The sequence below is a fragment of the Uloborus diversus genome, chromosome 5 (assembly GCF_026930045.1).
Source record: "Uloborus diversus isolate 005 chromosome 5, Udiv.v.3.1, whole genome shotgun sequence".
NCBI classification, from domain to species: domain Eukaryota; kingdom Metazoa; phylum Arthropoda; class Arachnida; order Araneae; family Uloboridae; genus Uloborus; species Uloborus diversus.
The window spans coordinates 108688761-108974832 of NC_072735.1; the positions used below are offsets into that span (position 1 = coordinate 108688761).

General features: G+C 33.2%; 3 protein-coding genes across 3 annotated transcripts; 2 read left to right on the forward strand and 1 right to left on the reverse strand.

The window, feature by feature from the left end:
- Nucleotides 1-43718: 43718 nt before the first annotated feature.
- Nucleotides 43719-131480, reverse strand: LOC129222800 (probable ATP-dependent RNA helicase DDX23). The gene is made up of 18 exons (XM_054857345.1): nt 131323-131480; nt 109165-109232; nt 101460-101516; nt 91988-92125; nt 87487-87592; nt 87214-87352; nt 84861-84997; nt 82008-82184; nt 81044-81123; nt 80455-80680; nt 64929-65074; nt 64166-64343; nt 63400-63489; nt 62861-63010; nt 59125-59276; nt 58882-58990; nt 57020-57194; nt 43719-44058 (listed from the first exon to the last, which is right to left on the reverse strand). Exons 2-18 carry the CDS (start codon nt 109230-109232, stop codon nt 43835-43837), a joined length of 2352 nt encoding a protein of 783 aa, XP_054713320.1. The 5' UTR covers nt 131323-131480; the 3' UTR covers nt 43719-43834.
- A 7691-nt stretch (nt 131481-139171) lies between these two features.
- Nucleotides 139172-214850, forward strand: LOC129221935 (uncharacterized). Its single transcript, XM_054856319.1, has 12 exons — nt 139172-139216; nt 146751-147040; nt 157888-158051; nt 158610-158693; nt 168264-168498; nt 168580-168740; nt 172436-172534; nt 173401-173564; nt 177979-178077; nt 189568-195130; nt 205297-205425; nt 212450-214850. Exons 2-12 carry the CDS (start codon nt 146800-146802, stop codon nt 212573-212575), a joined length of 7065 nt encoding a protein of 2354 aa, XP_054712294.1. The 5' UTR covers nt 139172-139216; nt 146751-146799; the 3' UTR covers nt 212576-214850.
- A 2470-nt stretch (nt 214851-217320) lies between these two features.
- Nucleotides 217321-237856, forward strand: LOC129223071 (KRAB-A domain-containing protein 2-like). Its single transcript, XM_054857637.1, has 4 exons — nt 217321-218541; nt 231488-231577; nt 234907-235044; nt 237791-237856. The coding sequence occupies exons 1-4, from the start codon at nt 217321-217323 to the stop codon at nt 237854-237856; spliced, it is 1515 nt and encodes a 504-aa protein (XP_054713612.1).
- The last annotated feature ends 48216 nt before the right edge of the window (nt 237857-286072 follow it).

Below are 286072 nucleotides of genomic sequence, written 5' to 3' on the forward strand. Positions count from 1 at the left end.
GTCTGACTATGCTTTTTTGTTTTTATTCATTTATTTTTTTTTTTCAGAAGCAAGTTGAAATAAATGCTAGGTTATATTTTCGGTATATAAAAATAGAATGCGTATTGCTTGTTTATTCTATCTCAGCAAAACAAAATGGCGAGCTGCTACCAGCTGTTGATTATTATCACCTGGTGCTTGAAAGTTTTCTGTGCTTAATATTCCCGCACAGATTTAACAAATAAAAAAGACTGGCAAAAATCAACTAATTGAATTGAAAACGGATGGGAAAAGAAAAATAATATTAAATAGACGAAAAACCAGCCTTGCTTTTGCATCAATCGGCATACTATAAGTGGAATTAAATTGTATTAAATTATGAGTAGAGTATGTTTTCTGCCATTTTTAAATAGGATCGAATTTATGTCGAATCAAGGGGCAAAAAAATCCTCAACCTGACCTTTTCATATTTTCATGAAACTTTTAAAAATCTTCTCTTCCACTTCTTAAATTTGTAAATAATTTTGAAAAAAAATCAATCATTCATAACTCATAATTTTGAAATTCATTAAAACGCATTTGCTGGTCGGCAGTGCTTTCAAATATTTAACTGCATTTCTATAAGAACTTCAGGCTTGTAAAATAGCTCCTTTTTGAAATACAATTACGTGCTCTTTAATTCGATATGTAAATTGAAAATCTTTTAAAAATATGTTTCTCACGAAATTTCAAAAATACTTGAGATAGTGTCTTTCATCTCAAAAAATTAGTGCTAATCAGGAGTGTTTGTGATCCCAAATTTTCGAAAATTTTGGGCTGACGCAATCTAAAACTAAAAAGTATTTAAAATTTTTTTTTAAATGGTACTTTTCAAATGATTTCAAATGTAAAGGGGGCAACTTCCATAAGTTTCACTGTCTATAGAAAAAAGTACTTGAGTCCACCATCACTCCTGCTGCTATCCCTTAATGGTTCCACTCTGAAAGTATTTTTTTTTCTTCAAAATCTCTAAAAGACATTATTTCAAAAAAAAAAAAAAAGAGAGAGAGAATTTGTTTTTCTAAATATTGAGTTATGTGAAGAACAAATTTCGAAGAGTATTTAAGTTACTTATCAAGTTAAAGTGCATGTAATTTCAAGTTAAAGTGCATGTACAGCCATTACACAATCCTGATGCACCCATAGCTTTGAGATATCATTTCAAAGCACTGCAGGAAGGCATATTAGCAAACATCAATTACTCATTAGTTGCGTCGCCTGGCTTTGCACGGTCTACCTCGAAAATAAAAGTTATGTCAAGTGGCCATTGTTCAGCAATCACTCTTGAACAAAAAACTAAAAAATCAGTAACATTTTGCGGCAGATTCCGGGAAAAAATAACCAAAAAGGGAACATTTTAAGTATCTCGATCACAGGAAAACCCTCAAAGCAAAACTCAGAATTTTATTTGTTCATGTTTAAGAAAAAAAAAAATGCAACAGATCTTTTTTCTCAATGATTTTCTGCATGCTACAAATTTCAATAAAAGCATTGTTACGGAAAGTTGATGAAGCACTGATAATTTAAATAGAGGAAAGCCCTCGAAAAATACGGATTTTATGTCGAAATCTAAGTATTATAATTAATAGTTTTCAGTTGATATCTCCGCTAATTATTATCGAGGGATTATTTTGAACAGCCAAACATAAATACGGGAAAATTACGAATACATCGATACCTGGTTCGATGTTCAGTTTACTGGAGTTCGGGAGAAGTAACTCGGACAGAGATAGATAGATTAATGCATAGATAGATAGGTACATACGCTCAGTTTTTAATTATGTAAGATGAATTATGAAAGAAATTTTTTTTTTAAACCATATGCATCTTAATGATATAAAAGAGCAAAGTTTCTGAAAGTTTCATGTTAGTCTGAAATGGTCTGGTTGAGTGCCTAGTTGATTTAACATGTGAGTGACCCAATACGAAATAGAACACAAAGAAATTAAAACCGTAACAAATTAAAAAAACTTGTTTTTTTGTACAATGAAAAAAACAAATTGGTGCACATCTCTTCTTTGTCTGACAACTTCCATTTCATCCTTTGGTATAAGTCTTAATAAACGCGATTTTGGAAAAATATCAATGAATATTTTCATATCTTGAAAATAATTCTAGTAATATCTCTGAATATATGTGTGGTACATTGATTCTTATCTTTCTGCATTATTAACTCTGAGATGTGCACAAAATATATAATGTCAGTAATGCAACTACATCTTCTCCTGAAAGCAGCAGGCCATGTTTTATATGTGTACAAACTGGTTTTCCTATGTAGAAGTAGAATCAAGTTATGACACTTAAAATTATTATCCAATTAGACTAAAAATACTAACCAATTCAGGTTCCATATCAAACAACAAATAAACACGCAAAAATGATGCATAGATGCAGAAATAAAGAGTATCAATTTATTTTTAAAATAATGAAAATATGTTTTTTTTGCAGTATGAAATGGTGGAAAAAAAAGTACTATCATAGAAAACGCATAGAACTTTCTTAGTAATTTTTTTTCCCGCTTGGAGAAATTCAGTGTCTTGTTTGATATATAGCACAAAAATCACAAACATGGGTACTCGAGTTGGATTTTGAAATTCCTTTAAAAGCAGCATGGTTTTTCTGTGATTAAAACTAGAATCATATTTTATGTTTTTTTTACATGCATCATTATGTAATTTTTTTCATTAAAGAAAATCCTAAGTCAAATTGTCTCTTATGTTTAAAAAATGTATTGCCTCTCTATGACTATTTCTAAAAAATTATGAACTACTGGGCTACCAAGGTATGATCAATGGTTGTATTGTACCTTTGGATTTGAACACTTCGGGTTACATTTTTTTTTCAACTTATATTTAGTTTAATTTGTATCATTCTAAAATGAGAATGTTTACGTCAGGTGATGATTTCAGTCTGTACTTCAAATTTTTTACGCACTTAATCTTATTATAAGCTGCAATTTTTGTCTTTTTACTTGTATTTTCATTTCAGGCAGCCAAGGTCATTAATGGGACAAAACGATCAACACCTTTCTTTTTAATTCCTTATTGGTTGTTCCTAAAATCAAAATATGTGTAAGAGTTTATCATGTAAAATGAAGGGTATTTTGGAATTAAATTTCTTATTAACTTGTATGCGTTACTTCATTAATTTTTTGTGTGACTTACGTGATTCTTTTTGCAATTAACTAAAGAATATAAGAATATAATTCACATGAGTTTTTCTGGGGGCTAAGAAACATCTTGCATTTTAGAGAGAGAGAGAAAAGGGGGAGTAGGGGAAATTCAGGGTTTTAACCATAAAATTCTTTAATCAATCAAAAAGTTAATGCCGTAAAATGGCTTTACTAGGGAAGTCCATGGAAAATTTGAGATCCTTTTCAAGTAGAATCATAAAATAATTCAACTAAAGTAAATTTTTTTTGTCATCCAAATATTATTCATCACAGGCCAACTGAAAAGAAGCAGGCACTTCAAAAAAAAAAAAAGGAATCCTTAGCAAATTTTTACATTTGTGATATTTTTACTACTGTTGCGGTATTTTATTTTTAAATTTATCTCTCCATATATGTAGTAGACACATCTTAGCCATTACAGAGCATCATTTGAAAATTGTAAGAACTTTAAGGGGAGTCAGTACCCTAAATACTTTCAAAAATTCGATTTTTTGATTTCTATATATTTTGATACTCCATTTCAGTACCTTTTTAATGATACAAACTTCTTGATCGTGCTCATATGAGAAGTAAGTTAAAATAAACTTTTAAAAAATGTAAATGTATTTTGATAAGGTATGATTTTCTTCTTTAAAAAGTTATATCGAGAAATGGTATTTTTGAAACTAAATGTTCCTTTTTCTCAGAACCTGAATTGTGTTAGGCTTTGAAATTTTTGCCACCAATTCCATACATCAAATTTGAATTTTTTAAAAAAGCTTTCTTTCTGTAAAATTTTTCTTAAGTATAAAGAAAAAAGTCTACTTTACGTATAGAAAAAAATCATAATTGTATCTTTAATAGATTTTGAGAGAAAGGTACATGAACATGTGCAAATTAACATTGACGGTATAGGGGGTACTAACTCCCCTTAAAATATGTATTTTATTTATTAAACTATTTTAATTTAATAATGTACAGGATTCGTCAAACCGGGCACAGCACGGAAAAAAAAACTCGTGGGTTTTTTAACACGACCACTTCAAAAAAATGGACTATGTCGATAAAGTCGTTTTTTTTTTTTTTTTTTCAAAATTTGCCGCATATTGAAACATTTATTTCAGAAACAAACTACATATTAGATCTAAAATAAATAATACCAAGTATACGAAAGTTGGCATCTGTCTTTCTGAAGTTTTAGGAATTATAACTGCATATTGACTTGACAAAAAAAAATCCAGGGTAGCTAAGGTTTTTTAAATTACTCCAGATTTTCTTCAAAACCTGTTCATGTATTCATGGGAAATTACTTCTGAAGTTATGTTGTAATACACCTTGAATAAGCCCAAGAGTCGAACCTCGAAATTGTGGTGTGACTGCAAGGCGTACTGCTATTAACTGCTCTAGGGAGTTGCATTTCAGGACAGTTAAGCCTCTACAAGTGTTCATTTCATCAAAATCTGTAAATTAATCGATATTTTTGTAAATTTTGTGTTATTATTTAAGTCTGCAGAACAGAAAATATAAAACTCTAATTTACAAAAACTGTACACGTTTAACAGATATTGTAAACAAAAGGTTAAAAAAAACTACGTTTAGGAAAAAGTGCACAAAATCTGAACATTGTAATTCAAGGTAGTACTTACGGGAGGAGTCGAAGGACCTTGACCCCTCTCAATATGCCAAATTTTGCAAAACGTTAACTTATATTTTCCAAATATGGTTAAGCTTCTTTTCCTGGATTTTTGTATAAGATATTTTTGCATTTTACTAGAGGGGCAAAAACTCTTCTACTTGAGTTTTCGAACATCAGAACACTTCTGTACTAAATTTGGAAAAGATCCGTCGTAAACTAGAATTGTCCGAAGAAAACCGCTTTATGACAGGAGGCCAAACTCCCCCTTCCCCTTTGTAGATTTTCACGCATCAAATTAACTATGTGCCAAATTTGGCAAGTATCATAAACTCGATTTGTAAAAAGGAAAACGCTCTATGGGGTTTTTCCTCCCTCAGGGTGGGAAGAAAACTCCCCTATGTGAATTCCTGAACATCAAAGGACCTCTCAAACGATCCAACATAAACTGAATTTTGCATAAGGGCAAATCTTCTTTGGGGAAATTTCCACCTCCATAGGGAGGCGAAAACTCCCCTAGGTGGATTTTTCAGCATCAAAGAAAGCTATGTGCAAAATCTGTCAAAGGTCCAGTGTAAACTAGATTTTTGTGAGAAGGAAAACCCTCTATGTGAATTATTGAGCATCAAAAGACCTATGAGCTAAATTTGGCAAAGATCCGACGTAAACTGAATGTGTACAAGGAAAAATCCTCTATATATTGTTTCCCATCGGCAGGGGCGAAAACCCCAAGGAAGTCTATGAGCATCAAAGTATCTACTAGTCAGATTTGGTAAACTCGATTTGTAAAAGGAAAAGTCCTGTATGTGGGCATCTGCACACCATAGAAATGGGGCGAACACTCCCCTATGAGACTTCTTGATCATCAAATGACTTGACAAAATTCAGTGTGCCACATTTGTCAAACATCCGACATAAACAGAATTTTTTTGTAAAATAAAATCCTCATTGTAGTGTTCTTTGAGGGGGGGGTGGGTCTTTCTATGAGAAATTTTCGATCATCAAAAGATTTCAGTACGAAATTCAGCAGAGATCTGACGAAAACTGAACTTGTAAGTGTAAAACGCCCTTATGGGGTACACCCTTCATTTTTTCAACTTTTTTAACCTATGAAAGCAGAATATTCAGTATTGTTTTGTTAACACCAAAATGAAACGTCATCCTACCTTTAATATAACGTAATATTCCACGTTCAAAATTGGTGCAAAAGTGGTGGTACAACACCAGATTTCGACGTGCTATACGACATCGATCGACGAGACACATAGACGCTTTTTAGACCGTTCTGGGAGAACGTAATTTGAACGTTTCGTTTGGTGTGCTCTGAACGTGTTATAGAACGAGCTTTGAACTCCTTTGTGCTGCTTGGGTTGCAACTTAAAATTCATAGTCGAAAACAAGAATAACTAAAACAACCACTTTAAAGAAAATAAATGAAGCAACCAATTCGAATTCAGATCAGAAATGAAAATTGCACAAAGAAACGTTAGCGAAAAATATATCCGTGAAATAGCCATTTATATTAAATTATGCAAATGGAACAATTAAGTTTTGCAGAATGTTGGAAGCTAAGAAAAAAACCCCAATTAACTCAAAATTTAAATGAAATTCGATTTGTAAACAAAATTAACATGTGAAAGATTTAAAAGTAATTATAATTAAATTAATCACTTACTTTTGATAAAAGAATAGTCCTTTGCTCGGATTGTTCTTCAGCAGTTGCTCCGAAAGTGGTTGAAGTTGGCAAGCAAAGAAAGTTTCTGTAACTATTCCACGGTAAACAGATATAGAGGGCGCTCGGATGCGGTGACAGCTGAGCGTCAAATATTACGTTATTTTAGCACGGGAATAACACCGTGTCATTAGAACGTTTTTTGAACGTCTAAAATGACGTCCCCTCAGAACTAGACTGGCACCGAGATAATATGACTGTTGCTGTACGTCTAATTTCACGTGCAAGTAACACTTAACACCGTCATTCGACCAATAACACGATTTCTGTACCAGATTTGAACGTTCTGGTGCTACTGGGGTGGTGGTCTGTTTGCACGACGCCCTATACGGTGTGTAACTCTAACGCCTGCCCATCGGAGAAGGCGTTCTCTGTGGTGCCGGGAACACCGAAATTGGAGAGACAATGAATGGGGACGAGTACTCTTTACAGATGAGAGCGGATTCAGTCTGAGTAGCGATTCTCATCGCATAGTCATCTGGAGAGAGCGGGGAAGTCGCAATCATCCCTCGAACATCATTGAAAGGGACAGGTATGGAGGTCGCGGTGTTCTCGTTTGGGGAAGCATCATGCTTGGTAGTCGTACAGACCTTCACATCTTCGACGTAGGTTCAGTCAACGGGACCCGTTATTGTAACGAGATTCTTCTTCCATATGTGCGTCTTTTTAGAGGCGCTATGGGTCCGCAGTTCCTTTTCATGGACGACAATGCACCATGTCATCGCACAGTAGCTGCCGAACAGCTCTCAGAGAGTGAGGATATTGAACGTATGGATTGGCCTGTCACGATCTCCGGATCTCAATCCCATCGAGCATGTATGGGATTTTCTAGGCAGACGCTTGGCAGCTCGTACCTTACCACCAGTAACGATTCGGGAGCTTCGATTGGCGCTGCAAGACGAATGGGCAGCGATGCCTCAACAACTCATTGACACCCTCATTCTCAGCATGGGCAGACGCTGTGAAACCTGCCTAGCAGTCGGGGGAGATCCTATCCCCTACTAAAGACCGGATGTTTCTTGCTGGACACCCATCACAGGGATGTTTCGGCCTTTAGTCGCATTGCGCTCCGAGCTACTTTTTCAATAAAGCTTCTTTTTATCCCTCTGATTTCTCTTTTAGTAAGTGTTGCTTACATTACACATGTCCTTACGTATTGGGGATCTTACGGTATTAAATGTGTTGATTTGGAAAGCTTTTGTACAAAGTTATATTGAAAAAACCGTCTCGTCCTTAGTTTTTGCGTACCAGTATATATATATATATATATATATATATATATATATATATATATATATATATATATATATATATATATATATATATATATATATATATATATATATATATATATATATATATATATATATATATATATATATATATATATATATACTTATTTTATTATAGCGTTAACCTTTTTTCAAGAATTGAAAGCTCCTGATCAAATTAAACGGTTAAGTTATTGGCAATAGCTAAGGACATTGTATTGAGAGAAATGGAATCGAAAAAGTTGATTCTGCGTTCTTTACAGATGAAATATGAAATCTGATTGTTTCATCTTGCTCTGTAAGCAGGGCCGGTTTTAGCTTTTGAACCGCTCCATGCAAAAGTGAAAAATTGCGCCCTTTTTTAATTGCATGTATAAAGACCCCCCACCTTCCTCCCCCCTAATAAATAAATAAATACATACTCTTTTTAAAAATTTTTAGCAAACACACAAAATGTGTCAAAATAACTTGGTAATAATTAATGTAAATATTAATGATAATTTTCATTAAAAGTACTTCATTTTGTAAAACGGTTTACAGATTTAATTCTGTTGATTTCAAAAATAGCTAAACAGCTACAGAGCTAATTCTCTGTTCATAAGACAGCGGACTGAGAGATAGCGGATCTATATAGCCTTTGGTTTAAGAGGGAGTCCTTACTAGAATATGAGCATACAAAAGAGGAGACTTGAGTTATCTATGTGGAATCTGGAATTAGTAGAATTATACTTATATGTTGCATGCATATTACTCATCTTTTTTCTATGTGAAAAAAATAAATTGGTAGATAAAATAATTTAAATTTTGCGATCTTGAAATCAGTTATGTTTTTCGCAATCACGAATTGCGATAGGACCCTACTCGTTGGGTTTCTTGTTTCTACTAATGGCTTTTATCGAAACTATAATTTGAATTCAAGACATTAAAATTTAAACGAACATCAGGGGCTGGATGCTGGATCTGATGTGCTGTGTGTTGGATACTGTTTTCGCGTGAAAAAGATTGTGTACAGTCGAGAAGGTAGTTTATAAATAACTTGATTCCTAGGCACGTGGACGCCGGTATTATAAGCATAGAAAAATAAAATCACAGGACGGACGTCGGTCAACGGTCAAGTGAAAACAATAAGCAATTCGTGATAGCTCAAAAAAAAAAAAAAAAAGAGCAATATAAACATTGCGTTATGGGTAAATTTGGAGCATAAATAGGGGGTAAAAGGGCTTCACCCTGGAAAATTTCCTAAATTGTAGTTCTAAAAACGCTAATTTAGGTTTGATGATACTAGGAAAAAAAGGAATGTTAAGGTGACTTTACTTCATATTTTTTCGAAATTGAAGGCTCAAAACAAAATTTTAAACAATTCGAAATTTTGATTCTTTAAAAGAAATTTAAAAAAAGGGAAGGGAAGAAGGGGTTATCCAAGGGTCTAGACAGGAAAATGTTACAAAAAAATAAATAAATAAATAAATAAATGAATAAAACGTGCAGTTGTTAGCAATCTTTGTCTTTTTTTCATTCTGTTCTAATGGGGCTGTGTTAGAGGTTTTGCCTTTTGTAGACCTAGTGCGATATCGCAATATAGCATCCATTCTTTCATGTGGCACCGCTATCGGCAGATGCCATTGCCACGAGAATATCGACACTCAGTTTCCTTATCAGATAGAGGTTCCTGCCCAAGCAGCACAAAGGAATTCAAAGCTCGTTCTATAACACGTTCAGGTCACACCAACCGACACGTTCAAATTACGTTCTCTCAGAACGGTCTAAAAAGCGTCTATGTGTCTCGTCGATCGATGTCGTATAGCACGTCGAAATCTGGTGTTGTACCACCGCTTTTGCACCAATTTCGAACGTGGATTATTACGTTATATTAAAGTGGTAGGATGACGTTTCATTTTGGTGTTAACAAAACAATACTAAATATTTTGCTTTCACAGGTAAAAAAAATTCGAAAAAATGAAGGATGTACCCCATAAGGGGGTTTTCCACTTACAAATTCAGTTTTCGTCTGTTCTCTGCTGAATTTCGTACTGAAATCTTTTGATGATCGAAAATTCCTCATAGAAAGACCCCCCCCCCCCCCCACCTTCAAAGAACACCACAGAGGATTTTTGTTTACAAAAAAATCCAGTTTATGTCGGATGTTTGACAAATTTGGCACACTCAACTTTGTCAAGTCATTTGATGATCAAGAAGTCTCATAGGGGAGTGTTCGCCCCATTTCTATGGTGTGCAGATGCCCACATGCAGGACTTTTCCTTTTACAAATCGAGTTTACCAAATCTGACCCGTAGATACTTTGATGCTCAAGAACTCCCCTGGGGTTTTCGCCCCTGCCGATGGGGAACAATATATAGAGGGTTTTTCCTTGTACACATTCAGTTTGCGTCGGATCATTGTTAAATTTGGTTCATAGGTCTTTTGATGCTCAATAATTCACATAGAGGGTTTTCCTTCTTACAAAAATCTAGTTTACACTGGACCTTTGACATATTTTGCACATTTCTTTGATGCTGAAAAATCCACATAGGGGAGTTTTCGTCTCCCTATGGAGGTGGAAATTCCCCCAAAGAAGATTTGCCCTTATGCAAAATTCAGTTTATGTTGGATCGTTTAAGAGGTCCTTTGATGTTCAGGAATTCACATAGGGGAGTTTTCTTCCCACCCTGAGGGAGGAAAAAGCCCATAGAGCGTTTTCCTTTTTACAAATCGAGTTTATATTTGCCAAATTTGGCACATAGTTCCTTTAATGCGCAAAAATTTGCAAGGGGGGGGAGTTTGGCCTCCCTTCATAAAGGGTTTTTCCTCTGACAATTCTAGTTTACGACGGATCTTTTCCAAATTTAGCGCAGAAGTGTTCTGATGCTCGAAAACTCAAGTGGTAGTTTTCGCCCCTCTAGTAAAATGCAAAAATATCTTATACAAAAATCCAGGTAATATCAAAGCTTTGCCAAATTTGGAAAATATAAATTTAACGTTTTACAAAATTTGGCACATTGAGAGGGGTCAGGATCCTTCGACTCCTCCCGTAATTACTACCTTGAATTATAATACTCAGTGCACTTTTTCCTACACGTCGGTTTTTTTAACCTTTTGTTTACAATATCTGTTAAATGTGTACAGTTTTTGTAAATTAGGGTTTTATTTTTTTTTGTTCTGCAGACTCAAATAATAACACAAAATTTACAAATAACCGAATAATTTACAGATTTTGATGAAATGAACACTTGTAGAGGCTTTACTGTCATTGAAATGCAACTCCCTAGAGCAGTTAATAGCAGTGCGTCTTGCAGCCACACTACAATTTCGAGGTTGGACTCTTGGGCTTATTCAAGGTGTATTACAACATAACTTCATAGGTAATTTCAGATGAATACATGAACAGGGTTTGATGAAAAACCGGGCTAATTTAAAAAAACCTTAGCTACCCTGGATTTTTTTTTATCAAGTACCCTGGTCATTGTTGAAAAGTGCGGACTTTCTTACAAGAAAAAAAAATTAATCTTGATCACTATTTTAACATTGTTTAAACTACGAGTATACCACTTTGTTACTTTTACTTTTCATAGAGATATGAATAATTTTAAATCCTGAATTTATTTCTACTGAAATTTATTACAAAAAGCGTCAAAATTGAAGAAAGAATATTAATTTGAAAACCATTTAGCATTTACATATAATACGTAAAATACACCGGAAGCTAACTTCTGACAAAAATTACTAAAAACATTTAGCATTTAGGTGAAATATTATAAAAATTGATTTTTCTGAAACATAACCACACCATAAATAGAAAACTGATTCACCCGTACAGAAACAAGTATGTCACATTTTGAGAAAAGCTTTCCTTTGAGTCCCAAAAGGCATTTAGTAGTTTTTTTTTTCTTCAGTTTGTTCTAAAAAAAAACCTCTGACTAAGTTTTACGTTAAAAAGAGCCGCATGAACCATAACCATGAATCACATCAAGTATTTTATACATCCTTCCACACGAGAAGTTTGAAATAAAAATTTGATGAGTATTTAAAAATATTAAAATTAGTAATTATGAAGTCGCAAAATAATTTTGCACACAATAATTCGGAATATGTGAGAAAATTTTCAGGTATGATTACAGTTTATGGAATCTGGAATAGTCATTACACAGTTGGTTAATTTTATATGATTATTGTAATCTACCACTTTGCAATCTTGCATTAAGCATCTATCAAAAAAGAGATTCCCTGATGTAGTTAATCAAATCATTTTTTTCGAACAATACAAAAAAAAAAATAAATAAATAAATAAAATAAAATAAAATCTTTAAAAGAGATTGAAATAAAGTAAGTAAATTGCTTAGTTTGGCTTCCCAGCAAAGAAATATTTTTTAATTAATCGTGAAATCTATATGCAGTTTTAATTCCTAAAACTTAAGAAGTTGTTCAGAAAGACAGATGCCAATTTTCGTACTCGGTATTATTTATTTTAGATCTTATATGTAGTTTGTTTCTGAAGTAAATGTTTCAATATGCGGCAAATTTTGAAAAAAAAAAATCGTTTTTATTGAGATAGTTTATTTTTTTCAATTGGCTCGTGTTAACAAACCCACGAGTTTTTTTTTTTTTTTTTTTTTTTTCGTGCTGGGCCCGGTTTGACGAATTCTGTACATTAATAAATTAAAATAGTTGCAATAAATAAAATACCTATTTTAAGGGGAGTTAGTACTCCCTATACCGTCAATGTTAATTTGCACATGTTCATGTACCTTTCTCTGAAAATCTATTAAAGATACAATTATGAATTTTTTCTGTACCTTAAGTAGACATTTTTCTCTATACTGAAGTAAAATTTTACAGAAAGAAAGCTTTTTTTAAAAAATTCTAATTATATGTATGGAATTGGTGGCAAAAATTTCAAAGTCTAACACAATTTAGGTTCTGAGAAAAAGGAACATTTAGTTTCAAAAATACCATTTCTCGATATAACAATTTAAAGAAGAAAATCATACCGTATCAAAATATGTTTACATTTTCTTAAAGCTTATTTTAATTTACTTCTCATATGAGCACGATCAAGAAGTTTGTATCATTAAAAAGGTATTGAAATGGAGTATCAAAATATATAGAAATCAAAAAATCGAATTTTTGAAAGTATTTAGGGAACTGACTCCCCTTAAAGTTCTTACAATTTTCAAATGATGCACTGTAATGGCTAAGATGTGTCTACTACATATATGGAGAAATAAATTTTAAAAATAAAATACAACAACATTAGTAAAACTATCACAAATGTAAAAATGTGCTAGGGAATTTTTTTTGAAGTGCCTGCTTCTTTTTAGTCGGTCTGTGATGAATAATATTTGGATGATAAAAAAAATTACATTAGTTGAATTATTTTATGATTCTACTTGAAAAGGGTCTCAAATTTTCTATGGACTTCCCTAGTAAAGCCATTTTACGGCATTAACTTTTTGATTGTATAAAGAATTTTATGGTTAAAACCCTGAATTTCCTCTACTCCCCCTTTTTTCTCTTTCTCTAAAATGCAAGATGTTTCTTAGCCCTCAGAAAAACTCATGTGAATTATATTCTTATATTCTTTAGTTAATTGCAAAAAGAATAACGTAAGTCACACAAAAAAATCAATGAAGTAACGCAAACAACTTAAAAAAAATTTAATCACAAAATACCCTTCACTTTACATGATAAACTCTCACACATATTCCCCAGTAGCACCAGCACGTTTAAATCTGGTACAGAAATCGTGTTATTGGTCAAATGACGGTGTTAAGTGTTACTTGCACGTAAAATTAGACGTACAGCAACAGTCATATTATCACGCTGCCAGTCTAGTTCTGAGGGAACGTCATATTAGACGTTCAAAAAACGTTCTAATGACACGGTGTTATTCCCGTGCTAAAATAACATAATATTTGACGTTCAGCTGTCACCGCATCCGAGCGTCCTCTATATCTGTTTACCGTGGAATAGTTACAGAAACTTTCTTTGCTTGCCAACTTCAACCACTTTCGGAGCAACTGCTGAAAAACAATCCGAGCAATGGATTATTCTTTTATCAAAAGTAAGTGATTAATTTAATTATAATTACTTTTAAATCTTTCACATGTTAATTTTGTTTATAAATCGAATTTCATTTAAATTTTGACTTAATTGGGGTTTTTTTCTTAGCTTCCAACATTCTGCAAAACTTAATTGTTCCATTTGTATAATTTAATATCAATGGCTTTTTCACGGATATATTTTTCGCTAATGTTTCTTTGTGCAATTTTCATTTCTGATCTGAATTCGAATTGATTGCTACATTTATTTTCCTTAAAGTGGTTGTTTTAGTTATTCTTGTTTTCGACTATGAATTTTAAGTTGCAATAGAGTATACATATATATTTTGTTTTTGCTGAATCTCAGTTTTTAATGTATTTAAAATGTTTCATTTTAAAGTTTTCATACTTTTAAGAAAGTAGACGGCTCACATAATGATTCTATTATTGCAAAAATAAACCTCAAAAATTTTTATGAAAAATGTGTTGCTGCTGTAAAATGTAGTACATACTGTACAGAAATCAGAAAATTAGTATTCTTGAATGTTGAGACAGAAAATGAGTCTAAATTATTTAAAGAATTTTTCAATTTAAAATATTCATGATAAAGAATCAATTTTATCAGCAGAAAAGGTCTCAATCAAAATAGTACCTAAAAAAAATTATGGCGTTGAAAATGGTCAAGATTATAAAAACAAGATTCGTTGTATAACGCATCAATTTGTTCTATTCTAAAACAATATTTCCTGTTGTTAAAGATATTATGTCTGACTATGCTTTTTTGTTTTTATTCATTTATTTTTTTTTCAGAAGCAAGTTGAAATAAATGCTAGGTTATGTTTTCGGTTTATAAAAATAGAATGCGTATTGATTGTTTATTCTATCGCAGCAAAACAAAATGGCGAGCTGCTACCAGCTGTTGATTACCATCACCTGGTGCTTGAAAGTTTTCTGCGTTTAATATTCCCGCACAGATTTAACAAATAAAAAAGACTGCCAAAAATTAACTAATTGAATTGAAAACGGATGGGGAAAGAAAAATAATATTAAATAGAAGTGTTGGCTTAAGGAGTTAAAATTATCTCCCAGTGTTTTTTGTATTCGGAACTCCAGCGCTCGAACACGCTACCTTGCGGTGATTTACAAAACTGCAAATGAAGCGTTCCACGTGTGTCTGTTGACGTAAACACAGGCAGTTTGTTCTGAGTATTTATTAACGCAATCGATGTGTCTTAGATTGCTTTCAGCTACAGAAATTAATTCGTCACTTAGTAGTATTCTCGAGCTTCTCAAAATAATGTTAGTTTTCATTATTTCCTTAATAATTGGTAAAAGCGAAAATACTGGATTAACAAACTTGGATAACGTTATACAAGGTAAAATTTTTTATTGTTTTGTATGAATTTGTAAGAATATGGGGTTTTTTTAAATCTTAAATTTATTAAACTTACCATATTTTACAGCAGCATTTAGTTGGAATGGACAGTATGCAAAATATTTTCTTGAATATATTATCGTAGAACAAAATGAATAACCGAGAAAGAATTTACTTTATTCCTTTTATTCTCAGCAGAAAGGTATCGCCAAATTTGTTTAGGGTTATAGTTGTGGTATTGTACGAGCAAAGTAGCCTTGGCGAGATTTCGCGTTTTCAGTTAAACCATTTTCAATTTTTATCATGAGTGGAATAAAATGGTAGTAAGATTACAGAATTTGATAAGTAAAAAGAAATAATTGTCAATCAACTGAAAAGAAAACTACCACCATATATCCGTGAGAATTTTGTTGATGATTTGCATAACATGACACAATTAAACCGTAACTCAGAAATTAGAAAAATCGAAACAGAAAATTTTTAAATTAACCGTTTAATTGCTAGCCAAAGCAAAGCAAAGAAGTATCATCTTCTTTTGGTAATAATTTGTAATGTCATATTAAATTTTCTAGCATTAATTGTTATTCTTGTCAGGCCACAATTATTATTTAGTTTTATCAAGAATTGATAAATATCGAATTCAACATCGTGAAAATGGCTGCTTAGAACTATGAACTACGTGTACTTTGCATTAATGTTTGACGTTTAGTAATGCTTCTTGAATTCTCATTTCTTTCTACGTGGGTCAGAATATCAAGAAGACTTTGAAAATTAATTTAAAAAGAATAAAGCGAAAAAAATCATACGTACGAACAAAAATCACAACACTTTTAGCATTTTCTTCGTTACCATGTGCGTTTGTTTTAGTTTTCAATTCCGCCATTAGACAGTGACTTCAGTGCCCCCTATAGTTCGTTGGAGTTGCGAATTAAGAAAAATATTCTCCCTGTAACGAATTGTTTAAACACAGATTTTTTTTTTTTTTTTTTTTTTTTAAGTCTTTATTTCGAGTTTTAGATTCAGCTTTTTAATTTTTAATGTCTTTTTGACGAAAAACCAGCCTTGCTCTTGCATCAATCGGCATACTATAAGTGGAATTAAATTGTATTAAATTATGAGTAGAGTATGTTTTCTGCCATTTTTAAATAGGATCGAATTTATGTCGAATCAAGGGGCAAAAAAATCCTCAACCTGACCTTTTCATATTTTCATGAAACTTTCAAAAATCTTCTCTTCCACTTCTTAAATTTGTAAATAATTTTGAAAAAAAATCAATCATTCATAACTTATAATTTTGAAATTCATTAAAACGCATTTGCTGGTCGGCAGTGCTTTCAAATATTTAACTGCATTTCTATAAGAACTTCAGTCTTGTAAAATAGCTCCTTTTTGAAATACAATTACGTGCTCTTTAATTCGATATGTAAATTGAAAATCTTTTAAAAATATGTTTCTCACGAAATTTCAAAAATACTTGAGATAGTGTCTTTTATCTAAAACAATTAGTGCTAATCAGGGGTGTTTGTGATCCCAAATTTCCGAAAATTTTGGGCTGACGCAATCTAAAAGTAAAAAAGTATTTTAAAAAAATTTTAAAATGGTACTTTTCAAATGATTTCAAATGTAAAGGGGGCAACTTCCATAATTTTCACTGTCTATAAAAAAAAGTACTTGAGTCCACCATCACCCCTGCTGCTATCCCTTAATGGTTCCACTCTGAAAGTATTTTTTTTCTTCAAAATCTCTAAAAGACATTATCTTAAAAAAATGAGAATTTTTTTTCCTAAATATTGAGTTATGTGAAAAAAAAAATCAAAGAGTATTTAAGTTACTGATCAAGTTAAAGTGCATGTAATTGTCACCCATTACACAATCCTGATGCTCCCATAGCTTTGAGATATCATTTCAAAGCACTGCAGGAAGGCATATTAATAAACTCATTAATTACTCATTAGTTGTGTCGCCTGGCTTTGCACGGTCTACCTCGAAAATAAAAGTTATGTCAAGTGACCATTGTTCAGCAATCAGTCTTGAACAAAAAACTCAAAAAATCAGTAACATTTTGCTGCAGATTCCGGAAAAATAACCAAAAAGTTAACATTTTAAGTATTTCGATCACAGGAAAACCCTCAAAGCAAAACTCAGAATTTTATTTGTTCATGTTTGAGAAAAAAATGCAACAGATCTTTTTTCTCAATGATTTTCTGCATTCTACAAATTTCAATAAAAGCATTGTTACGGAAAGTTGATGAAGCACTGAAAATTTGAATGGAGGAAAGTCCTCGAAAAATAGGGATTTTATGTCGAAATCTAAGTATTATAATTAGTAGTTTTCAGTTGATAGCTCCGCTAATTATTATCGGGGGATTATTTTGAATAGCCAAACATAAATACGGGAAAATTACGAATACATCGATAACTGGTTCGATGTTCAGTTTACTGGCGTTCGGGAGAAGTAACTCGGACAGAGATGGATAGATTAATGCATAGATAGATAGGTACATACGCTTAGTTTTTAATTATGTAAGATGAATCATGAAAGATTTTTTTTTTAAACCGTATGCATCTTAATGATATAAAAGAGCAAAGTTTCTGAAAGTTTCATGTTAGTCTGAAATGGTTTGGTTGAGTGCCTAGTTGATTTAACATGTGAGTGACCCAATACGAAATAGAACAGAAAGAAATTAAAACAGTAACAAATGAAATAAGCTTATTTTTTTTTACAATGAAAAAAACAAATTAGTGCACATCTCTTCTTTGTCTGACAACTTCCATTTCATCCTTTGGTGTAAGTCTTAATAAACGCGATTTTGGAAAAATATCATTGAATATTTTCATATCTTGAAATTAATTCTAGTAATATCTCTGAATGTATGTGTGGTACATTGATTTTTACCTTTCTTCATTATAAACTCTGAGATGTGCACAAAATATATAATTTCAGTAATGCAAATAGCATCTTCTCCTGAAAGCAGCAGGCTATGTTTTATGTGTGTATAAACTGGTTTTCCTATGTAGAAGTAGAATCAAGTTATGACACTTAAAATTATTACCCAATTAGACTGAAAATACTAACCAATTCAGGTTCCATATCAAACAACAAATAAACACGCAAAAATGATGTATAAATGCAGAAATAAAGAGTATCAATTTATTTTTAAAATAATGAAAATATGTTTTTTGCAGTATGAAATGATGGGAAAAAAAGTACTATCATAGAAAACGCATAGAACTTTCTTAGTGATTTTTTTTCCCGCTTGGAGAAATTAAGGGTCTTGCTCGATATATAGCACAAAAGTCACAAACATGGGTACTCGAGTTGGATTTTGAAATTCCTTTAAAAACAGCATGGTTTTTCTGTGATTAAAACTAGAATCATATTTTATGTTTTTTTTACATTCATCATTATGTAATTTTTTTCATTAAAGAAAATCCTAAGTCAAATTGTCTCTTATGTTAAAAAAATGTATTGCCTCTCTATGACTATTTCTAAAAAATGATGAACACATTGGGCTCCCAAGGTATGATCAACGGTTGGATTGTACTATTGGATTTGAACACTTCGGGTTACATTTTTTTCCAACTTATTTAGTTTAATTTGTATCATTAAAAATATAAGAATGTTTACGTCAGGTGATGATTTCTGACTGTGCTTCAAATTTTTTACGCACTTAATCTTATTATAAGCTGCAATTTTTGTCTTTTTATTCGTATTTTCATTTCAGGCAGCCAAGGTCATTAATGGGACAAAACGATCAACGCCTTTCTTTTTAATTCCTTTTTGGTTGTTCCTATAATCAAAATATGTGTAAGAGTTTATCATGTAAAATAAAGGGTATTTTGTGATTAAATTTTTTATTAACTTGTATGTATTACTTCATTGATTTTCTGTGTGACTTACGTGATTCTTTTGCAATTAACTAAGGAATAGAAGAATATAATTCACATGAGTTTTTCTGAGGACTAAGAAACATCTTGTATTTAAGAGAGAGAGAAAAGGGGGAGTAGAGGAAATTCAGGGTTTTAACCATAAAATTATTTAATCAATCAAAAAGTTAATGCCGTAAAATAGCTTCAATAGGAAAGTCCATTGAAAATTTGAGACCCTTTTCAAGTAGAAAAAAATGATTCAACTAAAGTAATTTTTTCTATCATTCCAAATATTATTCATCACAGACCAACTAAAAAGAAGCAGGCACTTCAAAAAAAAAGAAAAAAAAAATTCCCTGGCAAATTTTTACATTTGTGATAGTTTTACTAATGTCGCTGTATTTTATTTTTAAAATTTATATCTCCATACATGTAGTAGACACATCTTAGCCGTTAAAGTGCATCATTTGAAAATTGTAAGAACTTTTAGGGGAGTCAATACCCTAAATACTTTCAAAAATTCGATTTTTTGATTTCTATATATTTTGATACTCCATTTAAATACCTTTTTAATGATAAACTTTTTGATTGTGCTCATATGAGAAGTAAGTTAAAATAAGCTTTAAAAAAATGTAAAAAATGTTCCTAAAACCAAAATATGTGTAAGAGTTTATCATGTAAAATGAAGGGTATTTTGGAATTAAATTTTTTATTAACTTGTATGCGTTACTTCATTAATTTTTTGTGTGACTTACGTGATTCTTTTTGCAATTAACTAAAGAATATAAGAATACAATTCACATGAGTTTTTCTGAGGGCTGAGAAACATCTTGCATTTCAGAGAGAGAGAGAAAAGGGGGAGTAGAGGAAATTCAGGGTTTTAACCATAAAATTCTTTAATCAATCAAAAAGTTAATGCCGTAAAATGGCTTTACTAGGGAAGTCCATGGAAAATTTGAGACCCTTTTCAAGTAGAATCATAAAATGATTCAACTAAAGTAAATTTTTTCTGTCATCCAAATATTATTCATCACAGACCAACTAAAAAGAAGCAGGCACTTCAAAAAAAAAAAAAAAAAAAATTCCCTAGCAAATTTTTACATTTGTGAAAGTTTTACTACTGTTGCTGTATTTTATTTTTAAATTTATTTCTCCCTATATGTAGTAGACACATCTTAGCCATTACAGAGCATCATTTGAAAATTGTAAGAACTTTAAGGGGAGTCAGTACCCTAAATACTTTTAAAAATTCGATTTTTTGATTTCTATATATTTTGATACTCCATTTCAGTACCTTTTTAATGATACAAACTTCTTGATCGTGCTCATATGAGAAGTAAGTTAAAATAAACTTTTAAAAAATGTAAACATATTTTGATAAGGTATGATTTTCTTCTTTAAATTGTTATAACGAGAAATGGTATTTTTGAAACTAAATGTTCCTTTTTCTCTTGCCACCAATTCCATACATCTAATTAGAATTTTTTAAAAAAACTTTCTTTCTGTAAAACTTTTCTTTAGTATAAAGAAAAAAGTCTACTTTAGGTACAGAAAAAATTCATAATTGTATCTTTAATAGATTTTCAGAGAAAGGTACATGAACATGTGCAAATTAACATTGACGGTATAGGGGGTACTAACTCCCCTTAAAATATGTATTTTATTTATGAAACTATTTTAATTTATTAATGTACAGGATTCGTCAAACCGGGCCCAGCACGGAAAAAAAAAAGAAAAACTCGTGGGTTTGTTAACACGACCACTTGAAAAAAATAGACTATGTCGATGAAGTTGATTTTTTTTTTTTTTTTTTTCAAAATTTGCCGCATATTGAAACATTAATTTCAGAAACAAACTACATATTAGATCTAAAATAAATAATACCAAGTATACGAAAATTGGCATCTGTCTTTCTGAACAACTTCTTAAGTTTTAGGAATTAAAACTGCATATGGACTTGATAAAAAAAAATCCAGGGTAGCTAAGGTTTTTTAAATTACCCCGGTTTTTCTACAAAACCTGTTCATCTATTCATGGGAAATTACTTCTGAAGTTATGTTGCAATACACCTTGAATAAGCCCAAGAGTCGAACCTTGAAATTGTGGTGTGACTGCAAGGCGTACTGCTATTAACTGCTCTGGGGAGTTGCATTTTAGGACAGTTAAGCCTCTACAAGTGTTCATTTCATCAAAATCTGTAAATTAATCGATATTTTTGTAAATTTTGTGCTATTATTTAAGTTTGCAGAACAGAAAATATAAAACCCTAATTTACAAAAACTGTACACGTTTAACAGATATTGTAAACGAAAGGTTAAAAAAAAAACTACGTTTAGGAAAAAGTGCACAAAATCTGAACATTGTAATTCAAGGTAGTATTTACGGGAGGAGTCGAAGCACTTTGACCCCTCTCAGTATGGCAAATTTTGCAAAACGTTAATTTATATTTTCCAAATATGGCTAAGCTTTTTTTCCTGGATAAGATATTTTTGCATTTTACTAGAGGGGCAAAAACTCCTCTACTTGAGTTTTCGAACATCAAAACACTTCTGAACTAAGTTTGGAAAAGATCTGCCGTAAACTAGAATTGTCCGAGGAAAACCCCTTTATGACGGGAGGCCAAACTCCCCCTCCCCCTCTGTAAATTTTTGCACATCAAAGGAACTATGTGCCAAATTTGGCAAATGTCATAAACTCGATTTGTAAAAAGGAAAACGCTCTATGGGGTTTTTCCTCCCTTAGGGAGGGAAGAAAACTCCCCTATGTGAATTCCTGAACATCAAAGGACCTCTCAAACGATCCAACATAAACTGAGTTTTGCATAAGGGCAAATCTTCTTTGGGGGAATTTCCACCTCCATAGGGAGGCGAAAACTCCCCTATGTGGATTTTTCAGCATCAAAGAAAGCTATGTGCAAAATCTGTCAAAGGTCCAGTGTAAACTAGATTTTTGTGAAAAGGAAAACCCTCTATGTGAATTATTGAGCATCAAAAGACCTATGAGCCAAATTTGGCAAAGATCCGACGTAAACTGAATGTGTACAAGAAAAAATCCTCTATATATTGTTCCCCATCGGCAGGGGCGAAAACCCCAAGGAAGTTCTTGAGCATCAAAGTATCTACGAGTCAGATTTGGTAAACTCGATTTGTAAAAGGAAAAGTCCTGTATGTGGGCATCTGCACACCATAGAAATGGGGCGAACAATCCCCTATGAGTCTTCTTGATCATCAAATGACTTGACAAAATTGAGTGCGTCAAATTTGTCAAACATCCGACATAAACTGGATTCTTTTGTAAAGAAAAATCCTCATTGTGGTGTTCTTTGGGGGGGGGGGGGGGGGTCTTTCTATGAGGAATTTTCGATCATCAAAAGATTTCAGTACGAAATTCAGCAGAGATCTGAAGAAAACTGAATTTCTAAATGGAAAACGCCCTTATGGGGTACACCCTTCATTTTTTCGAATTTTTTTACCTGTGAAAGCAGAATATTCAGTATTGTTTTGTTAACACCAAAATGAAACGTCATCCTACCACTTTAATATAACGTAATATTCCACGTTCAAAATTGGTGCAAAAGCGGTGGTACAACACCAGATTTCAACGTGCTATACGACATCGATCGACGAGACACATAGACGCTTTTTAGACCGTTCTGGGAGAACGTAATTTGAACGTTTCGGTTGGTGTGCTCTGAACGTGTTATAGAACGAGCTTTGAACTCCTTTGTGCTGCTTGGGTTTTGATTTTAGAAGCAACCAAAAAGGAATTAAAAAGAAAGGCGTTGATCGTTTTGTCCCATTAATGACCTTGGCTGCCTGAAATGAAAATACAAATAAAAAGACAAAAATTGCAGCTTAAAATCCCAAGCAGCACAGAGGCGTTCAAAGCTTGTTCTATAACACGTTCTGAGCACACCATCCGACACGTTCAAATTACGTTCTCTCAGAACGGTCTAAAAAGCGTCTATGTGTCTCGTCGATCGATGTCGTATAGCACGTCGAAATCTGGTGTTATACCACCGCTTTTGCACCAATTTTGAACGGGGAATATTACGTTATATTAAAGTTGTAGGATGACGTTTCATTTTGGTGTTAACAAAACAATACTAAATATTTTGCTTTCACAGGTAAAAAAATTCGAAAAAATGAAGGGTGTACCCCATAAGGGGGTTTTCCACTTACAAATTCTGTTTTCGTCAGATCTCTGTTGAATTTCGTACTGAAATCTTTTGATGATCGAAAATTCCTCATAGAAAGACAACCCCCCCCCCCCCCACCCTTAAAGAACACCACAGAGGATTTTTGTTTACAAACAAAATCCAGTTTATGTCGGATGTTTGACAAATTTGGCACTCTACTTTGTCAAGTCATTTGATGATCAAGAAGTCTCATAGGGGAGTCTTCGCCCCATTCCTATGGTGTGCAGATGCCCACATGCAGGACTTTTCCTTTTACAAATCGAGTTTAACAAATCTGACCCGTAGATACTTTGATGCTCAAGAACTCCCTTGGGGTTTTCGCCCCTGCTGATGGGGAACAATATATAGAGGGTTTTTCCTTGTACACATTCAGTTTGCGTCGGATCTTTGTTAAATTTGGTTCATAGGTCTTTTGATGCTCAATAACTCACATAGAGGGTTTTCCTTCTTACAAAAATCTAGTTTACACTGGACCTTTGACAGATTTTGCACATTTCTTTGATGCTGAAAAATCCACATAGGGGAGTTTTCGCCTCCCTATGGAGGTGGAAATTCCCCCAAAGAAGATTTGCCCTTATGCAAAATTCAGTTTATGTTGGATCGTTTAAGAGGTCCTTTGATGTTCAGGAATTCACATAGGGGAGTTTTCTTCCCACCCTGAGGGAGGAAAAAGCCCATAGAGCGTTTTCCTTTTTACAAATCGAGTTTATGTTTGCCAAATTTGGCACATAGTTCCTTTGATGCGCAAAAATTTACTAGAGGGGGGGGGGGAGTTTGGCCTTCCTTCATAAAGGGTTTTTCCTCTGACAATTCTAGTTTACGACGGATCTTTTCCAAATTTAGTACAGAAGTGTTCTGAGGCTCGAAAACTCAAGCAGAGGAGTTTTCGCCCCTCTAGTAAAATGCAAAAATATCTTATACAAAAATCCAGGTAATATCAAAGCTTTGCCAAATTTGGAAAATATAAATTTAACGTTTTACAAAATTTGGCACATTGAGAGGGGTCAGGATCCTTCGACTCCTCCCGTAATTACTACCTTGAATTATAATACTCAGTGCACTTTTTCCTACACGTCGGTTTTTTTAACCTTTTGTTTACAATATCTGTTAAATGTGTACAGTTTTTGTAAATTAGGGTTTCATTTCTGTTCTGCAGACTTAAATAATAACACAAAATTTACAAAAATACCGATTAATTTACAGATTTTGATGAAATGAACACTTGTAGAGGCTTTACTGTCCTTGAAATGCAACTCCCTAGAGCAGTTAATAGCAGTGCGTCTTGCAGCCACACCACAATTTCGAGGTTCGACTCTTGGGCTTATTCAAGGTGTATTACAACATAACTTCAGAGGTAATTTCAGATGAATACATGAACAGGGTTTGGTGAAAAACCGGGGTAATTTAAAAAACCTTAGCTACCCTGGATTTTTTTTATCAAGTACCCTGGTCATTGTTGAAAATTGCGGACTTTCTTACAAGAAAAAAAAATTAATCTTGATCACTATTTTAACATTGTTTAAACTACGAGTATAGCACTTTGTTACTTTTACTTTTCATAGAGATATGAATAATTTTAAATCCTGAATTTATTTCTACTCAAATTTATTACAAAAAGCGTCAAAATTGAAGAAAGAAAAAGAATTTGAAAACCATTTAGCATTTACATATAATACGTAAAATACACCGGAAGCTAACTTCTGACAAAAATTACTGAAAACATTTAGCATTTAGGTGAAATATTATAAAAATTGATTTTTCTGAAACATGACCACACCATAAATAGAAAACAGATTCACCCGTACAGAAACAAGTATGTCACATTTTGAGAAAAGCTTTCCTTTTAGTCCCAAAAGGCATTTAGTAGTATTTTTTTTTTCTTCAGTTTGTTCTAAAAAAAAACCTCTGACTAAGTTTTACGTTAAAAAGAGCCGCATGAACCATAACCATGAATCATATCAAGTATTTTATACATCCTACCACACGAGAAGTTAGAAATAAAAATTTGATCAGTATTTAAAAATATTAAAATTAGTAATTATAAAGTCGCAAAATAATTTTGCACACAATAATTCGGAATATGTGAGAAAATTTTCAGGTATGATTACAGTTTATGGAATCTGGAATAGTCATTACACAGTTGGTTAATTTTATATGATTATTGTAATCTACCTTTACACTTTGCAATCTTGCATTAAGCATCTATTAAAAAAGAGATTCCCTGATGTAGTTAATCAAATCATTTTTTTCGAACAATACAAAAAAAAAAAAAAAAAAAAGAAAAGAAAAGAAAAGAAAATCTTTAAAAGAGATTGAAATAAATTAAGTAAATTGCTTAGTTTGGCTTCCCAGCAAAGAAATATTTTTTAATTAATCGTGAAATCTATATGCAGTTTTAGTTCCTAAAACTTAAGAAGTTGTTCAGAAAGACAGATGCCAATTTTCGTACTCGGTATTATTTATTTTAGATCTAATATGTAGTTTGTTTCTGAAGTAAATGTTTCAATATGCGGTAAATTTTGAAAAAAAAATATCCACTTTATCGGCATAGTTTATTTTTTTCAAGTGGCCCGTGTTAACAAACCCACGAGTTTATTTATTTATTTATTTTTCGTGCTGTACCCGGTTTGACGAATCCTGTACGGTAATAAATTAAAATAATTCAATAAATAAAATACATATTTTAAGGGGAGTTAGTACCCCCTATACCGTCAATGTTAATTTGCACATGTTCATGTACCTTTCTCTGAAAATCTATTAAAGATACAATTATGAATTTTTTCTGTACCTTAAGTAGACATTTTTCTCTATACTGAAGTAAACTTTTACAGAAAGGAAGCTTTTTTTAAAAAATTCTAATTATATGTATGGAATTGGTGGCAAAAATTTCAAAGTCTAACACAATTTAGGTTCTGAGAAAAAGGAACATTTAGTTTCAAAAATACCATTTCTCGATGTAACAATTTAAAGAAGAAAATCATACCGTATCAAAATATGTTTAAATTTTTTTAAAGCTTATTTTAACTTACTTCTCATATGAGCACGATCAAGAAGTTTGTATCATTAAAAAGGTATTGAAATGGAGTATCAAAATATATAGAAATCAAAAAATCGAATTTTTGAAAGTATTTAGGGTACTGACTCCCCTTAAAGTTCTTACAATTTTCAAATGATGCACTGTAATGGCTAAGATGTGTCTACTACATATATGGAGAAATAAATTTTAAAAATAAAATACAGCAACATTAGTAAAACTATCACAAATGTAAAAATGTGCTAGGGAATTTTTTTTGAAGTGCCTGCTTCTTTTTAGTCGGTCTGTGATGAATAATATTTGGATGATAAAAAAAATTACATTAGTTGAATCATTTTATGATTCTACTTGAAAAGGGTCTCAAATTTTCTATGGACTTCCCTAGTAAAGCCATTTTACGGCATTAACTTTTTGATTGTATAAAGAATTTTATGGTTAAAACCCTGAATTTCCTCTACTCCCCCTTTTTTTTCTTTCTCTAAAATGCAAGATGTTTCTTAGCCCTCAGAAAAACTCATGTGAATTATATTCTTATATTCTTTAGTTAATTGCAAAAAGAATAACGTAAGTCACACAAAAAATCAATGAAGTAACGCAAACAAGTTTAAAAAAATTTAATCACAAAATACCCTTCACTTTACATGATAAACTCTTACACATATTTTGATTTTAGGAGCAACCAAAAAGGAATTAAAAAGAAAGGCGTTGATCGTTTTGTCCCATTAATGACCTTGGCTGCCTGAAATGAAAATACAAATAAAAAGACAAAAATTGCAGCTTATAATAAGATTAAGTGCGTGAAAAATTTGAAGTACAGTCAAAAATCACCTGACGTAAACATTCTTATTTTTTGAATGATACAAATTAAACTAAATAAGTAGGAAAAAAATGTAACCCGAAATGTTCAAATCCAATGGTACAATACAACCATTGATCATACCTTTTGAGCCCAGTGTGTTCATCATTTTTTAGAAGTAGTCATAGAGAAGCAATACATTTTTTTAACATAAGAGACAATCTGACTTGGGATTTTCTTTAATGAAAAAAATTATGTAATGATGTGTGTAAAAAAAAAAAAAAAAAAAACATAAAATATGATTCTAGTTTTAATCACAGAAAAACCATGCTGCTTTTAAAGAAATTTCAAAATCCAACTCGAGTACCCATGTTGGTGACTTATGTGCTATATATCGAGCAAGAAAGACCCTTAATTGTCCAAATCATTAAAAAAAATCATTAAGAAAGTTCTATGCGTTTTATATGATAGTACTTTTTTCCCCACCATTTCATACTGCAAAAAACATATTTTCATTATTTTAAAAATAAATTGATACTCTTTATTTCGGCATTTATGCATCATTTTTGCGTGTTTATTTGTTGTTTGATATGGAACCTGAATTGGTTAGTATTTTTAGTCTAATTGGGTAATAATTTTAAGTGTCATAACTTGATTCTACTTTTGCATAGGAAAACCAGTTTGTACACATATAAAACATGGCCTGCTGCTTTCAGGAGAAGAAAAAAAATAAGCTTATTTCATTTGTTAGTGTTCTATTTCGTATTGGGTCACTCACATGTTAAATCAACTAATCAACTAGGCACTCAACCAAACCATTTCAGACTAACATGAAACTTTCAGAAACTTTGCTCATTTATATCATTAAGATGCATATGGTTTGAAAAAAAAAAATCTTTCATAATTCATCTTACATAATTAAAAACTGAGCGTATGTACCTATCTATCTATGCATTAATCTATCTATCTCTGTCCGAGTTACTTCTCCCGAACGCCAGTAAACTGAACATCGAACCAGGTATCGATGTATTCGTAATTTTCCCGTATTTATGTTTGGCTATGCAAAATAATCCCCCGATAATAATTAGCGGAGATATCAACTGAAAACTACTAATTATAATACTTAGATTTCGAGATAAAATTCCTATTTTTCGAGGGCTTTCCTCCATTCAAATTATCAGTGCTTCATCAATTTTCCGTAACAATGCTTTTATTGAAATTTGTAGCATGCAGAAAATCATTGAGAAAAGAGATCTGTTGCATTTTTTTCGCAAACATGAACAAATAAAATTCTGAGTTTTGCTTTGAGGGTTTTCCTGTGAACGAGATACTTAAAATATTCCCTTTTTGGTTATTTTCCCGGAATCTGCCGCAAAATGTTACTGATTTTTTTAGTTTTTTGTTCAAGAATGATTGCTGAACAATGGTCACTTGACATAACTTTCATTTTCGAGGTAGACCGTGCAAAGCCAGGCGACGCAACTAATGAGTAATTTATATTTGTTAATATGTCGTCCTGCAGTGCTTTGAAATGATATCTCAAAGCTATGGGAGCATCAGGATTGTGTAATGGCTGACAATTACATGCACTTTAACTTGATCAGTAACTTAAATACTCTTCGAATTTTTTTTTTTTTTTTCACATAACTCAATATTCAGGGGAAAAAAAAAATCTTTTTTTTTTTTTTTAGAGATAATGTCTTTTAGAGATTTTGAAAAAAAAAAAAATCCTTTAAGAGTGGAACCATTAAGGGATAGTACCAGGGACGATGGTGGACTCAAGTACTTTGTACTATAGACAGTGAAATTTATGGAAGTTGCCCCCTTTACATTTGAAATCATTTGAAAAGTACCACTTTAAAAATTTTTTAAAAATACTTTTTTAGTTTAAGATTGCGTCAGCCCAAAATTTTCGGAAATTTGGGATCACAAACACCCCTGATTAGCACTAATTTTTTGAGATAAAAGACACTATCTCAAGTATTTTTGAAATTCCGTGAGAAACATATTTTTAAAAGGTTTTCAATTTACATATCGAATTAAAGAGCACGTAATTGTATTTCAAAAGGATCTATTTTACAAGACTGAAGTTCTCATAGAAATGCAGTTAAATATTTGAAAGCACTGCCGACCAGCAAATGCTTTTTAATGAATTTCAAAATCATAAGTTATGAATGAGTGATTTTTTTTTTTTTTTCAAAATTATTTACAAATTTAAGATGGGGAAGAGAAGATTTTAGAAAGTTTCATGAAAATATGAAAAGGTCAGGTTGAGGATTTTTTTTGCCCCTTGATTCGACATAAATTCGATCCTATTTAAAAATGGCACTACTCTGCTCATAATTTAATACAATTTAATTCCACTTATAGTATGCCGATTGACACAAGAGCAAAGCTGGTTTTTCGTCAAAAAGACATTAAAAATTAAAAAGACGGATCTAAAACTCGAAATAAAGACTTAAAAAAAAAAAAAAAAAAATCTGTGTTCAAACAATTCGTTCCAGGGAGAATATTTTTCTTAATACAAAAAACAATGGGAGATAATTTTAACTCCTTAAGCCAACACTTCTATTTAATATTATTTTTCTTTCCCCATCCGTTTTCAATTCAATTAGTTGATTTTTGCCAGTCTTTTTTATTTGTTAAATTTGTGCGGGAATATTAAACGCAGAAAATTTTCAAGCACCAGGTGGTGGTAATCAACAGCTGGTAGCAGCTCGCCATTTTGTTTTGCTGCGATAGAATAAACAAGCAATACGCATTCTACTTTTATAAACCGAAAACATAACCTAGCATTTATTTCAACTTGCTTCTGAAAAAAAATAAATGAATAAAAACAAAAAAGCATATTCAGACATAATATCTTTAACAACAGGAAATATTGCTTTAGAATAGAACAAATTGAATGCGTTATACAACGAATCTTGTTTTTATAATCTTGACCATTTTCAATGCCATATTTTTTTTTAGGTACTATTTTGATTGAGACCTTTTCTGTTGATAAAATTGATTCTTTATCATGAATATTTTAAATTGAAAGAAATCTTTAAATAATTTAGACTCATTTTCTGTCTCAACATTCAAGAATACTAATTTTCTGATTTCTGTACAGTATGTATCACATTTTACAGCAGCAACACATTTTTCATAAAAATTTTGGAGATTTATTTTTACAATAATAGAATCATTATGTGAGCCGTCTACTTTCTTAAAAGTATAAAAACTTTAAAATAAAGCATTTTAATAAATACATCAAAAACTGAAATACAGCAAAAACAAAATATATATGTATACTCTATTGCAACTTAAAATTCATAGTCGAAAACAAGAATAACTAAAACAACCACTTTAAGGAAAATAAGTGTAGCAATCGATTCGAATTCAGATCAGCAATGAAAATTGCACCAAGAAACGTTAGCGAAAAATATATCCATGAAATAGCCATTGATATTAAATTATACAAATGGAACAATTAAGTTTTGCAGAATGTTCGGAGCTAAGAAAAAAACCCCAATTAAGTCAAAATTTAAATGAAATTCGATTTATAAACAAAATTAACATGTGAAAGATTTAAAAGTAATTATAATTAAATTAATCACTTACTTTTGATAAAAGAATAATCCTTTGCTCGGATTGTTTTTCAGCAGTTGCTCCGAAAGTGGTTGAAGTTGGTAAGCAAAGAAAGGTTCTGTGACTATTCCACGGTAAATAGATATAGAGGGCGCTCGGATGCGGTGACAGCTGAACGTCAGATATTACGTTATTTTAACACGGGAATAACACCGTGTCATTAGAACGTTTTTTGAACGTCTAATATGACGTCCCCTCAGAACTAGACTGGCACCGTGATAATATCACTGTTGCTGTACGTCTAATTTTACGTGCAAGTAACACTTAACACCGTCATTCGACCAATAACACGATTTCTGTACCAGATTTGAACGTTCTGGTGCTACTGGGGATAAGATTAAGTGCGTGAAAAATTTGAAGTACAGTCAAAAATCACCTGACGTAAACATTCTTATTTTTTGAATGATACAAATTAAACTAAATAAGTAGGAAAAAAATGTAACCCGAAATGTTCAAATCCAATGGTACAATACAACCGTTGATCATACCTTGGGAGCCCAGTGTGTTCATCATTTTTTAGAAGTAGTCATAGAGAAGCAATACATTTTTTTAACATAAGAGACAATCTGACTTGGGATTTTCTTTAATGAAAAAAATTACATAATGATGTGTGTAAAAACAAACATAAAATATGATTCTAGTTTTAATCACAGAAAAACCATGCTGCTTTTAAAGGAATTTCAAAATCCAACTCGAGTACCCATGTTGGTGACTTATGTGCTATATATAGAGCAAGACCCTTATATTGTCCAAATCACTAAAAAAAAAAATCACTAAGAAAGTTCTATGCGTTTTATATGATAGTACTTTTTTTCCCACCATTTCATACTGCAAAAAACATATTTTCATTATTTCAAAAATAAATTGATACTCTTTATTTCGGCTTTTATGCATCATTTTTGCGTGTTTATTTGTTGTTTGATATGGAACCTGAATTGGTTAGTATTTTTTGTCTAATTGGGTAACAATTTTAAGTGTCATAACTTCATTCTACTTTTACATAGAAAAACCAGTTTGTACACATATAAAACATGGCCTGCTGCTTTCAGGAGAAGAAAAAAAATAAGCTTATTTCATTTGTTAGTGTTCTATTTCGTATTGGGTCACTCACATGTTAAATCAACTAATCAACTAGGCACTCAACCAGACCATTTCAGACTAACATGAAAGTTTCAGAAACTTTGCCCATTTATATCATTAAGATGCATATGGTTTGAAAAAAAAATCTTTCATAATTCATCTTACATAATTAAAAACTGAGCGTATGTACCTATCTATCTATGCATTAATCTATCTATCTCTGTCCGAGTTACTTCTCCCGAACGCCAGTAAACTGAACATCGAACCAGGTATCGATGTATTCGTAATTTTCCCGTATTTATGTTTGCTATGCAAAATAATCCCCCGATAATAATTAGCGGAGATATCAACTGAAAACTACTAATTATAATACTTAGATTTCGACATAAAATCCCTATTTTTCGAGGACTTTCCTCCATTCAAATTATCAGTGCTTCATCAACTTTCCGTAACAATGCTTTTATTGAAATTTGTAGAATGCAGAAAATCAATGAGAAAAAAGATCTGTTGCATTTTTTTCTCAAACATGAACAAATAAAATTCTGAGTTTTGCTTTGAGGGTTTTCCTGTGAACGAGATACTTAAAATATTCTCTTTTTGGTTATTTTGCGGAATCTGCCGCAAAATGTTACTGATTTTTTTAGTTTTTTGTTCAAGAGTGATTGCTGAACAATGGTCACTTGACATAACTTTTATTTTCGAGGTAGACCGTGCAAAGCCAGGCGACGCAACTAATGAGTAATTTATGTTTGTTAATATGTCTTCCTGCAGTGCTTTGAAATGATATCTCAAAGCTATGGGAGCATCAGGATTGTGTAATGGCTGACAATTACATGCACTTTAACTTGATCAGTAACTTAAATACTCTTCGAAATTTTTTTTTTCACATAACTCAATATTTAGGAGAAAAAAATTTCTAATTTTTTTTTTTTTTTTTTTTTTTTGAGATAATGTCTTTTAGAGATTTTGAAAAAAAAAAAATACTTTAAGAGTGGAACCATTAAGGGATAGCACCAGGGACGATGGTGGACTCAAGTACTTTGTTCTATAGACAGTGAAATTTATGGAAGTTACCCCCTTTATATTTGAAATCATTTGAAAAGTACCATTTTAAAATTTCTTTAAAAATACTTTTTTAGTTTAAGATTGCGTCAGCCCAAAATTTTCGGAAATTTGGGATCACAAACACCCCTGATTAGCACTAATTTTTTGAGATAAAAGACACTATCTCAAGTATTTTTGAAATTCCGCGAGAAACATATTTTTAAAAGGTTTTCAATTTACATATGGAATTAAAGAGCACGTAATTGTATTTTAAAAGGATCTATTTTACAAGACTGAAGTTCTCATAGAAATGCAGTTAAATATTTGAAAGCACTGCCGACCAGCAAATGCTTTTTAATGAATTTCAAAATCATAAGTTATGAATGAGTGATTTTTTTTTTTCAAAATTATTTACAAATTTAAGAAGGGGAAGAGAAGATTTTAGAAAGTTTCATGAAAATAAGAAAAGGTCAGGTTGAGGATTTTTTTTGCCCCTTGATTCGACATAAATTCGATCCTATTTAAAAATGGCACAAAACATACTCTGCTCATAATTTAATACAATTTAATTCCACTTATAGTATGCCGATTGATACAAGAGCAAAGCTGGTTTTTCGTCAAAAAGACATTAAAAATTAAAAAGACGGATCTAAAACTCGAAATAAAGACTTAAAAAAAAAAAAAAAACAACCTGTGTTCAAACAATTCGTTACAGGGAGAATATTTTTCTTAATACAAAAAACATTGGGAGATAATTTTAACTTCTTAAGCCAACACTTCTATTTAATATTATTTTTCTTTCCCCATCCGTTTTCAATTCAATTAGTTGATTTTTGCCAGTCTTTTTTATTTGTTAAATCTGTGCGGGAATATTAAGCACAGAAAACTTTCAAGCACCAGGTGATAATAATCAACAGCTGGTAGCAGCTCGCCATTTTGTTTTGCTGAGATAGAATAAACAAGCAATACGCATTCTATTTTTATATACCGAAAATATAACCTAGCATTTATTTCAACTTGCTTCTGAAAAAAAAATAAATGAATAAAAACAAAAAAGCATAGTCAGACATAATATCTTTAACAACAGGAAATATTGCTTTAGAATAGAACAAATTGAATGCGTTATACAACGAATCTTGTTTTTATAATCTTGACCATTTTCAACGCCATAACTTTTTTAGGTACTATTTTGATTGAGACCTTTTCTGTTGATAAAATTGATTCTTTATCATGAATATTTTAAATTGAAAAAATCTTTAAATAATTTAGACTCATTTTCTGTCTCAACATTCAAGAATACTAATTTTCTGATTTCTGTACAGTATGTATCACATTTTACATCAACACATTTTTCATAAAAATTTTGGAGGTTTATTTTTGCAATAATAGAATCATTATGTGAGCCGTCTACTTTCTTAAAAGTATAAAAACTTGAAAATGAAGCATTTTAAATACATCAAAAACTGAGATACAGCAAAAGCGAAATATATACAGTGGCTCCCAAAAGTCTTCGTACACCTACGACTTTCAACGAAATAGGTCCCAAATCATTGGTTAGAATTAATATTTCGGAATAGGTATTTAATTATAAGATCTATGATCAATTTTTAAAGAAACTGCATGAAAAGTTTTTAAAAAATATTAAAACTTAATTTTTTAAAAATCAAAAATCTAAAAGTGCCGGAAATTTTATCTCACAAAAGTCTTCGTACACTTTATAAAATGTCTATATATTATTGACTAATCTAACTTTTGATTAAGTTATTAATTAGTAGAATATCATACAGTATTCATAACACCTTTTAAACATCTGGGAATAGATTTCATTCTTTTTCTTTCTTTTTTAGCGTAATTTCTGAGTAAGTGTTATACCACACTTCGAGTATTACTATTTCTAGCTCTATTTTCGTTTTAAAGCCCTATTTTCGTAATCTAGCCTCCAGATATCTCTAAATACGTTACATTAAGTTACAATCTGGAGATTGAGGGGGTATTTTCTATATTTTAGGACGATTTTCGAGGCACTAGACGCAAACGTTGAAAACCGTGTGCTTCTTATCGTTATCTTGATAAAAAAAAACAAAGTTGTTTCCAATAACCAAATTTTTGGCAAAGAGTTCAAAATTGGTTTTTAAAATATTTAAAGGAACAGCATAATTCATTATTTCATCAAAAAATTACAAACTACCAAGTCCTGATGCTGATATGTACCCTCACACTAAAACACCTTCACCGTCCTGATTAACTGATCCAACTAAGTTCTTAAGATTAAGTTCCTAATTTTTTCTTCTACTTACATTTATACAACAATTTAACCAAAAATGTTAAATTAAATTTTATCTGTAAGTAAGACATGATTCTAGACTGTTTTTAGCTTATTTATCATTTATTTTGGGACGAAAAGCGTAAGCTTTCTGGTTTTCGCACGACCAAGAAAATTTCTGCGGGAAGAGGTCCCATTTAATCCAGCTAATCAAAGAACTTGGCGAACAATTTTAGGTGAAAATTAAATGTAAAATGTTTCATTTAACTCTGCAGAAACTTTTACATTACTGAAATGTGTATTTTTCATAAATTTTTTAACTTTAAATCTACGATCACGTTTTGTCAACTTTGCCGGTTGCCCTTTTCTTACCTTGTTTTCGGTCCGATTCCTTTCTTTAAAGCATTTTATCAAGCACTTTACTATACAAACAAATAAATTAACTAATTTAGAGACATTTCAAACCAATTTACCACTACTGTGGAAAAAAAATTCAAATTTTGAATGGCGTTTGCGGTTTTTTACGAATACCAGCCATTTTACAGTAATAAGCAATATATTATGAAATAAATAAACCAAAAATTAAAGCCAGATGACTTATAAGGGTCAACACGATGCAAAAATATTAATAAAACGGCATATGATAATTTTAATCATGAATTTATTTGAAAATATTTAAGTGTACGATGACTTTTGTGGCGTGTTATTTCTCTGTCTCTTCGTTTTCTGACCCATTTCAAAAAGAAGATCCGTCAATATTTTGAAAAAACCAATGGGTTATATTTAGAATGACATAGGAATGATGTGAAAAAATATTGGACTTTATATTCGAATTCAGTTTTGAGTTATTTTGGTTTTACTAAAAAATTTCAAAGTGTACGAACACTATTGGGAGCCACTGTATGTATACTCTATTGCAACTTAAAATTCATAGTCGAAAACAAGAATAACTAAAACAACCACTTTAAGGAAAATAAGTGTAGCAATCGATTCGAATTCAGATCAGAAATGAAAATTGCACAAAGAAACATTAGCGAAAAATATATCCATGAAATAGCCATTGATATTAAATTATACAAATGGAACAATTAAGTTTTGCAGAATGTTCGAAGCTAAGAAAAAAACCCCAATTAAGTCAAAATTTAAATGAAATTCGATTTATAAACAAAATTAACATGTGAAAGATTTAAAAGTAATTGTAATTAAATTAATCACTTACTTTTGATAAAAGAATAATCCTTTGCTCGGATTGTTTTTCAGCAGTTGCTCCGAAAGTGGTTGAAGTTGGTAAGCAAAGAAAGTTTCTGTAACTATTCCACGGTAAACAGATGTAGAGGGCGCTCGGATGCGGCGACAGCTGAACGTCAGATATTACGTTATTTTAACACGGGAATAACACCGTGTCATTAGAACGTTTTTTGAACGTCTAATATGACGTCCCCTCAGAACTAGACTGGCACCGTGATAATATCACTGTTGCTGTACGTCTAATTTTACGTGCAAGTAACACTTAACACCGTCATTCGACCAATAACACGATTTCTGTACCAGATTTGAACGTTCTGGTGCTACTGGGGTGGGCTCTTACGATGCGAAACTGAACTAGGAATTTAATCTTCCCAAGAGTACTTCAAGCCAAACGAAAAATCGATTGATCTTTTACATGCCGCATAATCATATGACCCGGGCGCTGTCTAGTTTTTACATCTTGAAAATCTACCGATTGGAACCAGATTTTAACCTGCGTCTTCTGGCGCCAACGCCTAACCACTACTACACCACTCGGTCGGCAGGCAACCTTTGTTAAAGTAAGGGAACGAGATGGAGTCTGGGATCATCCCCATACATTTTTCGTCCAAAATACGTAATTGTAGGTCATCTTTGTTTACCTTAAGAGAAGGAATGGGATTGGAGAAATCTCCATTGGAAATTGTCAGAAGTTTAATTTCCAAAATTGCAGTTTTATACGATCTTCGAGATGTATGCATGAGGAGAGTTAAGTGGTTCTCCCCTCGGAATTTTTCGAATCTGAAATCGTTTAAACAAAATTTGATCTTGAATGATGAGGTGGGAAGGTTCGGAAGCGCTTCCGCGGAAACTTTTCAAAATTGAAGTCATAACTTCGTTTTTTTCCCTTCAACCATTTAACAACTTCTGTAGTAACTTTTCAGTGCAATCGTTTTTTAATCTTACTCTCTCTCTCTACTTTGACTTTTCATCTGTTAAATCATATTTCGGCGGCTCATACATTTTCCATCATTTAGTTCTGAATTTTCATGGTAAGAAAAAAAAAATGAAAATAAGAAAAACAGAAAAAAAAAAAACATTCGATCCCCAGAAGATATCTTGTTTATTTATAAATAAATTAATAATTTTTTTAGTCTAAGACTTGCCATGAGTTTCTATAATGCACTGATTTTTAAGCACTTATTTTCACAAGGCCCTAATTTTCGTGATTTTCGCAACAACGTCGTAATCGCGAAAATTTAAACCTCGCGAAATATCTTTTTTTTTCGTCAGATTTTTTAACTTTCTGTTTATACAAAACTTGCGAATTTTTCAGCTCGCGAAATCGCCGTTATCTTCATTTTCGCGAAAATTAACGGCTTACAAAAATTAATCTTTTTACAGTTGTGTTTTTTTCCTGTTTAAAAATGTTTAAAGCATTCATCTCAGCGGCTCTTAGTTGGTTTAGATGTTTTGTGATGCATTACCATATTTTTTTTTTTTAAACTTGCATTTTCTTCTGGAATTTTAACGAACAAAAGAAAGTTTATTTATTTATTCATTTTTTAACGCCGCGAAGGGTTTCCCTTCGTTACATTACTAAAATCAAATTGGCAGTCCGTTTTCTGAAAAACTGACATGTTTACCCGGCTCTCCTCCCCCCTCCTGCTGACGGGGGACACACCGATGAGAAGTCACTGTAATCTCCCAAAAAATTTATAAATTCGGCAAATTTTGCCTGACTGTTCTGCAAATGTATCGACATAATTGAAATATTTAAATGCTTAAATGTAACTATTTACTAGATGTAAGTTTGTAAATCCGTATTTCATCATTCGAAAAAATTTGGAGCTCCGTTTGGCTATTTGAGAATTTCTCCTCTCCCAAAATTTTAAGTTGGTGCTCCCTGCTGGTGATGATCCTACTGATGATTCGCCATCGTTTAAAATGATTTTAAAGTCTCTGTAATTAGTTAAAGTTAGACAAGAACTAACGCCTTTTACTCTAAAAATGTGCAGACTGTGATTCTAGAATAAATAAGGGGATATCGCAGAGTGCCCTCTTCATTTCTAGATGGCGCCAGAATTTTTTCCAGAGAACATATGCTTTTTTTCCCCCTAGTCGCTCGGTCTCAATATTTCTCTCATTTTGATTTGGCAATTTTGCGCCCCTCAAATTTTTTACTCTGTGCAAGCGCACGGACTGACGGAGTATTAGTCCGGCCCTGATGTGATTCACACATCAGCTCGTTACTAATGATTTTTAATGCAACCATAATTTGAACTAAAGACGTTAAAATTCAAATGAATTCCATTGGCTGGATGCTGGATGTTGTGTGCTGGATACTGTTTCCGCTTAAAAAGGATTGTGTAAAGTCGAGAAAGTCGTTTATAAATAATTCAATTCTGAGTCACATGGACGCCTACATTATAAGCATAGAAAAATAAAATCAAAGAACGGATGTCATTCAACGGTCAAGTGAAAAAATAAGCAATGGACCCTATTCACCTGACGTCACTGCGGGTATAGTCACGGCATCACACGGCATTATGGGCACTGAAGCAGATGAAAACTCGATTCTACTGCGTGTATTACCACATGCATTTTTACGGTTTATAAACTATTCTTTCTGTTTAAAAATGAGATCTTTCGAATGTTTTTAACTTAAAAATGTTGTAAAAGAATGATGGACAATTTATTTGGTACCAAATACTCTCTTTGTAATCCTATTTTTCCGATTTTAAGCGTCTTGGCTCCTCATCAGAAATATGGTGAAAACTCACATTCTCTTTTTATTTATCTCAATTCTCAGCGTTTTTCATGCAGTCATAAGTCTGTTTTAGCCCTACGCATGTTCACGATATACATAAAGTCCAGTGATTATCAAATAAAATGAGTTTTTATAGAACTACTAACACTGAATATTTGATGAAAATACCCGTAGACGAAAAGTTAAGGGATTGCTGACAATTCCATTCAAGATTGCTCAAAAAAAAAAAAAAAAAAAGTAAACAAATCAGAGAAATCATAAAATATTACACGTGACGTAGCAACATTTTCAACTGATTCATAAACGAGCTGATGATCATCACATGACTTCCTTTTACATCAATTTAAAGTTATTTCCCCATTATTGGCAATTTTAATGTGATTCAATAGTTAACTCTTTAAATACCACCAACAATGGCCAAATGGAAACCAAATTAAAATTTAAAAAAAAAATCGCCAAATTTGTCGCCAAGTTGGCGGCAAAACTTGGCGATATATTGCCAAGTGTTTGCATGAATTATAACACCACTTGAGTTTGCATTGAAATTAACATTGATTTCCCCCCTAAAAAGGTGTAAAAGACCCCCTTTGGAACATTCGAATGCAACCAAAAAGGGAGGTGCACAACTAGGCCCCACTAGGAGTCTACGTACCAAATTTCAACTTTCTAGGACTTACCGTTCTTGAGTTATGTGATATACATACGCACATACATACAGACGTATGATTCAATAATTTACTCTTTAAATATCATCAACAGTGGCCAAATCGAAACAGATTTAAAAAAAAAAAAAAAAAAACGCCAAATTTGTCGCCAAGTTGGAGACAAAACTTGGCGACCAAGAGACTGGCGATATATTGCCAAATTATAACACCACTTGAGTTTACATCGAAATTAACAATGATTTCCCCCCAAAAAGGGGAAAAAGACCCCTTCAAAAACACCCGAATGCAACCAAAAGCGGAGGTGCACAACTAGACCCCACAAGGAGTCTATGTACCAAATTTCAACTTTCTAGGACATACCGTTCCTGAGTTATGCGACATACATACACACATACATACTGCCGTGCTAAGCACAGATGTGGTATCTGCACATTTTATCGAAATTGTGTTATTGTCACCAGGTGGTCGTTAGTAATTTAATTTACCTAAATGTCAAGTTTTTTGGCAATTTGTGAATGCGAAATATTAAGAAAAAAGTCGTAATTGCACAGTTTGCGTAGTTTGCTAAGGCAATTTGAACGTAAGCGACAAATACTAAGCCTCTAAAGTGGCATTTGCGCAGTTACCACTTTTTTCCTTAGTAATTTGAGATACGACTTTTATCTATATATATAACTAGTATGTTGTGGCCATCACGAAACTTTCTTCTATATCTTTCTTGTGAATTCTGATCAATCCCTATGCTTGAAAAGAATGCAATATTCCCAGCAACAAAAAAAAAAAAAAAAAAACTTGACGACCGTCCGAATTCCTGAATTTCCGCAAAAGCAAGGCAAAGAACGACTTGAAAGTTATTTTAAAAGCCTTGCTTGAATTAATTAGATGTTTTATTTGTTAACAAACATAAAATGGCAACAGTTATTAATTTTAAATCATTGCGATAACATTTCCGATTATCTCCCGAAAATTAAAATCACGTGAAATAAGCAGACGACAGTATTGCAATTTATCTTCTTATTGTTGCATTTATAAAGCTATTTTTATTAACACAAAAAAAAAATCAGACCCCCATGGAGCGATTGGCGCCAAAATTGAAACAACGCCTATTTACAAATAGATTCACATTTATTCCAAATTTCATCCAGAACGTAGCATTACTTCTTGAGAAATGGCACTCACAATGAAAAAAAAGAACATTCGATTGCGCCACCCCCTTTTCAGCTTTCGACACCAAAATAAAATCAGCTCTTATACCCACTAAGGTCTACTTGCCGATAAATTTTTCTTTCATTCCGTTCATTATTTCTTGAGATACAGCAGTCGCAATTGACGACAAAAAACGTTCTATAGCTCAACCCCCGTTTGAGTTATTGACACCAAAATTGAATCAGCACCTGTTCCTGTTAATGGCAACATATGGTCCAAATTTTGTTTGATTCCGCCAGTTACTTCCTGAGGAATAGCAAGCATGCGTAACTCAAAAAACGTCCCATTGCTCCATCCCCCTTGGAGGAATTCCCGCCAAAAACCAATGGGCACAAGTTCACATAGGGGCACATATGTGTACCAAATTTCGTTCGATTTCGTGCGGTAGTTTTTGCTGTAGAGCGGCCACAAAAAACTGGTGACACACAGACGTGACACACACACAGACAGACAGACATTTTCCAAAAATAGTCGAAATGGACTCAGCACACCTCAAAACGTTCGAATCCGTCAAAATTCGAAATTCGAAAATTTGCACGAATCCAATACTTTCTTCTATATATTAGATATAGAAGAAAGTAAAAATGAATGTTTGTCTGTGTCATCCATGAACTCAAAAACTACCCGGCAGATTTGGCTGAAACTTTCACCGTTTGTTATTTTTGGTACTGGGAATGTTTATAGACCAGTTCGAAAAAAATCCGATCGATAGTTCCTTTTTTATTCCAATTTAAGTCACAATCCATTGGATAAATACGAATAAAATTATCGGCTGCAGAAATTAATTCGCGTGAAAGATCTCATTGATAAGAAGTTAGCTGTTGCCATTTTTCTTGAGTTTGAACAAATAAATTCTTTCTTGATTGTTTTATGGCTTTTCATGCAACGGGGGGATTTAAAACTTTTTCTATTTGATATTTTTAGCAACTGATTGATCTTGCAAACTGCGTGAGTACAAAATTTGAGTATAGTCACGGCTTCACTTGATACCTGGACCGATTATTATGAAAATTGCTATATATATGTATTTTTCCACGGAGAAGGTGCATAATATGCTCATTGAAGCCACTCGCCACCAGGTGGCACTGCAGAGTAGCAACTTCTGCCTCGTTCAACCGATTGTCATGAAAATCAGTATAATGATGTATTTTTTTGTTGGCGTAGCAACGCGCGTCGGGCACAGCTAGTACCTAAGGCCCCTATAGTGGAGGAGCCGACGCATCCGCCATTTTGGAGCAAACTTGATCTAGTGTTTCGTGGCGTTAGCATTGCTGCTGATGTTTACCTTTCTTTAGCATGTGTTAAATTGAGTCAAATGGGTGGTTGTTCGGCTGTTAATTGTGTAAACAGCTCCAAAAAAGGATTTCGGCTCTTCAGATTTCCATTAAATGCAGAAAGAAAAAAGAAATGGATAAATAATGGCACGCGAAGTGACTGGCAGCCTGGAAATGACGCCAACTGTTTCCGAAATTTCGCCAATGTTCACCTTTGCTCTCCGACTCTCTCGTTCTCTGTTTGGCGAAGGATTGCCAATAAAGGTAGCTTTCCCTGTTGTACGCTTGCTCCAAAATGGCGGATGCGTCGGCCTCTCCAGTTATAGGGGCTCTACTAGTACCTTAGTAAATAAGCATATTTAATAATGTAGCAGTTTATTGTAACACAGAATATTAAAATTAGTTTACTGTTGAATAGTTGATAGAGGTTGATAATAAAAACTAATACAACTTTGCATAATTGTTAAAGTAAATATTCAGCTTTTTCTATTTAAATGTTTATTTAAAATGCAAATTCTAAAAAGGAAATGCAGGTAAAATATTCATATCTAATTCTTTCATGCAAAAAAAATGCATTTCATTCTACGGCCAGTAATATTTTTATTTAAGTATCGTCTGCTGTCAAAATTATCTTCATGCTCGATAAAAATGAATCTAGAAAATAAAACATTATAAAAAACGTATTCTTTGAACATAAAAAAAACGAAAATTGTTATGGATTACAGTTTTAACTGTCCGGAGTTTTGAAAATGGTATCTTTTAGAAGGTAGATTCTGTTAGATTTGTATTAACAAAATAAAGCGAAACAGCTAAGTCTAAAGAAAGCAGATGTTTTCAGTACTATTTAATGATACATTGAGCACGTTTTACTAAGCTATTTTTGTCCTATTTGTGCAGATACCCCTAAAAATGCCTAGTAATTGTCACTTACGGTGAAAATAGCTTAGTATATGAAAAGGTTTTGAAAAGAAAATGTGTCGTAACTACATTTATTAATTTTAAATTAAGATTTTTACAAAAATACTCTCTTACGGTTTTCAAATAAGTTATTTACGAAACAACTACCGCAAGTTGAGTATTTAATTAAGTCATAAATCAAAGAAAGGAGACTTTAATCATCAATTTCTCATTTTGAGCTCTACTGCAGATACCACATCTGTGCTTAGCACGGCAGCATACATACGTTCATCACGACAAAAGTCATTGTAATTAACTTGGGGAATGTCAAAATGGATATTTCGGGTGCCTATACATTCTTAGGCACTTATTCGCGTTTGGTCGGGTTGAAAAAAAAACTCAACATTAATTCGGGGGTGAGCAAATGGAAATTAAGGCCGAATTTTGAGTGAAATTTTTTTCGCGAATACAATGCTTCCTTTTTTGGTAAAAGGAAGTAAAAAACAGCGCTGTTTCAAAAAGTAATTAAACAGACGTAGAACTAAACAAGAGTAATTTTATTTTAAAATGCGTATACTTTGTACAAATTTCAATGCATACAAAAAAGGTTCCAACTTTATGTAACATCATCACTATCCCTATTAGTACAACACCATTTGTTGAAGTTATGCAAAGATTTTTTCCTCCCTTCTCTTTTTTGTTATCACTGTTCCTGGCTTGTGCTGAGAATCAGGGTGATTAGCGAGTTCTGGTGGGCAAGTGGATATGGGACTAGTCATTATGAGTTGTTTTAAGTCATAAAAGAGATGGGAATCTTCTTTAGTTATGAAAGTGACAGCAATTCCATGTTTACCAGCTCGACCTGTACGACCAATCCTATGGGTGTAATCTGTAGAAAAATAATAAACAAGACATTTTTTACATTTTATGCAAACAATTCAAGTCATGATAAATGGTTACTTTTATCAAACACATACAGAAAATTATAAACAGATACTGAATTTAAGGTGAACACAAAAATGTTTACATTAAAAATCAAACACTGGGATAAGTATTAATTGCCATCGGAAAGAAAGATTTTTGGTGTTCTGAAATAGGATAGGTAATACAGTAAGCGCCGCTTAATGTAATCACTTTGGGACAAATATAATTTGATAACAATAACCGACTGATAACAATAACCGAAAAGAATCCAGGAGACACGAAATAATAATTTTTTTTCCAATTAAGGAGCATTTATTTTGGCAACCTTAAATTAAAATCACAATGATTCAACTGAACGCAGTTTTAAATTATAAATTATTAAATTAACAGAATGGAAAGATCTGAATTATAAAAAGTTAAAGCTAAACTATGCAATTTTTAATCACATAGTAATAGGTGAAGTAAAATATGACCGTTTTCCCAGACATTAGTAAACCAGTTTCAAAGCACATTCAGCTTTTCTATCTTTTCCAGCATGGTTTGACTAGTGGTTTAAATTTTAATTTAATTTCGCTTTGTTTTCAATCACGACACAATTTTTTAAGTTTACAAACTCATGGCAACAATGGAGGTCCTACATCAATGCCTGCAACATGTCCAGCGACTGAATTTTTTTAAGTGCAAAAGGAAGTTTTCTTAGGGGGAGTCTGTGGTCACTGGGGGCAACCTTTCTGTAGCTTCATTCCTAGAAAAATTTTGAACTGCTATTGAAAACCACAAAATGCTACACAGAAAGTCAGTCTCGTCAGGGTTTGCCTATATATTTCTGTTAATTGAGGAACAAAAACGGGGGGAAAATTGAAAGTTTATGAAAAAGTGATAAGAATAAACGAAGACGATGATTACAATATCCGACTTTTTTAACGTGTGCTAACATACAAATGTTCCGGGACTTCGTGATTCTGATAACATTAAGCGAATGATAACATTGAGCGGCGCCTACTGTACATAAGTGTCAAGTTTAAATGAGGTCTCCCAGAAGCAACCTAAGCTCAACATAGAAGTAGTGAAAAAAAATTCGCGGCGGAAGGGGTCTCATAACGCAAAAATACAATTACATACCCGCAACACAATTTACATATGAGGCAGTGAGAAGCAAAGGGATGTAAGAGGACATCTTCAAGTTTTGAGTAAAACGACTATAAAGATAACGTCATAGGTAGGCTTTCATTGTTTTTTTTTTCTAAATCATGCTGTACAGCAGTACCTACTGTTTGACCATCGATTACACGGAAAGGCTGATATCCGGTTTATAGGCGGAAATGGACGTATCTATTAGTTTATAGGGGTGTTAGTTGATTTGCTACAGATGTGCACTTTTGCCTCGCTATTATTTAGCCTTAATTTTGTAAAAATGAAAATTTGCTCACAGCAGCATTCAGTGGCGTAGCTAGACCCGACTTTCGACTTTCGGGGGGGGGGGTTACTTCTTTTATATATATATATATATATATATATATATATATATATATATAATATGTATATATATATATATATATAATCGCTTGGAATTTTTTTCCTTTTCTTCTTTTTTTTTATTGGTTTAAGATCTTTCTCTTCTCTCTTCTTTTTCTCTTTTTTTTTTAGTAAAAGAGACTAACGTTTCGGGGGGGGGGGGGCGCTTGTCCCCAAAATGCCAATAGTACCCCCCCCTTAGCTACGCCCCTGGCAGCATTTTTTAAATCTAAAGTATATTCGATCTATATTCTCACGGCAAAAATTGATTTATTTATTCACAACAAAGTTTTGAGCTTACCGTTTTGCTTTTTTGTTCCTGAACGACATTTATTACAGTATAAGTACTTGCAGTTTTTTTTAAAAATACTAGTGGCCTTAAAGTTTTTACTCATGCTGAAATGCTAACTTTGAATGAACTACTGCTTTTCAGGTTTATTGCATGCCTTACAAATCCTGTCTGTTGTGTTATTTCTTACCAATGAACATTAATAATTAATAATACAGTAATATTAAAATCCCTTTAATTTCATTTTTCTTTTTCCAAAGAAAATTATACTGGCCTTAAAGTTTTTACTCAGACTGTATATATATATATATATAATATGTATATATATATATATATATAATCGCTTGGAATTTTTTCCTTTTCTTCTTTTTTTTTTCTTTCTCTTCTCTCTTCTTTTTTCTCTTTTTTTTTTTGAGACTGACGTTTCGGGGGGGGGGGGGGTGTCCCCAAAACCCCCCCCTTAGCTACGCCCCTGGCAGCATTTTTTAAATCTAAAGTATATTCGATCTATATTCTCACGGCAAAAATTGATTTATTTATTCACAACAAAGTTTTGAGCTTACCGTTTTGCTTTTTTGTTCCTGAACGACATGAAAATATTTTCTTTTTGTTGTTTCCATGGTAACTATTTTTGTTTTCCCTTATTTTATTTTAGAGAATGCAATAAATGAGTAAGGCACTAGTTAGATTATAAAAAGTGTGCAGCAAAATCCCATTGTTATTTTCCCTTCTTCCCTGCTAGATTAATTCAGATGGAATCGCCTTTACTTGGCAGATTGCCGAATTACACACAATCCACGGTCAAACAGTACCAGGGCTACTAGTACTACCTCTTGCCCCAAGACAGAGGAGGGGCTCACCCCTACTATTTGTACTCGTTATCTCCAAATATTTAATCTGTCACTTACGTCCCTTTGCATCTCACTGCCTCATACGGCATATATACATTCCTACATACAGTCGACTCCCGCTACAACGTCTTATGCGAAATGGCTATAACGTGAGTGTTTCAGGAGCAAGGAATTTTAGAGCTAAAGCGAATTTCTTGCTCTCAGCACAAAAATATTTGAAAAGGAGAAGTGATGCCAAGTTTCGGCTTTGTTATTGACTACTAAACATTAATTTGTGAATGTACTTTCATACTTTCAGCATCACTGACTGCGCAAGTTCCCACATACCACACTATAAACATAACATTGTTAGTGTGTATGTATCACCACTCCTCACATTTTTCATTTATTTATTCTAAACAAGTGGTACCCGTACGGCTTTGCCCGCAATAGAAAATTAAAAGGTCTTTTGGTTCGCCTGTATATTTACAAATAATGTATGGTGAATTTTCTCGCCAATTGGCTTGTGCCCATGTTACGGTTCCACGTTATGATAATTTCGTGATTTACTCGTCCATCTTATGATTTTTTTGTTCTTAAAATTGGATTGGAAAAAGAACCACATCGAATTTTCGAAAAATCGCTTCGAGGTGTACACTAGGGTGGGCCGAAAAAACTTTTTTTGGAAATCTGTTTTTGGATAATGCGGAAAAGTTGCTATATGGGCCCATTATTACCCATAAAAAATTTCGCTAAATTTGTTTAATATTTAGCCGGCGCTATTTGACCTTGAAAAACTAAAAAAAAGGACAAAAATGCACTTTTTTCAAAAAAAAAAAGGGTGGGGGTCAAAAATAAAAGTCTGAAGCTAGTTTCAACAAACATTAGAAGTATCTGTCAGTGAATTAGTTAAAATCCTCAAAGATTTTTATACATTTCGTAGAATATTTAGCTACGCTCCTTTAAGACTGAAACATTGGAAAAATGAAAAAAAAAAATTAAAAGTAGTTTCGAAATAAGTAAGTACTGAAATGTTACGCAATACAATACTTAGAAAACAGTGAAAATTCAATCAATTTTATGCGACATTCGTATGCCAATTTTTAAAAAATGCACACACTCAAATAAAAAATAGTTACATAAGATGCTAATTTTTCAATCTTTGGTTTTAATAGTTTCTTCTGGATAATAAACGGCGCTCAACTACTTCTATTTTTCCTAAGATTATTTTATAACTATTTTATATATAATTGACAAATAGAGCCCTTCAGTATTAAAAAAATGTGAATCCTCTGAAGTCTTTTAAACTGATTAATGAATTGAACGCAAGTATTCTTCTTTTTCTCACGCCATTTCTTCCTCTCGACTTTATGACCCACTTAAGAGAAATACCCCCCCCCCCCGACAAGAAATGCAGTAATTCTACACCTCCACAGCTGGGAGTTAAGCAATTAAAGGGGTCCTCTCATGTGTCCAATGTCCACAATGAGTTGCCACTGAGGCATCTTATACTGGAATTGGACGGTTGCACTAAGTGACCACATTCATATTCTGGAGCTATCGAACAACTTCTTAGAGATTGTAAAAAAAATCCGGTGGTCAAATTTGATAAAATTGACCGCAATCTTCTGGTTTTGGACATGGAAGATATAACAAATTTAAATACTGAACAACAATATTTGTATAGAATCTATCTTGCCGTAAAAGATGGTAGTTGTCCTTCAAGCGTGACTGACAGTAGCCCAGGCAAACTCAGTCAGTCATGCGCGATGGCTGACAACTGCAAACCATTTGTTACGCTTGTATATAGGCACTCCAACTCCATCAGAAAATCTTACAATGCTTGTAAAGAATGTAATGTTAGTTTATGCTCCAATGTGGTTTGAAATAAAATGAAACCGAACTGCCAGTAGGGCGCCCAACATTTTTGGAAAATAATTTCTCTTGCAAGGCAGTTTCCAGACAACGTTAAGGAGATAATTTTCAAAGTTCTCTCAAGTAATGCATATTTCGCTCATCCTGAACAGCTACTGTTGACAATGTTGTTTGACTCAAGAAAATACATTCGGGAATTAGCTGTTAGGCGCATTCTAAACTCTAGAAATAAGAAGACGAAGAGCTCGGATGGGGTACGATTTTTTTGAGCGTCCTAAACTCAATTTTGAAGCCGTTGATTATGTTGATTTAGTTGATTGGGCAAACTGTGTTGTAACAGAGTCAACTCTTACAATGCATCTAAAAGACCAACAATGGAAAGAAATGTGCAAAGAACATTCTACAGAGTTTACTTTCGAGAAATTTCCCTGTCACACGCAAGCTGTGAAACGTTGTGTGAAAGTAATAACCGAAGCTGCAATAAAAGTTCGTGGTGAAACTGCACGAGATGGATACATTCGTGCCAAACTTCAAGTTAGGAAAGAACTTCTCTCATTTGATAAAAAGGGACAATATTATTCCAAAAAATAATATTCATTATGCATGAGGTATTATAAATCAAATTTGAAGATTTCTTTTTTACTATGATTAATAGTGCTATTTAATTAATTAGTCTATGATTTTAATTTTGAAAAATAATTTTCACATTGGCTTTTAAAGAAATTCAATATTTTTTTCATTTTTCTCCAATTTTTGATGTCGAAAAGGAGCGGTTAAATGCTCATTAAAATCAATGAAACATTTTATGGTCTCGAACTGGTTCATTATATAACATTTTCGGTGCATTCCAGCAAAATATTTGGAATTTAATTTTTCTTAAAAAAATTTTGACAAAAATTCATTTTTCTCTTTTTTTTCGGTTTTTCAGTGTCAAATAGCGTCGGCTAGATATTTTTTAATATCCAAGAAATTTTTTGTGAGTGCTAACTAGTACACTACGCAACTTTTGCGCGATATCCAAAAATTGATTTCGAAAAAGTATTTTTTTCAGCTTATTTCGGCCCACCCTAGTGTACACCCCCATGGTACAAACTAACTTTGTGCCAAATTTCATGAAAATTGGCCAAACGGTCTAGGCGTTATGCGCGTCACAGAGATCCTGACAGACAGAGGGACATTCAACTTTATTATTAGTAAAGATATGAAAGGTGATGAAATATTGTGGCACCTAGGCACGCTGTTTCATCTAAAGTTTGAAGGTGGAACAAAAAGCGAATGTTTACGACAATTTAAGAAAAGGTAAAGATTCTTGATACGCTTGAGCAATTAGAAAGTGAGGCGAAGGTAGCACGACAATTAGGTATGGGGTGAATCATTTATACGTACAATTAAAAGTCGAGAGAAGGCAATTCGTATAAGTCCAGGAGGGTCCCAGAGGGGTGTTACCATAGATGTAAATGTTATAAAAGTAAATGCGAAGCTACTGTATTTAAAAATATATTAGAATGACGATCAGATTGCACAGGATAAATCATCATCTTCATTTTTTAAGTTATAAATGTAACTTATTGTATCTACGGTATAGTACTCTTACAGTGCAGTGCTTTATTATCACTACATACTGTAAGTACCGTAATGTTTTATTTTTATGTCTCTCTCTCCCATTAATCATTGATTTTGTGCATCGTAACAGTATTTTATGTTGAACAATGCAACTTTTTTAAAAATACGATAAAAATTCAGCTCTTTGTGTAAGAAACGGTAATTTATAGTTAAAAAATGGACAAAAACAGTTTAAAAGGTGTTTAAATGCCAAATGACTGGGGAGGTTAATAAAAAAATCATACACACAACACTTTTCCACAACACGAAATTTCGACTTACGCGAGGAGTCTTGGAACGCATCCCTCGCGTAAGTTGAGATCCGACTGTATTATGCTCTCCACATGAAAAGAAAAAAGATCATGCTGGGAACTATTCTTAATTTTTTTAAAAGAAAAAAAAATCTAAAAAAAAGTCTGAATTCATCTTTTTCATATCCTGAAAAAACAAGCAGGGTTATTTAAAATATTTAAAACCCCACATATTAGATGGATCAAACTGTTTGGTTTCTGGGGCCTTTGTGCAATTTTCATATCAAAAACCGCCTGGCCTAATCAAGCACAGCTTGAAACCTTTCTGGTTTTAAAAATTAAAGCAAATAAACAAGACAGAAAAGAATATAGGGAGTAAGGAGAATGAGACTGAAAATTGTGTGTGACCTTTGATGGACACAAAAGAGCAATCAATCGATTTAAGAATTAAAAAAAAAAGTTGGGGGCGCTATAAGAAAGGAAGATGATACTTCTGAATTTTGACCTGGTTATGATTAAAGTATGAGCGACAATTGGAAGAACATAAGTGAAACTACTGTGGAAGAACAAAGATTATTGATCAAGCAATTATTGCAATTACTGATCAAGACACCATTTTACAGAGGTTTAAAACTGCAGAAAATCATTCAATTGAAGGACATTTTACATCAAATTGTAAGTAGTGATGTGCCGGATCGTTAAAAAGTAAATCCGCGGATACGGATACGGATCATTGATGGCAAGATCCGCGGATACGGATACGGATCTCAAAATGTTTTTAACCAAATCAACTACCCAAGTGTAGAATTTGCTACGGAAGGTATTCCCGTTAGGGTTTTGGCACTGTTTCTTCAAAAAATGTCATCTACGGCAAAAATATAATCAAGACTATGATTTACTCTTTAAAGAAATATCTGTTAAAATTGAGGAGGAGTAAGCTTATTTCTAGATAGATTGGTAGATGTAGGAAACAGAAGCAAGAATGTAAAGCTGCTTCTGGACAGGCTAGAAATAATTTTTTGCATTTTATTTCAGCATAAATGCAGCGCTGACTCATTCCACCCAACTTACCCCGACCAACGAAATAACATAGCCGGGAACACCTTTGCAAACAGAATTTAGTCACACTTTTTTTGAAGGATGCCGAGAAAAACCAAAAGGAAGAATAACATAACAACAATAACAAAAACCAATATTAAGTTAAAAATTTAAAAAAAAAAAAAAAAAACATACCCCAGAGGGCCGACCTCATATTGAGATGAATTTTGCGGGTCAGAACACGCATTGCTGACAAATATGAACTGACAGCAGATAGAAATTTTAAATCATTGAGTTTTTTCTCCTTATCTTCCGACTATGAAATTGCTACCAATCACGCGTATAAAGGTTAGAATAGCATTTAAAATTTACTTAACAAGATTATAGTTGCTACTGTATATAACTTGAAAGTTCCAAATAAATATGAAACGCAGAAAACTTTGTTCTTTCAATTAGGGCCAATATTTTTACGTACGGGTAGCTTTTACTATCATAATTATAAAAAACGATAAGTCGGTTTTCAATTAATATCTCCAGTAATTAAAGTTGTACAAAAACGAGGCCAAGCTAAGAATGCTTTCGAGCAAGTCACCTTTTGAGCGAAAAAAAGCAACTATCAAAATCGGTTCATTTCTGTTTAGGAGCTACGACGACTTCCTCTTTGCGACGGGGGGTAGAAATTGGCTTCCGAAATTATCTCTCATAATTTAAATAGGGGATAAAACCTAATTTAAACGGAATTAGAGTCCTTTATTCAAATATTAAAGAATTTTTTAAATATAAAAGATCTGTTTAAGATCAGCCAAAAAAGTAATGGATACAGATCTTTATTTTCCCTCGGATATCCGCGGATACGGATATCCAGAACATCACTAATTGTAAGCTAACTTATCAGTACCACAAAAGACTAGTTTTAGGGATTAATTTTAGCATCAGGTGTATTGGCACAAGGCAGTAAGGTTTTCTCCCAACCTTACTGCCCTTGTGCCAACAATCAATACAATTTTAATCGATTCCTTATGGGGAGTTATAATTTCCCTCCCTGTACTTTGGTATGCGACAGAGGCTAGGGCAACTAATCCTATAATACAAGTGCTTTGTTTGAAGGGAGAAGGGGGAGGGAAGAGCATCAAAAATCATAACCTTTATATATATATATATATATATATATATATACTAGCAAAAATTTAAGTGAAAGAACTTAAAACACACCTTTTTGACGTGAATTAAAATCTAGCTTTTTCCTTACTCATAAAACTAAAGCAGCAGTAAGTAAAAAGAGCAAAATAGTATTCATTTAGGAACGAAAACACGAAATTTAAGCATATACAAATTTGAAAAATTTCCGAAATATGAAATTAAACTTCACATGTTTAAAAAGATTTATCAGTTAATACTTATTTTTTTTTTACATTGAGTCTTACCTTCTCTGTATGTCTATTGAAGAACAAACTGTTTAAAAAAATGTAGCCGCACGCCCGTGATCCCCTTAAACTTGCTTTAGTTATTTTGGAAAATTTCAATTATTGTGGGTTCTTGGTGCGATTTAAAATATTACCGAATTTGCGGGAATCGTTTTGGGTTACCTTGGATAATGCTCCCCCTCCTTACTTTTGTAAAACGGTATGTTACTAATTTTTGTTAAAGAGATATTGTCGCTATATGCTAAGAAACTTTTAGTCACCATAAAATGGCGCTAAACAATTTCATCCGCAATGTTTCCAAAATAAGTAGTAAAATTTGGTGATGGTTTGAATTTGAGCACAAAGTCACATTAATGGAAGTTTTTGTGCTGTTTATGGATTTGCCTAATTTAGTTGCTGGATTACTTTACAGTATAAAAAGTTTTTGAAGATTCTTTGATTGACGATATTTTGTTTACGTGGTGAAAGCTGACAAACATTATTACGTAGTCTTTGACTTCAAAAACTGCCACAGTTGAAAAAACTGCCAAATGCATCCGCTACTGAAATCTTTCTGCATAAATTTTGGCAAGGTTTCTGCTGTTAGATTGGATAATGATTAAAAACTCCAATCAGCACAAATAATTAAAAAAAACCATTAATTACACTAAAGTTCCGTTTAAATGGAAAATAATCAATCAAATCTAGTTATTATTAGCCAATCTTGGGGAAAAAACGTTACTTTAAGATTTGACTTGAGAAAAGCCTCAAACAGTCAGACGAAACACAAAAACATTCAACAATTCTAACTATGAACTGGGAGTTGAGATGATACACTAAATAATGAATTGGGTTGAGGAAAGCCTTCCAACATGGAACAAAAAAAGCTCATAACTCGTTTTTCATACAACTTAGAACTTTCAAACGGATGCCATCTTCAGCAGAAAAATAAGCGCTTTCGATGGACACATAATTTTAATATGTGCACGTATTTTTTCACCGTCATATTGGGGCATTTATGCGAAAATTTGGACAAATTAGAATAAAAAAGGAACTATCAATCGGATTTTTTTCGAACTGGTCTACAAACCTCCCCAGTACCAAAAAGAACAAACAGTGAAAGTTTCAGCCAAATCTGCCGGGTAGTTTCTGAGATCTTAGGGAACAAATTTACCAACATCCATTTTCTTTACTAATAATAAAGCTGAAAGTCTCTCTGTCCGGAGGATGTCTGGATGTCTGTAGGATGTCTGTGACGCGCGTAGCGCCTAGACCGTTCGGCCGATTTTCATGAAATTTGACACAAAGTTAGTATGTAGCATGGGGGTGTGCACCTTGAAGCGATTTTTCGAAAATTCCATGCGGTTCTTTTTCTATTCCAATTTTAAGAAAAAAAATATCATAAGATGGACGAGTAAATTACGAAATTATCATAACGTGGAAGCGTAACATGGGCACAAGCCAATTGGCGAGATACGAAATTATCATAATGTGGAACCGTAAGATGGGTACAAGCCAACTGGCGAGGAAATTCACCATACATTATTTGTAAATATACAGGCGAACCAAAAGACCTTTTGATTTTTCTATTACGGGCAAAGCCGTGCGGGTATCAGTAGTTATATATATATAGATAAAGTGCACAGAGAGTAATAAACTAAATATGTTATAAGATAAATAATCACCTTTGTGCTGAACAGTAAAGTAAGACAAAACGGGTGTCTTTTCGTCCATAAGCTCATTATTTTTTGCATTGAAAAAGGCGTTCCCTGTAACGCCGAAACACGTGTCTGCTGTAATTTGCAAATTTGTGCTTCTTCTAACGTTGTTTTGTCTTACTTTAAATATGTTATACTTTAACAAGTTAACATTTTTTTTTTAACTTCAATGAAGTTTTCAGTTATACAATGATTTAAATTTACCCATTTTTTTACTGTTTTATATCTTCACAATACAATACATGTTTAATCAGGACAGAAGGAAACAATCTAAAAATTTATCACCCTTGAGAATAAAAATTAAATTTTTACTTTAAAAGAGTTCACTTAAATAAAAAAAAAAGAAAGAAAAATGAGTGAAGAGTATTTTAATATGATTTTTAAACGACTTCAAAAAGGAGGCGGTTATCAGTTCATACCGTAAGTGTGTTTTTTTTTTCTGTTTGTCCACTCACAGCATCTCACCTAGTGAACCGATTTTGATGATTCTTTTTTTAATGGATAGGGGTTGGCTCAACTTAGGTCCCATTACTTTGTTTGACCATATTTGTTCCTTAGACAAAAAGTTATAGTCAAAAAACAGTAAATTTCCTGCAATTTCCCTATTAAATGATTAAATATAAAAACCCATTGTTACAAAAGTTTGGTGCCATACAACAGTAATATTAATAGTAATTGCATTGATAATTTTGAAAAAAAAAAGGCTTCTCTGAAGCAAGCGTCAAGTTTCTTCAGTCATTGCTCTATAGTGGGGCTAAACCTAACCTGGAATCGAGGTAATGCTGAGATTAGGATCTGCATATCCTTCACAATGCTACCAGGTTAGGTTTGTTCCAACTATAGTAGTACTTTTATCGTTATTATCGATGCCAATAATAGATAATCGGGGCTAAGTAAGGAGATATAGGATTGCATCACAAGCAATTTGTATGTTGTGATTTGTAAATTAGTTTGGGAAAAGTTAATATTTAAATGGTTATAATTAAATTAGCACACAAATGAATTCCAGAGAGGAACCAAGTTAAAGTTTAGAGCCAATCGCTTCAAGTTTAAAACGTGTTTATAGTTTTTTTTTTTTTTTTCAGTATGAACAATTTTTATGAAAAAAAGGTGAAGTTTCGTGATGATAACTTCTTACTATTTCTGAAATACATTTACACTAAAAAGAATGAAATAAAAAAATTTTGAAAAAAAATAGAACCGACTTCAAAATTGCTCTAAAAAGTGAAAAATAATTTTATTCTTTAAACACCATCGATAATACTTTTAAACATAATTTTTGAAGTTGGCGCAAAAACGATCGATAAAATCATTCACACCCATAACTCAACTACAAGTATAAATTTAACCAGGTCCAGTTTCTTCACTACCACATGCATTACGCATTGATGACAGCATATTTGAGTAACGATATAAATGTTTCGTTCCTAACTTTTGGATGATTTTTTGATAAAAATATGAACAAAGCATGGTTACAATGGATTTTACTTTTTGTTTTTGCGCCAACTTCAAAAATTATGTTTAAAAGTATTATCGATGGTGTTTAAAGAATAAAATTATTTTTCACTTTTTAGAGCAATTTTGAAGTCGGTTCTATTTTTTTTTTTTTTTTCAAAATTTTTTTATTTTATTCTTTTTAGTGTAAATGTAGATATTCAGTAAAAATAAGAAGTTACCTAGTAAGAAGTTCGGCTCTGTATCACTGTATTGCTTCAGAGAAGCCTTTATTCAAAATTATCAAAACAATTACTATTAATGTTACTGTTATATGGCACCAAACTTTTAAAACAATGGGTTTCATATCATTTTATTTTAATCATTTAATAGGGAAATTGCATAAAATTTAGTTTTTTGCCCATAACTTTTTTCCTAAAGATATATATGGTCAAACAAAGTAATGGAACCTAAGTTGAGCCATCACCTATCCATTAAAAAAAGAATCATCAAAATCGGTTCATTAGAAGAGACTCTGTGAGTGGACAAACAAAAAAACAAACATACATATGGTATGAACTGATAACCACCTCCTTTTTGAAGTCGGTTAAAAAAAGAAAGAAAAATGAGTGAAGAGTATTTTAATATGATTTTTAAAACATATTTATTGTTCTCACGTTCCATAATTTAAAAAATTGAATTTGTGAAAAATTGGCAGGAAAATATTTATATTTACTCTATGAAATTTTAACCAAGAGGATATCGAAAAGATGAAACAAAATAGAATACATTTTGCAAGAAATCATGTTCTACCTTTTTGAAACCAAACAAAATAGTAAAGTGGAGAAACACATTCTTTATCTTCTCTAAGATTTTCAACAATTGAGACAAATTTCGTTTTTAAAAATTCTGACACCTCAAGAAAGGAAATCAAAGTCTAAAAAAGTTTAAGAACACACACAAAAACTTACCTTCAATAGTTTTGGCCATATCATAATTAATGACCATAGATACATTTTGGATATCAATACCTCTGCCAGCTACATCCGTGGCTACTAAGATATCCTTAGAGCCACCTTTCAAGCTAGCTAAAGCATATTCTCTTTGTTCTTGACCTTTACCACCATGAAGAGTGCAAGAATTGAACTATGGGAAAAAATAAAATAAATAAATAGTGATTGAATTTATGTTTAGAAAACAATACAGGACTGTTCAAAAAAAAAAAAAAAAATCAGATTTCAAACATTTATTTCTTCCAAACTACAAAAGGTAGAAACACAACTCCAACGTTTCTGGGAAGAGAAAATACCTATTTTATGATTCTGCTAAAGATTTCTTTCTTTTTTTTTTTTTTTTTTTTTTTTTGGCCTCTTTTATTAACTGAATTAGTTTGACATTTTCATTTGATGATTGCAGATGTAACTATGTTCTTCAAATTTTTGATGCCACTAGTAATTTTGCCTATGCTGATATGGTTGATTGTCCAACTGAGAGCAAAATGCATGTTGAATTCCAATAATGGACTCTAGTTTTGCTAATTGCAGCACACACTATGCTTTTCCCTGTTGTGTCGTCATTTTGGGTACTACAGACAATCTAAGTGACACTACCATCAGGATTCGAATTTTTACCTAGACTGTTCAAATTTCAAACTTTTGTCTGTCCACAAACATTAGAATGAAAATTCTTAATTTGGAAGAAATAAATGCTGGTAATCATGTCTTTTTTGAATAGCCTTAGGTTTAGAAAAAGATAAAGTAAAACAATTCATGATTATAAATTTCAGATTTTCTTCCCAAGCAAAAAAAGTTAAAATCAAAGCTAGTCACTGAAAGTTTACTTTTTTTTTCTTTTTCAGATTCAAATTTGTAATAAATCTAGCAAAATTCTTATCAGTGCTCAAATAGTTACACTAAAATATCATGAAAATTTCATTATTAACAATAGCAAATAAAAGGCTATTGACAAGAACAAATACAAGATATTATGCTTGTTCTCTTGCTTAAGGCATTTACATCTGAAACAAACAATGTAACTTTTCACACAGGAAAGCAATATGGGGGAGATTTGTTACAACTAGTGTTTGCCCAGTGGTCGAAATTCGACCCTATTCATAAATGAATATTTGAGAAAACTTGTATGAATTTAACTATTTCCAACATTTTTATTTCTACTCTTACTCATATTTACTGCATATCTGAAAACATACAATTTTAATATGTACACACAATACCGAACAGTAATAATTTATTAAAATTTTGGTTTTTGTCTGTAAATCTCAAAATAAATGGATGAAAGGGGAACTTCATTTCCCCTTCGGACCGAAACAACTATTTCGGTAATGGGGTCATTTCCGAAATTTTCAAAGTAATTTTTACCGAAAGAGGATGCTTAAAAACAAAGGTTTTAACCAATTTTTAAATAATTTGAATAAATTTAATATTTTTTAACAACTATTTTAATTATTGAAATTAATTTTTCGTCATCAAAAGCGATAAAATGCCACTCATTGATGCCATTAGCGCACAGAGCAAATTATCAAAACCCGAAAACGTCGTTGAGAGCAAACCGTAAATATTTAATAATTATAAATCTAACTATAAAAAACAGGAGAAGCGCATAAAAATTCAAAAACATCCTATGTGAATTGTATAGAATATATTTATATGGAGTTTTATTTTTGATTTAGCACAGACAATTAATTATTTAGGTTATAATAAAAAAACAAATCATTTCATACCTCACAGAATCTGCAACTTCACAGTTAAAAATAATAAAATAGTTCAATTAAAACCAAGCCAAAGCTGTATAAAAAGGAAATGTATTCACTTACGCCCATTTTTTCAAGACCTTTAGCCAACACATCTGCACCTTTTTTCTGGTTAACAAATATTATGACAGGAGGTTCAACACCTTCTTCAAGAATTTCCAAAAGCTTCTTCCTAGTATTAAAAAGGCATGACTCAATTTCAAAAATTCCATAAATAAAAAAAAATTTAAAAAAAATAAAACATCATTGTCTCCCATACTTTTTTAGCTTTAATGTTAAAATGTTCAAAAAAAAAACATTTCCTACCGTTTAACACTTTCTGCAACCATGTAGACTATTTGTTCAACCCTTTCAACAGGCTTTCCAGCAGAACCAATGTATACAATTGAAGGTCTTCGAAGGTAAGATCGGGCTAGCCTTTCAACAGCTGGAGGCATAGTAGCAGTAAACATCACAGTCTTGCCAGAAAAAAAAAAGATTGTTTTCAACAAATAATCCAAGTATCAAGAGCAAAAAAAAAAAAAATAATAATAATAATAATGATGAAATAAAGAGGAGAAAAAACAAATGGCCTTCAATAACTAAATGAAATCTTGCTTCAACTTACTGGTTTAGTCCTGTTGATCACAAATATGTTTACAGTACTTACAAAAAAACCCTAGTAATTACATTTAGAAAGGTTTAGAAGTCTGTGTAGCCTCTCTCCTAGTTTGTTGTTCAGTAAATCCAATAATAATTAACTGAACGCAATGCAAATTTTTGACTTTTTATAATATGACCCCATTTAATTGCTTATGAAATCATTTGGCCATTAGCCTCATTGCAGTGTAAATTTTCAGTCTTATACCTAGAAACATGGAAGGGGCTAGTCCTCACTGAAGTATTGTACAATAAAAACATAAAAATTCTTCTTTCTGCCCACTAGTTGTAGTATGAAAAAATGCTCCTAACTCTAGTTTGTTCTTAACCTCCCTCTTTTCCCAACCAGTTAGGATTTCAAATGCTACAAATGCTACCAACTGCTTACCAGCCAAACTGTAGCTATTGTACACCAAAAGAGAAATTAACGCTCAATTTTGTGTGTAGGTGTAACATACTTAACATACTAAGTTCTTATAAAACTTCATCACAAAAGCAAACTTTTTTTCAAAAGATAAAACTTCAAGCAATTTATTATTATTATTATTTTTTTTTATAGTTTAAATGAATTTTTGATGTAGCTCATTAAAAAAAAATGCATTTAGATGGGAGCATAAAATTAAAGATACAAGCGATGATTTTTTTATTGCATGTTTCTCAAGGAAAAGTCATTAGTTGAAACAATGATTTAACTGACATTCCATTTTTCTAATAAAAATAATTTCCAATAGCAGAATTATAAAACTCTTAAGGGCAATACAAAACTGATTTAACTCAGTAACAATGAAGCATAATGAATGCATTATTAAAATTCATTGAATAATAGTCGGATAGAACATGAATAGAAGATAATATACTCAATGCCAAAAGTTAAGCATAGAAAGAAAACTGCTCATTTTTGGATGCCAATTTAAATTAGCAACATAGGCACTTGTAAAAGTCTATGTTTCTCAAACTCTTCTTTTGAGAGTAATAGACAAAGGGGACCCACATGGCCCCCACATTTTTTAACATAAATTTCTGCCAAATCACACTGTTGGTCTACTTGAAGCTTGAATTTAACATTAAAAATACTTTTTATTTCACTTTTCTCATACTTGGTCCTTTTACCCAGTCCTCTTTGCTGTTTCATCCCATAGTGTCCCCCAAGTTGGAGTCATGGGTTCTCAAAATGTATGGGGTAGAATCCCAAACCTAAAAACCTGCCACTGCTACAGAAGTAGAGTGAGCGATGCATTTACCAATCCAACTCTTGAAAATAAGTGTATTTAGGCGATTCTCAAAAAAAAAATGTCCCGTGCCTAACGCTAAGTTTTTTATTTTATTCAAGTAACTATTAATTAAAATATGGGATTAACTGTTACGCTTCGATAGTATATTAAGCATGTATCATTTCCCAACAGCATTATTTTTCGAAAGCTTTGGTTAGCTGGAAAAAATAAAAAATTAACGTTACGCACAGGATGTGGATCGGGTAAAACCCAGCGGGTAGGTAAATATTTTTTGGGTATTTACCCAAGGCCTGGGTAAATACCCAAAAACTGGGTATTTTACAAAAAATGCAAAAAGTGAATGGGAATTTTTAAAAAAAATCTAAGTATGAATTAATTGGTAAAACCGATACATACATATGTGTTACAGTTTATAATATTTCTTATTGAAAGACTTGATGAAATTATGAAAGAAACATATTGTAAACCGAAGAATCTTTCTTTTCAATGTCATAATTGGAGAAGTATAAGCAATTTAATGATGAACTTCAGGATTTCAAAATAACAATCTAGGTTAGCCATATCCAAAATGAAAAAAAAAAGAAGCATGAGGGATGTTTGGAGGAATAAACTGAGAAGTTATTAAGACTATGATGTTATTTATTTTATTGCTGTTTAAGTGATAACGTGGCAAATATAGAAACAGTTTTCACATTAATAAGCAAAAAAAAAAAAAAATTGCAGTGTAAATCACTTCAAAATTTTCTGTCACATACAATTGAAATTGTGAAAACCTTAAAACGAAGCCATGTATTACAAGCAATGTTCGTCAAAATTCAAAACAAGAGGTGGCGAAATCTGCTACTTCTTTAAAACTTCCAGTGAAAACCAGATGGGGCAGTTATTGGTACTGTTTCCAAAGTTTAAAAGCTCAGAAGTTTGTACTTCAAAATCTAGCAGTCAGTGAATCCCAGTTGTCCAGTGCATCAAAGAAGAGGCTCCTAGATGATGAAGTTTTTTGACTTCGTATTGATAAAATGATTCTTATTTTAGAACCAATAGTGAAGTTGACTTTATCTCTGGAGTCAAATGATCCGCAAATACATTTGGTCAATGGGCAGTTCAACAAATTAGAGAATGTATTACTGGAACAGCTTCCCATGTCCCCTTTGCAAAAAAATGAAGAAATAGAAATTTTGAATAAGTTTAAAGAAAGGAAAGAATTTGGCATTGGGGTCCAATTCATCTTGCTGCAGATATTTTGGATCCAATGATGCAAGGCGGGGGATCTGAAACCACCTGATCTGCTCGATGGTTTAACGTTTATCTATCAAGTTGGGAAGCATATGAAATTAGATAGTGTTCAACTGAAGACTGAACTTGTTCATTATAGGGAAAAGACTGGGATATGGGGAAGGAAAATATTGTGGGAAGGATTAGAGAGTATGAATCCTTTGTTATGGTGGAGAAGTTTACGTGGAACCAGTATTATAGTAGAAGTGGCTTTGCGAATTTTAAGTGCTCATGTCATGCTGGGGTATATTACTGGGTTATAAAAGACTAGGAAATTAAAAAATTGATGTTTGCTTTTATTTGTAACCCGTTAAGCTTTTCACTTTTTGTAAAATGGCTTTTTATATCTGAAATTTGGCTATCAACATTGATTAGGCATATCCAACACATTTAATGTGAATATCATATTAGATCCCTAAGTTGTTTCACACAATAATTCTTTAAATATGTAATCAAAATACAATTTTTGGGCAAAAATGTATTGTTTTGTATATGGTTGGTTATATATATACATAGTGGAATACATACAGAAAAGTATTTTAGTTGAATAAATACCCGGGTAAATACCTATTTTGGGTATTTACCTGGGTATATACCCTGGGTATTTACCCCTAAAAATAAATACCCGGGTATTTTACATCACTACGCACAGGACATTTTTTGAGAACTGTTCATTTGTTAATTTTAAAAGCAAAATATGATAAAATGCACTAACTGCTCCAGAGAAGAATATTAGTGGATTGAAGCAAATTTATCATCTTCAAAAACATTTAATTATGAGCCCTTTTAATACCAGATCATATTCAATTAGCACAGAATACAGTCAATAAGTTTAAGCACTAAGGATTGTTACATCTAACACACATCAAATTTTAAACTAAATTCAGATCAACTCTTACCTGCCGGTATTTATTTTTAGAATTAAAATTGGCCAATAATATTTTTTCATCTTCAGCTTCATCAGTATCAGGTTTCTGATTAGTCACAGGCATATATTCTAAAATTTTCTGAACATCAGGTTCAAAACCCATATCAATCATTCTGTCAGCCTAAAATATTTTAAAACAACTTTAACAAAACTTTAGTAAAGACATTTAAAGTAATGAGAAAAGTACTGAAAAATGAGCATCAAGGAAGCCCATATAGGGGGGCAAGGGGGGAGGCTTAAGTCCCCCCACCCTTAGAAATGAGAACTTCCTTGCTTTTAATGCTTTTTTCTTTGCAAAAATGTATAAAAATTTCTTTTCCAACCATTAATGAATAAGTTATTAAAAATGCCAAAATTTAATATCGCTAATCCGTACTGAAATTGGTTTCCATGGAGAAAATATTCTGCTAAACCATGGGGAAATTTTTTGAGTCTCCCCCCCTTAAAATTTTGCATATGGGCGCCATTGATGAGCATGCTTAAAACTTTATAAGTACAAAATTAGCTTACCTCATCAAGTACAATATAAGTACACCTGTTTAGAACTAAATATCTATTTTCCAAAACATCAATCAATCGACCAGGAGTTGCAATAACAATCTAAATAAAGCAATTAAAACAACTAAATTTTAATAATGAAAAGGCAAAACAATGTTATCATTTTAGTTGCTTTAAAGCATCTTATGTACAAACAAATACAGTGAAATTCTGTTACAGCAAACTTCAAGGGCCTGTATATTTTGTTTGCTGTAACAGGAATTTTGTTGTAACTGAATTGCACCAATGTAGTGGCAATAAAATTGGGACTGAATATTTTTTTCGTTGAAATGGAAATTTCTTTGTATTGGTATTCGCTGCAACAGGATTTCACTGTATTTAAGAAGAATGTCACTCTTTTGGTTTTTCACTACAAAATGCTTTATAGGAGTGCTACTATTCTTTTTCATTTTCTTAGAGAGAGAAACACGTCAAAGGTCACAAAAGAAATGACATAAAATAAGAAAAATAATTAAAAAAGGTAAAAAGAAATTTAAAAGTCTACATTCAACAACATTTGCAAACATAAACTTCTACTAACTATTAACAATGTATATACATTTGAATTTAATATTTTTCTCACCATTTTTCTCACCATATTTTTCTACCCATTCAATATCAGTTACTATAATTTAGATTCATTAATTACATAGTTCATAAGTTTTTACAACTAAAGTATTCAAATCGAACAGTCGACAAACTTTTGCATAATATTTTATACCACAGATTTAGAACTCACTTCACACCCCAAGCGCAAACGAAAACCTTGTTCTTCTCTTGACAAACCGCCTATAACTGCAACAGTTCTAATCTCTAAAGTTTTTGCAAACTTGATGGTCTCTTCTTCAATCTGCTGAGCCAACTCACGTGTGGGAGCCATGATTATAGCATAAGGTCCCTGATCTATATCTTCATTTCTAGAAAAGAAAACAGGAATGAAATTCTTGTTTTCCCTCATACCAAGAAAAATAAAAATAGAGTTAACATTGATTCAATAGGTAGCCAATGTCTTCGATGAATTTCCAAAATTCAGACATCCTTTTTGTGTCAATTCTTAAAAATTGGGCAGGGATATTTTAGTAGGTAGATATTGCAGTTTTAAGCTTCCACATTTTTACTAGCGTTTTCAGGGACGGAAGCAACAATACAGTAGGAAGTCATTACAAAAAAATGAAGCAAAATAAGAACTGAAGTGATGCAGTTGCGTTCTTTTGTATACTATAACTAACCATATACAGTCCTTTCATGCATATAACAAAATGCATTAGGGTCATTTCATACATAACAAACCATTTCTGAGTCCTTTTACAAATAAACAACCAAAAATTTGATATCATCCTAAGTATTGGAGTTTAAGGCAGAGGTTTATTAAATTATGTCATATGAAATTTCATCCTTATATAGAGCATAACTACATGATCTTTCAAACAGGGGCGACACTGAGTAAAATAAAATTTTCTGAACTTTATAGTAAGTTTTCAAAAAGAGCAATAGAACGCTACCTTACAATTTTCGGCAAGGATGTAATCCAAACAAGGAGAGGAATCAAGAAAGCAAGGGTTTTACCACTACCAGTTTCAGCCACACCAATGATATCCCGATTTTGTAAGCCAATAGGAATTGCTTGCCTCTGAATTGGAGTAGGTTCCTACAATAAATTTAAAAATACTTTTTCATTAATCAAAAGGATGTTACTACAAAAGAGAAATATGCAAAAATTCAAGAATGATAGGACTTTGAAGTGGTAAGAATACAGGTGTCCTTCATATAACACAGTACCAAATTTGCGATTATTACATCACAATTTCGATATTACATGGTACAAAACTTTAATTCATAACTACACGGTTTTGATGTAACATGAAATTTAAGAGGAAGAATTCATTTTTTATTCAATACACTGTTAAAAAATGTATGATAACGACCGTTATAAGTTTTTACTTTGTTTTTATGAAACTTTTACAAAAAATTGTCTGTCTTGGGCTCAAAAGTTTGGTTTCCCCGTATAACACTAACTTTCAACTTTTAAATACATACTTGATTTTTCTCATCAGTGTTCTAAAAGCAAAAAGGTGAATATTATTTTTTTCCTATGCATTGTAAGAAAATAACATTAGGATTAAACATAAGCTAAATTTGGGTTTGGCAAACGATAAATGAAAAATGTAGACGAAACAAAATATGGAATAAAATAAATAGAATGATTCTATTTATTTTATTTTAAGTTTTGTTTTATTGTTGTTTCTCAGACAAACTTTATTGCTACAGAAAAACGCAGATATTTTTTCTTATAAAATGCATTTTGTTTTTACTACAGAAAGAAAAGTGGATTAAGTTTCTTCTTGTTGTGCATAAGTTTTAATTTAAGGTATGTTAAGGTGTTTTACAGTTTATAACAACTCTTATTTTTAAATCAGTGGGTCTTTGTATATTCTGGTTGCCAGTTTTCGTTTTTATGCTCTATTGAGCTGAAATTTCAGCTATTATAAAATTTGCACCTTATGAATTGGTTTCGATATACACATTCCTTGACTTACATTATTTCAAGTTCTCGTATAACATAGTTTTGATATAACACGGAACATGGTTTCGATATAACACGGTACACAATGACATGATTTATGATATGTACATGATTAATTAGGTTAAAAAATGAGTAAAAAAAAACATTCATAAAAAAAAGTCTTGTATAACATGGTTTGGATACTACACGGAACGAATTAACCGTGTTATACGAGGGATTCTCCTGTATTTGCACAACACATCCATGGATGCTACAGGATTAAAACAACTCTGCATAAGACCATAGAAAACAAACTATTAATGGGAAAACAAAAATACTATAGCAAGATATGAAACAGAAATAACTTTGAAGCATTTAATATTTTAAATTTACAATTTGAGAAGATTTAAACATTGAATTTGCATATTATACTACAATAAAAGCATCTATAAATAAAGATTACAACTCATACATGGATGCCTCAGTTGCCAAATTTTGTGTGTTTATATGTTCGAGGTAATCTCCGGAACTATTGCAACTATTTGAAAAATTCATTCACTGTATGAAAGGTGCTTTCTTACTGAGTAACATAGGCTATAATTCGAAAAAAAATCCGTTGAATAGTTCTTTTTTTATTCCAATTTAGGCCCAAATTTCACGTAAATTGCCTATTATTGGCTATTAAAGGGGTGAAAAATTACTTGCACATATTAATATTTTATATCGTTGAAAAGGGTAGAATTTTCCGCGTTCTAAGCAATTTGTTTCAATGCTCTAACTTCATTACGACGGGAGCAATTTGCGTTTTTATCTCGAACTTTTTTAAGCTTAGCTGAAAGTTAGGCAATAGTTTCTTCATTAAATCTATCAATAAAAAGTGAAGGAATTGTCCCAGTTTTCTTTTTGACACCATTGGAAAAAGCGACATTTTTTACTCCAGAAATATCTCGACCTATGGTCGGAAAAATAACGTATCTCCAAAGGAAAAAAAGTTACAAGGCGTTAAAAATCAAGAACGAATAAATCTAATCTCCATTAAAATTACTAATGTTTTGTTTCGTATTTTCATGGTCACGTCTTTTAGGGTCGCTTCATTTTAATTTCTTAAAGGTCCACAAACTTGGCGCCATGGAATTATAAGCAATGGTGAAATGTTTTCGCCAATTCTGCATATTTTACGATCTACGTTATGATAATTCCCTCAGACAATGTAGAAATTGCGGGAAGAGTTTGAAAACTAGGAGTCTTATAGTATATTCCAATCTAAGTTGGCACCGAAGGGAAAGGTACGAGATGTGCTACTCCGCGATGAGAAGTAGTTCTAGTAAATTTGGAGGTTTAAACGGGTGTAAATTCATAAATGAGGTGAAAAAAAATAGAGAATGTATGTGGTTGAGATATATAGTTGAAGTTGTTGTGTGTTAAATATACTTAATTTGTAAGAATTTGATTACGAAAGGAAAATCAAAGCACCGTCACTCGACTTCTGTCTTGGCGAAGACTTGAGTTTTCAAGGTTAACCTTGGGCGTGCTTCCTGTGGATCGGCAAACCCCCCAGAACTCGTTTCTCCCCACTTCTCATCGCCCAAGGAAAAACATCTGATTGTCATTATGACTCTTGAATGAACTCTCCACATTGTGGTCAAAGCATTTCCGCCTAGTCTTTTTTCTCATTTATGCTTTCCATCGTTATTTCCAAGCAATTGAATACATTTTTTAAAACAGTTTTCGTGAGCCTAAGAAACAAAAAATGAAATGAAAATATTAGTTTTCAATTATTTACACGCTGCAATTACGAACAACATCGGGATTTTTTTTCTTTGAATTTGAGATTTATAACATGGTAGTTTTAAAAAGCTTTCGTTTCTTACATAATAAGCCCAAACTTCAAAAAAATTATTGTGAAAAAATGAAAGAAACTCGAATTTTGTTTGAATGCAACGAATACTTGTTGTGTAAAAATAATTGCTACGGCAAAAGTCAAGTCGTTTTTTTTTCTTTTTTCTTTTCTTTTTTCTTTTCTTTTTTTTTTTTTTTTTTGATCGTTTGAAAAGTTTATGGAGGGAAAAAAAATAATGCTCTCACGTATGTACAGATACACTACTACAAATTTACACCGATGAACTGCTGGATGAAGAAGTTTTACTTTTTCATTTTAAATTTGAAACATACACATCTCCCTCGAAATCCGAAATTAATTCGCCCTACCCTCTCCAGGTTTAGAACCCCTACTTAAAATTAATTTTTTATAGGAAGTAGATTTACTCACTCCCAAAATATACCTATAAAGTAGGCTACATTAACTATGCTAAGGTACGTAAAATAATTTTTAATAAATTGAGTTTCGGGGTTAATCATACTTTCACAGTCACGCAAAATTGAGAGCCATAACTTTTCTAGTATTCTTTTGCATTTTCTAACCTCGATGCATTTTCGTTTATTATTTTAAACTTTTTTCATAAATAAGTTAAGCTTGAAATCGACCTTTTTTTTTGAAAAATTCAAAATTAATATCTTCTCTAAGCTCCGAAATAGTAATAGCTAATTGTTCCCATAAAGTTTCTAAATTTTTTTATTTGAATAAAAATTTTTAAAAAGGGCAATCTTTTTTTTTTTTCGAAACTGGTTATTTAATCTTGGATCTTTGCCGTTATTATTAGAGTGTATAAAAGGAAAACGCGTGTACAGGGTTGAAGTATATTATTTTAGATAATAAAACAACGTTGAGTTACACAAATTTGCCGAGAATTGCAGACACGTGTTTCGGGGTTTCAAGGAACACCCAGTTTTAATGCAGAAAAGTGAGCACAATCTTTTTTTTCGATGAAAAAGGGGCTCCTTGAAACCTCAAAACAGGTGTCTGTAACAATTTATCATTGTTACATTTCCATTTACTTTTCTGCATAAAGGTACTTCTTTGATTTATATACATATGTATAAAAAGATACAATGGCACCTTTTCCAAATTCCGAAGAAATGGTTGGAATTGGCACAGTTGGATTTTTAAATCAGAGGGATTATGGAAAATAATCTATAAACATTAAGAGTTCCTTTTTTGTTGCAAAGATTTAAACGAACTTAGGATGCATTTCTCAACTCCAGAGAGCAAGTCGAGTGCATGTGAAAACTTGAAGAGAAGTTATTCAAAACAGAGGTAAAGAATGTGGAGGGTAACAAAGGTTGCAGATTATTTCAAATATGCAATCAATTTTGTCCCGAAAGCTAAGGCAATTTCAGTTTAATTTAGTCATTTTTTCTGAAAGCACAAGTTGTAAAAAAGCTATAGATTTATATATACATAAGATATGGATAAGAGGAGGCACATATGGAATACCATTTCCGTGTCAGAGGCAAGGTAAAAGATCCACTTCTTAACAAACTAATAAAATTGCAGGGCAAGGACTGAAAATTTACATTTCTTTTTTCGCTAAAGGCTTGTTGATGAACTTTAATCTGCAGTAGGAAAACGAAGATGCGCTTTGGAGAACATTGTCTGATAATTTTTCATTTGTTATACATCTGAAAAGAATGCGGTTCTTTTCTATGCCTTTGGTACCCATTATTACCATGGGTAATTGTTCACAGCTGTGTGCTAACGTTCTCCTTACATATATCAACTTTGGTCGTTTTATCTTTTCTTTTGAAATAGATGATATATACACACTGGATGGTCCGTATTTTGACGAGGGGGCACATGCTTTTTATCAGTGAACGAAGAAATAATCAGAAACAGAGTGTGCGTCTTTCAGAGCATATTCTCTTCTTTTAAATATTACTTTTTATTTGTTTTCCTGCTAATTTTTTAATCATTCAGAATTATTTGTTAATTACTTTGTGACCGATAGCTCTCCGCCACTGTAAAGTGAAATTCCCTTCACAGCCTCGCATTTGTCATAAAAATATGATGAAATATATTTGAGACAAATGTAATTTCTTTGAAAACTTCAAGGATAGTTGTTTCGTTCTTGGTATTTTAAATTATTTTTTTTCCCTCGCCAAATTCAGCAAGTCGCGCCGCTGACTGGCACGCGCCCTACTCAGAATAACCTCGTTTCCTTGACAACGGCTGCAATTCGGCTCGCCTAGCTTTCCCTTCAGTGCCAACTTACTGTGAAACAAAGTATAGCAATTTTCCCAATTGTCGCCAAAATTGTGGACGCCAAAGACGAAGAGCTAATGTACTTCGGCCATGGCTTTGCTGATAGTGACAGAAGCAAACGATTATACTGCCGTGCTAAGCACAGATGTGGTATCTGCACATTTTATCAAAAATGAGTTATTGTCACCAGGTTATCCTTTGCATCTTACTTTATCTATATATGAATTTTTTTGTTGATATTCGAACGGGAAATATAAAATAAATTCTTCGAAAAAAAGTGGTATCTGCTCATTTTGCGTGGTTTGCTAAGGTAGTTTCAACGTAAGTGACAAATACTAAGCATCTTAAGTGGTATCTGTGTAGTTATCCTTTTTTCCCTTAGTATAATGTAGATACGACTTTTATGCCTTAGCAATCCAGCAAATTGAATTTCATTCCCCTTAAGAATTGATCAGTGGATGTGGGCCGATAATAAAATAATTATGATCTTAAACTAATGCTTGTTGAAATATTTAAACCTTTGTATTAGAATATTTGTTTTATGACACACATTTTTAAAAATGAAACGTTTGTAAATGTTTATGTCCGATTCCTCTGCTAAAAATTTGATTTCATTCTTTTAATGTTTGTTTTTATTTAAATATCGTCTGTTGTCAAAATTATCTTTTCGCTCAGTTAATTCGCAACTCCAACGAACTATAGGGGGCACTGCAGTCACTGTTTAATGGCGGAATTGAAAACTAAAACAAACGCATGTGGTAGCGAAGAAAATGCTAAAAGTGTTGTGATTTTTGTTCGTATGTATGATTTTTTCGCTTTATTCGTTTGAAAAGATTTTTCAAAGTCTTGTGGATATTCTGACCCATATAGAAAGAGATTAGAAACCAAAAAGTATTACGAAAGTAAACAATTAATGTAGAACACACAGTAAGTTGTTCTGAAGCAGCCATTTTCACGATGTTGAATTTGGAATTCATAAATTTTTGGTTCGCTTCGAACGGCATTTTCATTTTGTACCGTTTTTTCTATACATTAGTACATATTAAGTTCAGTTTCGTGACATTTCCAGCATTTGTTGACATTTTTGTCACATAGTGCACATACGTGGCAGACTGTCAAGAGTAACGTTTAACACTAGATAATTTATTTCTATGACTATATGATTGGATATCCAAAGAAATCATGCATTTAATTCATTCGTCATGGAAATAATTTACCTGATATGCGAAATCTTGTCAAGATACATTATTCTTTCACATAATTTTAAAACCATAACACTATAAACAGATTTTTGGCGAACTTTTATTTTTTATTGTTCAAATTCTTAACGTTCTTTCTGGATTTTTCAATCTGTTCTGCGATAAATATTTTCAAGAAAATTTATTTGCATACTGTCTATTTCAGTAGGATACTGTAGTAACAAATTTTATTTAAATCATTTATGTGGAATTAGGTTAAAGAAAAGTGTCCAGTCAATGTTGTTAAGTTCGTTTTTTTTCATCGAATTGAAAAACTGATATTTATTCAAATTTACTCAGAACAAAATAAATAAAATGTGTACTCACAGTTTATATATGGTGGTAGTTTTCTTTTCAGTTGATTGACCATTATTTCTTTTTACTTATCGAATTCTGTAATCTTACTATCATTTTATTCCACTCATGATAAAAATTAAAAATGGTTTAACTAAAAACGCGAAAACTCGCCAAGGCTACTTTGCTTGCACAATACTAAAACTACTATAACCCTAAACAAATTTGGCGAAACCTTTCAGCTGAGAATAAGAGGAATAAAGTAAATTCTTTCTCGGTTATTCATTTTGTTCTACGATAATATATTTAAGAAAATATTTTGCATACTGTCCATTCCAACTAAATGCTGCTGTAAAATATGATTAGATAAATTAATTTAAGATTAAAAAAAACTCATATTCTTACAAATTCATACAAAACAATAAAAATTTTTACCTGGTATAACGTTATCCAATTTTGTTAATCCAGAGTTTTCTTGTTTACGCTTCCACCATTTAATACTTTTTTGAAATAAATAAGAAAAACTAACATTATTTTGAGAAGCTCGAGAATACTACTAAGGGACGAATTAATTTCTGTAGCTGAAAGCAAACTAAGACACATCGATTGCGTTAATAAATACTCAGAACAAACTGCCTGTGTTTACGTCAACAGACACACGTGATGCGCAACGTGGCAATGTTTTAGGTGCAGACGCAGTTCTATAAATCACCGCAAGGTAGCGTATTCGAGCGCTGGAGTTCCGAATAAATGTTAAAACCAAAATACTTTAATCTAATATGATTGATCATGAAAAAATTTATTTTATTAGTCACTATCTGTGAAGATACAATTCTCAAATCTTAAATAATAATTGCAAAAATTATACTTCCAATTTATTTTAGCTAAATATTTATTTTATTCTTTTACATTCTTATTTTACTTTCCTTCAACATCGTCTGCTGTTAAAATTCTCTTACACATTAAATTGAGCAATCTGGAAATGAAAATACAACTATTGCTTTTACAGTTCTAATGCATGAACGAGACAATGGTATTTTCCGGAAAGGAAATTTTGTTACATTTTTGGCAAAAAAATTTATTGACAGCTAAGTCTATCAGTTTTAATTCTGAAGAAGATTCCAGTCACATTCAGAGTAATGTAAATACACCTTTTAGTTTTAATGTAGACATTAATTATGACAATGGAGAATCTCCAAAAGGTATGTCTAGTCGCATTGGAGATTTTGCTAGTTTTATTTGCGAAGAAGAACTGGACAATGTTTGTGAAATAAGTAATGACTGTTCCTTGCCACCTAATTCTTCTGATCAAGATAGCTCATGTTGGCCTTCAAATCGCACAAAGGAGTACATATTCACTTCTGTAAATTCCACAAATACTTTAACCACTGAAGAATCTGTTTCAATATTAGTCGCAAACCCTGAAAATAACTGTGGCAAGGAAGGAAATAAAAAGCAGTCAACAGAATCTTCACCCAGCCAGTTTGAAGAACATCAAGTTGAACTTGTTAACAGTGTACCGATAGGGTAATGAGCCTTTAAAAAATCCAGACAGCTTTAATGTACGGAAAGAATTTCAATGTTCAAGCCTAATAACTAAAGAGGGGAATTCAAGAAAAAGGAAAAAATTTTATTTTTCCATTCAAGAAAGAAATGACATTAAGCTGAAGAGGATTAAAGAATCTCACCCTATATTGGCTCCATGCAGTGAAAGTTGCATATTTATGTGCAGAACAAACATCCCAGAGAATAGGCGAATTGAAATAAATGAGCAATTTTGGGCCATTAGTTCTGTAGAGGGCAGAAAATCTTTTGTTCTCAACATGGTCAGCAAAATGCCTGTTAAACGAAAGACTTGCGGGACTGACTCAAGACGTTCCAATACAAATACGTTTTATTTGAAAACAAATGAAGGTACCACTGTAAAGGTTTGTAAAGTATTTTTTCTTGAAACCTTAGGATATAAAAAACATAACGACTCAATATTACAAACTCTCTCTAGACAGAAAAGTAAGATATCTCCCGAGTTTGACAAGAGAAGAGGAAGAGCTCCAAAGAATAAATATAATCATGAGTCACTCATTGAACATATTGAATCCTTCGAACCTAAAATTGCTCATTATAGAAGAGAGCACGCCCCAAACAGACGTTATTTGCCAAGTTACTTAACCGTTAAAAAAATGTATCATGACTTCACAAAAAGACATCCTGACCTGGATGCGACTACATTTTTTTTAAAGTTTGTACTTCAGTAGCAATATAGAGAAGATTTTAGAATATGTTCAAAAAAAAAAAAGATAAATCTTTTTAAACAAATAAAGTTTAATTTCATATTTTGGAAATTCCTCAAATTTGTATAAGCTTAAATGCTGTTTTATCATTTCTAAAAGAGTACTACCGTAAAACGGTACAACTTTGTGCCAAGGGGGCAACAATGGGCCACATGGTGATGATTTTGCTCTCTAGTGGCTTCTTTTTAAAACTTACGAGCTCCAAAAAAATTCATCAGGTATTGTAACCATTTAGGTAACTAAAAAAGCTTTATCAGAGATTGCCATTGTAATTGTATGCCTTAGATAACTTAGTCTTTCTTAGTGCGTGATTTGATTCACTCGTGGAAGAGCCAAAAGTCTTCTTTTGGGCAGACCATTTATATTGTTTTCTAAGATCTGGTAAGTTCAGATTTTCTTTACTATTTAGTCAGTTATGAATTAAGCTGCTTGTTGACTTAAAATGTTTCATACTTTTCACAAGCTCTCAACATTTATCGAAAATGGGAATGTTGGGGTACAACAATGGGCCACCTATTTTTCACTGTTTCATTTTATTCTCTGTAGGGCTGATTTTGTCATATTTTGTGTTATTAATTGTAAATAATGGCAAGAAAAGACAGAAGAAAGTTTGGGCTTCTCCCTATTGCCCATATTCATAGGTATTTTTGCAGAAGGTGCTGACTGAAATCTACACCAAATATAAACTGAGATAATTTTTAAAAATTATTTACTTTGATGAGATTTGGAATGTAAAATGTGATTTTGCATTTCAGTTTTCAAAATTTTTGTTGATCTCGTTTAAAACTTGTCAGACCTACGTATTTTTTGTGGAAAGGGTTTTTTCTTTCTTCCTGAAAAAGGAGGGAAAATTCCCCTTTTTGAGAACTAAGTATAGGTACCTAGTCTTTAGTTGGTGAGACGTTTCTAGTTTTCAAATGTTTCTAGGTCAAAACCTAGGCAGGTAATAAAGAATGTTACCATGTTGAACTTTTTTTTTTCACTTGAGACGACTAGTGATGAGTAAATCTTATAAAACTAAAAAAAAAAAAAAAAAAATTGTAATTGATGGACTAAAAAATTTTTTTATACATTTTCAAGCAGATTGCAACTTGGAGTCTCAGACAACAACAGTCCAGATCAAGATTTCAATATGTTTTCTAGGTTAAAATAAGGTGGTCCATAGTTGTACCCTGTAGGGGTACAACTATGGGCCATGGGGAAACAATTTCCCTTCCTCTTCTTTCCAACTGAGAATTTTTTTAAACATTTTGCTTGAAAGAAGAGATGTATAGCTACTATTGCTAAAGTCCTCAAACTTCTAAATTAAAGGTGTACACGGAATTTTTATTGAAACATCAAAAAGTGGCCCATAGTTGGACCATTTTACGGTATTTTGTTCTTCATACTTATTGGCATTTTACTTTTACGGGTAAGGAAGAAGCCCGATTTTTAATCACGTCAAAGCAGTGTGTTTTGAGTTATTTCAGTTACAGAAGAAAACGAAAAAAATTAGCGATTGTTTCTCATAATTATTACAGATCCAGGCAACACCGTGTATTTTTGCTATATGTATAATAATCTTTTAACTAAATAAAGAAAGTTATTAAATAGAGTCTGCCCCCTACCCCCAGTTACTGTCAAAAAAAAAAAAATTATTTTTTGCCAGGAACGGCCAAATACATGCAAAACATTTTCTTTATAGCAACTTCTGTTCGGAATCGAAAATCATATCTTATGAATACATAGATTAAGCAAGCATTTTACGCAGTTTTATAAACTTGGCAAGTCTTTGGCGAATGTATGGTACTGTGGTCCTTTGGCGATAAATAATGGATTTGGATTTATTATTTAACATTTTTATGCTGCTTTTAATTGCAAAAACAGAAAATGAAATTAAACAAAATGACATTTTAAAAATTTATTCGATAATGCTGTCGGGGTGAGTGTTCAAAAATCTTGGAGCTACAGCAGAGCTCATAGCAAGTGAGAAGAAATATATAGGAGTTTAACAGGAAAAATATAGGAGTTAGATAGCAAAATATATAGGAGTTTGGTAGCAAAATATATAGGAATTTAATAGGAAAAATATAGGAGTTTGATAGAAAAACAATATAGAAAAACAATAGGAATTTCAAAAACGTATAGCATCTAGTATGTTTGGAGCCCTAAAAAAATATAAAAAACAGAGAGCCAGTATCAATACAATTCCAGAATTCATGAAGTCATAGCAAAGAAAACAGTCACAGAAGTGAGAGCAAATGAATTTTTGTACCCATGGTTACTTATATTAATCCTGCTCGTTTAAGACAATTTTGATTCAATTAAGCAAAATTGTTTGTGCGTGTTTTTTTTTTCTTTCTTTTTTTTTAAAACGTGGAAAATTTACCATACAATTTCAGAGAACTTTATTAAATTTTCAGTCAAACGAGATATCATAAGAAGTGTACCCCAAATGATCCATTCTCTGATTATTTAAAGAATTTTTTCCTAAAACAGTATGAAAAAGTAGTTATAAAATTCAGATTTTAGCTTACGTACTTCGGAAAATACATCTCTTATTGATTGCTATAACTAGGTAATAATTAACTTGACATTCTTTTTTCAATGTCATAAATCTACCCATAGTTCTCAATATTGGTACCTCATTGCTTCAATGCTAACACTAACGATGAAAAGTTGAAAAGTCCATTCAACTCCATGTTTCTCTCATCTCACTGGTTTTGTTGGACATATCATGAGAAAATCGTTACAAAAAGTGTCTTACACTCTGCCTCCCCATTGTTTCACTATTTACAGAAAAAGAAACTAATTTTTCTAAACGAAGGCAAAGAAAAAAGACTGCGCTAATGCATCACGTTTTTGGGAAATGGTCAGTCTCATAGGTTTGATTCATTTAAGCTGCAAGTTTGAATCAAATATTCTGCAATTTTTTAATGTTAAAACTGGATTTCATTTCACTTTTCAGGAATTGATTCATTAAAGTGACTGATTCAATTACCTGGCGCTCACTGTAACGGCATTATCCATAACTTACAGTTAATGTATGTATTTATATGCGTACACATGAATCAAGGGTGAATTTTACCTAATCTGCCAAACGAAAGGGGGTGTTAGAAAGCCTAAGTGGAGCATAGATCCATCTATTATCCTCTCCAATTTGTAACCGTAACGTAGTAGATAGAAAAAAATGAGTCAAAAAAAAAATTCTGAGAAGAACGAATTCTGAAATCTTCGGAAAATCTACATACAAAATAAGTACACATTTGAAAAAAGCAGACAAAATCCTATAAAATGACTTTTTTCACTGAGATAGTTACATTTTTCAGCGAGCTACAAGCTTTGAAAAATTTGAAGTACCCAAATTTGAATTAGTACCAAAATCTGTACGTACCATTTTCAAAAACCAATCGTTTGAGCTACAGCCGGTCATTTCAACTACATGTAAGATTATATGTGACAAAATTAAAAGCTTTCAAAACCTTTACAGCAGTACACTTAAAGTTAACATGTTATACTATTAAAATTACAAAGTAAACTCATTGAAAGAAAAGGAATTAATTGAACACAAGTTTAAAGTTGCAAGTAAAACCATCTATTTTGTATATTTCATAAGAATAATCAAACAGAAATTTAGTACAAATGCCAACATTAAAAATGTAAGAATGCACAGTGCAGGAGAGAAAGAAGAAGAAAAATTGATCAAAAGTTTTCGCATTTTTGGGTAGAATTTAACCCTTAACAGGGGAGGTGCAGTCTCACAGACCGCTCGAATGTTTACCCCACCACCCCTTAACTCATATTTGGTCAGATCGAATGGTTTCTCCCAATAGCTTATCGTTTTGTGACCTTGAACACCCTCCTAGCTTCTTTGTATTTTTTGGCACGTGCATCTGGTAGAAATTCCGCTACATTCTTCAGTAGCGGTCTGAGAGACCGCACCTCCCCGGCTGTGTAACTATTTTTACTGCTCATGGCTCTCAAGTTAGGTCCGCGGAGATATATTCAAGAAAAGGAAAACATCATACTTATGTTTATCATGTAAATACCCTGTTTGCTTAGAATGCACACAAAAGCTTTGTAATAATTGTTTAAGGGAAGATGAGGACTGAATCACTGTAGGAAACATGATGCAAAACTGTCCAAATTCAGGTACGGTCAAAATTTTTTTGTAATGTGCAATGTCGAAATTTCTGGTACTGAAATATTCTTTACATATTAAATAGCCAAGGTACATTCATTAATAAATACTATATTCGTTTTTATTACGAGTTTTAAATAATTTATTTCAACTTACGATTTTTCGAAAAATCTTAATGCTCCGGAAAAATTTTCTCAAAGAGCGTAAATTTATTTTTAAACGCAAAAATGATTTCTTCCCTTAGCAGAAAATGGTTCAGTGAACATTTATGCCAAATTACACGAAATTAGTTCAATTACACGATTTTTAAAAAATTTAAAAGCAGCGCGGTTTGTGTGACCGCACCTCCCCTGTTATGTCCCTTTTTTTCACCTCCCCTGTTACGGGTTAACACCTAATGAAGAAAATATAGGAGTTAGTGAGAAAATATAGGAATTATAGGAGAATATCTGACAAATTGTGAAAATATAGGAAATATAGGAGATATAAGAGGACTATGAGCCCTGCTACAGCCATTGCAAAAGTTGCATTAAAATGTAAAAATTTCACCAAATTATTTTTAGTAAAAAGATCATTAAATACTATGTATAAGGTATTGAAGTTAAAATTAATTCGCTAAATTAGTGAAACAACATGCTCAAATAACATTAAAACTACTATTAAAATGTAAATTAATCCGCCAGATTGGCAAATCATTTAAATTTTTATGAAACTTTGAATTTTCTTTTTTCTTTTTCATGTGTGTTTTTAAGGATTAATGATGTTAATTAGGATGCTGTGAAATTAATGTCCCTACTTTAATAACAACAATGGAGAATATTGTTCTTTCTTTCTTTTTTTTTTTTAAATTTGTTTTTTATGCTATCGGACCTGTACTGATGAAGATTTTTGGAAATAATCATGACGGAGAACTTCAGAGGGAGATGTTATTTGAAAACACGTTGATTTCACCATTCTAATAGAGACTTTAGGGCATATTTCTTTTTCCGAAATGAGAAGTTTTTTGTACTATTTTCCTCATTTAAATGGGAACTTAAAAAAAAACTGTTGTGCTCACTCTGATTTTAATGGTATTTTTACTCTGAACTTTTTGGTATTTTAATCAGGATCGTTTACGTTATTTAGAAACAGTTGATTTCCTTCTGATGGGGATTTTAAAGATTTGATGTTCTCACTCTAAAAGGACATTATTAGAATATGGATTTGTAGTGACTGTTGACCCCTTTTCGTGACGATTTCTCCGGTAAGAAGCTATACAATAATTTAGAAACCGGGTGTAGCATTGGACATCATTTGACGGGGATCGGAATTATAAGGGAAATGTTTGATTTTATTTAAGAATTGTTGACCTCACTCGAATTGGAATTTTTGAGAATTACCCAAACTAACTTCTTTACAACTCCTGAACGTTTTCCTGATTCATGTTGGGTGATTTTTTGGGTGTCTTAACAGTTTCGCCCAGTTCACCCCCCCCCCCTGATTTTCAGTTTTGATCATACCTTTTGATACATTACAGGGGGGAGGCAATTTGAAATGTCAACGAAACTGGGGAACAAACCAGTTTTTGGTAACTAAGTTTTGACCTCTGCCTCTGTTGACATTTAACTTGAATCGATTGAAAAAAACTACATCAACGTGAGCAAAGCCAATGGGTAAAAGCTAGTAATACACATAACTTTAAAACTTTACTTTATTGGTGCAACAACAGACATTCCAGAAATCAACACTTTTAAAATTAGAGCTTGAACTTAAAACATTTGCTTTAACATATGCCTTAAGATTTTCAGTCCTATTTCTCAAAGGTGGTGATTTTCAGGAGAAATATCAATCTTATTTGGATAGAATGAGTGGAAGAAGTGATGGCAATTACAGTATAATCCTGATTTAATGATTGTCAAGGGACTGGAAAAAGGTATGGTTAATTGAGGGATATTGTTAAATTGAAGAACATAGACATTCAACACAGTCAAATCTGGACCAGTGAAATGTATCAATAAATTGAGGAAATCGTTAAATCGGGTATCGTTAAATTGAAGTTATACTGTATCTCAGTATTAGGCATGCTTTCAGCCAGGAAGAGTCTCATGTCAAGTTAAATTAAAAAAAATTGAAGGAATAGCAATTTTCACAAATGAGACAGTGAGAAGAAAAGAGATGTGGACTTTTAAGAAGTTTCCAGTATAATGGGTTCAAAATTCAAACCATCATCAAAACAGATGAGAGGTTAATGATTAGGTTGTGTTTCTTTAGGTTTGTTGGTACAAGAGGCAGAACTAGTTAAGTATTATTTAACTTCAACATCTTTCAAAAGATCAACTCAAATATTTAGTACACTTAAATTATGTTTTTGTAAGTAGTAAAATTATCTTTAAATTTGAAACCAAAGAATATAACACAAGAATTGATAAACATATGAGAATGATGCATAGGAGACTGGCAACAAGAAGAAAAATTTGAAAGTAATAATGAAAATGAAATCTAACCTTATAACCGAGTTGTTCTATAATATCTAATATAGATTTTGTTAGCCCAGACTCCTTCCAGTGGCGAATCGGATTTGGAATTCGCCCACCTTTGATAGCAATATTGAAGTCTTCTCGGAATATACGCCAATCTCTTTCTGTCATTTCATCCTGAGACTTTTGCGACCAATGTCGATCGTCCCATTTTTGTTTGTCTTCTTTTCTCTTTATCTTTTTCAGACGAATGCTAAAGAAATGTATATTTTTAATTATATTGGTAACTAAATGAAAAGTGAGCAATAAAAACACAAACATGAAAATTCTGTAGGGGCTGCCCCTAAATGTCTCTTTTTTCAACATTTTTGGACCCCTTACTCCCCTTCCTTTGTCTTTTGTCAGGCTTTTTTTATACACATATTCCTATTAAAAAATTTGCTGTCGCATTTCTTGTCACACCTTTTTTTAATATAAAAAATTCTATTGAGATTACATTTGACAAATAATGCATCCTTTAACGAGTAGTTTGATAAAACCTTAGATGTAATTCAAATAATTTTGTTTCACAATTTAAATTTAAAGTGCTTTCATGTGAATATTACAGAAAACTTACATTTCTTGTTCCTTTTCTGCAACAGTCCTTCGCATTTCTAGAAGTTCACCATAAAACTTAGATTGTTCTTTCTTTTGACTCTAATGAAATATAATGTAATTATTAGTAAACAAACAAAAAAAAAAAAAAAAAAAGAAGGCAACAAGGCATCTAATTTTGAGTCAAAAACAAAAGGGCCTGAGGCTTCTCATTCAGCAAAAAATTGATTATATTGTATCTCTTCATTCAAATGCTATTAAAATAATATTGATCAATCTTATACTAAAATTCAAAATACATAAAATAGAATAATGATTAAACTTCAACTCCTCCTATGCTTTTGCATCACTTTTGCAAACTTAGAAATAAATGTTCTTTCTATAGAAAAAATTAAAATATTTTCTAATGCCCCTTTTAAACTAGGCAAAATGACATGAGTTTTATTTATATGAACTTAAGGTAGGTTACATGCAATATAACAGCATAAACTTATAGCAGAACTAATTAATTTTAATACTGTGAACAAAAAGAAAAGTGAGGATACAAAGTTAAACAAGACCAAAATTCAAAATAGATAAAATGGAATAATGATTAAACTTTAACTTTTTCGATACTTTTGCAAACCTTAAAATAAATGTTCTTTTGATTAAAAAAAATTTAAAGCTTTTCTAATGTCACTTTTAAATGAAGCAAAATGGCATACGTTTTATTTATATGAATTCAAGGTAGGTTACATACTATACATTAGCATTTAGAACTAATAAATTTTAATACAAACATTTTTGATAAACATTTCAATAAGCACTCCAATGTGAAATTTTGCAGGGTTCTAAAAAAGACCATAAGGAATACAAAATTCATTTTGTTGTAAAAATAACAAAACCATTATGATTTTTTTAAATTTAGTTAATATAGCATTTAAATTGAAAAAGCTGCAGGCTTCCTCCCAGATTGATGAGAAAAAGATAAACTGAAAGAACACTACCTTTAAATCAATCCCTGCAACATGTCCCCTTCCAAAAAACTGCACTGTATGCCTTTCTTTGTATATAGGATTATAATCCACAGCAGTATCTTCTGAAGCATCCCAATCAAATACAAACTTTCGATCATTCAATCGTCGCACACGCCTTTTCTTTTTCATAAGACCTAAGTATCTTTCCTAAAAATTATACATCTCAAATTACGACATTGTAATCATGAAAAGTGCCATTTTAGTTTACAAATAAACTTACACTGATCAATTTTGCTGGTGGCTTACATGAATGACCTAAACCTGTTAAAAGGTATCAGTTAATTTATTCGGAAGAACAAAAAAAAACGTTTATTTGAAAGCTTAGTATTTTGTTACTTGAAAAGAAGTTCTAACAAAAATACACTTTCAGAAGGCGAAATGCTATTCAGATTTTTTAAATGAGTACAGTAGAGGACCGTTATAATGCACACCTTGGGACCAGAGCTTTTGTGTTATACATGTTTTGAGGTTATATAGGTTGTTTCACAAATTTTGGAACTATTATTCAGAATATATCTATATATTAGCACTTCAGGATAAGTTTTATCTGCAATAAGTATTAAAGCACTAATTATACAATTATTCATTCACAAATAAATATGTTTTACAATCAAAAGAGAGTGAATTATCCAGCAGTTCTGCTAGCTTCATGGTTTGCATAACAGCTGGATTTTCAAGAGCCATCTGGTACTTCTTTTGCTGCGAATACTTATTTTCATTTAAAAGCTTTGAATTAAGATGGAAAGATGAAAAACTGTTTCAAAATTTAATTTGCCTAACAATTTTTATGTTTGCAAGACAAAACAGAGGTATTTTTTAATTTCAAAGCTTTTTATTTACTTCTGAAAAGTTGTGCGGTGTTTATAGAGAATTGCATTATATAGGTTGCCGTTATAAAGGTATTCTACTGTATAACATTCTTATGCAGACACTGCTCTAAATTAGCATTTAAATGAATCTAGGATCTTCCAAGATTGTTTTGAAGATTCTCTACCTAACTAAGAGTTTGGTTCTTTAGATACAGCAGGTATCTTAGCAAATGCAATTGAACACATTTGAAAGAAAAAGTGAAAAATTTATTACTTGAGGTGCCCTTAGTAAGAATAATGAACTTGTATTCACAGATTTTAAAAATAAGATATCATAATTTGATGAGTACACTACTAAATAGATAGTCATAATATATGCATAAAATTGCCTCTTTAGTTCTTAAGTCGTATGCTTTACTTCACTAATACTCAAAAGATTCTCCATTTTAAAACATAACCAATTTCAAAAACCCTTATTGGGCTCAAGTATGGTTGGAAAAAAATAAAGTCACTACTAAAAGGGCTACTAAGCAATTCAAAAATAAAGAAAATGACTCCGTCTATATATATAATTAGCTTTTCACAAACAAGGGCTTTCCCAAGTCCATAGACACTAGACACTTTGCTGTAATTGGCAAATTTGTGCTTCTTCTAACGTTGTTTGTCTTACTTTACTAGACACTGGCTTAAATGCTGCTGCAGGATTAGAAGAGTGTCCTTTTTTGTTCCTTTAATAAATAGAAATAGGAATAAAAAACTAAAGGAGGGAGAAATCAGTTAAAATTGCAGGGGAAAAAATAAGAAATATAGGAAAAGGCTGCCCCACAATCACAACTTAATCACTAAATAACAAAAAAGAAGTGAATTAGTAGAAACCTGCTACAAATTTGTGGCATCAACATTAGTAATTTTAAATAGAGATAATCCCTACATATGGTCAGGCCCATGATTACAAATTTTTTCAGGGGGGGGGGGTATATACTGAACGCAAATTTTATTGGAAACAATAAAACTACAGCCACTCATTTGTAAAAACATTAATTTTTCAAAGATGGAGCGGGGGGGGGGGGCGTGCGGATGGCGATTGACCTCCTTTTGACTGCCGTAAACGACGGGCTTGCATATGGTGCTTTTTCATTAAATCTCAATTTTAGTTATCCCTACTCCACTTAACTAGAGAAAATTTTAAGCATTTTATTGATAATTCATTCAATATTTCAAAAGAAACAAATGTGAGGATTTTCCAGGATTGCTTTAAAGTAATGGTCAAAAAAAAGAAAGAAATGATCAATACATGAGTTTAGCACTGCTCAATTTCACTAAAAATTAGCAGGATTTTAACGCTTAGTAATCTAACAAATACTCTTTAGTATACTAGCATAATGTGAAACAGCGGATATATGGATTTGCAAGTTCATTGTCATGATGTCTTTGCATTCAGGCATAAGAGTGTGCAAAAAGTCAGAAAATACATATAAAAAAAACTCATATTTAAAAAAAAAAGGCATGAAGCCTTTTTCTGCACAAAAAACTATATCATATTCAGATATTGCTTGTTTAAACAAAATAAAAAATGCAGACTATTTCTGAAGGCATACATAAACGTTTGTCAAATAGTTTATTAAACCAAATTCATGAACATCTATTATCATCATGCTGTTAATGAAACAATAGGTCACTGATGGTTCTTTTGAAAGCAAGGCAGAACTTAGGATTTAGTCAAGCTTCGAGTTTAGTCTCGGTTAAGCCTAACTTGCTCGATGCGATTTTACATTTACTAAAAGGAAAAAAAGGGCGATAATAAATTTTTTTTTAATACTTAAAAGACTGAAATGATCTCAAAAAATTAATAAGTAAAATTCTGAAGACTATCATCTCTGTGAATTGAACGTCTTTTAGAATGTTACAACAAATGTGTTCAGATCATTATAGCACCTCTATTACTAACCTCCCTGCCTCCTAATCCAAAAAAGATCTAAAATAGAGAGAAATGGAGAAAAAGAAATTATCTAACCCGAATGGCTTCCAGCTCTTTTTCTTTGTCTTTAATTTCCCTGACTTTGTCACGATCTGTTTCAGTAGCAGCAGCTGCGGCCTCTTCAGCCTCTCGTTTTTCTCTCCGCTCTCTTCTTTCTCTTTCTTTATCATTTTCTAATAAATAAACATTAAATAAAAGCAAAATTGTAGAAATAGTTTGAAAAATTGACTAAATAAAACAATTAAAGTGTTTTTTTAAATAATCAACAGATATATCTCAGGATGTGAGTGAGGGCATGTTAAGGAAGATATGTAACAAGTCAAACAAGAGTTGTATTTATAGGGAAATACAAAAACAGCATGGAAGCTGTCAAGCTCACAGTATTAATGAATATGGTCTAACCTTGATTCTCAAAATCAGTCCTATATCAAGATATATTAAAATTTATTATCAAAGTCTGAATAAGTACTCTAAAAAGAAACTTCAAATCAACTGTTATATGCGTCATTCATTGTAAAAGAGGTGTATCTTTATATTTTTAAAATGTGCATTTGATTGCTAAATGATATCACATTTAATTATATCTTTTAGTATAAAAGTGAAGCAACTCACTTTTTTAAAAATAAATATCTAATGACAAATAGTAATTGGAGCGCTGAACACTTGTTTTTTTTTTCCTCCTGAGGATAAATTTGCAAAGGGCTTTATATAATAAGGCCTAGTAAAACAATTTAATAATTAAACTAACCTGTAACTGACCCTAAACTGTAATGGTGCCTATTTGGCACTTTTAGTTTTTGCTTAATGTTATTTGTCCTGATGCCTACTATCAAACCTTAAAGTTTTGCTCACGAGTTTAGATTCACCCTATATTAAGGTAATACCAACCTTGTATCTATACATATAATAAAATAAGATGTTTGTGTGTGTGTGTGTGTGTGGCGCGCTTCCCCCGGAAACGGTAAGACCTAGAAAGATGAAATTTGGTATACAGGTACAGTTTCTGCCGAAGATGTGCACCTCGGGCTTCGATTTTTGATATTTTAATTAGAAAAAAAGCTATTTAATGTTTTATGTGTTTTTTTGTATTTTTTTAGTACTTTTTACCTCGCAGATCCCAAAACAATCACACCACACAAATATTTTTTGTACTATAGTGTTAGAAATTTAATTTTAAATATGATGAATGAAAAATTTTTGAAGATAGCGCAATTTTTATATTTTTTATGAATTTTTGAAAAAACCTTCAATTTGCATTTTTTCCTGGGTTTTATATTTTTCTAATATCATCCTGCGAGAAGTATCAAAGCCTCATTTCTAAAATTTAAGTTGGTAATAGTAAAAACATTTCGCCCTCTTCAGAAGAAAAAAGTTCTTAAAAATATGCAATAGTTTTTTTTTTTTTACAATTTTTTTAATGCTGAACACATCATGTCTTTCCACGCATTGGTCGAAAAAAGCGTTCTTCAATCTTTTATGCCTCTGACGTCACTACTTGGATTTCGATCTGATATTTATGACGGAATCTTAATCGCAAACAATGTGTTTTTTTTTTTTTAAATTATATAGCTAACTTCTAATTTTATGACGTGATGACCACGTGTTTTTCCAGCAGCGCTTGCTTTTTTTTTTCTTTCTTTTTTTTTGTTTTATTTAAGGATTGTATTTATTTCTTTTTTCATTCTCCCCCCCCCCCCCCCAAGCTGGACGTTTTGTTCTATCTATATTACGTTAGTTTTCATAGTTGTGCGCATTTAACTCAATAAAAACAGCGATATTTTTTTTCTTTGTCACTTACTTTACTTTGTTACTTTTGGCACACTACGGGGAATGTTGGAAATAACTTTTTTTTTTTGCTTTACTTAAATAAAAAAGCGGTTTTTTGAGTGATCTTTGTTTTTATCAGGAAATGAGCGGGGAAGTTAAAATAAATAGAGATGGATAAGAAATTTTAGAGATAGATCGTAAAGGTAGATAGCCGCTGAAAGCGTCAATCTCGGCGTAAAAATGTGAATGGCACAGAAAAAGATAGAGATGGATTGATTAATACTGCTGCCAAATTTATTTAAACAGCCGCCGAAGGCGGCAAACTTGAAGTAAAAAGGTAAATGACAAGTTAGCCAAACAGCCGGCATAGGTGGCTGCTTGCATAGAAAGGTGAATGGCGTAAGAAGGCGAACCAGCTGGTCGCCGCAGGCGGCTAGTTTGAAATAAAGACAATTTGATCGCAATACTAAGAAAAATTATCTTAAAAATTTGAGCTTTTCAAGTTTTTCTCACTAGAAGAGCTAACAGGACTAATGCACTCAGCATATATTCAATACAAAATCTAACTCAAGTTTTTGTTTATTAATAAAACAATACAATGAAAAAGGAATAAGAGATATACCAGTTGATCGTTTAGCTTCATCCATAAATTTCATCCTTATTTTCCGCTCCTCGTCCATTCTTTTACGTTGCTCTTCAACTTCTTGATGCCTCCTTTTCACAGCTTCAGCAGCTCTTTGTTCTTTGGTTAGAAAAACAGGCTAATTTTTTTATTTAAAAAGTTAAATTTTATTATTTTGTGAAATATTTATTATTTTTTTCATGAAAGCAAAACACAAAATGTGAGTACAAAATTTTGAAAACTACAATGAAAATTACGCAACAAAGTACTTACTTTGCTTCTAGCCATTTCTTCTGCTTGCTTTTTAGCCATCAATTCCTCAAGAGAAAGGGGTTCTTTTTTAATTTTATCTTTTTTTTCATCTTCTTCATCTTTGAGACTAATGGTAAAGATTTTTAATGAGTGAAAAATAAATGCTACTTCAGTAATTAAATCAAGTTTAAAGTAGTGAATTTAAAACTAAATACCTTAGATCAGCGCAAGGGCGCCCAAGGGGCAAAGGGGGGCTCAAGCCCCCCCCCCCTTAGAAATTAGAACTTCCTTGTTTTTAGTACTTTTTTCTTTGCAAAAATAATATATTTCTTCTCCAGCCATTAAATGAATAAATAATTAAAAATGTCCAATTTTAATGACTCTAATCTGTCCTGAAATTGGTTTTCATGGGGAAAATATCATGCTAAACCATAGTTAAAATATCTGAGCCCCTTCCCCCTCCTCACCATTTTGCATATGGGCGCCCATGGATAAGGGGTTCCCAACCTTTTTTGCCTTGCAAACCCCTTTCAAAATCAGTACAAGTTTAGCAAACTTCTTGTGCACTAAGTGACAAGCACCCTTTTCCTCCCCCCTCCACCGCACACACACAGTATTTTTTCTCATTAATTATTATTTATTTATTTATTTATTTTTGAAAAACAAAAATAATTACCGCAAAATAATATGGAAGTACAAACATTGCTACATGTTAAAATGATAGCTAAAACATTATTAGGGTGATTTGCCAGTGGTTGACCATCTTCCAGTAGTTGACCACTAGAGCACTAATATGTACAAAACAAGAATAAATAAATAGATATTTATAATCTGATTGCTGGAACTAATTTATAACATCCTATGAAGTTCCTATATATGTTCTCTTATAATTTATAGTTGTAACTAAAGTTTTGAATGGAGGTTAGAATGGTACAATTACAAAGACACATAAAAATTTTCAAGAAAATCACTTTTCTTACTAGTGAGAATTGTCACGAGATAAAATGTTTAATTATATTCCTTGATGTTAAATTTTATTCTTGAGGTTCATTTACTGATATATGCTGATCATCCATGTTTATACTAAGTAAATAAAAAAAATTGCATTTTTTTACTGATCATTTATGCTGGGATTGAGGGGTGGTCAACTACTGGTTGTCTAAAATGCAATTAATGCCAGTAGTTGACCAGAACGGTCAAGTAATGACCTTATGTTGTTTTAAAGCTTTTTTCTCGAAACCAAAGTGATTACAAACATTTTTTAGCTTAAGATAAACTATAATGTTACTTTTGTTCGAAAAAAAAAAGCATTTTTTCAAGTAAGTGACTAGCCGCCTGTCCGCTGAACCAATAGAACCAAAATTTGTGTTACGGTTATCTGAACAGATTTTCTCCTAATTGCGAAAATTTTAAACAACGTAGTACTAACACAAATTTTGTTATGGTTAACTAATTTCGGGAATTTCGAATTGCAACATCCACATTTTTCTAGCGCAAATTGATCCACGTATTGAAAAACCTCAAATTGCGTTGTAACGAGTGGCGTGTGACAAAAGTTGCAAAGATGAAAATTGTTTATCCTAGTGACAGTATAAAAGAGAAGCATTTTGCATAACTACGTAAGATAGTAGTAGAAGCACCAACTACTAAACACCATGTGCAAAGCTTAAGGAAAAAGTCTGTAAAATGCAGAGTAGAAAGCATGCTTCTTAAGTCGGTGCTTAAATTTTCGAACAAACAATTTCGTCACACGTCAATTGATCGAACGCCATTTCTGGCTCATCAATACACAGATCAATTTGCACAAGGAAAAAGTGGGAGTTGTCATTTGAAAATTTTGAGATTCTGTCACTGTAACCGCGGCTATGAGGATCACTGCTTTGTTTAAAATTATCAATTTCAAATGCATTCCTTCAAATGACCGTTCTAAAATTTTGGATTGATAGGTTCAGCGAATAGGCCGCTAAAACTTCGTATATAAGGAAATTTACTTTTCGACACCCCTATAAACTATTAAACATTTTTCATTTAAGTTACTTAACAGTAATATCATAATATTTAGCATTATTCTGGCAGCTATGCTGACTAGATTCAGGACAACAGTAACGTTCCGGTTCTGCATCGACTTACATGATGGTGATGTCATATCTGCTTGGAGTGGCTGCTATGGATTTGGCGAGAAAAAAATCGCTAAGTTGGCATCATTTTTGGTAACCTACTTTTGGCGCCAAATTTGGCGAAAAATTGCTAAATGTCGCCACATTTGGCGACTTTTCAAAATTGAATGGGTCATTGCTAGCACAGCTTAAAAGTATGTGCAAGTGTTGATTTTTTTAGCTATTGGTTTTAATTTATTTAGCGGATTGTCCAAAAAATTCACTTATCCGCGGTTACCATGTCACCCTATTCTACAGATAATTGGGGGTTTACTGTACTTACACTAATCATTCCTAATATCAATGCATTATTTTTAGTAAATATTTAAGCATTATATGACCGGTCTAGGATGGCTAGGTTCTCCGCCTGAGGTGCTTTCAGCGTCTAATATATCAATGACCTCATATGCTTTTGTAGTCTATAGACTTGGCAAGAAATTTAAGATATAATATGAAGTTGGCACTATTTTTTGGTGACTTCGTTTTGGCACCAAATGTCACAAAATTTTCTCAACATTTTAACCTATTAGTCATCAATGTCATGTAACCCTCATCAAAGTTATGTGACATCTGTGATGACATCATCCACCCAACAACCAATCAGGGGCAACCTTTAAGGGAACATAAATACATACAGGCATCAATCCAACCAATTTTAATATTGTAGTTTTCAGATTTTACATTGTTTAAAAAATGGTCAACTACTGGCGAAATCTCCCTTTTTAACTTCTATTCGAAATAACTTGAAAAATAGTAAGTAAAACAAAAGAATAATCAGTATCCGTTGATCCTGATAGTTTTATACACACATAGAAAAAATTTCAATTTTTTTCCAGTTTTTTTTTCTGTGAAATTAAATAGAACTTGTAGAAATTTCCACTAAATGGTCAACTATTGGCAAATCACCATGCAAAACAAATATAACAAAACAAACAGAGTGATAAATTCTTTGAGGTTCAGTTCACTTTGAAAAAATTCTTAATGGAATGGTTGTGGAACAAAGAATTTCAAAGTTTGCCTCAAATGTCTTGTCTGACACTTTCAATCTTACATTAGTTCAGCATTTAATTTCCTTCTGCATTTATCTCTACATGCTAAAATAAATTTTTCCCATGGAAACTGCCCAAAAAGTAACAAAATTTAAAATGTGTTTTTCTATCACAACAGTACATTTATTCAAAACGCTAAATCTGTCAATTAAAAAAAAAAAAAAAAAGATTTGAAAAATATCTTTTACAGAAACTGTCAGATTAACAAAATGATCGTTTTTCTTCCAGTAAAATCTTGTTGTATAATAAGGATACAAATTAATCGTTTTACTGCTAAAGAATTTTCTTTTCTTTATACTAAAATGCAAAATAAAATGCATGGTTATTTTTTATTTTATTTTATTTTTGAAAAATAGTAGAAATGTCTGCAATTAACTCTAATTATTACATAAATGGTAAATTTTACCAACAAAAATATTTGTATGCTCACTTATTGAAGGAGAGTTTTTCTGCGCAAATTTCATGAGTTCTTTTTTTACATGGAGCGCAAATTTTTATATTTTAATTCTGTAATTTTTTTTACAACGCAAAGTACCTCACTGTAACAACTGACAACAGCTCCATTGCACTTTTTGTGTCACTCACATTTCAGGCGAAGCACAAGAGAAGAGCGATAGCTCTTTGACGCACACAAATGGTAAAGAAACTAAACATAGAAAAATAAGTAAAAATAGTTCAAATGCTCGCATATGCTCCATTTAATGTTTCCATCAAGTTCGATTGAACTCTACAATCCAAAAGGAGAAAACTGAAGCATTCACACGCTTTCAAAGCTTTCAACTAAATACATTGTGTTCAAATGTTGAATTTTTTCAGCACGGGCTCAATTCTATAATGCTCAATGAAAACAGTAAAAACCCGTTCCTTGAAATAAGACTTAATTTTTTAAATTGACAAAATAGAATGTCAGCAAGTGGTCTAACATTTGTATCCAAAAAATATTGAATGTGCAAGAAACAGATGACTAAATGTGGTGAACATAAAACGCTTGAACTTGAGATTTCATCTCAAACAATCATGTTAGATTTCTGCCATTACAATATTATTTTCACAAACCATCTTCATACTTCTCGTTAACCCCCAGGGGTTCGCGAACCACCGGTTGGGAATGATGCCCTAGATTAAACATACTAAAAAGACAGAAAAATATGCTTTTCTTGACTCTTAATAAATAACTTTATCTTTAATACAAGAATAACTTTTGAAAATAAATATTTGAGAAGCATACAATAAACTACTAGCTCAAGCAAGTAATGCAAAAATATCATATGCAAACCTTTTCAGGTAAATTCAAACAATTATAAAAACAAAACAAACCTATTTCTATCCTTTTCTTTTAATTTGTGTTTTGATCTATCTTTGTCTTTTGTTTTATCTTTGGATCTGTTTTTATCTTTCTCTCTGCCACGATCTCTATCATCATGGCGAAGCCTTTCTCTACTCTTAGATCTTGACCTATTAAACATAACAGTAACAAGTCAATGACAGAGGAACAAAATTATTTCTAACAATTGAAAAATAATTTTAGGAAAAATTTTAAATAATAGCAGAAGCTTGAAATGTAGAGCATTCATCAACAAAGGAGAGAATGGGACTATTAGTTAAGAAGCATGAATAACTTCAAAAGGTTTCATACAGTACAATTGAATAACTGTTTATAAAAATAGTTAAATTCATCATTTCTTAAAATCATGAAGTAGTATATCAAAAAAATTAAGATTTGTTTTAAAAAAAACTAAATTATTTATTGATCTGAAAAAAATTAGGAAAAATAAAAATTGTCTAATAAATTTTTATTTGCCTCATGAATTTTACCACTTTTACTTTGGTTGCGCTCGACGAGCTCAACCGGTTGACCGGTGACTAACCGGCTGCTAACCACAGCATTCTCGAGAGCTACCGGTTAACTGTTTGCTTCCGATGTGGTTCTATGAGCATCACAGTTGATCTATGGGTCAATCAAAACTTAAGCTGGTTGATTGGTTGATGGAAACACGTGACATTTTTGACAAATTATAAGAATTTTTCACCTGCTTGTTATTTGTCTGCGCCATGTTTGTGTAAGTAACCGGTGATCAACCGAAAGCATTTGACGAAGCATTGGTTCATGAACAAGCGGTTGGTAACCGCTGACATCATTACTGTCACGTGATCAACCAACCGGTCACTACCGGTCGTGCTGGTCGAACGTAAGTTTTAGCAGCTTTAGAAGGAAAAAGCTAAAAAAATTTATAAAACTTTCGTTAAATTAGAAACAACTATTATTTATTTGAAGCTTTCAACATTAGTTACAGTAGCGGTTGTGCTCGCCATTTAAAAAATAAGAAAACTATCATATTTAAAGCTTAACATTGTTAGACATATAACTTAATTTTCTTTAACAATCTAGAGCCTTAAAAAGGAAAATACCTATAAAAAGCCATTAACCTCTTTAGAAAATCAATGATTAAAAACAAAGAAAGTAGCATTATTGTTCTACTTCATCAACACAACTTTAATACTAAATGCCTATCTCATTTGCCTCAAAAAGTGTACTTCCGTAAACACCCATGATGATTTTTAGTACAGAAGACAGAGCTATCTAGCAGCAATCTGACTATGGCGATTGATCCAAACCATTCAAATCAAATTGTTAATTGGTTAATTTCACAATTTCAATTTAGAAATTAACCAATTGTGCTCTTCGCTATCAATTTCTAATACCTCTCAATATTAGATAGCAGTGGCTTTTGTACCAAAATTTACTGATCCTTGTTCTCTTAATTTGAGTTAATTTTTGCTCTATGTTAAAAGCGAGAAAACGACAGGCATTTAGTATGAATAGGCATTGATTTTACATAATATCTTAAGAGGATCAGGGGGTAAAACTGTTTCAAGAGTCAAAATTACTGACTTTACTGATCAAAATTTGTAAAATACTGATCAATACTGACTAAATATTGACCAAATACTGACTAAAATTTTAAAATTTAACAAACTTTGGCGTAACAAAAAGAGTATCATACTCGGAGAAATAGATGCTAACTTTATTTGTAATGTGCAGCAAGCATAGTGCAGAGCTAATTTGTTAAAATTTTGACTGAAAGTTTCCAGTTTAATTGATATATTTACAGCATCATAATTTTTTCTGAAACTAGGAAAATAAATTAAAAGATCTAACAACTGTTCAAAATATTATTAAGTGATTAAGCAGTTTTTCATGCACTTTTTTTCTTTGCAAACGCATTGGAAAACAACTTTAAGAAAAATTCTTAAGTCAAGAAATACAAAGTGAAAAATATACAGTTGGCTCTCTGCTTAACAATGCTCTACTTAATGATTCTCTCTATTTAAAGACAGTTCCGGCTGTTCCACTGTAGTTTTAAAACCATTTGATTTAAGGCCACATTTTACTTAAGGACGATTTTTTTCTGGTCCCTTGAAAGTCCTTAGACGAAGAGTCAACTGTATATAAATTGTACATTTAACCCACTTATTTTTTTGCTAAAAAATCTTTCAGTAAAGAACATAAGTTTGGACTATGCAATGGCCAGTTCATGACATTCATATTATTCATGTTGAACTATAGATTTGTTGAGTTTAGACACATGAGTAGGCACTTTGTCTTGTTGAAATACAGTTTGGTCCTCGTCGCCATTCCTGTATTAGAATAAAATGTTCTCTAATATTTGCCAATAGTAAAGAAAGTTCTTCTTCTTTTTTATACAAATCGAAAATGTTAGCAGTTTCTATCCAAAACCACCACAAAACTCTAGCTTAAATTGGGCAAAAAAAAAATCTTTTATGGTGACAAATGGCTGTCAACAATATTTAGTAATGAGAAAAAGAAGAACTTGGACCGAATGAGCAATAGAGCAAGCAAGGTACAAACCAGTATGAGCTGAATCCATAGATAATACTAAACTTGATACTTTTGATGGAAAACCGCATGCTTGATGTAATTAGGAGTATCAGAATCACAATTTTAAGATTTGTAATTGTGCTTCTCAACCTTAAATATAATTTAAATTAAAAAGTGCCAATAATTGTGAGACACCCTATTTCCTGTTTTTCTAAAGAAATTCAACATGTGATGCTTTTTCTAATAAATTAATACTAACTTGTGCTTCACTTACAGTTTACTATTATACCCTTATGAAATGAAAATCCACCCATTCTTATTTTTACTGTGAATTGTATTTTGTGCTTGAATCTACATTTTTCGAACAGGGTGTAAGTTCACTTATCCTGCTAGAACTTATGATGAAAGTTAACCTTTAAGCACACGGACGGAATACTGAGTACGCCACTCAGCAAGAAAGCAGCTGTAAATTTCAGAATAGTCACTTGTCCAACTCCTAGGCATTATTTACCCTTTTCCAAGGTTCGTTCAGTGGCGCACATGTGTTTAAAGTCGAAAGTTGCCTTTTCCTCTTGTTCATTTTGATTATATTTTATGGAAACCACACGTGAAAGTTTCAATTTTGTATGCAAAAAGCATATAAAAATAACAAAATACAATTGTGAGAGCTGCAGTAACTAATAATAATTGTCCAACAAATGCCAATGAGTTGTCTTAATGACTAAAATATCATATGCTTTTCTTTTTTTTTAAATTTATATGTATGTAAAAGTTGCAAATTATACGTTATCATCTTTTACAAAATTGTGACTGTATTCATTTTAATTGGGGCCGTCTGTTCGTTCAATTAGATCTTTGCTACTTTTATATTATAACGTTACTAGACATTGTATCAAATAGGAAAATCTTCAAAAATTGATAGTTAAGCTTTAAAATATGCTGGCGTTGGGAGTAAGTCACCCGCATTCTTATGTTACTTCAAACCGAGCATGTTCTTAAATGTTAAAGGCGAGAAATAAAAATGACAATTTAAACATAACAAATTTTTACTTATCTCCAAATTGAACCCAAATGTAGCTCTCATATATACTCTATGGCTCTTACATTATCTTTGTCTTACCACATATATTTAGGGAAAAAAATGGAAAATGCCATAACCTATTTCAAAGGGGGGGGGGAGCTAGGCTGGACATAAAACTAGATTCCCCCCAAAGAATAGCAAACAATTTTTATCAAGTAAAGTAGACTATCAAGTTGGCCAAATTGGGTTGCTTATTGGCAATTTATAGCTTTTCTTCGGCATTTTTAAAAGTTTATATGAAAATAAAAAAAGTGCGACAGTGAATTTTTTCTCAAAATTAATTATTTGGTAATTTTGTGGGAAAAAACTGACTTTACTGACTAAATTATGTAAATACTGACTTATACTGACCAATTTTTAAAATACTGACTTTTACTGACCAGTTTTATGCCCTGGAGGATTTAAAAAATTCTGAGTATGAACAACAAATCCACATTTACAATAGGTCAATGCTATTCAGAAAGCTCTGGATAGGAAATCTCATTCTGGAAGTCCACATTATCTTTATATCACAAAGATCCATGTGGGCGAGGAGTGAGTACAGTGAGATGGGGAGAACAGTGGGACAACAGCAATTGATTTTCTGTTTGGATATTTCCAGCCTAGTAAAACTTCTGAAAAGTCAGGTCAACATACTCTGAATCTCTTTACATTAAAAAAAGTAAGATCAAAGAAAACTTTGAAAGGAAGTCTGTGGCAGGCCTGCGTCCAGGAGACCCCATAGCACCTACAGCCTTGAAATTTTGTATAGAATTACTTCCAGTCTCGATGGTTTTCACTGGGGTTTTGTTTAAAATTTGAATTAGTTTTTTGTAATTTATTTTTTAAGCTCAAATTTTGCGTTAATTCGCTACTTTTGCCTATTAATGGGATGAAAGATTAAAAGCACATATTAATATTATGCATCGTTGGAAAAGGTAGAATTTTCTGTGTTCGACAAAATTTGTTTCAATACTCTAACTTAAATATGGCGGGAGTGATTTGAGTTTTAGCTCGAAATTTTTTAGGCTTAGCTAAAATTTAGGCACTACTTTCTTCTTTAAATCTATCAATAAAGAGAGAAGGAACTGTCCCACAGTTTTCTTTTTGACACCACTGGAAAGAGCGGCTTTTTTACTCCCGATCTAACTCGACCTACGGTCGTAAAACTTAGCGTCTATCTCCAAAGAAAAAAATTACAAGAAAAAAATTACAAACAGTTTTAATAAAGTTCGAAAATTCGCATTTCAATTCAAATTATTGATGTTTTATTTGGTGTTGCCATGGTTATGTCTTTTCGATTTGTTTGTTTGTTCTTTCTTATTCACAAATTTAAGGGTTTCAATTTTAATGGAAAATTTTAGGCTCAACTCAATTCAAGACCTGATTTAAAGAGCAAAATATATTACTTGAGAACACGAATATGAAAGCGACATTTCAAACATACACAGCTGCACTTTTGCAATGCTCAGGACCCTCTTAGTCCTTATCAATCAGCAAGTTGGTAAAAATAATTTTGAAAGCTGGGGAAGGGGTGCTTTATGTTCCAAAGGCGTTTTTAATCTGTTTCTTTCTGATTGAAGATTTGAATCTTTGCAAATCAATCAATCAAGATTGCAGAGCAATAATCGGGGGTTGGTGAGCATTAGCCAGCAGGGGGCAGAGCCCCCTAGTATTATTATAGTTAAAAGTTTGCTTTCAAGTATCACGTAAGAAAAATAACTATGTTATCACAGTTTGCACCCATCAAAGTAAAATATCTCCATTGTTTGCTGCATTGTTTCTAAACTGTTAAGTAAACTTTACAGACTGGTGCTATTAATCTCCAATTTGCAAAAAATTAACCTTTATCTTAGCAGTAAAATAATATTGTTAATTTTCTTTATTTAAGAATGGCAGCTATTGAGTTTATATTTTGCAATGAGGAAGCACCATCTATTTGTACACTGCTCCCATGGCACATTTACATTGAAAGTAGGAAAATTCTACAGTGAATTAAGTCTAACTACAACTAGCCTGTTGATGCAAATATAATAAAATAGGTTTGAACACCCTGCACCAACAAAATAAGGATGCTTGAATGGAGTTATGACTTTTATATATACACTGGTGTGCAAAAATTAAGGACAAGACGGTTTTTCAATATAATTTTGTACAAAAGCTTTCCAAATCAACACATTTACTATCGTAAGATCCCCAATACTTAAGGACATTTGTAATGTAAGCAACACTTACTAAAAGAGAAATCAGAGGGATAAAAAGAAGCTTGATTGGAAAAGTAGCATGGAGCGAAATGCGACTGAAGGCCGAAACATCCCTGTGATGGGTGTCCAGCAAGAAACATCTGGTCTTTAGTAGGGGATATGATCTCCCCCGACTGCTAGGCAGGTTTCACAGCGTCTGCCCATGCTGAGAATGAGGGTGTCAATGAGTTGTTGAGGCATTGCTGCCCATTCGTCTTGCAGCGTCAATCGAAGCTCCCGAATCGTTACTGGTGGTAAGGTACGAGCTGCCAAGCGTCTGCCTAGAAAATCCCATACATGCTTTATGGGATTGAGATCCGGAGATCGTGCCGGCCAATCCATACGTTCAATATCCTCACTCTCTAAGAGCTGTTCGGCAGCTACTGTGCGATGACATGGTGCATTGTCGTCCATGAAAAGGAACTGCGGACCCATAGCGCCTCTGAAAAGACGCACATATGGAAGAAGAATCTCGTTACAATAACGAGTCCCGTTGACTGAACCGGCGTCGAAGATGTGAAGGTCTGCACGACTACCAAGCATGATGCCTCCCCAAACGAGAACACCGCGACCTCCATACCTGTCCCTTTCAATGATGTTCGAGCGATGATTGCGGCTTCCCCGCTCTCTCCAGATGAGTATGCGATGAGAATCGCTACTCAGACTGAATCTGCTCTCATCTGTAAAGAGTACTCGTCCCCATTCATTGTCTCTCCAATTCCGGTGTTCCCAGCACCACAGACAACGCCTTCTCCGTCACTATTTATGTCACTACTGTGTGTCAAGACAATATGTTATTTACTTTGGCAAAGCTCATACCAAAACCAAAGGACCACAATCATTCATATTTTTCCAGATAAATTTAGATTCTTCCAAAGTTTGCTGATTCAAAAAATATGTGTCTCACTATTCCCACTTACTAAGGGAACAGTGAGACAAAAATCGAATTTTGTTTTTATTTATTTTTTTCCTTTGCGTGAATTTGTAGTTTTTTCTAGATTCACTTTTGTAATACCTATTATCAGTGGCAGCAAATGGAGGGCGAGAGGGGGTGGTCGCATCGCCAAATTTTTTGACCAGAATGGTAAAAAATGGATGAATTCAATTTATGTAAATCGCTAATCAATGTTCATTAGAAAAATTCTCGCTGATTCTCAGAAAAAATTGATACAACTCAATACATTTCCAGACAAGAGCACAAGTGTTTTACGCTATGTGAATAATGACTTGGGGAAAATATGAAGCATTTGCAGAATGCCGACCTTTTCAGAACAGAAAACACAAATGGAGAATCATATTTTATTTTAACTAAAGAAGTAATCCTCTCTCCATATAGGCTAAATATTTCATACTTGGGTGCTTAGCATAACAGTGGCGTATCCAATATGAGTCCCGTGCAGCTGCATGATTTTTTTCAAGAAAATTCCTCACTAGTTCACATTCATTGTTACTCTCATATTTTTAATGTATGTTTATTTAATGAGTGTTCATCACTTTTTTCTTCCAGAAACCACATTTCAGCTACTCAAGCACAATATGCTTTCATAGAAACTTCTTAAAAATACAGTTTTTGAAAGAAAAAAAAATCGCATATCAACAAATACATTTTCTGCAGGGTCTGATTAGTGCACAGATCAACTAGGCCTGGGCCTAGTTGATCTGTGCACTTAACTATCAAATTATTTGAAGAATAGGGAAGTTGTAACCTATTAAATGTTCATATTTTGGCTATTGGATATTGTTAATTGACCCTCAAAACTAAAAAATTCACCATCACCGAATTTTAAAACACCATGGTTGATTTTTAATTGAATTTTTAAAAATCCACGCGCAAAAGTGTGCTTTTCTGAAATGTCACGAGCCTACGTCACAGGGCGCAAATGGGCAGCCTTCTGCCGAAGATCCCTTGTTTTCGCTAGGGACATTTTGAGCGCGCTGATATTTATATTCTTTAGAAATTCAATAATCCTTTTGAACACACTATGGAGACCGGATTCGTTAAAGACCAATCTAAATAATCTTCCTCATGTAACATCAATGATGATATTCGAATATTTCCAAGAGGATGAGAGGTTTAATGTTCCAGAAACGCGAGGAGTTAAATGCGAGGAGATAAGCCTTTTACGTTTCCTCTTCGAAGTCGAATGCGTGACCTTCGGCTTCTCCCCTATCGGAAGAGCGCATGACTTCACTTCCTATGCCATTTGACGTCACAAGCGCTTGAACTTTAAAAATTTATTTAAAAAAAACTACTTATCGTATCGCAAAATTTTTTTCACCTATGATGTTCATACATGTTACTCTATCATATAAAAATAAAACTGAAAAATCGAAAACTTCCCTATTATGCATAGCTTTACAACTGTACAAAAAATACATGTATTTTTAAAATAACAATAAGAAAGCAATGACTTGTTAATAGGAAAACAAAATCCTTAAAAGAGAACTTTTATTCATTCTGTAAGTAGTGAATTTTCCATGTTAAAACTATGAGGGGCCCTGAAGGGGATTCATAAATGCTCATGATAAATGATTTACATAGAGTTCTGGGATAGACAAAGAGGCCCCCAAAAATGCATTTTGACGAACCTCAAACTTGTAAATCAGTCACTGCATTCCTCTATCGAGTCTTCAGAGGGCCTCCAAATTATTGCGAGCCTAGGGTCTCAATTTTAGTTGATTGGATCCTGCATTTCTGGGGCTATTTAATTATGCAATCTCAGAGTGACACAAGATGGTCTTCAAAGTTAAAATCATAAGTACCTTCTTAAAATTTCAGAGGAGTGATTTGACGACTGGAAACGACTCTTTCAATGGTGAAAAGGCTGATGTCCTTTAACACGCAGGATCCATATGATGATGTTAAGTCATAACATTGGTTTAATATTTTGTATAAAATAAGGTTCAGTTTCGAATGAAATTAACACACGATTTGATGGTAAAAAATTTTGCTTGGGTGATTTTGAAGAGCAGAATGAAATTCGCTTTGTGTTATGGTTTTCAATGGTTTTCTTACATAACTTTTTTACTTCAAATATTTTTTGAATATTCCTATTCTATTATTAATCCATTGATGGATTAGTAATAGGATTTCGTGTTCTTCCGATTTCCAAAAATCATACATTAAAACTTGATTAAAAAGTAAAATCTCTACTATCAAGATATTTTAGAATGATAACTTATACTGAAATAAATAAAAAAGGTTTGTCATAAAAGTTTAAATTGTTCTCAAACTCTAATTTTCATCAATATTAAGCTCCTTTTATGATCCCTGCCCACTACCCAATATGGCAATAGCTCCAAACTGAGATAACTCACTTTTAAGAAACTCGACCCCCCCCCCCCCTCAAATGAAATGTTGAAATGCCGCCCCTGCCTATTACAGTGGAAAATATTGTACTATTTGAAAGAAATTGATTTCTCTGTTTCTTAAGAATAAAAAAGTTAATTAAATTTTTGTGTCTAACTGTACCCAATCTTCTTCTGCTAATGAATTGAACTAAAATGTTAATTCAGTTTTATTTGTTTATAGTGAGTAAAATTGCTTCATCATAACCCGCAATATACAGAGCATGTGAAAGAAAAGTAGTGCTGAAAAAGAACAAATTAATGAAATTAAGAATAAGTAAGAGGTTTTTTTTTTACCTTCTCTCCCTTTTGCTGTGTGAGCGTTTATGTCTACGAGGGCTGCGTGACTTCGATCTGACAAAAAAAATACAAAATCAAATTAGCAAAGACTTATTCAGTACACTAAATGAGTAAAACAGATTTTTTAGACTAGCTAATTCATAAAATTATCTCAGTGTTTGATGAATGACTTAAGCAGTTGTTCATAAATGCTTTGACAGTAATGATCAGCCTCAAAAATATTGCAATAACAAACATATTAAGGTTTTTTCAAGATGTGAAAATACTCCCTAATATTTGTACATCGTTGAAAAATGTTTTGGACAAGAGGAACACATGAAAACAGAGCAGACTATAATATGAATCGATTCCATAAAAAGCTGATTTTCTAAATAGAAGATGGTAGGGTGAAGAGAAATGTATACAGTTTTAGTGTTTTACTCCTTGTCTATGACTACTGAAATCAGTTTGGGCAAAAGAAAAATTGGTGTTTCAAATTTGTAAAGCCCGAGCTTAAGTTCATATAAGGCACATTATAAAATTTAAAATTTTTCTAACATACAACAATACTTTTTTTTTTCAGTTTCCTCACAAAAAGGTTGGCAGTTTTGAGCCATTTGTTGGTTTCTGTGATATTGTAATTCTTTGCAAATTTCATTCAAACCATATTATGTTTGCACTGTCAGAATAAGACGGTGATGCTTGATAGGCTATGCATGCTCAGATACCACTGTTACAACAGAAGAGAATGACTATTCCGAAACTAAGGACGAAAGTGAAATCTTTCATAGGGAATGTGGATATTGCTATGTTTCAATAGCCAGACCCTTCCCCATGCTTGGGCGGGAGGGCGGCGCGCCCAACTTGCCCTTTGATTTTTAGAACGTGCACAACTTGCTGTTTTATCGGCAAAACGGCGCCCTGATTGCCTTTTTGTTCATGAACTGGTACCCTTTTGATTTAAAATTTTTACTAGGAAAAGGAAAGGAGCCAGTGTCCCCTCCTCTTGTTTTCCTACAATGTCTTTCTTCTAAGAGAAAATAGCGAACATCCATCCCTCCCCCTCTCCTCCCAACTTGGATTGTCATTGAGCTCAAGGGCACCCAAAATGGGGGGTAAGGGGGGGCTCAAGCCCCTCCTTAGAAATTAGAACTTTCTTGCTTTTAGTACTTTTTCCTTTGCAAAAATGTAAAAACCTTTTCCAGCCATTGATGAATAATTTATTAAAAATGTCAAAGTTTAATAACTCTAATCTGTACTCAAATCGGTGTCTATGGGGAAAATATCCTGCTAAACAAATGGGGGAAAATATCTGAGCCCTCCCCCCCCTTAAAATTTTGCATATGGGCGCCCATGATTGAGCTGATGGTGAGAAAAGCATGCCTTGCATTATTAGTTGGGATAAAAAGTGGCCTGGGCATTGTAGAGACCAAACAATGTTCTTTCAAGGACCTTTCACTTTAGGAACACTACTGATAAGCCACTGCTGAATTCCCAGAATCACATCCTGACTCCTTGCCTCAGGGTTTGCATCACCTTTTAATTCAATAATGGGGGCTGTTTACACTAGTTTCCAGCGAAGAATACTGGCTGTCATCCTTCCTCCTTATAGCTTCATCACTAGGAAAGTTTCTTTGTCCAATTGACATGTGTTTTAAGATAATTCTAACTCTTCTCTTCCAGCCAGATAAACATAAGTTAGCCCTGCATTTTATAATCTTTCATCCAAATTCATGTTTTTTAATAGCACGTTTACATTTTGAATTAAAATTAAGCAGGTGCAGCGGAGCACTACAAATCCACCAATCTAAAATCCACGTTTTTTTTCCTCCCCCCATGTTTTTTTTTTAAATTTTAAGAAAAAATTTTTTTTTTTATTTGTGCACTGCAAATTTATTTTTTAATTTTATTTCAGTCTATAATAATTTATACGTGGCATCACGTATAATCGACACGTGGTATCAAAGAAACGCAAAAATATGACGAAAATACAAAGCATTCAGCATGTAAAAGCCAATGTGGATGATTTTGGACATTTCAATAGAAAACAAATGACTTAACTATTGCAAATAAATACTAAGTGCTTTCAAACTGGCGCTGTTCATAGGTTTTTGTTTCCTTATTGTGGTGGTTACTTTTTAAGTTACTTCTTAAGTTTGGTTTTTTAAGTTACAGCGAGTAACAGTTGAAAGAATTAGTTATATACTTTTTAAATGATTATAAACTATTCAATTGTACTAGGAAGTAATTCATGAATGTTTTTATTGTTGCGACAGTAAGACATTTGAACCCAGGAATAACAGTATATACTACGACTATATCCACTAATCCTTTGAAGCGATACCATGCATTTTACTTTGGAAAAAATGCCCTTTTTTAATCCTGGAGGGCAGCTCTGGAATAACCTTCCTCCAGCTCACCAATATTCCTGTTCCAACAATCACAAGTGAGTGCAACAACTAACATTTCTACTTTTACTCAAGAAAAATAAAATTTTGAACTATTTTTCCATGACAATTTGATTTATACTATTACAAAAGAGACTAATAGATATGCAAACAATGCATTTAAAAGAAATACAGTCAATGTGTGATAACTCAAAACTAAAGGGACCGACGAAAAACTTCGACTTATTAGGAGTTCGACTTACCGCAAGTTTTGGTATTCAACATTTTATTATTAAAACCATTGAATATTTTAATTAATATTTACATATAACGGACAAAATTACAGGACTTGAAATTTTTTAAGCACAATATGCAGTATAATCAAAAATATTGACAAAAAAAATCAAATGCATGGTTTTGATTTCGCTGGAACCATTTGAATAGAGCTGATTCTACTTCAGGAAACGTGAACACCTACATTCGTTTAAAATTCGGATTCATGGATTCTACCGCTTTAGAAGTTTCTCTTTTTCTTTTAATATCAATGACAGAGTACTTAAAGAAAACTCACTCTGTTTTTCAGGAACTTACAGTGGCGCCGACTCCATGGGGCCTGAGGGGGCCCGAGCCCCCTCAAAAATATTATTGATAATAAATCAAGAAAATTATTAGTTATATTATGCTTTCTAAACTCATAAATTTAACTTTTATTTTCTTTGTTTGAAGATAGTTAATATTAGTTACCTTGTAAAATACATTCAGTAATGAGTTAAAACAAATAATTATTGCGGTAGTAAGCAGGTTAACTGAAAACAAATGGTGTGAATAATGATAGTGTTACGGTGTTGCAAGCACACTTAGAATTTGTCCCAGTTCGCAAACTTACGGATCAAGTCAGTTGCTGGTGGGCAGCGCTGCGACGCGCTCATCTAAGTTTTGCTGATCTGGAAAAAATATACGAGGGTTTGATTTGTCTATTAAATGGGAGGCGTGATAGTTTTGAATACTTTTGGGTATTGTGTTTAAAAGAAAAACCTTCACAAAATGAACAAATTCAACATCCTTCGCTTCCTCAGAATCGACGTATACCAAAGAAGTATGAAAACAATGAAGCCAGCGCACCACACACTTTCAAAATCCCAAAGTACTACAAGGCAATACATTGATGAGGTTTGCGAAATGGCGCAATCTTGCATTATTGGGCGATTTACATCAACTGGACACTGGACTCCCACAGGTCATTGCAGTTGAACAAGAGTGCTTACTTTTATTAAACAGAGGTGAAACAAATTTTGAAAAATCAACTGTTTTTCAAAAATGACCTAGACATTGAGAGACTGCGTTTACATTTGAATATGTTAGCCGATATCACTAATGAAAAAAAAAAACTGGTCTTAAAAAACATGTGTAAATTAAGTTACCATTTTACAAAAATACTGTGCATGTTTGTATTTATTTTTTCCCTTTTTCAAAGTCAAAAAATATGTTTCAGGCTTGTCGAGTTTTCGGGGTTCTAATGTTCATTATATAACTTTAAAATGCTTTAACACTCACTGTTTTTCATCTCAAATTTAGAAAATTTTCCGCTACAAGACTTTCCAGTATGACCCTCCCCCCCCCCCCTCCAATATTTTTTTTTTTAGTCGGCGTCTCTGGGAGTGCTTTTCTATGCAAGTCAAGTGCCCTACCTTTTTCAATGCCTAGCTACGGCACTGCACGGCTCCCGTAAAAAAGAACAAAAAAATGCCTCTTACTAAGACAAGTGACATGATCTAGTTGAACCAGAAAATTTGTATACGAATTTTTAGATTGTTTTACTTTGAAAACGCCATTTCACATTTGTTTGTTTAAATTATACACACCAGAAAATATGTAAATTGGCATTTTCAAGGAACAAAAATCTGACTTTTATTGGGGGGGAGGGGGAACCTCCTAAGTCCCTGGTGATGTCTAGCCCCCCCCCCCCCCCCAATAATTTTTGCAAGTCGGCGCCCCTGGGAACTTATCAGCAAATAATTGAACTAAAAAATGAAGGGAAACGCATTTTAACTTAGGTCAGTCTTTCAATAAAGGTACAATCAGTTGACTTGACAGCTTAACAGCTTAAAAGCAAATTTGTAGTCCAGTAACATGTCAATTTGTAAACAGTAGTACAACAAAAGAAAACAAGCTAACTCATTCCAGCATGTGTAACCCCTTTATCGCACATTGGCTCAACAGCTGCTCATCTTGCTTTAGAGGTCTATTGTGCAGGAATAGCAAGTGAAGGTGAATTAATTTTTCTTTTAAAGTCACTTGTTTCTTTTTTTTTTTTTTAGTTCTTTCGAAATCAATTTCGAGTCATCTTTGAAAAAACTTCGAGTTAAAGGAAGTTAACTTCAAGATACTGAGAATAATTAGCATGGAATTAAAGACAAAGGGGTCGGGACTTAATAAAAACTTCGAGTTATAGTAATATTTGAGTTATCAGACATCGAGTTATCGCGGATTTACTGTATATGAAAGCAAAAGTCGGATCAAAAAGGTAGGTGCCTATAAATATCAACGAAATGAAAATGTTTCTGTTGCTCCATGCATACAGGATATTATTCAGAAGCCTCATGTCTCAATCTTTTGAGAAAAAAAAGCATGTCTTGAAAATTTAAACTCTTCCTTTTTTTTAAATCTATATTATACATTTTGATGAGATCATAATGAACGAAAAATTAAGGAGAAATTTGTTTGCTATTTTTTTAGCATGTTTTCAGAAATGCATTTAACAAACACGGTGTTAACAATTAGAATTTTTTTTTTTTCAATACATTTAGTACTAGTATTGGAAAAAAAAACAACAAACCATTCAAATACAATATTTTTTAAATCCCTAATGTTTCTTCTTTTTTTTTCTATTTTCTGCAATTTTAAAAATTGCACCAACTATCCAAACTACTAGCCAATTATTTGCAAATACTCTCTACAATCAATTTGCTACTTGGAACAAAGAGCAAACAGAATCATTGGCAAGTGTAGCAATGACCACAGGAAAATGCAGAAATTTCAGTGCATATTAAAAACTTTAAAGGATTGTTGTAACTATTGAGAATTCTTCTAAGTAGATAATGAAGTTCAAAATTGTTAATAAGTACAGTTGGACCCCAATTTAGCAAACCTCTATTTAACAAATTTCGTAATTTAGAAAAAAAAATTTCCCCCAACTAAAATGAAGGCAAAAACCCATAAACCGAATAATAATCCCCAAATTAACTAATTATTTTAAAAGCCGAAAAAATTTTTTTTTTTGTTAATTTGAGTTAGGATATATTGGATTGTTTTCCAAATCATCTATCCATCTTGTGCAAAGCAGAAAAAGACTTTTCTGGGAATCAGCAATGTTTGACGAGCAAGTGGGCAACCAATGAATAGCCATTTGAATTAATTTAACGAAGGATAAAAATCATACAGGTGCATAGGAAAGAGGAGTGATATACAGATTTAAACAGGCATTACTGATTGTAATTTGCTCACTTATATGCTTCCTCTAATTTGTTTGTGATTGAAATTATCATGTCATGTCCTTCAAGAAGAAAGTGCCAGAATTTTACTTGCCTAAATTTTGTACCTAATGTCACAGCTTTGCAAAACAAACTGGCTCATTTCTCAAAACGTATTTTTCCAGTCACATTTTTACCACAACCTGAGTTACTATATGGTGGACCAATTGTACAATAGATGAAAGTTTGACAAACATTGCTTGCTCCTTGAGGCATTGTCTGCTAGCTCTTCTGTTTTAAGAATATTCTAAAATTTCTCATTTGTGCATAGTAAATTGAGGACCTGTTTAGATTTTTTGAAACCACCTTTTCTAAGAGGCAATTGCAGGGTCCAAATAACGTAACATTTGATTTTGAATTGTAATAATTTTGTAATAAAATTACAGTACATTTTTAACAGTTAATTATTTTTTCCATGCATTTTCAGTTGTATATCAAGAATTAATTTTTCATTTTGAGAGTTTTTGCCAGTTTCTGCCGCAAAGTGGCAGAAAGTGATTTTTTTCCATGCCGGTTTTAACCGGTTTCTACCAGTGGTTTTAACCGGCTCGGCAGAAACTTGCCAACCCTGGTTGCAGAAAACGAAAATGAAACTCACATTAAAACTGTTACTTTTTCTAACGCTTTATATCAAATAGAAACTGGAAAAACATATCTCATGCAGCAGGCTCTAAATGACAGTATTTTCTTCCCTCCATAAAGTGGAATTGGAACTATTTTGAGTCAAGTATCAAGAAAATTGTCAAAATCTATTACTTAGTACAACAAAATTTCAAATTAACTAGTGTGTAATAAATCACGGAATGCTAAATAAAAAATGTTTAAATATTTTTCTTTTTTTAATTTTGCACCCCAATATCACGAATAACCCTAATTTAACGTACAAAAGTTTTGGTCTCGATGAATTCATTAAATCGGGGTCTGACTGTAATCGTCAACATCAGGTTTAAAAATTAACAAAATGACATTTAAACTTTTAAACTAAAACAAATATTATTGCACTTTACGTTGACTTAACGTTGTTGTTGTAACTTAAGTTATATTCTCTTTAATGAATAATAATATAGCATACACATACAAAAAAATATATATACATATTTAAGTCTGCATAAAAACTTTAAGGCAAGCAAAGTAATATTTTACATAGAGAATTAAAGCACTAATCATTTCTGTAACCTTAATTATTTTTAAGCATTTCCAGTTTCACGCACCAAACTATAGTTGGGGCAAACCTTATAGGTATTTCTATAGTTAAAAATTGGTTTCGAATCATTTGAAGTGAAGTAAAATGCCTCAAATGTTGGACTTGGTACCCCCCTCCAGTAGAAATTCCTAAAACCAACTTCAAATGAATATTTCTGTTCAAACCTAAATAGACAACAATATAATTTTTAGGTTATGGGACAAATATAAATAAAATTCTGCAATTTTAAATTATTAAGATAGTAAAAGCAAAATTTATCTAGAAAAATAATATTTTTCCTTCTTTCAATTAAAAAAACTTTGCGTTAGTATTTTGAGAGTGAAATGTTGCTATTATTCATTTGTCAAATTAAAGTCCCTTGCAATAATATTTCAAAAGTACATTTCTTATTTCAATTCATTATCAAACCCCTTAGAAGAACTTGGAAAGAATTATTATCCCCAAATGCTGACCAATTCTTGATAAAGACAAAAAAGAACAGACCAGAAAAAAAAAAAAAAGAGCGAGCTCATGTTATGAATCAACTATGTTCTTGAAAACATATTACTTGGTAAAAAATGATATTTGTTAATCATAAAATAGACACACAATAAGTCATATACCTCCTTCTTTTCTCTGTCCTGGATTTCTCAGCACTTCTATCAGAATTATGATTTTTTACATAATCCATCTATAATAAAAGAAAAAGAAGAAACATTATGTGCAGTAGAGCCTCGATTAACAAATGTTCCTGTAAACTAAAGCCTATAATTTTTCAAAGAAAGGTAACCAACGTTTAAAAAATAAAGTAAAATTAATAAAATCGTGAATTTTCAATTTGAAAAAAAAAAAATCTTTTTGTGAAATTTGTGTTTTTTTTAAGTGCATCTTTCAAGATTTAACTTGACATTGTAAAAAAATTCATTTGACTTTTTTAAACTAACAAGGCTTTTTCCTATTTAGTTTTTTAACTGTAAAACATAACTTTAAAAAGTTTCCTTTCATCTTTTTAAAATGTGCTATTGGATTTTTAATTAATAATTTCAAAAATTTGCTATCCTGACAAGTTTTTATACAAAGTTTCTATCAACCAAGATTTCTGACATCTAAGCCATATCGAGGCATATTTTGTCAAAAATTGAGGTTTATACCAAAGTCCAAAATTGCTGTTGTTTTTGTTGCCAGGGCCGACCCAAGAGGGGGGCGAGCGGGACAATCGCCTCGGGCGCTACGAAATGGGGGGCGCCTCAAGGTGCCCCTTGTTTCAACGGAACACGACGACATTCACACAAAATGAGGGACGCAGCAAGGCGCCCCCTCATTGTATAAAATGCCCCGATTGCATAAAATTAGGGGCGCCTTGAGGCGCCCCCCTCATTTTATGTATCATAAATACACAGTGAAAAACACAAAATACAGAATCATTGCAATGACTCTCTATTTTTTTTTTCCTAGAGCATGAGAATATTCCTCTCTCTGTCTCCAAAACATTAGTTTCCTTTGTATCATTGAAGCAGATACAATATCTGAGAATATAACTATTTAGAATCAAACAAAGGGCACTTCTCCTTTGTCTAGTTCTCACCAAATTTGCTTGAATTCTGCCCCTGCGTGCAGTGATGTAACCAGAAAAAGTTTTAAGGAGGCACATTGAAAAAACAAAAAAAACAGATTTTTTTTTTTTTTTGATCGGATAGGAAAAAAGGTCAAAAGGTGTCCAGTCAAAAGTTTAAAACTTCTAGTTTTGAAAACGCAATTTTAGCTTTAAAAACGCAACTATAGGCCATGTTTATTGACGTTAGGGAGGGGAGCTCAGAAACTGTTTCCGATCGATTATTTTTTAAATCGATTGAAAATCAATTCCTTCTCCCTCGGCCAAGTTTTCGAAATTGAAGTTTCAAAAATGCAACTTTAGACCCACTTTGAAGATTTCATGGACGGGAGAATCTGGATCATTTTCCCACGAAAACTGTTTAAAATTATGGTTCAAAAACTTTAAGACATGCTTTCAGGGTTGGCCGGATTGGACCCAATTGGGTTTGGACCCAGTGGGTTTTTTTGAAAAAACCCATCTAAAAAAAACCCATTATTTAACCCACTTTTGGGTTTTTTAAAATTTTCTGAGAATTCTCTTTAATTAATTCAAATACTTTCACAATTTAAACTTTTTTATTTGTTCTTCACCACAGGACAATGGTTATAAAAAATGAATTTTGAGCTTTATAGTATTTCTTAACTGTTAATGGCATTAAAAAAGTTCTTCAAAGATTTTTAAAAATAAATATATTTAACTTTTTTCTTTAACTGGACAATAAATAATTCAAATTATCTTGACTAAGTCCTGTCACGTCTGATTTCTCAATATTTGTAGATTGTACAGAGGAAACTATTCTAGCCAGAAGTCTTTCGTGTGAATTATTTTCTGCAAACCGACACGTCACAAATCTCAAACACACACAAGGTATATTTTTTAGAAATTAACAGGTTTTACAAATGGTCGGACGGAAAACAGAATAGGATGTAGAGTATTTTCCTTTTCTTACCAAAAAGTTTAATATTCCTTACTTGGTACACAGAAATAGAAAAACAGGCAACATTAAATTCAAAGAAATGTCTTGATTAAGCTGGAATTCAGTAAAAAGGGATTTAAACTATTTGAGGTTCTACAGTAGTTTCGCATAACAAAATGAAATACAATAAAGTAAAATGCAAAAAAAAAAAAATAATAATGTAGTAATTAAAAATGAGCGTACGAACAAAGATTTTATCACTGGAGAAGTAACTTTGCCGTAACTGTTGGTAATCATGGAAACTAAAAAATCTGAAACTTCACCATTCTTGGGTTTCGTCGTCTTTTATACTTTTCTTCGGAAAACGCTCCATTTTCCAGCTTTTTTTACCCCAATACAATTTTTATGCTTTGTCCATATACTTACGTTACAATATTCTACAAGTACCCCACATTTTCCCTAAAAAAAGACAAAAAACCCACATTTCTTTTTAAAACCCAGCTTTAGTTGGGTTTTTTTGGGTTTTATTTAAAAAACCCCAAAAAACCCTGGGTCCATGGGCTTTTTTAAAAAAAACCCGGGTTTTTGCCAACCCTGCATGCTTTACATTCAGGGGCAATTCCACTTAAATTTTTTGTAAGTGTTGATTGAAAAACCCATTTTTTGTGATATTAAAGAAAAGCGGCATGGGGACCCTTGCACGAATATTTTCTTAAACTTAAGTCTTAAAACGCAATTTGTAAGGCCATATTTTGTAATATTAGGGCCAGTGATTTTTCGAAATTAGAGCTCCAAAATGCAATTCTAAGCGATTTTCAATTGTTGTTGAGTATTTGTGGGCTTCTCCCTAAAACTTACAAATATTTGATGCAAAAGAATAACATCTTTGTTTATAACACATATGAAAGTTGGTATTAAGTTTGTTCAAGTAAAATCACAAAAAACTCTTGAAAAGAATCATTGGATGAGTCCAGATCGAAATCTAATTTCGATGTAATTTACTTCGATAAATACATTTTCTATTTATAATCAGCAACTTAATTATTTGTGTTCTTAGTTTGATCAATTGACAAAACCAAATAACCAATTCAGTTTTAATTGTTAGTTTTTTTATCAAGTGCGATAACATTTTACTAGATAAATATTTGAATTTTTAACATTTCCATTTTTCAAAAAGTTTTTGGAGCATTAATGTTTCACAAATTTTTGAAACATTGTCTTTTAATTTGTATTACACATAACCTTCTGATTGTTCTGTTCATTAATATGTAAGAAATTCAAGTATTTATTATGCACTGATGTTATAGCTACCTTGATTTTTTTTGTGTGTATGGGGGGGGGGGTGCCAGGAAACTTTTGCCCCGGGCGACGTCAGAGCTTCGGACGGCCCTGTTTGTTGCTGCCCTATTTTGGGCCCTATAAAGTACTAACTTTTAATTATGCAGTAAAATCGATAAATAATAGATAGATTCCCCCCCCCCCCCCATTTTTCTTTCGCGAAAAACATCAGTGATACACCAGCATTTAGATGCTTTTCAAGGCCGATACGTCGAAGTTTTCTGCAAGTTTGCAGATGCCGGTGAACCATCGGCGCCGATGTATTGTCCGGTCAAGTCCTAGTAGATATGCATTCAAAGCCATGAGAGATGACTCACAAAAATCATGTTCCTTTACCAAAATCGTGACTTGTGAGTGTTAAAGTTGAAAACTGGGAAATTTGGTTAGTAGCCAGTGGCCGGTAGACTCAGTTTTATTAGTAGCCACTTTTTAAAACTGCAACTATGTTTCAAATTTTTATTAATAATGAAAAAATGTATCATCATAATATCGCTCATACACAAGAAAGGTGACACAACCAGAAAGCATAAAATTTTACAGAAGAGACAAAAAAATAAATAAATAAATAAACCTTTTAGTACAGTGCAAAATGAGGAAAAAGTTCGATTTTAGAGCATTGGTAAATCATTTTGCAAACAATAGGGACCTTTATGATGTTTTGTTTGTTGGAAGCAACATATCAAACTGTTATATATTTTAAAATGAACTGCAAAATATGTGTTTTAAGTTGTGTTACTTTTTTTGTGCATGAGTGATATATTAAACATTGTTTTCTGTAACCTGCCAACTATTCATGAGCATGTCCTAGAAGATGTACGCAAAATGCTTTTAGTTTTTAAATATGACTTGTAAAAGACATTAAAAATCTTGCATGATATGTTTCTGTTTATTTCACCATGTCATCGCTGAGCAGCAATCGTAAGGCAGGTGGCACGTGCAGGGTTAAAAGTGCAAATGATGGTACACTGCTGCATCTGAATTTATCCCTCTAGAGGTGGGGAAAAGGAAAACAATGGGGTAGCTCGGAACAGGGGGGGGGAGGAATGTGGTTCGATTAGGAATGCAAGTAGAGTGACGGAGCAAGAGTTGCCACCAGGGGGTGGCGATCGATGACACATTTTTTAGTTGCCACTTTTGTAACTTTAATCGCCACGTGGCGAGTGGAGCTGCTAATTTTCAGCTTTAGTGAGTATCAAAAGGTATTGCTGACAAATTTTTATTGACAAAATGATTTCTTCATCCTAATCTCAGCAGTCATGGCATGAAAGCTATTTCTTCAATTGTGTAGTTTTACTGGTTATGCAGGACTACCCTTATTGACATCTTTAATTTTAATCTCCAAAGTTTTCTCATATGTATACATCTTCAGCAAAAAGAACAAGTACTTTTTTGAATAGAGTCTAAAGCTAACAGCTTTGAATCGAGTCTAAAGCTAACAGGTATCTTTTGCATTTCTTTTCAGCCCAATATTAACCACTTCATTGTAAAAAATACAATCAATTTTGTGCCTCTGCTTTTCAAATTTTCAACGGAATATGCCAGTTTTTTTACGTATTTGGTTAAACAATCTACTATTGCGTTCGAGCATACATTACAGTTTTCACATTACATGCTGCATCTAAACAGGCTTACAAATAAACAAAAATTCTTTCTTTTAAACTTCTAGAAACTTTTTTTTTGTATTGTTGTAGTTTTTTAAACTAAATTATCTTAAATCTTGATTTAAATCAATGATTTTTTTCATCAATTGCTTTAAATTATGATTTAAAGCATGCTGATTTAAATTACTCAACCCTACAGCCAATATAAATACAATGGCTGATGATCAGTGGTTGGAAAAACTACATTTTTTTTTTGCAGCGAACTACAACTACTTTATTATAAATGTAGTTAACTACAACTACTTTTTTCAAAATGTAGCAACTACAAACTACTTTTGAAAAGTAGTCGCTACTTTGCTACTTTTTAAAAAATAAATTAATGAAAAGCGTTGGATTTAAAATGTGAAAGAATTCAACCTTCAAATTTTTAATTCTTTCCTGACAGTGAATTTTTAATTCAAGAAGTACAACTCGGCTACTTGAAAATGTAAATAAATGCAGGTGTAATTTGATTTAAATTTTACATAGGTATACATATACATAAAATTGATTGCAGAGAAGACAAAATATTTTAAACAAAAGAGAAACATTTTAATTTCCATTATAGGAGTTGATTTTATAGGAACTTATATTTTGTAGAAGTACTAAGTAATTGATTTTTAGCTTCAAGTTACGGGTCTGGACATGGACACCATCTCCTTTCTTACAACACTGATAAAATGAATAAAAACGTTATTCAATTTTACCGAATAACCTGAAAAACTTACAATATTTAATAATTGACTTTTATTACGTTAACATGTCAAAACTCAATCAGTAAAAAAGAAAAAAAAATAAGAAATAGAAAAAATATCCCAAACGGTCCTAGTATTAAAAATCAAATATTAATAAATATTTGAAATATGAAAAAGAACTAAGAATGTTTACTTTACTTCTATGTGTAATTTTAAACTGCTGTGGATTCGCACAGCAACGCAATTCGAAAAACGCGAAACGGCTGTATAGCGAGTTCTTCTCGAAGAACGAATTTTGGAGCTAGCGCGAAATCCTTACCCGCAACGTGAAAATTTTCGGAACTGAGTCGATGGGCTTAAGTATTGCCTTTTTTAATTGGGTATTTTTTTTTTTTTTGGTGCCGTGAATGGATTTTTTTCTTTAGCATCACTGAAAGCGGAAGTTCTCACACCATACTAGTCGAAACTCGCTTTGTTGACGTATAAATCACCACTCCGTATATTTTTCATTCAAAATATGACGTTGATAAAACATAATTTCACATAAGTGGGCTTTAGCTAAAGTTTGAAAATGAAAGGAAGAATAGAAAGTTTCTGACAACTAAAGAAATTTAAAGATTTTTGAAATGCTTGAACAACTAAAAATGCGTCGAATATAATTACTGCATCTATTGTACAGTACTGTTACAAATTCTGTAAATAGTAATTATTGTTGGAACGTAACCTGTAAATAGTTTCCCGTAAGGAATATACAACCCCTTTTTCATATGGCTAAAATATACGACCCCTATTCCCTTTTTGTTCATTGATAAAAGTTGATAACGGACAACGCATTTCGAGAAGCGTGTGGAATATTTGAGAAAATTCTTTTCGGTGTATTTAAGCCGTTAGCGATGGATAAACAGTTAGTTTCGATTGAGATTTTCGAACTGAGTGCATTTTTGCTCTGTTTATAGCGAGGTATTTCGCTGTGTTGTTTTCGTATTTGGAAGTAAATACGTGTGTAAACGGTGAGTTTACGGTGTTGTGTGATAATTGCTTAATTGCTGATGAATAATTTAGCAGTTGTTGAAGATCTTTCCTGTATATAGTGTAAATAAATCTCCTGTGTTTTTATCAAGAACTGTGTCTTCATTTCAAGAAAGTGGAAGTCGCACCGAATCCGTTACAATTTGGCGCCCAACGTGGGGCTACTTCAGGACTTTCTTGCAGTAAGTGTGACTTTGGACATTTTTTCATAAAGACTTTTTAAATTTGGACTTTATTTGTATGGTGATTACTCGCGCAATGGATGAACAATTAAAACAACTGCTTGATGCAATCAACTCTGTGAAGAGTGATATGGCGGCTAATCAAGAACAATTAAAAAGTGACTTGACTGCAAGTTTTACTGCAAATCAAGAACAATTAAAAAATGATATGGCGGCTAATCAAGAACAATTAAAAAGTGATCTGACTGCAAGTATGTTGGCAAATCAAGACCAGTTAAAAAGCGATTTAACGGTGCTGAAAAAGGACTTAACGGTGCTGAAAAAGGACTTAACGTCTAACCAAGAAGAAATTAAAAATGACCTTATTTCGGTAAAGACTGTGATGGAAAATAAATTTAATGACATAGAGCATCGAGTTGATGCAATTGAAGAAAAATTTGATACCGTTGAAAGCCGATTCAATGCTGTAGAAAATAAATTTGAAGATGAAGATAGAAGATTTCATCTACTTAAAGAAGAGATCTTTAAGGACGTGGAAAGGAGATTGGCGACCGCGGAAAGCAGCTCTGTACAGTTTGGCGCTCCCACATCGGTTGCTCGACCGTCCATTAAACTTGCCACATTTGATGGGAAAACTTCGTGGCAGGTTTACAAAACTCAATTCATGATAGTGGCGGAAGCGAACGGATGGGACTCTGCTACCAAGGCCTGTCATCTTGCAGCATCCCTGAGAGGTGACGCAGCGGACATTCTCCAGACCCTTCCGGACAGCCAGCGCCTGGATTTCGCCGCCCTCACATCTGCGTTGGAGCTTCGCTTCGGTGAGAAGTGCCAGAAAGATTTCAGCCGACTCCAGTTGAAATCCCGTTTCCAGAAAACCGGGGAAACCCTGCAAGAGCTAGCGGCGGACGTCGAGAGATTGTCTCATCTTGCTTTTTGTGACTGTCCTGCGGATGTTCGAGACAACCTGGCACTCAACTACTACATCGACGGGGTTCGAGATCCGGAAATCCAGAAAGCTCTACGGATGGCGGATGTCAAAGACCTGAGTTCTGCTGTTGTGTATGCAATGAAGTTGGAGGCCGCCCAGCAAGCAACCCGCAAGGATCGCCATTCAATCCGCGGCGTGAAAACTGATGAGCCTGATCCGGTTTCGTCACGTTTTGCTGATCTGGAAAAGCAGATAAAAGAAATTGCAGGAATCCTCAAAAGGAATTCGGCTCCCAAGGACCATAATGGACAATCACTTAAGTGCTGGAAATGTGGTGGCGAGGGTCACTTACGAAGAAACTGTGAAGCTCGTCAAGAAACCAGAGGGAAGAGCACCTCTCCCTCGCAGGTCCAGGAAAACTAAGCCATGGCAATCTCGCGGGGCGGAGGTCGCCAAATTGGAATGAGCCCCATCTTAAAGTTTTCCAGATTTCATCGACGAGTGGCGGCAGTAATGGACTGTTTGTTTACGCATATGTAAACGGGTTTCCCTGCGAACTGATTATTGACACTGGAGCCAATGTTACGATCATTAGAACAGATGTGGCTCGTCAATTTGGACTCAACATTCTGTGGACGCCGCCCTGCGTTACCCTCCAAACTGTGACAGGTGACAAGATCGAGATTGAAGGTAAAGTGAACTTAGAAATTGTGTTTGGAAATGCCATTTACCATCATACCGCATTCGTTGCTGCTATCATAGACCCCTTCATTCTCGGATTGGACTTTTTAAAGAAGTATGACTTCAACCTCGACTTCAAGACTAACGAGCTGCACTCGACGAGAGAAGACATAGCAGTCTTTCCCGCAGAAAGTGATGTAAAATCCGCTCATCAAATAATTGCCCAAACAGATTTATCAATTCCCTCAAGGTCAGAATCATTAATACCCGGCTCCATTGAAGAAAGCAATAGTTTTAGATTTGGACTCATTGAATACCCCAACTTAAGCAATAACCCAAAAGGAGTGCTGGTGGCATCTACGCTTGTGGACCTTTCCAAGGATGTAATTCCTGTGAGAGTCGCCAACATGAGTGAAAGGCCAAGGAATATCCGGAAAGGCGAAGTGTTAGCAACTTGTACTCCCGTAAACTGCATCATTAGAAGAATCAATTCCCCCGAGACTGTGTCTTCTGAGTCCTTGACATCGAAGTTAATTGGGAGTGCACCCTTATCGAAGGATCAAAGAACTGCTGCGGAACAATTGGTGGACGACTTCAAGCATCTGTTTTCATCTACATCGGAGGATGTGGGCCGGACGAATTTAACGCAGCATAGGATCTACACTGGAGAACACCCCCCTATTAAACAGCATCCAAGACGACTACCGTTCGCCAAGAAGGAAGAGGTTGAGACCCTCCTGAAAGAGATGAAGGAGAATGATGTAATCGAACCGTCATCCAGTCCTTGGGCCTCTCCCATCGTCTTGGTCCGAAAGAAAGATGGCTCCACCAGATTTTGTGTCGATTACCGACGACTGAATGAAATCACCAAGAAAGACAGTTACCCTCTTCCACGGATAGACGACACCTTAGACACTCTTTCCGGACACAAGTGGTTTTCGACCCTGGACTTGAAGAGCGGCTACTGGCAGGTTGAGATACACCCTGATGACCGAGAGAAGACAGCGTTTACAACTGGACAAGGCTTATGGCAGTTTAAAGTGATGCCCTTCGGCCTCTGCAATGCACCAGCTACGTTCGAACGTCTTATGGAGACAGTGTTAAGAGGACTTTCCTACGAATCCTGTCTGGTCTACTTAGACGATATCATCATCGTGGGACGCAGCTTCGAAGAACATCTGGCAAATCTTAGGAAGGTGCTGCAAAAGCTTAAGGAAGCCAATCTGAAGTTAAGCCCGTCCAAATGTAATTTGTTCCGCCGGGAAGTGAACTACCTTGGTCACATCATCTCTTCTGAGGGTGTACAAACCGATCCAGAGAAGGTATCTGCGGTCAGGAGTTGGAGTCGTCCCGAAAACATCCATCAGCTGCGAAGTTTCCTGGGGCTCTGCACCTACTACAGGAAGTTTGTAAAGGGTTTTTCCAACATTGCACGACCTTTGCATAAGCTGACGGAGAGCAAGCAAAAGTTCGAATGGTCCAAAGAATGCGAAGATGCATTTCTACGACTGAAGGAGGCTTTAACATCAACGCCTATCCTCGCCTATCCTCAGCCTGAAAAATCCTTCATCCTGGACACTGATGCGAGCAACGAGGGCATCGGAGCTGTTTTATCCCAAGAAATTGACGGAAATGAACATGTCATCGCTTACTGGAGCAAATGCTTATCAAAGTCGGAGCGAAATTACTGCGTCACCAGAAAGGAGTTACTGGCCATAGTGAAAGCTGTAGAACACTTCCATCATTACCTCTACGGCCGAAAATTTCTGCTTCGGACAGATCATGCCTCATTAACTTGGCTTTTGAACTTCAAAAATCCGGAAGGCCAGATAGCCAGATGGATACAGCGGCTCCAGGAATATGACATGGAGATCAAGCATCGAAAAGGGTTATCTCACGGTAATGCTGACGCTTTATCAAGGAGACCCTGTCCTGAGAACTGCAATTATTGTTCCCGAATCGAGAAACAGTATGGAACGACTAGCCCTACCGCCTATCAGGTGACAGTGACTCCAATATCATCAGAACCTGATCCATGGAGTGACGACCAAGTTCGAAATGATCAGCTTGAAGACCCCGACATAAAACCAATTTTGGAGTTCATGGAAAGTGACAGTCGGCGCCCTAGCTGGCAGGACGTTTCCATCTTCAGTCCTGCAACAAAAAGATACTGGGCTTTATGGAACTCGCTCCATTTACGGAACGGCGTACTGTACCGGAAATGGGAATCTGACGACGGCAAAACATCTAGGTGGCAGTTACTACTTCCCCGATCAAGGATTTCAGATGTTCTGAAAGAAATACATAGTAGTGCGACTGGAGGACATTTTGGTGTCTTGAAAACCCTCAATAAAGTTCGGGAGCGCTTCTTCTGGAGCAAGGCGAAGGATGACGTGGAGAAGTGGTGCCATTCTTGTGACGCCTGTGCTGCTCGTAAAGGACCGAAGAAGAGAAGCAGAGGGAAGCTACATCTGTACAACGTTGGAGCTCCTTTCGAACGAATTGGGATTGACATCCTGGGTCCTCTACCAAGAACTGCTGATGGGAACAAATACATTCTTGTTTCCATCGACTACTTCACCAAATGGCCGGAAGCATATCCCATTCCAGATCAAGAGGCTACCACCGTAGCAGAGACTCTGGTCCAACACTGGATCTCGAGATATGGAACACCTTTGCAGATTCATTCCGATCAAGGGAGGAACTTCATCTCTGCTGTGTTTAAGGGCCTATGTCAAATTTTCGGAATTGAGAAAACTAGGACAACACCACTACACCCACAATCGGACGGCATGGTGGAGAGATTTAACCGCACGATCCTAAATAATCTCTCGCTTATGGTATCCAGAAATCAACAGGATTGGGACAAGAAGCTACCTTTGTTCCTGCTGGCCTACCGCAGTGCTGTCCACGAGACTACCGGATATGCCCCATCTCAGATGCTCTTCGGACGAGAGCTTCGGCTACCTTGTGATCTCGTCTTCGGTCGTCCTCCGGATGCGCCTTCATGGCCTGAGGAGTACATCCAGGATCTCCAGGCCCGGTTGGAAGACGTTCATAACTTCGCACGAGAGCGAATCAACATCGCGGCGGAGAAGATGAAGACCCGATACGACACAAGATCTACTGGACATGAATTCAACGATGGCGACAAGGTTTGGTTATGGAATCCCATCCGACGGAAAGGTCTGTCACCCAAATTGCAGTCGCATTGGGATGGACCCTACAAAGTCCTTAACCGACTGAATGACGTCGTAGTGAGGATCCAAAAATCACCTAATGCAAAACCTAGGGTTGTACATTATGATCGGTTAGCCCCATACTATGGCCATAGTTCATGAGTATTACGTAAACAACCATGGTTGATAACATAAAAGTTGTAGATAATTTTTGCTTTTAATGTTTAGTAATATTTCTTGTTATTATTGTGCTTTTTGTATCTGTCAGTTATTAATTAATGTGTATATTTGTAAACTTGTTATAGAAGTTTGGCACCCTTTCTGGGGATTGTACTGCCCGGGACGTGCAGTCCTTAGGAAGGGGGCAATGTTACAAATTCTGTAAATAGTAATTATTGTTGGAACGTAACCTGTAAATAGTTTCCCGTAAGGAATATACAACCCCTTTTTCATATGGCTAAAATATACGACCCCTATTCCCTTTTTGTTCATTGATAAAAGTTGATAACGGACAACGCATTTCGAGAAGCGTGTGGAATATTTGAGAAAATTCTTTTCGGTGTATTTAAGCCGTTAGCGATGGATAAACAGTTAGTTTCGATTGAGATTTTCGAACTGAGTGCATTTTTGCTCTGTTTATAGCGAGGTATTTCGCTGTGTTGTTTTCGTATTTGGAAGTAAATACGTGTGTAAACGGTGAGTTTACGGTGTTGTGTGATAATTGCTTAATTGCTGATGAATAATTTAGCAGTTGTTGAAGATCTTTCCTGTATATAGTGTAAATAAATCTCCTGTGTTTTTATCAAGAACTGTGTCTTCATTTCAAGAAAGTGGAAGTCGCACCGAATCCGTTACAGTACTATTGTTGTGGTTGTGCTGCATTTTATTGTTGCTACATACTATACGTACCGTACTGTTTCATTTTACGCCATTCTCTCTCATTGATTATGTGCATCCTAACAGTATTTTTATTCAATACAGGGGTGATTGTAACACCATGAAAAAATACCTGAACTTTTTTTTTCCAAGAAGAATAAGTGTTTTGATGGGCATATATATACACATTACGTGTATGTACACATCATATTATGTATATAAATAATTTAGATACATAGTTATTTGTTGGGGCTAAAACTCTTACTTCATACGTCCATGTGCATGGTGGGAATTAAATTCTTTTAATTTTTCTCATTTCTTAAAATTTTTCAAAGAATGTTTTATTTTCCTCCTTTGTATCTGAATCCTTAACCACTAATTACATTCATTTACTAATACACTAAAGCCTAATACACCAGCATTTTTTAATGATTCCCAGTTTCTTTTATGAGTATTTGTAGAAGAATGTTGCATTGCAATAATGCCTTCACACCATCATTAGCATATGTAACGGGCTTGTTGCTAGAAACACAAAACCAAAATCCAGCCCTATTAATTTTTTTACACTATATTTCCATCTTTTCATTGTAGGAATCCACTCTGTTTAACAATTCTCAATTAAACTTGTTCTTCTTTCCTGCATCGATGGAGCCAATATCTTCAGATTTATCCAGATACCTCATTTTTTAAATGAGAACATGCAAAGTTCAAATGAATAAATTTATCAAACAAAAAAAGTAGCGAAATGAAAAGTAAGAGTTAACTAGTAAAATTTAATTAAACAAACTAATTTATATTTACGAGGAGCATATTAATAACGATAAAGTATAATTAGAATTAGTTCAATAACAACAGAACGTGCACAGATAAAGATCATAAACCAGGATATAAAATAAAGAAAATATTTGCATACGATCAAGTCCTCCAACTGCCATAAAGAACAAAGACAGGAGTCGAAGCTCTTATCACTTTTCTCTTCCTACCTTCCCCCAGTTTACAAAACATGACCGTAGCTTACGCTTTATATTTTTACCAAATGTCTTCAATTTGGATATTTTCGTTTCATTAAACATGGCCCTAAATTTTACTAAAGAGTCATTCCATGTCAAGTGACCTAGGGGTCCCCACTCGACAATCTTCGATTTGGATGAAATTTTATAGAGGCGTAGAGATGCCTTTGGAACTAACCCGGGCAAGTTTTCAGCTTCCTAGATCTAAATCCTGAGGATCTAGGATTGCCGAAAAAAGTGATCCAAAATGGCGGATCAGCTTTTTGTGCCAAATTGACAACTTTAGACTAAATTTACAGAAAGTTTTATCACACTGGAAACCTGAAATTTTAGGCACTTAAAGTACGTTTGGTCGTTAATATGTTCAAGTATTTTCGTGAATTTGAGCTTATTAGATTTTGTGTAGCACGCGCGTGAACTTACAGAAAAACGCAATGAGGCAAGATTTTCCTAGATTTTAAGTTGTCATAAAATCTAAACAAAAATAATTCAAAAGTTCTTGCTTCGTGATTCCATTGTAAAAACACTTGTTTTTAATGGGTTACAGTTACAGAGCTTAAATATCTATTTTCTAAACGATATTGTCATTCAAAGTGGCTATCAAAACCGTTCAAGTGAAAAATAGCCTATATTCAAAGCGTTATAGCTCAAGTTTGTCACCTCGCATCTTCTTTTCGTTTAAACCATTAGAAAAAACAGATTTTTTCCTTTCAAAATAAGTTTTTTTTTCGATGGTGTTCTTTCGTTTAAGGACAAAAAAATGAGCTCGAAATTTTGTCTGTCGTAACGAATTGCGATGTTTAAGAGCAGGTCGCGGAAAATTTTATCACACTGGAAGCCTGAAATTTTAGGGGCTCAAAGTACGTTTAGCCGTTAGTATATTCAAGTATTTTTGTGAATTTGAGTTCGTTAGATTTTGTGTAACATGCGGTTAAACTCGTGGAAAAACGCGATTGGGAAAATTTTCCCTAGATTTTATGTTATCATAAAACCTGAACAAAATGAATTCAAAGGCTCATGCTTCGTGATTTCACTGCAAAAGTACTTGTTTTTAATAGGCCACAGTTTCAGAGCTTAAATATCTATTTTCTAAAAGATATTGTCATCCAAAGTGGCTATCGAAACCGTTCAAGTGAAAAATATCCTATTTTCAACGCGCTTTAGCTCAAGTTTGTCATCTCGCTTCTTTTTTTCAGTAAGACCATTAGAAAAAACAGATGTTTTCTTATCAAAATAAGTTTTTTCTTCGATGGTCTTCTCTTAAATAGTGGTTTAAAAATGAGCTTGAAAAACTCTTTGTCGCTCTCACGAGAAAAGCTGGTTCCTCAATGTATAACGGGTAGTGATTGCCTTGGAAACGAGTTTATGGTGGTTTATGGCAGCTACTAGTCAGAATTAGTTTTTCATTCTTCTTTTTGAGAGTTAATCTTTCAAATTAAATAGGATACCTGAAATTTTCTTTTAATAAAAAATGAGTTATTACAAACGATTTCTGTGACAGATTAAAAAACAATGTTAAGAACAAGTGTATGGCAACAGCTTGAATAATAATAATTTAAAAATCGTTTGCTCCTTTAAAAAACAGAAACTATTTATCGTCTTTCTTCTTCAATTCGATTATTTATTGTAAAGTTGGATATAAAAAAAATGTCTTTACTTGGCTTATCTCATCATAGTATGTTATACTTATGTCGACATTGCTGGGAGAGATTCGAAATGCTTTCTAGTGAGTAGTCATTTTTCATCTGCATTACTTTATTTATCAAGCATGGTTTCGATAATAGACATTAGTAATTTATTTTGGTTTACTTGTACTTTTCAATTTATTTACGTTTGAATTTTTATTAAAACTTTCAATGGAATCTAATAAAGGTGACGATTTTTCCCCATGCTCCATTGGACTTATAAATGGTTCAAGTTGCCATTTAATGACTTTTAATAAAAAAAAAAAGGATTGAAATTGATTCGCGATCTTGATCCAGATCATCAGAATTTGCTGTTTAAGCATACTCGTCGAACTTTTAACAATGTATCAACAATATGTTTGCACCATGAAGCACTGCTTTTATCCCAATATGAGTACTTGCAAAAATGCTGTTGCAATCCGTTTGAAAATCCTGGTCATTCTTCGAAAAAAAGTCTAAGAGCTTTAAATACATCTACAATTAATCGACTAAAAAAAGTAACAAAGAAGGACTTTCTACCTGGTCAAAAATTGTGTATCAGCTGTCGAAAAAAGTTAGGAAGTTTGACTTTATCATTATCATCATCCTCATCATCTGATTGTGATGAACCAGTTGAAGCTGCCGAAAAATTAAATCGCAGTTTAGCAGCTATCGGCGTATCTCCTTTGAAATTTCAAAGAGTGAATAAACGGGATTCAGAGGGATATGGAAAACGCAAAATTGCTGAGACACAGATCTTAATCGGAAAGAAAATTGCAGCTTCAGGTGGTTTAAATGCTGCAATTGTTTCACAACCTAGTGCTGCCATCATACAACATTGTACAGATTGCTCTGATTATGCTGAGCTCCTAAATGACATCAAAGATAAATTGAATACTTCGACAAATCGAGATGAAAAACTACAAATCTTAACTTTGGCTCCAAGCAGTTGGTCAATTAAAAAAGTAATGTCAGAGTTTTGTGTTTCTGAAAGAATGATCAAAACGGCGAGAAAGCTAAAAGCAGAATGTGGTGTGCTTGCCTTGCCAGCCAGAAAAAGAGGCAAAGTTTTGTCTGAAGTGGTTAAAAATCGAGTAGTTAGTTTTTTTGAAGATGATGAGTTTAGCCGCATTTGCCCTGGAAAAAAGGATTATGTATCTGTTAGGATAGGAGGCGAGAAAAAACACATGCAAAAGCGTCTTTTGCTTTCCAATTTGAAGGAGATGTTTGTTTCATATCGTGAAAAATTTGGCCCAGAAGTAAGTTTCTCGAAATTTTGTGAACTTAGACCAAAGTGGTGTGTTACTGTTGGCTCATCCGGAATGCATACTGTTTGTGTGTGCACTGCTCACCAGAACGTTAAGCTTTTGCTTTCAAGTAGTCTATTGAAAGATGATTATAAAGTTCTTTTATCAAAAACTGTGTGTGACATTGAGTCCAAAGACTGTATGTTGAGAAAGTGTGATGAATGTCCAGGCAGAAAAGCTCTTGATCTCTATTTATCGGAAAGTTACAGGGATATTGATCCTGAGGAAACTGTTGAATTCAAACAGTGGGCTCAAACTGACCGTACTTTGTTAGAATCCAAGCAAATGACAGTGGAAGACTTTTTGGAAGAACTAGCAAGAAAACTTTTTGATCTATCGGTTCATCATTACATTTCAAAACATCAAGCAATGTACCTCAAAAGTGTTAAAGAAAATCTGAAATCTGACGAAATCGTAACTATATTGGATTTTTCAGAAAACTATTCGTTTTTAACCCAAGATGCAGTTCAAGGATTTTATTGGGAGAACAGTCAAGCTACGCTGCACCCTATTGTAGTCTATTTTCGTGATTCCACTGATCAAGTGCAATGTTTAAGTATGTGTGTTATAAGCGACTGTTTAAGACATGATACAATAGCTGTTCATGCATTTTTGACAAAAGTGATTGACTTCGTAAAATGTTCAATTGCGGAGATAAACTATGTTATATACTTCAGTGATGGGTCATCTGCTCAGTATAAAAATTTCAAGAATCTAGTCAATCTTTGTAATCATTATGATGATTTTGGCATTAAAGCAGAGTGGAACTTTTTCGGAACTAGCCACGGGAAATCACCTTGTGATGTCATTGGTGGTACTATAAAAAGATTAGCAACTCATGCAAGCTTACAGAGAACAAAAAATAACCAAATTTTGACACCAACCGATTTGTTTCATTTTTGTGATAAACATATTAAAAATATTATTATTTTTTTTTTTGTTTCCAAAGATGAAATTGAATCAACCAGGTTGATTCAGGAAAAACGGTTTCAGAACGCATCTACTGTTGCAGGAACTCGAGAAAATCATCAGTTTCTTCCTATCGACTCGAATCAAATACGCATAAGAAGGGTTTCAAACGATTCTGTATCCTTTATCGCAAAAATTTCTCATTCAGGAAAGGTATTAAAAACTTCTGCGTCAAATCTTCAGCCGGGGAATTTTGTTGCTTGCATTTACGACAATATGTGGTGGATTGGTAACGTTTGAGAGGTTTCAATTGAAGAACATGATGTTTTGGTAAACTTTCTGCATCCGAAAGGCCCTGCACATTTATTTCATTGGCCAAAAGTAAGAGATACGTGCTGGATTCATGAAGATCACATAATTTCAGTCGTACCAGTATTAAGCACCACACCATTTCGTAAGCAGTATACTTTTGCAGAATCTACAATTAAGTCGATTCAAAAAAAGTTCCAGGCATTCAAAAATTTTCATTTTTAACTTAGGTTTGAAAAACGACATGGGCAAAAGTGAGTTATATGAATATTATAACATTAATTACACTTTAGGTAACAGCGTACCTCATGATATACGCAAAAAAAAACCCCCTCAATCACATTTGATCTCCCTACCTGAAAGAACACCACACTTGAAAAACCATATTACGATAAGAGGAAATTTGCTTTTTATAATGGTACAAAAAAATGATCTTGGCAAATTTACGCTACATTACATTAATATCCTCCTATTTTTGTTGTAGATGATCTTTATGTAAATAATAAAAATTTGGTTATTTTTTCCTTTTTCATATTATTCAGAACAAGGTATTTTTCTGTTTCTGTCATATTTAACTTGAAAGATTAACTCTCAAAAAGAAGAATGAAAAACTAATTCTGACTAGTAGCTGCCATAAACCACCATAAACCCGTTTCCAAGGCAAACACTACCCGTTATACATTGAGGAACCAGCTTTTCTCGTGCGAGCGACAAAGAGTTTTTCAAGCTCGTTTTTAAACCACTATTTAAGAGAAGACCATCGAAGAAAAAACTTATTTTGATAGGAAAACATCTGTTTTTTCTAATGGTCTTAACGAAAAAAAGAAGCGAGATGACAAACTTGAGCTACAGCGCGTTGAAAATAGGATATTTTTCACTTGAACGGTTTCGATAGCCACTTTGGATGACAATATCTTTTAGAAAATAGATATTTAAGCTCTGAAACTGTGACCCATTAAAAACAAGTATTTTTTCAGTGGAATCACGAAGCATGAGCCTTTGAATTAATTTTGTTCAGATTTTATGATAACCTAAAATGTAGGGAAAATTATCCCAATCGCGATTTCCCACGAGTTTAACCGCATGTTACACAAAATCTAACGAACTCAAATTCGAAAAAATACTTGAATATACTAACGGCTAAACGTATTTTGAGCCCCTAAAATTTCAGGCTTCCAGTGTTATAAAATTTTCCGCGACCTGCTCTTAAACATCGCAATTCGTTGCGACAGACAAAATTTCGAGCTCATTTTTTTGTCCTTAAACGGAAGAACACCATCGTAAAAAACTTATTTTGAAAGGAAAAAATCTATTTTTTCTAATGGTTTAAACGAAAATAAGATGCGAGGTGACAAACTTGAACTATAACGCTTTGAATATAGGCTATTTTTCACTTGAACGGCTTTGATAGCCACTTAGAATGACAATATCGTTTAGAAAATAGATATTTAAGCTCTGTAACTGTAACCCACTAAAAACAAGTGTTTTTACAATGGAATCACGAAGCAAGAACTTTTGAATTATTTTTATTTAGATTTTATGACAACTTAAAATCCAGGAAATTCTTGCCTCATTGCGTTTTTCCGTAAGTTCACGCGCGTGCTACACAAAATCTAATGAGCTCAAATTCACGAAAATACTTGAACATATCAACGGTCAAATGTACTTTAAGCGCCAAAAATTTCAGGCTTCCAGTGTGATAAAACTTCCTATAAATTTAGTCTAAAGTTGGCAGTTTGGCACAAAAAGTTGATCCGCCATTTTGGATCACTTTTTTCGGCGATCCTAGATCCTCAGGATTTAGATCTAGGAAGCTGAAAATTTGCACAGGTTAGTTCCAAAGGCATATCTACGCCTCTATAAAATTTCGTCCAAATCGGAAATGGTCGAGTGGGGACGATTTGAAAAATTAGGTCAGTTGACATGGAATGACTCTAAAGTGGGTTTTTCTGAAAATATAGAAGTTCCGGTATTTTCGAAGATGAAGATACCGGAATTCAAGATGAAAATACCGGGAATCCGGTAAAATACCGGAACACAATCACCCCTGTCAATAACACAGCTTTCTCACCTGTGCGAGGAACGCATCCCTCACGTAAGATGCTGATGACATTGATACCAAAGCTTTTTGCTGGGGGGGGACGGGCAAAGTTTGCATGAAACGGAAAAAATTCCGTTATCATAAATTTCTGTAAGACTAATATTTAATGTTAACCGGTCAGAGCCTAAAACATTGTAAAATGTTCATCCACGGGACATTTTCTGCTGCCAGAAAGCACAAACGTTGCACTAAATTGGCAATTATCGCTTATTCTTTTCTTTCTATGCATGCTCTATTCAAGGCGAATAATGGGGAAATTTGAACATCTCGATGCTAAACAAATTAATGGCGTCAAACAAAGAACGTACGGTATCATATGCCTGAGGTCAGCTTGCATTTTTCAAAGTCTTATGCGAATCTGATTAGTGTAACTTTTACTCGCTAAAGACTTCCACCAGTCAAATTTGTTTGAAACCTCGTTTTTTTTTTTTGTTTTTTTTTAACTTCATTTAAAACTACATTTTTTTGTATCGAACTACTCGTTACTCTACTCTTTTTCAAAAGTAGTGCGCTACACTACAAACTGCTAAAAAATGCAGCTAGTCCAGTAGCGTCTCTACTTATAGCGCGATACTTCCAACCACTGCTGATGATAATTCTCAACTGTCACATTATTATATCATTGAAGTGGTAGGAACAGGGGGCCCTCAACGGGTGATATCATATTATTATCAATGAGCAGAAGAAATTAAGCAAAAAAAAAAAAAAAACAGGAGAAAAAGATCAAGATTAGCATTATTAAATAATAATTAGAGATGCACCAAATATTCAGAAGATACCAACCAAAGACATACCAACTCAGCAGACAAACCGAAAATTCTATTTGGTCTTAATGTTCGGTAACCGAATAGAAATCAAATTTAAATATTTAACAATTGATAAACCAACATATATTTTTCTGTACAATAAATGAAAAGTATGGTATAATTCTAGAATAATATAACATAACATTACAAGTAATTTTAATGTAAGAGAAACCATTCAGATATTTAAAGTGTAAAATTTGAATTACAAGTCATAAGAAAAATTTGATCTGTAATGCAAATATGTGTTGTAAATGAAGAAATCTTTTGAACAAATGAAATGCACTTTGTTGCAAAAAAGGCAAGGGGGGATACAAGGAAAGGCTGATGGGGGCAATCGCCCCTCCCTTGAGGGACCCTACATTGGCAAATTTTTCTGCAATGAAGTCCTGAAATGCAAGTGTAGGCCATCTTTGATGACACTAAGGTAAGGAATGGGGTTTGAATCTGTCTCACGGGAAATTTTAAACATTGAAGTTTCATAAAGGCAACTTTATGCGATCTTTGCCAATGTCAGGAGAAGGAGTTTGAAAGCTTCCTCCAGGACTTTTTGCAAAATTTAAGTCTTACAGACTTAATTTTAGATAGCTCAGGTAATGTTAATGGAAACAATGGGTTTTGTGATTTACTCCCAGTAATTTTTTGAAACTGAAGTTCCAAAAAGCAAAACGAACTTTAATGATGTTAGGGGGAAAGGTTTCTAAAAATTCACCTGCATCATTACAAAATTGATATTTTAGAATACCTCTTTCAACAGAAAATGCTCAGGAACCTCTATTTCAGTTGTTTTAAATAAAAACTGTGGCAGTCATTTCCTATCATTTTTAAGTACTTGAAATGATGATACTGTTTTAGCTGCATATTTTATATTTAAAAGTATCAGTAAATTCAATTTAATTATTTATAAACACTAAATATTCCTATGGTTTGTTTTTAATTTTTTTCCACACTTATATGAGTTAGTATAAGTAATTATGAAATGTGTCATAAAATGTTAATAAAATTGAAAAGCAACAAAGTTAAGTGTGAACAAATAAGTGTTTTCTTTTGTATTAACATTACTTTGAATGTGACAATTACAAAGAAATTTTACACTATGATACTACACTATAACTGTTCATTGTATATATTGCTCGTTTGGAAGAAATGTGTCATAATACGTATTTTGTAATTTTCTTTTGTTTGCGCTTCAAATGAAGTTATCTTCTTTGGAGAACACTGACAGGTTTTTTGTTCTAATATTAACCACTGGACAACTCAGCAAATTTACTTTTCTTACAGCAAATTTCCTGAAGAGTTAAACTTCAAATGCTTGTACTATAAATAATAAAATATTAGCACATTACACAAGTTATAGAGAAACTTTAAATTTTAAACACCATGTTTCAAATGTAGTTTTAATCTAGCAGTATCCAGGTGCATGAGAATGTTATCATCAACCATTTTTCATTTGTAGAGAGAATTGATATTGAAGAGAAATTTTTAAAGTATAAAAGTAAATTATGTAAACAAACAAGCAGGAAGATACGAACAAGATATATTACAATAAGTCTAACTTAAAATAATAAAAAACTTGCAGAAAATTTCCGGAAAATTTCGACAGAATATTGTATATACCTTCTAGAATTTGAATGTATTTCGTTCTTTAGACAATCATAAAAATCACATCACGCGTGAATTATTTATGCAAAACTTTTCATTCGAAAAAGAAACAAAACACTACTTTTTGCGAACTGAAAGCCAGCTTGTTGTTACATTACATTACATTCACTGCAAAGCGCGAAAAAAGTTGAGAATATAAATTCTTAAGGTCTCTCCTTTTAAATGTTTATGAAAAGGAAAAATCCAACTATTGTCGAAATGGGAACTTTGGGCGCCGAGCATATTGTGTCCAGTATTCCCGGGGCCTAAAATGCTCGGCGCCCAATGTTTCCGGCGTCCAAAATGCTCGGCGCCCAATGTTCCCGGCGGCGAATTTTGAAACGCTCTCAATGCTTACGTTACGGTAGCTACCGGTTAGTTAACCACGTGACAGCTAATGATCACGTGCTCCAATCAACTGCTTAGAACGGTAACCGGTTGATCATAGAACGCTGCGGTTAGTAACCGGTAGACCGGTGCGACGCAAGGAATGCTTGCGTTCGCCGAGCTCAACTGGTAGCTACCGGTAATCAATCACGTGACATCTAATGATCACGCAGCGGTTAGCAACCGGTTACTCAGTGGTCGACCGGTTAGGATCGCCGAACAAAACCAATTACAGTACATTGGCGAAATGAGAAATAAAAACAAGCGCGTTCTATTAAACAGCATGGTGACCTGGATACATTAAAGCAACCCCGAGTAAAATGTAAACAGAGCCGCCCCTTTAAATTGTGAGGTAGAAATTGCAATGCGAAATATTGCTGTTTAAAGTTTTAGTTCGTTTTAATTTCACGATTTACTGTTTTTTGTGTTGTGAAATATTTCCGTTTTCGTAGGGTTTCTTCTGAATCTTAATTTACGTCTGTATTGTTGTTATGTTTGGAACCCTTTCCCCCAACTACCAATCACTTCTGAAGTGCTCCAAATTCAGAGTTAATTACAATACAATATGAATAGCAACCCCTTCTGCAAGTTTTCCGGATTTTTTGCATGCCATATGAATGTAAGGGAAAAAAACGGAAACGAACAAGTTCAAAGGGTGCAAGAATAAGAATGCACTATCCAAGGGCACTCACTTTGGCTCCCCTCCCCCCTCTAACTTAACTATCACAGGTGCTATGAATTCAAAGTCAATTATACAATATTTGCTGTAAACTTCTTTGATAGGGAACATTTTAATATAATTAAGATTTTGGTGCAATCTGCAAATTGTTATCAATTATCAGTTCATTCAGGCAAAATTAACAAGTTAAAAAAAAAAAATTTTTTTAGAGCTCTGAATATATTATTATCATTAGCATACAAATGAACTCGCACCTATTAGACTATAATGATTTAGTACAGTTAAGGAGTGACACAAGCTCGGAGCATAGAACAATCGAAATGGAAAAGCTTACATTTCCTGGGGCCAATGACTACTGATTGCGAGTAGTTGGTGGTAGCCAAACGTGTCATTTTAATTTTTTCTAGGAAATGGGGGGGGGGGGAGTGTGCAAAGGCTGACACTGGTCGCTCAAATTCTCACGAGCCCCCACGGAGCATAGGAGCAGTGACTCAACATCTTCCCACCCATCCTTTTCCCCCCCCTCCCTTTTTTTTTATATAAAACTAAAAACTGAGACAGATGAAGGTGAAATTAAATTAAATGAAAAGGATTATATTCTTTCCTGAGATAAAATGTATTTCTTAGATCATTAAATGGTAGTATTTTTTACAAATTTTCTCACGACATTTTTATTGTTAAAAAACTTTATGAAATAACCAAAATCTTCAACATATTGTTCAGAGAAAACCAATAAATTAAAACATCAACCACATAAGAGAAGCGCACTCAGATTGTATTTCAGTTACTATTCTCAAGTATATAAAAAAAATCAACAGTCAAAGAAACTCATTTTGAAACAGCATGTATTATCTACCATGTTAAAATATGTTCTGCGTGTCTTTCAATGTGAGTTTATTTCGAATGTTTACAGCAAGCAGAATATTCCAGACATAACAACAATACAGACGTAAATTAAGATTCAGAAGAAACCCTACGAAAACGGAAATATTTCACAGCATAAAAAACAGTAAATCGTGAAATTAAAACGAACTAAAACTTTAAACAGCAATATTTGTTGTGCTTCTTTAAAAAGCAGAATAATGTCTTCTGCGTATTTCAATGCATTAAATAAGAAAGACAAACTTAGTTATTGTTAAAAATTATCTTTCAATGGCTGTGACCTTACCGATCCTTTAGTAGATGGATGGCGAATCTATTGCTAACGATTGATGTTTACAGTGTTCAGGCAATTTTGTTTTCTTTCAGTTCTAGGTAGAATCATGTCTTTTGCGTATTTTAATGCATGAAATGAGTATAATAGGCTTTGCTATTCTCAAAAATTGTCGATCAACGGATCTGATTTTCCTGATCCTTTAAATACAGAAATAAGAAAAAAAAACCGAGTCTTCGTTTGTCGATCATTACCCGCGATTTCAATGATAAGCATTTATGAATACCTCCTAAACAGAAATAAAGTTGATACAAAGGCTGCTTTCAAGAATTACAAATCTACTGGATTGCAAGTACGTTGTGAATTGTAATTCCTATTCTTAAGTTGAAGCTATTTTTTCAAAGATGGAAGCTTTTCTGCACTGTGTTCACACAGAATGGCTATGACAGGGAGTTTTGGTGTCATATTCAATCAATTCTCCTGTTGTAGCTTTTCAGTTCACACACACTTATTACAGTTGCTACCTAATTTTCAGGTTTGATATTTAATATATTTTATTACATATTTGTTCATCACTTTTTTTTTTTTTTTTGTTTAATCAACTTGCTTCTGTAGCAAGATTGATAGGCATAAAAAAAAATTGAAAGATAACAAAATTTAAATTTAATCTCCGAGTGCTTTCTCCTGCGTTAAAATTGCTTTGAATGTAATACCAGTAGCTGTACTATGATACTATACTATAACTTTAATTAATGTGTTTGTTTACCGATTGTCGAATATCTAAATTTGTTTACAATTAGAGCGCCTAATATTAAAGTACCGTCAATAACTCGAAGTCCCAAGAGACGGGCTAAATGGTTCGAGTTATTGATAGTTCGAGCTATGGGAAGTTTTTTTCTCATGAGGTAATGAATAGTGGTTCTTTATTTTAATCACACAAATCAAACTGTTTGAAACCCGTCAAAACACTGGAAACTTTCAGCTTTGCAGGAAGCAAATAAAAAATTGTTCAGGTTGAGGTTTTGTAATAATCAATTTAATATAGATCAATATAGATCTTCACACATTACAGTAAAAATACAAAGCTGATGAAATTAAGGTGAATTTTTCCAGCTCGTAAATATCTCGCACAAAGTGTGTTTACTACATAATATTCATTAAGATTCAATCTTTCGCTTTAAAGCATTGGCTTTGATTCGACGATCAGGACCTTTAGAAATTTGAACATCTTTATTTCTGACATCTTATTTGCTCCTGTCCTCATGCTGTACCCAAAAGCAGAACATCCCCTCTTTTTACGAAAATTTTGCGCCTTTGAAATTCATGATTAATTTTAAAAATTCAATCAAATTACAGATACGTAAACAGAGCAATTCGTCGTAAGAAGCAATGCAAATAAGACTTCCGCCGGAAGTTTTGAGTGACCCCGTGCAGCCCTGCCACCTAGTGTTCAAAAGAGTAAGCGTGGCTTGGAATTTGGTGAATAGAACGCGCTCGTTTTTACTTCTCATTTCGCCAATGTACTGTAATTGGTTTTGTTCGGCGATCCTAACCGGTCGACCACTGAGTAACCGGTTGCTAACCGCTGCGTTCTATCATCAACCGGCTACCGTATTAATATGAAGCACGTGATCATTAGATGTCACGTGATCGATTAACCGGTAGCTACCAGTTGGGCTCGGCGAACGCAAGCATTCCTTGCGTTCGACGAACCTCACTGGTCGACCGGTTACTAACCCCAGCGTTCTATGATTAACCGGTTACCATTCTAAGCAGTTGATTGGAGCACGTGATCATTAGCTGTCACGTGGTTAACTAACCGGTAGCTACCGTAACGTAAGCATTGAGAGCGTTTCAAAATTCGCCGCCGGAAACATTGGACGCCGAGCATTTTAGGCCCCGGGAATACTGGGCACAATATGCTCGGCGCCCAAAGTTCCCGGCGCCCAAAATGCTCAGCGCCCAATATGCGGTGCCCAATAGTCGGCGCCCAATCTTCCTAGACCGACTATTGTTGTCGCACATTAAAAAGCAGAATGAAGCAGCATAAATGCAATATAATTTCTAAAAAAGCAACAAAAACAAGTTTTATTCAGTAAGTTACCGCCATATAGCCAGGACTAAGGCAGAGATACATGAAATACACCGCCATTTCCAGTCAATTCCAGCCGAGGAGTGCAGTTTCGTGCGTCAATCACTCCTATGCCGGGCTGATGAGTGCTAATAAGCACGAAACTGCAGTCCTCGGCTGGAATTGACTGAGCTGGCGGTGTATTTCAAGTATTTCTGCCTTTAGTCCCGGCTATAGGGCCTGAACTTACATGCCTTGCCTTCAATATTCGAGCTGAACCGAACTCATTCACTCGTCCGGTCAATGCTAATTCTGTATTAGTTACCAGTTTGTTTGGCAATCTTGGCTTCCTTAAGAAGTTTTTCTACCTCCAACTCGGGGCCGTGGTAGCCCGATCGGTAGAGTGTCGGATTCGGGGCCGGAGGTTCCTGAGTTCGAACCTCGATGGTCGAAGATCCACCGTCGTCAGAGGAAGTCAATGGAAAAGGTTCCCTACCAAGAAGCAATTGGTAGTCTGTTATATGCGTCTCAGGGGACACGACCTGACATTTGTCATGCTGTTGGCGTCCTAAGCCGTTTTTCAAACGACCCAGGGCAAGCTCATTGGTCCTGTGTGAAAAGAATATTTCGTTACCTCAAAGGTACTATAAACAAAAAGCTACATTTCTTCGAAAGTTCTCCCTCCCCCGAGCTAGAGGGATTCTCCGATTCAGACTGGGCAGGCGATAAAGACGACCGTCGCTCCACGTCTGGTTACATTTTTAGTCATGCAGGAGGAGCCATAAGTTTGTGCTCTAAAAAGCAACAAACTGTCGCCCTATCGACGACAGAAGCTGAATATATGGCCTTAAGTTCAGCTACTCAAGAACTGTTGTGGTTGGTGCAACTGCAACAGGAGCTACTCTAGAAACAATGTCGCCCAGTACCATTATATTGTAGGGGGTCATGGCACACTAACGAGGTACGGGGAGATATACCGTATCTCACGGTGAGCAAGACCCACACATTAAGGGGTAAACACCCAGCTGAGCGGAAGCTCAGTATGGTGACCTTCCCCGGCGCAATAAGCATCAAGCCCGTCCGTGGCACAGATGATGATCGACCGCCGCACTCAGTCCCGCGGGGGGGCCCGCTACGCGGACCCCCGTGAGATGGAACCTAAGGCCCACGGCTAAGAGGTGGGGTGCGTGCGGAGAAAAGTACCATTATATTGTGACAACCGTGGATCAATAAATCTCAGTTCGAATCGAGTGTTATCCCCCGAGTAAAACATATAGACATTCGACATCACTTCTTGCGTGAGAAAATTGAGGAAGGACTGACTACAATAAACTTTATTGACTCTAAAAACAATGCAGCTGATATGTTGACCAAAAGCGTGTCTGCTGGCCATCTTCATTCATGTTCAATCAAAATGGGACTAGAATGAAGTGGGGGTGTTAAAATATCATTCTAGTATGACTTAGTATACGAACTACTGAACTCATGTGACTTCGGTTGTTTACCTTTTTCTCTCCCTGTAGTTCTACTTCACTTTTGTGTGTTACTATGTCGAAATAAATGTTGTGTGTTCGCTAACGGCGCATATTATTGTTTCCACAGTGAATATATCACTTGGCTAATAACAGCTGCCCCTCCCGGCTCCCCTTTATCTACATAGGACAAATAGGTGGGGTTGCGATTTTTTCCCTTCAAATTTGTTTCAAAAATGAAGTTCAAAATTTAAGGATATTTTTGGTGACGTCAAAGGTTTTTCCTTTACAAATAACAATTAGCGCAATTTGGTCATTGATGTTAAAGAAATGAGGACGGGTCAGATGTTCACTTCAGAAACCGTTTTGGGAGACCGAGCATGTGTTAGAAAGTCTTTAAAACACATTACATGACTTTCACAGATAAAAGCGAAAGTCGGAGACTCTCATCAAGGCTTACTTTCGACAAGCGTGACCGGCAGCTACCGGTAAGTTGATCACATGACAGTTATGATGTCAGCGGTTAGTAACCGGTTGCTCACCAACCAATGCCTCATCGAACGCTTTCGGTTGATCACCGGTTACTTGCACAGAAATGGCGCAGACGGGTGACATGCAGGTGAAAAATACTTATAATTGGTCAAAAATGTCACGTGGTTCAATCACCCAGCATCGGTTGCGGCCGACCGATAGATCAACCGATGAGGCTAATAGGACGACATTGGTAGCAACCAGTTAACCGGTTACTCTCAAGAACACTGAGATTAGAAACCGGTAATGATCGGTTGACCGGTTGACGCAACCAAGGGGACATCTCAAGCAGACGCCACTGAACATTTTTGAGGAGTGTTAAACTTTAAATAACATGCACGAGAAATGTGCATTCGACCTCCTAGACTTATAATAGCGAAATAATATAGATTTTAATACAGACTAATAGTACAGATCTGAAGTTTGTCTAACTGCTTTTATTTCCAATTTCTATTTCAAAAAAAAAAAAAAAAAAAAAAAAAAAAAAAAAAAAAAAAAAATATATATATATATATATATATATATATATATATATATATATATATATATATATATATATATATATATATATATATATATATATATATATATATATATATATATATATATATATATATATATATATATATATATATATATATATATATATATATATATTAATTTGAATTTTTGTCATCTTGAATTCAAATTAGGTTTTTCGCAATCACGAGCGTGTGTATGCGCGTGTGTGTTTGTGTAGGCGCATGTGTGTGGGTGCGTGTGTGTGTAAGTGAATGTATGCATGTGCGTGAGTGAGTGTTGTGTACGCGTGTGTGCGTGTAGGCGTTCGTGTGTGTGTGTAGACGTTCGTGTGTGTGTGTAGACGTTCGTGTGTATGTAGGCAAGGTGTTTGTGTCTGTGTGCAGGCATGAGTGTGTGTGTAGGAGTGTGTGAAGTCGTGTGTTTGTATGTGTGTGAGCGTGCGTGTGTGTAGGACATGGACGCATCCGACCAGAAGAAGCAGATAACTCAGGACCGGGAGACAACCGCGCCTGGAGGACGGCGGGCGGTGGTGCTGCAGAGGCCCCTGATCCAAGCTGAAAAAGGAACCGTTACATCAAAGACGGTCAAATAAGAACAATAAGCAATCGTGATTGCTCAAAAAAAAAAAAAAAGAATCGTTCATCCAAAAAATGGAGAGAAAAAAACACGAGAATTTCAACAGCTTTCTAAATTTTTGTTTAAGAGTTCAGATGATATTTTTCTTCTTACCTTTTTCCTCCCATGTACGAAATGAAAAAGTTTCAAAGGTTGCGTTCGACGAACCTCACCGGTCTACCGGTAAGTATCCGGTTACAAACCGCAGCGTTCTATCATCTATCGGTTGCCTCACCGGTTACCATTTTAAACTGTTGATTGGTGGATTGGAGCACGTGATCATTGGCTGTCACATGATTAACTAAACAGGCGCTACCGGTCCAGCTCGTCGAACGTAAGCAAAGCGTCAAGTTAAAAATTATGAAACCATTTAGCTTCTAAAAAATGGCATCGTTAATGGTGATCCGGGACTGCAGCAAAGGATTCTGGTTTTTAATTAAGTATGCCAACATAAATATTTGTATATAATTTTTGATTATAAAATTTCATCTTGAAATGATCAATAACAGGAATTTCGCATATTATTTTGTGGCATTCATGTATTTTCCAACAAAGTAGAAGTGGGATTACTGCGTACTGAAATTGCGGCCCAAGCGTTCATCGACACATTTGGGAATAAAAATAACAAAAAGTAATTAAATGGTTTTCATGTCAAATTTAAGGTTTACGTAGTGAAACTGATAATTATCCTTCACCTTTTTTTGACATTATGGAGCAGTACATGTAAACATTACATGGCGTCTTGATGCGTTTGTTTTTAAAAGTTTGAACTATAGTAGACTAGAAAAGCTGTGGATAATCTTTATTTTATGTTATGGTCTTCCAGTTGCATGTTAAACGAAAAACTAAGAAGACATTTAAAAATCAAAGAAAGTATTCATTATCTATTTTGTAAGTTTTTAAATGGCAATTCATTATTGCAGTGGCTTGTTTGTTTTTACAACTTATGTTTGAGTATTACTTTATTATTTATGCTAGCGAAATAAACTTCACAATATGAAATGAATTTCAGTAAAAGATTTCCATATTCTGTTTTGATGAATAGTGCAAGCGATATGTGGTACAATGTTAAGCGTAAAGATGGATGTCTTTGAACCTGTCATTGCACCTTGATTACTTTTGTAGAAGCAATAATTTTTTATTTTGTTTCAATGTGTGGTTTTAAATCTCATCAATGTGAGGTAATAGTGCTGTGGCATAAAGGATTAAAAAAAAAAAAAAAAAAAAAACTTCCTATTAACTTTAGTTTGAAAAATAATGCTTCACTGTAATCTTGTGGTGGTGGCATTTTATTTGGTTAAATTGATTTTTTTTTCAAATTGTGATACAACACATGGCTTTCTTTACACTTTGATTGATCCTGGGGTGCAAAAAAATCTAGGCCTTTCATTTGGGGGGTGAGGGGTCAATTGTCCTCCCCCATTCCAGCTATTAGAAACATAATGAAATTATGCAGTTTTGTGCGTGTTTTGTTGTTTTTTCTTTCAAAATGCATTGAACAGAGATCCTTTGCCCTCCTCCCCCCCTGGAAAATTTTGAAATGACTAGCCTGGGTCTATTTAGCATATGAATTACCATTATTTTTAAATTGTAAAAAAAAAAAAAAATGCATTTTGTAATGTGGCAAAGGTCCTGGATTGGTACAGACCTGAAAGATGAAACTAATAAAATGCTATGGTTAACTGTGGACATTACACTTTCTCCAATTAAATGTTTCATTGCTTATGAATAGTAGTCAACTATAATATTTATTGGTAAATTGAAGCCAATATGTTGAATGTATGAAAAGTTTTCAATGGTCTTGAAAGTTTTTCATGTATGAGGGGATAAAATTCAGAATATTATTAAGATATAACTCTGTAATTCCTCCTAGCTCTTCTTTGAAGATAGTCCTAGTGGTAGGCTTCCCTCACAGAAGATTACTAAAGTCAATATAGATTTGGTGTGTAATGTCACTTTATACAATGATGTATTAGTCCTCTATTGAAGTGGATACATTTATTTACTTTTTAAACAACTTCAAAAGGAGGTGGTTATCAGTTCATACCGTATTCAAGAGAGCCTTTACAACTGTGTCTAACTCAAACATTTCTAAATCGGGCCCCAGTTGTAAGAATTTTTTTTTTCTGTTTGCTTGTCCAATCACAGCAAACCGATAGCTCACGTAGTGAACCGATTTTGATGATTCTTTTTTTAATAGATAGGGGATAGCTCAACTTAGGTTCCATTACTGTGTTTGACCATATTTGTTCTTTAGAAAAAAAAAGTTATGGTCAAAAAACAGTAAATTTCATACAATTTCCCTATTAAATAATTAAATATAAAATCCATTGTTACAAAAGTTTGGTGCCATACAACAATAATATTAATTGTAATATAGAGATTATTTTGAATGAAGGCTTCTCTGAAGCATCAAGTTTCTTTAGTGTCATTGCTCCATAGTGGGGGTAAACCTAACCTGAAAGTGAGGTAATGCAGTGATTAGGATCTGCTTAGCCTTCACAATGCTACTAAGTTAGGTTTGCCTCAACTATATAGTAGTACATTTATCGTTATCATCTATGCCAATAACGGATGATCGGGGCTAAATAAGGAGATACAGGATTGCATCACAAGCATCTTCTATGCTGTGAAATGTAAATTAATTAGGGAAAATGTAATATTTAAATGGTTATAATTAAATTAACACAAATGAATTCCAAATAGGAACAAAGATAAATTTTTAGTGCCAATCGCTTGAACTTTCTGGTGTGTTCATAGTTTTTTTTTTTAGTGTGGAGCATTTTTAGAAAAAAATAAGGTGAAGATGCATGATGGTAACTTCTTACTATTTCTGAAATACATTTACACGAAAAAAAAATGAAATAAAAATTTTTTGAAAAAAAAAAGAATGGACTTCAAAAATGCTCTAAAAAGGGAAAAATAGTTTATTCTTTCAACACCATCGATAATACTTTAAAACATAATTTTAGAAGTTCGCCTAAACACGATAGATAAAATCATTCACAGCCACAACTCAACTATAACTATAAATTTAACCAGGCCCAGTTTCTTCCCTACCACATGCATTATGCATTGATGACAGCATATTTGAGTAACAATACAAATGTTTCATTCCTAACTTGGGATGATTTTCTGGAAAAATATGAACGAGGCATGGTTACTGGATTTTACTTTTTGTTTTTGCGCCAACTTCAAAAAATACGTCTAAAAGTATTATCGATGGTGTTTAAAGAATAAAATTATTTTTCACTTTTTAGAGCAATTTTGAAGTCAGTTCTATTTTTGTTCAAAATGTTTGTTGCCAGTATAAAAATAAGCAGTTGCTAAGAATATTCAAATTTTGAGAAGAAAAGCAAGACAGCAAATGAAAAAATTGACAAATATATATACACAAAAGGTTGAAATAATGAAATACTATTGTGATTTTTTCCCTTCCGACTGAAACTTTGCCACCCTCACCAAAGCACCTAGTCCATTCTTTCACAATATTAAAATGAAAGTGCAAAAGTCTAGAACTTGTAAAATGGTTATCCAACCGAAAAAGTTGACTTTTGTGACTTATGACAGGCTGTGCCTTGATTTTTAAGCAGCATCAAAAAGAAAAAAAAAACCTAGTGCAAAACACATAATTAATATCCGTAGATCCAAGAGTTTGTGAGACAGATATCTAGAAGAAATTTTTGTATTGGCCACAACATACTATTTTTTTTCCTGAAAATTGTTTTTGGTGCATCATTATTACTTACCTGGGGGGGGGGGGCTAATTTTCTCGACAAACTTGATGTATTTTCAGATTTATATGTCCTAAGCCTAAATAATTATTTTAATCTTCTCATTTTTTTGACATTTTCCCCGAAAACTCTTTGAAAAATAACGATCTCTATTCAATTTTTTTCAAAATAGCTAAAAACAACTAGTTTTATTCAAATGAATAGATGTTTTCGCAGACTAAATTAAAAGTCTAACTGTAGGTACAATACTTCAGATCATTAAGTAAAAATTTTTTTGAAATTTCATTTCCAATATCCTTTGTCGAAATGTAATTGACTTGTTTAATACTAACATTAACCTGAAACTATATTTAAAAATTGTTGTGTGTTTATTTTAGCAGTTTTATTCTAAATTCTAGAAGTTTTCAACCTTTTATTTCTTTTTTTAGTTTCTTATTCTCCTCCCTTCCCTCCCCTCAGACCATAAAATTAATTAAAATCAGCCAATTGCAATCATTTTTAAGCATTTGAAGATTATTTTGAAGATAGGTTTGTTTTAACTCTCCTACATCCTGTGTTTTTAATTTTACTTTATTTAATTTTTTTTTCATACACAAACACAAAATATTTTTTTCTCCCTGTTGTAAAGGAATAAAAAATTAAAATAGGCCTTAGTATAAGATACTTACTGCCAACTTTGGTTACAGAACCAGGGTTCGTGATTTTTTTGATTTTTTTTTTAATATGAAAAAAGTCTGATTTTTTTTATTTAATTCAGATTTTTCTGATTTTTTTTTTTAAATCTTCAAAAATTTGTAGCTATTAATTACTTTACACCTATAAACATATATTTCATACAATAGATGAATCATTCAGCTTACTTTTAAAACTATGATAAGTTTTCTAACTATCCAATACATTTTTAAGATTTTTAAATACGTTACTTTACTATGATAAGAAGTGATTTTGTTTTATGCTTTGCTTAAAAATAAAGTTTCCATCATCATGTATATTTTAGTGTAAAAGAATGTGCTAAACAATGACTTTTCTTAGCTATATCAGTGATGGTGTTTTAGAAAAACTGCAAATTTTTATTTGGTTCTATACTAAATTGAACTGTAATTTCGTAGTAAAAGCAATATTTCAAGAGTAAAATCTGTTTCACTCACAAAAAAAGGGGGTCCATGTAGTTTTGCCTTTAGAATTTAAAAATATTTTATGCAGTGTAGTGAAAATTAGAGTAAAACATTCTAAAAGTGTGCTAAATTAATTTTATACAAATACTAGCAGTTCCCGCACGGCGATGCCCGTGCTAAAAAATTAAGGGAAGTCTGTTGAATAAAAAAAAATCGACGCCCCACCCCTCCAACCCACTGATGTAAAAACGTCATTTTTCTTTAACTAAAATGCGTACACCTTTTCAAAAATACAATCCTTTGAAATTTAAAATAGTTTACCAAATAAATAAAATTTCATCAAAATTACATTTGCAGTAAAATAGTTTTGCAACTCCATAATTCATCGCCAAATTTCCCAAGCGTCTTTAATAAAAAGAAAATCAATTAACATACGCACAATGAATTTAAAACAAAGTAATAACAGTAAAATATTCATAAGCAACAAAGGCAACTTTCCCTAAAATGTTTAAAAAGAAAGTAATTGAAAATTGTCTGGAAAATGAACCTAGTGTTATAGTTCAAAATTGTTATAGCTTTTTCTCGAAAGAGAAGCATTGAAAATGGGCTCAATTAGAATCGCTTATATCTCCTGTTCTAATTAATTGAGAGAAATGGAACTAACATCATCGTTTTCAGGAAGGAAAACCCTTTCCAACGATAATTAATGTGTGAGGATGAGGGGATTTTTTACCCCCTAATTAGGCGGAATTAATCTCAATTAGTTAATTAGAAAAAAACTAATTTGAAAGTTAGAATTCCGGCTTCAAGGTGCACGGGCCCGGGGTATGTTCGAATTTTTATGCCAAGTTTCAGGGCTATAGGTGCTATGGGGTCTTCTGGCTATCGGGTACAGAGAACGAAACACCATCACCTTTATATTTATAGAAAATGAACTGATTTAAATCAATCATTTTGTTAAAAAGAAAATCATTTGATTCTGTGCAGCTTTGGTCGCCTTATCCGAGGAAAGATATTTGTGTATTATAAAGGGTTCAAAGAAGAGTATCTAGACTAGTAAGGGGGCTTTCAGATTTAGATTATGATACCAGACTTAATAGGCTTAATATGTATAGCCTGAAACAAAGAAGGATCAGAGGCGACATGAATCAGTTGTTTAAAGTTAACGAAGTGTTAATGGATTAAATTTTTGCACCGAAAGCAGGACGAGATGTCATTGTTTTAAGCTATTCAAATCTCAGGCTAACCTGGAAATAAGGAAAAACTGCTACTTTAGTAGGGTTGTGGGCACTTGGAACAGCTTACCTGAGGAGGTGGTAATGAACAAGGGGGTAGATAGCTTTAAGAGGGCCATTGATCTTCATGGGGACCAATAAATTGACTAAGACCAGCCTAGCTGGGTCAAGAGCCTGTTGCTGGTCATCACATTTGTATTTGTAAATCAATTGATTTAAATCAATGATTAATAAAAAATCACTTGATTTAAATCATGATTTTAATTATGATTTAAATCAACGAACCCTGAACAGAACCAAGTTGAAATCTCCAAATTAATGATTTTGTGGAATTTTATCAAAAATACATTAACTTAATAACGTGATTCATTAGTTTGTTGCTGTTTTTTCCCTTTAAATTCCCTTTAGAGATAAATGTCATCCTATATTCAGGCTAAATTTGTAATTGGTAGGAAGCCTTTTCCAGATTTATGTTTGGAGGGATATTACAATCATTTTGGGAAGGAAAAAAGTATCAATAATTTCTTGCTGTTTTTTGCATTCAAACACTGTGAAAGTTTGTTTTCAGTGCCCTGTCTTTTCCACAACTTGGTCCAAGTTTAAAAAAAACTGCTAACTTTTATTTGACTATACAGATAGACAGATATTCCAAAATTTAGTAAATATTTTAAACCCAAATCGAGTACAAACTCTTTTTTGTACAATACAGTCAAACCCTCATATAAGGAGCTCTGATTTAACAAGAACCCGGATTTGACAGGGAAATCAGAAATTTTTTATTGGTACAATTTTAAGTCTGTAGGGGCTTAACTTGCTTTTAATGAACTAACCGCGCCTAAAGCGAGCTATACTTATGATTCATAAAATTTCTATAGGCTTCCAGACCAGCTTATACTTTCTTGGAGAAAATCATTTAGCCTTACGAAGTCAACGGAAAGTTAGCGATGAATCATAGATCCTGGAAACAAGTGATGAGTGTCCTTTTAAAAAATATAAAGTAAAAAAGTATTTGAAAATTATGTTAGTTAGCCGTAAGACTTAACAGACGCACAAGAAAGAGGCAATAAAACAGTTCAAAGCAAATCAACCAACTACTGTGGGTACTGCACAGAAAGTAAAAATAATAATAAAAACGTAAGTGCATATGATTTTTTATGAATCCGTTTTTTTACAAGCACTTGTGGTCCCTTCACGCTCGTTATAAGCAAGTTTTACTGTATGAAAATGTTAATTTTAACATTAGTTAACTCTTTCCTGGTCTAGAGCTTTAACTCAAGTTTTTGTTACATTTTTAGCAGTTTTTTTCAACATGTGTTATGTGTTCAATAAATTAAACAAGAATATTATCAAAATAAATGAATAAATAAAAAATTTAATAAAATAACAGCCAAACAAAAAGTATTAATTTTAAATATTTTGAAATAGAAAATACTATTTCCTGCTAAAGATGCAAAAAGATGCACATTTTCTCCATTGTTACTGTAAATAAAATAAAAAATTTCAGAACTATTTTTATGCATATAAGTTTTTTTAAATCAAAGGTCGCAAATTGTTTGATTTCAATTGTTGATTTCAATACTTACATCTATTTCAAGCCGGAGAAATGCTTTTTAATTTTATATTGTAACTTTACAGATTATATCCAAAAGAAAAAAAGAAAGATTTGGATTTTACTGCATTGTATCAAATATTCTGCTGACAGAAGTTTATTTTCTGTCGATATCTGAATCTACATGTGTATGAGGCAAATATCTTTTGAAAGTAATTTGAATGCACATTCTCCGTTTTTACATGGAATGTGTATCAGTATTTGTTTTAAAAAATATAGAGTTTTTTTGTTTGAAGTTTTAACTTTTTTCGTTTTAAAAATGACCATCTGATTCTTTAAAGGAAAATGATGTTCTTTTGAGCCAGAAATGTCAGTTTCTTAAACATCACCATGGCAGCTGGTGGAAGGGATATACAGGTGTTCAGCTCAGATGATGAAATTATACACCCTGTAGAAAAAAGGAATCGTAAACGAAAAGCTATACTTAGTTCTGAAGAAGATGATGAAGATAGTAATTTTGAAGTCAAACCAAGACGAGCTGCCCGACCTTTAAACTGTGAAAGTGATGAAGATGATTCTGTGAATCTTTTTAATAATGAATCCGAAAATCATTTGACAGAGGGAAGAATGTGTAAGTTTGGTAATTTTTTTAATCTTGTAACCTGATAGCAGTAAGTTTCATTGTACGTTTTAATACCCAAACACTTGCAAAATCTTAAATTATTTTCTAAAACTCTAGTTCCTTTCTTTAATCCACTTAAAAATACTGCACAATTTATATGAAGAACCTTTTTCTTCCTAAACCTGCATTATAGCATGGATAAATTTATCATTTGTGTTAAGTGAAAAGTGAATGTATGTTAAATACAGGGTTCGACAAATAGTACCTGCTGCTTAAAACTTTTTGAGAATTGATGACAAAATAATCTGCAATTCTAGCATGTTTTATCACAATAGCTCCAGTTTTAAAACCAATCGATCAAATTAAAAAAAAAAAGCATTTTGAGTATCATATTAAAATTTTCCTATAAGGATCACAATATTTTGAACTAAAAGGTATACACATTTAGATATATTTATTTCTGTGTAAAGTGTCAATTTAAGCGGGGAATTCAACTGAAACGCGTTCGATCGAATCAGGAACAGTCGAAATTCTCATTCGAATTCGAACGTTTAAATTGTTCGAATTTTGCACTTCAACTTGCTTTTTGACATTCGATCGAAACCCTTAGGGTTGCAATCGAATGTTTTCCTCGCTGACGTTTTGTCATATGGCTGGAAGTTTGAGGCAGCCAATCACGAAATTGAATGAGGGAACGAAGTTACCTGTAACTGCAGCTGTTGTCCTTGTTTACGTTTGTCATGTCATTCTCGTTTCGTGTGTTTATTTTTCCGGATATCAGCAAGTTATCTTTTAGTGTTACATACAAATCTGAAAAAAGACACACACATTTTTTTTTCTAGAAAGCTACCGAAACTTTATAACCATAACCATTTATTTGTGTGGTTCTTTTTCTTCTTAGAATAAAAAAATATTTTTTAATCTCATAAAGTTAAAATGTATTGTAATTTTAAACTTTCATGGTTCATTGTAAATCGCAAAAAAATATATTGATCTTACTTTTTCCATGTAACTTGCATCACAAACAATTGTTGCTTTTATTGGTTTTTAGTTATAATAATAGCTTAGCTCAATACATTTTGCTTTAAGTTGAATTTTTAGAAGTATATTGAAGGGGGGGGGGGGAACCGCAGCTCAGATGCAATTTTATTTTCACAAAGCACAATTATTGTGAGAAATGTCAACGGAAAATCATGGACTTGAAAACTCTGAATATAACAGATACCCTGTACATAAAACTTTGAAACAAAAAATCTTTTCAATCACATTTTGATTGTTCAGTGGTGTATTACATCTATTAAAAGCAACAGCATAGTTGAAATATTGAAATTTAATGCATAGTTATTAATTGCAAATTATTGATTTGTTTTTACACTTATGATATGTATGTTTTCTGTATAAAAGTAACCTTTTAAATAATTAGAACTTCATTTTATCATTGGATTTAATATTTTTACGAAACAAATTACAGTTAAGTGTTCAGTATTCTGTAAATATTTAATGTTGTTAAATTTCTTTTTACTGATTTATTTTTTTATAAGAAACATTACTTTAAAAGAAAAAAGAGAGAACGTTTGGTTTAGAAAATGACAAAAAATGCAATTTACGAGTAGCAGTATGATTGAGAGAAAGATGCAATCAATAACCAAGTACGGCAAAACAATATAAAAAAGTATTTTAACCTTGAAATACTTCCTGCTTTTTTGTAAATAGCATTATAATTTTTTTTTTTTTTTTTGAGCAATCACGATTGCTTTTTATCCTCACTTAACTGTTTTTGGCATGCTGTGATTTTATTTTCCCACGGCCTCCCTCTGCCAGCACCACCGTCGACTGGCCTCATGATGCTGCTCCTCCAGCAAAAACCGTCTCCAGGTTGCATCCATATCCTACATACACACACGCATGCCTACACAACACACACTTACACGCATACCCACGCACTCATGCCTGCACACAGACACACGCCTGCACACAGACACATACCCACACACACGCCTGCAGAGAGACAAATACCCACACACACATGCCTGCACACTCGTACAAAATATGTGATTGCGAAAAACATTACTTGAATTCAAGATGTCAAAATTCAATTTTTTTTTTTTAAATCAGTCTTCACAGAAATTACACTCCTCCCCCTTCCTCCAAAAAAAAAAAAAAAAAAAAAAACAGTTCCTGTAATTAGCCATGCAATGTTTCATTAAACAATAACTACCATTAATTTTAAATTTATCAAAATTATATAAACTTATCAATTGTGCATAGTTAACGTTGTTTTCAATCAAACAAAACATTTATTACAAGTACAAACTCATTTATTGCAGATTTGTGCTACACAATTTCTAACATTATTTGCTTTCACAAATGCGGAATTATTAGTTTCATTTACTGTCATCATCAGTATCTTTGGCACTCATACTTCTCTAATGTAAGAATCGTAGGTACAACCTGACCATCTTTCAACAACTCCAATTATTTGCAGTTATTGTCAGAGACCTAAATTACAAAAGAAGGATAAGAGTATCAATGCATTATCAAAAATGTGTAACACACAAGGCCGTCCACAGAGATTTTGGGTCCCATCACAAAATGAGTTTCCGCCCCCCCCCCTTCATATTGTTTACTTCTATATTCCAAGCCTAGTTTTGGAAAATATTGGGCCCCTATCGGGCACGGGTGTCCCTTCCCTCTCCTGTGCACACTCCTGGTAACAAATAAACTTTTTATTGAGTATACTATCAGGAGTATCGTCATAAACATACACGTCAAAACAAAAAAATTACCTACGGTAGGATACTTGACTAGATTTTTTCTTGGCAACAGGAAAATAAGCTGACAGCAAGCAAAATAAGTAGTTCAAAGCACTGTGTCGAGGTTTGAAGAGAGATTAGGTGTTTTACTTTAAATACATAGTTAATTTGTAAACTGCTGTATGTTTTTTTTTGCTATAATTTTTTTAATTAATAATTTCAATTTTACAAGCAGCAGTCTGTAGTAAATGTGTTAGAATGGAATGTGCCAGCCAATAACTCAAAAACAATTTTCAATCTCTTCTGATTCGCCAAGTAGGTAGCTATAATTTCTGTAAATTACCGCCCATTGGCCAGGGCTAAGGCAGAAATACATGAAATACACCGCCAGCTCTGTCATTCCAGCAGAGGACTGCAGTTTTGTGCTTATTAGCACTCAATTTGTTTGGCACTCTTGGCTTCCTTAAGAGGTTTTCCACCTCCAGCTCAGTTACTTCCTATGCCGGGCTGTTGAGTGCTAATAAGCACGAAACTGCAGTCCTCGGCAGGAATGACTGAGCTGGCGGTGTATTTCAGGTAGCTATAGTTCGGCCAAACCTAACCTGGCAACGATGCAATACTGAGATAGGATCTGTCTAGCCTTCACAATACTGCCAAGTTAGGTTTGCCCCAACTATAGTAAGTATAACATTTTATATGCTAACTCGATTTTTCTACTGAACCTCATTACTTGACTCTGAAGAAAGAAAACAAACTTATCCGTGAAAAATATATATTTCAGAAAGTTATATGAATTAGTTTGAATATATTAATCAATAATTTCAAAAATAGTGTCGTAAAATGAATCATAATAGATATAATCGAGCTGTATCTCGATATAAGGTCACTCTTCCGGACTGTTTGAAACTGATCTTAGAAGTGGGTGACCTTATAAACAATTCATATTCATTTGTCTACAGTTTCTTTTAAGCTTAATATATTCGTATACCTAGTGCTGTACCCAGACTTTTATAGACATAGTTGTTATTCATAAAATTTAAAATAAATTAAAAAAACACTAGTATTTTCAGTAATAAGCAATATCTTTTAATTAACCTTAGATGTAAGGAGTAAAAGAATTTTCGGAAGTAGATATATTCATTAAATAAAGTAATAATTTATTAAATAATTTCATAAAATAATCAAGACTCAATGCTGTCATATGTTACAATTACTTCGTAATTAGAGGAACTTTTATAAAGTAGCTTCTTGGCAAACAAATTTTGATAGCTTGTCACGATGTTATCAAGTTTAAAAAAAGGATGAATGTTCGAACTAGATAAAAACTTAATTTTAAGCAGCAATCATCGTTACAGAAGTTATGAAAGTATTTATTTGTAATAAAAATGCAACACTCACCTGCAAATCAACTGCGGATGTGAATATAGCAAAATATTTGTCATCGGCGATAGTGATTTCTGGCCGCTACACTTCGTAAGCCATTGCTGGAAGATAAACAAAAATCAATCGAATCTTCCCAATCGTTCGAATCCAACCACTCGGATGGGTCACGTGGTACAAAACGTTCAAATCGTTTCAGTTGAAGCCGGAGTCGCTGCTTTTGATCGAAGCGTTCAATGGAAAAGGGGAAAACGTTCGAAAAATGTTTCAGTTGAATCTGCCCCTTATATGATCCCCCCCCCCCCTAAAATTAGAAAACTTGACTTTTGACTAGTTTCTGGAATAACGATTCAAATGAGAAGTAAATCTATAACCTTTAAATGATAAATTAATAGTGCATCTGTCATTTATCTATGATTGATACTATTCATTGTACTGCTTCATTTTATATTATGTATACTTGTCTTGATAAATATCTGTATCTTTTTCTCTTTAGAAATATTGATGAGAGTTTTGCAATTCTAAAAAAAAATTAAATCTTGTTGTTTTTTGTGAGTGATGCATCATGTGTATATCAACATATCAATTCAGTTTCATTGGTATGGTATTAACATGTGATACAAAAACTGTTAATGGTATGAGTTTTGATCAATAGTTATGATTAAGACTGCTGACTTTATCAACATTTATTTGAAATGATAATCATGTTGTAATTTTCTGTAAAAGAAAATAGTTGAAGTTTTTGCATGTGGTCATTATATTATGACTTCAATTTTAAAGATATATGTATATTCCTCTCAATACACCATGTTTTTTTGCTATAGAAATTTTCATGAAAGTTTTAAGTTTTCACATTCAATGGAAACATAACTAGTATTATGTTTTGTACATTTTAAGGGTTGCATCATGTGTGTATCAACATATCAATCGAGTTTCATTGATATGGTATTAACACGTGGTACAAAAACTGCTAATGGCGTATGAGTTTTGATCAATAGTTATGATTAATACTGCTGACTTTACCAACATTAATTTGCGATGATCACCATGTTGTAAATTTATGTTAATTTCTTTTGCAAATTTTTCATGTGGTTCTTGTATTATTTGTTATACATAGTTAGTTAAAGCTTTATATTTCTATAGCCATTAGTTTTGTTCAATAATTGGATTATCTAGGGCAATAGTTTTCAACCTTTTCACTGCTGAGCATCTCTTGGTACCCTTCTGAATGCTAAGCATACCACATGCGATAGACATAATATTTTCACAATAATTACATTAAGTGAAGTGAGATTAATCCAAAAGTTTTCTTTAATAAATTTGATTACAACTGTAAAAATGATTTAAATTAATTTTCATCAGCTGTTTGCAGACCATTACTTCAACTGGTATAGGAATAGAAACTGAAAACAAAACTACAATTAAATGTTTTAAAGAAATACTTATATTTTTCAGACATACATTATTACAGCATAACTTCAATTTAATGATTTCCTCAATTTAAGGATACATTTCACAGGTCTGGATTTGACTGCATTGAATGTTTATGCTCCTTGATTTAATGATTTCCTTGATTTTTCAATAACTTTTACCCCGTTCCTTGACAATCTTTAAATCGAGGTTGTACTGTAATTATAGAGTTGTTCCAACAATCCATTACTGGATAGCTAATATACTAAGGCAAATACAAAATGTTTTTTTTTTCTGTACAGGTTTCATTTCTCATTGCTTTCTTTATCCTACAAGAATTCAGTTTTAAAGCCCCAGTCTGTTAGTTATTTTATTTATACAACCTGTCTATTATGTCAATGCATATCTCTATTTGAATAAATAATTCTAGGTGTTGTTTCATGGAGATTTTACTTTTCTTTCCCAATTTGCTTTGTTTAATTTAATCTGAAATATTTTCTGCTGAAGTTTTGCTTTCAGCGTTAGAAATTACTGCTGGTCCGCTGGTCCCAGACCAGTGAAACTTGCCTTGGACCATCATAAAAAATAATCTAGTCCGTGGGACCACCAACAGCTGGCTATTTTTGATCACAATTGGCTAGAAAAAACTCAAAAGCATTAGTCTAGCCGATGTTTAGCTATTTATTATGCCCTGAAACTAAGTAAAAATGGTCAAAATTAATTCTCAAATTTTGGTAGTTGATTTTAAGGATTGCTTAATGAAATTGGTTTTTAAACTGTACACTTCACTGTTTAAGACCCCAGATTTAAATGTTTTTTTGCCAAACAAAACATTTTAAATGTTGATACATTAAGTACATTAAAAAGTCCTCATTAGTAAAAGAATCGTTTACTCTTTGCTTATTTGTTTTGCCATTGTTAGTTTTACCATTTTGAGCTTAATTCCCAGTACAGTAATTTTTCACTTTCAAGTATCCATACTTATGTCGGTATTAATAGCCACAATTTAGTGTTTTATTTATTGTTTAATAAATTAATTGAAACTGAAAGTTGTATTTTACTTAATAAATGTAATCATAAAGTGCAAATAATTTTAGGTGCAAACATATTACTGTTAAACTCAAAACGGACCAGTGATTTTGTCTGCGGACCAGTACACATTCATGTTGACTGGTTCGAAGGATTAGTACGAATTTTTACTGATTTCTAACGCTGGCTTTGATTTTCAGTAAAGCTGAGAGTTTTGTCGGTACAAAAAAAAGTGTCTTTTATTATGATGGGTCCGACAAATCCCAGGTGCCCGGCCGCGCGACTGAAAAAATGCTTTGGCCACTAGTTCCTTCAGAACAAGAATGTTTCAGAAGCCATGTTACATTGTATTCTCCTGTAAATTCTGCGAAATAATTTGGCACCAAAAATCTTACTGGCTCCTAAAATTTTGTAAATTTTTTTTGGTCTCTGATTATGACAATGGGAGGATTAATGACTGGAATTAGCTTCATCCACTCCACTTATTTAAACTACTCTTTTAAACTGCTGCATCAAAAAAAAAAAAAAAATCTATAATTTATGATCAAATGAAGACAATTTTTGGACTTATTAAGTGTAACTAAGAAGAGGTGAGGAAGCAATTTGCCTTGGGGGGGGGGGGGTCTTCAACTTGAGATTGCTTTTGACATTACAAATGCATTTTAAAATGTGTTTGCTGAATAAAATAATTCAGATTTCACATGATCTATTACAACTGGGTGTCTACTGGTTGTGAAAGACTTGAGGTTCGAGAGGAGATCTCAAAAAGGAAGGAGGTCTTAACTTTCTAAACAACCTGAAAAAAAAAAAAAAAAAAAAAAGCTGTTAAACTTAGGTGTATCCAACGAAAAACTATATTGATTTCTTGTAACAGGTGTAGCATTTTCACTATTTTAAAGTGCAGTTCAATCACTAGCGCAGTTAGAAATTACCTTTAAAAAGGGGGTAAAAGTCCTTGCCATTATATAAACTGCCATAATTGGATTGGTAAAGTATATTAAAACCAAAGTCTTCCCCCTGATTGCGTCCCGAAACTCAATTGTAAAAAATACTTGAATCTTATTCTTGGAAACTTGGTGTCTTCATAGTTTAGTGTAGTGATGTTTCTGGCCAGAATGTCTTCTGATAATATATTTATTTCAGTGATTCATTATTAAAAGGGTTATCAGGTAAAGTGGGTACGCCCCGGCACTTGTTCAAAATTATTTCCAGTTCCAGTTCCAGTATTAAAAGGGTGCAAAAAAGAAAAAAAAAAATGTGCATCTTTTCTCTCAGTCCAGTTTCCACCAGTTGAATTTTTGAACTAGTAAAATATGTCTAGTTTTGGTTTAATGCAGACAAATAAATACTTAACCAAATCAAGTCAATCTTTATTTTGTACTTACTTTTGTTAAACAAATTTATTAATTTGATTTTTGAATATATTTAGTACAAATGCAACAATTCTTGTAGCACTTTCACTCAAAATGAAGCAGTAAGCAGCCGTTTTAAATTCATTTGCTTTTTATGAAATTTTAAATGCCAAACTTCCTGTGTGTACTTGATTTAAGTATTTAAAATCACACTGCCATGCTAAGTGCAAAAGTCGTATCAGGAACTGAACTCAAAATTGCTGATTTCCAATTGACAAATGATCATAAAACATAGTATTTAGGTGAAAAATGTGACAAAGAACCATCAGATTATTGTAATTCAATTTTCATAAAAAGTGCAGATACGACTTTTGCACTTAGCACGGCAGCGCATATGTTGTTCTTATGTATATTGCATGCTTATTCTATTGGTAATCTTAAATTGGTAAAGCGTTTTATTTATTTGTGTTAAGTAGACATGCAAAATCTTAGCACACTGCTGTAATTCTTTTCTGCTACTTAGCATTCCTTTAGCATCCAATTTCTGCTTTGTCATACATCTTATTATTTCTTAAGCTGTAGACTAAGCAATTATGTCTACAAAACTATCCCCTTGATCCCACTGTGTTACTAGTTTAGTAATTTTAGTACTAGATTTAGCATTAGTTCGGGAATGTGGGGCAAAGTGAAATAGTTAAGATGACTGAGTTTTTCGAAATGAACAAATTGGAAATTTGTTTTGAAAATTACAGTACATAAAGAAGAACGTTGTGTTTTATTATAAAACTTGCATTGAAACAGTATTTTTTATTTTGGCCGAAAATTTATTGGTGGAAAAATTTGACTGTTTTTTTTTTAATGGGGCAAAGTGAAAAAGAAAATGTTTTTACTTTCTATTTGATAGTAAAAAAAATATTTTTTATCAAATGAATCGGTAAATAAAAGGTTGAATGAATAAATGAAAGGATACTGAAACTAAAAACGAATTCTCATATATATAATAGCTAATTCACTGATTGAGTAATGCTCCTGACTTCACTAACAATGAAAGTTGTGCCATAGCTTGATAATTTGACAATATTTTTTGGCAATGTTTGACATGCATGGAAATGCTTTATTTAGACAAGGCTGAACTGGATTCGATAACTTAACTGTTTTACTGGTAAGACTGGTAGGTGTACTTACTGGTAGGGAGAATGAAGAAACAGAAAAGTGGTGAACATTGAACGCTATCTTCTGGAGTTTAGGATGAATCCACTGAAGTTAGGATTAAATATTCAACTATCAAAATATCACCTAACAAGCAATTACTTCGTTAGAAGTAGAAGCTATTTTCACCTGTCATACCTTAACGGGCGATTTTCTAGTAATTAAATAAATTAATATTTGAGGAAAAATAATTGAGTGAGAAAAATAGTAAATGAATAAGAAACTGAATGAATAAATAAGTAAGTGAATTACTAAATGAAGTGCATGTGAATGAGTTAATAATAAATACTGTGGAGTCTCCAAAATTGGGGCTCGAACAACCTCAAATTAGTGAAAACTTGAATAATCCGAAAAATTCTATGGACTACATAAAGACATGCGCTGTTTACTTCCTTATGCTATGAAAAAGAAATATTGTCTCCTCTAAAAATTTATCACTCAAATATCAAAATTTCTGTTTTAATTTACCTTGAGCGAGTTTTGATTAGTTTTTTTATCTGGATGTCTACACATACTTGTGTGTAAACTTGCAGGTGACCAAAAACTGCTCTTTGATCATCCTTGGATCAAATAAGTTTTGTCATTACATTTGTTTCTATGTGTGAGTGTACCTTACATAATACAAAAACGTTTGTCATAGAAGGATAAAATTTCATATATAAGCTTTGTACCCGTGTCAAGTTTTGCACTTCCCTTTTAAATTGCAATTGGATTTTCTAAAAGAGCTGTTTGTTCGTCCTTTGAGGAAAAACAATTATAATTTCAAGTTCTTTTTTGTCTCAACCTACTTCCTACCTGCATTTCACTTGGCAAGTGTTATTGACATAAACCTTTCAATTTCTTTTTGTATACTGTTAGGGAAGTTCTACATTGCAAAATGTTTCAATTTTCAGATTAAAACATTTTTTGTCTGTAAAAAGTACATTAAAAATATCAACAAAGCACCTCGGATTAAGCGGAACCCCAGACTTTTGAGACTCGGATTTTCGAGACTCGGCTGTACGTGAGTGATTTAGTTAATGATTGAGTGAGTAAATGAACCAAGCTATTTCACTTTGCCCTGCATGGGGGGGGGTAAAAAACAAAATTATCAGCCCTAACTCAACACAGTAACATAAACTTCGTTGAAAGGATTATTGTTGCACTTACCAAGAAACGTTGGTCTGAGGTGTGTAAAACAGAGAAGAAACAAATGCTTAATGTTTTTAGAAATTCTTGCAATGATAAATGGCTTAAGGAAACAGAACAATTGCTGTAAAACTGTTCAATTGCTGAATTGAAATCTTTGGAGAAACTTTTTATGACTTAAAAATCTTTAAAAAGAACTGCAGTTTGATTTCTTCAAGGCATTCAACATGGGTGGTTATACACCTCAGATAATTATAAGATATTATTATAGCTGCAAATCAGTAAGACATAGTTCAAAAGAGTGAAAATTATTTTTGTCATTTTTAAAATCATACATAAAATATTATTAGCATTTATCTATTATGTTCTAGCATCTAAACTGGATTCACAGTTGGCAACTTGCCCCAACCTCCACCTTTTTTTGAAAAAGAAAATACTGTATAATTTATATACACACATAATTTTCTCTAAGATCTCTTTAACTCAGATGAAAATAAAAATGTTTTCACCAATTCTGTAATGACCCTATTCAAAAGGTAAAACACACACAGTTTTAGTTAATATATTCAGTGATTTGTTACGTGTCTTTGTTTAGGTTCTGAAAACCATGAGAGTAGTACTTCTACAAATGATATGAGTGATAATGAACAAGCTGATAAATGTGCAATTTGCCTTAATAAGTTTTGGGGTCAAGATATTGCAACACCAGAAACATGTGATCATATGTTTTGCTTAGAATGTTTGTTAGAATGGGCAAAGGTTTGTATTTTTATTTTTTGTTTTAAAATCGTATAACTTATGTATCATACTTGAATTTGTTTATGGTGATTTTTTAAAGTAGAGTTAATTTTGTGAAAAGTAAGATTAAAAATTACTTTAAAAAAATACAGGTTGTACAAAATTTGCAGTTTAAATTTATACAATGTTGTACATAAAATACACATATACGCACATACACACACATATCTATGTATAAATTGTTTAAGCATAAGAATAAATGTAAAAAATAAAATTATGTCTAAACTTGATATATTAATTGCATCTATCTGTATTTATTTGACCTTGAATTCAGTCAACAATTGCTTACATAAAAAGTCTTTTGTGAATTTTATTAGCTTACTATTAATAACTGCAAGCTCCCAAAAACTAGCATAAGCTTTTTTTATTCTTTGTGCTTAAAATTAATACCTTGTATTTAATTTAATAAAACTCAATTTTCTTTTTTTTTTTCCCATTGAAATAGTTCCATTGTTAAGAACTAGTATTTTGAATGTTTGCTTTAGTTCTTCATTAATAACTAAATTTTTCTCACTATAGAATGTAAATACTTGTCCTATTGATCGCTTGAGATTCAATCTGATCCTCATACGCCATCACAAAGAAGAAAAGATCATCAAAAGAGTAAGTCTCTATTAATTCATCCCAAATATACACAGTCCAGTCACATTAATGTGACCACCACGTACTTTCCACGTCAGAGTTAAATAACCAATCACAGAAGGCAGGTGGCAGCACAGTGCAGTTGAGCGTATATAAAGGGTGTGTGAGAGCTTTGGAGAACATTTCAAACGTTGGCATAATGCAGAAACGAAGCGATTTATCCGACATCCAAAAGGGCATGATCATTGGCTTTCGGGCCAAAGGTGGAAGCATTTCCGAAACGGCTGAGTTTGTGAACTGTTCTTGTGCCACCGTAGTAAAAGTGTACAGTGCATGGCAAAATGGGACTGTCCAAAATCAGCGACGTGGCAAATGGTGCACCACGGGCCATAGATGACAGAGGCGAACGACGGTTGCGGAGATGCGTTCGGGCAGATAGACGGGCTATCGTTGAGTAACTGACCACCAAAATGAACCAAGGGGCTACCAAAAGTGTCTCCCAAACTACTATTCAGCAAACATTGCTGCGTCTGGGCCTCCGAAGCAGATGCCTGGTTCGTGCACCTATGCTGACTGCTGTTCATCGACGACGAAGGCTAGAATTTGCATGCCAGTACAGTAGCTGGACGTCCACTGAGTGGCGACAGGTAGCGTTTTCAGATGAATCGCGTTTTATGCTCCATCGGACAGATGGACGTTGGCGTATAAGGCGTGAAACCTCTGAAAGGAACTACCCTGCAACCATTGCCAGAACGGTCCAAGCTGGAGGCGGGAGCATTATGGTCTGGGGAATGTTTTCCTGGCATTCTCTGGGTTCACTGATCATTGTGGAAGGCACGATGGATCAATACAAGTAGGCATCTGTCCTTGCGGAACATGTCCACCCCTACATGCGCATTGTTTTCCCTCAGGATGATGGCATCTTCCAGCAGGACAATGCGAGGTGCCATACAGCTGCAAGTGTACGTGCGTGGTTCGAAGAGCACCAGGATGAGTTTACCGTCCTCCCTTGGCCAGCAAACTCACCTGACTTAAATCCAATCGAGCATCTGTGGGACCATCTCGATCGAGTTGTTCGCGCCATGGATCCTCAACCGCGTAATCTAGCGCAGCTGGCCACGGCATTAGAGTCGGCATGGCTCAACATCCCAGAGAATACCTTCACGGACCTAAGTGACTCTCTTCCTGCACGTCTCGTGTTGGCATAAATTTAGGTTAAGGTTAAAATCCAAAAGTTAAGATATTTAAACTAAGCCAACATTAACTGGCCGTGTAATGTCAAGTTGGAGACAAGCAAAAAAACATGTTTCAGAAAAATACATTTATTAAATATGACTAGAATAACATCCCCATAAAATACACCCCCAAAATATCATAACAAAAGTGGTTCCAGAAAATAAAGAAAAATGTCACCAAAATGTCGATGCAATCGCTTGCCACTCCGAAGGATCAGCTTGAAGACTCACAAAAGGTCCGCCGAATCACACTTCAGGAATGTCCATACTGAACAGGCAACATTACACAATTCGTAGATCGGTGAGCATCACAGGTAGACACGTGGAACACACTTCCCCTACATTTTAATTGGCCGGACACAACACAACTGGTTCTTCACCTGGACTCACTAATTCCAGGACTTGGAAGATTAAATATCACATACCAAAAAAAAAAACCCCGCTAGCATCGCGGGGAAAAGACCCCCCACACGTGAGCCGGACTAGGCTTCACGATCAAACACAACAACTGGGGATCGTTGAGAGAAGAGAAGACGAGAGCGATCGCTTGCTGCCACTCGCCACAATATATATGTTTTATCAACCAATGAGATTCCATGCCTCGATGACGTCACCCCACTAACTTCTACTTCGACCATCACTCATTTGCATATTCCACTGCCGCGAACATTCGTACTCCTCTCCATAGCACGTGCGGTCAACGAGTGGAATTAATTCGAGTCGATCAGGTGACAACTCAACTTTTCTGAATCGACACATCGAGACATGCAATCTCCGATGGTTTCAGTAAACAGTCGCCATTAATTATGGCGTGGGGGGAATCGTCGATTGAAGTGTTAGCACCAACTAGTTGACAGGTTCTACTTTTACCAGACTGAGCTTAAAGTAGGTACACTTAACTTTAAATTATTTTCTTTAAATTATCGGCTGTGGACCGAGAATAAAAACTAAATAAAATAATATTTTATGCTAACAAATTCCCCCCTTCTCGGTTACACAGCACGATACACTTCAAAACGACATGAAAACTGACATATTTCAAACAACAATTAAAAAAATTTTTAAACACTTTTGAGAAACATTGAAAAAATTTACACACTTGAATATTAAACTTTTACATTTTCATAATTACCAAAAATGAGTTTGCACATTTTTTTCAATGTACCCCGAGTCAGAGGCTTGGTAAACATATCCGCAGGATTTTCTGCGCTTTTCACATATTTTAATTCAAATGTATTCTCCTCTACTAAGTTTCTCAAAAAATGATATCTGACATCAATATGCTTTGTTCTGGAATTTTCTATAGGGGAATTTGAAAATTCTATTGCAGCTATATTGTCACAATTAATTACAGACCCGGTAAATTTATATCCAGCTATTTCAAAGTGTGATGTTTCTTCTAAAATCCTTTTTAACCACACCACCTCTTTTGCTGCTTCTGTCAAAGAGATATACTCAGCTTCCATGGTGGACAATGAAACACACTTTTGTTTAAATGTTCGCCAGATAATAGGTACTTTGTCAATGTAAATAATAATTCCCCCCATCGAAATCCTATCGTCCCTATTTGCAGCATAGTCTGAGTCAGAAAAACCATTGATTTTAATTTCATTTATTGCAGATAGACTTAATTTATAATAATTTGTATATTTTAAATAACCTAAAAGTCTTAATAAACACTGCCAATGTCTTTTACCCGGATTTGCTTGAAATTGTGATAATAGATTAACTGTATAGGCAATATCCGGTCTAGTTTTCCCTGCTATATAGGACAAACATCCCAATAAATTGCGATAAGGTACTTTCTCCATTTCTTTTATTTCTTGGTCCGTTTTTGGACAATCACCTAAAGACAAAATTGTACCTTTCGCTATTGGGAGGGTCGAGTATGGGTATTGATACTTTTCAAAATTTTCACAAACTGTCTTAATGTAAGAATTTTGGTGTATAAAAATTCCCCCATTGATTTCTTCAAATTCTACCCCCAATAATTTTTTAGTTCTCCCTAATTCTTTAATATCGTAATGTTTTGATAAATCCTGAATTGTTTCCTGAATTATAATTTAATTTTTTCCAAAAATTATTATATCATCTACATACATCAATAAAAACACATTTCTGTTTCTTGTATAAACACAGTTACTACATTTAAATTTCAAAAAATTCAGACCTTGGAGAACCCTATCAATTTCCAGGTACCAATTTCTCCCCGATTGATGGAGACCATATAGCGATTTCTTTAGACGGCATACCCAGTCTTCTTTTCCCGGGATTACAAAACCCTGTGGTTGTCGCATATAGATTTCTTCATGCAAATCAGCATAAAGATATGCGTTTTTTACGTCTAATTGAAAATGGCTCCAACCCAGGAATATCACCAGAATTGAAAAAAACATTCTGATCAGGGAGAAATTGATAACTGGGGAGAAAACCTGAGAATACGATTCTCCTGCCACCTGCCTGTTTCCCATCGCAACCAATCTGCTTTTAAACCTGGCAATTTCCCCTTTTGCATTTCTCTTCAAGTCATAGACCCACTTATTACCAAGTACTGGTTTACCAACTGGCTGGGGAACTAACTGCCACACCCCCCTTTCTTGAATCACTTTCATTTCTTCTGACATGGCTTCTTGCCAATGTTTTACTTCTGGGGTTTTCAAGCATTGATTATAGTTTTGGGGAATTAGCACTTCCGACAAATTTGCCTCTGGCTCGGGTTCCATTTGTTCCTTAGGGGAATTAAAAATATCAAACAAAGGATTATAAGGTACATTTTTACTTTTGAAATCAAATAGTTCAGGATTGTAAACAATGTTATTCTTCTTACAATATTTTTCTACATCATTGGGTGACCTTAACCTGGTTTTATTTCCCTTTTCATGGTAGTAGATATCAGTACGGTCCCCTGTCTTTCTTTTTACTGCATCCCTCACCCATTCAATTTCCTCACAAGGGGTGGGAGCCTTTAGTTCATCTATCTCTTTATCTAAGAGAACTTCACTAATAGGTTTAATAAAAGAATAATCATCATCATTGTCTACATTCCCATTCAAGTTTGATTTCCCCCAAATTAAATTTTCCCTGAAGTCCACATTGATAGTTTCAAAAATTTTCTTTAGCTCTGGGTCCCAAATTCTGTACCCTTTTGCTTGGGTTGCGTAGCCCACCATTATGCCCTTCTTACTCCTTGAGTCAAATTTCTTTAGATTTTGTTTTGGCATGCCTCTGTAGGCAATACATCCAAACCTCCGAAAATGCCTTACTGAGGGCTTGTGTCCCCAGAACAGCTCAAATGGGGTTTTCCCCCTTTCTTTTAGGACTGTTCTATTCCTGACATAATCGAAGCATAAGGCGGCTTCCGCCCAAAATTCTTCCCTTAGTCCAGAGTCTTTCAGCATTGCCCTAACCCCATTCATTAAAGTCAAATTGTATCTTTCTACTACCCCGTTCTGTTCGGGAGTATAAGGGTTGGTTCTTTCTATGCTGATGCCTTCTTTAATTAAGTGGGTCTCAAAATTAGAATTTGTGAATTCCCTCCCATTATCAGACCTTATGGCCAAAATTTTATTGTTGAGGGCTCTCTCTACATGCCTCTGGTATCTAAGGAAATATCCAAAAGCTTCATCTTTTGACTTTAGAAAGTAAATAGTGGACTTCCTTGAGAAATCATCAATTATGGAAAAAATATATCTTTCCCCCCTAGCGACTCCACCGGAAATGGCCCTGCTAGATCCATGAAAAGAAGCTCAAGTTGTCTTTTAGACCTTATTCCTGGAGTGGGCTTAAATGAACACCTTCTTTTCTTTGCAATAATACAAGGCTCACAATCTGGCCGGTTTCTTCCTTTTATATTAAGTCCTTTGACACAGTTTTTCTTTTCAGTTTCCAAGATACTGTCATAATTAATATGGCAAAACCGTTCATGCCACAACTCCAGGTCTAATCCTTTGACCTCGGTTACATTTACATTTGGTGGCGAGTCACTACTTTGATTACTTAAAAATGAGGTGGGTTTTACAAAGTACAATTTATCAATTAAAAATGCAGAAAAAAGTTTGATACCATCATTATTAAAAATACATATTTTACCAGGATACCACCTTAATGAAAAACCAAGACTGTCTATCCTGGATCCGGAAAGCAAATTTCGTCTAAGTGTTGGAGCATAATAGACCTCATTCAATGTGATGGTTACTAGCTTACCATCTGTTTTAATTTCGAAAACAATTTTCCCTACCCCCTCGACTTGACTATTTACATTGCCCACAGCTACTTCCATTTTTGTATTTTTAACAGGCCTCAATTCACAAAATAGGTCCCTATCTTTACAGAAATGTGCCGTGGCACCTGTATCCAGTAAAAATACTGGTATTTCCTCCTTCAAATTTGTGTTGTTGACCTGCACTCCTGATATTTTACTGATGGTGCAAAACATTCCAGCCTTAGGGGTATTACCTTGTTTGACAATATTACGATTACCTTTATTTTGATTAGTTGGTTTTCTGCTCCAACACCGAGCCGAAATATGCCCCTTTTTGCCACATGTGAAGCAAACTCTCGTTTCAAATTTATTTACATTTTCAACTTTCCGCCCAGTCTGGTGTTTATTTTGAACAGAAAAAGCATTAACACCTGAACTACTATTTCCAAAATTTTCATTTCCTAAAAATTTTAATCTCCCCTCTTCTGCTAAAAGTTCATCCAAAACATTTAAAAAGTTAAATTTACTTTCATCCCATCTATAAATATTTTGTACTATTCCCCTAAAATTTTCATCTAAACTACGTATTAGTTGAAATCCCTTTAATTTCTCATCCATTTTATAGCCATTCTCCTCCAACTGTCGGAGCAAACACTTCAATCGAGCCGCGAACATTCCAATAGTTTCTTTTTCATTAATTCTGCTAGAAAAAAACTCCTCCCACAATCCGGCAACACGGGCTAAAGACGGAGGTTCAAAATTCAATTTCAATGACGTCCATACAGCATATGGATCGTCTAAATCATCTATTAGTTGTTTTAACTCATCCTCTATGTTGAGGTAAATAATCGCCACTGCTTGGCCCCTCCGTTTCTTTATTTCTGCCGAAATACCTTCTTCTAATTTTGTTTGGGTTAATTCCCATAAATCTCTTTCTATCAGTACCATTTTTATATTTTTCGACCATGTTGCCCAATTGCAGGAGTTAAGTTTCTTAATGTTTCGATAGTCCCGTTCCATTATTCTGAAAACTTTTGCAAATTTGTCTCCAACTAAAATGACATTCGACCGAGCTCTGCTACCACTCTGTTGGCATAAATTTAGGTTAAGGTTAAAATCCAAAAGTTAAGATATTTAAACTAAGCCAACATTAACTGGCCGTGTAATGTCAAGTTGGAGACAAGCAAAAAAACATGTTTCAGAAAAATACATTTATTAAATATGACTAGAATAACATCCCCATAAAATACACCCCCAAAATATCATAACAAAAGTGGTTCCAGAAAATAAAGAAAAATGTCACCAAAATGTCGATGCAATCGCTTGCCACTCCGAAGGATCAGCTTGAAGACTCACAAAAGGTCCGCCGAATCACACTTCAGGAATGTCCATACTGAACAGGCAACATTACACAATTCGTAGATCGGTGAGCATCACAGGTAGACACGTGGAACACACTTCCCCGACATTTTAATTGGCCGGACACAACACAACTTGTTCTTCACCTGGACTCACTAATTCCAGGACTTGGAAGATTAAATATCACATACCAAAAAAAACCCCCGCTAGCATCGCGGGGAAAAGACCCCCCCACACGTGAGCCGGACTAGGCTTCACGATCAAACACAACAACTGGGGATCGTTGAGAGAAGAGAAGACGAGAGCGATCGCTTGCTGCCACTCGCCACAATATATATGTTTTATCAACCAATGAGATTCCATGCCTCGATGACGTCACCCCACTAACTTCTACTTCGACCATCACTCATTTGCATATTCCACTGCCGCGAATATTCGTACTCCTCTCCATAGCACGTGCGGTCAACGAGTGGAATTAATTCGAGTCGATCAGGTGACAACTCAACTTTTCTGAATCGACACATCGAGACATGCAATCTCCGATGGTTTCAGTAAACAGTCGCCATTAATTATGGCGTGGGGGGAATCGTCGATTGAAGTGTTAGCACCAACTAGTTGACAGGTTCTACTTTTACCAGACTGAGCTTAAAGTAGGTACACTTAACTTTAAATTATTTTCTTTAAATTATCGGCTGTGGACCGAGAATAAAAACTAAATAAAATAATATTTTATGCTAACATCTCGCAGCAGTCCGCTCTGCGAAAGGTGGTTATTCTGGCTTTTGACAGATGGTCACATTAATGTGACTGGACTGTGTATTTATATAGTTTTTTTCTTTCTTTTTGTTTCTTTTTTGATTGATGAATTTTTTTAGAGTTATTCCTTGCCAAGTGATCTAGTGGGTTCCACATGAGCAGACTTGGATAAAACTTAAACTGTTTTCACACTCGACCCTCGTTTTACGCGGTTTCAATTACACTCAGTTTGAGATTTGACACCTCTATTTTATTTCACGCGGATAAGTTTCGGTTTTACGCAGATGCGGCAATTCCAACAGATAAAATTTTTCCGTCTTTTAAAATCCAAACTCCTAAAGATTGCAGTTTTTGTGCAATCAACTGCATTTTGGCGTGCTAATAATCGAGCTTGGGCCGCTGGAGACATTTTCTGCAATTGGTTCCAGAGCTCTTTCAAAAAGTAAAGTCATTAAACTCTCACATTTCAGTTAGAACTCACTGGAAAAAGAGCTTTTAGGAATGACAAAGGCGGCCAAAACCAATGTGGATACCGACGTTGATGGCGCACAACCAAAAAAGTTCACATTGAAAATTTTGAGCCATTCCTAGACACTAGAAATGATCTTTCTGATTTGTTAGCGAAGGAAGATTCTATCATGGAAATGATGCAAGTGATCATGGATGCGTTAATGCTCTACAAAGAATTACAGATAAAAATTCTTGATGACTGCCAAAAGACTCATTGCCAGCTCCTCTTTATAAACAGAACAGAAGATTAGTTTATGTTTTCTTTATGCATGTTTTGCATAAAAGTTGATATGAGTACAGTTTAAACTTATTATACAATTAGTCATCACTAGAATGAAGTATTTTGTTTACGGAATGAAAACCCTATTTAACACTAGATTAGGTTACTCAATTCACGCGGTTTCGATTTACTCAGCATTTCCATGGAACCTAACTCCCACGTAAAACAAGGGTCTACAGTATCTCAGATAATAGCAACAATGTAAAGTTGAAAGCAATTCGAGTATTACTAAGTAATCAGCATGTTTTTTATTTTTCAATTATCTTTACACTTGTTTCAGTATTGTTATTTGGGAGAACCTCAAAATTAGGGACCAAAATTTGTCACTCACCAAAAAGATTTACTGCATAAATTTGCTTAAGAAATGTCGAAATTGTCTGCAAATTTTAGAAAATTTTCTGTGAACAACGTTTGCGTGTTTATCTATATTATTTGGGTCTACATCATATCTTTTGACAATCTTTGATTTGGATGAACTTTTATTGAAGTGCAGAGGATGCCTTTGAAACTAACATATGAAAAATCTCAGCTTCCAAGATTCAAAGCCTGAGGATCTCCCAAGAAAGTGCTCCAAAGTGGCAGACTAGATCAGTGAAATGAATTGCCATGTTTAGGCTAAAGTTTCAAAAAATATTATCACATTGGAAGCCTGAAATTTTGGGGGCCTAGAGTACTTTTGGCTGTTAATACGTTCTAGTATTTTTATTGAGTTTGGACTCATTAGTATTTGTTATGCATGGGAACTCTTGATAAAGCGCAGTGGGAATTTTTTTCCTGGCTTTTAGGATGTCATAAATTCTGAACAAAAATAATTTAAATGATCTTACATCATAATTCTATGGTCAAAATACTTGTTTTTCATGTGTTACAGTTGCAGAGCATAAGTACTGATTTTGTAAAAGATATTGTCACCCAAAGTGACTATAAAAATCCTTCGCATGAAAAATAGCCTGTTTTCAATGTGCTGTAGCTCAAGTTTCTCACTTTGCATCTTCTTTTAATCAGTACCATTAGAAATAACAAATTTTCGCTTGCCAAAACAAGTTTCTTTCCTTTTTTTTTTTTAATGCTGTGCTTTCAGATAAGGATGATAAAATTACTTAAAATATTGTCTGTAGTAATGAATTGTAGTAAACTGTGTCTAAACTGCAAACATATCTCTAATTAGAAAAGCTCTTTTGTTTATTTTTCAATTATTAAGCATTTACAGAAACTTTTATAAATTTTGCTATTATTGTTATTATTTTTAGATATTCATTAACAATCCAGAGCTACCAAGGTTTACAGAATTTGAATGGGAGTTCAATCCTCAAACACGGCATGTTTCATGTGAATTGTGTGGAGAACAGGAAAGTGATTCTTTAGCACTATTGGTTTGTCAAGAATGTCATAAAGTCTATCACTCAGAATGTTTAATTCCGCCTGTGCATACACCCATGGATTCTTGGCTTTGTCCATCTTGTGCAGACTATGTGCAAGCTAGAGGTATAAATATTTTACATAGAATCAATGTTATTGTTTTTTGATGCAGATCTTTATTTCTCAAGTCTTCCTTTTTTATTGTAGATAAATTCTTACATGATGTTCATCGTGTGCTTCGTGGGATCAAACAGCGATTCCGAGACTTGCGCTCTCTAAATGGTGGTAGCAGCTCTTATTCATCAGGAAGTCCTTCAGTGCGTATGTCAACTCAACACTCCCATAGAGATGCTTGGAATTTGCGTCAGGTATAATTAATAGCTTATTTTCTTTCATCACTCTTTTTAAGCTTTTTTATTATACTTGACCTGATTGTCACAGAGAAATCTGAGGCCTGGTTTTGCCTTTATCTCTGCAACTAGACCACTTACAAATTTCGGGATTTCACTAAATGATTTGCTTAATCTTAAGTTACAATTTAGCGCTAAAAAATTAAAATTCTAGAATAAAATTGTTATTTCAGTTAGTATGGAAAACAGCAAATTTCATGTAATTTCCCTATTAAATGTTTATATATAAAACCTTTCGTTACAAATTTTGTTGTCTTTCAACAGTAATGTTAAAAGCAATCACAATAAAACTTTTGAATCAAGGCTTCTCTGAAAGCAGACATGAAATTAGCAAGCATAAATCCTAGAGAGGAAAAAGGATTAAATTTTAGTGCCAACTGCTTAAAGTTTTAGACACTTATAATAGGGTTTTTCCCTTTTAGTACCGAGCATTTATATGAAAAAATAAAGGGAAGTTTTGTGAGGGTAAAATTATTTCATTTCTGAAATACATTTATACTAAAAAGGATAAAATAACAGAATTTAAAAAAAAAAATACTAAGCACTTTTTCATAATGCACTCAATTGTTCAAAATAACAGGGGTCAAAGTAGTCCTATATATCCTATATTTCTTATATTTTCAAAAAAAGCATCAAAATCGTCCTATATTTCCTATATTTTTCAAAAATGTCTTATATTTCCTATATTCCCGTTTTATACCATATATATCTTTTAAAAAGAACGGTAAATAAACTTTCTGACATCGGATTTTTTGCTGAAAGTACGTGCCCAAACGAATTTTAAATTAAAAATATCAACTGACTAAATTCTGCAACAGACATCTTCTCTCATTAGCTACAGCAATGTTACGTCACTCTATAGTGGGTGGAGTTTCAAGAACTAATGCTGAAGTTGGTTTTAGAATTTTGCATTGGGGGGGGGGGGGAGGCAACAGCCGTTTGTTTTGTTTTCCATCATGGTTTTTGTTGGTATATTTTTGCGTTCAGTGCATTTTCTGATCGGAATGTTCTGATTTTCTTTTTGCAATCTTTTCTTTTTGTGGAATTTTGGGATCGTGGAATAATTAGTTCCTTATGATGTTAAAACGTAGTTTGTTGTAATAAGTGGAATTAAAATGGCGAAATCGCATGGCTTAACAGCATTTCGTGTGGAGTTGTTGAATCAGGAGGACATTAATTCTACAAATTTTGGTGCATGGTGCACTAAAGGAAAAGATGATTTTATCGCTTTTTGCCATTTTTGCAACTTTTCAGTGCCCATAAGCAATAGTGGATTTTCGCAATTGAGGCAGCATGCTAAAACGTTCAAGCATAAAGAAAACTCTGAAAAACGTCAGAAGGATCCTTCTCAAGCTCTGTTTGTTCTTAATACAAGTGGTAAAGGGTTCAGTTTAGATATAAAATCTAAGAGCAGTGGAATTAATACTTGGGTCATGAGTGAGGAAAAAAAATAAAAATTATCTTTCTTCAAATTTTGTTTAGTTATTTAGTCTACAAAGTACACTTTTTTCAAAAATTATTCTTTCAACTACAGGAAAGTCATTATAGATGTAAAATATTTTGTTTGAGGTTTTTTTCCAACAAAATCATTGATAAGAATAACTGAATAATATATGATATGTATTATTTCTTTTTTCATAGCAAAATTATTCATACAAGGTGTCCTATATTTGTCCTATATTTTTTGTGGAAAATGTCCTATATGTGACAAGTTGGTCACTTCTACCCCTGAAATAACTTTTCTGGGTCAGAAAGGATAATTTAAGAATTCCTGTAGTTTTTAAAAATTCCAAGAAAATGATGCCACAAACAAAGAAAAGTACAGTTGTAAGTCATTTTAAACCAAACTTTCCCAATAAGAAAAATATCCATTTTTCAACACTCAAATATATGATTGAAAGTTAGATAATGGTAAGAAATTCTCTTCATGACTTGAGCTGCACTTTTCTTTATTTTTTGGTTTCATTTTCTTGGAATTTTTGAAAACTACAGGAATTCTCAAATTGTCCTTTCTGACCCAGAAAAGTTATTTTGTCCTTTTGAGTGCATTATAAAAAAGTGCTTTGTATTTTTTAAAAAAATTCTGTGATTTAACATTGTTGAAACTTATTCTACAAATTGTCAGTCAATTTTTTTCAGACTGAATTAAGCTCACAATGTTGTGCATATTCCACATTTGTTGTGCATTTTTCCATTGTGAATCCATATTATTATTATTATTATTATTATTATTATTATTATTTTTCTTTGGAGATTGCTTTGTATACAACACATTTTTTCAGTACAACATGTTTATTGTAGGGCTGGGTGATATAAGATATTTTTCCATTGTGATGCATCGCCAACCTTACATTGTGATGTTGCGATGCATCACTGTGTAAGTTTTTTTTTTTTTAAGAGCTTTACTTATAACTGCTTGTTTGAATTTTACAAAATGTATTCAAGTTGAAAAAATATAAATTGTGCCAGATACTTCAAACAGATTCTAACATCAGCAGGAAACTTTCAAAAGAAAAAAGAAAAAAAGATAAAACAGCGTTGAATGTGCAAGATTGCAATAAATATTACATACATGTGTTTTGAGATTACAATTAACCTATTTTTTCAATACAAAAAGATATGAGCTTACGGAAACAGCCTCATCTTCTTGCAGTTAAAAAGGGGTTCCTCGAAACACCAAAATACAAGTATGCAATCTTTGTTGTAGCTATTTTACGCTTTAAGCAAAGTTTTTTTTTTGGTGAATGATTATAAGATAAACTTATTCATCAATATATTTTCCGTCAAGAGCTTAAAAAATTGTATTTCCTGCAAGTCTTGGGAAAAGTGAAGGTCTTGGTTTGCTTATAATGCTTCCACACAGAGACGCGCAGAACTTAAACTTTTGGGAGGGAGCAATTTTTTGATTTCCTGAATTATACTGTGAATTGTACTGAATGATAAATAAGAGTATGAACACAAATATGTATCTACGTTGCACGGCCGCAACCAGAAAATAATTTCGGGGAGGGTTTAAACTTTGCACTATTTGTGCTAATGTTCAAGTCGGCTTATTTTTTATTTTGAAAGCAATTAATATACATATGAAAGACATTTGAGTTTTTGAACAATATGTTTTGGAAATTTTAAAGTATGAACAAACATTTAAATGTGAAACCAAACTTTTTTTTGCAGGGGGGAGGCTTGAACCCCATGCCCCCCCCCCCCTGTATATGGCCCTGCGACATTAAACATCATTATTTTTTGAAAAGGGTATTTCAGAAAGTAGTCTCCAAATTTATCGAATCGTCAGAAAAATATTGTGGAATAAAGACATTTTCAATGGGTCACGATGACCTCCCAATGGGCTGCCCCTGCTTAAGGGATTAAAATGTCAACGATATTGGACCAGTGTCTGAACATCAATGCTTGCATTTGTAGTCTGTGCAGTATCGATGCATTGTCTTATTCATAGCATTGTTCAATTATTATTATGACAAATTCATTCATAAACTTCTTTAAATCTTATGGTTTTAAAAACTTACTGAAGTGTCGAATAAATTTGAATCTAAAATTTTTTAGTGCTAGGATTTAATTTTCCTCAAATATGTAATTTTCTTCTGCTCATAATTAATTTTAATATAAAATATTCCATTACCCCCTCCCCCATCTAGAGAGCCATGTTTACTAGAAGAAGAGTTTTGTCATCTTCAGATTCCTCGGAAGAAGAGACTGAACATAATTCTTCCCATGCTGCAACAAGGCTTTTGCAGGTACTCATAATAAAATCTGATTTTTTTTTTCATTCAAATTAAATACAATATGCATTTTATTTTACCTGAGAAAAATTCTTGTTAATTAGCACTGAAACATAATGATAAATAGGAATCATATTAGATAGTACTAAGCCATTCTCGCTATTAATGCTCTGTACTTCTCTTTTTTTTCCCTCAAACTGACAGTTTTTTTTTTCTTTTTGCACTCTAAAGTTTGTTAGGAAAACTTCAGAAAAAAAGAAAAAAAAACTGAAATTTTAAATTTGAAATCAGAATGGAGTCAAAAAGAGAAAACTTTTTCCAGGCGCAGTAAAACCCCGTCACAACAAACTTCAAGCGGCCACAAATTATATATTCGTTGTAACAGAAATTTCATTGTAATTCAATTCAAACATTATAACAAAATTGGAATAATAAATTGGAACTAAAAATTTATTTTGGTGAAACAAAAACTTTGTTACATTGATATTGGTTGTAACGGAATTTCACTGTATGCTTTTGTCCAGGCCTACATCTCTAAATTTTGCCTTCCCCCCCTGCAAAAAAATCTGTAGGGCCCTTCCCCAGAGGCCAGCAGTGTATATTTGCAATGTTAATAAGTGTCAAAGTGCTGGGTTTTTTTTCAATTTCATGGGCCGTTGGACCCCATGAGGACGTACCTGCACTATGGGGTCTGCAGGTACGCTGATCCGAGCCTGCTTTTGTCCAATTAGGGAAGTAGTTTTGCGTTTCAATATTTGTTATTTTTAAATATGTCCACATAATAATCATATTTAGTAATAAAAAGGGAAAACATGTACACAGCATCGTATTTATCAAATTTGATTCTTTTTATGTATCATTCTTTTAATTTCTCTTTTCAGACCAATTCTTCTTCAGCAGTTAAAACACGGTACTCTGTTCTGGATGGACGAAGGCGAGAAATCTGTTGCTCCAGAAACCCGACTCTTGTTTCTTCCACTGCTTCTGCTACAGCTAATTCAAGCTTGTACTCATATGATTCTGATGATGGCTTGAATGATTATAGGTATGTCATGAAGCACTTTTATTCAGATATCTCAAGAAATAAAACTACCAATTGCTTTGTAATTTTTTTCACATAAAATGTATACTCCAGCTGTCATTTTCCAATAAAAAATAAATCTACTATTCATTTTGGGAACCAGCAACAATTTGTGTAAACAAAGAAAGGTTTTTGATCATCCTTCATTGTAAAAAACTGGGAATAAGCTATAAATTTCAGAAATAAGTTTACAAACTATGTAGAATTCATTTTTCAGGGTTCGTACGGGTCATGGAAATCCTGGAAAGTCATCGGGAAAAAAATAAGCAAATTTCAGACCTGGAAAAGTCATGGAAAATTGAAATTTTCATTTAAAATCATGGAAATTTATTTAAAGTCATGGAAAGATGTCCTGGCCAAAGAGAAAGTAACAGTAGCTAAAAGAGCATTGGAAACCTAGAGTGATTTAACAGTATTGAACATATAAAAGCTAATAATACTGGAAAATTGAACGATCTCAAAAACAAATTTGAATTTTGAAATCTCATTGCATCCACTTCTGTAGCAGCCGCTCATCTCTTTTTGCAATGTGATTTTACTGCTTGGACATCACTCATCTTGAATTTACCATTATTTTCAATACTTCTAATATTTTATATTCTGTAGTAGCCCCAGTAGCAGAAACTTTCTAACCACTCTGCGACACTATCTTGGGCAGTTGAAAATAATCTGCAGCATTATTATTAGTTTTATTTTAAGTTTTCATAAAATACACTAGTCCTTTGCAAAGGTCAAGACTCGGAAATTTTCCAACAGGTCTGGCCCGAAAAACTTAGTGGCCGCCACTGGCGCCGAGTTTTGAAGTATAAAAGGGGGAGGGGGGCAGTTTTCACTATTTTCATAATACTAAGTAGAACTCTGCGCACAATGAAAAATAATTGTTTAATATATTTATTTGAATATAGAAAAATTAAGTTAAAAAAGGTTTTTGATTTTTTTTTTTGAAAATGAATAAATAAATAGTAAATGAAAAGTTGGCAGGAAACTGCATTTTAGATGAATGTTTCATTTTATAGCAAAGCCTTCAAAGCAGGGAAGATCAAATACAATTGTGCAGATAATTTAAATTTTTCATGAAAATAATTTAAAAAAAAAAAACATCATTTATTGTACATTTTAAGTTATCTTTATAATAGTTTGTATTGAGGTAAATATGCAATTCTGTATTTCGAAACCTAAGCAAGTAATAGTCTCGTCTATTTCCATCTTGAGAATGACCAAACATGGCGTCTGCACGTAAAATTTAAAATTCATGATTATAAATAGTTTTTTGAATTTGTTACATTAAAGTAGTAATAAATTCAAAATCCTTAAAAAACTACAATTTAGATGAAATGGTCAGTTTTTAGCACATTAGCCTCTAAAGCAAATGAAGATAAGATAATATTCTAAAGATAAAATTTTTGCATTTTTAAAGACAATAATTAAAAATAATCCGAATTTTGCATTATTTTCAACATTTTGCATTGCAATAAGCACCTAATTCCGTTTATGAGAACGTAGGCACTTAAAAGTCTTGCCTACCAACATCTCGGGAATGACCAAACATGGGGGCTATGCCAAAAATAAAGATATAAATTTCTGAATTTGTTGCAAAAAATTTAAAATCCTCATGACACTACACTTTAGTTGAAAAGTTTTTAGCTTTTTTGAGTCCAAAGCAATGAGGATAAAGTGAAGTTTCAAATTTTTCATTTCTCAAGAAAATTAGTTTAAAAAATAAATAAATAAAAAAAAGATTTGATGCACATTGAGTTATTTTCATTAGTTTGCAGTTAAATGAAACATCCACATCTGCTTTGTTTTTCAAACTTTGGCACTCTTAAGCATCTTATCTACTTCAATTTTGTGAATGACCAAATATGGCGGCTATGTTTCTAGCTAAATTGCTGAAGCATCCATCACCTTTCCGGTCGAAAAACGATCTCCAAACGATCTTTGGCAAGTTGAATTTTCTTTTTTCTCTCTTTTATTTTTTTCTTCTTTCTTTCTTTTTGTTCTTTTGCAAAATTATCTGCAGGGGGCTGAAAAATCTGCGACGCACGTCTCGCAGTTTCTGCTACCGGGGTAGTAGCAAAGTTGCATGTTCTTGATTTTGCCACGCCCACTTAAAAAATGCAATTCAATTGCACCCGAATTCATTTCCATCACTCTTGAAAACTTTAAACTTGAAATTTGTCAGAGTTTATCTTAATTTGTTGAAGGTTTTAGAAAATAAAGATATTTAGTCAGGCGATAGAATACAAAAATAGGGGAATTCTAATACTCTAAAATGGTAGTGCCCTACATACGGCCCATAAAAATAATCCATGTGACTCACTGCTGCATTTAATATCAGGAATCAAACACTATGTTCTGGAATTCCTGAACCTATTTATTTATATACATTTGAAAATGTGCGAATAAACAAACAAGTACATTTGAATGAGAAGATTTATTCACTTCTGAACTTTTTATTTAAATAAATATCTGGTTTAGAAACATGAATTTACTAAAGAATGCAGCTTTACTTTAAAGAACTGAAAAACTGTCAAGTTATGTGAATGATAAAATGCACTGTTGACACTAAAAGACAACCTTTGAAGCAAATTTATTGAAACTTATGACTCATTCAACCTTTGTCCCGTTCATTTGCATTCTGCCTGTTAATAAAAAAAATATGAGACATTTAAGCATTATTATATTCCATTCACTGTATTTTTACTTTACTTAAATTTATATGATGTAGAGAAATAAGAATAGTTTAGTTTTTCAGGTGTACACTTATACTTTTTCCATCATAATCTTCTAATAGGTGGGGGAATTCACATAGCAGTTTTGCTGATGCTCATTTCCAAAAAAATGGCAAGTTTGATGTTAAATAGTGCAATTCTCTTCATGTAACAAGGTCATTAAATTTTTATGAAGTCATGAAAAAGTCTTTTAAAAGTCATAGAATTTTTTTTATCCAAATAGAGTATGAACTCTGATTTTTATATATTTCTGAAAGTATCTCTTATACTCACAAAGCTATAAGCATTTCTTTCAAAAATGCAAATTGTATTTTAAGGTTTTTATCTCATAACACGCAGTTTTCTGTCAAACTTTACTAACTTTCAGAATATTTGACAGCATACAAGACAAGCATAATTTAAAAAAGAAATTGAAATCAAAAGATTGAAAATTTGAAGAAATATGAATGTTTAAAGCAGTTAGATTTTCACTCTGCATGCACAAAAGATGGCAATTTATAACCATGATAATCAAAAGCCAATAGTCCTGCAACTCATATAATATAATTTCAATTAATATGTTTAAAATTTAAAACGTTATCAGCAATCTAATGAGCCGAATTTCAATAATTCTTGAACAGGCGGCAAATCGTAAGGGGTCCTTTGCTAACTGGTTACACTTTCCTATTATTGTGTGGAGTGATTCATGAACGGATCATGAAAAACGGATTATTTGAGAATGATCCCTTTTGAATCGTTGCCTCGAAGAATTATTGAAATTAAGCTCATTAGATAGCTGATAATGTTTTAAATTTTATAGATATTGAACTGAAATTTTATTATGAAATGCAGGATGTACCTGGGCTTTGGATTATGAAGGTTATAAATTGCTATCTTTCACGCATCGTTAGTGAAAATTTAATTGCTTTAAACATTCATATTTCGTCAAATTTTCAATCTTTTAATTTCAAATTTTATTATGTTTCTCTTGGATGCTGTCTAATATTTTAAAAGTTAAGTAACTCTTGACAGAAAACTCAGCGTGTTATGAGCCGAAAACCTTCAAATAAAAATTTGTATTTTTGAAAGAAATGTTTATATGTCCGTTTGTATAAGAGATACTTTCACGAAAATACAAAAATTAGTTTTGCATAGTTTGTACACGTAATTCTAAAATTTATAGCTTATTCCCAGCTATTTACAATGAAAGATAATCAAGAACTTTTTTCTGTTTCCTCAATTTGTTGCTAGTCCCCAAATGTAGATGTAGTAGATTTAATTTTGATTGGAAAATGACAGCTGAAATATTCCTTTTATATGAAAAAAATTACAGAGCAATTAGTCTCTTATTTTTGGAGAAATCCATAAAATGTGAAATTTTGAAAGTGTCTCAATATAGTTGGAAATATATAGTGTATATATTGTCACCTCAGAGCAACAGTAAGATATCTTAGTGTTATTTCTGGGATTAGACATCTTACTGTTGCTCTGAGGCGATGATATATGTATATTTAAAGCTGCATAGCTGCAAAATTCTGCTAAAAGACTTGAATTTTGATCGCGTAACAGAAACAATTGCTTGCTTCACATTGTTAAATTTATAATGTCAATTTCTTGATATTTCTGGATGAGCAAAAAGTATTATTATTTTTATTGTGTTATTTTAGTTACCAAAATGATGGAAATGTACTTTCACGCTCTGGAATCAGCAGAAGGCAGGCTGCTCTCAAGAGATTTAGTGCACCTGATCAAGTATCGAATTCTAGGTATACTTACATTTTTCAGTTTTCTAAAGGTAGAAACGTAGTTTTTTTAAAAATTATTTTATGTTAGGTAATAAAAATAATCCGTTCATGCATTTAATTTTTAAAAAAATTTATATTATATTTTGAAGGATTCAAGTGGGAACACATGAAATTTTGTCATTGTTCTACTTATAACACATGATAGTAACTTACCAAAAAAAATGTTGAATACTTTTTTCTCTTTCGTAATATTTTTTAAAATTTGTAATAAACCTTTTTAGTTGCCAACTATGCAACGTGATCCATCTGTGAACACAATATCTAATTATGTCAACTCTGCTTTCTTTTCGCTTGTATTTTTAGTTCCTTAAAAATGTCCTGTCTTGTTGAAACTAGTTGGTGCAAATCAAGTTCTCTGTCAATATGGAAATTTATCATTTGTGTTATGCACAAATGAGGCAGTGAGAAGCAAAGGGATGCGAGTGGTCATTTTCAAGTTTTGAGTAAAACATGTTTAAAGTTGCGGTCCTAGGCAGGCTTTCATTAAAATATTTTTCCAAATCATGCTGCATAGCATCACCTATTCGGGCTATTAGTACTATCTCTTACCTCAAGACGGAGGAGAGGTTCACCTACCATTTGTACTGGTTCTCTAATTTTTTAATTTTGCTACTTACATCCCTTCCCTTCAAATGTACTTAAATGATCATTATCAGCAATGAGAATGATCATTACTGATAAAGCTAGTGATAAATCTAGTGATAAAATGCTATTTAAAGCTAGTGATAATGCAATATTACAGTTCATACACTTGTGTGCCATTCTTCTTGCCTATTTCGTCTATGATATGTATGGCCAGGGTTACCAACTGCTTCGCAAAAATGACGAAACTCCCCATCACTGCAAAGAAGTTATTTTGCTCCACATTTCCGGCCGACCCTTTTCAAGTGATCGCACAAATCAAATACCCCTTCACCTCCCTTCTACTGAGATCTCACCCCTCAGGATTTTTTTGATGCTCGTATCATCCTATGCATACCTGCTCAAGAACTTCGTTCCATGGTAGAGAGAGCGGATTGAGAGTGACGGTGCAAGCGTTAGCGTTCACGCGTTCTCGATTACATTTGCTTCCGTAACATCTGCTCATTTTTGTCTACTATGCCATCGTACCACTTAAAGCTTTATAACTTCTTGTAGACTGTTATTTTCAACCGATCTTATATTTTTCTGAAGACTTGTACGCACATTGTTATTTTTGTTATTGCTACTGGTCAAAACCTCCCCATAGTTCTTTTTTCTTTTGTATTCTATATTTTTAGTGAATGAGAATTTAATTGTAACCAAAATTAAAAGCTCTTTAATTGTTACGATATTGTTTTTTTACTACTAATTCTGTTTTAAAATCTTACCAGTTCCTTTTAGATAATAAAAGCATTTTTAATTTAAGGCAATTCCAGTTAGAAATGTTTACTTTTTCTTTCGTTTAAAGTTTATAAAGTTTATGGTTCAGTTTTTGATTTATTAATAATTGAATGTAATTATATCAAATGTTACATTTACTTATAACCAAATTATTCTAATGAATTTTACTTGAATGAACAAATTAAATGTTTTTTTTTTTTTTTTTTAAAGTTCACAAGTCATTAGAATTTATTACTTTTGGCTGATGAAAGTAAAATTTCAACTTACATTGGTAGAAAAATCACGGAAGTAATGGGACGGAAGTGACATTTGAAAACAACTTAGAGATATATTTAGAAATTTTGAGCCAAAAATAAAGCACCAAATTCAGTGACTAGTGTACAATGTAGATCAGCACATGCAACCATGTTTTCTATTTCTTTGACTTTTTTTTCTAAAAAAATATAGTTGTTGTCATAATAGTAATTAAACAACTGGTATTTGTTTTGTTAAGTTTTCAAATCTACCAAATGTATAAAGAGATCTTGGGGAAAAAAAAAAAAACTTAGTAGACGTTAACTAAATATACAGTTAAACCAAATGACCTTTTAATTTCCTACTATGGGCAAAGTCCTGTGGGTACCGCTAATAAGAAAGTAAAGAGAACAAAATTAAATTAAGCTGATGTTTTTACTAAAGTTTATATGTCCTAATGAAGCGAGTCTGTATAAATCTTAATGTATAAAAATCTTCTGTGCGGAGGTTTGTCACCATAAGGCTTTTAAACGGCTGGACCAATTTCAGTCAAATTTTTGTGTGTAATTAAGTTGTGGCAAGCATGGTTTCGAAGCGCGATGGATCGAATCGGAAACGTTTTTGTTAATTAATTTAAACATTGAATGGTTATGTCTCCCAAATGATTAATATTTATTTTAACTTATTGTTGAGCGAGAACTGAAATAAATATTTAACTCGTTGCCAAAGGACAATAAGAAAGCCAGCGCTGCTTTTGGTTATGAAATTTCTTACTGCTATATGTTAATTGAGAATAAAAAAAAAACGTAGAGAGAGAGAGAGTGAAGCCTTCATTTCTCTCTTGAAAGCAACGATTTCAGGTCCCAAGATATATTTTAAAGTAAAATACTGAAAGGTTCACCCAAAACGTGTGTTCTGTCGTTGTAGTTGAACCATGTGACCAGATCGGTGCTTTAGGTTTTCCTAACCAAATGATCAGAAAGTACCATACCTAGCAACATTTGTTTCTCAGCTGAAATCCATCTGAGTTTTGGCGCCAATGTCAAGAGTACTTTAAGGGCCGCCATTCACGGGCGCTCCATCCATCCGAACGGCGCGGCAACACTTCAAAATCCGCCCGTGAATGCCGAACCCCTCATCCATTTGGATGGCATGGCGCGGCTCGCTGGATATCCAACCAAGCCGAAATCCACCGCACCGCGCCGATTTTCGACCGCTCCATCGCATCGTGAATGTGATAACCCGTTGGAGTGGAGAGTCGAGATAGGAAATAGTGGTCGATGATAATCTCATGTACCTGACGCGACTAACTAATATCAACCAATTAGAGTATTTGGTTTGAGCTCCCTGGGTTTGAGAGAGGGAGAGGGGTGAAAATCGTGATGCAATGTTTGTTTTCGGTAGTGAAATCATGTTTCCTCGCGTAATGGATGTAATTGTTTTTTTCCAACTTTTAGCTCTACAATTTGAAAAGAAAGCAAATTGAATTAAAAAAAAAAGGTTGCCGTTTAAGAAATGATTCATATGTTCTACATGCATATTGTATTTGTTTCGAAAAAAACGCATGATGTTTAAAGAAATATGACAATTTGAGAATCATCGGTTAAGAATGAATCTCTGACAAGGCAAAGATTTTCCAATAATTTACTCACAACAACAACTGAATAATACTTAAGAGAATTTTGAATTTAAATTGCAAAATAAAACAACAGTATTATTTAAACCAATTATTGTTTGTGAAAATGTGTTTCGTTAACAGAGAGGTAGGAGAACAAAAAATTGGAAATGAAAAAGATTAACTGGTGTGACTTCTACTCTCAAATATTAGAGCCTATAAAAGTAAGAAAATAAAGTAATACTTATATTAATAGGTTTTATTTACAGTTGTTAGGTTCAGTAGATTGTACTCAAGGTGTGGGTTTTTTTATAAGGCTAAAACTTTATTGCGCAGCACATTATTCATACTTGTCAAAAAAAAAAGAAAAATAATAATAAAAATTTTGTACGTATCTGTTTATCAACTTTAGTTAGTAATAACTAAACTGACTTTTTTTTACAGCATACTTCAAATATATTTTTCATAACTGTAATGTAAGCATTTTTTAGTGCAGCATAATGCAGCACTAAAAACTGCATATTCTGATATGTTTCAGTTTCATTAATTTAAAAAGAAAAAAAAAATCCTACATGCCTAAATTCTTCAATTCAAAAAAAAAAAAAAAAAAAAGAAAGTCAGTCTAATATTTTGAACCCAAACAAAACAATATGAATTCTTTTTTTCTTAGTGATAGAAAGATTTCATTGAAATTAATAGTAATAGCAAATATTGATGGTTCTTAGCGCTCAGTTAAATTTTCCTACAAAGACTTTATTTAACAGGTTCTTGCAATTAAATGAATAATCAAGTGTATATTTTCATGTTAAGAAATACATATGTTATAAATTTTGCACTAGTGCAGATAGAATTTACCTTCTGCAGGCATTTTTTTGGTCATAACAGTTTAGAATTGACAATATACATTAAAACCATATGTTCCTGTGTGTGGGGGGGGGGAGAATGGGCACGACTTTCTTTGCATCACTACAGTTATGACAAACCTAACCTGGCAGCATTGTAATAGTAGGATTGAGATTTGCGTAGCCTTTACAATGCTGCCAGGTTAGGTTTGCCTTAACTATTTGTCTTTGATTGATAGTGATGTGGCAGATAGATCCGAAAGAAAAAAGATCTGTATCCGTATCATGATTGGTAGAACTTAAATGGATTTTTAGTCATAAACTCTTATTACATATTTGAAATTCTACATGTGGATAGCTATAAAATAACATACAATCAGTAACGTAACTATGGGGTCTAGCACCCCAGGCGAACTAAAGAAATTGCACTCCCTCCCCCTAGGGTGGCCCACATGGGAAGTCACCGTGACCTCCAAAAGAATTTTTTTTGGAACATTGATATATTGATTTGACAAGTAGGAGGCAGCATTGTAATTTTTTTTTTTTTAGAATTGTTTTCAATGATTCCCAATATTCATTCTCAGTAGATGTTATGTATGTGTATACCCCTGTAATGCCGATACTAACAGGACAAATATTTTTATCCATAATAGAGTGGTGTCCGCAGGACAGGGGTTTAATGTTATTCGCATTGGAATCGGGGGGAATTAAAAAATGTCCGTATAAGAGGGGTGTCCGCACTTGAAGGGTGTTCGTTAGGAGAGGTTTTACTTTATATATATACCCACTCTAGCTCTTGCGAGGTATTTTTTTTATTTTTATTTAGCATTTTTCAAATTCTCTGGTCAAAAAAAAAAACCTCTTAATTTTTTTTTTTAAACAGTTGAAATGCCGCCCCCCTGGCAAGAACCACTCCTGCTTACCCCTAGTTACACCACTATATACAATTAAATTTAAATCAGCTTTACTTTTTTTTTTTGAAATTATAAGGTAACATTTAAGCATTTTTTTAAAATATTGATTTAGGAATTGCATTCTTCCTTTTTTCGTCTTTTCCAGGCATTCTTCGAAAAATTGTGGCTAAATTCTCTGATTACCCTTTGTAAAGATGTTCTCGGCTGTGTAATTATGTCAGTAAGGGCAAGCCGAGAGGAATGGAAGAGCGGCATTTATGTGCCGAAATATTATTTCTAGCCAGCAGGTGTAGCAGCTACTACTATAGCGACAGAACAAGCAAGAAATAATTTTTCACATTTTATTTCGGCTTAAATGCAACGTGGTCTCATTCTTATCGGCTCACACCTACCACTCTTGTTAGAAAAAAATTGAAATAAGAAAACATCTCATAACAACAAAATAACTTTATTTGTACAGCATTTATATACATTCAATTTTAAAAGCGAACATTAAGGGCAGGTGGTGTTAACTTGCGCACATCAAATAGAAGACTATATTATTGACAGATAAATAGTGGAATAAATGTAAAATTTTTATTTAGAGTTTATCAATAAGGAATTAAATTTTAAATTCCAAATTTTACTGCAGGCAATTCTTTACTTAGTGAACGCAATGGTTTTATTTACTTATACAACATTTTAAAATCTGAACGGTATAATTTTCTCTCAAATTTAGTAGAATTTTCATGAAATTGAATGTGTAGAAAGCTTTACGTGGTACTTAGGACCTTGGGGGATGGAAAACTAGGGTGTCCTAAAAAAATTAAAGTAGATCTTTTTTGTTGCATTCCCTCTTATTTTCTTTTCTTTGATATCCAAAGAAAAGAAATGTTATGTAATTTGAACAACGACAACCTGTGCCAACTTGCATCCAAAAGCATGAACCAGTATGCCTTATGTACTACACCAACCTTGGGTAAACCTTGCGTACTAAGCCAAATCGAAAATTTTTTTTTTTTTGAAGATTCAAAATTCAAAGTGCATAAAAAGTTACCCTTATAAACCCAGCATGTACTACAAAATCATTAATATCCAAAAAAAAAAATTAGGCATCTCGCACAAAGCCTAAAATTGATCATCTTCCTTCAAAACATTATTTCTTCCTATTTTTCTTTTTTTTAAAATCAAACATACTAAAGAAAATATCAAGTTGAAAAATACATTAGCTAACAAACTTGCGAATCAACATTTGCAAATGAATAATAAAAAAACAATGTGTTAAAAATGAAAAAATTAGCTGAAACTTACAGAAATTAATATTTTTCAGCACTATATGGAAGACTTAAATACTGCGTGAGAGCAAAATTTTCTATTTAACATTAATTATGTAACTGCAAATAGTCAAGATAATCAGTTACTACTCACTGTTTTTTTTGGGGGGGGGGGGCAATCACGATTGCTTATTGTTCTCATTTGACTGTCCTTGACGTTACGCTGATTTTATTTTCCTCCCGCCTTCCTCTGCAGCACTCCCACCCACCGTCCTTTGCAGGCACGGCTCCTCTGATCCTGAGCACTGTCCTTCAGAATCTGCTTCTTCTGGTCGGTGGCGTCCATGTCTTGCACACACGCACACTCGTACACATACACATACACCTACGTGCATACACATAGGTTTATGCACACACAACTATACACATGTAAACACCCAAAGGCAGGCTTGGGGGGACAGGAGCCTTTTCTAGAAACAATAACTCCAATGAGTAGGGCCCAAAGGCAACCATATAGGGGGGGGGGGATTAAAATTGTACTGAAATCGGTTTCCATGGGGAAAATATTTTGTAAACCATGGGGCAAATTTTTGAGCCCCCCCCCCCTTAAAATTTTGCATATGAGCACCTTTGGTAGGGTCTTGTCGCAACTCGTGATTGTGAAACACATAATTTGAATTCAAAATTTCAGAATTCAAATTAATTTACTATTTTATTATTGTCTTACACAGGTGTCTCAAAGGAGGTGACTGCTTCGATAATTTCAAAAGTAAAGAGGCATTGCCCTCCACTTTTCTAACTTCAGAAATATCAACTGATCATAAAATAATAGTATAGATTGATTATCATGTTTACTGAAAAAAAAATCCGACCTAAATATGTTTAATATTTTTCTCATGTAATTTCATGCAAATTGTGAAATGGAGGGAAGAAGTCTCTACTGCGGCCATCTGCCTCGATTTCTGAGATCATGTCCCAAATGTATGAGGTCATTTAAGTAATTATCACGTTAAAAACCAACGTAGCCTAATTTTTATTAAAAGTTGATGATAGAAGAGTTCCCCCTAACCATCCCTTCCTGTATCTATTTTGGTGCATGAGCTACCTATAAATCCTTAATGGGCCAACTTTTGACTATAGAGCATTAAAAATGTATCATTTAATTAAATGAAGTTGATTCCTTTCAAAGGACTAGCAGTGTCGAGTGTTTTCACTTTTATTGATCTTTAAAATAGTCGTACATCTATTGTTTAACATGACCACCTTGCCCAATGTACCACTTCTTAGCGTAAAGTGGTCATAACTACGTATGAAAAAGAAAAAGGATAAAATATTTTTTTTCTTCCAAAAACTTAATGGAATGTGTTCTTAATCAATGTTTCAAAACAACAAAACATATGTGAAGTTTTTAAAGAAAGTCTTAAATATTTATTATCTACATGAGTTGAAAAGCAGGATTTTATGACAATTCCCCATCCCCTCCTGATCGTAATAAATGAAACAATTTCATAGACAAAAATAATGAAGTACATACACTAAATTAATTTTTTTTTTTAAATTAAAACCAAAATTGGCATTGCATAAAAAGTTTTTGTAAATATCCTGTTTTCAATCACAAGTGATCAGAGTCCTGCCACAAACTAAAGGAAACATAAAATTATAAAAGATAATTTTCTGTGCAGAAATCATTAAACGAAGAAAAACTGTTTTCCTGGAAATTAAAATTGCATAACTTCAACATTTCAAAACATTAAATATAAAAGTAGTATGAAAGTACATGATAAAAGCAAAGGAATTATTGCAATGCAAAAATTATACAAACCGTTCTTCTTTTTTTTACTTCCACTATTGAGGGATATATCCTAAAAGCCAACAAAAGCGAAAGCCAAATTTACATTAACAGGCAATCACCCTCGTATGACCATTGGGACGAATTCCTTTTATGTTACTTACTATAAACGTGTTATGTATATTTAAAGTTACATACACACAGAGAACAATATTGTCCTTAAAAACATAATACTGCTGCAGACGGGAAGGCAAAATATCTTTGTTGACTTTAGGCTCTGTTCACATAAATTTGCAACATTTTCATCTCAAGAAATCACCCACGTCGTCATTTCCACAAAAATTTGCAGCTTAGGAAAATAAATCCTTTCACAGTAATGAGAAGAACAAACCCCTGAACTTGAACCGAATTCATTCTTATTCGTGTAGCTGTAAATTAATGAGCGCACTCCTGGTTTAATCAAGAAAGCCTGCGTTTTCAGTTTGTTTACAAGAATAAAGCTTTTTAAACAATTTAAATCTTTGCGATTTGTGAAATAAGTTGTCAGAGTTTGAAAGGTTAATCTATCTTTTCGAATTTTTAAAAATACGAAATAAAAATCATAATTACTTAATGAAGTAAAAACTTTTACTTTAGTCGAGTAACTCAATATTAACAACTTATATTTTACAGCATTAAAGCAAATGTGACAAGCTGTTTGCTTTTTTGAGTGATTGTAAATATATATGTACATATGTGTCAGGTTTTTCAAATGGATAATAAAAGAAAGAGATGAATTTTTTTATGAAGTTAGCGCACACGATAAGAACTTAGAAAATGCTTCTCACTTAATGATAATTGTTGGTTGTTATAAAACTATGAAATAAATTATCGTAAAATCGGCAATATAAGATTTTTCTACCTTCAAATGACTGTTAAACAAGGCAGTTTTGCATAGCAAGTTTCGAGAAACGTTAACCGTTCTGGCGAACGATTAGCGAATTTCAGTAAAAGGTAATCTAATCTAGGTTTGCAGCGAGCAATCTTAAAATGCAAGTAAACATATATGCTTCTCCTCATATTAGTGTATTTATTATTAGTAATTAAAGGACAAATCGGCTTTATAGGAGATAAAAAATCAAGACTCGTTCACACAAATAAATGAACAAATTTGTCTGCTAAAGTCAGGAGATAAACGTATACAAACCTATTTGAGGACTAGCTATCATTAAATTGACGTTATTTCACCAATGATATCCAAACAATTACAAAAACAGATGCCCGAATAACTATTTTCAAATTGTAAACAAACATTGGCGCGGTGCGGTCGTGTCGTGAATGCGGTCACAATTTTATCCCATTCCAAATGGATTGACTCCTAATGGCTTGGCTCCATTCGGCTCGCTCGTGAATGGCGGCACTAAGGATTATCAAGCTAATCAGTACATTATTAAAGGAAAAGATGATGGAATTTAAAGACGAAACAAATTTTATTTTCGTCCAAATAAATTACAACAGGGTAGTTCTGTACACAAAAGATCAGTGCAGTGGAAGATCTTTATCTTTGGTGGAAAGAATAAATCAGGCAATATATGAAGTTTTAAAAGTTTTCGTTCAAAAGATCGGACCGCTAAACGGTCGGAGTTGGCTTCGCTCACTGATGGGCTGGTTTACAGTAACGTGGTAGCTTTGCGACTATAAACAATAGAGTTGCGTGATCATTTGTTTACATTTTAAAGCTACTGTTAATGCAATTTATTGTACTTTTTGTTTATTTGGCAAAATATTTCGAATTGCAAAGAATTGTTTTTCATTTTTAAAGAGTTTTTAGTCATTTTAGTTGAAGAATGTGTTTATTTTACATCAGTAGGAGGAGGGGGGGGGGGGGATGAGTGATTTTCGATTATTCAGAGAACTGTTTTTACCTTTATCATTTTTTTTTTTAAACGATGTCCTTTAGATGGTTTTATTCTTTTTCATATGGGGGATGCTGCAGCTGGATTTCCTATTTGTAAGGGGGGGGGGGTTGTAATGTTGTTCCCCGTTATGTGATGGGTAGTTAGTATTTTACACTTAATAGCTGAGGACGCTTTTTATCCTTTGAGTATGGCTGAGGGAACAAGCCGTCAAGTGCGGGAGAAAAAATAGTAAAACAACTGCTCAGTGGGCACTAGATAAATCAAGCTGTAATAAATATATGCATTCTGACACCAAGCAGCTTAAATCATTTTCTTTTTACTTATTTTTTTCAGCAAAATGGTTCAAACACTTGATATTTTATTGAAATTTTTTGACTTTTCAATTTACAAAGTTTGAACAGAACAATGTCTGTCGGCGCCTCGAGTTACTTTCGCAAAATTCGGATTCAACAAAGATTGTCTAAGCACTAGATCACAATTTTTAGAAGTTTAAGAATCCCTGATCTAGATCACTTATACTCCTTTAAAATGAATTTTCTGTAGCGAAATGAAACATGAATATTTCAAAAGATCATTCTTCTTACTATGCTGCCTTCACTAAGCAAAGTATGGAGTATTCTGTTCATTCTTTTTTAGAGAACCAGCAGACATTCATCATTGTCTGAACCTTTGCACAGATAAAAATATTGGATTTCAAGCAACTTTCATTTTACATATTATTTGCTAAAAAAGCTCTATCAATAACACTATGATTTCATCATGTTGGTGTCCTGTAATAGCATTTTTGCCAATACGCATTTTATCATGGTTTATTGTTAATAAAGTCACTATCATTTTTCAATGTTCAAGTACAAAAACAGTGAGCTAAACCTGAATCCGAAAATTACCATAAAGATACTATTGTGGCAAAAAATTGAGTTTTACCCGTTGTTTTACTTTGATTGATTTGACATAGATAAAGCTCAGTTGTGACTCTCACTACACGAAAAGAAAGTGAGACATTGTATTAAGTACAAAAACTCCTGTTTTTTCCTCTGTTGAGGAAAAAAATTTTTTTTAGGTGATTGTAACTTGTAATGATAGTACTTTAGTTTTATATTGCTACTAGATTAATGAAATATATAATTAGTTTATAGCATATTTTATATGTGACTTGCACTCTGTGACCAATATGACTCACACAACTATTCCCCTAAAATTTTTACTGGCAGTAAAAATACATACAAAAAATACGTAAAAAACAAATTGTTCTTAATTTTGCATAAATATTAAAGTTGAATCGATTATGCATATAATTCTTTTTAGAAATAATGAATAGAGAGATAAATCCACATATCTGTGTTATGGTACTCTTTGGCATGGAATTAGCTAAGAGTTAACTGATTTTCAAGATATCAATCCTGTTTTTTCTACTTTAAAAAATGGCTATCTTTCTTTGATAACATTGCTACATTTGTAAATTTAGCCTATTAAAAACATTTGCAGTAAAATTTGAATTTTTTAGTTTTGTAATAAATTTTCATTTTGGAAATTTTATTTTTCAGGCTCTCTGATGCTGGACCTGAAAACTTTGATCTTGTTGGTTCAATATTACAAAGTCAAACATTACTTCATCGTCCTGATGTTTTGACTTTGAAGCGTGATGGATCATTACTTTGTTCTAAAAAGGAGAATGGCAGCAGCTCTCCTTCTTCCTCAAGTAGTATGGAAAGTATTGGACACAATCAAAATCCTTTGCAAATATCATCTTTATTTAGTGATAATACTGTATCCCCATACACTGATGATGTCTGTGGTCAGCAACGACCATTAAATCCTACTCAGAATAGTGCTGTAAAATATAGTGGTACTCCTAGACAGAATTACAGTTGTAGCTCTACAACATCGTCAGTTGAAAGATCTCCCAGCTATGATACTAATATTTCTACAAAATCTGCACATGGAGGACATGATAATGAACAGTATAATAATGAAAATAGCTCCCCAATGGCGCACAAAAATTTCTGCAGCTCTTCAACTCCTGAAGTTAAAAAAACTATTTCTCCTAACCTTAAAGATTCTGCTAAAAGTCAGCACAGTGAAGAAGAAGTTGATATTTACAGTGATATTGAATCTGTAGGCGAGGAGGAGGGTGAAGTTAATGAAAGAGAACCAATGAAAATATCTTACAAATGTGAAGAACTTTCGCTTACAAATGCCGGTGATGGGAGCGATTCTAGTGACAATGAGCTGGTCATCGATGAAAGTACCCCTGTTGAAGATGAAAATGAGGGCCATAAAGCTCATCTGTCAACTTTGAACTCAAAAAATAATCTTTCAGAAAATAAATTTTCAATAGCTCAAAGTGATGAAAGTAATGTGAGCAGTACGGCATTGTCTGACCAAGATCAACAGATTACTGACAATAGCCATCAGTCTCCTAGCTGCTCCTATGTTGGTGGTGGTTGTGATACAAAACATCGTATTGTGGATAAAATGTCTGAGCATAATATTTTAAATAAGGAAGTTGTTTCCAATAGTGAAAAAAATACACACAGAGACCATAACGCCCAAAATAGTGATATTGATATTCAACAAGATGAAAATTCTGAAGATACTGCAGGAAATGTTTATAGTGCATCTTCATCTCCTAAGCAATTAATACAAGATTTTAGAACTGTCAGTTTGGAAACTTACTCTAATGCATCTGAAGAGAAGGAAGAAAATCTTAAAAATGGAATTTTGAATGGAAACGAAAGTACATTAGATTCTTTGTCGCAGCCCGAAGGAAACGAGAAATACACTACTGAAAGCAATTCACTTTTAAGCTGTGAAAGTGATGTTCAGAATAATGAGATTAGTGAATCAGAAGATGTTCAAAATATGGATGTGAGTGAACCTGAAGAAATCGAAAATGAAGTTACCAGTGAACCAGAGGACACTCAAAATGCTGATGAAAGTGAACCAGAAGATGCTCGCGATGCTGATGTAAGTGAATCTGAAGATATTCTAAATGCAGATGCAAGTGGGCCAGAAGACACCCAAAATGCTGAAATGAGTGAGTCGGAAGATACACAGAATTCTACCAGAAATGACTCTGAATATCCTCAAAATGATACAGAAGGCAGTGAGCCTGAAGATACCCATAATGTTAACACCAGTGAGCCTGAAGATGTTCAAAATGCAAATGAAAGTGAACCAGAAGATATTCAGGATGAAAGTGAATCAGAAGTTGTACAAAATGCTAGTATTAGTGAACCTGAAGATGCACAAAATATCGGAAGTGAACCAGAAGATGCACATAATGAAAACACTAGTAATCTGGAAAATAACCTCAGCAATGAAACTAATGAACGTCAAGTACTAAATAACACAAATGATGTTGCTAATGAGCCTCAGGTGACTAATGTTGAAACTTTATCGAGAGAAGTAAATCCATCAGAATGTAGCAAAAAATCTGCTAATACATCAAGCGAATTTAATGATGAAAATGTGCATGCTCCTGAAGAAAAGCTCAAAGATACTAAAAATACAGATTTAGTTGATATTTGTAATGATATTTCAATGAAATCTGATGGCCTTGATGAGGATGATTTGGAAAATGCTGGTACTCCATGTTTGGATGAAAACTTTGAAGGACAGATTGAAAATTCTCCAATTTGTAATGAAAATTCAGGAAGCTTGTGTGAGTCTGAAGACCAAAAAAATAATGAACATATTTATGAGTCTGGAATGCTAAGCGTAGTTCAAGACACTGGACCAACAAAAGAAACTTTTAAATCTGCTCAAATTGCACATAAAGAGTCTTTAAACGCCGAAAAAGAAAGGCTTGAGCCTGATGATGATTTAGGGGTTGAAGATATTTCTGAAGCTGGAAGTGAAGATTTAGACAATGAGTTTCCAGATGAGCATGAAAATATGGAATCTCATGATTCAGTTTTCAATGAGCCGAAAAGAGAAAGGACCCATGCTTATCATAAAAGTCATACTTCATATGAAGATGAGCATGATGATAAAAGGAATCGTCTTACATCCAGTGATCGATACCCTTCTACTTCCCACTCAAATCATTCTCTTGAGGATCATGAAGAAGGGGAAATAATTGAGGAAAGACCTCCACGAAGATCAGATAAAAAACGCAGTTCAAAAGTTGTCCGTTATCGTGAGCAAAGTGAAGAGTATAGGGAGAGAACTCCAAAAATAAGCATATCAGACTTGCCGCGTATACCGAAAATTAAACGCGACAGGGAGAAAAATAATGTACCTGAAGAAATACCAATTGAAAGTAAACGTACTAGTGTGTTAGGCAGAGTTGATTTAGGAGGGGATATCAGTTGGAAGCGACTGTCAAAACACACTAGAGAAAGGAGTTATAGAGATGGCAGGCCTAAAGATGAGCGACTATTATTTAGAGAAAGAGAATCATCAAGAAAAAATGATAAGAAAAATAATGATAATGAATGGAGAAATGGTAGCAAAAACCGAGATTCTGAGAGACGGAGAGATGACAAAAAATCTGAAAATGAGAAGCCAAAATGCGAACATATTTCACGTTCTCGTAAAAGTGAAAAGTCTAAAGAAAAAACTATGGATTGGAATTACTCAGAGCGTGAGAAACGGAAATCGCATAAAGATAAACATTCAAAAGATAAGCATAAAGAGAAAAAGGAAAAGCATGAAAAAAAGCATTCTAAAAGTGAAGATAAATATGAGAGAGAGAAAACTAAAGATGATAGTCGGTATGAAAGAGAATTGCGATATGAAAAAGAAGAGCATTTTGAAAGAATAGTGTATGAAAAAGGAAAGTTTAAAGAAAAGGAACATAAAAATAAGCACAAAGATCGTAAAAGTGACGGGAAATCTAATAAAGAACATTCTCGTGAGAAACACAAACATGCACATGGTAATGAATACTTTTCAGAAGGTAAACGAGAAAGGGAAGTGAGAAAAATAGATGATAAGTTAAAAATTGTTGTCGAACAGAAAGAACGAAAAGATAAATCCAGTAAACATAAAGATAAAAAAGAAGCAAAACATGAAAAGAAATTAATTCATCATCATGAACATCGAAAAAAAGAAATTGAAAGAAGTCCATATACAGAATTAACCTCAATTGAGTCAAAAGAAATTTTTGCTAAAGGTGATAGTATCATCATCAATGTCAATTTTAATCGAGCATGCTCTCCAAAAGAACCAGTTGATAACAGTGGTTCAAGTATAAAAGATTGGAAAAGCATATCAGATGAATTTGATGTCGAAGATCAGTTAAGTGTTGATGAGAGCAAAAGTAAACTTTTATCGGAAAAGGGAAAAAATTCTTTAGATGCTTCAGTGAGTAAAAGACCAGCTACACCACCTGAAAGGAATACCCAAGTTATGTCTGTTAGTGAATCTTACTGGCAAGGTGGAGAGGACAGTGATGTTAATAATTCTCCTTTATCTGAAAAATCTGCTGAAGAAGGAGTAGCTGCTGAGGAAGATAATGAGACAGTAGAATCAGTTGATGTTTATGAAGCTGAAAACTTTTCAAATAGTAGTACAAGTGTTGAGGTGCTTGAAACACAAGTATCTCCTAAAGATGGAGTGGATGAAACAGAGGAAGTTTCTGAATGCCCAGATAAAAACTCTGATAAACCTTTTACAAAAGAGAATGATAACTTCAGTGCTAAGAGAAGATCTCCACGATCACCATCTCCACCGTCTCCTGCTGATAATGACAGCTATGATCCTTGTGAACCAACCAGAAGTCCTTCACCTCCTCCAATGCCTCCTGCACCACCTTTACCTGCAGCAGCACCTAAGCCTCCTCCATCACCTGAGCTGCCACCATTGCCACCAGATCCTGAGCCTATAGATACTATTCGTGAAGACCCACGGTCTCATAAGCAGTGTTCCAGTTCAGACTTTATAAGCAGCTCAACTGTAGTGCCTAGTTCTTCTCAGCCAACCACTGTACTTAGTCAAACATCTATCGCAAATTCTTTATCCATGCCGAATATGCTGTTGCCGCCTCCAACATTTCTTACACATGCTTCATCTACTACAAATACTTTGCCTACCATATCACCTCTCATTCCTCCTAGAAATTTTGGTTTTCAAGTTAACAATCATGGAGCTCTTCTGTTCCCTCCAAACCATGTGCAACAAAATATTCCGAACTCCTTTGTGCCAACTCAGATGCATGCAGGAACTAGTTTACCACCTCCACCTAATCCACCAAGCCTTCCACATATGGGCTCTGTTCCACCACCCCCTCCCCCACCCAGTGCAATGGCCTTAATATCACAAGTAAGGCATCCACAGATAAATGTTCAGCCAACTTTGCCTCCTAGTTCATTGTTGCAAAGTATAACTTTAGGTCATACAGTCAATATGGCGCAAATGCAATTGACACAGTTGCACCATTTAACTCCTAGCTTACATAGTTCTATTTCCAATCATCAGTCATCAATGATAATGCCCGCAGTCAGTCAACCTGGGAGTCTTCCTGTCTCCATTCAGCAAACACAACAAGGTGCTAGAATTGTTATAGCTCAAAATCAAATACCTAACCACACAGCAAATGTGCAAAATCAAAATAACAATAATTCTCAGATTCATCCTGTTAATTCACTTTCTCTTCATCCTCAAACTATTTCAAACAATTTGCAGCAAAAATCTGATAAAGTTTCTAAGCATTCACCACCAAATGAAAAAACTGAAGTAGTAGACATGGAAGTTGATTCCCCATATTCACCAGGAGATTCACCATCAATGGACAGTGTAGGAGATTACTCTCCAACAAGTTCTCCTCTTCCTTCTTCTCCTAAAACAAAGGACGTATTTGATAGCTTACTACCTTTAGATCAATGGACTTTTGAGAAACAAACTCAAGATGGTAGAACAGAAAAATCAAAACGTTCAGGTTCTAAGCATGACACACCGTCAAAACGAATGAAGCGTGAACATAAAGAATCTGGCAAAGTTCGTCACTCCATCAGGTTACAAGTTTCAGATAAAATGAAAAACTCTCGTAAAGAACAGAAACTATCAGAGAAAAAAGAAACTCTTATGAAATTAGATGATTCTCAACTAAAAATTTTAGATGAGCTTCCTAGTTCTGCTGTTGAAATGCAAGTAAAAGAAAAGGTAATTTTATTTCAAACAGTTACAAAAAAAATTTTTTTTGTCAAACCATTGTGATTATTAACTGTGCCGTTGCAAAAATCCTCATCATTATAATTCATACTGATATTGTTTTTTATCCAAGGGATTCTTTTAAGCACTTCTAAACAAACATTTCATTAATTATCATGTACCTACTACTCTATCAGGGGTCTGTTCAGGATTTTTCAAAGTCCGTTTTTTGTGAAAAATTAAAAAAAAATTGTGAAAAATTAAATAATTTTGTGAAAAATTAATTAATTTTGTGAAAAATCAAATAATTCTGAAAAAAAAAAGTAAAAATGAAACTTTAGGGGGGAGGGTGGGCATCGCTCTTTTTGAGATGGTCACCCCTCAAGTATCAATGTTTATTTATCATTCTACATTATGTTAAATTTTCTAGAAATGTTATATGTATATAGTCCAGTCAATAGATACATTTTACATTATGAAAAATGGGGTCAAAGATTTTTAAAAAAAATTTGTACATATTGATGCCGACATGGGAAAACCAAGTTATCCAACACGAAGGACCCCGGAAGAACTTTTGGGGGCCCAAAAACCTCAAAAATTTATGACTTTTTTTGTTTTTTACAAAATATCTCCGAAATGGTTCAACTTAGGAAAAAATATCAAATACAAAGTTTAAAGAACATTAAATTTCCTACAACTTTCGTATTTACAACTTTTTTGTATCACAAATAACAAACTTGCTATAGCTCTTTGAAAATAGGCAGTTTTCCTCCACTCCGCAAAAAAAAAAGCATTCACACCGAAAACAAGGCGTCACAATTATTAGAACTTGAATAGAAACTTTAGTTTCAGAGAGTTTATCGACAGTTTGAGTTTCCTGCTCCTTCCCCACTGCTCACGGACTAACATTTCCGGTCTGACAGGGGTAGGCTTCATCAGACTCCAATAACAGATGATATATTGCAGTTTGTAACTGGACTACACATTATATACATTCATTTGAGGCATATAATTCCTACATTCTAGACTAATTATTACAAACAAAGATGCAATCTCTAAATATTAATGTGAAGGAATGAATATTAGGCAGCAAATAAGCAAACTATGTTGATACAATAATAATAATAAAGCCTCCCCCCACTGCTCATGAACTAATATTTCGGATCTGATAGAGGTAGTCTTCATCAGACTCCAATATTATTTGATTTATATTTCAGTTTGTAATTTAATTACATAATCTACACATTCATTTAAAGCACATAATTCGTACCATCTTTTCTAACTATTACAAGCGAAAATGTGATAGTTGAATATAAATGTAAATTAATAAATATCAGGGTGCTAATAAGCAAACAATAGACACAATAATGCACAAATGAAGGTGCAATAGTAATGCGTAAAATATTCTGCAGAAACTGACTTTTTAAGGCATGAAAAACCCGAAAGAATTACCTTTCAAAATGAAAATCCAACTGTAAAAGTTTAATACGTACATCTAAATTACAGGGAGATTCATTCGACCTTAAATCAAATAGAGAAAAGACAACAAAATTTGTTGTTTATCTTCTTCAAAGCCATTTTGAAGGCCCAGGTTCTCCTTGTTCAGAATCTGTTGGGGGTAGAAAGAATATGTGGTCCTTGACTTGTTCATCTCCTTGTTGCTGTGATTCCAAAAGCTCCTGGAACAAATCATCTTCTGCAGTCTCATCCAAAGATGAAATTTGTGCAACATTTTTACAATTTATGCCACTACAGTGTTTGCACATGCTGGAGCATTTCAAACCCACCTTGCAACAAGAACAGGCTCTAGTACAATTTTTCTTGCAGGTACAATAAGATACAATCTTCAAAAGAGTCTGAGGAGCTGAATCGCTTTCCAAGTCAACAGACAATAAATAGACCTTGCATTCTGTGTTCCCAATCCCATTTCCCTAGATAAATTATGATGCCCAACTAACTTAGAATTTGCTGGTTGCACCAATATGAATGATAACGTCCAGCATTTTTTCTTTTTTTTGCACGCTGGAGGTAGCCCTGCAATATTTATTTTGGCTCTGTATACTGGTTTCATAAAAAGATTAAATCGCAAAGTATCCAAAGATAGGTTCAAATACCTTACGTCACCTGTGTATAATATTTTCAAAATATTTTCTCCAGCTGCAGATAACAGCATCATGATGACTGATTGGATCCATAAATACTTCAATAGCTTCCGAAATTTCAGGAATTTTTTTGACTATGTTGCACAACTTAATTTTGCCTTGGCCAAAGATTGCCGATGTCGTATCACACCCGCTAAACGCATAGATAAAAGGAATATTGCTGGGGTCCAACTTAAAGGATTTAGTGGAAAAAAAACAAACAAACCACAAGTATTCCCTCTTTCAGGTTTTAAAAAGAACAAGTTGCTGAAAGACTATCCTAAAGCTGTCATCAGCACCAACAAATCCATATCCTCGCCCGCTATAACAATCTTTTCAATTTCCTTCACCTTTGAAAGAACAGTAAGTCGGCATCTTCTTGAGCCTGCCTGGCTTCAATGTCACCCTCTTCGAAATACGTCTTAAGAAGTTGGATAAGACGATTTTTGTTGTTATAATTTGCCAGAAATATTTCTCGAGGAATTTAGCTTACCAAGTTAGGTTAAACCATTACTTCAAGGGAAAAGATTGATTGCTCATTGATATAGCATTTGTGACAGGCAGTGTGAATTGTCACTTCTTTTAAGTCCTTCAAAAATCACTGATGATCCTCATTTTGACGTTTTGCACTGCTCTCTTCTTTTCTCTGAAGATTTTCTATTCCCTTCTCCTTCACAATCCTTACTTCGCCTTCATTCAAACTGATTTTGCAAATAAAAAAAAACATCTTGGTCAGGCGTAATCATTTCTACAAAAAAAATTGTAATACAGAACACACAAATTGATAAAACATACTCTTGCTCGAACTCTGAAATGACCAATACGCGTAGCTATTGATTTGATACATCGCATTTGGAGAAAAAAAAAGTTATAGAAAGGGGGTGTTTTGTTTATGTTAAGGGGAACAGAGGCTGATTTACCCTCAGCTGCGAAAGACAAATCATTTCCAAGGTCAGGCAGCCGGCGTTTCTCCTTTTTTCCTTCGTTATCCGATGTGCCTTTACGCACTTTGCTGAGGGGTTTAGAAAAAATGTGACATTCAAGAAGTTGTAACTCGCTTGCTGTTCATGCTACAAAAATGTTGTAATGACAAAAGTTGAAGAAAATTTAATCTTCTTCAACATTTACATTGGAAGTTTTTCTCTAATTTTAACCATTTTTGAGATATTTTGGAAATACCACAAAAAGTCACAAATTTTTGGGGGTTTTCAGCCCCCAAAACTTCTCCCGAGGTCTTTCGTGTTAAATAACTTGTTTTTTTCATATTGGCACTAGTATATACAAATTTAAAAAAAAAATCTTTGACCCCATTTTTTGTAAGGTATTTAAAATAATTGTAACAAAGAAATTCAGGCAAGGGTTCAGCATTTAACTTTTTGACCCAAGACACTGTTAAAGAGCACAGAATTTCGTTTAAAACTTATAAACTCCATGATTTTTACAAAAATAAAAAAATATTTCATTAGTTTACCTCTTAACAAAGCGTACTAAACATTGAAAATTTGAAAAATCAGATTCCCATAGCGGATGCAAAGAGATTGCAATCCTCAAAGTGAAGGTATTAAAAGTTTTAAAACGGCTTGTAAAATAAATATTTTTGATAAAATTTCTTTAGAATTGCATTTTAGAGTCCTATATTTAACATATCAATATCTGGACACAGTTGAAGCAAAATAAATAAAATGAAAAATAAACCATCGATTCAGCATTTTAATTTGTGACTCATAAATGAAAATGGAATAAAAGAGACTTTTCATTTATTTGTATCCTATAAAAGCGAAGTTAGCTTGAAAAGAGAATAAAATATGATTCTCTTATTGGATGTAAAAAGATTGCATTTTCCATAATGTAGGCATCTAAAAAAAACAAACGGTAAATAAAAGTTTATTAAAAATTATTTATCCTTTATAGCATAGAAAAATCAAACCCATATACCGTAATTTCGGGTAGATAAGCCGCCCTATCGTATACGCCGCATGCGCACTAATCAAGTAACTAAAAAAAAAGTTTATCAGATAAGCCGCCCCATCGTATACGCCGCGGGAGAGCAAATCAAAACATGGCGCCCCTGACGTTCAATTAGTCTGAAATTCTCCTCTATGTATATAGATACGATCATTTTTGTATTGTTTATATTACTTTCTACAAACAGCAATATATAAATTTAAATAATAAATAAATAAAAATCTTACCTTGTGATTTTCCACAAAATAACTTCATCAAAATTTAAAATCTTATTCAATTAACTTTGTTATAAACTTTAATTTTTTTTAAATTAAAACATAAAAGAGTAAAAATCAAGACATACATATACAATTAAAATAAGACAAAATAATAACATTAAAATCACACGTCATCAAAACCTTCGTAATCTGATTCGTCGACATCAGAATCGAAAAGGGAAAGCAAATTGTCATCCAATTGAAAGTCACTTTCGTCTCAGTCACTTCCTTCTGAATCACTCAGTTCTCTTGCATCTGAGATGATTTCAGACTTCACAAAAGCTGAAATTATGGTGGAGGGCGGGACAGCTTGCCAGGCGTCATGCACCCACTGGGCCACCTCTTCACGTGACGCTTTTCTCATTCTCCCAGCTGCGGTGTAGGAGTGAATTCCGCTGCGCATCCACTCCTCCCACTTTTTACGCAATTCACGTTTGAGCACCCGATTGACAGTAATATCAAGTGGTTGCAGAACTTTGGTGAGCCCACCTGGGATCACCGACAATTCAGAGCTCATTTTCTTTACTTCCGACTTCACTGCTGGAACTAAATGCGAGCGCATTAAATCCAACACAATGAGGCCTTGGGGGCGAAAAAAAGCGCCCTTCCTCTTCCGGTAGACTGCCGCCAACCAAAGGAGCATCAATTCTTCACACATCCAACCCTTTTCGTTTGGCGGCAAACACTACCCCCTTAGGAAAGTTTCCTTTAGGGATAGTCTTTCGTTTGAAGATAATTAACGGAGAAAACTTTTCTCCGTCAGCAGAGCAACTTAGAACACAAGTGAACTAGGATTTCTCGTTCCCTGTTGTCAACACGGACACAGTTCTTTCACCTGTACCATGTACAGTTCTGCTTGGAGGGCAGTCAAATGTGACGAGCACTTCGTCCATATTAAAGATCTGCCCGCCACACAACTTCATCTCTTCGATTTTCATTTTTATGAACTTCAAAAAAGCTTCCTTCTTTTCTATCCAATCCGAAGGAAGCTTTTGCCCAACAGTGGTTTTAGCCCGCACAGAAAGTCTGTTCCTTTTCATAAACCGGAAGCACCAATTGGGGCCCCCGACGAAATTTGTAATCCCCATGCCAGCAGCAATGAGCTTTGCCTGTGTCCTAATTCTGACGGTGGACACAGGAAATCCTTTCTCACGTTGCTCCAGGGTCCGTTTGGCAAAATTTTCCTCCAAAACAGGCCAAGCTACAAAGCCCGTCCGACGAGACCTTTTCGTCTTCGGCATTTTTTCGAGCTCGCCCTGCTCGGATTTCCAGCGCCAGATGCATCTTTCGTCTATTTGAAATTCTCTGGCGGCAGCTCTATTTCCAATTTCTAGCGCTCTCTTCACAGCCGAGAGCTTGAAAGCAGCTGTGTAGCTTTTCCTTCGAATAGGAGCCATCATAAATAATCCAAGAGAAAAAATAACCAAGATAGTACTAGTAGACAAAGCAACAACGAGCAACGATAGAATAATAATGCAGTTGACCTCGTGCGTGAAAAAAGAAAAGGTTGAAAAACGCTACAGTTGTGAGCAAATAACTTGTGGTACTAGATAACATCTTTGTTTGGTTGGATTGAAAAACAAACTTAGTAATAATAACGGTAATAATAATAGTAAAATCGTAACTTCATTCCAAATAAAAAAAAAAATTAAATCAACATGTCATAATTTGTTACATCGAAAAATTGCTTAACTTTTTTTTTATTTCATCATGATTAAAATATTTTAAAACATCATTCAAATTTTCAAAAGCTGCAACTTCAATCAACAGCATTAAAATATTAATAATAAATTAGCGATTCCTCCACTTTAGTGCTTTGTGAAATGTATTATATCATCATGCATCTGGCAGCATTGGAAAGAATAACAACAGCGAAATCCTATGGAAGCGCACCCTACCGCGGTTAGGGGAGTTAATTCAGAGCAAATCTGTTTGAAAGTGCGATTTGAGAGCTCTTTGACTCGCGTTTTGAATGCTTTTTTTTCCCCTTGCTCGACTGTGCAAGCATGAAAATCTTTAAGAAAGTAGGGTGGGGAAAAATTTTCTTCAGATACGCAGCCCTGGAAGATACGCCACAGATGTTAAATTTTAACTTCGAAACAGGTATAAGCGGCGGCTTATCTACCCGAAATTACGGTAACTTTCTCCCAAAATAACAAACATTGCACTGAATATTGTTTATTAAAGCATGAGTGGGGAGAAAAGTGCTTGGGTCACCTATTCAGAGAAGATTGAGACTTTCTTTTCCAGAGAAGTTTACATCAACACCGCTGCATAAAACAAGCAAAATTATAAACCAAACCGACTTTCAGCTATTAATTTCTTTGAAAGAAATCAACAACAAGCAATATATTTATTTAGTTATTTATCCGTAGTAGTTAGTTATTTATTGCTTTCAAGAGTGTCACAAGAGTGCCGATTTTTTTTCTTTTGCAAATTGCAAGATTTGCTCTTTCAATAAACAATTTCTGAAAGATCTGTTTTTGTTTATCAGAATTTTGTGAAGGGTCCGTTTTAGCTGATCGGGATTTTGTGAAAGGTCTGTTTTGGTTGATCGAATTTTTGTGAGGGTTCCGTTAATGAACCCCAATTTCCTCTTTCCAGACCCCTGTCTATAGAGCTCTTTACTTTAGTACTGGGTTCTGAAATTTAGCTTGAGTGATATCAAAAATAAATTTCCTTTTATTTAAATTTAAATGTGCATATAGTAGCTAAATAAATGAAAACTGCAGCAATTTTTATAAGTTGTGAGAACAGAAGAATCATTCTTATTAGTCTTAAAATACTTAATACTTATTCAGTATTATTTATTGTGTATGGTTAAGGCTGTTTTAAATGCTTTTGAGTACTGAAAGCCTTTTTTTTTTGCTTTGCCTTTTTGTTTCTTCTGCTTCCATCTTTCTGTCACCAGTAGCAAAGCAATAGGGTGGTTAAAAATATATATAAAAAATCAGAATTATTGATTTTTTAAGTTCTCATACTCAAATTTTGTTTCAATATATATCTTAAAGTAATTTTTGCGAAATTTAACCACAGTTAATTAATATTTAGAGGTAATTCAAAAAAGTTCGAGTTTATAATTTGTGGATTTTACTCTTGCTTGTTACAAATATAGCTTGTATCTCAACATATAAAAGTGATCTAGCTGTAATTGAAAGCCCTTTATATATATATTTTTTTGAAGTACCTCTAAGTATTGTTTGTTTGTGATTAAGTTTTGTTATAATTATTTTCAGATGTACTAAAATTAACTTAAGGATGAAAACCTGAAAATTCGAAACTTCAATTTTTTTAGGCTATCCTGGTGAGCAGTCCAATAAAATATAATAGAACTTGTTATAAACTGCTTAAAGACAGTCATTAAAGTCTAAAACATCTTTCCAGATGTCCTGAACATAAGTAAAAACTTTATTCAGAGTTTTATTTCAGGGGTCCTAATTCAATTTTTATTTACAAACACAATGGAATCTCTTTGATATAGAGTTTACTTTCCGTTACTTTCTATTTTTATTCAATTGCCGTTCAACATGTGGCAGCCAAGTCAAAAAGTGGCGATTCAAAAAATCGTTATTGTCACCAAACTTTACTAATCTTGGGGTTTTCCATTGGGGAAGAAGAGAATGAAAATCTCTTTCCCATTTTAAAACGCATCAATAGATCTAGATCAGTGGTAAGCAACCCGTCGATTGCGATCGACAGGTTGATCTCGAGCCCGTTTTCTGTGACCCTTACATTCTGGATTTTTTTTTTTCCTTCAGAGTACCAGAAAGAGAAAAAAAAAATTCTGCAAAAGAATTTGACAGAACTTTTGAAACAAAAGTTATTCAAAACATTTCCAGAACTTTTTATTATCGCTGGAAGTGCCCCAACTTCTAATATTTAAGAGAAATATTGATTTCTTTCTTTTGCTATTGAAAAATGTCCACAAAATGAAAAACGAATTTACAGATCTAACTTGTTTTGATTGTTGTACACATTTTTAAAGTAAGGAAAAAAGAAAATGTCTAAATTAACAAAAATATATAAATAAAATAAAATCATTCATAACAAATTAAAGATTAATTTATTTTTACTTTTAAACTTAGAAATTGGAAATTATCTTTTTTCCTGTTAAAGTGCAAACTACAAAAATTTCATTGATTTTTTTTTCCCCCCAAACAAATATAAATTATCACCCGGTTTGTGTGGCAACTATGTTTGAAAAAATAGTGGAAAGTTTATTTTTGAAAACTTGGTATATTCATGATGAAATGCAATAACCTTTTCTAAAAGAGTGTCTTTTTTATAATGATTGTTATTTTTGTATTTTCTGGATTATGTGATCCTCAGATAAGGAATTAAAAAAAATATGTTTAATGGTTAGTTTGTTCAAAACATTACTATTGAGAACATTACATCAGGAACAATGTTGACGTATTATAATTATTCAAATTTTTATATAACTCTTATATACAGAGTGATTATAATTAAAGTTCCACTTTCAAAATGCTGTAAAAATAAAACCACTGGTCACAATGAAGTCCAATTTCGACGGAATGTAATCAAAAGAGAGAGAGAAAACGTATGGTAGAAGAAAAATAAATAGTTGGAATTTTTAGCAATAGATGGCGCTATAAGCATCATAATTTAATAGTGATCGACAACAAATGGCAAATAAATCATAAAATATTGCCTAAGGTGTAAACCATACGTTGAAACACTACTACTCAGCGTGCACACTCAGGGTGCAGGTGTGATACTGTTAGTTAAGTTAGCCCATCCGCCACGACAAGGTCATATCACATCAGATCTGAAAAATTGGTTTTTAATTGTAATGAGGCCAAAATCCACATAAAGAGCATCAATTAAATTGATTTTTAATTGTCCTGAGGCCAAAAAACACATAAAAAGCATCAGTAAAAGTCAAATTGGTCTTGAATTTTCGTGAGACTGGTGCAACACATGTTCAATATGCTGCCCCGCGTTTTCTGGAACAAGTTGAAATTGAGAAGTAGCATGTTCCACAATTGATCGAAGTGTTTCGGGGGTGAAGTTTAGAATGTGTTGCGCAATGTCTGTCTTCAGTTCAGCAAATTTTGCAATCAGAGCACTGAACACAGTACCTTTCAGATAGCCCTATAGCTAGAAGTCACACGGGTTAAGATCAGGCGATTGGGACGGCCAGGCTGTAGGGAAATGGCGGCTGATAATTCTAGCAACTTCAATGAGTTGTGCTCATGACAAGTGTTTTGATTAACATATTCCGACCCTTGCAACGCAATCTATTGCTAAACATTCCAACTACTTATTTTTCTTCTGCCATATGTTTCCCCCCTTCTTCGATATTATTCCGTTGAATTTGACGTCATTCTGACCAGTAGTTTTATTTTTACAGCGTTTTGAAAGTGGAACTTTAATTATAATCACCCTGTATAAGAGTGCTAGTATTGTATCAAATCCAACTTACATCAAACAAGCAAAAGGTTATATAGTTAGTGTTCATTGTAGAAATTTCTACTAGAAAAATCAACATTAATTTCTGCCATTCAAGTTTTTTTCATTTTTTTCTGCAATCGGCCATCAGTGTCCTAGGTCTATAATTGGTCATTTTCGAAAATTTCTGAAGGTTAACTGTATAATTTGGTATTATGCATCAAACAATTTTTGGGGAAGAGTTACAGAAATGAATGCATTTTAGGTGAAATATACGAATTTTATACTACCTGTGTATAAACTGTCTGGATTTTATTTATTTTCTGTTATATTATTACTTATCCTAATTATATATGCTTTTTTACCAATTTGTTAGCTATAATATTGGTCTTTCATTTTTAAGTATTTGAAGAAGTTGAATCGACAGGAGAGAGTTGTGGAAGAAGTGAAACTTGCCCTAAAACCTTACTACAAATCTCGAGATGTTAGCAAAGAAGAATACAAAGATATTCTACGGAAATCTGTACCAAAAGTAAGAATTATTTAGATACTAAAATATTTATTTCAACCATAAGATTGTACAAATCCTAGCAAAAACTTCTTAGTAAGCCTAGAAATCGTTAAATGGAGGACTGTAATAAGGCTGTAATAATTTAAAAAGCAAATTTCTATCGATATTAATTCAATGCAGAAATTAACAACTATTGTAATTACAAAAGCAAGATCTCTACAAAAAAAAAAAAAAAAGAGAAAAAATGAGTTCATAAAAGCAAACTTTTTTTATAATCCAGGATAAAAAAAATCCAACATTTGCCTTCATATAAACATGTTTCTTACCCTTAATTTTCTTTTATCTTAAAACATTATCAAGTACTGTAGCAATATTTTTTGCTCCTTTTTTTTTTACGATTTTGTGAATATGTCAAATTTTTAGGATTTTAAATGGTTCTTTCAATTAAAATTTGTAAATACTTATTTGTAAGCATTTCTGAACAGTTTTCCTTCAGTCTTTCAAGATGCGTTGCTATTTATTATATCTTTTTCAAATAGAGATATTTTTCTCCAATAAATGTAACTATATTTCAATGAATTGTGTATCCCAAAAGTTAACCATCAAAACTAGAATATATATATATATATATATATATGTATATGTATATATAAAATAATAATAAAAGTGAAAAATATTGAAAAGACCACACCAAGAGCCCATAGATGCGCATCGCAGCAAAACTAAAAAGCCAAGTAAATATAAAATTAAGCAAACAGAATTACAAATATTAAACAAATTAAAAATAACAAATGATGATAAAAAGGAAAAATGCAAACAGCTATTAAGTAGGAATAGAAAAAGAGTGAATCCAGAGCTCATCAGCCGTGGAGGATTCATTAATTATGGTCAAAAGACCAAAATTTTTTTTTTTTTTTTTTTAACTAAAGACTAGAAGAGAATGTTTAAGCTCCAGTACATGTAATATAGAGTAACAATGGGCAAACGCGCCACTTGTTAAGCTAAAAACAATAAACTAGAGCTCAAACCTAAAACTAAAAGCAGGGGGTTTCGCCTCGACTAATTAGGAAAACAAGTTCCGATAATTAGCCTTCCACGGGACAGTACCTGCCAATAACAAAATTGTCTTGCCTTGAAATCCAAGTAAACATATCCAGTCCGTTGTTCAGCATGATAAAAAAGCCTATCCATTCGTCAACAAAACATTAAAAATATAAAAACCATGTCCAAAAAACAGTCCAAAGACGTACCAGGTCGCCTGTTTCGCACGTGTAAAAATTTTATCCACTACGGTGATTCATAAAAAATGGTTTGTCACGGTTGTATCATACATTTACACAGTTAAACAGTTTCAAAAGAAGCGAAATGTTCATCGAAGGCTATACTTAAGCAGATGTCTTCAACTAGATTTTTAGGGAAGTTATTATGAAAAAGTAAGTTTTTGAGTACTGAAATTTCTTGCTTAAATGCAGAAATGGTGTTGCAAATTCTTTTAATTCTGATAGCTTGCGAAACAATAATGCCAATAAAAACCTTTTTACTAAGGCAGGAGGAGAAATCTTGTAAACTGTTAACTGCGAAATTGAATTCACGTCTTTTATCATAGATTGTAGTGGAACAATTTGAGTCAATTTGTATGTTGATATCCAAGAAATTAAAGCTATTATGATTAGAATTGGGTCTAATCTTGGGTCTTTTAGTTTTAGGTTTGAGCTCTAGTTTATTGTTTTTAGCTTAACAAGTGGCGCGTTTGCCCATTGTTACTCTATATTACATGTACTGGAGCTTAAGCATTCTCTTCTAGTCTTTAGTTTAAAAAAAAAAAATTTTGGTCTTTTGACCATAATTAATGAATCCTCCACGGCTGATGAGCTCTGGATTCACTCTTTTTCTATTCCTACTTAATAGCTGTTTGCATTTTTCCTTTTTATCATCATTTGTTATTTTTAATTTGTTTAATATTTGTAATTCTGTATGCTTAATTTTATATGTATATATATATATATATGTATATAGGTATTTTGACTCAAGTTGAATTTCTAATTGAAATTGCTTACAAATGGAATTTAATTTAGGACTGCAAAGGTGGAAAAAAATGGTGAACAATTATTTGAATTAAGGTTTAGAAAAAGGCTGTTACTGTACAGTTTATGTTTACAATTGTTGTTGGTAATATTTCACTTGATGTTGTATAAAGAAATAAAGGAAAACATTGGGTGTATTGGAGAAGGGTAAAGGTCGAAGGGAGGTCCTTAAATATATATGACAAATTGCTAACCAAAGCCTGCATCATTTTCCAACTAAAATGTTGGTACAGAACAAAGAAATAAATTAATTGCATGCTATTAATATGATTAAAAGTACATAGATGAAGAAAATGTATCAATTTTATTAGAGACGTATCGAGTACTCGGTAACTACTCGGTACTCGCCCTACTCGGCCAAATTCTGGTCAGATACTCGGCCAATACCGAGTAGTTGCAAAAAATTGAATATTGTCGAAGACAGATACTAAAATTTATAGAAAAAAGAGCAAGCATTATATTCTGCAATCATTTACAATTAAAATTTATAAGTCAAATTTTAAATTTTGAGAATAATGAAGTTTGTAATGCTTCAATAGAATAAATCTTTATTTTAATGTCCCCAAAGTTGATAAAACTTATTATGTAAAATTATGCAAAAAAAAAGTATAGAAAATATGGAATTTTTATATTAAAAATGGATTTTTGTTGCAAACAAAAATTAGTTATAAAAAATTATGAAAATACCTTTGCTTAAAAAATAAAAGGAAATAAAACAACGTTTAAAGCACAGTGCAAGAACACTGCAGACACGTGTTTTGGCATTACCAGGAATTCCCTTTTCAATGCACAACATGGGAGCTCGTGGATTTAACCCTCCTGGCGGCAAGCCCGAATATATTCGGAAATATTTTTATATTAAAAGCGGCAGGCTACGAATATGTTCGGAAACTTTTTCGTACTGAAAACGGCAAGCTACGAATATATTCGTAGCGGCATTTTTCGCTTCCCCCTTAAGTCACTCTAGCGTGTAATAGGAGGTGTGGTAGGCTCTCCTTCAATTTGAATGGGAGGCGTGTTGCTGTCTGGCGTTGATGGGACCCAACGTAGCTTCTCTCAAAATATCACTACAATGAATGACTCTTTTAAGTACGTTTAATGTTATTTTGTTATTTTATTTGAATTATATGCACGTGTTTTTAAATACAACGTTATTTAATTAGGAAAATAGGCATCATAAAACTTGAATGTGTATTAAAGGGGGTGGGGGAGGGGAGAGGTATATATATATATATATATATATATATATATATATATATATATATATATATATATATATATATATATATATATATATATATATACACACACACACAAAATTACAAAATCTTATGTGGCAGGTACAACTCTTCCGTCACATATAATATTTTCTCAGTTTATCTCTTTAACCGAAGTTTTGGAGGTAACTGGGCTTGGCTATGTATCATTTTGCGATAAACAACTTAAATTCAGTCTAAACTTAGAATCTTATTTTATAACTTGTAGTCTTGAAATAATAACAATATTAATAATAATGAAAAACTAAAACTGGAAATTAAACAGAGGAAAAACAAAGGCCTTACTTATAAGTATACGAAAGATACATATCTTCTGTATATAATGAAAACATCATATAGTTAAAGATTCGATCGAATTTCTTAATCATTTTAGAATGATTTCTGAACTTTATTGGTAACTAAAGACTAATTATTTCTTTTCGATTTTAGATAATTTTTATGAACTTTCTTGAATTTTACTTCATCTTTATTTTGGAATTTTTATAGTAAAAATATTGGGTTTTGTGGACTAAATATTCTTAATGGCATAAATTATTGAAATAATTGCTAAAAATGTTTAAGAACTTAAAATATTTGAAATTACTCAAATTGTCATACGAGGTAAACATAACCACATCAGAAAACAATTTCTGCTCTAGGAGGGCGGTGGTCACAAACGGGGACACCACCCCCAGCAGGAGGGGGTGAATTAAAAAAATTTTTGACTGCAAAAGCTGTGTCCAGGTAACCAATTTATCCCATCCATTGTGTTTTTTAATTATATTTCTAAAATTTTAATGACCCGCGCCTGTAAGGGTTAAAAACACTGGGCATAAAATTCATGCTGCTCCCCCCCTTCCCGCTTTCCTATATTTCAGCTTATTCTGAAGCTATAAAATATTTCGATACTTGCGTATTATCACAACCATGCTAAATTTGGTGGTAAACTTTTAATCACAACGTTCAAAAAGTATAAAAGTTATAGTATACGATAATTATATAATATGAGGTTAAACTTTGTCAGTTTAAAATAAATATCAAAGGTATTATGATATAATTTTTAATAGGAAATACAGACTAAACTTGGAGTGGTTTCGAGATTTGCAAATAGATCAATTTTTTAAGGGGAATTTTTATCAACAAATAAAGAGATTTTTTCCTCGTCTTAGCATTTGCGAAAATATCAATGATAACATTGTACTCTAGATTCTGAGTGAAATCATTATTTTATTTTGCATGATATATTAAGGATATTCTGCCACCCTCCCCTGATATGTAAGAGGGGCCTGTGCACCGCATGTCCCTGCGGTAATCAGGCTCTGTTTACATGATTAAAGAATAGGCTCTTTGGAATGCTAAAACATGTGTCTGCTGCTCTTTATTACTATTTTTTCATTTTTAACATCACTTATCGCATTATTATTTCACTTATCGCACGAATGAAAACATTTTATTTATAATGTGATGGTTTTTGTCAATACATAAATATATACGATCAGTTCAATAAAATGTTGCGTCAAAATATGTGTTCCCTTTTCTCATTATTTTGGAGATATACATTCTAATTTAGAAGAAAAACGGACTATCCTTATGCTTTCAAATGAGATCCATATTATGTCCCCTTTTTTGTTGAACTAACAGGTTTTAAGTTGCAACTAGGCAGGAAACTACATTCCACAGATTCTCTTTTGTACTAGCTTTGATGAGCAGGTAGGCTGTCGCTCAGTGTCACACGTCCCTAATGAAGCAGAAGGAACTCCCCACCCACTGCGGATTACGAGGGGGGTAAAATTCGTTTGAGAAAAGACTGACTCTTTATGGGTCCACCTGGTATTTCGGTGGTGACACAAATCAGAAATTCTAGAAAAACATGGCCGCCGCTTGGAAGGTTAAAGGCATCCAACAAAAATCGGATTTTTTTGTCGAATGTCTTTACAATTTTTAACTCACATGTTATGCACTGAAAAAGACGTTCCCTGTAATGGGGGGGGGGGGCAGAAACACATGGTCTGCAGTGTTCCTGCACATTTGTTGTATTGAAATTATTTATTTTTGGCGAACTAAAACTATAATTGATTGGTATAAATTTGTTTTAATTCCAACTTGATTAAACATACCTTTTATTTATTTATTTTTAATTTTAAAAATAATTTTTTTGTAAAATTTTTGACACAGACAAAATTGTTTATATAGTGCGTAAATTGAATTTCAGCAGGAATTTAGTTTTAAAAACTATTACGAGGCGTGTTTTTAAAGTAAGTTCCGTTTTTATATAAAAAAAGAACGAGTACAGATAGAGCTAAGTAATTTAGTGCACGAAAATCTACCACCCTTACGCTATTTTTCGACTTTGCTCCCGTGATTTTCCAAGCATTTGTCATAGCGTGGTGCAGGTTTTTGTATACCAATTCGTAAAAGGTTACCGCCCGTTTAGTCAACCGTGAGGACTCTTACAGGGCTTTGGCTGGGGCGTTTTTGAACATCCTCTGGTCTGCCCTCACCTCGCTCGCAGCATCTTTCATTTATTTCGGCATCTAAAGTCTTTCCTAGGTGGTCTGTGGCACAACAGCAATAATGAGCTCAGAGAACATGTTATCCCATGGCTGACTACACAAGCGGCAATTTTCTATGATTAGGTATACAAAAACCTGTACCTCGCTATGACAAATGCTTGGAAAATCACGGGAGCAATGTCAAAAAATAGCGTAAGGATGGTAGATTTTTGTGCAATAAATTTCTTTGCTCTATATGTACTCGTTCTTTTTTTATATCAAAACGGAACTTATTTTAAAAACACGCCTCGTATATGGATAAGGAGGTCTATACTACTATTCCAATAAGTTCAAAATTCATGACATGTGTGTCGGTGGTTCGTCATAAAACATAATTGGTACTTGGTAACTCGGCCGAGTACTTGGTAACTCGGTACTCGGCCGAGTAGTAAAAAACCGAGTACTCGGTACTCGGCTACTCGGCCAAAGTGCTACTCGGTACGTCTCTAAATTTTATCAATAAATTGCACCAATAAATCATTACTTTGTTTTTTCTTTTGCCATGAACTTGAGGGAAAGTGGTGGGGGGAGGAGAGATGTAATATGGTTCAGAAAATCTTGAAAATTTCATGCTGGAAATATACTGGAGTTTTGAATCACTAAATCAGTAGACACCCTGGAAATCTTGAGGGCTCCTTCATTAGGCAGGCAGAGAGTATATGGACGAATGCACACCTATACAACATCTAGTTTAAACACAACCTTAAAATGACTCATATTGTTAAATTTTTGAAAAATAGACCAATAGAAAAACTCATTCCCAACAGCATTTCAATTGATTTGAAAAATATCAGATAAAAAATTTACTGAAAATATTGCCTCTGAGAACAAAAGAACCAGAAATAAAGATTATTAAATTAATTATTGTATTATTCTTTCAGAATTTCAGATGGTTGTACAACATATAAAAATAAAAATAACCCAACAAAATTGTAATCATAAATTGCCCTAATTTGCTACCCTTTTTACAATTTTTATGTTTATAAAATCAAATATTACGGTTATTATATCAGAAATTTTGTAAAATAAAACCTGGAAATCAGAAACTCTTTGATTTACATCAGTGGTTTTCTTTCGGCCCTCTTTTTTCCAATCTGATTTTTTATGTATTTTCAGTACTGCATTTTCTTATATTTTACTTTTCTATCCATAGATCTGTCACAATAAATCTGGTGAAATAAATCCTGTTAAAGTGAAATCCTTAGTAGAAAGTTATGTTAAGAAAGTGAAACATTCAAGAAAGAAAGCTGAAAAAAGGAAGTCTTCAAAATTCTCGTGATAAAAAATTGTGTATAATATTTTAAATATATTTTAATTCTGTGTGCAGGACTTCATTGACATTTGTAAGCATTTGCACAGTGGTATAGCAAGCATTTATGAAACTATTGTATAGATTCAAAATTGGTTATGAAAGGCATGAATGGTTATGTGTCCCGAGAGTGTACAAGGGAAGAAGAGTGCTGTTTATTGTAAACTGCTTTCCATTAGCCAATTCATTAAAAGAAAAAAGAAAAGCTTTAAATCAAACTTTTAATGAGTTTGTTTTAAGAGTATACTAACTTTTACAATTTCTGATATTTGGTTAATGGATTAAGAAGGGAATGAGAGACATTGAGAGGAAGCATCATCTGTAATAGTTCTGTAAAAATATTGTAAATAAAGAAACACAAATTAGTTATTGTCTATTATAACTCTGAAGTAAACTTTGCATAAATGTGTTGTTTTTGTTGCATTGTACATTGAAACATGTACTGAGTAGAGAAACTTAAATTCATCAGATAATAAAATCATTTTTATTGTATGTAATAAAATTATTTGAGATCTGTAGTTGAAGTGGAGGTATATTTAACAAATATATGCTTATATATTTAAAACTATGCACCACTCTTTTTAAATCTGGCAATAAAAAGAGTTAAATCTCAGTTTTTTTTTGCTAATTAATTTTGTTTTAATCTTAATTTAATAAAATTGTGCATGAAAATACTTACATTTGTCTGATTTTAAGTATTAATGTACTTTGGAATTAGCCACTCTCTCCTCTTTCTTTATCTGTTATATTAAAGTAAGTAAAAATAATTTATTATCAATTGGTATTATGAAATGTATGAACTGTTTTACTGAATATCATGGTTCAGTTTAATTTTTTTTAATAATAATTTAATACTTCAAAGTATTTTTTCTACTAAACTTGTTTTGTTTTGGAAGGGGGGGAAGGAGGTAATGGATATATTGTTTGTTCAAACACAAAATGTGCAGAAGTTTTTTTAGATTATTTTTTGTGCATATGTAAATAAGAACTATGCTTATCTATTAAGTTATGATTTAGTTATCTTTTGCTGTTTGCTTTTAATAAATATTTAAACAAAGCTTGCATGTAAAATAGATTTTATGTTAAAGTTTTATTAATAAACAGCTAAATTATTTTGTATTAGTAATACGATTTTACATTCAGAACTGAATATGAAATGATTATGTGTAAGAATCATCACAAAATAAATCATTTGTTACTTCATTAGCAATAGGATGAACTTAAAATTTCTTTTGAACTTCAAGATATTTTTTGTTCACATTACCTGGTATATTTTCATAAGTTAAATACATATAAGACTATTAATCATTTGGTATGATTTTATTAGTGTTACTGATTCCACAAAGTTTTATTATTGTTGTTATTTTTAGTTTAAAGTAAGTGGTTTAGTTTCAGTTGTAAGGTATACGGAGTGTTACCTTTAAATACTTGACTTATCATTTTTGATGCATATAATTTTAAATAGTATGCTTTGTTTTGACAGTTACTTGTCTAAATTTTATAAAGTTAATTTAAAAGATAAGCACTAAAGTAGGTACTTCCAAAGTGTAGTATCAAGAATTTTATTTCATCACAAATATCATGCATTTTGTTTATGAGAGATCTGGTCATTTCTCAATTTAAACTTTGAATGATATAATACATGTGCTTGCTCTCTAATGAAAAATAATTAGTCATTACTTTTTCTTTTAAGTAGTGGTTTATAGGTTTTGAAATTTTTATATAATATTTTTTCTTAGAAATTTAATAGTATATATTTTATATAATCATCTGAATAACATATTTTTTTATAATATTTTCAAAATTTAAAAGCAATTTTAAAATTTCTTTCCCCAAAATGTAAAAAAATTTAAAAACTTATCTTTCTGAACACATGCTGTATTATTTCAAAATGTGTAAAATCTATATTGTGTGTTTCTTTTTTTTCCCCAATATTTGATCCTTTCTTTTTACTGCACATTCTTCATATTTGTTTTAAATACACAGATAAATAACTGACTTTTGTTCCCTAAATTTGCTGTTGTGTTACCCAACTAAGGTTTTCAGTAAATCAATTTAATTTTGCTTTAGTAATGTAATTATTTTGGAAATGCTAAATTTAAAAATCATGCAATGCACAATGTATTGTCATTAATCATTCAAGTGTAATTCTATATATTTTAATAAACATTTCATGTGTAAGCTTTTAATAATTATGAGATACTTTCTTAAAAATGAAACTTTTGCATAAAATTTATTGTAGCTGTATAATAAAAATGAAGATTTGTTTATATTTATGAAATGGTATTGCTTTTTTGGGTGACTTACTTTCAATTCAAATTGAAATACATATATTTATAGTAAAAAAAAAACTAACCACCATACTATAGAATTTACTCTAATTAGGTAGATGGAAAAAAAAACACACCTAATAGTTTAGAGTTTAAATAGGAAGACTCATCAGCAGTGGAGGTCTAATAAGATACAACAGTACCAAATAAGTTAACTATTAGGTTAAGCAAACTGAATATTAAAACTGTATTAGGGTTTTAATCAATTTGCCATTGTGACTTGTCAAAGGCGAATTTGGGGAAACTTTCCACTAGACCCTCATATGCATTTTTTAAATATCTTGATTTGAATATGGTTATGTTTTTCTGGTGTTTCTTCACTATCTGTTTGTATTTCAGTACATTTAACCTAATACTTCATTTATAATGTAACCTTTTGGCTTTGTTTAGTACTATTGATTGCACCCTATGAGACTTCCATTGTTGAGTTTAGCCTCATTTAAACTTTAAATATTTTTGTCAATTTATCTCATTTCTCGTTGATTCTTGTAGTATATAATGGCTACTTTGTTTTTAGAATTAACGTTAATGCGTTATTGCCTTTGCACAACTAAGGACTAAGGGAACTAAGAGGTCCGCAGCTCTTAGTTGCATAGAAATCCAGTACATAGTTAGGGGCTCTGCCAAATTTTTGCGGGGGGGGGGGGGGGGCAAATTTATAGATCCGATCCTGGATATTAACAACAGAAAGAATATAAGCAAAATGAAAAAAAGACTTGAGTAATGTTTGCGTAGAAATAGAGGTCTCACCACTGAAAGATTTCTTTTTGGAAAACTTATGGATACAATTAAAGGCTTTTGACTACGTTAGCCGAAAGGATGAGGTTTGGAAACTCCTTCCTCTCTCTGCAATTTTTCCGCAATTGATGTCCCGTACAGGGAGTGGAAAGTTTGTGCTCCCCTGAAAAATGCCTAAAATCTGAGTCTGAAACACCAATTGTAGGCCATCTTTGAAGATACAGGGTTCTTCAAAGTTGCTCACCTACTCTATCGTTATTTGCAAAGGATTCAAATTTCAGACCGAAGTTTAATATTCATTCTTTTGAGCTGTTAAAAATTAATTAGCTTTTTGTGTGTTGATTAAAACAACAATAATAATAACAAAATCAAGTACTGAAGCGTTCTCGCAAAGATCTTTCGAATAAAACACTTAGCTGCTATAGGAAGTAGAATCAAGCTTTTCACCAATTTCATGCTTTCAAATTTTTAATACTTTAGATGAATCATAAATTGGAAGGAACTATTCGCAATCACAAAATTTTTCGAGTTTGTGAGACCGCTATTCATGTTATAAATATTGGTCATTTTGTCAAATGCCTGTTCAGTTCATGTATACGGGTGCCGCCCTCCCCGGGCGATCTTGCACCTCTACTCAATGAGATCAAAACTCCTCTGGAATATGGTATATGATGCAGGCGCGGATCCAGATTAGGTCATGACCCTCCTCCCCTAAGTGACCAAAGACAGCCTAAAATTGGGTTTGGGGAACCTCTATTTTGAAAAATTTGCCCCTAACCTCTCATTTTTGCTGAAAAATTAAACTTATGACCTCTCCCCCTTCCGGAAATGACCTACTCCATAAACCCAGAAGCTGGACCCGTCCTTGATTTGATGGGTGAACACTTTTTTTTTTGTGAAAGCTCTAACTAAAAAAAAAAATAATGCAGGGAATCGAATAAATATTTCAGCTTTCAAATGTTGGGGTTTAGTACCGAATATTTGTTTCATGTAGTTCAGACATAAACGGCATTATCGTGCATGTTTCTCGTAACAAGTCGGAATTTAAAAAGTTGCTCTACAGGTATATCAACGGGAACAGAACAGGTGCTAAGTGGAATTTTTGACAACCCTTATTAATGCGTTAAAAGTAAATACTTACACAAATGTTTTGTAAAAAGTTTAATAATCCTAACGATATTAATTGAACCCCCAACCCCATACAATTATTTACACACACTCGTGTTTACAAAAAACATAATTTGAATTCAAGATTTCAAAAATTTAAATTTACGTATCCTTTTTTTTACATGGGTTTGCCGAATGGTCAAACTAGAGTCCTTAGGGACTCTAAAAACACCAACTTCGGCAATTGCTAATACAGTATGTCCTTTCCCGCTTCGCTATGGTAAAATTTCTCTGTGCTTGTGTTTGATATAACATTTTTCGTCCCATGTACGGAGTTACATGGAATAAAAATCTATATGGTATGTATTGGAGGGACGAACAACTGGGACATCGAAGTCCTCAACACGCGTTTGGGTTTCATACCTAACTTAAACTGTCACCGTAGCGTTCCAGGGTCTTTAATGTTGTTGATTTCGTAAATTTTTAGTTTTTGGACGTTGGAATGAGAACTATAGATGGAATAATTTTGTTTACTTTAGAATGGATGTTTATGTTCCTGTCAATGAGTTTAATGAAGCATTGTGGAAGCGCTTTAAGGCTGGAAAAATCAGAAACGTCTATCCTTTAACTAAATATCATGATATTATCGAAAAAATAAAAACTGTGGAAGAAAATCCCCCTTGTAATACACCAGGTGAATATTATTTGCTGAGAAAGTTTATTGTAGTAAATGTGGAAGGAAGAGAAAGGTTATCAACTAGATCTGAAAACAGTGTATTAACCGATCATGTGCAAGGCGGTTCTGCTTCAAAAATAAAGTTCTATGTTGCATTGGAAGAAATATATAAATACATCGATGAAGTTCATAAGTCTATTAAACATGGTGGTAGAGATAGAATTGTGCGCAATATTCAAAATAAAGGAATTGTTAACATTACAAGGGACACTGTAGAACTATTTCTTTCATATTGCAAAATATGTAGACCGAGAAAGCGGGATTTTCCTCGTAGGCCCGGTTCAAAATGCGTGAATCCGCAAGCAGTGCATAATAATAATACTTGTGATAGTCCTATAAATAGCATTAACAATGAAAGTGATAACTCTGAGAGATTGACTATAATTACTAATTCTATTGTTGGGAAGAACATAGACCTGAATGAAAGTGGGAGTTTCGGAACATTATGTAGTTTTACGAGAGGTTATATTGATCTCATTAATTACAGCACAAATCCTGATGGTGACTTTAAATTTGTTTTCATTTATATTGATCTCCAGACATGTTTCAGCGTTCTACAGCCAGTCAGGTGTAAATGTTCAGGGGAAATAGTTTCCCACTTGCTTACTGTGTTTTCCCTCCTTGGTCCACCTCAAATTTTGCATAGCAGTTTTGATGATCAGTTTCTATCTGTGATTGTTCAAGAAGTGAAACAAGCATGGCCAGATATTGTTTTGGTTTATGCATCCGAGAGGTATCAAGAATTGCAAGAAGTAGCAGAAAATTGTATTTCAGAAATAAACTCTCTTTTGAACACTTGGATGTCTGAAAATAACTCAAACAGATGGAGTCATGGTTTGAAATTTACCCAGCTTAGAAAAAATACCAAAGTTGTTGGAAATAACGAAAAAAGCCCTTACGAGTGTTTTTTTGGTCGACCTGTAGACACTTCAAAACTTCCATCTGGTATTGATACTGCATCGTTGAAAAATTCCCAGAAGGAAGAGGATTTATTAAGCATTATTAACCAGCAATGTGACTCCAAAGTATGTATGAAATCTTTTTCAGTACTTGCTTTTTTGCAATATCTTATTTTAATGATGACCAGCTTTTAATAATTAAGTCAGAAGTTATGTTTGTTATAAGTTTCTTATTTTTTATTTAATAGAATATGTAAGCATTGTTGTTTGCATTAGTTTCAAGAAATACTAGTTTAAACCAAGGCCGTAACCAGAATTTTTTTCGGGAGGAGCCCGGATTTGCACATTGCTCTAACATGCACACACACACATATTTACATATAGATACACATACACAAATATTTAACATAAGATGTTTTTTGTCTCGATTTTTAATGATTCCACTGTTGTTATTTTTATTTTTATTTCTTATTATTTTTTTATTCACCTTGTAGGGGTAAGGATAACAGAAGAGTCCCTTTAAGTCGGATGTAGAACATACATAATTTCAGGGGGTCTATGCAGGGCCGTCCGAAGGGGGGCTGAGCGGGGCAATTGCCCAAACCTCCACAAAATGAGGGGACACCGCAGGGCGCCCCTCTTTTCGACAGAACAAGATCACATTCACACCTAATGAGGGGCGCCTTGTGGAGCCCCTCATCGGATAAAATGCCTCGGTTGTATAAAATTAGGACGCCTTACGGCGCAGTGCCTACTCATTATATCATAGATACACAGTCATAGACATACAAAATAGAGAATCATTGCAATGATTCTCTATTTTGTCCTAGGGCACGAAAATATTCCTTTCTCTTTCTTCAAAACATTCCTTTCCTTTGTATCATTGAAGCAGATACAATTTCTGAGATTATAAATATTTAGAATCAAACACGATTACAGGCCATGTTTATTGACGTTACGGTAAGGGAGGTAGCTCAGATACTGTTTCCGATCGATTATTTTTTAAAATAGATTGAAATCAATTCCTTCTCCCCCTGCAAGTTTTCAAAATTGAAGTTTCAAAAGCGCAAATTTAGAAAAACTTTGAAGATTTTATAAATAGGGGGATCTGTAGCATTTCCCAGGAAAATTGTTCAAAATTATGGTTCAAAAAATTTTTAAGCAATGTTTTACTCTCAGAGTCTATTTCACTTAAATTTTTTGTAAATGTTGTTTAAAAAACCCATTGCTTGTGATATTAAAGAAAGTCGGCGTGGGGACTCTTGCAGGAATATTTTCGTAAACTCAAGTCTTAAAACAATTTGTAAGGCCATATTTTGTAATATTAGTACACGTGATTTTTCGAAATTAGAGCTCCAAAATGCAATTCTGAGCGATTTTTCGATGTTGTGGAGTATTTGTGGGCTTCTCCCTAAAACTTAAATATTTGATGCAAAAGAATAATTTCATCTTTGTAACATTTATGAATACTGGTATTAAATTTGCACAAGTAAAACCAAAAAACGCTTGAAAAGAATCATTTTGGATGAATCCAGGTCGAAATTTAATTTTGATGTAATTTACTTCTCGATAAATACATTTTCTATTTATAATCAGCAAATTATTTACAGTAGAACCAGGGTTGGGTTTTGGACTGTCCAAAACTAGTTTAGGACAGGACAGGTGGTTTTTTACCGTCTAAAACTGTCCAAAAGTGTCCGAAACTGTCTTAAACTGTCCAAAACTATGATAAAGTTAAAGGGGTGTAATGTAATCAAGTCATATTGACTGCAGTATTCATAATGAATAAATATAGACATAACCAAGGTTTAATTAATGAGTTTATACAATATTTTTTTCTAAAATGTCATTTTAAAAATACTTTACTTGAAAAAATTGGCAATAAAACTACTGCATAAAAACTTCCTTATGTAACAGTTGGTAGAGTTATGAGAGGAAATTCACAACACTACCAAGACAACTAATTTCAATTCCATTTATAATTGAAAGGAATGTTATTAAATGTGTGCAATATTTAGGTGAGAAAAAAAAAGCTTAATTTTTAAAATGATTTTTGCAAATAAGTTTTACATGATGTTTTAACGAAATTTTTTTTTTAAATCATAGATTGAAGAACAAGAAATTGATGATTAAACACTTATATTGTAAAACTTGTGTTATTCTCTTTTTTTAGATCACATGTTTTCAATAAATTCTGAAACAAAAAATTGTAACTTATTGCATTTATGTCATTTATTGCATTGTGTTTTTGAACACTTTCTTTTGCACACGTTCATACATGTCGAAAAATTTGGTTTATGGAAAAAAAAAAAAAAAAAAAAAAAAACTCCTGCACACAAATTGAAATTTTTAATGGAGAATTTAATTTCCACATAATTAGATTAAAATCAGCTGCATAAATAAACTACATATATATTTATACTTGAATGTTCACATTGAATAAATATATTAAATAGTCAAAAAAAAAAATTTTTTTTTTACACATTTTGTTCTGTTTTCGATATTTTCTCACAAAATATAGTTTCTCAAGAAATAGTTTTGGACACTTTCGGACACAAGGGCTTTGAACAGGATGATAAAAAACTTGCCAGCCCTGCTTTAATTTGCACACATGCATACACATAGGGAAATTTGGTTGCTATTATCAAAAAAAAAAAAAAAAAAAAAAAAAAAAAAAAAAAAAAACTAATGCGAAGAAATTGAAATTTTGATCAAGAATCTTCTATGTAACTAGATTCAAATCAGCTGCATAAATTAATTGATTGTTCTCCATTGAATAAATGTTCAATATAAAAAATTACTTCAATACATTTTATTCTGTTTTTGATGCTTCCTCACATAATGAAATTTTTCTAAAAAATATAGTTTTGGACACTTTCGGACAGTTTTGGACATAAGGGTTTTGGACAAGACAGTAAAAACCAGGGTTTTTACCCTGGTTTTTACCGTAGTGTCCAAAACCTTGCCAACCCTGAGTAGGACCTCTCAATAAGGGACATTAAGGGGACCAGACATTTTGTCCCTTAAATAGAGATGTCCCTTATTTGGAGGTGGATGAATTGTTGCATGGGGCTGTGAACTTAGTAGTATAATATCACAATAAACATTAACTATTAGCACTTAAGATTAAGTACTGAAAATGTCTCATTATGTTAAATAAAATTCATAATTATTCAAATTCTAAGTTCATATTATTTTATTAATTAAAATTTAATTAAAAAAATTGTAATGGCAAAATTTTGTAGCATACAGAAATAATTTTGAAGTAATTCATTACATGTATTTGCTTTATGTTATGTAATTTACAATATAATATTATGTGAATTACAATTAATGTTCAAATTTTTTAAGTTTTATATATAGAGCTAATTAGTTGCTGTGCACTCTTCGTTGGCCCTGAACCTGAATAAATTGTTGAGAGGGCAAATTATGCATGTTAATTTTGGCAAGTTTTTTTTCACAATACATTACTTGTTTCCTTCACATATGTTTATGTCAAACTTACCTCAGTTAATTTTTAGATGAAAAGTGAAACTTGAATTCCAGTAAGTTCACTATTTCTTATGTGCTTATACATTATTTCTTGCATTTTTTTGTGTTTTGTTTTCTGACTGTCCCTTAAACAGGGTGTCCCTTAATTAGAGGCATGGGTGAATATATGGGGGGGGGGGGGCGAAGGGGGGCAATGCCCCCCTCCCCAGTCTTGGGAGGACTTTATACATAGTAACAATAAACCTACCAAAATCTTTAAAAAAAATCGTGATTTTTTTTCTTTTTTGAATAGTTCAGAAGCGAAAATGATGAGAATAGCAACTGTCATTTTCTGGGGGGGGGGGAGCACCGTACAATATATTACATGTAGTAAAGCAGTCACTGGGATGCTGAAATGTGTTGAAAACGACTACTTTGAACTGAAAGCTATTAGAGCAAGTATATAAGTGAAAAGATCGACTGAACAAGCTATGTATTTAGCTTTAATACTTAAAATAATCGAGGATTATTTCAGCAAATTAAAAACTGAAACAAAGATTTTAAAAAAGCGGAATTGCCTATAAACTAAAGAAGTTATATAGCTTAGGACACCCGCTTTGTTGAAGACCACCAACTCCAGAAAATTTCATGATTTGTTCCTTACCAAAAAAAAAAAAAAAAAAAATCGAGGGGAGGGGGAAGACTAGAAAAAATAAATTTCATTTTAAAGTGTTTGAAAACCTTGAAAAATTTGGAAAAGTTCGGATACAAACCATAAATTTAAACATTTATAACAAATGAGAGGGGATAGATAGTAGAGGAATAAATGCCAAATTATGTTAAATTCAGTTCCTTGCCTTATCCTGCATCAAAAATGTAAAAATTATGGTTATCACATTTTTGTAACATATTACTTAAAACAAATTTTTGTGACTCATATGTTTCACATCTTGCTGTTTATTTAATCGCAAATGCAGTGCAGTATTTTGGAAATTGTTTTGTATTGCTTGCTTCTATCTTACTTCTTCTGCATATTGTTAATTTGTTCAGCACGGGGAAAAAGAAACACCACCTCTATTTCTTTCCGTTTTCCTGCACTGCTTGTAATTAACTAATTTTAATTGTTCTCGAGTCCTTGAAACGGATTAAATGAGTCTTTGAAATTCCTAAGCAAAAGGGTGCTTTAATTTAATTTCTTATCAAGTGTATCAATTATGAATTGTCCAAATGGGCAGCATGTTACTCTCCTGTTATCTATTTTCTAAATCTGTACACCATTTTTTTTGAAAGCATTTTTTACTATTGATCATTTTGTATTTAATTCAATAGGGCCGTTCACATGACGTTTTTCTACCTCGCATTTTCTCGCTCCGGCCCTGCAAAAACCCGGATCGAAAAATTCCTCATTCACATGTGAAAAGCTGGTTTATCCCAGAGAGTGGATTTACCCAGCATCCTTTGCGCAAATCCTAAATGGAGGAAGTAAACCGTCACAGTTGGCGCAGTGCATTCTGGGTAACAACCCGGCTTTTCTCCTACCCCCAAGCAGGAGGAAAAAAATTCCAGCATTTCCCCAGCAAATAACAGGCTTGCGGTCGAAAACAGGGTTTTTCCTGGGTCGAAAAGCGTCATGTGAACGGCGCTATTGTTGTATTTGTGGGTGAGTTAAAGGTGTGACCAAAAATTAATTGAATTCAACCAACAGCCCGATGTAAGCAAATAACAAAGCATAATCTTATCTTCTCCTTCGCTTTTTCTCTCTGACGACTGCTGCCACTGATTTGTCCACCCGAAAACAATTTTTATTGTGTATTATCGTAATTGGCAAAAGAGTACAGTTGGCTCTCTGTTTAACGATGCTCTATTTAACGACTTTCTCTATTTAACGACGGCTTTTCACGGTCCCAGATGATCCATTAAATGTTAAAAGCATTCTATTTAAGGACGCTTTCTACTTAAGAACGATTTTTTGTGGTCCCTTGAAAGTCGTTAAACAGAGAACCAACTGTATTTTGCTATTTTTTTCAGTGATCTTCGTGGTTCGAATTACCCCTTATAAGGCTTCAAAATGCAGAATTTTAAATCTATTATACAAAAATTCCTATGGGGGAGAAACCCCCGGACCCCCTAAAATTGGGTATATTCTATTTGGTATACCTAATTGGGTATATTCCCTACTTAAAAGGAAAACCATTTCCCTTCATGTACCATATATATAAAGCATAGTGGGGGGGTAGGGGCACTTAGGCATTTTTTGCCACCGACAGAAAAGTTGTTCGGGTCTACAAAATATACTAAAAAGCTGAAGAAGCTAAGGGCAACATTAAGTCTATATAAATCCAGCCTTGATTACATTTCATATTGCTCAAAAAAAAAAAAAATCCTGCCCCCCCCCCCCCCCAGGAATTCAGTTTTAAATCCGCCTATGATTAAAGGTAAATACATGGAAGTCCGTATTCAAAAAAAGGGACTTCCTTCACCCAGGGACTTTCTTCACCAGAACAAATGTCCCTCAAATAGAGATGTCCCTTATTCGGAGGTGTCCCTTAGTAGCGGTTGTATTGTATTCGTATTCTCAGTTTGATTAATATAAATAAACAATTCAGTTTTCATTGTTTGTTTTTTATCTAGTGGGATATTTTACTAGATAAATATTTGGAATTTTAACATTTCCATTTTTTGAAAAGTTTTTGGGGCATTAATGTTTTACAAATATTAGAAACAGATTCATTGCTTGTGTTTTAATTTGTATTATGCATAGCCCTCTGAATGTTCTGTTCATTAATATGTAAAAAAAATCAAGTATGTATTATGCACTGATGTTATAACTAACTTGATCTTTCTGTGTGTATTGGGAGGGGGGGCAGGAAACTTTCGCCCCATGCGCGGTCAGCTCTTCGGACGGCCCTGGGTCTGGGGGGGAGGGACATTTTTTGTTCCCGGGAAATTTTTTGAAAAAAAGGTATAAAAATCTGTATTTTGAGGCTTTATATGGGATAATTGAGGCTACAAAAATGTAAAGAAAAATAGGCAAACAAAGTCTTTTAAAAGTTATGCTGTCTTTTGCAAATCAAGATCAATCAAAATAAAAATTGCTTGTTTGACAAATCGTTGAAATTTTTATCGACAGAGAGGAAAAACAAGAAAGGAGAAAAGAGAAGCACATCATCATTTGCTCATATCGACTTTTAGTGTAGTTTGTTTTTGATCACTTCTCCAACATCCCCAGGGCCGGATTAAGGATTTGGAGGCCCATAGGCAATGAAAGTGAGGGGGCCCCCTCACGTATGCATTTCAGTATTTCCTAATAACAAGTCTAAATAAACTAAAATAGGGAGATCATGAGGGAAATATGAGCCCACAAATCACAACGGAATAACTTTATATATCTTTAAAAAGAGGCTTTGCAATGTGCAAACTTGGAAGTCCATGTAAAATTTCCTTTCAAACAGGGAGTACGGGTGTGCTTCCCCGAAATTTTTTTGAAATTACAGTTCAAAAATTGTAATTTTATGCGGTCCTCTGTGATGTTTCGGCCTTTTTTCGTAACGTTAGGGCAATTGATAGATTGCGGGGACCTCTACCTCAGCAATTTTTTAAAGCTGAAATACTAACAAAAAAAAAAAAAACCTCCGCAATTTTGAACTTTTTCAATAGTAACAGGTCAAGGCTGAGCCCTAGGGGAAGGTTTTAGAGAACTTTAGCAATTGGGGGGAAAAAATAAAGAAGTAAATAATAGTTTTTCTTTTCATTTAAGTAAAACTTAGTTGCCAAGCATAGTTCTGTAATATATCTCACCCTTCTGCAGCTAAATATGTAAAACTATGCTTGATAAATTTAATGAAGAATGAACGGTTGAATCAATCTGTCAAAGCTTAGCATTTACAGTAATATAAGTATTTCTTGTGTAAGGAGATTTTTGAAAAATTTTATCTTATCACTTCGCTATAGTGGTGGAAATATTGCTGGATTACAATAGTCTTCCTTTAATATATAATTAAAATATGTAATTCTTTGGTACACACACATTTTGTACATTTTAAAGAAAAGTCTTTATTCATTGAGTGTGATTTTGTTGAACAAACCTTTTAAAATACCATATGAAAAGATCTTGCACTTTTTTCCGCATTTTATGAAATTCAAAAATTGCGCAGAAAATAAAGGTCATTGTCGAAAAAAAGAAAGTCAGTAATAGAGATAGGTTTCCTCAATTATTTTATTTTACTCATTTATATACATTTTGCCCCACCCCCATTTATTTGCCCTTCGGGGATGGATAATTTTTTAGAACCCCTCCCTTTTCCGTGTATAAGGTAAATGTAAATAAATAGTATCTTGCTGGGTTCCTCCATTTTTAACTTTACTTCTGGGGAAAGAAAGATGTTCAGACACTTTTTTTTAACAGAGCCGAAGGAAAAAAAATGTAAATTTTATTCCCAAAACTGTGGATAATTGTTAAGGGCGGACAAAACACATGTGGTAGATTTCAAACTCCAAATAATTAAGCAAAATGATTTTGTTCAAAGTATGACTTCATGTTTTAGCTTTTTTTTTTTGAACAATCACGAATTACTTATTATCCTCACTTGACCAAAGCTGATGTTGCTCTGATTTTTCAGATTGCCACGAGAATAAGCTAACTCGTTGTTTTTAATATTTATTAAGAGGATAAATTTTTGTCGTCTTCGTTGAAAATTGTTTGCGTTCATTCAAGGCCTAACTTAAGCAGATTTAACTTTGAAAAGGGGCAAGGGTGTAAAATTACGTTTCGTTCAGGAAAAACGCCATTACAGATGAGCTTAAAAAACAAAACTTCATCTAAATACAAAATATCCAAATTACTGATTCCCATCATTTAAGATTGATAAGAAGTAAAATACATAACGTTATACGCTGTAATTAATCTTTATGATAAGTATTCTAGTGGATATCAGCCATAAACTCTTTATCTTTATTACCGAATCCTAACCATCAGTTTTTTAATGGATATGCCTTGTATTACCTATTCTAGAAAACCATCCGTTTATGACGGGTGCAAAATTTCTTAACCATTTGCATTCCATTTGTAGAAACAAAAAATACAACATGTAGGATCCTATTGCAATTCGCTGTTGCGAAAAGCACAATTTGAATTTAAGTCGTAAAAAATTTTGATGAATGCTCTATGTTTAATTACTTCTACTTCTTTTTCCATTATTTCACCTAAACGAAGCGACATTTAAAAGGAGAAAAAAAGTAATTCTCAGCTTGTGAGAGAAAAGAAAACGTGAGGACTCAAACTTGAAAAGGAAAATAACTTGAGGGGAAGGGGAGAGGGAGGAATAAGTAAAAAATAGTACTTAAATTTATTTTGGAGGAGGAATAAGTAAAAAATTTACTTTGAAAATACGGTCGATGTTCGTTATAGCAACTCTAGTCGTCCAAACAAAATTGGAAGTTGTTACGAGAAGTCACTATAACGTAAATGTACTACAAGACACAGAGAAAATGTTTAGCCATATCTTTAGAATTACTGGAGTAACTTTTACTTATTATACTTCATTTTAAAAGAGAACCAATAAACTAACAAAATGATAAATGATTGCACTTAAAACTATTTTTTAATTTTAGGTTTGAATACTATCTCACATTTGTTCGAATACATTTAGCGAAATGTACACTGAAAATAATTGACAGAAATTTGTAACTTAGAGACCATGGTTTCCTTCCGCTTTGTATGAAATTGTTTTCAAACCATAGTTAATTCTTTTTTGAGACATTGTAGCTGCTTTCCGTTTTTTCACTTTTTCAACAATAAAAAAAAAAAAATAAATAAATAAAAAATATTACTTCATACTGTTGACACTGTGTGCAATTCACATCAACTCTTTGAACACTTCATCATCAAGTAACTCCGTTCAATCGAAACATTTGCTCTTTAGAATTTAGGAATATAAAATTGTTAATTATCAGTTTTCTAATTGATAGTCTTGAAAATCACAAAATAGTCCGAACTTAATTTTGGACGTTATACTTGAACTGAGCGGTTCAGTTTGAACTTCTAACGGACGTTAAAATAACATTACATCTATGGATTAGCAAACAGGACTTCATGCATTGGTCGTTGTAACGGAAGGATTGTAGTAATGGAAGTTCGATCTAAAGAGCATTGACTGCATTACATACAAATTATCCTACCTTTTCTGTTTTATCTTTTTAGCATTTTGTCCCAATGTATCTTTCTTTTACTCGCCACAATAAAAAATAGTTTGCTTGCGTGCAAGTAAAGTTACTATATCTTACTATAATGCAGTTTAGGTTGCAGAATGGAAAAAATTCCTCGTGGAATAGTTTTATGACCAATATCCGGTAGTTAAGACCACATCGGAAGTGTTTCCAGTGCATTCAATTTTCCAGGATGGGGAACTAAAGCAATCTAACTACATAATGATCCAAGTCATAAAGTTCAATTACTACTCCTAATTTTACACCTGCATTTTTCTTTTGTCGATTTTTTTTTCACACGACCATCCGCTCCCAAATGCCAGTTCTTATCTCTTCTCATTGATTCCAGGAAACCGACTCCGGCGGCCTAGATCAAAAGGCTGACCACTTGTGTACTCATGAGTCTTGAGGATCCTGGGGTGTTAAGCCGTTTGACAGCAATAGCAATGGTAAAAGAGGGTTGGGAAAGAAAGAGAAAAAAAAAAACAGTTGGGGCCTAAAACATTTTTTGTTGGAATTTAGAAAAAGAACTTTTTTTAACTTTAAAATCGCTTGGGGCCCCTTGAAAGTCTCGGGGCCCTTAGGCTCCCGCCTAAGTTGCCTATTTGGTAATCCGGCCCTGAACATCCCCCCCCCCCCTTTTTCATCAAATGCCGTACAGTTAAAATGGTTTAAAAGAAATGGCATACAAATTCAGAAAATAAGAACGAAAGAGTAATATTTTGGCCATTTGAAGAATTCATACATTATTTTCTTTATAAGAGACAAAATTGAAGAACTTTTCAAGGAATTTCAAGTACTTAAATAATTTTCAAAGACTCTAGAACAGTTGAAATTATTTAAAGTACTTTATTTGCAGTCTTCAGAAGTTGATTGCACTGTCTTACAAAATGATTATAACTTTGCAAGACACACCCGTTTTAAGATAAAACTAAATGTAATGAAATATTTCTCAAAGCAAACAATTTTTTTTTTCAATCACAAGTAGTGCAGAAAATGAAATAGAGTAGAGTAAGTGTTATTTTTTTCTCATGCTTAAGGAATTAACGAAGAAATTAAGAAACAGTAAAAGTAACATAAAAACAAGTAATAGCAAAAGAACTTCCAAAATACTGAATTCGGTATTAAATAAATGGCAAGACATGGAACATATCAGTCACAAAAATTTATCTTGAAAATTATGCTACAAAAATGTGAGAATCATGATTTTTACATTTTTTACTCAGGATGTATCAAGGAGCTGAATCTGGCACATCTTGGTAACCAGATACTAACCTAATCAGAAATTAGGGGCCTGGCCCTTGGAGAGTCCCCGGCTCAAAATCAGCGCAGTGTAAGTTTATAAGAGTTTTAGGGGGGGAGGAGGGCAGGGAGAAGAAGGGACACTTGTTGGCCCAGGCCAGAGCCTGAAGGGGGGCTCAATATTTTTAAAACTAGGGGTGAAAATAGGGGTAAACAATATGAAGGGCGACCTGAAAAAGTCATTTGTGACGGGTCCCAAAATTTCTGTGCATGCTCCTGGAGGAGGGCAAGTCTACCAAACTGACAAGGGGCCTGCCTGCCTTGGCCCTGGACAGCCCTGAATTGAATTGGGAAAGAGAGCAGGAAGTCCTAATTGAGGGTCTAAATTTCAAGTATGCAATGAGAACTAGAATTGCTTTTTCTGTATTTCATCAAATTTTCACTCCTTTAATAGTTGCAAATTTAAGAATAAAAAACTTTGTTACTTTCCTTTTCTGACATCAAAAAAAAAAAAAAAAAAATTCTGTTTTACGGTACAAAACATTTTGAGTTTGGGGGGGGGGGCTCTGGATACGGCCCCCTTATTTCCCCCCCTCTCTGGATACAGCTCTGGTTTAAACTCAAAAAATACTAGATCGTTATGTATAAAGTTCCAAAAGTATAAGTTCCTGAACTTTCAATCTTCTAGTGTATTAAAATTTTCATCAATTTCAGCGCAAACATGGCAATTCATTTCAACTGACAGAATTTCAAGCTGCTTCCTTATCTGAAAGGGCACCATTACAAAAAAAAAAAAAAAAACTATTTTGATGTTTTGCAGTATTTTGATAGGAAAAAATATGTTCTTTCTAATATGAGTGAAGATTTTCCACTTTTGTTTGAAGATACAAAATTAGTGCCAAAATTTAAAAATAGCATTTCAATAGGTCAGTATATTGCTTGGAATTTAATGCAAGTTTTTTTAAAATAAAATACAGTTAAACTTCGGAACTGGACACATAGAAAGTTTGACTACCGATGTAAGTTAATATCTATTTTTTCACCCAATGCTATGTTTGACCCAATGCTAACTTCAATGGGGAAAACTTCTCTAACTTGAGACACATTTGCTGGAACTTCTCTAAGTCGACATCCAGTTGCTATTCTAGTTCACTTTTTGCTACGATCATTCTTTCAGATTGAACATTTCTGAGAATTTAAGCTACGGTTTCTTGGTCAGTCACTCGATTCTTTTGAGGAAAAGAGCTCTTTTAGAAAATTAACCCTTATATCTGTGGAATCTGCCACATCATTCTCAGAGCCGGATTTAAGGGAGGGTAGGTGGGGCTACTGCCCCGGGGGCCTCCACAACAAAGGGGCCCCCACAAAATTTTTTTACAAAATATCCTTCCTTTCACGGGTCGAAAATATTGGATATACACATATATATCAAAATATTCGGATGTATGTCAAAGTATCGGATATTTTCGAGAATATGATGATCTTTTTGAACCCTGATTAGGGGCCTCCACTCCTTCGTTGCCCCGGGGCCTCCACGCTTCCAAATACGGCACTGACCATTCTGCATTGTTAGTGCAATCCTAAGGATAAGAAGGGGTTGGAGAAATATATCAAGGGGATTTCCTAGGGAATGCGGCACCACAATACATATTTGTCAAATACTTGGTGAGCAAGGCTTTATCTTTAATAGACCTGACTGATAAGGGGTGCTTATCTCTTCATAAAAATTATGGATTTATTTCCTCATGAGGTTTTAAATTACTATTTATTTTATTATGTAATTTTCAAGAAAAAACAAAAAATAAAATAAAAATAATTTTCTGGAATTGATTTTTTTTAGCGAGAATAGTAAGCACTATTAATTAAGTGATACAGAAAGCTCTTTAGGAATTGAAATAATGGAACTTTGGGTATGTTGGCACCTGCTTAACTCGACATGTTTTCGTTTTCCCTTGGAGTGTCGAGATATCGAGGTTCTGCTGTATATTGTTATCTGTTTAGGTACTGTAATTTCCATATTGAATTTCTATTTGTTCATTTTAAAAAAATATAATTTATCTTAACTATTTCACTATGCACCAGATTTCAATTCCTCTACAAGCATTGTAAATTAATTAGAAATGCATTTTCAAATTATTTAATAATTGTATTTCAGCTATCACCTTATGAAAGTCTTCAAGTTTCTTTGGATCCAAATATTTGCAGCTTAGTTCAAAATCATTTAGAAGGATCTCCAGAATCGATTGTAAGTATTGTAGGGAATGAATAAAAAATTTGATTATGTGATTGTACATTGTCTTTTTACAAGAGTTTCCAAATTTGGACCTTGCAACCCAATTTTACGACATCATCCTTGTTGATGTCATACTGATTTACTACGCATAGTTGACTAGGCAGAAAATATTTTTTGTAAAATGGTTTTGTTTTGTGTTCTATATTTCACACATGTCGTATTAAATTGTATGTTTTTTTTCCTGTTATAAGAACAGTGAATCCAGTCTCAACATCAGCAGCACATGAGCACTTCAATTGATTGCCAAATCAGCTTAATATTACAAATAAGTAGCTTGAATTTTCAAATATTGGCACTGTTATTAATCCTAGTTCATTTGATTCAAAATCCAGTTAGCAGAGACAGTGCGATGCTATGACACATGCGCTGCAAATTCTTGAGAAAGGCTGCTGAATATTTCTTAGTAATGGCAAATAAATAAATGACCTGGGGTCCATCCAAGTTCTTATTTTTAAGTCCTCATTTTGTCACTCAAATAAATAAAATAAAATAAGTAAACATTTTTTAAACTAGTGAAAAAGAACTATTTTTAGGCTCTCTTATAAATATTTTCTTATACATCCAGTTCTCTGAAAAATATTTTTTGGAAAAATGGATCTGTCATATCTTATACAATATGTTTAGCTATCACAAAACTTATTCAAAATTCCTTTTGCCTAAAGGACTGTACTGGGATGACTTGGAAGCATGAAGGGCTTTTTTCTGATGTTTTGCTTTCATACGAATTGGTTGAATTCAAAAGTGGTGACTGTTTTTACGAATGAAACTTCGGGAAAGGTCTAATTTTAAAGTAAAGTATGAAATTTTGTGAAGAGGCCACAAAGAAGACCTAATTTGCGTCTGAATCCCTGAAAAAACTTAAAATTGAATTAATAAATAAAATTTTTAAAGAAAAAAATCTAAAGTTTCAGAAAACAAAGATTTGTACTGCTTTTCCTGGGTAGCATGTACTTGTAGTTTTTAGGTTTGTTCATTTTGCCGTGCAGTGGCAAATACTGGAAAAAACTGACTGGATTTAAAAAATGTACAAAAGTACAATATAAACTTTTGTGCATAATCCAATTGGGACTTAAATCAAAGCCGAGAATTGGGACTTTTTTTATTTATACTTATATGATAGTTTAAACAATTAAAATTAATGCTCGAAAAATGTTACAAATAGATAACATCAAAACCGTAAAATTTGTTCTGATGAAGGGAATTTAATTGAATGTGAATCAGTTTTCAACTATTTTATGTGTATTTTTTAATAGCAAAATTATAGTTTACTATGAGTTTTGATAGAAAAGGTGCAGAATTGAAGACTGAACTATCATCAAATTTTCTTTTACATGTGTCATCATGGTTCATAGCAGTTGCGAGACTCTTACTTTGCACAAAAACTAATAAAGCAGTAAAAACTGCCTGATTTTGTATTCTGAATTGAGCTAAAGATACTGACTGGGAAGATAAAAGTTTGATAGCACATTTTCAATGCATATTTTTTAAATCCTGTTTGTGCACCAACATGATCCCTATTTGTTATTGCTCAGAAATTTTATAAACATAAGACTTTTTAAATTTTTTTAGTAATTTTTTTAAAAATCTTCTTGAAAATTGATAAAAACTACCTGCTTTTACAAATTTTTTGGAATTAGTTATTATGAAAGGGAAGTAATTTCTCTTTTGAAAAAATAAGTCTACTTTAAAATAGAATTGGGGGAAAAAAAAACCCTCATAGGCAAAACTTTTTAAAATAATTTTTTGTTTCATGTTCCCATTGGGGAATATTTGAGTTAAAAAATTTATCATATTATTAAAAAAATACACTGTTAAAAATTTCAATGTACCACCAAGTTTTTATTGAAAATTTGCAATTGCCTTTCTATTTCTCTCTCTCTCTCTCTCTATATATATATATATATATATATATATATATAAGGGTCATTCTCCAGAAAACATAACTTTTGAACGCAAATGTTTTACAATCTCGACTTTTTTTTTCATTGTTACACTAATGTGTTACCTACTAAAAGTAACCAGTTCAAGGTACACCACTTGGTTATAAAAAACAAAGTAGCTGACCATTATGTTACAGTTAGGTCTAACTTTGTTTCAAGCACATAATGTTATATCTAGAACAGGACTATAAAATGCATGGCCTTCATTTCAGAATACACAATATATATTTCATAATAAAAACACATTAATGTATCTAGAAAAACTTACTTTTGAATGGTGGATTACTTTTTTCAATAATACTTCAATCAGATGAGCTTCCAACAAAACAGAAAGGTATGCACTGAGACCTCTAGTGGCAATACTTTAATTACACATTTTACTATTCAACTATTTTAATAAGCAGAGCTAAAATCAGCCTGGGTCCAACGTACACATATGTCTGAGGTATACCACTTACCCCTACTTAAACAATTGGTATTTGAGACACTTGTGAAAGGAATAATAAATAAATATGTATATGCTTTTAATTAAACAAGTTATTAAGCAACATGTCACACAAGGTGTGTGACATGGCACGGAGGTGAGAATTCACATATTGTGAATCAAAAATATACTAAAATAAAAATTACTATTAAAAAAGATTGTTGGCAGGTTTAAATAGATATATTTTTCATGAAATTAAAAATCATTGTTCAATGAATTGTTCCTTAAAAGTTTTTAGTGTAAAAGACGCGTGACAGAAAAGTTACACTTTTTGAAGAATGACCTATATGTGTTAATACAAATTGTACAAAAAGCCCTTGACACTAAAAAAATCATAGAAAAGCAACAAATTGTCATATGAATGTGTGATTAGCACATGAATACTTCACAGGTTCACGAATTTTTATGGCATGGTTAAAAAAGAAGAGAAAAACTTCCAAACTGTGTTTAAAGGTGGTGTTGTACCGTCACAGTATGAAAAACAAATGTTATATGAGGTATTAACCATTTTATTAAACAGAAAGCAATACCTTGCATTACTTGAGTTGAATGCATTCACTGTTTGTTTCTCAAAACTCATCTAAACAGTATTTCTGTCCATCCCAAGTTCTAACCAGCATAGACTGCAGACACAGTTAAGCCTACTTGAGTAATTTGCATTTTCAGTTCTTCAATGCTAGCAATGCCACATAAATGAACACAAAAAAAATTTGTGAACCTGTGAAGTATTATGGTTCAAACCACACATTCATAACAATTTGTTAATTTTCTATGAGTTTTTGCAATGTGTCAAGGACTTTTCGGACACAATGTATATTAAATTATAATTTTATTATTGCAATTTCTAATATTTGCAGTCTAATCATCAGATAATTGATTCATCAATTGTTAAAATTGAGCCAGCATCTGATGAGGAGGTATCTAATGTGAATGGTTTCTCATTAAGTGATTCTTCAAATGATATATGCTTTTCTCCTAAAAATGGAAATTTAGAAGTAAGAAATTTTAAATATTTACTTATCAATGCATCACTTGTATTAGACTATTGGTTGTTAAATTGACTGTTGTACATTTTAGAATATGTTATGAGTTGTATAAAGGAGAGTGTCATACCTTGGGACACTTTTGACTTCATAAAACTTCATTAAAGTCAGATTTACTGAAAAGACAGCCATTTAAATATACTAAAATAGCTTTCTGTACTTTTCGCAAAGTCACATATTTGAATCAATTTTATGCCAACAAGTACTGTCTAACCTCAATTTCACGATTGTCAAGGGACCAGAAATTGTTTTGTTAAATCAAGGATGTTGTTAAATCAAAAAGCATGCATTGAAGTTCATTGTAACAAGATTTCACAGTATAGAAAAGCCTCCCCGCCCCTCCCAAAAGAAACCCCCGCAGTGAGTTTGGATTATATAATTATAGAAATTTAGATCAGAATTCTGCTGAAGAAAATGAGCAATGTCATTTTTCGGCCGTTAATTCAATTTGACAACCTTTGCAGTATTAGTACAACACTCTAACCAACTGTCCCAGTGGGTCTCCATTTCAGTATGCTATTGTTTAAAGCCATAGGTAATAAAAAACATTATTTTTTTCCCCGTTGAAACAACCAAATTGTGATTTTATTTTTCGGAGAAAGTGATGAAAAAAATATTAAAAAAAAAAAGATGCTTTACTCTTGAAGTTTGAGAAAGTATTTTGAAAATTATGGCATCCTCAAAAAAAAAAAAAAAAAAAAAAAAAAAAAAAAACAACCTTTGAGATACAATAATGTTTATTTCTTAAATTCATTTCTTTTGGGCCCCATATCTACTGGAACCCTGTCCATAAAATTCTGAAAAATATACTTGCTGACTAGAACAATAATTATAGTAGGAAGCTATGCAAAATCTTACCAGTTGACAATCATATTGCAAAGTTGCCATCCTTACATCAGGGATGCCTATTTCCCTAAGAGCAAGGGCGCCCCCCTCCCCCCACAATGAGAAAAATACTCCTCAAAACAACTTAACTGTTTTGCTGGTAAGACTGTTATTTCAGGGGATTGAAGAAACGAAAAATGGTCAACAATGAACGCTATCTACTGGATTTTTGGGTTAATCGACTGGAGTTAGCGTTAAAATTTCAACTATCAAAATGTCGCCAAACAGGCAATTGCTTCGTTCGAATGTAGACACCTGTCATACATTGACGGCCAGTTTTCTAGCAGGGCCGTCCAAACGGGGTGGGGGGGGGGGGGGGAGCGTGGCAATCGCCCTTTGTTTCGACGGAATGCGACGACATTCAGATGAAATGAGGGTCCCCTTGTGGCTCCCTTCATCGTATAAAATGCCCCGGTTGTACAAAATTAGGGGCGCCTTGCGGCATCCCCATTTCGTGTATCGTAGATACACAGTGATAGAAACACAAAATAGAGAATTATTGAAATGATTCTCTATTGTTTCTTAGGGCACGAAAACATTCCTCTTTCCAAGTCTCAAAAACATTCGTTTCCTTTGTATGATTGAAGCAGATACAGTTTCACAGAATATAACGGTTTAAAATCAAACAAAAGGTATTTCTCCTTTGTCTAGTTCCCACCAGATTTGCTTGAATTCTGTCCCTGCTTACAGTGATGTAACCAGAAAAAAGTTTTTGGACATTGAAAGAACAAAAAACTTTTTTTTATTGATCGAATAGGAAAAAGGTCCGAAGGTGTCCGACCAAAATGTTGAAACTTTTAGGTTTAAAAACACAATTTTAGCCTTAAAAAGGTGATTATAGGCTATGTTTATTGACGTTAGGGTAAGAGAGGGAGCTCAGAGACTCTTTCCGATCGATTATTTTTTTAAACAGATTGAAATCAATCCCTTCTCGCCCTTGCCAGTTTTCGAAATTGAAGTTTCAAAAATGAAACTTTAGACAAACTTCGAAGATTTTATGGATGATAGGATCTGGAGCATTTCCCTGGAAAGTTGCTCAAAATTATGCTGAAAAAAAATTTAAGCAATGTTTTACATTCAGAAACTATTCCACTTAAATTTTTTTAAGTGTCGTTTAAAAAACCCATTGCTTGTGATATTAAAGAAAGGTGGTACGGGGACCCTTGCAGGAATATTTTCTTAAACTCAAGTCTTGAAACGCAATTGTAAGGCCATATTTTGTAATATTAGGGCCAGTGATTTTTCGAAACCCAAAAACGAAAGCTCCAAACACTCAATTCTTAGCGGTTTTCGATGTTGTTGAGTTCTTGTGGACTTTTCCCTAAACCTTACAAATATTTGATGCTAAGGTATGACTTCTTTGTTCTTAACATATATAGAAGCTGGTATTGAGTTGGTATAAGTAAAACCAAAAAACTCTTGAAAAGAATCATTCAATGAGTCCAGATTGATGTTTAATTTTGATGCATTTTACTTCGATGAATACATTTTCTATTTATAATCAGCATATTATTTATTCGTGTTCTTTGTTTGATCAATATGAATAACTAATTCAGTTTTAATTGTTTGTTTTTTATGTAGTGGGATAATCTAGTGGATAAATATTTGGATTTTTAACATTTCCATTTTTCAAAAAGTTTTTGCGGTATTAATGTTTCACAAATATTGGAAACAGATTCATTGTTTGCATTTTAATTTGTATTATGCATAGCCCTCTGATTGTTCTGTTCATTAATATGTAAAAAAATCAAGTATAATGCGTTCATGCGTATTATGCATTGATGTTATAACTAACTTGATTCTGTGTGTATAGTGCGGGCGTCAGGAAACTTTCGCTCCGGGTGACATCAGCTCTTCGGACAGCCCTGTTTCTAGTTGATAAATAATTATTGAACAAATTTTTAGCATTCAATACTGTTTGATTTTTGTTTGTATTTGGTTAACTAATTATTACTTGCCTAATATTTATAATTTCTATAAAATTACTTTTACTTTATTTCAGATTAATATTAAACAAGAAAATGATGATAATTCATGAGAACAGGTGAATTTTTAATTATATGTACCTTTTAAACAAGATGAAAATCTATTTCTGAATATATACTGCCATTTTTAATTCATGCTTTGATACATTATCTTAGAATTTTTTTAACACTTTCAACTAAAAAATTTAATTTTATAAAGTTGTGAATTAAATATGATGCAACTACAGTCAATTTTTGAGAGCAAGTAAATCTTTTGAAGTATAAATCAACACCCACACTCACAAGAATGACTTTTTTTAAAACCAAAAGTTAAAGACGGAATTATTTGAAGATGAAGGACTTTCATGCAACAACAGGAGGTGTCTCGCACATTATTAATAGTACCAATAGCCTACGGGAATTCAGAAAGAATATTTTCAACTGCTGGAAATTTGTTCACTAAAATGAGTTCCAGGCTCAGTGATAATTAAATAGATGCATTGTGTTTCTTTATAATTAATTTTTAAATATGATATTTGTCCCTTTATTTTATATTTGTTCACAATAAGTAAATAATGCACTTTTAAGTTTTTAATTATTTATGTTGCTTATAGTGCTGTAGTTGGGGAGGTGGGGAGGATACAGGGGCAGCACCATTCTCAGAAAGATTTGCTTATCGTTGTTGGCCAAACAAAGATTGGTTCTTTTCTGTTACAGGCAGTGGCGTAGCTAGACCCGACTTTCGGGGGGGGGGGGGGTTACTTCTTTTATATATATATATATATATATATATATATATATATATATATATATATAATCGCTTGGGATTTTTTCCTTTTCTTCTTTTTTTTTCTTTCTCTTCTCTCTTCTTTTTCTCCTTTTTTTTGAGACTAACTTTTCGGGGGGGGGGGGGGTTTGTCCCCAAAACCCCCCCTTAGCTACGCCCCTGGTTACAGGTACGTCAGGGCGCACTTTTATCCTTGGAGATTTTTTCATTTTATTCATTGTCGCCATATTTGGTGTGAGTTCCATAGAAACTAGTTATTTGGTGATACCACGCATCATTCTGCCTTTTCAAGGGATTAAAAAAAAATCTTTTGATGCAAAATTAAAAGTTACATTGAAATGAAAAACAATCTACTAAATAATTTTAAATTAAGCCACTAAAAGTGAAATCATTTGCCTGGTAAAAAAACAAGCTATTCAATAATTGTAAAAAATCTCATTGAACTAGTTTGCCAAATCAGCATTGAATGCTCCATTATCATGCAGATTAACCATCCAAAAAACTATATCGAGAATATCTGGGCAATATCCGAATTTAAATACCCCAATATATCGCACTAACCAGCTATAAATATTTTGGATTTACCAATGTAAGTTAACTCAAAATTTTCTGGGAGGAGGTTCAAATTGTATGACTCCTAATTATATAAAGAGACGATGTTTGTTTTGTTTGATTCTAATGTTAACTCTATCTTGTAAAGTTCTCTTTTAAATAAATAATTTGCAAAAGACATATATACATTATGTATAGGGGAGGATGGCCTGAAGCGGGTAGGTCCCCCAAAGTGGGTAGGCCTTCGTATGCCCCCCATGTCAGCGGCGAGTTTCAGTGGCAATGCATACATATGTCCTATTTACCCAAACACCCCAGAGTTTTAATCGGTCCCAGTAAAGCAGCAGTGAAGCAGCATGGCGCAACCAGGCTTAAAATAAAAGATTTATTTCTTTTAAAAAAAGTTTTTTAACTTGTGATTAGTTGAAGACCAGCTTATTTTTTTGATTGTCAATCATATTACGTTATTCCGACACCATCCACCTACAAACTACGATGGTTATTCCATTTTTTAAAATTATCAATTTAAGGCTATAATTATTGAAATAAAAAACTTGCTTTTTGGCAAAGCTGGTATAGGATTTAATTATGTATTTATTTATAATTTCTTGACACATGTACTGTGACTTAGATTTTCTATTTCAATTCTAAAGGTATAATTTTAGAAAGTTATTTTTTATGATGGCAATTAATTAGTCTATTAATTTAATCAGTTGTTTCTTTATGTTTTATAAACAAATGTACTGACTTTAAATTGGATAAGCATAACTTTTTTATGTATTTTTTTTTATAATGACAGGTAACAAGTCAACTAATTTAATCATTTATAACTTCATATTTGATTGGCAAATGTACCAAATCACAATTAGTTAAGCTTACCCGCTTTGAGCCCTCTTGTAAGGCAAAGTGGGTTTTTCAAGTGTTTGTAATGTTTGATAATAAATATTGGGTTTGAAATAATACAAAAATCACTTTTTATTTTGAAGTTTAACGACCCTGCTAGGATATAAAACCAAAATTGTTGCAATAAAAATCCAAAAAATACAATTTTCGAGCACTCTTAGAAAACCTACCCGCTTTGGGCCACCCTCCCCTATTTATTGAAAATTGAATGTATTATATTTATCACTTTTAAATGGTAAATAACAACTAATAGTCCATATGTAATTCAACTGAAAAACAAGTTCAGAAATTTGAGCCTTTTTGGATTTTGATGCAATGTTCTAAAACTTAAGCAACCCCCCCTCCAAAAAAAAAAAAAAAAAAAAAAAAACTAATGAATCAGATAAAACATAAGTATACTGCCTTGGGCAGGTAAATGGCTGTATTTGCAGAAATGAGTTCTCGAGATATTTGAAGAAATGTGTGTTGGATTCAATACTAACAACAGAGAAATATTGGAATGAGACGTTTTTTCAGGGGAAACCAAATAAGCATGCTTCTACAATACAGATAACATACAACAAATTACAAAGATGCAAAAAAATGAAATAATTGCAGTTAGTGCCATTAACCTGCCCACGGCAGTATACTTGAACGATAGTGATATCATTGCTGAAATTTTGAAGTCGACATAAAACCAAAAGTATGCATGGATGAGCATTGGTATAGTCTATATGACCCCAATTCTTTTTATGCGTGGTATTTACATACAAAAAAAAAAAAAAAAAAAACGCATGTACGGGTGCAACCCATGCATCCAAAATATGCCCCTCATTCAGCGTCTGGAGGAATTTTAAGGTTCCAACTGGTCTCCACTGCCAGCAATAGAGAATGCGTCATGGCACATACAAAGATCATTGTATTTTTAAGCAGTATATTATTTTAAACAGTATATAAAAATGCTTGAATTGGCAAACTTCCATTTACATTGAAAGAACTTGTACTGCTATCTGGTGAGAATGTTTTTTTCTCTTTTCAGGAAATTTTTTCAATTTTTTAGAAATAAAAATACTTTTGTTCAAAATTTTTTTAAAATCTTTTAATGGGAAGAATTTCAATGGTTTACAAATACTTTTAACTAAGAATCGTGTTGACAACTTATTTGGCTATTTTTTTTATTTAATACCTTTTGCATTAAAGTTTTTTCTTACCAGAGGAAAATGAAATATTTAACAAGTCTTTGAAGAATGTATATAACTTCTTGAAATTTCAAATGCTCTTTAAAGCACTCAGATTGTATTTTTAAGCTATTATTTCAATTTGTTAGAAATGCAGCCTGGCATTTCGAACAATATATCGTATAAACAATATATTGGATGAAAAGAAATCTGAGTATCATTACAGCATAAGTAAATAGATATCAATATACGACGATATACAGCTCAGCCCTAGTATCTGTTGGCTACTTCTGCCATGCTAAGCACTAAAGTCGTATCTGCACTTTTAATGAAATGAGTTACGGTCAGGGCCGGATTTAAGGGAGGGTAGGCGGGGCTACTGCCCCGGGGCCTCCACAACAAAATTACCCCCACAATAAAATTTTTACAAAATATCCTAACTTTCACAAGTCGAGAATATCGGATATATATATATATATATATATATATATATATATATATATATATATACAAGGCTGCCCAACTGCAAAGAGCCCACGGGCCAGAATTCCGGTTACTGATCACCTGGCGGGTTGCAGTTTGAAAAATTTGAACAATAATTTCTTACCTCTTATACAACAACAATTAATAATAATTCTTAATGTATAAGAGGTAATTAAATATAAAACAATGAAATAGAAGGATTACAAAACAATTTGCTTGAATTTTAATGGGAAAATTGAGGCAGATCCGCCTTCTTTACAAGGACAGGAATGCCAACCTCAATGTTTTTCGTTGCCAGCAGAAGAGGGTCTATCAATCAACTGTCAGGGAGAGAGCTCCTGTGATGATTCTTGATAAAGTTCATTGTCGAAGAAGCACTTTCGCATAAATATATGCTCCCAAACATGGAAGCAACGAGAGCAAATTCTGAATTTTTCTTTCGAAATCAACAAAGGCCGTGGAGTCAGTGAGGGGGGGGTCTTTATTTTTAACCAATTGCAGGCAGGTTTTGCTTATCTGAAATGTTTTTCTCTTCCCTCCCTGTCTCCCTTCACCAATACTATTTCTAGGAATACGTTTGAACACCAGCATGCAGGGTAGGACTGCTTGACCTTGACCTGCAGATGTCCTGTACCTTTTTCTCTCAAAACAATGAAAAGAGTATAAAAGGGCGATCAAGAGGAAATTTCGGGGACCTCGGCTTGACCAAGAAGGGTAGTCTTGAATGCTTCTTGATACCAATAAATGTCGAAAAAAGAAATATGCTGAATAAGAAGTTGGCGGGCCACATGTGGCCCGCGGGCTGCCAGTTGGACAGCCCTGTATATATATATATATATATATATATATATATATATATATATATATATATATATATATATATATATATATATATATATATATATATATTCGGATATACATCAAAGTATCGGATATTTTCGAAAATATAATGATCTTTTCAGACCCTGATTAGGGGCCTCCACTCCTTCGTTGCCCCGGGGCCTCCACACTTCCAAATCCGGCCCTGTTTACGATCACCAGGAGTTTCTTTGTCCCATACTTTACCTAATTACAATGTTTTATGGTCATCTGTCAATGGGAAATATTTTTAAAAAGAATGAAAAAGTTGCATCTGGTACACGGATGTTCAAAACTTTAAATGGCAATTACTCATTTGTTACTCATCTGCAGTTACGACTTTTGCGTTTAGCACGGCAGACTTGTGCTGACGCAATTGCCGTAATCGTAATCGCGAATCAGAGACTGGAATGTGCAGAGTTGGCATGTATAAAACACCTAGTTTTTCTAGACAGGAGTTAGTAAATGTTTGTTGTTAGTAGTGTAGTTTGATGATTGTATTCCCTTTTAATGTTTTAATCAGTTCTGCCTTTTATTTCTTTTCTACATAGTTTTGATTTTATCAGTTTGAGTTTGAAATAAATAATGAATTTTTAAAACTTTGTTTTTTCTTTCAAGGTCATTATATGAATTTTAGATATAGGAATTCCAAAGAATTTCATTCTTATTGAGCCATAAATAAACATTAAAAGTTGCATTAAAATATAAAATTAGAAAAAGAGAAACAAAGATGGTGACAATGTAAAGGAACATTTTCAATTTTCTCCATAGTAAAAAGTTGTAGGTCAGCGATTTGAGAAGCTAAGTAGCATAATATGATGAAAAAGAATCATCAGCCGTTAGACCTAGCCTGTAAAAAGCAATCGCGGATCCAGGGGGGGGGGGGAGGGTTGATGTTACCCTTAAGTAACCGTATATGGCCTAATTTTGCACTTTGAGGGTTTATATTTTAAACATTTTTTCCGAACCCCCCAGTTTGTGCTCAAGTATTGTACTTTGACTTCTAGCCTTTCCGATAATGGACCCCTCCAAAACCAGAAGCAGAATAGGCCTTTGATAAAAAGGTGCATTCCCCCCAAATATTTTTTCCCAACTACAGCACTGATTATTTAGAATGTGTTATGTACTGCTTATTTTCCCAGTTTATTACTTGTTAAAAGGCTCAATCTCTCTACGTCTTAGTATAAAAGACATGACTTTTAAACTTACTATTTATTTTTGTTTTAAGTTTCATGAAGTCACAAACTTCTAATAAAACTTGTGTGAAACAAAACAATCTGACATTGTGTGCAACGGGTCTGAGTGAGAGTTAATTCATTTTGTTTTTTTGATCACTTAGTTGCATCATCAATAGCCTTGGAAATTTCGAATAAGTGAGCAAGATATAAATAAATTTAAAAACAACCTTCTTCAATGAATGTCACTTTCTTTTCCTTTTCAATATCACCGCATTGCTAGTCACTATGGAAGTTTACGGAGAAAACCCCCTCAGTGTAAAAAAGCTTATTTTGAGAAAAACACATTTTGAATGTTTGACTATTGGGATTTTCCTTTTTAGTACCACCTATTCAGTGGCGGATCCAGCCGATTGTCTTGGGAGGGGCCATCCGAAAATTTTGAACAAACTCCCCAGGGCCGAATTTAGCTCCATGCCGCCCCTAGGCAAATTTGAAATCTGCCGCCCCCTCCCCCCTAAAAGAAGCAAAATATCCTTGACTCAAAAAAACGTAAAAAAGTTCCCCAGATTCAAACTGTCAAACTTATGAAGAAATGATGGCGTTTCACATTCGGAGGCGCCCCGATGAAATGATCACAGTGATCTCCCACAAAATTTTTTATTCGGCAAATTTTGCTCACGATTCGGCAAATACCATGATTTAAAAACATTTAACTTTCATAAGATGTGTGAAAGTAATCATTCTTAAATTACAAGAAAAAATTGTCTCTGTGGAAAATGAAAGAATGCTAATATTTTACTTTCAAGAATAACAATTTAATTCAAAAATTGTGTATTATAATAGCAAATTTGCCGCCCCTGAAAAGTTTGCCGCCCTAGGCAGCTGCCTACTCTGCCCATTGGGAAATTGGGTCCTGATAACTCCCCAGACATTTTATTAAAATGAAGTTTTAAAACTCAATTTTCGGGGTATCGAGACATTAGGTGAGGGGGTGGATTTAGGAATCTCCCTCAAAATGTTTCAAAATTTAAATTTCCGAGTAATTTTTGAAAATTAGGAAACTACAAATGCATTTCGTCTATTTTTGATGATGTACGGAGAAAGGTCAGGTTTCGGGCGCTGGCCCCAAAATACTTTTTGCAAATAAAGCTTAGAAACCAAAATATTCTATCATTATAAAGTTAGAAGAGGAAGGGTACTCTTCTAGCTCTTCAGCTGGCCAGCCTAAAAATGCATCTTTAATTAATGTTTGCTTACATTAAAGGAAGTGTGAAGGTGCTTAGAATCCTTCCTTCCTAGAAATATTTTGCCTTTGAGGCTCTAAAATTCGATTTTAAACTATATTTATACATATTTTAGAAAGGGATGGAAGATTCGTGAGCTCCTCCAAAAAAAACTCCTTTTAAAGCTATTATCGCGATATAAACTAGAGAGGGAGGTGGTCCTATCAAAAATTGTTTGTAATTGAAGTCCCAAAAAAATTCATTTAAGTTGCTTTTAAGCAAGTTAAGTGATAAGGGCTGGATAAGTTAGTTTCCGTTGACATTTTTTCCAAATAAAAGACTTAAAATGCAATTTTTTGTTACATATCAAGGCATTTGTGAAAGGGCATGGGAAAAGGGGTTTTTCCCCTTGGTTTCGAAATTAAAGTCATGAAAACGAAAATTTAGGCTCTCTTTGGTCTTGTGAACAGAAGGTATACTCTGAGAACCGCAACATTTAGAGATCGTTCAAGTGTCTGTAGTTGGAATCAAAAAATGATGTAAAAGATGGAGAAAAATTTTGGAAACAAAAGTTTTGTTTTAAATATTGGGATATAATTTATCTCCCAATTAAGGCCTATACTTCTTTTACAGTAAAATACATGTGTTAAATTTTGTTATCTTCTCATAATATATTTCTCTTTTTTTTCCTTAAAAAAATTCCTACAATCACAAGGCTTTGGGAGGGGCCATGGCCCCCATGGCCCCCCTTTAGATCCGCCCCTGCACCTATTTTGTTATAAATATTTCAGCTGACTCACAGGGTTTTGTACAAGGGATGGTAGGCTATTTGAAAAGTATACTTCAGCAACCACTAGATGGCACCATTATTCAATTTCCCTAAAAAACTGACTGAGAAGGATTCCCTTGTACCCTTCACTTGTTTTTAACTGTTTCTGTGACAATACAGTGAAACCTGTGTATAACGATAGTGTCTATAACGATAACCTGTCTATAACAATATTCTTTTTTGGCCTCAGCAAAATGTCAGCATGAATAATCAAACTGTCTATAATGATAACCTGTCTATTACGATATTTCTTTTAGGTTCGAACAGTATCGTTGTAGACAGGTTTTACTGTATCTGGTTTTGACGTTTCTGTTTCAGTGTATAATATTATCAGATACTATAAAATGGGAAAAGAAGTTGGGGGTCGGAACTGCTTTATGTTTTTTCTCCATCTAGAAGATATTGAAATTTTCAATATTAAAATGTTAGCATTTATTATTGTTTAATGTGTATAAAAGTGATTATAGAATGATGAATAATGTGAGCTTTCTTTCAATGTTATTTATGTTGTTTCATGTTTGATGACTGAAAAAAAATATTGATGTTTCTCAGGGATACTGTACATTGAAGTTTATACATATAATATGCTCTTCTGAGTTCACTGTTGTTTATATATGAAATAAAATTATTTTCTAAACTAGATATGGCTTTCGTTTTTTTTTCTTCTTCTAAATTTGGCTGCAGTTCTTAATTACTATTACAATAAGTGGGATAATACTGGGGGGGTAGGGTCGAGGAACAGTTTAATCGCATGCCGAGCACTTTAAGTTTCAGTGTAAGCAAAAAACTTTTTCCAATATGCATCACAAATATGCAGCAACTATTTTTTCCCCAACTCGTTGAATTTGAGATTTTTGTAAAATTTCTGCTGAAATATTCAAAATAATTTAGTCATTTAAGGTGAAAAGTTAGATTAAGTTCTATCATATTATTTATACTTATTATATTTACCAAATATAAAGAAAAACTTACAGTGAAACTTCAATAAGTTGAAATTCGATCAGTCGAAGTGAATCTTTGTTCCCTTTTAACTGAATTAGTCCAGTCAATAGATACATTTTACCTTGCAAAAAATGGGGTCAAAGATTTTATTTTTTTAATTTGTACATATTGGTGCCGACATGGAAAAACCAAGTTATCCAACACGAAAGACCCCGGGAGAACTTTTGGGGGCCGAAAAACCACAAAAATTTATGACTTTTTTTGGTTTTTACAAAATATCTCCAAAATGGTTCAACTTAGAAAAAAGTTTTAAATATAAAGTTTAAAGAACATAAAATTTCCTACAACTTTTGTATTTACAACTTTTTTTGTAGCACAAATAACAAGCTTGCTATAGCTCTTTAAAAATAGGCAGTTTTCCTCCACTCCGAAAAAAAAAAGCTTTCACACCGAAAGCAAGGCGTCATAATTATTAGAACTTGAAGAGAAACTTTAGTTTCAGAGAGTTTATCGACAGTTAGAGTAGTTTGAGTTTCTTGCTCCCCCCCCCCCCCCCCCGCTGGACACAGAGTAGCATTTCTGGCTGACAGATTAGTTCCCGCTAGACTCCAAAAACAAACGATAAACTGAAATACATATATACACATTCATTTAAAGCAACATACGACGATGCAATAATAATAAAAAAAAAAAAACCTTCGCCACTGCTCACAAACTAACTTTTCTGATCTGACAGAGGTAGTCTTCATCAGACTCCAATAATAGATGATAAATTGCTGTTTATAACTGGATTGCACAATATATACATTCATTTGAGGGATGTAATTCGTACATTCTAGTCCAATTATTGCAAACAAAGATGCGATTTTTAAGTATTAATGTGAAAGAATGAATATTAGGCAGCTAATAAGCAAACAATCAACACAGTCATGCATCCTATGCTCTGATACAATAATAATAATAAACCCTCCCCCACCGCTCACGAACTAATATTTCTAGTCTGACAGAGGTAGTCTTCAGTCAGACTCCAATAACATATGATTTATATTGCAGTTTGTAATTGAATTACATAATCTTCGCATTCATTTAAAGCACATAATTCGTACCATCTATTCTATTACAAGTGAAAATGCAATATTCGAAAATATAAATGTGAATGAATAAATATTAGGGTGATAATAAGCAAACAATAGACATAATAATGCATAAATAAAGGTACAATAGTAATACGTAATGAACACTTTGAAAAAATTCTGCAGGAACTGACTTTTTGAGGCATGAAAAACTCAAAAGAATTACCTTTCAAAATGAAAATGCAACTGTAGAAGCTTAATACAGATTAATTACAGACAGAATAATACAGATCTAAATTACAAAGAGATTAATTCGACCTTAAAGCAAATAGAGAAAGGACAACAAAATACGCTGTTTATCTTCTTCGAAGCTGTTTTGAAGGTCCAGGTTCTCCCAGTTCAGAATCTGTAGGGGGTAGAAAGAAGCTGTGGTCCTTTAATTGTTCATCTCCTTGTTGCGGTAATTCCAAAAGCTCCTGGAACAAATCATCTTCTTCAGCAGTCTCATCCAAAGATGAAATTTCTGCAACATTTTCACAATTTGTGCCACTGCAGTGTTTGCACGTGCTGGAGCATTTTAAACCTGCCTTGTGACAAGAACAGGCTCTAGTACAATTTTTCTTGCAGGTTTAAGGTACAATCTTCAAAATATTCTGAGTAACTGAATCTCTTTTCGTGTCAACATGCATTAGACCTTGCGTTCTGCATTCCCAACCCCACTTCTCTGGATCAATTATGTTGCCCAACTTTGAATTTGGTGGTAGAACCGATATGAGTGATAACATGAAGCATCCCCCCCCCCCTCTACGCACGTTGGAGGTAGCCCTGCAAGATTTATCTTAGCCCTGTATTAGTTTTATAAAAAGATTAAATTGCAAAGTATCCAAAGATAGGTTCAAATATTTTACGTCACCTGTGTATAATATTTGCAAAATGTTTTCTCCAGCTGCAGCTAAGGCATCATGACAGATTGGGTCCCTAAATACTTCAATAGCTTCCTTAATTTCAGGAGTTTTTTTCTTTTTTAACTATTTTGTACAACTTAATTTTGCCTTGGCCAAAAACTGCCGAAGTCGTATCACACCCACTAAACGCATGGATCAAAAGAATATTGCTGGGGTCAAACTTAAAAGATTTAGTGGGGAAAAAACAAATCACAAGTATTCCCTCTTCCAGGTTTTAAAAAGAACAAGTTGCTGAAAGGCTGTCCTAAAGCTGTCATCAGCACCAACAGATCTACATCCTCTTGCCCACTATAACAAACTTTTCAATTTCTTTTGCCTTTGAAAGAGCAGTAAGTAAGTTGGCATCATCTTGAGTCTGCCTGACTTCAATGCCACACTCTTCGAAATATGTCTCAAGAAGTTGAATAAGACTATTCTTGTTGTTATAATTTGTCAGAAATCTTTCTTGAGGAATTTAGTTAGCATGCTAGGTTCAACCATTACTTCAAGGGAAGAGATTGATTGCTCATTGATATAGCATTTGTGACAGGCAGTGTGAATTGTCACTTCTTTTAAGAACTTCAAAAAACGCTGATGTTCTTCATTTTGCCGTTTTGCGCTGCATCTTTGAAGATTTTCTATTCCCTTTTCCTTCACAATCTTTATTTCGCATTCACGCAAACTGATTTCGCAAATAATAATAATAATAATAATAATAATAAAACACCTTGGTCAGGCCTATTCATATCTAGGGAAAAAAATTGTAATACAGAACACACAAATTGATAAAACATACTCTGGCCCAAACGCTGAAGTGACCAACATGAGTAGCTATTGAGTCGATTCATCTCATTTGGAGAAAAAAAAGTGGGGATGGAATGGGGGTGTTTTGTTTAAGTTAATGGGAACGGGGGCATTTACCCTCAGCTGTGAAAGACAAATGATTTCCGGTCAGACTGCCGGCGTTTCTCCTTTTTTCCTCCGTTATCCGACACGCACTTTGCTGAGGGGGTTCAGAAAAAGTGTGACTTTCAAGAAGCTGTAACTCGCTTGCTTTTCATGCTACAAAAATGTTGTAATGACAAAAGTTGAAGGAAATTTAATCCTCTTTAACATTTGCATTGGAAGTTTTTTTGTAATTTTAACCATTTTTGAGATATTTTGAAAATACTACAAAAAGTCACAATTTTTGGGGGGTTTTCGGCCCCCAAAACTTCTCCCGAGGTCTTTCGTGTTGGATAACTTGGTTTTTTCATATTGGCACTAGTATACACAAATTTAAAAAATAAAATCTTTGACTCCATTTTTTGTAAGGCAAGCCCGTTTTTTTCTACCTATTGACTGGACTAAATGGAGAATTAGTGTTATTTATTTTCGGTTAGCTTTCGGTTTATTGAATCGAAATACTCGATAAGCCAGAATTTATTTTATAACCGCGGTTAGATTTTCCTTGTTATAACTACATAAGTCGAAATCGTTTTCCCCTCCAATAGGATGAACAAAAAGAAAGGCTAAATTTACAAATTGAGTAGATTTTGTTACAAAAGAAAATTACATTAAATCAAGCACAGATTTTATGGATTTTGTTGCAGTTAATGACGGAATTTAAGTCACAGAGTACTTAACTGGTTTAGATATTTTTTCATGCGTAAGTGAAAATAGAGTAAATGTTAATAAATTTTGAAGAGAAGTAAGAACTTGAGACTGTATAAATAAAATTACCTTCTATATTCAAAATACTATTAGAAGTGCAGAGATGTATTGCGCATTTTTATGGAATGAAGTCTGAATGTTCCTGACTCCTCGTTTACAGATTTTTTAAATATCTTTTTTTTAAATTAAATAAGTTCAAACTTATGTTTCAGCATAAACATTTAACTTGTTTTCCAACCCATACAAACTCTTGAATTTTATATACTAGTAATTATACTACATGCTAATTATGTCAAGTAGATACAGCAGCGTGCACGGGAGGGGGGGGGGGGGGGGGAGAACACCAGTTGGCCTGTGCCCTAGCCTGAAAGGGGCCCAACATTTTTAAACTTGGGGTGAAATATAGGAATAAACAATATGGAGGGGGGCCTGGAAAAGTCATTTGTGATGGGCCTCAAATTTCTATGCACGGCCCTGAGTAGATATATAAACTCCTTGACACATTATTCTATCAATTTCTGCTCATATTATAAATTTAGTGAGTTCCGGTGGTGTGAATTTATTTTATCCTACAGTTTTGTTTTCGTTTTCGATAAACCAAATTTTCGATAACACAAATTATTTTCATTTTCACTGCAACTTCGACTTGTCTAAGTTTCACTGTTGTCTAAATTGGAACTAGAAGTGGTTTTTATTTAAAACTAGCTGCGTTGCCCGGCTTTGCCTGGTCTATTTTGAAAACAAAAATTGTGTCAAGTGACATATATTCAACAATCAGGCATAAATAAAAGAAAAAAAAATCATGATGCAAAATTTCCCCTCCAAACAATGACGACAGATATTAAAATACTTTTAAGAAATTAAAATAAAATGAGAAAGATGGATTTAAAAAGCGTAACCATGGAAACAAAACAAAATAAGTTTCAGAATTGAAAATGAGAAAGATGCAAATAATGGATTCAAAAAGCGTTACCGTGGAAACGCAGAATAAAATGGTTAAAAACTTGAATAGAGAACAGATTTTTGAACTTCATTTCATTCGCTTGTAACTTTTTTTCTAATGGAGATAGAGGGTTAAACTTCCGACCATAGGTCGAGTTAGATCTGGAGTAAAAAAGGTAGCTTTTTTCAATGGTGTCAAAAAGAAAACTGTAGGACAATTCCTTCACTTTTTATTGATAAATTTAATGAAGAAAGTAGTGCTTAAATTTCAGCTAAGCCTAAACAAATTCGAGCTAAAAACGTAACTAACTCCCGCCGCAATTAAGTTAGAGAGTTGGAACAAATTGCGTAGAACGCGGAAAATTCTTCCCTTTCCAACGATATATAATATTACTAATTGCGAGTAATTTTTCACCCCCATATTCGGGAATTTATGTGAAAATTGGGCCTAAATTGGAATAAAAAAAGAACTATTCATCGAATTGTTTTCGAACTGGTCTGCAAACCTTCTCAGGACTTAAAGGAACAAATTGTGAAAATTTCAGCGAAATCGGCCGGGTAGTTCTCGAGTTTTGCGAGTTCAAACAAACAGACGCTTTTTGGACACTTCATTTTATACTATGTAGAGATAAGTTTTGTTTACAAACCAAACATTTTCATTTCAAACCAAACTCTCCCAATAAGAAAAATATGCTTGTTTCAACACTCAAAGTTATGATTGAAAGCTATTTTTCCCCATCTCAATACCCTTCTTTCCAATTTTTAATTTTTCAATATTTATTTTATTATTTTATTTATTTTTGACTTTTTTTTTTGTTTTTCGCGATATTTTAAAGATGCATTAAGCCTTCTTTCATGCTTTTTTCTTCTTTTTCTGACTTTTACTGGGAAAGTAGGCTAAAAAGTAACGTCAAAGAAATTCTGAAAGGAAGTCTGTGGCGGGTCTGTTCCAGGAGACCCCGCCCACACCCTTGAAATTTTGTTCAAAATTATTTTGAGCCCCGGAGGCTTGCGCCTGTTTTTTTTTTTTTTTTTGTTTTTAATTTCGATTTTTTTTGTAATTAACTTTTTAAGCTAAAATTTTACATAAATTGCCAAAAAAAGTGATGAACGATTTCCCACACCCCTTAACATTCTATGTCGTTTGTCTGCATCAAACAAAGCCAGTTACAACTTTATCAATCAATTCGCAACTCCAGAGCTCGAATACTCTACCTTGCGGTGATTTACATAACTGCCGAAAAAACTAAAACATATCGTTCACCGTGTGTATGTTGACGTAAACATAGGCAGTTTGTTATGAGAATTTATTAACGCATTCGATGTGTCTTGGATTGCTTTCAGCAATAGAAAGTGTTTTGTCTCTCAATGGTATTCTCGAGCTCCTCAAAATAATGTTAGTCTGTATTATTTCCCTCTAAAAAGTGAGTTGACTGTCGTAAATGGCGTGAAATTCTAAACACAAGAAAACTCTGGATTAACAAACTTCGCATTTGCAAATCTATTCGAAGCTTTTTTTTTTTGGAAGAGGATAACTTTATACCAGGTAAATTTTTTTTTATTGTTTTGTGTGAATTTGTAAGAATATGGTTTTTTTTTTAAATCTTAAGCTCAAAAGAAGGATAGTATGCAAAATATTTTTCAGAATATATTATAGAACGGAATGAAAAATGTTTAACGCTTAGAATTTTCATCGCCAAAATAGTGCGATTATAGTTTAGGGTTATAGTCTTAGTATTGTGCAATCAAAGAAAACTTGGCGAGATTTTGCATGTCAGTTGTAAACCATTTTTATTTTTTATCATGTGTGGATTAAAATGGTAAAAAGATAACAGAATTCAATAAATTTAAAGAAATAATGGAAGATCAATTAAAAAGAAAACTACCGCCATGTATCCGTGAGAATTTTATTGATGAAGCATGACAGAATTAAATCATAATTCAGAAATTAGAAACATACGAAACCGAATGTAAAACAATTAGCTCTAGCCAAACAAAACAAAGAACTTTCATCTTCCTCTTTTGATAACACTGATAAACAAAGGTTTATTTGCATGAAATATTTGTAGTGTTCATATGGCTATAATAAAAATGTAGTTTCAACAAGAATTGATAAATTTCGAATTCAACATCGTGGAAATGGCTGCTTACAACTACGAACTACGAAATTTGTATTAATTTCTAATGTTTAGTAATGCTTCTTGAATTCTCATTTCTTTTTACATAGACCAGAATATCCACAAGACTTTGAAAATTGATTTAAAAAGAATAAAACAAAAAAATCATGCATACAAACAAAAATTACTAGGCTTATTAGCATTTTCTACGCTACGGCGTGCGTTTGTTTTACCTTTTTCATCCGCCATTAGACGGTGGCTGCAGTGCCCCCTATAGTTTGTTGGAGTTGCGAATTAGAACAGCATATGTAAGGGTTTCTATTTAAGCGAGAAATCTTAGGCTCAACTCAATTCAAGCTTGGTGCTAAAGAGCAAAACAAATTAGTAGAGACTCCGAATTTGAAAGTGACTTTTCAAACGTACAAAACTGCCGTTCTGCAATGCTCAAGAGCCCCTTAGCACCTATATCTGTGCAAGTTGATACAAGTTAGTTTGGAACCCAGGAAAGGGGTGCTCTTTAAAGCGCTTTTTTTTAAAAAAATACCTCTGTTATGCATAGTTATATCAAGTTCGTTTTGTCTTCGGGAGGGAGCGGAATTCTTTTCTAATTATGAGCTCTTTACTTAAATTCCATTTTCTACGGGAGGGAGAAGGAACTTTCAGTGGATCGAAACGGAACTCGAAACGCGTTTTTTAATCTGAATCTTTCTAATGGACAATTGAGACAATTTAAATCTGTACGATTCAAATAAGATTGTGAAGCAATCTTCAGGGGTTTGTGAGCGCTAGCGAGCAAGGAGTGGGGCCTCCTAGTTCTCTCTCTCTCTCTATATATATATATATATAGATATATATATATATATGTATAAAAAATGCTAGCTTTGCTTTTTTATTTGTTTTTCTTCACTTTCCCTTCTAACAATTATTTCAGTAAAAAGAATCATCAAATTAAAAGGGAAAAATAAGTCTGATATTACGTTAACATCTTGAGAAAAATAACCTCTTACTTGCCTTTTTTCTGCTAACTTAGTTTTAAAAATAAGAAAAATAATAAAGTTCTCAAAATAAGACTTAATAGTATGTTTCTTAGCATATTTTGCTGAATTATCAATCATTTAAAAAAAGAAAATTTAACTTTTTTATTGAGCAATCGCGACTTGCTTATTATCCTCGCTTGCAGCATTAGCAGTGAAAAAGATCCCAACAAAACATAAATGTGAAAAAGAAGCCAAGCTCGGTCGAAATGAGGTTCGGGGTAGACGGTGTAACCGACAAAAATAGTTCAGATCTAAACGGTTACCAAGTTCCATAGCAGTTCCACATAGATGTTGGATTTTCCCATGTTCTACAATTCCTTTAGAAAACAATTTTTTACTTTCTTTGATACTGGATTTTAAACTTGCGCAAGTTCTAGTCATCGCTTTTTTTTTTTGAAACTTGCCAAGTTTTAAATCCAATATCAAAGAAAGTAAAAAATTGTTTTCTAAAGAAATTGTAGAACATGGGAAAATCCAACATCTATGTGGAACTGCTATGGAACTTGGTAACCGTTAAGATCTGAACTATTTTTGTCGGTGACACCGTCTACCCCGAACCTCATTTCGACCGAACTTGGCTTCTTTTTCACATTTATGTTTTGTTGGGATATCATTACTTTTTGAAAAGCTAAATCAAAGGCTATGTTCTAATTCAGACGATCATAAATGCAAGAGCGTATAGAACTATATGATTTCCTTTCCCCCCCCCCTGCTTTTACGGTTCACTGGTTTGCGGTTTCTCTCCATTAGAAGTTTTGAAGATATTTCGATAGCTGGGGACTTGGTGCGATGGCCAATTTTAGGCAGTAATCGTCTGTTTTTCCCATTTATCAGCAAGGCCAAAGTACATTAGTTCTTGGTCTTTGACATCCTCAAATTTGTCGACAATTAGGAAAATTGTTGACTCATTTCAAAATCAGTCTGGAATTTATTGTTCAGGGGGATAATCATAACGTAGATCGTAAAATATGCAGGATTGGCGAAAATATTTCTTAAATGTTGAAATTATTGCTGCCATTTTCGCTCCTCCTGTAAAATTTTGCATTTAATTGAGATCTAAAGATTTTATAAATTTTAAAGATGGTTATTTTTGATTTTAAAGGCTTAGCTCTAAAATTTGTAATTTTAATTATTTGATGGATCATTTTTCATTTTAGCGGAATTTAAAGTATCGTTTAAAGCCCCATTTTGGTTATAAATTTAATTGTTAATTTAAAACATCAACAACCTTGTTTTGGCAACGTTTGACGAGCCCTTTTGTTTTGATTTATTTGGCGAAATATTTTGCAATTGCGCGGTAAAGTGATTGCGCCGTGATGCTCATAAAAAATAGCGTAATTTTTTGCTATTTTAATGTAGTTTTTTTGACTTTTTAGATTTTTCCCTTTACATATGCATGAAAATCTATCTTTATGCCAAATTTCAAGTATGTGAGACACTTGGAAGTTCGTAAACATTTTGATGAGTGAGTGCGTGAGTCAGTGTTAAAAATGACACTTTTCAGATCTTAATAATTCCATAACTAAAAGAGGTACACTCATGAAATTTAGGATTATAGGTCTGCTAGGCAGCTCTATTAGACATACAAAATTTCAAGCACGTAGATTTAATAGTTTTTGAGAAATGAGGGAGTCAAAAGTAGCTTGAAATGGTTCGTGTAAGATACACACTGGCTGATGTGTCGCCTGATTTCCGAACTTGGCTGACACACTGCCGTGTGTCTAAATTTTACAAAACTCTTTTTCCAGCTTTTGTGGAGATGTGAGTTACAAAGTAGAATTTTACAACTTGATGAAACAATTCTTGAGTCAATTGTAAATTATGCAACTTCGGGGGAAAAAAAAAAGTCCCAGCAAAAGTGATTGTAGTGGGAAAGGAAGATTTGGTTGTTTTTCTTGTACTAGCACAACCTTTGCAGTGAAAAATGTTTTACAGAGTTCTCTTTCCAGCAGCTTGGGTGACGCTAGCAGTTAAAAACAGAATTTTACAACAGAATGAAATAATTTTTGACTCAGTAATAAAACTGTTCAAATTTGAAAAAAAAAAAAAAAACCGTACCAGTAAAATAATTTATAAATGCAGTGAGCACAAAAAATCAGATTGTTTTTCTAGCACTGACGCAGCATTAAGAGTGTAACAGGCTTTTCGGAGCTCATTTACATGCTTGAAAACCCTCTTTCTATCTTGGTCTCAGTCAATGAAAAAAAGTGTGTGATTAAGTGGGTAAAATAGTTTATCATGGCTTGATGGCGGGAGTATCTTTAAATGTGTGGTTTTCTTTTCTTTTTTTTTGATGATAAAACCCTTTAATGTTTGCCATATAATAAAGTCTTTTGCAAATTGAGCAAACACGCACGTTATTTAATGCAATCACACACACACCATCACCGCACTAGAGTCAATGCCTGTGAATTGAAAAATGACGTCATCATGCATCGGCCAATCATCAGCCATACTACTGTGTTACGGAATCCTGTTATATTTTAAAAGTTTTCCTATCACCGCTTGTTTTAATCTCCAAGTATAGGAAATCAAAGTTGGATTAAAAATCCGTATTAAGCAATATTTTCCCAAAATTACAAAAAAAAAAAAAAAAAAAAAAAAAAAAAATGAAAATTTTAGAGTGATTTTTCTTTGACGCAATTTTTAACTTGGCGATAATTTTTTATGTTATTCTTTTCCTCAATTTTTAGCCTAAATTATATAGAAACTACTGTGGCGAATCTATGTACGTTTTTGTTTTTGTTTTTTTTTAATTTTTAACAAAACAAGCAACAAAATGTGACTAAATTCTCCATTACAATGAAAAAATATCCACCAAACAATTAAATTAAGCTTTTAAAATCCGCCAATTAAAAACTAATTCGTTAAATAACATGAAACGTTGATTAAAATAATCCTGAAACTTAAACAAACCAACATTAAAAAATCCATCAATAGTCATCCGCCAAAAAGACTTTTTTATTATAGGTGCGTCACTTTACTTGGCAACTTGTTTATTTTCTACCTTGGCGAAACAAGAAAATATCGTTCGTGTTTGCTCCTCTTTTTCGAGATTTACATTTCTATGGAACTTTTAATATCAGTTAATGATGCAACTTATAGGGCGGTATGCTTTTGTTATAGTGCGTCATTTGACACAGTATTGCTTTTCACGTCTTCACCTTCAACATAGAATAAAAAATTTGGCCCTGAAAATGACCTTTCTTTTAATAAAAAAAGTTATTATGAACACTTAACTTTTCAAGAAAGGTAAAAATATTTACTTCTTTAAAATAAAAAGTTTGAATGTACAAGCAATTAAATCATAAGCAAATATTTCTTATTTTTATTAAGAGGAAAACGGAAAATCTTCAAATTTCAAAATTATAAATATACTAAATACGGTATAACTTTTATATACCCCCCCAAACATTACGCGCCAAATCTGGCACTCCCTACGGACTTTTTAGGGTTGCTGTCTCTTATTTTGGTGTTGCCAATTTAGGTTTGTTCAGCTTTTAGGTTTTTGTTGGTTTCAAATTTAGTATTTTCTTGTATTTTGTACTATTTTTTTAGTTTCTTTTTTGAGCAATCACGATTGCTTATTGTTCTCATTTGACCGTTTTTGGTGTCCGTGCCTTTTTCAGCTTGGACCTGGTGGCGTCTGCAGCACCACCACCCACCGTCCTCTGCAGGCGCGGCTCCGAGCACTGCCTCCTGGAATCCGTTTCTCCTGGTCGGTAGCGTCCATGTCCTACACACACGCACACTCATATACACACACGCTCATACACACACACACGCTCATACTCACACACACACGCCTACGTGCATACACACATGCCTACATGCATACACACAGTTCTACGCACACACATGTAATATAGTTTAGCCTTGCATATTTAATTATTTCATCAAATGTTACTTTTAATATAATTGTAAGTGAACGTGACTTTAGATTTTTAAAATATTGTAAGAACGACTTAAGATGATATAAATGTTGTAACGAAAAGCTGGTTCCCAAATTCAACTAAAATAAAATGCATATTAAACGTCAAGGAGTCTCAATACATTATATGACAGGGTGGCAGCTGAAAACGAAACTATATTCAACAATCTTGACATAATAAAGGTTAGTAGTTATGCAATATAATAGAAGGTCAGTTAATAGATATATTCTGGCTATTGTGAAACTGAGTTTTTAATGCTTGATTAAAGATTAGTATACCTTAAAAATGGAGTTGAAAGCACCTTCAAGTATGAAATTATCCGGCAATTTGTCCGAGAATTGGAGTAAATTTAAGCAACGTTTTATGCTTTATTTGGAGGCATCCGATAAAAGGTATAACTTTGATATACACCCCCAAAAATTACGCGCCAAATCTGGTATTCCCTACGGACTTTTTAGGGTTGCTGTTCCTTATTTTGGTGTTGCCAATTTAGGTTTTTTCAGCTTTTAGGTTTTTACTGTTGCCAAATTTAATATTTTCATGTATTTTGTACCATTTTTTGAGTTTTTTTAAAAGTTTTGTGGCAACAATGGTAGAATTACGGTAACTGGGTCGCGGCGAAAAATATTTCATTCTGGCAACCCGCTACCTCAATTGGCGACAGAGCAATATTAGCAACCCTACAACAAAGCTGATTCGCTATTCGTTTGGCCAATCGGCGATACAAAAAATTGTAATTGATTTGTCTCATAAATCTTTTTTTTTTTTTAATTCTATACAATTATATTTTTACATTTCTGAAGGTAGAATTACGGTAACCGGGTCGCGGCGATAAATATTTCATTCTGGCAACCCGCTACCTTACTTGGCGACGGAGCAATTTTGGTAACCCTACACCAAAGCTGATTTGCTATTCGTTTGACCAATCAAGCATTTCAAAATTCACATTTACAAAATTGTAATTTATTTGTCAATAAATCGTTTTTATTATTCCATAGAATATTTTTAATTTTCTCAAAGATGATTTTTTTCTGAAAATTGGCAACATATTTTTTTCAATTTTTAGATCTTCGAAACATTTAATAAAATTTTATATCGCGAAATGTTTGTCACTTGTAACTTTTCTAAGCTATAGATTTAAAAATGAATTATTTGTACCTTTTGGATACCTTTTTGGAATGTGTTCGCAGTAAGTTATTTCCTTCACGTTTTATTGTTCTATCTTAAATTTAAAATTTATTAATTATAGTAATAACTTATTCAGTAAGTTATAATTATAATTTTAGTTATGATAACGTTCTCTGAAAGAATCTTTTGATGTGATTTAACTTATTTCGTAGATCGTTTTAAGTCTTAATTAAACAGTAAGTACTTTTAATGGCTTTTTCTCAGATTATTTCAGACTAATGTCGTGTTCTATCAAACTTTTACTATTGTTAAATTTCGGTAGAAATTTGTTTCATTTTAATGTTCCTTAGGAAATTAAACATGTTGATAAAAAGTGTAACACCATATATGTACGTCATGAACCTTTTCGTTCACATACATCATGAATTATGATATTTTATTTCTTTTCCTACACCTCCACTTCTAAATATTTTTTTTTATTTAAAAAAATCATCAAATTACAGGAAAAAATGAGTTCAATATTACTGCAATGGGAACGTAAAGAGCAGTATCGGCAAACTTTTATTAAAAAATTTTTTTCGCATTTTGACAGGCGTTGTACTTTCGCTTTCTTGTACAAGCTTGCTTATTTGCTTTCCACTGAAAAAAAAAGGTCAAATTCCATCATTTCGCTATTGTTAGTATCGAATCCAAAACTCGTTTCTGCTAATGTCTCAAAAATTCATCTCTGTAGATACTGCGCTTTATCTTCCCACGTTTATGTTCACAACTTAAAAAGAGTTACCTTTCATTTGTCTATTCTGCCAACTTAATTTCAAAGTAAATAAAATAACATAGTTCTATTTAAAAAAAATAAAAATAGGCTTAATTATCTGTTTCTTTCCATATTTTACAATATTTTAAAAAGAAAAAAGAATTTTACTGCTTTTTTTTTTCTTTACGGTTGCGATCAGAGAAAGAAAAAGGTTACTAAACAGTTATAGTTACCAAGGTGATAGTTTGAGCGATCCGAAACTCCGCCCCTTTTCTTTGGGTCTACTCTCATTGGATGATTTCCTTTGTCTACATTGTATTAATTTGTTTACATTGAGTCGTAGGTGCCAAATTTGGCAGTTTTTGAAAAAATACGCCAACGCGACCCGGTTACCGTAATTCTACCTTTCTGAAAGTTGATTTTTTGGTATAACTTTGATATACACCCCCAAAAATTATGCGCCAAATCTGGCATTTCCTACGGACTTTTTAGGGTTGCTGTTTCTTATTTTGGTGTTGCCAATTTAGGTTTTTTCAGCTTTTAGGTTTTTGCTGTTGCCAAATTTAGTATTTTCTTATATTTTGTACAATTTTTTGAGTTTTTTTAAAGTTTTGTGATAACAATTTTTGTGGCAACAAAGTTTTATGTCAACAAAAACAAAAAAAGTCGCCAAATTTCCGATTTGGGGGGGTATATCAAAGTAGTTCCGATTTTTTTCTGAAAATTGGCAACGTAAACTATTTTTTCAATTTTTAGATCGTCGAAATATTTTATAAAATTTTACATCGTGGAATGTTTTTTAATTATTTTAAGTTGTTGATTTAAAAATTAGTCATTCATATCTTTTGGATACTTTTTTTTAAGATTTTGCTCGCCGTAAGTACTTTCCTTTATGTTTTATTGTTCCATCTTTAATTTAAAATTTATTAATTATTGTAATAATTCAGTAAGATAAAATTAAAATTTGCAGTTATATGATAACGTTCTCTGACTGGATCTTTTCGTGTAGTTTAATTTATCTAATAGATTATTTTTGTTTTACTGTTACACTTTAATTGTACTTAATGGCGTTTTTTGTTTATTTGACGATTTATTTCATACTTCAATGTCGTTTTCGATCAAACTTTTAGTTGTTAAATTTTGTTAGAATTTATTTTACATTTTTTTGTTCCTTAGAATTTGTTTCAATGTGTTTTGATAGAGTAATTTAAATTTTAATGGAGTTGTTAAATCATTTAATTAGACTGTTATTTTACATTTTAACAGAGCTTTAACATCATTTTGTAGTATTTTAAATTTATTTAGCTTTTTTTAAAATTTTAATACAATGTTAATGTTACATAATTTTTCGTTTCCTTTTTGCTCATTTCGCTCATTGCTGTATGTATTTTGTTCGAATAAAATGTGCACGACAGCCAAAAGCAGCTTAAGTTGTTATTATTATTATTTTTTTTTGCATTAAATGTTTTTGAAAACTATCAATTACCTGTTCCAAATATCCACTCCCCCATCCCCCTTTTTTTCTTCCAAGTATTTAAGTGTTTTCTCTCTTAAAAAATGCTAGCTATACTCTATGATTTCCTAAATTAGGTTTAATAATATGTTTCTTTGTATAATTTGTTACATTATCATCATTTAAAAGATGAAAAAGAATTTTAATATTTTTTTTTCTTTGCGGTTACGATCAGAGAAAGAAAAAAGTTAACACTCTTTGTTACCAAGGTGATAGTTTGAGTCATCGAGAGCTCCGCCCATTTTTTGGGGGGTCTATTCTTATTGGTGGATTTCCTTTGTTTACATTGAAGTACTTTGTTTACATTGAGTCATAGGTGCCAACTTTGGCTGTTTTTAAAAAAAAAACCGCCAACGCGACCCGGTTACCGTAATTCTACCGCAACAATTTTTGTGGCAACAAAGTTTTGTGTCAACAAAAACAAAAAAAGTCGCAAAATTTCCGATTTGGGGGGGGGGGGGGGGGGGTATATCAAAGTAGTTCCCGATAAAATAAGGAAGCCAGATAAAATGAAAGTAGCTTTATTATTAGGAATAATGGGCGAAGAATGTATAGACATATTTAATAGCTTCAAACTTAGTGAAGCAATTGGAAATAATTTCAACGAAGTTTTAAATGCTTTCGACGATTATTTTCAGCCAAGAACAAATACTGTGATTGCACGTTATAAATTCTTTAATAGCAGGCAGAAGGAAGGTGAATCTGTTGATTCATTTGTCACAAATCTGAAAAATTTATCGAAAGACTGTTGTTTTGAGAACCAAGAGGACAGCTTAATTCGAGATTTATTAGTTATCGGTATACGAGATTCCTCGACGAAAGAAAAATTGCTCATGGAAACCGAGCTAACTTTGGGAAAAGCTATAGAGTATTGTAGGGCAAAAGAAGCCAGTACTAAACAAATTCAGATTATGAGTGAACATTCAGACTATAATCCGAAAGACATAGATGCTGTTAAGGATAAAAATAAACACGGGAAAGTTTTTAATAGACATAAAAGAAATAATGACAGCAAAATGGACAAAAGTTGTTCCAAATATAAAACAGTTCATGATTACGGAAAATGCCCAGCATATGGGAAAAAATGCTATAATTGTTCTCTTTTGAACCATTTTTCCGTTGCATGTAAAATGAAGAAAAAGAAAAAGAAGAAAATAAATGAACTTAACAGTAATGATAATTTTTCGACATCAAATGAAGACGAAGACAATTCAGTTAAACTAGACTCAGTAAAGTGTCAAATTAATACTTTTAAGTCTGAATGGAGAGAAAATGTTTGCATAAATAATAAAGAAATATCTCTCAAAATTGACACTGGAGCCGAGGTTAATGTTTTGCCTTTCAGGATCTTTAAAGATGTGAAGAAAAATGAGAGTTTAGAAAAAACAGGGAAAAATTTAACGTCATACACGGGGCATAAGCTGAAAGTTATAGGAACCTCTAAACTGATGTGTAAATTTAAAAATAAATCAGAATTGATTGAATTTTTTATTGTTGACCAAGAGTCAAGTGCTTTATTAGGAGTTGAAGCTTGTGAAAAAATGGGATTTGTTCACAGAAACTCGTCAGTTAATGTTGATTCTGTGCTTGGGTAAGGGTATTGTTAAAGATTTCCACGATGTGTTCACTGGGAAATTGGGTAAATTACCATATGTGTATAGATCAAGCTTGATGCCAGAACTGAACCCAAAATTTCAGCTCCGAGAATAATTCCATATTCACTAAAATTGAAAGTGAAGCGTGAACTCGATAAAATGGTAGACCAAGGTGTCATAGAAAAGGTTGTTGAACCGACTGATTGGGTACATCCTATAGTTCAGAAACCAAATAATCAAATTAGAAATTGCATGGATTCCCGGATGTTAAATAAATACGTTAAACGAGAACACTATCCTATTCCTACACAATAGAGCTTATTTTCTCAGATTGAAGATGAATTCTTTACAGTTCTGGATGCATCTTCAGCATTTTTACAGATACCCTTAGATGAAAAAAGTTCAAATTTATGTACAATTGCCACTCTATTTGGGAGGTTCAGGTTTCGTAGATTACCTTATGGCTTATCGAGCGCTCCTGAAGTATATCAAAATACGATAGAATCTATTTTTAGAGATTTAGAGGGTATACTTGTCTATATTGATGATATCTTAGTTTTTGGTAAAACTGAAGAGGAACATGATAAACGACTCAAAGCAGTTTTAAACAGAGCCAAAGAAGCTGGTTTGAAACTCTCCCAAGAGAAAAGTCAAATTAAACAAAAGTCTGTTAAATATTTAGGATGTAACTTAACTAATGAAGGAGTTTCAGTTAATGACGATAAAATTAAAGCTATTGTTGATTTCAAAGCACCTACTAATAAAACAGAATTGCAGAGATTTTTAGGAATGATTACATATCTAGGAAAATTCATCGAAAATCTCTCAGACAGGACAGGAATATTGAGAAAACTACTGAGTAAGAAGAGTGAATTTGTTTGGACATGTAATGAACAAAAAGTGTTTGAAAATTTGAAGAAATGTGTATCTATTGCACCAGTTTTAGCATACTATAATCCTGATTTAAAATCTACAGTTTCTGTTGATGCTAGCCAATACGGCTTAGGAGCAGTTTTACTACAAGGAGATCACCCAGTTTGCTATGCGTCGTGTGCGCTTAATGACACTCAGCAAAGATACAGCCAAATAGAGAAAGAACTTTTAGCTGTTGTGAATGGTTGTAAAAAATTTCACTACTTTATATATGGTACTGATACAGTTGTGGAGACAGATCACAAGCCTCTTCTTGGTTTGTTGAAAAAACCAATTGAAAATCTTTCGCCAAGATTGCAAAGAATGCTTTTTGAACTTTTAAAATACAGAATTAAACTTGTATATGTCCCAGGGAAGAAACTTTATGTAGCAGATGCGGAACTACTTTGATATACCCCCCCAAATCGGAAATTTGGCGACTTTTTTTGTTTTTGTTGACACAAAACTTTGTTGCCACAAAAATTGTTGCCACAAAACTTTAAAAAAACTCAAAAAATGGTACAAAATACAAGAAAATACTAAATTTGGCAACAGCAAAAACCTAAAAGCTGAAAAAACCTAAATTGGCAACACCAAAATAAGAAACAGCAACCCTAAAAAGTCCGTAGGAAATGCCAGATTTGGCGTGTAATTTTTGGGGGTGTATATCAAAGTTATACCGCAGATGCTTTGCAGACACAAGTTTCTTGGAGGGAGGAGTTGCAACTGTACATACGATTCTATCAACAACAGATGAACGAACAACTGAAATGCAAAATGCTGTAAAGGAGGATGAAGATCTATCCAGATTAAAATTGTTAATACAAAATGAATGGCCAAAACAGTTTAGTCAAGTTCCAGAAAAACTTAGACCTTATTGGAATTTTAAAGAAGAGTTCCATGATAGCAATGACTTGATTTTTCTTGGACATAGACTTGTTGTGCCAAAGAGCATGCAATCTTATGTGTTGTTTAAATTGCATTCTGCACACCAAGGCATCACTACATGTCAAAATAAAGCTAAAGTATCTTTGTACTGGCCGAAAATGAGTGAATGTATTAAAGATTACGTGGAGCGATGCCAAGTCTGCCAAGAGCGCCAAACTGCAAATCAGAAAGAGACATTAATGCCTTATGATATTCCAAAACTGCCTTGGGAAGAAGTAGGCGTAGACTTTATGTATTTGGATGGAGATAACTTCTTGCAAGTAATAGATTACCATTCAAAATTTATAGAGTTGAGGAAACTTAACGCGAAAACAGCTATAGCAGTGATCAGTGCACTTAAGCAAATATTTCGTACACATGGAATTCCACAGAAAATACATTCAGACAATGGCCCACCTTTTGACAGCCAAGCCTATTTATCATTTTTGCATATTTACCTATAACATCATCTCCTAGATATCCAAGATCTAATGGAATGATTGAAAGATCAATAGGGACAATGAAAAACATCCTTTTGAAAGTCAAAGCTTCTGGAGGCGATCCTAATTTAGCAATCTTGGAGTACAATAACACGCCAAAATTTAAATTGCCTTCTCCAGCAGAAATGTTGATGGGAAGACGCTTAAGGTCAGTGGTACCCCAGAAGACAATTTTACTAAAGCCTTTATTTTCCATTAGAAGCACCATTCAGCAACTCAAGGAAAATGACTATGTTTGACTTTTTATTTTGCTTTGAAACTTTAAGTCACATTTGAATTTTTAATTTTCTTTTTTCGTTTTATTTTATTGTTTCATTGAAAAGAAAGAGCGTGTAATATAATTTAGCCTTGCATATTTAATTATTTCATCAAATGTTACTTTTAATATAATTGTAAGTGAACGTGACTTTAGATTTTTAAAACATTGTAAGAACGACTTAAGATGATATAAATGTTGTAACGAAAAGCTGGTTCCCAAATTCAACTAAAATAAAATGCATATTAAACGTCAAGGAGTCTAAATACATTATATGACAACACACAAGTCTACACATGCACGCACGCGCGCCTTCACACGCACACACACACACACACACACAACTATACACACGTAACCGCCCAGGAGGAGGGGCAGGCTTGGGGGGACAGAAGCTGTTTCTAGAAACAATGACCCCCAATGGGCAGGGTCTTGTCGCAACTCGTGATTGCGAAAAACATAACTTGAATTCAAAATTTCAGAATTCAAGTTAATTTTCTTTTTTTTTCTTTTTTTTAAAGTTTTGTGGCAACAACTTTTGGATTTCATATATGTTTTAACTCTATTTCATTCATTCGCCATTTCTTTGTGAAGTGATCAAGCAGATTTCTGACTTGCTGTATTTTGCTGCAAATCTGGTTGTATTTTCCAATTATATATTTTTTTCTATTAATTATTTTTATCTTTTAGGTTTTTATTGGTTCCAAATTTAGTATTTTCTTGCATTTTGTACTATTTTTTGAGTTTCTTTTTTGAGCAATCACGATTGCTTATTGTTCTCATTTGACCGTTTTTGGTGTCCGTGCCTTTTTCAGCTTGGACCTGGTGGCATCTGCAGCACCACCGCCCACCGTCCTCTGCAGGCGCAGCTCCGAGCACTGCCTCCTGGAATCCGCTTCTCCTGGTCGGTAGCGTCCATGTCCTACACACACGCACACTCATATACACACACGCTCATACACACACACACACACACACGCTCATACACACACACACACACACACGCTTATACACACACACACACGCTCATACTCACACACACACACGCTCATACACACACTCACGCCTACGTGCATACACACAGTTCTACGCACACACACAAGCCTACACATACACGCACGCGCGCCTTCACACAACTATGCACACGTAACCGCCCAGGAGGAGGGGCAGGCTGGGGGGACAGAAGCTGTTTCTAGAAATAATAACCACCAATGGGCTGGGTCTTGTCGCAACTCGTGATTGCGAAAAACATAACTTGAATTCAAAATTTCAGAATTCAAGTTAATTTTTATTATTTTTTTCTTTTGGTATAACTTTGATATACCCCCCCAAAAAATTACGCCCCAAATCTGGTACTCCCTACAGACTTTTTAGGGTTGCTGTTTCTTATTTTGGTGTTGCCAATTCAGGTTTTTCAGCTTTTAGGTTTTTGCTGTTGCCAAATTTAGTATTTTCTTGTATTTTGTACCATTTTTTGAGATTTTTTTAAAAAGTTTTGTGGCAACAAAAACAGGTATTTTGCTTGGCGAGAAAAAGAAATTGCCAAATTTCCGATTTGGGGGGGGGGGGTATATCAAAGTAGTTCCGACATAGCAACAGCAACGACTTTTCAAAATACAACAGGTTTCATTAGCTAAAACTTTCTCTTATTTACAATACCATAGAATTAAATTAGTTCAAAGACTGTTGGCTAGGGAAACAAATCAAAAATTTACTCATTGAGTGATAACATTGTCGATTGGCAAGTTTTTACTCCTACATGAACACTTGAAAATTACTTACCGAAGTAGATAAGGTAGCAACTTTTAAATACCTAATGTTGTAACTATACAAAATATTACATTTCTTACATGTGATATAACAGTAAATTAGCCCTCTCTGTCAGGATTTTTTTTTATCTAATGATGCGAGGAATTCAAAGATAATTTTCTGTCGACGGTCAGCTTTTCTTGAGCCAACATCACACTTGAAATTTTAATGTAGAAAATGCAATGTCCAGTTCATTTTAATATAACAGAATCACATTTTTGTTGTCATCAAAATGTACTTGTACTTGAGGTAAAATTTCAATAAGATGAGACTGATTACTTATGTGCATCTCACTCGGCAATTCATCATAAAAATAATCATTCAGAATGCTACAACACTCTTATGGAGACATAAGACTCATTTACAGTCTGCTGCAACCACATTTATGAATAGGATTCAAAGTTGTCTTATGTTATTATGATTCAGCTAATTAACAATATTTCCCAAATCTAGCATCCAATCCAGGGCGAAAATGACATTTTTTGCTCTCCTTTGGAAACGAAATAGTTAACTTCCTTTGCGAAGTTAGGCAACACATTTATGGACCAAAAAGATTTTCGTTGGACTGAAGAGAAATTTTAAAGGTAAACTGGCCGATCTGCGCTTACATCATCAAATATATCGTTGCCAGTTAACAGGCATTGACTCTAGTACGATGATGCACACAAACGTATAATTTATTACCAGTAACTTGCTATTTAAAAAAAAAGAAATTTATGGGGCACATTTAATGCAATAATAAATGGGAGTTAATTTATATTCATACCGAGTAAAAACTATTCGCAACTCCAACGTTTGAATGCGCTACCTTGCGGTGATTTATAAAACTGCCGGGAAAACTGAAACATTGCCACGTTGCGTTCCACGTATGTATGCTGACGTAAACACAGGCAGCTTGTTCTGAGTATTTATTAACGCAATCGATGAGTCTTAGTTTGCTTTTAGCTACGGAAATTAATTCGTCCCTTAGTAGTATTCTCGAGCTTCTCAAAATAATGTTAGTTTTCATTATTTCCTTCTAAAATATGAGTTGATTGAGAAATGGTGAAAGCGAAAATTCTGGATTAACAAACTTGGATAACGTTATACAAGGTAAAAAATTTTATTGTTTTGTATGAATTTGTAAGAATATGGTTTTTTTTTTAAATCTTAAATTAATTAAACTAACCATATTTTGCAGCAGCATTTAGTTGGAATGGACAGTATGCAAAATATTTTCTTGAATATATTATCGTAGAACAAAATGAAAAATGTTTAACCGAGAAAGAATTTACTTTATTCCTTTTATTCTCAGCTGAAAGGTTTCGCCAAATTTGTTTAGGGTTATAGTTTTAGTATTGTGCGAGCAAAGTAGCCTTGGCGAGATTTCGCGTTTTTAGTTAAACCATTTTTAATTTTTATCATGAGTGGAATAAAATGGTAGTAAGATTACAGAATTCGATAAGTAAAAAGAAATAATGGTCAATCAACTGAAAAGAAAACTACCACCATATACCCGTGAGAATTTTGTTGATGATTTGCATAACATGACATAATTAAATCGTAACTCAGAAATTAGAAAAACCGAAACAGAAAAATTTTAAATTAACCGATTCGGAAATTCGAGAGAAATAACTCAGCTACAAATGCAAAACAATAAGCGTTAGCCAAGCAAGGCAAAAAAGTATCATCTTCTTTCGATAATAATTTGTAATGTCATATTGAATTTTCTAGCATTAATTGTTATTCTTGTTCGGCCACAATTATTATTTAGTTTTATCAAGAATTGATAAATATCTAATTCAACATCGTGGAAATAGCTGCTTAGAACTACGAACTACGTAGTTTGCATTAATCTTTGACGTTTAGTAATGCTGCTTGAATTCTCATTTCTTTCTACGTGGGCCAGAATATCCACAAGACTTTGAAAATTAATTTAAAAAGAATAAAGCGAAAAAATCATACATACGAACAAAAATCACAACACTTTTAGCATTTTCTTCGTTACCATGTGCGTTTGTTTTAGTTTTTAAGTCCGCCATTAGGGAGAGTGACTTCAGTGCCCCCTATAGTTCGTTGGAGTTGCGAATACTGTTTTATCACTCTCATTTTTTGCTTTTTGCTGTTTAAAGTGGAAATTTTATTTATAACCTCCTCAAAAGCTATTATTATTTTGCTCTTGATTCTTAACCTTGCCTTAAACAGATCAATTTAGGTTACACTAAAAGGTCACTGGAAGGGAGGAGGAGGAAGGAGATAGTAATGTCTAAATATAGTCTTTGCACTTGATTAGTTTAAATGGGCCCAGTTTTCTACATTTAGTAAACCATCTGAGCATTTTTTTTTGAAAGTGTAAAAGATTGTGGATAATCGGGAGCTTACTGTAAATTAAAAGTATATTTTTGAAGTTCTTACTTTATGTTTTTTTTTAATAAGATGGGTTTAACCTCTTAAAGGTACGAATTTGCTAAAAGTATTACAGTAATATGTTTTGCACGGTATAATAAATATTTTAGTACATATATTCGTCCGCTGCAATTATAGCTTGCGGAAATAAAGTATTTTATATGTTTCCTGTTTTTAACTCTTCTTCCAAAGCGATAATCCAATCCAACAGTGTTGGAGTTATAAACATGATAATAGGGTAAAAGAGCTGATGTGTGCAGCACATTACTTCCTTTTACTCCAATTTAATGTCATTTCCCCATTACTGGCAATTTTAATGTGATTCAATCGTTTGCTCTCTAAATATCACCAACAGTGGGCAAATTAAAATAGATTTAAAAAAAAAAAAAATCGCCAAATTTGTCACCAAGTTGGTGACAAAACTTGGCGACCAAAAGATTGGTGATATATCGCCAAGTGTCCGTCAAATTATTGCACCACTTGGGTTTACATCGAAATTATGAATGATTTCCCCCCAAAAAGAAGCAAAAGACCCCCCACCCGAATGCAAGCAAAAGTTGAGGTGCACAATTAGACCGCACTAGGAGTCTACGTACCAAATTTCAGCTTTCTAGGACATTCCGTTGTTGAGTTATGCGACATGCATCTGCACATACATGCATACGTACATACAGACGTCACGAGAAAATTCGATGTAATTAACTCGGGAATCGTCATTATGGATATTTCGTGTGTCTATACTAGAGATCTTAAATACGCAGAGATTGGACAACTTCGAAACGGCGGTCATCTTATGTCCAAAGATGCTCACTCCCCGTAGATCGTAATGCATCTTCTGCCCCAAATATCACTGTAAATTGTATCGAAAAAATTGGAGGCTAGTCATGATATTATGAAATGCAATGTGCAGATCACAAATATCTGTTTGTTTTATCTTCATGAACAAATATTTTAGAAAAAAAAAAAATCTTTGTACGCACTATGACGATGCTAAACGATTGGTGCCGAATAGTCAAACTTGGCGCTCACTCCGTTTAATGAAAATACAAGGAGAAAAAAAATCAGTCTGTTCTTTAAAGATTTCATATATCCTATATTCCGTGAAAAAGATAAAAATTCACACAGCGCAGCTTTTCGAGCTGACAACACTTGGACTAAACATGGCGGAGATGGGCGCGCCGTTGTCCAATCTCTCCGCATCTAGGTAGGATCTTTAGTCTATACGTTCTTATGCACTTATCCACGTGTGGTCGAGTGGAAAAAAAACTCAATATTCATTCGGGGGTGAGCAAAATGGAAATTAAGGTCGATTTTTGAGTGACATTTTTTTCGCGAATACAATATTTCCTTTTTTGTAAAATTAAGTAAAAAGGCGTAAGTAGCAATTAGATATGCAGGCATGTGCTTTGGAATAGCAAACCTTATTTTTGAATGCAAAGAAATGAGCTGATGAAGGAAAAAACACACATCCAACGAAATCTAAAACTCCCGAGACACGTGCTGACGAGCAGCATGTGAGAAAGCTTCTGTTCCCTAACAGTTAGCACGGTTTGTGTTCCTATTAGCTCTTTCGGCTCTGGCATCTAAATTTTCTCACTGGTTTCTGTGTTTGATAAATTACTATATTTTTTTATATCTGAAGATTAATTGCTCCGTTTTGTCATTTTCGTTCGATGTTTTTTCTCCGTAAGCTGACTTTGCTGCATTAAAAAAAAAGAATTTCCTTGCAATCCCGAAATCCGTGGCTCCTACTGTTTTATTCATAACTAGTGGTACCCGCACGGCTTTGCCCGTAATAGAAAAATCAAAAAGTCTTTTGGTTCGCCTGTATATTTACAAATAATGTATGGTGAATTTTCTCGCCAGTTGGCTTGTACCCGTCTTACGGTTCCACGCTATGATAATTTCGTATCTCGCCAATTGGCTTGTGCCCATGTTACGGTTCCACGTTGTGATAATTTCGTAATTTACTCGTTCATCTTATGATATTTTTTTTTCTTAAAATTGGAATAGAAAAAGAACCACATCGAATTTTCGAAAAATCGCTTCGAGGTGCACACCCCCATGCTACATACTATGTGCCAAATTTCATGAAAATCGGCCGAACGGTTTAGGCGCTATGCGCGTCACAGACATCCTACAGACATCCAGACATCCTCCGGACAGAGAGACTTTCAGCTTTATTATTAGTAAAAAAGATAAAGATAAAGATTCTTTCCCATTTTATTAAATTTCTGTGAAAAATGGGCTTAAAATTGGAATAGAAAAAGAACAAAATCGAATTTTCAAAAAATCGCTTCGAGGTGCACACCTTCATGCTACAAACTAACTTCGTGCCAAATTTCATGAAAATCGGCCGAACGGTCTAGGCGCTATGCGCGTCACAGACATCCTACAGACATTCAGACATCCTCCGGACAGAGAGACTTTCAGCTTTATTATTAGTAAAGAAGAAAAGAAAAGAAGAAAGATAAAGAAGTAAAGAAAAGAAAGGTAATTTTCAGAACAAATCCTTTCGAATTTTATTAAATTTCTGTGAAAAGTGGGCTTAAAATTGGAATAGAAAAAGAACAAAATCGAATTTTCGAAAAATCGCTTCGAGGTGCACACCCCCATGCTACATACTAACTTTGCCAAATTTCCTGAAAATCGGCCGAACGGTCTAGGCGCTATGCGCGTCACAGACATCCAGACATCCTACAGACATCCAGACATCCAGACATCCTCCGGACAGAGAGACTTTCAGCTTTATTATTAGTAAAGATTATACATTATCTTTGTTGTATGTTGCACTTGCAATGTTTATTGTTTTTTCTTAGCTTTCAATTGAGCAGTTGAAGGACCACGGGGAGGAACGATCATAGTCCACCGCAAAGTTTCAGAATTAAGTTTTTTTTAAGTTAAAACTCCCCAATGTTTTTTCTGTTATAAGTCTCTGTGACTAGAATCTTTCTTGCCTGAATGATATTGCAGTTATATACTGTCGGTAATTATCTACTCGTTCCCATGGTAATCTGAGTTCGGCAGAAAAATGGACTTAGATCGTTTTTCTTCGTTTCGATCGCACTTCAGTTTCGATTTATGAAAACTGTTACAATATGGAAAAGTACTACATTAAAAAAATAAATAAATAAATAAAAATAATAATAAAATAAAATAAAATAAATAAATAAAAAATACGAAACGTTCCTGGAAAATAATAGGCAGCTAATGTGCCAGTAACATGTCTGGCAGAAAACACGAAAGTTTCCCTCTAAAAGTCAGTAACCTTCCTGAAAGGAACCTGATATCTTCTTAAAAATTCCAAAATATTTTCCATAAAATCCAGTCATGTTTCTGGGATAATTCAGGAACCTTCAGAGACAACTTAGATACGTTAATAATAATAGCTTGGGACCTTCCTGATTGACCAGAAAAGCTCCTGAAGCAAATATGACCTGAAACTAAGGCAGAATAGCAAAAGCAGATACCGAACCGCTTATTTTCCTGCAATTCTTGTAAAGCTATACAATATCCAGAGACTGCACTTGGTTCATGTTTATGGTGCAGTCCATCTGGATAGGGCCAAAACTGAGCGTTGGACTGAACTACCAAAAAAAGAAGCTGAATACATTTTCCAGGGGTGATAGTGGACTCAAGTAAAATTTTCTGAAGATAGTGTGAAAATTTCAGAAACTCTGAGGAAGCTCGACTTTCCTTTCCCCCTTAAAAACTTGTCAAATATGCATACAAAAATCATTGAAATAATTGAAAAAAAAAATTAATTTGAATTTTGTCATCTTGAATTCAAATTATGTTTTTCGCAATCATGAGTGTGTGTGCGTGTGTGTATGTAGGCGTGTGCGTTTGTGTGTAGGGGTATGTGTATGTGTGTGTAGGCATGTGTGTTTGTGTCTGTGCGCAGGCATGAGTGTGTGGGTAGTTGTGTGTAGGTGTGTGAGTGTTTGTGTTTGTTTGTGTATGTGTTTGTTTATGTGTGTGTAGGTGTATATATTTGTGTGTGCGCGCCTGTGTGTGTGTAGTTGTGTATGTATGCGCGTGTGTGTAGCATATGGATGCAACCAGGAGACGGTTTTCGCTATAGGAGCAGCATCGTGAGGAGCCGGTCGACGGTGATGCTGCAGAGGGTGCTGGCGGGAATATAAAATGATAGCACATCAAAACTGTCAAGTGAGAACAATAAGCAATCGTTATTGCTCAAAAAAATTTTTTTTCTAAAAAGTATTTTTTAGTTTTAGAATGCGTTGTCAGCTCAAAATTTTCGGAAACGGCAACCCAAAATTTTCGGAAATTTCGGATCACAAACAGCCCTGATATTTTTACACTGGGAGCTAAAAAGGTTTTCTACAACAGCGAGAAAACTACATTCATGAAATTTGTAGCGGTTTAGGAAACTTAAACTCAAAAATACTTGTTTTTCACAGGAATCTGCCAGAACCCCGTAAAACTCCTAAATAGTGCCCCGAAATATTCTGTGATGTTTCAGAATTTTCTTACACTATAAGACAATAATGAAGTAGAACACTGGCACATTTTTAGAGACAAGAATGATTTTATTCATACACCATATTTTAACATATTTAATCATAAAAATAAATACACCTTTTCTTAGACACTTGAAGACAATTGTCTCCAATAAGAGAAGCGTGCAGATAGTTACCATAAAATATTGTGAGCAAATTAACTGAACATGTGGGCCATGCACCAATTTTACATTAAGCTTCTCAATGATATTCCAATCTCATATCAGGGTATAATACAAGCTTTTTCATGAAAATTAATGGAATCAACAGAGCTTTGAGTGCATAAGCGTCCTTTTGAGGAATGTCTGTAAACCACATAACTTTCGTGTAAAAAGCATTTCTTTAAATTTTTAGAAAACTATATTTTCTGAATTTCTTAAAATGAGTGATTTTTATGAAAATTCAATCACTTTACAGTCATTTATGTAGCATGAATATTAAAATTTTTGAGCAAAAGCAGCATAATAAGTTTCTAATTCTATCATTGGTCTCTTTTTTTTTGTAAATTGAAAATCACAGTGCTGGTTTTACCGACTATTAGAATTTTCTAAGTCATGTATAATTTTTAAAATAGTTATTGTAAAAATAGAATTTTTGTTCCAATGTGTATTTGGTAAAATAATTTATAAGCTAATAAAAAGCTTTGATATATAGTTAGAGCAAGTTTTTTTTACATACAATATTCACAACTATTTTTACACAACAAGAAACAGTTTTATAAACAGATATATTCTACTGTTATTAACAAACAATGAATGATCACGCATCACAGTTTGAATATGGGTTTTCTGAAAAAAATGACTCCTAATTATCCTCAGACCACTTCTAGCAGTAAGAAAATCTTAGTTGTAAAGCTCGCTGAATGTACGAAGCGTTTATTAAATTCGCACCAAAAGTGATGCATTAAAATTTTTCCCACAGTAAAATGGATTTCGCTTAAAGATGGAGACTAATTGTTCGAGCAGCAGCTATAACTAAAGTTACACTGCTTAGGCTGACCTACAGCTTCTTCTAATAAACCAGGACCGTAACCAGAAAATAATTTTGGGGAGGGTTTTAAAACTTTCATGCGGAGCTTTGCGCTATTTGTGCTAATATTCAAGTCGTGGGGTTATCTATTATGAAAGTATTTTATGCAATTAATATACATATGAAAGACATTTGAGTTTTGAAACAATATTTTTTAGAAATTTTTAAATATAAACGAACATTTAAATGTCAAACCGAACTTTTCGGGAGGGGGGGGGGGTGAACCCTAAGAACCCTCCTCTTGTATATGGCCCTGTAATAAACGCATGTTATTGAAACTTGACATCTATGTTATAAGCATCAACAAGGGAAAACAAAGTATGCAATGATAAAATGCTAGTTCAAAGTTTTTACTGCCAGATGAGAGCTTCTTGGCTTTTTTACCAATTGCAATTTCATTGCCACATTGATAGAGTTAATCTTCGCACTAGTATTGAACCCGCAATGTAGCACTGTTTGAACCTTCAATTAAAGCTAATGGGCACATTGAACAAATTATATGGTAAAATAAAATTTTTTGTTCCTAGATTGCTGTTCCTTCATGCGCACCTTTTTCACCAGGAAAAATTTTAACTTTTGCTTTCGTTTTGCAAACTTCATTGCCCTGATGTCAACATAACATGTATACCAAATGTCAATGATTTGTGTCTTTTAGAAGGATATCTACGTATATATAAACAGAGTAACTTCAACTATAATCACTTTGCAACTTCCTGTCTGTCTTCAGAAAATCCTGAATGGTTTGTGGAACTTTTTATTGTGACAAACTAAGGAAGTTTGATAGTAGCAACGAATTTTTGCCCATTACAGGCCCAGTTTTTACCAAATGGCGGCAACAAAGCTATCCCACTTAAAGAGTACTTTAATTTATTTTTTTGATTGATATCTATAGTCCTGTAGTGTACGTGAAGCGAGTGAGTGATGAGTGTTGGGTCCATGGTGGATTTTGATCTGCGAACCTTTGGTATACGAGTTCAGTACTTTACCACTAAGCCAAAAGGACTTCAAGGCTCTGGGAGCAAAGTTAGATCATAATGCTCTTGTGCCGTACGCCACACTTTGGAAAAAGATGATGACATACTATTGCGCATTTCAAATAACAAATATTGGTCTCGGATAATTAGGAGAGAACTTTATTAGGATGTTCTGATTACATTGAGAAGCTTATAGATACACGCATTTGCAAAAGATTTAATTGAAAAAGTTCCTGCATTTAATTGAAGTAATCCATTTCGATTAAAATTTACATTCAAATACTTTATTTATTTGAAACATGTAATAAACTCAAAAGCAGTAGCTCTAATAGTTTTAAGAAAAAGAGACGACTTATTTCTTTCATTAGCTAATTATAGATGATCAATAGATATAAATCAACAGTGACATGTGTAAAAATTAAAACAAACAGCACGTAATCAATATTCAAAGTATAAACTGTTTACTTTGATGTCACGAGTTTTAGTTCTATATAATTAATTCTACAATACCAAAGATATGAATAGTGTGTTGGTTTAATGAAATAGTTTCGCTTGGGGGTTACTATGTGCGAAACAGAAAAAAAGAAGTAAATGATAATTTGATTTTATGCTATTCGTGGGTACTGAAAAATTTCTGGCCATTTGCGGTTGAATTTTCAGGAAATTCTGGCCTGACTTTTGCCAAATGTGAGAAAACACATTATAGTTTTAGCTCACTTTACGGTCATAGCCCACCTCACAATTGATGGCACTCGATAACACTAAAAAAATCAATCCTTTTATATACACGCATACCACTTACAAAATAGCAAACAAGCAACGATGCTTAACCAAGAAAACTTGTTTCGACAATGCTTGATTTTAGCATCCTTGGTTTCTTAGGTTTTCAATAGGTTTTGAAGCAGATTTGGCCGAAAATGAGTGCCAACAATCGTGAGGTGGTTTGTTACATTTATTCATCTAACTACACTGTTAAAAATTCTGGACATTTTTACGGTAAATATTACAGTAAAATGGAGTGTTTACAGTGCGGAAAAACTTTACAGCAAATTTTATTGGAAAAAGTAAGTGATTGCTGCGCCAATTTGTACAACACGTGACTTGCTGTGTGAAGCGTATACATCTCCATTCCCGCTCTTTCTTCGATTTCCATTCAGTATAGGGACCAGTGTGCCGCTTAGCAATCAAAGAGAAGGCAAGTTCGAATAATACTGCCTTTAATTGCGTTATTTTTATTCAACGCACACACAAATCTCAGAGTTCTCGTGTTATGTACCGTTCAATTTTACAGTAAAATAGGATTTTGCGGTAAAAATAGGTACTGTTAGTGCTACTAGTTAGTTTACTGTAAATATACAGGATTTTTACGGCACTATCCAGTACATTTTACTGTAAAATTTCATCAGAACTTTTAACAGTGTATGTAATATATTTGTTTTTAAATGGTAAAACAATACTACGCATTGAACAGGCATTCATTCAACAAGAAAATACAATCAACAACTTACGTATTATTCAGTGAAAAATGCACTAGGAAAAGTAATTTACGAATGCATGGAACATCAATATACAAAACTGAGAACAGTATCCTTGAGCGTGGTGATAAGCTTTGAGCATTTTGCATGTGTTTCGCTTCTTGCACACATACGCCAAAGCTGAACAACAGCATGTCTTTTACGAGCAACGGAAGAATATATATATATTTTAAATGTCTCGAAACGTATTGAATTGTTAGATTCGATAAATATTTCATTTATTTCTAAAAAGAATGATTATATGAATTAAGATTTATGTACATAGGAATATATGAGAAAGAAATTACAAAATGACACGAACCTTGGAATTAAAGAATCTGGTGAATTTTTACGCAAGCGGAGATGGACTATTTGATAATGATTCAAGCAAAGTTTTTACTATAGTAATAGCTTAATTTTATTTTCAATTTCTTTCACGCTTTTATCAGATGTGAAATACCATTTCTCTCTTTGATTATTGTTCGGACAAATAATCTTTTCTTGTAATTTAAACAAACTGGTTGTTTTTAACAAAAAATTTACTTTTTTTCTTTCGTTAATAAACGGTATCAGGTGGCCAGTAAGCCTATTAATTCCTTATTTTTGAAAATATTTTTTTTTTTAAAGATTAATACGGAAGTTTAGTCATATAAAAGAAAATAAATCACTGAGATTTGAGAAAAAGCAACGTTTTTTTTAAACACACGAACTATTGGTAAAATACTTTTCAAAAGTTTTGGCATTGAAATTACTGTATGTTGTTTAGCAATTAGTCCACATAAATCTCTTACGATTTTCTTTTCGTAATTTGTTTGGAAATAATTTTGTATTTTGTAAGAATTTACGAAAGTAATATACGTAGGCTGTTCAATAAGTAATAAGACTAATTTTACTGCCGCGAAACCACTCATCGGAAAGTTAACTCCTGTGGCATGAAAAATGTCTGTTGTCTGTAGTAACGAAACCTACCAATAGTTGACGCATACTAACTCATGGTCCTGACAGTATCACGTGATTGAATTGAAGCCTGTTGGCGGGCGCCTACAAGACACAGCCAGTTGTCAAAATGGAAGCGTCGTTGGAACGAAGTGTTGTGATTTAAGTTAGTTTTGTTTGCAAAAGTCAGTGTCGGAGATCTTTGATATGATACGTGAAGTTTTCAACCATTAAGCAATGTTTAGAGTCAGAACTTTTTGCTGGAATAAAGTTTTCAAGGCAGGCAGGCAAAGTATGGAAGATATTGAACGTGAGGGACAGCCTTCAACGTCTCTCACAGAGACTGATTAACGCTGCTGCTATTATTATAAAGGGGAACCTCAGAATTATTTTCTAATCAGTGAGTTCTGGCTGTTTCCTCAACTTATGAAACCATTACGAGGCAAACATTTTGAAAGCAACAAAGCATGTCTAAACTCTGCGGAGGCGATGTTGAAATAGCTCTTAACGTTTACAAGTTTTTAAGAAGTGGATAGAAATAAATACAATAAATGCATTTAGTCCCGCAGAAGTTTTAAGAAAACCATGTAAATTATGCCGATTAAAGTTATTCCGTATTTTTTATAAATTTAGTCTTACTACTTATTGAGCAGCCCTCGCAGCCCTCGTAATATGTTTTTGAAAACTTTCGTTCGATTTAATATATATATATATATATATATATATATATATATATATATATATATATATATATATATATATATATATATATATATATATATATATATATATATATATATATATATATATATATCGGGTAATGATTTAAAAATATGTCATGTAATAAAAGAAGTTTATTCACAGAAAATTTCAGGTACATTTAATTGTATTATTTTGTCCAACAGACACAGATTGGTTAATGTGTAAGTCATCATTAAATGCGACAAAATAATAAATAATTTACTTATACGAAAAATGAAAGGCTTTTCTGCACTCTTTTTTGTAAATAGCACAAAAAAAAATATGCCATCCAAAAATTGTGTCAATGCATTTTGCTAAATTTAAAATCGAAACAACAGCGAGTGTTTTTTTCATTTAAAATCCCTTTTTTATTCTTTTTTTCTTTAAAAGAATAGTGTTTCCTTAGCAATTCAATACGTTGTATACAATCATAAAAATACATGTATTTTATAAAGAGGTACATATCTACAGGTGAAAATTTTAGATTTTCTATTCTAAGAACATATTATATATTATTCAACAATATAAATGGCAACACTCATTTTTCTATAACTAAAACCGTAATAGTTTTTATAATCATTCATATAGATAAATTATAAATGTCAGGACATTTATACTGATGTTTCAAAATTTTTAGCAAAATATAGTAGTTTAGAGAGACAACAACAATAAAGAATTTGAGATATTTTTTCAATAGTTACTGTTTTCAAAATTTAATGGATATGAACATTGTGATAAATATTACGACTTTATCCATATTTTCTGAAAATTCAGCAGATCTCCAGACACTATATCACGTAAAAGAAAAGTAAACAGTAAAAGTTTCCCTATAAGTTCTAAAATCAAACTGTGCCATGAAGACTTTCGGAGACGCTCTAAATATTCAACACGGCAACTACTTTTTTTTAAACTTTAGGGCTAACTAACCGCTAACGTTCCGAAAAAGTTTAGAAATATAATCTGAAGTGTTCTACAGGCTAATATTAAAAAAATCTTTATAGCCTAAAATTCTGCCACCGTGCAATTCGCTCATAATTTGAAAACCATCTATTAAATGTGGATAAAAATGTCGTGACAATTTATTGGCAGATAGATTTATTTTCAAAGAACTCATCACTTAGAAAAATTACATAAATTTATTCTATTAATTTTACGCTAAGATTAGAAAACAATTTTAAGTGTTCAGGAAAATTTTTTAAGTTTCGGACAACACCATTTAACAAATTACAAATTTGTAACAGAGAAAAACATTGAAGCTCCGAGTAACAGTACAAATTTTGTCTGCAAAAGTTTACCAATTTTCTGATAGAAAATCACAAGTTTTGATTAATAATGTATTTTTATAACAATGTAAATGAATTAAATAATTGATTTTGCTCAAAATTTATTGATATTTTTCAAAAATTTTAATTAGTTGCAGTAAATTGTGTAGAAGATTCAGTTCTAAAATATGTATAAGAGTGCAAGCAAAACTAAGTTACTTCCTTTGTGATGTATTTACATAAAACTGCGTGAGTTGCTTTAGTAAATGTTGATTAATCGAAATAGTGCTTGTCTATAGTAAGGTGTGGTTGTCTTTCAGTGATAGACAGTATAGTTATGTTTTCATTTCTTTTCGTACTGTGAACAGTGGCGGATAAAGATACAGATTGGTGGTCGTCGCTCGCTAAGTGGCGGATAAAGATAGAGGTTCACGGTCGCCGCTCGCCAAGTGGCAGGGCCGATCCTAGCAGGTGTGCAGAGTGTGCGCCGCACAAGGGCGGCCAAAGCAAGGGGCGGCCGCAGGCCGCATCATATAGTTCTTATAATCAAACAAAATTCCTCAAGAATTTTTCACAAGATAACTTATAATAAGTAGAATAAATATGCTGATTTTTAAATGTTTAATAGTCAAAGTATGTGTCGATTTCCCGACAGCATAGCATAGTTTAAGAAAAATAGAAGGTCAAGGAACATTGTGGTTGGTGGTTCATTGTCCATTAATATCTGCTCTTAACACACATGCTTGATTTGGTTGCAACGTTTGTAACAGATCCGGTAATCAGGTATGGATACAAGGGAGGGGAAAGGCCCCCTTCTGAAGCATGAAATGGTGCCGTCTAGAAGGAGCACCGAGGGCGACCACTAATGTTTACCCCCTCCCCAAGCTTTTATAGATCTAAACAACGAAGACATATTTTATTTATTTAAAAAAAAAGCTATACTGATTAGATACTCTCGCAAGCATTTCAAAAACAAACTATGTAACTAACTCTGTGTTTAACAATCGTGGATGCGTGGAGATAAAGTGGAAAATTGCGACTCCCTTGAGAGTAACATATATGAATGACGAACTAAAATATTGTACTTTTTCCCCTTTACGACGATTTTTCTGATTAAAATCTTGAATGAACTGCCCGGTTTCAGATCAGGTAGGAGGACAGGCTCTATACTGCCGTGCTAAGCACAAAAGTCCTGCGCTTTTTATCAACGGTTTTTGAGTTACGAAATCCATTCGCAAACATTACTACCAAAGACAGTCTCAATTAGCGTCTTTAGAGAAGCCCCTAATTCCACCCCCTCTCACTTAACGTATTGAAAAACAAACTAAAATTGCGTTTTTCAAGCATCAGTTTCAAGAACTTTTGAGGAAAGACCCCGGATCTCCCTTTTCTCCAACGCAATCACTATACCTGAAAATTTCGTTTTTAGACAGTTCCGTGGAGCCACAGCTTCTTGCCTAAACTAGCCTGAAATTGACTTCAGTTTCAAAAACACAGTTCGTGAGGGCACACTGAACCCCCACCCGCTCTTATAAAACAATGCTTAAAATACGATTTTGGGATTTATATTTCTGAAGAATTCCGGAGGAGAACTGCCAGGCTTATGTACCTTTTTACGGTACTAGGGAATATCCATCAATCGTCGAGGTGAGGTGGACAAAAGTCTATAGATATATTTTTCAGGTATTAATGTTGAAAAATATCCGAAAGATTCGTAGAAGCTTCCCAGTTTTGTTAACGTCACGAAAGATAATATAAAATTGCGATTTTAGAAATATCCGCTTAAGAGCCCCAAAACCCTTCTTTTCCAAAAATAGCCTATAATGGATTTCAGTTCGAAAAATATTTTGGTTCGGAATATTTTCACGTTTCCCTTATTGTTTTCAAATCTAGCCAAAAACGGGTTTTTGAAAAAATAGTGCCAAGAAATTACCGGAGGATAGCCGCCAGATCCCCTACCGTCACCAAAGACGGCCTAAATTTGCGTTTTAAAATTATATCTCGAAATCTTTCGATGGGAGACGATTGAATCTCCCTCCCACTTGCAACGTCAACAAAGGTAACCCAAAATTGCGGGTTTAAAATTTCAGTTTCGGAGATTTTTCGGGAAAAAACGCCAATCCTTCCTAAGCTACGGTCTTAAAAAAATAGCTTCAAATTGATTTCAATTTTGAAAGAATTTTAGGAAAGAACTGCAACATTACTTTCACCTAAAGTCTCGAAAAAGTTCCTAAAATTGCGATATTTGACGTCAATATCGAAAATATCTCCATGCACCTTGAACATACTTGACTCTTTTGTCCTTGCAACCAAACCAACTAAAGATTAACTAAAAATATTTTTCATACGCCAATTTCGATAATTTTCTTGGAGCAAGCCTCCTCCCCTGAACTCCTGACACCTCGCCACACGATTCCCCTTCCTCCGTCCCTTCTCTGATGTCACCGAAGAAAGACCATAAAATGCGTTTTTACGACTAGTAAATTTTGGTATCTATTAATTTCTTCAAAGATATAAATTGCACCTAAGGAGTTTCTTACTAAAGGGTGTCCCAAAACCAAAAGCAAGATTTGAATTTGCCGCCATTTTTGCAATAAATGGTTGGCAACAATGAAAAAAGAACAATTTGACAGCTGAGAGTTTAGAGCAATCAAAAATGGAGCGTTATACGATACAATAACGCGCTTTCATTATTGAACAATTGTTTCAAAAATAATGAAAGTTGAGGTTGGTCAAGCAGTTACTGTTATTGGCGCTCGATATCGCAACACGGTAATGCACGGGTGGTTGTGGGCTTGTTGACATAGACCTTTGAATTCAAATAACCCCGCATAAGAGGAAATTTAAAAATGTTAAATCACACGATCTAGGGTGCCAATTCTGATCACCGAAATGTGAGAGTACGCGACCAGGAAATGCCTCATCCAGTAACTGAAATGTTTCACTCTCTCTAGCTGTATGGTACAATAACACCCTATTTTTACTAACCCTAAACTCTCAATTGTCAAATTGTTCTTTTTTTATGGCTGCCAACAATTTATGGAAAAAATGGTGGCAAATTCAAATCTTTTGTTAATTTTGGGACACCCTTTTATAAAAAATTTCTTCCTTTTTATACGATCATTCTTCTGCCCCCCCCCTTTTAAAATTCGAACTTGACATAGAAATTTAAAGAAAGATTTATACAGACGTTAAAGATCAGTCAAAATATGCAAATTACTCTTGAGGGCGGCACATTAGGTCTTTGCACACGGGCGGCCGACACCCTCGGATCGGCCCTGCCAAGTGGCAAATAAATGAAATAAGTGGCGACTAAAAATTTTAGTGCCATTAGCTACCAGGTCGCCACTTCTTCGATCTTGTGTGTCGTTATTGTCAATTAACGTTAACGCCATTAATCCTTACTCAAACTGATAATTTTAAGTTTCAGTAGCAATTTATAAGTTAATTTGTTGTTTAATTACTTTTTGTGGTTTACAAAAAAAAAAAAAGCAGTGGAAATCTCCTAATCTTGAGCAATTACAATTTCGCAAATGTTGCAACTGCGATGGGCTGCAAACGAAAGAGGGGTTCCGAAGGGGACCCAAAACACACTTGAAACAAAGTTTTACACAGTTTAGTTTAGCTGCAAACAGTAATATTGCACTGTGCATTTGTTTTTCCTGCATACCTTAAAATAAATAAATAAATAAAAGATTAATAGTGACAATAATTATTTGTAAATAATACTTGTTCCTCACATTTGCTTATTTTAAGCGCAATAGGTAAAAATAGGTGGTCCCAAAAATGTATTACGACTGGCCCCAAAATGTTTAAATCCACCACTGAGTATGAATGACGAATGTTAGAAGTTTTTTAAAAAAAGTATGCTATTTCTTCACCTTAAATCACCGATTATCACCGATAAAAAGATGAATAGCTGCTAACATTCATTTTGAGCGAAATATTATTTACAAGAACACATTTTATTAAAAGTCATACTTGTAGTTACAGATCAACAAATGTAGCGGCGGTGTGTTGAATGGTAATCATTTTGAACTCAACAGCTGAGGCTAAGAATATGTCAAGATACTTAAAATTACAAAACTTAAAAAAGCCTCAGAGGCAATCCAAAAAAATAATATATATAAAAAAGAGCTTATTGTAATTAGTTTTAGGTTTAGAAATATTTAGCTTGCGATGCTACAATAGTAGTGTTTTTTTTCATGTACTGGGGTGTTCTTTATTTTTTATTATAATTTAAAAACGGAATTTCATTTCGCATTTTCCCCTTTAATAACCAATAGCTGATATTCGCACGGTCTATAAATTTAAAACGAAAAAAAAAAATAATTTTGTAAATTACGTATTTTGTTTTGTCACATAAACAAGTAAAGAATATTATCTTTTTAAAGAACTGAACAATAAATGATTAAAAATAATGTTATTTCAGAAACTCCATTCATTTTTAAGTTTGAAATAATTCATTTTGACTTTGACCTTTTCGATATCAAATTATTATTTTCTGAAATTGATATTTTTAATCCTTCTCCATGAAAGAACATTCTAATGTATTTTTTCCTGTACAGAACACAAAGGTGAATAAGTGAAATTAGTATCTACGAATACATGATGATGAATTATTTGCATGAAAATGCGTCCAGGCTGCCCTTTTTTCCTTGAAAGGTGTAAAGGAAAAGCAACTCTTATCTCGTATATTTTTAGGACAGGATCAATAGTATTCTTTGAAGCAGTGCGAGTTAGTTGTATTTTGTGGTTTTGGC

Excerpts from the sequence above, each read along its gene's own strand:
- LOC129222800 (XM_054857345.1), bottom strand. The coding sequence starts at position 109,232 with ATGGATTATGTAAAAAATCATAATTCTGATAGAAGTGCTGAGAAATCC. Across the intron at positions 87,353-87,486 it reads AAGAAATGGCTAGAAGCAAA|CCTGTTTTTCTAACCAAAGA; the intron begins GTAAGTACTTTG and ends TAAAAAAATTAG. Across the intron at positions 65,075-80,454 it reads TAGAACAACTCGGTTATAAG|GAACCTACTCCAATTCAGAG; the intron begins GTTAGATTTCAT and ends AATTTATTGTAG.
- LOC129221935 (XM_054856319.1), top strand. The coding sequence starts at position 146,800 with ATGGCAGCTGGTGGAAGGGATATACAGGTGTTCAGCTCAGATGATGAA. Across the intron at positions 173,565-177,978 it reads GATGGCTTGAATGATTATAG|TTACCAAAATGATGGAAATG; the intron begins GTATGTCATGAA and ends GTGTTATTTTAG. Across the intron at positions 178,078-189,567 it reads GATCAAGTATCGAATTCTAG|GCTCTCTGATGCTGGACCTG; the intron begins GTATACTTACAT and ends TTTATTTTTCAG.
- LOC129223071 (XM_054857637.1), top strand. The coding sequence starts at position 217,321 with ATGGATGTTTATGTTCCTGTCAATGAGTTTAATGAAGCATTGTGGAAG. Across the intron at positions 218,542-231,487 it reads ACCAGCAATGTGACTCCAAA|CTATCACCTTATGAAAGTCT; the intron begins GTATGTATGAAA and ends ATTGTATTTCAG. Across the intron at positions 231,578-234,906 it reads AAGGATCTCCAGAATCGATT|TCTAATCATCAGATAATTGA; the intron begins GTAAGTATTGTA and ends TAATATTTGCAG.